Here is a 276,302-nt window from a genome sequence, read left to right as displayed (position 1 = left end):
GGGGGAGGAGGGAGACAGCTGACTTCTCCAATTGCTGTGTTGTATTCCCACCCAATTTCTTGGGCAGCTGATGGATCTCTGGGAGAAACACAAGAAAACCTGCTGAAATGGAAAACTACTGCTGAAGGAAGGATTGTTCATCTCTTAGGCTTCCATTTGGATGGGCCTGCCTTAACATTGTTTGAAATGCAGCGTGAGTAGCTCTTTTGTTTACTGTTTACTTCCTTGTGGCATGTCAACCCCCACACTTCCCTCATTCTGTTGCCTTTGCTTGAGATGGTCCTGCTAATCCACATACCTGTTTGGAAATGGCCTCAGTAAACGTGGAAGAAAATCTAGCAGGCTCACTTTTGGAAGACAACAAATCGGTAAGGCTTATTCACGCCTCAGTGCCAGGAGCAGATATGCTTTTTGGGTCAGTTTTATTTTCGAAATGGCCTTTGTTCACTGTATTGTGATCCACTGACACTTTGTGTGAAATTGTTTAGCAGCCATTTCTGTTCTAAAGAGGTAGAAGATCTGAAACTTGCTTTGGGATTGGACTCATTCTCTGTTCCACACTCATATGTATTCCTTCCTCTGCCTCTCTCTTTCCCAAGTTATTTACACCATAGTGTGATGTTTTGGGTTGTACATTTTGTTCAAAAGATTAAAGATTTATGAGTGGCTTGGACAAGTTTAACTTTATTTTTAATGTGTTAATTACTTGGAATAAATGCATTAATCTCATGTTTCTTTCTGGATTTTTGTTTTGAAACCACACACATTTGAACTCCACAGGGAAACTAGAACAATGCTGCTGCCCTATTGCCTGTCTCCCCCTCCCATCCTTCTTTCCCCAGTTGTTAGGGCTACTTTTGTTAGCTTATATAGTTGTGCCCCAGTGCTTCCTGGATGGGTAGTGAGTAGGCACCAGTGGTCTGGTTTTGGCATCTTTCTATTGTGAAGTTTTGTATATACCCTTATGTTGGCTCTCCCGATGCTCCTCTGGGAACTGAGCTCCCCAAGAATACTCATGTTCTTGCTGAGGGTGCTCTTGGGGATCAGGGAGCTTGGTCCTTATATTTTCTAATCTCTGCCCCAGTTTCCTCTTGATACCCCTGTTAGCAATTTATAACCTGGCTCAACAGAGGCTTCAGAGTCTTATTCTCCCACTCCTCAAAAATAATGCAAAGTTGCTGATCTTTTTTTCTAAGAATTCTTGTTTTCCTGTTTCCTTGTGTGCAGAGCTGCAGAATCCCTAGGTTGAGTTCGAGGAGGCTATTTTTCTTGTCTAATTTAGAAGTTTAGAAGTTGTACTGGCCTCCCTTCTTCATCGTGCGGAAAGGGCACAGATTTGGAATAGTTAGGTCCTTGGATGTTCCTCGGCCATTTGCCTTGCTGTGATTTTAGATGAGTTACTTTGCCTCACTGTGCCATAGGGATTTTTTTTTCTTTAATATGAAGGATCATTATCTCCATCTCACACCAAATGTGTACAGGGTCGGGCCATCCTGAGCAGTCTTCTTAGGTCTGCTTTTTAGGCTGAAGCCTGAGTTCAATGCATCTTTCTGACCTGGAAACCATAAACAGACTCAGAAGGTGCCCTTTAGCAGAACGTAAACCCAGGTGAGCTTCAGAGATGTATTTGTTTCTCCAGAGAACTACTCCCTCTCCATTCTAGGAGCCTATGTACAGGAATTCAGAGAACATAAGAGTTTAAAATGCCAGTTATTACTCATTTTCAGGCCTGTTCACTTAATAAGTTCCACCTCCCTTTGGGGAGAGACAGGTGGGTTTAGGGTAAGCATGGAGAGGGGTTAGTCCTATCCAGATCTCAGTCCTAAACTCACTCCGTCTCAGAAGGAGTCAGAATCTTAGTCTCTAGGTTAGGAGAGGGCCACTTGAGAAGGGTGGAGAAGGGAAAAGAGGCAAAATCTAGGAAGGGCAGAACTAATTCAAGTAACTGGGGCTGGAGTACTTAGAGCAACTCCTCTTGTACTCTCTTGATAACTCAAAGGTACCTACCAATCTTAGGCTTTTTCTAGAATAATGCCCACTTCTAAGAGTTGAAGCAGCAGTGTTCTTCATATTTGCCTTGAACCAGCAGAGGGAGAGCTTTTAGGATTCTGTAGTTTGGGCGGGAAGTGTTGCTAGCTTCCTCTTTGATCAGTGGGATCAGGTTTTGGAGCCTATCTAGAGAAGCCATGTGAAAGGAAGGGCAGAACTCTAATCCAGTTGCCAGCGCCTAGAGGTAGGGCCTGTTTCTTTTTATTCAGTACTATCACAGTGCTGAATAAATTTTCGTCTTAGGAGACAAAGGCACATGCAAAGAGTGGGCCCTAATCTTCACATGTGGCCTATGGTGTCATATAACTATGGTTTAAATTTCTGCAAACATCAGAAACAGTTTTTATTTGACTCCCTCAATTGTGAGAACAGGTGATCAGCAGTTAGTTTTAAATTTGGGCAAACACCAAGTTTTACCTAAGTTATGTAGGTAACCCCCTAAAACTTCCCCTTGGCTTTGTGAATGGAGGCCTCTTGCTTTATAAACCTCTTTCTTCACAGCTAGCTTCAGGACACATAATACTCTTAGTGACCTTTCTGCTAAGTATACCCATTTTACGCTATGCCACTTCATCTCTCTAAAACAAGTCAAGAAGTTAGCTAATGTTTTGGTAGTAAAGCATGCCAGAGCATATGTCCATTTATCAGACTGCCAGGTTAAGGGACTGAAAAAGAATGGGGAAGTGGGAATGGGGGGTTTGGATGTATGGGATACAGGAATCCAGTAGGGACATTAAGTGTGTTATAAAAAAAAAAAAAAAAGCTGGAGGTGGGATCATGGAGGAGACAGCCTATAAATTATGGAACTAAGTGAGGTGGGGGTTTTAGAAAATACATATTCCAAAGCCCTGGTTCTCACTTTCACAAAGCTTACCTACCAAGCCCAGGATGAGAACCTAAGCAAGGTCTTCATTCATTGACAATTCTGTGAGAACATGGACAAATGAAAATAGTTTGGGATTGTGAGCACATTTCTTCTTTTAGAGTTTAATTTTACAATAATGTCTGTAATTTTTAACCAAAAAACCCTTATACACTTTCAAAGGACCATGTGCATTTTCATTGTAGAACTTAATGTGGTTGTACTTTTACATTTATGTGTTTCTTTGATTAATATGTGCCTCCTTCCCACCCATCCCCCCCAACTAGATTATAAACTCTCGAAAGCAGGAAGTCTGTCTTTGCTTACTGTTTTTTCATCATTGTATTCACAGTGCACAGTTGCCTGGCACATTAAGAGTGCTCAATAAAAATTCATTAAAAGAATCAGTGTGGTAATAGTAGCTATTTTTTAAATTAACTGTGAATACTTAGCAATTTATAAGTGAGTAAAAGCTGTAAATTGATGATTGTGTTTGCTGGGTGCTTAATACTGCAGAAGACAACTGTCCTCTTGCTTCTGTCCTAGATCTTTGTATACAAGGCATTGTCTATAGCAGTGAGTGCATATCAAGGCTGCCCGTGGCCCCTTCATTTCAACAGCATTCTGGAATAGTGGTGCCAGGCCAGGAGGGGGACACGTTGCCCCTGAAGCTCCTAGAAGAAAAACAGGATAGGAAGGGTAAGGGTACACTGACTTTAGAGTTAGCAATAAAAGGCTTTGGGGACTCTGATTTTCAGATGGCTCCCTTTCTCCTTCCAGCCAGATTTCACAGGCATGTTGAAGTAAATTAAACCCCAAATCCCTCTGATGTAGCTGAAGGAGTAATTCAACTTTTCATGGCCCAGCATCCTCGTCATGTCATCAAAACTGTAAATCAAGCCATCAGTTTTATTTCTGGAAGGAAACCAAAAAATTAACCAAAAAAAGTTGCCTTTGGAAGAGGCAGGAATGATGCTTTCACTCTTTATTTTTTATCTTTTTTGTTTGAATATTCAGACTATGAAAATGCATTTTATATAAAATACAAATATTTTATACACATAAAATATGTACACACACATATAGGAAATTTTTATGTCAGTAGGGGTTATCTGGTGATGTGGAATTACAGACCAGGTTTTTTTTCTCTTCTGTATACTTTTATGTATTAAAAAATAGTGTTTTTTTTTTAAAGTTGTGTCTCTTCCCACTCAGTGCATCTCTGTCTCCATTCCTCACATCAGTTTTCCATTATTACAAATAGGTCTTGCTGCTTTTCCCTCAAGATTTCCTAAATTCCTCTACTCCCATCAAGGCTGGGTTACATACATTCAAGAATACCACTCATCTTCCTCTCCTCCTCTTCCCTTTCTCCAGCTCCTACCTCCATGGAGCTGGTTATGCATTTCCATTCATGCTGTACAAGCACTTGGACATTATATAAATCAAGATACCTGTCTTCACAAAGCTTACTTTAATGCAGGTACACAAAAGATACCACAAAGTCTTTGTTGCATGCAGAAGGACAGAAGATAACTCGTATCTAGATGTATTGATTGAAAGCTTTACAGGCTTTTATTCCTTCCACTCATGGAGCATCAGGCAAGAAAAGTGTTTTGTAGAAAACAAGGGAAATGAGCATGTTTAAGAGAAGTGAAAGAGCCGAGTAAAAAAAGAGACAGAGGGACTTCCCTGGCGGCCCAGTGGTTAGGACTCCGCGCTTCCACTTCAGGGGGTAGGGGTTCTATCCCTGGTTGGGGAACTAGGATCCTGCATGCCACACAGCGTGGCCAAAAAAATAGAGACAGAGTTACATTACGGTAGAGGAAGATAGCAAAAAAATTAAATCAGCCATATTCTGGTACTGTTTTCTTTCATCTTCTCTCCGATACTTTGCCCCTCCTAAAGTTCAATCCAGCCCTCCCATAGCCGGTATACCTACATAAGGATGATTATGATGACATTTACCGACTCTAACCCACCTATTTTCCTTTCTTTTCAGGAGCAATTGCAGAAGTCTTCATATTTCTAGAAGGAAGGACTGCAGAAGACATTTTTGCCCCAGGGAGGCAGGGATAGAAGCTACAGAAACGATGAGCGCCCTTGGGGCCAATGGGCAGTCACCTCTAGGGTCTGACTCCAGAAGGTGGGTATGGTTGCTGGGGCAGGAATGGGTTATGGAGAAGGCCCTGTTATTTTAGCTGCCAGGAAATGGTGAGTTGGGTGAGCAAATATGTTATTTATGTATGTCTATATCTTTGTACCGGTAGAGGAGGAACGAGATGAGGATAGGCATAGGTGTATATTTTAAACTTTCCACTACTCATCTCAAATTATCTCCTAACTTCCATCTCTCATTTTGTGCCACGATACTTACGTTAAAGCTGTGGAATTCAGATCTTCTCATCCCTCCTGGGCCCTGGGCCCAATGCTCCCAGCAAGTAGAACATCTCCTATCTCGGCTTTAGCCTTCCTTCCTGGTCCATACAAGAATCAAGGTAAAAATTGGGTATGTCCTTAGAGGAGTGGGATATAAATAGACAAAGGAGTCTCAAGGAAGGGGGGACAATCACAAAGGATGTGTTTGAAAAATCCTGGGATTTCAGACTTCAAGACAGCTGTCTTGAAGTTTCCATTCAGTCTTACTACCTCTTCTACACACAGTAGAACTTTTGGTACACAGAAACAGGCAAGCATTTCAAAATACCAAGGAAACACCTTACTCTCTGTTCATCTAAAAAGCCAGTAGGTGCTTCTTTTATGCCCTTCTGTGCTTTGGAACTGGGCTCAGGAACACAGTGAGGATGAGAACCTGACATTTAAGTCCTTTAAACTCTGAGATTTATTTAAATCTGAGCTGCCCCAACTCCAAATTTACCCTGAAAACTGTTAACCTAGTTTTATTTCTGATTTGTAAATGCTGGCACTTCTAGAGTCCTGGAGGTCTGCTTTACTGCCCAAATAAATCTGTGGTTTGGGTAACTTTTGGGACTACTCATAACACTATAAATATAAAGAACTGCATAATATACAACCAAAGCCATCAATAGAATAAGAAGGAAGAAGTAAGGGGTAAAAAGTATCTCAGGGCCTCTTTTTGCTGAGCTTATATCAGTTAATGACTACTCATTCCTCAGGCATGACCCTGTGGATGAAGCAATGGAAAGCAGCCTGGTGCCAGGGCTGCCAACACTTTGTCACCACTACTTTCTCTCCCTTGCTCCAGTCCAAGATCTGTTTCTCATCAGCTACCACATTCCTCTGCTCAGGGACAATCAAGGGTGTTGGTCACAGCTTTTATTCCTAAATGTGACTCACCTACCTACCAGCCCCTGGTTTGCTGCTTACACCTCCCTTCTTCAGTAGTGTCTGGAGTCCACCTTTGAGATGTGCTGATCTAGGGCATGGGCAGAGGGAAAGGAAACATTTTTTAGAATAATATTTTTCCCTTTGGACTTTTAAAAGTTGATATGCTAGAGTTCACATACATTACGAATGATTAAATATTTAAAATCTACTTTTTTATTGAAACATAATTCATATAACATTAAATTTCACATAAGATTCATCATTTTAAAGTGTGTACAAGAAGATTGCGTTGAAGATTGTACAACAATCACTGTTATCTAATTCCAGAATATTTCCATCACCCCACTTAAAAAACACATACCAATTAGCAGACATTCCCAATTACCCCAAAGCCACCAGCAATCATCAGTCTGCTTTCTGTCTCTATGAATTTACCTATTCTGGACAATTCTGGAGTCATATAATATGTGGTCTTTTGTGTTTGGCTTCCTTCACTTAACATTTTTAAGATTCATCCATGTTGTACCATGTATCAGTACTTCATTGTTTATAGTTGAATAATATTCCACTGTATAGATATAAACACATTTTGTTTATCCATTGGTTGGTAAACATTTGGATTATTTCCACTTTTTTGCTATTATGCTGCTGTGAACATTTGTGTACAAGTATTTGTGTGGACATACTTTTCAATTCTCTTGGGTATGTACTGGGTCATGACAACTCTAACTTTTTAAAAAATATAATTTTGTATTAAAGTATAAGGTACATACAACAAAACAAAAGCACACACAAGTGTTAAGCTCAATACTTTTCACAAAGTGAACAGTTTGTGTAACACTTCGGGTAACCAACACCCAAATCAAAAAATGGAATGTGACCAACACCCCTGAAGCCCCTCTCCTGTTCTCTTGCAGTCACTACTTTCCTGAAATATAACTGCTATCTCAGGTGCTTTTTGTTTTTGTTTTATGGAACTGAAATTCACATAACATAAAGTTAGCCACTTTAAAGTGAACAATTCAGTGGCATTTAGTACATTCACAGTGTTGTGCCACTGGAACCTTTGTCTAGTTCTAAAACATTTTCACCACCACAAAATAAAACCCTGTGTCCCTTATGCAGTTAGTTCCCATTCCTACCTCCCCACAGGCCCTGGCAATCACCAATCTTCCTTCTGTCTCTATGGATTTACATATTCTGGATATTTCATATAAATGGAGTCATACAATCAGTGACCTTTTCTATCTGTCTTCTTTCACTTAGAAGAACGTTTCTGAGGTTCATCCATGCTATAGCAAGTATAGGTATTCCATTACTTTTTATGGCTAAATAATGTTCCATTGTCTGTGTATACCACAATTTATTTATCCATTAATTCATTGATAGACATTTGGGTTGTTTCCACCTTTTGGCTATTGTGCATAGTATGCTGTGAACATTCATGCATAAGTATTTGTTTGAGTACTTGTTTTCAGTTCTTTTCAGTATATACCTAGAAGTGGAATTTCTGGGTCATATGGTTATTCTATGTTTAACATTTTGAGGAACCACCAAACTGTTTTCCACAGCACCAGAATCATTTTACATCCCTTCCAGTAAAATGTATGATGCTTCCAGTTTCTCCATATTCATAACACTTAATTTCCTTTTTCATATATTATAACCATCCCAATATTTCATTGTGGTTTTGATTTACATTTTTCTGATGACTCATGATATTGAGCATCTCTTCATATGCTTTTTGGCCATTTTATATCTTTTTTGGAAAAATGTCTAGTGAAGTCCTTTTCCATTTTTTAATTGTGTTGTTTGCCTTTTTGTTGTAGAATTGTAAGAATTCTTTATATATTCTGGATACTAGATCTTTACCAGATATTTTCAAATATTTTCTCCCATTCTGTAGGTTGTCTTTTCACTTGCTTTTGTTGGCTCCTTTTTTTTCTAGTTCCTCAAGGTGTAAAAGTTAGGTTGATGATTTGAGATCTTCTTTTTAAAAATGTTTACAGCTATAGTTTCCCTCTGAGCACTGTTTTCACTGCACCCCATACATTTTGATATGTTGTGTTTTTATTTTCACGCATCTCAAAGTATTTTATAATTTCTCTTTTGAATCTTTCTTTGACCCATTGGTTCTTTAAGAGTGTGTTGTTTAATTTCCACATTTTGTGAATTTTCCAGTTTTCCTCCTGTTATTGATTTTTAGCTTTATTCCATTGTGGTTGGAGATGATCCTTTGTATGATTTTAATCTTTTTAAATGTATTGAGACTTGCTTTGTGGCCTAACATATGATCTATCCTGGAGAATGTTTTATGTGAGCTTAAGAAGATTGTGTATTCTGCTGTTTTGGGGTAAAGTATTCTGTATGTCTGTTAGATCTAGTTAATTTAGAATTGTTCAAGTCGTGTATTTCCTTAGTGAACTTCTGTCTAGATATTCTATTCATTATTGGAGTACTGGAATCTCCAACTGTTATCGTAGAACTGTCTATTTCCCCTTCAATTATGTCAATATTTGATTTAAAATATTTGTCTAATAAGTCCAGTGTCTGGGCTTCCTTGGTGATGGTTTCTATAAACTTTTTTCCTGTGAATGAACCATACTTTATTCTTTTTATACCTTGTGAGTTTTTGGTTAAAACTGGACATTTTGAATATTATGATGTGTCAATCTGGGAGTCAGATCCCCCTCCCAAGTTTTGCTGTTGTTGATTATTGAAGTCTGTAGTCATCATTTGTTTACTGACTTTTCCAAACTATTTTTGCTAAGACTGTATGCTTGTGTTTGGTCCTTAAATCTCTGTTCCAGTATCTCAGCAGTCAGTGACCTGACAGAGATTTCCTTAAATGCCTGGAGTGAAAAAATGAACAAAAACAAACAGACAAAAAACCCACTTCTCTTGGTCTTTGCAGACACTGACCTGGGGCACCACTTCAATGCTAAGCCAGTCTGCCTAAAACTCTGCCTTAGCCTTCACCTCCTGGCTGCATGGAACCCAAAGTTCAGCCAAAGGTGCAAGCCTAGGGTCCTCTCAGGTCTTTTCTGAACTCTCATCTGTCTCTGGGCATATACTTTACATGCTGGATTTCCCCATACACATGGTAGCCCTTCAGAGTTCTTATTTCCCCATGTATCTTCCTCCTCAGACTCCTCCTTTCCAGACTTTTAGATCCGTCTGCTGCTTGTTCCATTCGCTGTTTCTTTATCTATGCAGCCACTGGTAGTATATGTCTTTAAATGCTTTCAATGGATGCTTTGAAAACTGCTCCAGCTTGAGGGGGGCAAAACAAGGTCAGCCTCAGCACAGATTCCTTGGGGAACCACTAGACAGGGCAAGATTCACAGCTACAATCTTTTGAGAACAAGGTGCATATTATCTTCCCCTGGCACCCGCAAGCCACACCAGGAATATGGGCTGCTGTCCCAGTGGCCACCTCCAAGCTGCAGAATGGGGGATGTTAGATGGGTAAGCAAAAATGCTACAATGCTTTGTTACTGAAATTTTGCAGCTGCTTTTTTCATTAAGCACACCACTGGTTGGACTCCATTGTAAGTTTTTTATTAGATTCCAGAGTTCTGAAAAAGTTGATTCTGTCAGTTTTTGCCAGCTTAATGATAGCTTCAGTGGAGGAACTGATTCTTGGAGATCTCTGCTGTGCCATTTCTGTGACATTACAATATGTTACTTTTTGAGGAACTGTCAAACAAACTGTTTTCCACAGCAGCTGTACCACTTTATATTCCTACCAGAAATGTGAGGGTTTCATTTTTTCCACATCTTTCCAACACTTGTTATTTTCTGTTTTTCTTTTTTAATTATAGCCATCCTAGTGGGTATGAAGTGGTATCTCCTTATGGTTTTGATTTGCATTTCTTTAATGACTAATGATGTCAAGCATCTCTTCATGTGCTTATTGGCCATTTGTATATCTTCTTTGGAGAACTGTCCAAATCCTTTGCCCATTTTTGATTGGATTACTTGTCTAAGATCCATTTCTTACATATTATTTTCTAGTCTTTTTCTTACAAGGTTATCCTGAAAATCATGCATTAAGAAAATGTGTGTATAAAACTATCTACAGGGCTTCCCTGGTGGTGCAGTGGTTGAGAATCTGCCTGCCAATGCAGGGGACACGGGTTCGAGCCCTGGGCTGGGAAGATCCCACATGCCGCGGAGCAGCTGGGCCCGCGAGCCACAATTACTGAGCCTGTGCGTCTGGAGCCTGTGCTCCGCAACAAGAGAGGCCGCGATAGTGAGAGGCCCATGCACCGCGATGAAGAGTGGTCCCCACTTGCCGCAACCAGAGAAAGCCCTCGCACAGAAACGAAGACCCAACACAACCATAAATAAATAAATAAATAAAAATTAAAAAAAGAAAAAGAAACTTGCTTTAAAAAAAAAAAACTACAGTTTCAGAACTTTACACAACACGATGTAATTCTTAAACACAAGAAGAAGCACTTCTCTCTGTATAAAGGTACATATTGTATTAATTAGGACTCTTTAGGTTGTAACAGAAACTAAACTCAAACAAGCTTAAGAAAAAAAATGAATAGGTGGTAATTTGTGGTTTGGTAATTGGGAAACCGAGTCAGAATTAGATCCAGGAGGTCAGAGATGTCATCAGGACTCTTTGTTCCCCATTTCCTCAGCTCTGCTTAACTTCTTATTTTCTCTCCACTCAGGTGCAAGTTAGCCCCTGCAGTCTCAAGCTGCCATGGTTCTTATAGGCCTCTGTCTAGAAAATGAGGTGTATCTTTCCTTATAGCACCAAAAAAATCTCAGGGAGGATGTTGATTAGTGTGACTTGGGCCACATTTCTATCTCTGAACAATTACTGTGGCCAGGTGGATGAAGTGTCCAGACCAGGCCCTGGTCATAAGCTCACCCTGGGAAGACAGGGTCTACCCTAATGAGGAATCTAGACTAAGTTGAATTAATGTGCAGTGGGGGAAGATGAAGTTCTCCAAAGGAAATGCTTCTAAGTAGAAAATAAAATGTCCCCTATAGAGCTGCAAAGATTCAGTGCCTTCTTTGTTTGTAGCCTTCCCTCTTTGTGGCTTTTTTTTTTTTTAGACACCAATTGTACTTGAACATTTGTTATTTTATTTATTTTATTTTTAAAATTTATTTATTTATTTTTGGCTGTGTTGGGTCTTCGTTTCTGTGTGAGGGCTTTCTCTAGTTGTGGCAAGCGGGGGCCACTCTTCATCGGGGTGCGCGGGCCTCTCACTATCGCGGCCTCTCTTGTTGTGGAGCACAGGCTCCAGACGCACAGGCTCAGTAGTTGTGGCTCGCAGGCCCAGCTGCTCTGCGGCATGTGGGATCTTCCCAGACCAGGGCTCGAACCCGTGTCGCCTGCATTAGCAGGCAGATTCTCAACCACTGCGCCACCAGGGAAGCCCTGTGGCTTTTTATCAAAAGATGGTGCTCAGGTTCTTATCCCCACTAAGATACTAGTAATTGCTACCCTTTTTTTGGCGGTGAGGGTATGGGGTAGTAAGAGATTAGAAATAAAGATCTTACAGTTCTACCTGTTCCAAAAGCTTAGGAGAAGAAGAGAAAAAGCCCAATCATTTTGGAGTTGGGAAGAGGCTAGAACATGGCTCCTGATTCTGTGACCTTGAGCTTCATAGAGGAACTGAAAGACTCCTCTATAAAAAGGTAAGCATTTGCATTTGTCTGAATTCATAAGATTAAACAGTTTTAGTCTTATTACCTAGTCTCGTGACATGGAAGGACTATTCTTGTATATTGTAAAAAAAAATACCCCCCGACCTTAGTAAGAAGATGAGGAAGTTGCTGGTAGTTTCCACCAAGGAGCACTGTCACCATCTATCAGATTTATAAGTAAGCTGCCCACCAAGTTTCACTCTTATTCTTCTCTCAGTTTCCAGAATATGGATACATTTTTCATGCTGCAAATTATTTGGAGGTCATTTTCTAAAATATACTTTCAGATGAAATACACATTCCCAAGTGATACTTGAGAGGCCAAATACATCTTTGCATGGAAAATCATCATTTAAAGCTGTTGTTGATTTCTTCACAAGCATAGGTTGAAGGCAGACATGGTGAAGGGTCAAGAAGTCCTTTCCAGCAGTCTTGATTCTGAATTAGTCCAGCTGATGCCACTGAATCACAAAATGTAGCTCACTCAATAGCCCTAAGCAGCTAACCACAAGTAGCTAATACAGAGTGCTCTCAACAGGTTCATATGATGGCAAGTTGATGCTGGGAAACAAGGGAAAAATCGGACAGACTCTTGCAAGAGCCATAAATAATGTGTGATTATACAGCAGCAATTATCTACAGGTGGGAGGATTAGTGTATTTTAAGAAAGCATTTCAGTCTGTTTTTGTTTTGTGTGTATGTTTCTATTTTTATTTTTTGTTTTTATTTTTTGTTCATAAACTATAGAAAGTAAAACTTTCTAGTTGTAGGGGATATTCAAAACATGGAGTGAGAAAGCACAAGGGTTATGGGTAATAAAGGTTGAGAAACACAACGATAAAGAGGTAAGACTGATTTTTCATTAACATACAGAACTGAGTGAAACCTTTTAAAAGAGTCATCCGTAGATACAAATTTTGGTAATGCCTAAAAGTGACAAGCATATGGCCATGTACTTGAACAAGTCTACAAAGGTATAAAATGAGTGGAATTTATAGTTATAATCAAAACTCACTGCAGTGCCAACCTGACACATGATAGCAGCCATATTTGTAAGGTGCTTTACAGTTTACACAACACTTTTCCCTCATTCTCTCTTTTGCCATATATTTAATGATAGGCATAATTGTGCTACATGCTAATTAGGCTTAATTAGTAAGTTCTTGTGAATGACTGTAATTAATGGGACTGATTTGCTGCCAAAGCAAATTTTCAGTTCTTTTTACTGTATTAGTCTCCTAGTATTTATAATCAGGATCAGTTTAAATCATATTCCATTTTACATCATACATGCTGATCCTCATGTATATTAAGAAACAAACTCCTGAGTCTACTCCTAGACAAATGAGCTCCCCTTGCTCCAGGGCTTTTGTTATAACCAAACTCTCAACCCCTACCAGTCCACTCGTAATCGCACATCTCTCCCACTGGTCCTCATCTACTCACACTTGAGGGAGACTTGTGTGCAACATTTAACATTCATTCACCAACAAATTTTTATTGAGCATCATGTGCTAGAGATTGAGCAAGGCATTGGAAGCATATGCAGTGGTTGGCAGAACAGTCCTGGTCCCTGCCCTCATAGGGCTCACAGAGTAATGAGGTAGACAAAGCCTAGAATGTGGCGGGGGAGGTGGGTGGGAAGTTGGCAGACCTATTTTACCCTCCCACTAAGCTACAAACTCAGCTTTTATCATGGGGTCTCCATTTGACTTTTTCCCTCATTTGGTTCAGCACTCAGGCAGGGAAAACACAGCTGTCATAGATTGTACCCCCTTTACCCCCAGCACAAGATGCTATAGGAGGGAGTGCCTGGGGCCGATAGCCTGGTATTGAATAGGTGATGGGGGGAGCAGAATTAGTGAGGTGAAGATATTGGAGAAGCAAGTTCCCAGAAAAAAGATAGCATTTGCAAAAGCCCCGAGGCAGGAAAGAACTTGGCAGATTTAAGAAGCTCATTTACTGTAATTACAGAGGTTGAGGCAACAGGCGAAATGGCTTAGAAGACTGGAAAGGTGGAGGGTCCTAGAGCCAAGTTAAAAACTTTATCTTGAGAGTACCGAGAAGCCATGGAAAAGTTTTAATGACATTTCCCTGCCTCTTGTATCTCAACCCATTATTTACCTGGATAGGCCTTCTTATCAATTAGGTACAGAGATGCTGTACAGACAAGAGTAGTATCCTTTCAGACTGAAATACATGGGTAGCTTAGCAGAAACCATGCTTAGGAGCATCAAGTAGAAAAAGTATGAGTTCAAGAGTCACAACGCATGAGGGTCTGTATGGTGTTGAACCATTTCTTAACTTCTCCAAGCCACTTTCCTTTTCTGTACAGTTGGTAATGTAATGTTTAAATCCCTCATCAGGTTTTGTAGGATCAGAAATAATAAGTATAACGCCTACGACTGGCATTCCATAGGTGGTAGCTGTCACTATTTTAGCAATGCTCTCTTGCTAACACAGATTTCAAACTCTCTTGGGGAGTGGAATCACAAAATAACACATCGTCAAATTGTGAAGAAACCTTAAACATCTGTCTGCATATGATGCTTGCATTCCTTGTGCAACAATGACAGTTAGTTGGTTTGTTCTCCAGCATTACTTATAACATCCAGAGACAGGAAGCTTACTACTTTCTGAAGCAGTCACTGCATATTTGGCTCTATTAGAAGGTTCTTTTTGTGGACTGAATCCAAACCTGCTTCCCTATGACTTCTATCCAGGGGTCTCGGTAGTACCCCTAATGCCTCTTCCATGTGACAGTCCTCCAGGTGTTTAAGGTCATTATCTCCCACTACCACTCACCTAGAGTTGAAAAGCTTGTTTCTTCAGCCTAACAACAACAATAAAAGGGTCAATTCATCAAGAAAATACAACAATCTAAAACGTGTACCTGACAATAAAAACATGAAGAGTGTTAGTGGAAGATTTTAATAATAGTAGTAGTAGTAGTAACTATCATTTACTGAGCACCCCCACTATACTTGATACTATAGATACACAGATAAGTAAGTCTCAATCCTGTCAACTGAAGAAAGTTAGAAAAGTAAATAAGTGTAACACAACATTATAGATACTGTGACAGAGGTCTGTGCAGGAAAAAAGTGGGGCGGGGCACCAAGGGAATAGTTATCTTTATGAAAGAGGGGTCTGCCTCTTATAAGAGATAATATAAACTACACCCTCTCAACTGAGTAGGCAATACTTACAACTCAACTGGACTTATCCATTTGTGGTATTTGTTAAAATATCATTTTAGAGGTTTTAGTCACACAAAGTATTCAAAACAGCCACTGTTAGTGACTGCAAACGCATTCCTACAAGAGATGTTAATTCTCCCTCTTAACATTCTTTACAAAGACTCTTGGGTTAGAGTCAGAATAATGGAAGCCAGGCAAGGAAGAAGAGTGGAATACTGTGATTTGTTGTACCTGTAAATGGATGGCAAATATTTGAAAAGGAGGGGCCTCAACTAGTCTTTCATAAGCACTGAAATAGAAAAGATGAGGCATACTGTGTTTGTTGTGGCCATGCAATATCGGAAGGCCACAGAAGATGGAGAGGAGTAAAGCACTTCAGTGCTTGTTTCTTTATATGGGGCCCTGTGCTGGATGCCAAGGTAAAGATGACCCAACTAGGAGGCTGAGGCATGGGCACAAGGCGCTCGAATGCAGAAAGAGGTGGGGAACCTTAGAAAAGGATTATTTGATGTGGCCTGGAAATTCTGAGGCTAGATCCTTGGACAGATGAAGTTAGCCTTCCTAAAGGAGGCAGCATGTCCAAGAATAAATACAACAATGAAGTCCTCCCAGCCTCCTAATGTGGACCTTCTTCATGTGAGACTTAGAGAGCAAAAGGCAGTGAAACTTGAGCTGCCTTCTTGAAGAAGAAACACATGAGAGGCAGAAACACGAGAGTAAAATATCAGTGGAGACTAAAACTAGTACTTTTCAAGTTTGTTAAAGAAGAATCCCTTCCAGAAACAGTTAAAAACTAAGGATCTTGAAATGTTCCCCAAAACAAGAAACAAATAATGAGAAAGTAGAAAAGTTCATTTCACAATGTGCAAGCCTTCCACCTTCAGAAGTCATCAAGGAGGATAAAGCAAGTGTTGTTAGAAGCAAAAAGTACTCATGGAGACAAGTGAGGAAACAGGAGTGTTAAGCAGAAGTTCAGAGACACCAGTCCCATCCCTATTGCCCATCTGAGGGGATTGAAGTCCAGAGAGGGTCTCCAACTCCTAAGACACAAATAGGACTCCTTTCACCTAGCAGGGCACAGCGCTGCAACCCAATAATGGGTTTAGTACACACGCCCCATTCAGCCATTTCTGAACTGACTTGACAAAACACAGGAACTTATTCCCGGAAAACTCTTCATTTCACCATGATACTTCATCGAGGGATTGTCTCCTCTGCTGGGGCCCTGGCACAAAGTAATCAGGCCTCTCTTCTGCCCCTCATTTGCTGAGCTACCTTTTTTTGTTGTCATTTTTTTATTTTGGGGGGCGGGGGGGCCACACCTCACAACATGAGGAACTTCCCTGACCAGGGATCAAACTGATGGCCTCTGCATTGGAAGTGCGGAGTCTTAACCACTGGACCACCAGGGAAGTCCACTGAGCTACCTTTTTTAAAAAAAAGTAGTTCCCTTCAGGCATAATTATTAAGACATTATCCACATACCATAAATTTCACCCTTTTAAAGTGTACAAATCTATGATTTTTAGTATATTCACAAGGTTGTGCAAATATCACCACTAATGCCAGATCATTTTTATTTCTCCTGTAAGGAGACTTGGTCCTCATTAGTAGATACTCCCAATTGTCCCTCCCCTAAACCGGTAGCAACCACTAATCTACTTTCTGTCATTATGGATTTCCCTTTTTTGGACATTTCATATACATGGAATCATACAATATGTGGTGTTAGGTGTCCGGCTTCTTTCACTTAATGTAATGTTTTTATGGTCCATTCATGTTGTAGCATGCATCAGTACTTCATTCCTTTTTATGGCCAAATAATATGTTATCATAGATAGACCGCATTTTGTTTATCCATTCATCAGTTGATGGGCTTTGGGTTTTTCTATCTTTTGGCTGTTGTGAATAGCAATACTATGAACATTCATGTTCAAGTTTTTGTGTGGACTTATGCTTTTTGTGTGTGTGTGGGCAGTTGCACCCAGGAGTGCAACTGCTTGGTCATATGGTAACTCTAAGTTTTAACTTTTTGAGGAATTGCCAGACTATTTTTCGAAGGGCTACACGTTTTACATTCCCATCAGCATTGTATGAGGGATCCAATTTTGCCACATCCTCACTAACACTCATCTTTTTTTATTATAGCCATTCTAGTAGGTGTATAATATTACCTCATTGTGTTACTGATTTTCATTTCCCTAATGACAAATGATACTGAGCATCTTTTCATGTGTTTGTTGACCTTTGTATATCTTCTTTGGAAAAATCTCTATTCAAATTCTTTTCCCATTTTTTAATTGGGTTGTCTTTTTATTGTTGAGTTATAAAAATCCTTTATATATTCTGATTACTAGACCCTTATCAGATATATGTTTGCAAATATTTTCTTTCATTCTGTGTGTTTATGTTTCTTGAAGTGTCCTTTGAAGCATTGCTGAGCTACTTTTAACAAATATTAAAACATCTTAAACCAAATTAGGAATATGTAATTGGTGTCTGAATTATACTTTTAAATTTAATAAGCATTATAATTTTATGAGCAAACCATAGTATGCAGACCCCGTTTGGGGGCTTCCAAATTGAGCCTTGGGTTCACTATGGGATCCATCATAATGACAGTTACCGCTTTTATAGCATTTAGGTGCCACGTGCTGTTTGGGCACTTTGCAAGTATTAACTTATCTAATTCTCACCACAGTCCTATGAGGGAGAAACTTATTACTTTACTCATTGTACAGATAAGAAGACGGAGGCAGAGGGAGGTTAAGTAATTTGCTTGAAGCCAAAGAATGAGTAAGTAACCGAGATGGGCTCCAGATTCCGTTGCTCTTAACCATCTGCCACGGAGAAGGCGGAATGAAACCATTTCAAAGAATGCCTAACTCCTTGCTTTGGGGAAATAATAGTGTTTTCATGGCATCTACACTCTGAACAGTTTTCCTCTCTGTACCAAGCCAGGAACTAGTGCCAGCCACCCTTCCAGGCGTCTTCATTACTCCCTCCCCTCCCAGTCTAGCGTCAGGATCTTCACTTCTGTCCACCGGTCCGAGTCTTCAGTGTTTGGAAGTAACAGCAAAGTTGCCTGCGTTCCCCAGGTGGAGTGGTTCTAAATTTCTGGCGGCCAGTGGGAGCCGAGCAGCAGCGGATTCAGCCCAAAGAGGCTCAAGGCTGAGCCATGGGAGGGGCCAGCGAAGGGGGCGGGAACTGAACCCCGGCGGACTTGACTACAGTGTGCGGCGCCGGCTGCTCAGAGCGGAGCCATGAGCTGGACCTGTCCGCGTTGCCAGCAACCCGTTTTCTTTGGTGAGGCCTGGGCGAGGAAGGGGAGAAGACGGGGCGAGTGAGAGCCTTTGGGCTCCATGAGGACGCAAGGAGCTGGCGACGGTGTGGTCCCAGCCCCCTTTTCGGAAAACCTGTGGGGCGCACAGCACTCGGGCGGGATGGAACTGGCCTCCCGGAGACACTCCCCATCGTCTCTAGGAATCACGGTGTGGGGGGAACAGGGGGGAAAGGAGGGCGCCTTGTGCTTGGCCTGGCTCTGCCCAGTTGCACCTTGTCCCCCACAGCAGAGAAGGTGAGCTCCCTGGGCAAGAACTGGCACCCATTCTGTCTGAAATGTGAGCGCTGCCACAGCGTCCTGTCCCCAGGAGGGCATGCAGAGGTGAGGCCGGGCTAGGGTGCACAGCCTTGTGTCTGTCACTGTCGCCGAGACACCAGCCCCTGGTTTCAGCCCCATCGGCCCACCAAAGGCAACCTCAGCAGCCAACTCCCAAGATCACCTACCCAATAGGCACCACACCAGCCAGCATGTTGGGAGCCTGAATTGTGCTGGTGGATCCCACGCCTTTCGTCAGGTGGGGGAGGGAAGCAGCACTGCTTCCTGACCTGCTCTTTCCCTGTCTCCCTGACCACAATGGCAGTTCTGGCATGCCAGCCCACCCCTCACTGCTCCCAGCCCCGGCAGCCCAGGCCAGTAGACAGACACACCTGGAAGCCTGTCCTGGGGAAAAGCCTGTGGGGCACAGGAGAGCCCCCTTGGGCCCTAAGCAGTCCTCTTCCCTCTGCTTGTGCCTAGCACAACGGAAGGCCGTATTGCCACAAGCCATGCTATGGGGCTCTCTTTGGACCCAGGGGTAAGTACCAGCCTGGAAGGGGCCAGGGGACAGCAGAACCCTCCGTGTGGCTGGGAGCTGGAGGCTCAAGCCTGACCTCCCCTCTTCTCTCTGCAGGGGTGAACATTGGTGGTGTGGGCTCCTACCTCTACAAATCCCCCACCCCCACCCCTGCCAGTGCTACTCCCCTTAGCCCCAGCGGGTTCAGCCCCCCCAGGCCCAGGACTGGCCTCCCCCAGGGCAAGAAAAGTAAGTGAGATTGAGCCCCAGCTACTCCTCCTCCTGACCCTTCCCCAGGATGGAACAGGGGATGGGGACCAGGTGGCAGTATCCCACCTAGTCCTTTGCTTCACATTCCTACAACTTTGTTCATGGCAAAGGCTTCTCTTCTCCGTGGCCCCTTTTTTGATGTTTCCTTATGTCAGCTGCTGAGTAAGAGGTAAATCGGGCAGGTGGCATTATCACCCCCATTTTACGGGTGAGAAAACTGAGGTCTGTAGAGGGCAAATGACCTTGTGCAGTCACACAGCTAATCAGAGGCAAAGCTGGCCTGGAACTCAGGCCCCTCCCAGGCCAGGGCCATGGAAGGAATGACCTAGAGTAAGGGGTCATCGAGATGGGCCAGCCCCTTACATTCTTCCACTTTTCCCCTCTCCCTGTTCCTTCCTCCATCCCCTGGAGTGGGCAGTGACATTGTGCTCCCCAACACCTGACACCCCTGCCCTGGCCAGCTCCTATATCAGCTCAGGTTTCCTGAGGATTGAGTTGCTGACAGGGTTGGGCTGGTGGGCACCTGAGCCCCTGGGAGGATGAGAAGGAAGCAGGTGGTCCCTCCTGCAGGTAGGGATGGGGCAGGAAGTGGAGTCAGAGGGGACTCAGCTCTCTGCCTGAGGAAGGCAGGCTCATGTCCATGTGGGTGGGAGGCTCTGGGATGCATGGCTTTTGGAAGAGGACAGTGCCATATGCAGGGCAGGGCTGATGGGCCCTGTTTAGGCCTGGCCTCCACCTCAGCCCTAGCGGGGGCCTCTTCCCCTTAAAGGCCCTCCCCACATGAAGACGTTCACTGGGGAGACCTCGCTGTGCCCAGGCTGTAAGGAACCCGTCTATTTCGGTAAGTGACAACAGAAGGCTAGGAGAGGGGGGTGCAGGATGCGCATCAAAGGGTAGGGAGGCGGTACAAGGCAAGTGGGTCTCCCTGCCCTGCCCCTTGAACTACCATCTCTCCCCCACCAGCTGAGAAGGTGATGTCTTTGGGCAGAAATTGGCACCGACCCTGTCTGAGGTGCCAGCGGTGCCGGAAGACCCTGACTGCTGGGAGTCATGCTGAGGTGAGCAGGGCAGGGGTGGGTGATTATGCTGGGAGGAGGGAGGCTGGAGATGGGAAAAGAGCCAAGCTGAGACGTCTCTCTTTCTCTCTGTGTCCCAGCATGACGGCGTCCCCTACTGCCACATCCCCTGCTATGGCTACCTGTTTGGCCCCAAAGGTGGGCAGCCCCACCCCAGACAGTGGGCCTAAAGTATGGCATGTGGGTCTGTGGGGATGTGTGGACAACTTCCCCTGTGGTCAAACATACCCCAGACCCCTCCCAATTCCCTCCAGCCTTCAGCCCAGCACCCTCCCCAGCCCCAAGGCCCTTGGTGATGGGACTCTCTCCCTCAGGTGTGAACATTGGTGATGTGGGCTGCTACATCTATGACCCCGTGGAGATAAAATCCAAATGAGATGCTCATAGCAGAGGTCACCCTAACTCAGGCCTCCCATCATCCTCTCCATGGTCCAATGGAAGCTACAGAATTCTCTAGTCCCATGAGGGTAGGAGAAGGTGGGATTCTGGCGGCCTGGGCCTAGGCTCCATGGTAGACCAGAGTCTAGACTTTCTCTGCCAACTCCTCCCTTTCCCATTCCTATCTGGTCAGGGAACATAGGCCACCCCATTTGAAGGTTAGTGTCTTGGTCTTCCCAATCCCTTGACCCAGCAAATTCTGTAACTTCAAGGTACTCATAAAACTTCTGTTTATTTTGGCTTCTCCAATAAAATGTTGGCTCCCATGCCTTCAACTCTTCTTTGGGCATGAGGCCTAGACAGTGGGTTGGAGGGTGGGGAGTGTAGGGGTGTGGGGATGCATTACCCTGCAAAGTGACTGGGAGGTAGCAAAGCCAGCCATGGGAACAAAGAGCTCTGTTCTCCTGGTCCCCTGGCTCTGGCACTGGGCAGCTCCCAGCACCACACAGTGGACAGCATGCCCACCAGCCCTTTTGGTACCAGAAGTCGTCATAGGACAGTTCTTTCTTTAGCACCATCTCTAGAGGAAGCACCTTATTCAGTATCTCATTTGAGTATGAGAGCAGATAGATCCTGTGGCGAGGTCTGCTAAGAGGCTTCATTATCCGTTTGAGAGATGACCAGACAGACCCAGAGAGGGAAAGCCACATGCCCAAGGTCACCCAGAAATCAGTGACAAAGCTGGGACCAGAACCCAGGGCCAGACTCAGTGGCTTCCCATCCAGGGCTCATCCCACAGCTCCTCACTGTTGCCCTAACCCAAGGGGCACCTTTATTTACAGAATCCCCCCAGCCATGAGAGGGGTGCCAGAATTCTCAGCAGCCCACTGCATTCTGGGAAGTTGCTCTGTTGCTGGAGGCCAAATAGTCAAGGCTGGATGAGCACAGAGAGGGGGCAACTCCAGGCCTGGGCAGGGGGCTCACTGCCCCCAGCCCTGGTCAGAGGGCCTGCCCTTCTGTTCTCCCAGCCCCTGCTGCAGAACTTCCATGGAGGGCCTGCCCTTGATTCCATTCAGTCCTGGACCTGCTTCATGGGCATCTCTTCCTCCTGAGGGTTGGATGGGGCACTGAGGAGGAAGGAGTCATGAGCAATGATGGGGTTTATCCTCCCAGCCTACCACCCCAGCCTGCCCCATAGGGCTGGCCTAGGGCTCCCCCCAGCTCTTGATATACAAACACATGTACTCCCACAAGTGACTCCCACACATGCTTGACCCATCCCTGACATGTAGGCATACCTGAGTGTGTGTACACATCCTTTTCTTCCTGGACACACACACAGGTACGGACTCATGTACACTTCTATACACGCAGTTTACATACCTCAGGTCACACACCCACACACACTCGCATACATGCACCAGACACACATGTGCAGACATGTCTTCCTCTCTGAATCTTACCTAAGGTGTCAGGTACCTGAGCACCCATACCCACATGCATGTGCTCACACAGACACAGTCCTGTGCACACACCTCTTCCTCTCCACGTCTTGGATGGTCTCTGGTAGTTGTGCCTGCTTTGTCTCTGGTAGCAGGAGGGCAGTGCAGGCAGCCAGCAGGGCGATCCCCCCATAAGCGAGCTTGGGCAGTGACAGCCATACTCCGTCCAGCAAGGCTGCCAGTGGGGCCAAAGAGCCCCCCAGTCGGCCCACCAGTGCAGTCAGCCCCATCCCTGTCTGTCTGCTCAGAGAGAGAGGACGGAGGAGGGGGTTGGTGCTCACACCTACTTGCGGTCATGCCTCACGGGGCTCCCTTTCTGGGCTGGCAGGGCCTGGTGCCCCCTTCTCCCCAGACAGCTAAGAAAGCTGAGTCTTCTTTCAGGTGGTCTTCCCACCCACCTCCAGGCCAGGGGCCCCCAAGCCAGCACCCACCAGAGGATGGGCCCCCATTCTGATAGTACCGATCAGGTATTGCTGAAGGAAAAAAAAGTCATCAGAAAGAGGATGGGGAAAGGGTAGCGTGAAAGGAAGGGGTCAGCAGCTGGAACAGACCCTGCCATGTTAGAGGAGACACAAGGCTTTCTAAACATGCCCAGCTGCCTACCCATCTCCTCCCCACCTGTCAATAGCTACCTGAAAGGGCCAGGGCCTTATGTCCAGAGACAACCCCCAAGGGCAGTTCTGCTTGGGCTGTGTTGAGTAGGATCGGATGGACAGATGGGGCCTTTTGCGACTGTTTTCTTTTAAAGGAGGCCCAGAGAAGTTGTCTGACCTTGCTCAAGGTCACTTAGTAAAGAAGATTAAATGCCCCACCTTCTCCCAGACTTAGGCAAACAAACAGACAGCTCTGATTAGCTCTGTAAGGAATGGGCGACAGGGACTGGGGTGCAGTGTGTGTATGTAGGTGTGTTGGTAAGAGTTGTGACTAACAAGCCCTCCCTCCAGGTGGCTTGCCTGGGACCCCTCACCTGAGCACGGTAGGGTACAACTCCGACGTGAACAGGTAGGCAGTGGTGAAGGCAGCTTCCGAAAAACCTTTCCCCATCACCGCCAGGGCGGTGCTCCAGGACTTCACCTCTAGAGGAAAAGGGGTCCAGGCAGTGAGCAGGCCTTGCAGGAGAACCGAGGTTCTCCCAGGATAGGAGGTGGAGCCTCCGGAGAGGCCCGGACTTAACTGGCCTTGAGTCGGGGCTTCCGGGAAAGGGCGGGGGGGGGGGGGCGGGGGGGCGGTTCTCGGCCAGGAGGCGGGGCCTACGGGAATGGGCGGGGGCTTGGGGCGGGGCTCACCGGAGGACACCAGCAGCCTGAAGCCCAAGGCGAGGGCGGCGCCGAGCAGCGTTCCTGCCAGCGTGAGGCGGCGTCCAGCGTGGCGCACCGACAGGTAGACCAGCAGCTTGGAGGGCAGCTCCACGGCCCCGAAGAGCAGCTGCGTCTGGTACACGTTCAGCCCCAGTCCCGACACATCCAGGCTCACGCCATAATAGGAAAAGTTCACTCCAAACCTGAGGGGGGTCGCGATACCACTCAGGGGTCCTCCTTCGCGCCCCCTTGTCCTCTCTTCTCAGGAGCCTTGTCCTTTTAGAGGGACCGTCTCCCCCACCTTCGGATCCCGCTGCCCACGGTCTTCCGTGTCCCCATAATCCCTTCTGAGTGTGCAGCACATGCCAGTAGCCCAAGCACCTTTACCTAATCTTCACAGCAACCCTGTGAGATAGGAACTAATAGCGTCCGGTTGTACAGAAGAGGCACTGAGGCTCAGAGTGTTAATTGACCTGTCAAAGGGCTCACAGTAAGGAGGTGGCAGAGCCTGAATTTAACTCCATGTGTCTCTGATGCCTGCTCCATCCTGACCTCCCAGGGCCCCTTCCTCCCTAGAGGCGGATCCTCCTGCCATCTGCAGTTACAGTTTCACTTGTCCCTTGTCCTCTCACACTCAGCACCAGTGGAGTGTGCCCCTCCCCCACCCCACCAGGCCCAGGTCAGTCCCCTCCTCACCACACCACCATGCAGCACAATGAGATGTGTCGCAGCCTTGGTGTCCGGAACAGGTCTAGGTATGAGGGTCTTCGGACCACTCGCTCCGCAGCAGCCACTTTGCTCAGAGCCTGGTGAGGAAGGAGAAGAGTTTGTGACATCGGAGTTGGCTATGTGGCCTGAGCAAGCAAGGCACCTTGTTCTCCCTGGGTCTCCATCCTTCTCTTCTGCAGTAGTGGGGGAGGGGATGCACGTGCGAGCTGAGTAGGGTGGGCCCTGAGTCAAGGGTGTGGCCCACTAGGGCTAGTAGGACATCCTGAAGAGTTTGGAACACTCCACTGGGGGTCAGGAGCTTTTCTTGCACACAGAGTGGACCCCAGGAAGGGGACCCTTGACACAGGGCACACACACACACACACGTGTACTTGCATGCACTCACACATACATCCACTCTCACCTCCTGGCTCAGGCCGTCCTCACCCAGAGGCCGCCCATTGAGCCTGGCACAGCGGAGCAGGTACCTGTGGGCCTCTTCCACACGGCCCTGGGTCAGAAGCCAGCGTGCAGACTCAGGCACCCACCTGGGGGGGCAGGAGAAGGCCCTTCAGTCAGAGCACCCTAAGCCACATCTCCCTCCTGGGCACACCACAGGCTGTCAGCTTCCAGGCTCTTCCCCACACAGTCCCCTCAGCCTGGAATGTGTTCTCTTCCCAAGCCCTCCTCACCTGATGAACTATTATTCATCCCTTAAGGCCAAATTTCAAAGCCACCTCTTCCCACTCTTCCTTGCCCAGGCCTAGGTCCTCCACAGCCTGGGAGTCCCTTCTCTACTCAACTGAATTGGTCTTGCTCCCAAAACCTCAGCCCCCAGGACCAGCTACCCACTTCACCCACAGGTGACAGGAGGGCATAGGATGAAAGAGAGACAGACATACAGACATACCCACAGGGATCATCCAAAACCAGTTCATTTTGGGTAGGCAATGAAATGCCCATCTCACTCAGCCCCCCACCCTCCTGCTTGGACTCCCTACCCCTGTGCTGGCTTTGCCACCACCCCCACCCCTCCAGGGCGCCAGCCTGTCTGTGCTTGGCTCTGTCTCTTCTGTCACTCATGTGTTCCTCTCTATCTGTGCCTCTGAGTCTGCCTTTCTGTCCTGGTCTCTCACTGTCTCTCAGTGGTTCTGCCTGTCATTCCATCTCTATCTCTCTATATTTTGTTCCCCGTTTCTCTGCTTCACGTGCCTGGTGCTATCTTCTTTGTATTGATCTCTGTCTCTCTTTCTCTCTGTTGGTCACTGACAGTTTCTCTTCATCTCTCAGTCTGTCTTCGAATCTCAGCCTCTGATTAATTCTGTCTCTGGCCTCCTGTATCTCCCACTCCCCAGCTACCCCCAGGTCTCACCAGATGCTGAGGATGCCTGGGGCACAAGGCAGGGTGACAGCCAGCAGAAGCCATCGCCAGTCCCGTATCAGGTAGCCGACCAGTGCCAACAGCATCACACCCCCTGTCCAGAAGGTGCTGCTCAGGACACCTGCCACAGTACGGTGTCCCACGTCCAGCCACTCCAGCTCTGGACCCAGGGCGCGGTTGAAGACAGGAAGACAGTTAGCAAGGGCCAGATGGGCTCAGTCTCAACCCTTGACAACTGCCTCCCTGCAGTCTTCTAGGCCCTACCCGTCCTTTGCCTGCCTCACCCAGTGGCATCACGATGATGGTGAAGCCAGCCAGAGCCGTGCCAGTGAGGGTGCGAGTGATGGCAAACATGGTGTAGCTGACTGAGGCTGCAGATGCCAGGCCCAGCACCAGGGAACTCACATAGGCCACGAGCAGCAGACGGCGCCGCCCAAACCTGCACAGGGGTCATGCAGGGTCAGCGCCCTGTAGAAGGGAAGTCCCAAGACAGAGGTATACTAGGCCCATACCCCAGCTAGTGGAAAGGGTTCCCCACCCCACACCCTTATTGGCCCCCCTACCTCACCCCACCTGTCAGACAGGTATCCGAAGGCCACGGCCCCCACCAGCACACCGGCGAAGAAGAAGGTGGAAGTGGCTCTGTTCAGGCCTTTCTGCTCACACACCAGGTCCCACTGCAGGGACAGGCAGGGAGGGGCCTCCTATGGGCACAGGGCCCTCTCCAGCTGGTACCAATCCCTCTTCTCCTAGACCCCAGGTTCTTCTGAGGTCAACTGTGCCATCCTGGTACCTCCATGTCAGATAGCCCCCAACTATTCACCCCAGCTTGGGGGGTGGAAAACTTTGCCCCTCCCCAATTCTGCAGCCTCAGTGTCTTCCCATAGAAGGCCTTGACCGTGACAACAGGAGTTCTGCTCCTTCCCAGAGAGACTCTGCCCCCACCTGCACTCCTCTAGATGGATTATGCAAATCCTAGACCTGGGGCCCGGAAAAAAGGAAGAGAGAGGAATCCTCTATTGTTTCTCCACCTCTTACTACAGAAACACCCTTCTCAAATCTCTGCCCCAGCTCCCTAGAGCCATCTTAGCCCTCACCTGCCCTAATCACCTCGCAATTAATAATAGCAGCTCTCACATAGGGGCTTTACTACAAGCCAGGAACGAAGCTCAGTGCTTTGAATTTCTAGATCCCATCTACAGATTGGTAAACTGAGACTCTAAATGGTAAAATAATGTGTCTAATGCCCACATGGTAATCACCCAAGGCAATGGCAGGCCCATCCACTCGCATGTACCCCAACCTCCCAGCACGGGTACCTCGGTTGCAATGGTGGAGGAGAATTCCGAGTGGTCGTACTCCCAGCCCTGAGGGCAGGGCACTGTGGAGGGCTCACCCTCCAGCTGCTCCCCAGGGCTCTGCCCCCCTCCCCACAGCGTGGTGTTGGGGAGCGCCTGGAGATGGGTGAAGAGGAGGCAGGAGCTGAGCCTGCCATCAGGCTCCCGGGGCAGGTGGGCCTCCACCCACTCGTCCTGGTGACTGAAGTTGGCAGGGACTCCAGGCAGGGCACAGCGGTGGGCTGGCACAGCAGCCAGGAAGATGGGCAGGAGGAAGTGCATGGGCAGCAGCACACGGGGCAGGGCCAGCAGTGCCACGTTCCGCAGCTGGAAGGGCCCAAAGCCTCCCACCTTGTGTAGCAGCTCCTCGAATCCCATGCTGCCCACCCACCAACCTTCTCCAGCACGGACTCCCTCTGTAGTGCCCAGCCCAGCTCAAACTGCCCACCACTTGGACCCTTGGACTCTGGAGGCGGGAGTAGACTGACTGATGAGCAGAGAGCCTGCAGCCAGAATCCAGCCCTCGGGGGCTGGTCCAGGATTGGGCCCTCCCAGGCCACCTAGGTCTCCAGGGATCCCTGCCTGTCTGGCCCAGTGCCTGGGGGGAGGGGCTGCCATCCATTCAGAGGTCACTGACTCTGTGGCTCTGGGACTTACATATTGGTGCTCAAGGAACAAGTGGGGCAACCTTGGGCTCCCATGATGGGGTAGCTGGGTATGTAGGAGGTGAGGCCCTAGCCCCTTGGTCAGCAGAGCTTCCAAGGGTCCCTAAAAGGGGAGGTCCCCTGGAGCATAGTGCCAGCTCTCCCTGGATGCCCTTTGTCCTGTGAAGCCTTAGTTCAGTTTTGTCTATTTGTAGCCACAGCCTGACCAGCAGCTCAGGATGCAAGACTGACAGCCAGGCCCTAACCAGGTGAAGGGTTCTTCCTGCTGAGCCACATGGCCTCCCTGTACCCCTACCCGCAGCTTATGCCCTGGCCTGAGACACACCTGGAACCACACTGGACAGCCTGGCTGATCTGGGGGTCCGAGACCTATCACCCTCCCACTTCTTCACTCAGGGGCTCTTCCCACATACACAGTCCCTTCTGCCTGCCCTCTGCCCCTATTTCAGGAGCTTCCTAAATCACCCCGTGGTGTCTGGGGCGGGGGGGGTGGTAGGGAAGGAAAGGGTTTGCCAAGGTCCTGGCATAGTTGCCTGCAATGAATGCCTAAGACTCAGAATTTGTCTGACTCCCCACTCAGTTCTCATTCATGTCCCCCTGCCGCGAAAGCACAGGGAAAGCCAGCAATGTCAGATTTATTCTGATCTGATTCTCCAAACACCAGGTTGGCAAATAAGCTTCTAAAGAGCCCAAGCTACAAAAATATTTGAAAACCTCTTATTTAATCTAGCCCCCACTTTGAAGAGTTAAGAAAAACTGTTTGGGAGGCTGGGAACACGGCTTGCTGGGTTCACACAGTGACTCAGCAGCAGAGCTGGAGAGAGGACCAGGACCCCTGACTCTTGCCCGGGCCTTTGACCCAAGCTGCTGAGCTGGAGATGTTCCAGTCTGCCCTAGGCTGGGCTCCCTGAGAAAGCTCTGGGAAAAGAGCTAAATTGTTGACATGGTGTGTGTTAATGGTGATGCTAATAGGCTTGGGAGTGAGGGCAGTGATTTGGTGGTGGTGACAGGAGGTGATAATAGTAAAAGATATTGAGTCTCTAGTGCGACCTCAGCATTCTGTAAGGTACAAAGATGCCTCGGCCACAGTCCCTGTCCCCAGTGAGCGTGCAGTCTGGCGAGAGGATTAAAACAAGTGATACAACACCCCCTGCCTCCAGTCTCACCCCTCTCAACACACCCACCACAATGAACATTTTAAAACACAAATCTGACAGGGTAATGTCTCTGTTTAAAACCCTTCACCATGCTACTTCCCTGGAGGTCCAGTGATTAAGACTCCGCCTTCCAGTGAAGGGGGTGCGGGTTCAATCCCTGGTCAGGGAGCTAGGATACCACATGCCTCTCGGCCAAAAAAACAAAACATAAAACAGAAGCAATATTGTAACAAATTCAATAAAGACTTTTCAAATGGTCCACATCAAAAGCAAACAAACAAAAAACCCCTCAAGAGCTCCCTCTGCTGGAGGGTGAAAGTCCAGCTCCCTAGCTTGGCCATATGACCCTCCATATGACTCCTCTCCCCAAGCCTGTCTCTGACCCCTCCCCACCATGCCCAATACCCTCCAGTACCCTGGGTGCGGTCCTGAGGGCAGCCCTGGCCTCCCTCCTATTCACCTGGTGGATGCCCCAGCCACTCTGGAGACCAGCTCAAGAGTGAGAAACTCCTTCCCTCTTGCTCTCACCCATATGCGACCCCCACATTGTTGGTTCCTCCCTCATTTGATACTATGTAATCATTTCTATAAAAATATAAAATACCATAACTGTTTGTGGTTCCTGAGAGGTAAGTTTTGCAGCCATCTCATCACCATGGTCCCTCCAGCGACTCCACAGGGGAATACTCTGAGGTTTTTCCACAGCCAGAGAGAACAGCCAATGAGGCCAACCCTGGGCATTGGCTGTGGTGCCTTCGTTTTCACAGTGGAGGGTTCTCTCCTTCCTTAACATGAGACGTAGCTAATAGTCACCTCTCTCTCTTTGCATTGGCTTCTAGGCAACTCAGATCTAAATCTGAAGCCCCTTTCTACAGAGAGTAATTTGACATTAACTGTACCCCTGGCTTCATCTTATTCCCTGCCTCCACCCCATATGGCAGCTCTCCTCTCTGATGTCATCAAGGAATGGTGGTGACAATGACCATGATGTTTGGAGGCTGGAAAAGCAAGGACAAGCAAGGTAGGAAATGCCAGGAGTCTAACCAGAGTACTGATCAGCTCTGAATCACCAGTCAAGAGCTGGTTTTGATTAAATTTTTTTTTTTTTAATTTTTATAGCTACTTTATTTATTTATTTATTTATTTTTGGCTGTGTTGGGTCCTCGGTTCGTGCGAGGGCTTTCTCTGGTTACGGCAAGTGGGGGCCACTCTTCATCGCGGTGCGGGGACCGCTCTTCATCGCGGTGCGCGGGCCTCTCACTATCGCGGCCCCTCCCGCTGCAGGGCACAGGCTCCAGACACGCAGGCTCAGTAGTTGTGGCTCACGGGCCCAGCTGCTCCGTGGCATGTGGGATCCTCCCAGCCCAGGGCTCGAACCCGTGTCCCCTGCACCAGCAGGCAGATTCTCAACCACTGCGCCACCAAGGAAGCCCCTTGATTAAATTTTTAACCACCCCCATGCCCCTCCAACCTGGGAATCCAAACTTGGGCTCAGAGGCCAAGATAGAAGGAGACCCTCATTTATACCAGACTAGATGAGAAGGAGCCTTGTGCACTGGAAAAACAACAACTCCTTACTTGAAATTATGCTAGAACTGTTGGAGGGTTTGGGAAAGAATAAGTTCCTGGGGTAAACAATTCCCTATTTGGGATTGCCTGCAATAGAGACTTCTTACACTTTAGTGTTTCTTACTCTTTTGCCTCTCTCTCCACTGAGTGACCTCCCTATCTTACTTGGGGCTTCACTGACCATTAATCATTGCTACAATCCAGGTAATCATTTCCTACATTGATGATGGTGGTAATGACAGAATCCATTGTAGTGGGAAATATGGTGATGGGATGGATGGTATACCAGCGATGGAGGTGGGAATACTGATGGCAGAAATGATGGTGATTGGAATAGGGATGAAGGGTATGGGGCTAGGGATAGTGGTAATAGTGATGTGGTTATGAGGGCAGTGGTGGTGATGACGATTATGTGGTAGATGATACTGATGGTGGTGGTGGTGGTGGTGGTGGTGATGGTGAAAATGGTGGCGGTGCTCATGCTGAAGATATATAAGCTCCTGGAGAACAAGAATTTTGTCTCTCTTGTTAATCGTGTCATCAGAGCCTAGTGGTGGTGATGGTGATGGTGGTGGTGACTGCAGGTGATGGAGAAGGGTATCTGTGATTTGAGTGATAAGGGTGCTGGTAGTGGTGGGTAATAGAGTTAGAAGCAGGTAATGGAGATAGAGGTGGTGATTGTGGTAAAATTGATGGTGGTGGCAATGGGTGATGTTACACTGCTTTGGGCTTAATTGTACATGGGATGGAGAGGAATGCAGAAGATGCCACCTGGAACAGATGAAAATGGGCTTGTCTCATATTTCCCTCTGACTAATGGCCAAATTCCAATGACCATGCAGATTCTCCTCCCCCATCACCACATCACCATGGGCAAGACTAGGCTCCTGCATCGGCTGAGGACTTAGAAGTTCATCTTGACCACCCTTCAGTCTTGGCTTGGTCTCAGCTCTTATCCTGGCCTTGACTCCTGAGTAGCCAATGGGAAAATCTCAGCAGGCCCCAGTGTATGACGATCAGAGACATGACACCCTCCACATTCCCACTCTGGTCTCTTTTTTCCAGAGTGTCCCCCAAGGACCTCTCTTTACTAACAAAGGCCCCTCCAGTGTCCTGGGTCTTTTGGCCCCTATCAAGCCCCTGATTGAGGAACCTTGCTCAAGCCACTCATTTCTCTGTGCCGCTGTCCTCAGAGCTCTCTTGGCCCTAGAACAGAAAAGATAGTCTTTCTGAGGGAGTGGAGAGAAGGTCAGCGGGGGGCTGGGCAGGTCCTCACCTGTGGAGCCAAGCTGTGAGGGAAGTGAGTGTGCCTTGCAGGTCTCAGGCTCCTGGGGGAGGAGGGCGGGCAGGGGTTCTCTGTAACCCTCTAAAGCTGTCCTCCTTGGCATAGCCCACCCCTGCCACAGGCTTGGTCCTGCCCCCCCTCACTCCTCTCTCTACTCCCCGAATCACACCAGTGACCACCACACTGAACCACACATAGTCCTCACACCTCCACACCTTGCCCCCGCTGCTCTTTATGTGCCCAACTCCTGTTTCTCCTTCAAAATTCAGTCTAAGAGTCATATTCATTGGAGGGCCTTCCTACAAGTTTGCAGGCTGGCCTGGGAGGCCCTACCTGAGCCTCATGTATCAGCACACATAGAGCCTCGTGTAAAGTGAAAGTTAATTTACAGCCACCTCCTAGAGGGCACACTCTGCCTTGTCTCAGTTCCTGGATGGTGTCCCATGTCTGGCATAGCCTCTGGTACATGTGGGGCTCAGAATTAGTTGAACGAATGAATGATTGAAGGAAATCTAAACAACAATGAATGAATAGTCCTTGGCATTCTTTCATTCATTCATAATAATAAAAGAAATTAAAAAATAGAACAAGATATCATTTTTCATCTACTTGATTATTCTGGGGATTTCTCCTAGAATTAGACTCGTAGACGTAAGCAAGGATTGGAGCCAGGATGTTGATTTTGGCACTATTTGAAATAGTGAGAAGTTGGAAAGACTCTAATGAAAGCACAATGTGGAGCTGGTTAGATAGATGATAGAACATTCATGCCATGGACCATTACGTAGCCATTAAAAAGAACACGAGGATCCTGCTACGTTGCTGGTGGGAAAGTAAAATGGTATAGCCCTTGTGGAAAAGTTTGGTAATTCCTCAACCTATTAAACATAAAGTTACCATATGACCCAGCAATTCTACTTCTATATTCTACCTATATACTTAGAATATATACCCAAGAGAAATGAAAACATATGCTCACACAAACACTCATAAATGAATGTTCATAGCAGCATTATCCATAATAGCCAAAAGGTAGAAGCAACCCAAAGTCCATCAGTTGGTGAATGGATAAACAAAATGTTGTCTATCCATACAACAGAATATCATTCAGCCCTAAAAAGGAATGAAGTACTGATAAAAACTAAATATGATGAACCTTGGAAACATTCACCTTGGAAGCTGTGTAAAGAAGGCAGTCACAAAGAGCCACATATGGTGTGATTCCAGTGATATGAAATGTCCAAAATAGGCAAATCTATATAGAGCCAGAAAGTAGATTAGTGATTGCCTAGGGCTGGAGGGGTTGGGGGGAAATGGGAGTGACTGCTATAGGTATGGAGTTTCTTTCTGAGGTGATGGAAATGTTCTAAAATTGATTGTGATGATTGGTTGTACAACTCTATGATATACTAAAAACAAGGAAGATCTGTATTTTAAGACATTGTTGGGTGTAAAAATCATGTTTCAGAATAGTAGGCGTAATATGCTCCTCTATTTATAAGAAATATATATGGAGAGAGTGCTATTATTATAAACATAAAAGAAGGGCTGAGATGGTATACACCAAGTGGTTCACAGGGGTTACCTGTAGATGGTCACATTTGTGGATGGGAGGCTTTCACGTTTTATTTTATATGCTTTTAGCACTTGCCTTTTTACTACAAATATGACCTGCTTTTGACATTTTTGAACAAGAAGGAAGGTAAAAGCATGTGGGGGCCCCACTGAAAGCTAGTGAATCAGACCCTAGAGCCCCCTTGCATCACGTCAAAAGAAAGGGGGGCCCAGGAAGTCACGGAGGGAAACAGGAGATGGTTACACAGGTTCTGGAATGTCAGAGCTGTGGTGGAGTGGTCGTCTCGGAGGGAGAGCAGGACATCAAAGCCTGGGCCCTTCTCCCTCTGATCCCAGACAGGGCTGGGAGCCTACCCTGGGACAGAAATTGCTTACGTATTGCCTAGGTGAAAGATTCACACATAGTGAACCTAGGATCCAAAATGCAAAAAGTACAGCAAGTACACTACACTGCAGCCTCCCTCCCCCCAGCTCGCCTCCCAAAGCAACCAGAGGCCTCTAACTCATCTACACAGTTGGACATTGCACACACAGTTCTTTTACTGTATACAAAAAGCCACCTCCTTCATTGTAGAGCTTCACAGTACCCCACGATATCACATGGGTGGCCATGTTCTACTAACAGGCCCCAATTAATGGACATTTAGATACCTTCTGAGCGCTTGCTTTTACAGGTCTACAGTCTCTTACCCAAACCATTGAAAATCTTTTAGAATCCAGAATATATTAATATTTAGAAAGGCAATTCAGTGCATATTCCATATATTATGAAACACCCTAGTAGGATCTAAGGCAGCGCCGTGCAATCAAACACATTAATATTTCCACTGCAAACATGTATGATAAATGGAATTAATAAAGACTATAAATGGTCTTGGCAGGTTTTGATACCAAATGAGTTTATGCCAATCTAATGGGAAGACTCCCAAGTTTCAGAACTTTTTGGCTTTCGGAATTGCAGATGAGGCTTTGCAGAGTTCAAAGAATGCTGCCATGAATAACTTGGGACACATATCATTTTGCAAGTTTACAAGTATATCCATAGGATACATTTCTAGGAGTGGAGGCTCTGTTCATTTGTGATTTTCATAGATTTTGTTAGAATAATGACCATTTATCTTCCTTGCCTGTAAGCTGCTGTACTTTATGGTTTTCCAAACACTTGGACTTTTGTCTGTTAATTTTGGGGGCAATGAAAATTCTTCCTCCCTCCCTCTCTGCACAAAGCTAGACTTAGAGTCTCTGGGAGCCAAGGGAGCCAAGAGAGCCTGAGCTTTGCTGTCAGAGACAGCAGGACCATCCCCTTCTACCAGTGTAACCCTGAGCAAATTTCCGGTATCCATCCTGAGCTTCCATATCCTTTTCTGTAGACAATCTGCCTCCATGACAGTCCCTCCCCACTTTCCCACCAACCTGCTCTCTTCTCTCCTGTCTACCCCCAGCCCCAGGGCCTGGGCTTTGCCCTCTCTCCCAAAGGAAAAAGAGTCCAGGCCAACAGAAAGAAAGGTCCACAGGCTTTTTAATGGTGTGATGGCTACTTCCCTTCCGAGACCCGATCTAATCATGACAGGGGCTTCCAGGGGGTGGGGGTGAGGGGTGGACAGGTGCAAGGTGGGCAGAGGCCATGCAGTGACTAGGAGGGGTTGGGGAGGGTGTTACATTCTTTTTGGCATGTAAACATTCTTCAGTGGCTTCCCCAGGGGGAGGGCAAGGGCAACTCTCTGCCCCCTACCCCATGGCCACCAGGGCTGGTCCCCAGAGCTGAGAAGACTGAGCAAGCCAGGCCCCTGCGAAGATCTGGGAAGGGGGCAGCCCACGTGTTTGGGGCCCGGCTCCTCGCCTGCACCTTCTTCGTGCACAGTGCGGCTGGGGAGGGGAGGCATGTTTTGGGGTGAGCAGACCTGCATCCGAGCCAGTGACACAGGCTGTGGTGATGAGGAAATGCTGGAGGGGTGTGGTGGTGGTTGTGGTGGTGTGACACTCTTTTATAGAGAAGGCGCTCAGGACTAGGAAGGCTTGGTGGCGGGGAATGGGTGCCCAAGGGGGAAGAAGCTGCAGCTGGGGGTGGGGGCACTGGAAGGTGTGGTTTCCTCTGCCCTGGATCCTTCTGAGGGAGAAGAGCAGAGTCAGTCCCCTAGCCCCCTCGCACACTCGCCCCTTCCTCTCCTCCCCCCACCTCAGTGACATTCAATGACGCAGAGGCCTGAGGTCAGTTGGGAGCCCTAGGGAGGTCCGGAATCCCAAAGGCAGACAGGGTTTTGTGTCTCTGCCCAGCTCCAGTGCTGGGTGAAGCTAGAGGGTGGGATGGGCCTGGGGCTCTCTCAGGCCGCCCCCTTTTCCCTCCCAACACCAAACCAGGGTGTTGTTGGTCCTGGGGCAGGGGTGAGGCTGGGGGCCCTACATTCACAGTTCGGTTGGTGGCAAGGAGCAGGCCCAGGACCTGGGCACCAGGGGTCATGCCCTGGTCCCCACCTGGCACGAGCTGATTGTCATTCGGAGAAGCTCTAGGTGGGAGGGAGTGGCCCTTCCTCCACCCCCTCTGCTGGATCCAGAGGGCAGCAGAGGCCTTGGGAGGGTCTCGGGTTGACAAAGAGGGCTCTGTCCGGAGAGGTTTCCTGAGTGTTCTGGGAGCTTCTGCGTCAGCATAGGGTGAACCTCGAAGGCCATCCACCCTGGAGTGCTCCCCTGGGCTGGTCTGCAGAGAAACCACCACCTTCGCATAGAAGCAGCTGCCCAAGCTGCCGACTCTCCATCAGGGGCTTCAGCTGGCACCACCAGGCTTCTCTCGGGGCAAATTTCCTCATGGGCATCCTTCTAAGTGATGGTGGCTGGATGCTGCCAGATCACTAGGGCGGGCTGGGACCTTTCTTCCTCTTCCCTTGGTTGTCTTGCCTTGCTGTGACCCAGGGAAGAACAGAGGGGCCAGGCCAGGGGGCAGAGGCTGTGTGCGCTGAGGATGGAGAAGGCCTGCAGGGGACCTGTCCCAGATAGGCAGGGCTGGCTATCCCTTCTGCAGCCCCTTGGCCCGGATGTAGGCAGTTGAGGCTGATGATGAGTTGGGATGAACTATGCAGGAGCCAGACCCAGGAGGAGGCCCCATATCCATTCATGGAGCAGCAGAGGCCTCACCCGCTGCAGGGACTGCTCAGCCGCATGGGTTGGGATTAGGACAAGAGGGGACAGGCTGAAGGGTGAGCTGGAGGCGGAGGGGACTGGGGCTGGACCTATCACACAAGCATACAGTCTGGAAGTTAGAAAGGCCTTTCTGCCTTGAGTCCAGGGGCCAGCTGTCTGTCTGTCTGCCTATTTCTGCTCTCTCTCCCACTGGGGGAGATGATGGTCTGATCCAGCCTACTCCCCACAGGCAGGAGGACAGGGAGGGTGACCCAGCTAGAACTGAGTCCCTGAATCTCCAAAGGGCCAGTGCAGAGAAGATGATAACCAGCCATTCTCCACCTCCACTGAATTCAGGAGAGAGAGGTTGGCTGAAACCGCAGTAGGCAAGATTGAGGTTAGATGGCAAGAAGGAATTCCTGATGGTGAGGGGTCCTGAGCACTAGATCCAGGGACAAAGGGAAGGGGTGAAACCTTTTTTAAAGCCCCCCTGCAACTTCCCATTGGGAAACACTTGCCCAGGAAGGCAGCCCACACACACTTGATGGTTCCCACTGAGGTCCCACACAAACTAAGGGGGAGGGGGTCTTTGCACCCTAGAGGCGCAAGGGAGCACCCTTCCCCCATCACCTGTCCACTGCCTCCTACAGGGGTGTCCAGGATGGTGCTGACTTTGGGGCAGGTCAGACCTGCCCCCTCACACCACAGTAGACCAATGGCTCCTAGGTCTCACCTCCCCAACCCCCGTCTGGCAGCTGAGAAGAGCCCTTTCCAACCACCACAGCTCCCAGGAGACGTGAGATTAACCCCTAGTGGGAGGCTGGAGCCTCCACTTCTGGAATTTGAGGCTGCCTTTCCGAAAGGGTTGGGGCGTGTAGCTTTGGCTGGAAAAGGGTCAGGAGAAGGGAAAGGCGCCGCAGGATATGTAAGCAGAGTTCCCTGGGGGGGCTTGGAGAGCAGCAGAGGCCTGGTGGTGAGCGGGGCGTCCCCATTCGTGGAGTCCTTGGTGAAGAGTCGCTGAGCCTTCCCCGGGGCGTAGGGTGAGCCTGCCCCACCTGAAGGGTAGCAGGGGGAGGGGCGGAGACGGGGAAGGATGGGGAGGCGGACACTCCCCCCGCGGCGCCGCGTCCCCTTCCGCAGGGCCGGCGGGTGGGCGCGGCGTGTGCTGGCGCGCGTCCTCGCGGGTGCAGGCAGGAAGCTGGGGCCGCGGGTGGCGCGCGTCAGGCGCGTAAGGCTGTGCTGGGAGCTGTTCCAGTGTGGCCGGCTGCAGGTGGGGGGCCGGGGTGAGGGTGAGGGGCCATGGAGCGCCGCGCGCGTCATTATCTGGCCCCAGCCCGACCCCCCGCAACCCCCGCCCGGCCTTTGGTTGCGCGCTGAGTCTGGAGTTTCCCTCTGGGTCCTTTCTTGGGGGCCCCCGGGGAGGGGGTGCCTTCAGGTTGGGCCCGGGCCTGCGGGGCGCCCCGGGGTGGGGGGGGGCCGGGCCGGGCCTGGTGCGAGGGGGAGGGGCTCTCTTTGCGGGACAGGGACCGGCTCCGAGGGGAGGCGCTGGGATGGTGCGCGGAGGAGGCGGGGAGGCCAGGACTGCGCGGGGCTGGGGGCCTGGTGCCGGCTTGGGTTCGCCCTGGGCCCGGGCCACGGCCGGGGGGCTGTTTGGGACGGAGGTCAGCAGCAATGGCCGTCCCTGGGGGCTTCTGCAGCTGGAGCCTGCGGGAGGTGCGGAGGGCAGAAGGCAAGACACAAGAGGAGGGCAAAGAAACAAAAAGACATTTTCAGAATCTCCCTGGGCACTGAGCTCCAGAGTCCTGCATCCTCAGAGCTGGATGAAACTGAGGAGACCTTGGCACAGATGGATAAACTGAGGCATGGTGCCCCATCCTCCAGAACGGGACCTCTAAGGGCCACACACTCCCAGGCTGCTACCAAAAGAGCTTGCTCCAGGCTTTCTTTGATGTCTCTGTTTTATCTTTAAAATTCACATGGATTTTACATTCTACTCTATTATATACCCATGTTTATATTAATATGAATAATGTTTTCTCCCAACTATTCTGGCCTTTATCCTTTGGCCTCAAATGCCCCATGGCATACCAGAGGCTGTGTGTGGACCCCACTGGCCCCCATCAGCCTTTTCCCAAGCCCGGCCTCCTTGGCACCCCTCCAGACACACTCACTGCAGCCACTCCCTTGAGCCCAGTGACAGGGCTGGGAGCTGAGTCAGAAGAGAGACTTAGCTGGGGAGGTGGTGGACAGGAGGTGTGGCTGAGGGTCCTTCCTGAATTATCAATAGCACTTGGCTCCAGGGAAGCCTCTGCTGGTGGAAGCCTTCTGTAGTCACCCTCTGCCTGCCCCAGGACTAGCAGCAGTTTCTCACCTGCTGGTGATGGCTGTGTCAGATGCTGGGGCCGCGCCTTGGGGTCTGTCAGGGGGCTGCTGGGCTGCGGCAGGCGTGGGCATGCGGGTGCTGATGGGGCGGGGGATCCGGCTCCGGGTGGCAGCTGCCCGCCCGGCTTTCCTGGGCACCGCGGGCTCAGAGGCAGGCGTGTCCTCCTCGGAGCCTGTGCCTGAGAGCGTCTCAGAGGCACGGCGCTGCTCCTCACTGGAAGAGGATGAGGCCCCAGAGGCCAGGCGCAACAGCAGGCGGCCCTGCCTCTTCTCCATCACCAGCCGCGCCAGGTCCTGCTGTGGTCGGGCCCTCTTGCTCCACCGCTCTTTGGCCGACAGTGAGCCTGAGGGCTCCGAGCCTGTGTCCTCCTCAGACAGCAGGACAGGGATTCGGCTCCTGGGGCGAGGGCCTGGCATGGCATGGCGACTGGGGGAGATGGTGGCCAGTTTCTCGGGACCTGGCTCCAGCAGGGACGCCGGGGCTGGCCCATCGGCAAGGGCTGGGCCATTGGGCAGTGAGTCTGTGGTCACCTCCAAGGGGCTGCTCCCGGGGGGGGCGGACAGGACACAGCTCACCAGCCCTGATATGGCAATGCCGTTCTCCAGGTACACGGAGGCCCCCTCCTCCTCAGCCCTTCCATCAGAGGGCACCTCCAGGCCCAGCTCTCCCCCAGCGCTGAGCTCCTCAGACCGGGAGGCTTGTCCGCCGGAAGACATGACATTGAGGTGGGTTTTCTCTGCAATGTGCACAAAGGTCCTCTCGACTTTGGTGAAGGGCGAGGAGGTGACTGCCACTCCCCCTGCCCCTATGGTCACTGCCCCAGCCCCCAGCCCTGTCCCGGTCCCAGGGGGCTTGGCCTCAGACTTGAGGACGGAGGATAGGGTGCCTGGCTCAGACACGTCCAGCTGGCTGCCAGTGGGCTGGGGCCGTTCGTGCTGAGGAGTGAGGGCAGCCAGAGTGCCCAGGTCAGGGTCGGGGGCCAGGTCGGCAGTGACAGGCGACTTCTTCATGTCGCCAGGGGAGACGAGCACCAGCGTTTTGGAGCCCTCCTCAGGCTCCAGGTCCCCGTCAGCCATGGAGGCTCGGCCCCTGGACTCTTTCTGATCATCGGCCAGCAGCGTGGACGGGGCGCCCTCCTGGCTCCGGTCCGTGCTCCTCTCGCTGCCCTCACTGCTGGAGCCACTGTGTGGCCCCAGCACCTCCCCCAGGGCCACTGCCTCCTCCTCCTCTTCTTCCTCCTCTTCTTCCTCCTCTTCCTCCTCCTCCTCCTCTTCTTCTTCCTCTTCTTCTTCCTCCTCCTCCTCCTCCTCTTCCTCCTCCTCCTCCTCCTCTTCCTCCTTCCCATTCGTTTGAGGCTGAACAGGAGCCAGCGGGACCTGCGGGGTGGCAAGTAGCATGTACGAGAAGTCCACCCTCCGGGCCCTGTTGAGCAGCCGAGCCCGTTCGCGGTAATCGGAGAGATCCTTCTTGTAGTCCTGGTAGGGCAGGCTCAGGGGCACGGCTCGTGGGAGACCATTCACCTCAAACGGGGGCGCCACGGAGAATACCTGCAAGGGGCACACACAGGGACCCACTGAGGTCACTCCCCCATCCTGGGCCGGAGAAGGACTGACTGCACTCCCAGGCTAGGAGGCCCATGAGAGTGTGAGTTCCACTAGAGCACATGCTGGGGCTGTTTTGCTCATTGCTCTGTCCCCAGGGCTTAGAATGGTCCCTGGCACCTAGTAAGTGCTCAATAAATCTCTGATGAATAACTGTGTTCATGCTCCAGGTCCCCTGAGGTCCCAGGCCTTGATCCTGGTGGCTTTTCTGTCTACCAGTCTCTCCTTTACCCCCACTCTTCTGTATCTTATGTCTATCCTGAAACCCAGAGGCAACTCTAGTTCAATCAACAGAAGAAAATGACAACTGCAAGCCATCATAGCCACCATGTAGGAAACCAGGTCCAGAGAGAGGCAGCAAGTGTCTGGGTCAGCCCTCACTGCTTCCTCACAGGGCACACAGTTCCTCTGCAGCCAGGGAGCTGGCCACCAGGGCCACCAGAACCTGTCAGACAAGGGCAAAGTTCAGGCCGTCCTCCACCCCTTGAAGTGCAGGCTGGGCCCCTGGAGCTCCAGCCCCCTTCCCACCTGTCTGTCAGCCAGGAATTTTCCAGTCCTCTATAGGTATGTTTTGAGTCCACACTTCCTCCAAAAACTCACAGCCAGCCTATGAAAGGCAGTTTCTTTTCACTTGATTTAAGTTTTACCCTTTGAAGCTTTGTGCAGAGTTCTTGGCAATGTGATGGCATGTCCTTGGTTTTCTACATTCTTGCCACATCTCCCCTTAGCCCCCTTCCTTCCAGACTCAAAAGGCCTGACCATCTTACCAGGACCTCAGCTGCTGTGTCTTCTCTAGCTCCGCCCTTGTCAATCACACACATCCCCAGGCACCCACAATGCGCCAGGCCCCATTAGGGCTGACATGGCTTTGTTCCTGGTGGGATGGTACTGATGGTATCCAGCACTTTGTTAGCCTTTTGAACACACAGGGCCTCTGTTTTCCTAAACACAGCCCATGCAGACCAGAAGCCCTGGAGGGGCTCCAACACCTTCAGGTGCCATCCAGACTCTCAGGGAGTCCTGCCAGGCATTCCTCTTGAACATCTGTGTCTGCTGCCCTATGCCCATGGGCACAGCCCTGTCCTGCCTGGTGGTTCCCCAGCCATCAACCTGTTTTTTCCATTCTGCATTGCCCATCCGTTCTTCCTACAGCTGCCCAAGTGATCTTCCTGAAACTTAAATCTGATCCTATTTGTCTCTGCTTCAAACCTGCAGAAACCTATGGTGGGTCCCACAGTCCTCAGGAGACAGATTCAAACCTATAGAAACCTATGGTGGGTCCCACAGTCCTCAGGAGACAGTTTCAATCTTTGGCTTGGCACATGAGCATCCCCACCCCCCACCTTGTCCCCACCCCACCCCGTGATCTGACTCCTACCTTGTGCTCCAACCTCACTTTGAGCAGCACCCTCTGGTCCCCCACTTATGTTCCAGCAGTTCTCTAAATGCCTCATGCATCTCACACTTCTGGGTCTTTCCCCAGGCAGTTTCCTTTGCCCAAGGGTTCCTCTCACTCTCTCTATTGACATGACAAATTCCTGTTCTTCCTCCAGGACCCAGCTAAAACAGCTCATTTCCCCAAAAGCTTCTTGTCCCCCCACCAAGCAGACTTCATCACTCTACTTGTTTTCCCACATCCTTCCATTACAGAACCTCCCATCCTCTATTTCACAAGCACGTGTTTACATGGCTCTCTTTCTTGATAAACACTGAGCCTCTTAAGGGTTTTTCATTCATTCATTCATTCATTCATTCAAGAAGTCCTTGAATGTCTATCGTCTTGGCCGCTGTGTTAGAGGCTGTGAATTTGTGGATCAGCAAGACAGATCTGGTCCTTGTTTCATGGAGTGTGAAATCTTTAGATTAGGAAATTAAATGGGGATAATGCATTCTCCACAAAGGCTGTGACCATAAATGAGGTCATGTTAGCAATGAGTCTGGCTTATAGCAGTTGATTGATAAATGTTAGCTCCCTCCCCACCCTGCTCACTCTGGTTTGAAGATCATTGATCCCTTCCTCAACCCCAGAAACTCCTGGATGCCACACCTGTGGGCGGGGGGCGGGGGGTGGGGAAAGAAGGGGCTCTCCCAGCTGAGGTCTCTGTGCAGTCAGCCCAAAGGCTGGTGGAGGGGAAGGAATCCCCAAGGCCAAGATTTGCTCAAGGCTGTGACTTCTCCCTTCCTTAACTGCCATAATCTTCCTCACAATCAGACCATCAGTGAGGCCTTGATGGAGTGGGGAGGAGTGATGCCAGACAAAATAGCATCAGACACCGGATAGGACCCCAGCACACTCTGGGGTGTGTTCTGATTATGTTTTTATCCTGTCTGGCTCAGAACTCACCCACCCAGCACTAGATACATCCTACCCAGCAGGGATATCCTTCAACCCCACCAAGCCATTCTTTCTCAGCAAAACCTCTGCCTATTTTCCCTGTCCCATCTCTGACACTTTGGGCATCCCTGTTAGAACCACCTTTTCCCCTGCCATCTGGCCAGTTCTTGGATCTCTCAGGAAAAGCCCCATCCATAGGATGGATCCTCTGCTCACAGTGCCCACATTAGATGATCATAGCTGGAATCCTCTCTCCTTTCATCTCAAAGCCCTCCCCTTCCATTACATGGGAGGGATGAGGGATGAGAACTGGAAATCAGGCATCACTGATAATATCAGACTGGGAAACTGAGGCCTGGAGAGAAGCATCAACATGCCCAAGTCACAAAGCACACCACCCAGGGTAGCCCAGAACTCAGAATTCTTTCCACTGCCTCACTGGCCTCCCATCCTCCCACGTGGAGAAACTCAGGACCCTCTGCCCTTTAGCAGAGCTGTGAACCTCAGTGTAGGGACAGGTTTGCCCTAAGCATCACTGCCAAGCCCACCCTGGCCTGGACATGCTGGGTTTTCTATTTCAAAGCCCCTCCCCATCTGGCTCCATGTTGGGGAGGGCCAGGGCTGGGCTCAAGCTCCTCCCTCCTCAGAGAGCGGGAAGTCCTCCCACACCCTTTCTGGCCTCTCCTGGATGCCTGTGCCCAATGAGTATTCATCCATTCGCCCATGTGATCCTGTGCTCATTCAATCAGCAAACGGTCACTGGATAGCCTCTGTGTGCTTGGCCCTATAGACCTGAGGACACCATGGGAGGGGGACAGCAGTGACACTCTCCCAGTCTATCTCAGAGGGAAGAAACAGTGCTGGGTGTCACCAAGCGGAAGTGGGGTTCTGGGGAAGCTCACACCTTCCTGCTCCCTTCCCAGGGCAGTGGCCCTTTATGATTCCAGTCTGCTTATTGTGGTACTCCAGCATGCTTGGCACAACGTTACTTGGGGGTGCTTTTTAAAAAAAACAGAGCCCTGAGTCCTACTCCCTAGATTCTGTAGGTCAGAGATGAGGCCCAGAAATCTGTTTCAAAGCTCCCTGGTGAACCAAAGGCCAAAGGCAGATGTGGTGAGGGTGAATAGTGTGGGAGGAGGAGAGGCAGGCCTTTGGAGCTGAGACAGAGAGAATGAAAGCCTCAGCCCTCCCCCTGCCTCCGCTGAGCCCAGAGCAGCAGCATGTGGCCTCACCAGCTTCAGAACTCAGCCCAAGCCCGTGTTTACTCCAGTCAGCCGGAAAAGTGAACAGAGGTAGATGGACCAGACTCCCAACTGCCCCTGCCACCAACAAAACTGGGCTCTCCTCAGCCTTGACTTCTCTGCTACTGATGCTGGAGACAGGTTACTCCACATACCCCCATCCCCACACAGCGTGCATTGAGCAACTCTTGCCTGGACCCTAGCCAGTCCCAGACATTGTGCACTGCACATCAGCCCACAGTCCCAAGGTCAAAGAAGGGGGGCTGCCGACGGACAAGAGGAGTGTGAACTCTGACACCCCGCCCCTCCCTCACTGCAGGGCGGGGAGGGCTTTGTGCCTCTCACAGCAGTGCCTCATCTCCTCCCTCAGCAGCTGCCCAGCGCATACCTCCCATCTCCCCTCCTCCCCAGGGGACCCTCCCCCCACAATTGCCATAATTTCCCAGACTGAAAATTGGAGATGAGAAGTCAACAGGGTAGCTTCCTCTGCCCACCTCTGCCTTTCCCAGATTCTTCATCTGTCTGTCCGGGTCTCTATTCTTGAACCACATCTGCCAAGCCAAGAGCCCTCCCTCTGCTCCTCCACCCCACACCCAGGGGTGCCACCCCCCCCCCCCCCGGGCACACTGGCCTATGGCAGTCATCTGGGTGGAAGGGGTAAGATGACCTGGGAAGGCAGCTGCCTACCCTAGGTCTCTACAGATCCTCACATACTTGACCCCCAGATCTCAGTGTCCCCAGCCCCTCCCTGGCTGCCCCAGGGCAAGGATCTGACAGCATGGGGACATTCTAAATGCTCTGCGGGTCAAGAAATGCAGCTGTAGCTAGCCCTTCTTCTACCCGCACACTTGCTTTAGGCCCCAAGAAAAGTATCTTCCTCTTTTGGTGCTGTGGCTGCAGGCTTGCAGGGGTGGGGTGGGGACAGAGAGAGGGTGAGCCCCCCTCCACTTTCACCCTCTCTCTCTGCAGTCTCCAAAGTCTCTGCGAGCCTCTCCTTCTTTGTGTCCCACCCCTCTCCTTGTCCTAGTTCTCCCTCAACCCACATTCTATCCCTGCATTCCCTTGGCTCTGCACAATCCACTCTCTCACTGATCCCCCTCAACAGACCATTCTCCCCCAAGCCAGGGCTACTTCAGACCCCCCATTAAAGCAGGGGGTGAGGGAAGGCTCCAGCGCCCTTCTCTCCCACAGGGCTCTCTGGCATTCTGGCTTCCCACCCCCAGCACACACTTGGCCTCAATTGTCTGATCCATAGGAAACTGATTAGTGCGCCCACCTTCCTACTCCGCATCCCCCCTCCAGCAAGTTGGCAATTTGGAGTCGGCCCCAAAGACCAGAGTCCACCCCCAAAGCCCTCCTGCGGATGAAAGGAGACAGCCAGCCGCCTCGTGAGGGTTGCTCAAGTCCAACTAGGCTGAAACCTCCGGTCCCCTCCCGATCTAGCCTGTCTTAGCAGAGGTAGGAGTGGGGCTGGATCCATTGATCTGGAGTTTGCCCCCCACCCTATCTCTGAGTCAGCAAAAGACTAGACCCTGCCCTCTGCCCAGCCTGGCGACCCCAGAATTGGTTCTGCATCGAATGGTGGGTTAGGAAGGAGGAGGGTGAAAGAAAGCAGGCGAAGTGCAGGTTCCTGGAAGGCGTCTTTAATCAGGAATTGGTAGTACACAAGCTCGCCGGATTGTCTGCATTAACATACAGGGACTTTAAAAGGCACAAGATCCCTCGCACAGCGACGCGTGACGGCGGGGCGCCCCCCACCCCCGCCTGTGCGTGGCCATGTGCGCGGGGGTGCGTGTCCGTGTCCCACCCCCCTCCCCGGCGGCGCCGCGCGTGTGCGTGTCAGTTTCAAGTGTTGGATTTGTACAGTACTCGCAGTCTAGGGGCGGGGTCTCAGTGCATGCTCTTCCACCCTGGCCCGGGGCCCCCCGACGCCGCTCTGTACACTGAGGACGCACCCCGGAGAGAGAGAGAAAGAAAAAAAAAAGCGTCCCATCTTCCTGTGTGTGTGTGTGGTTTCGAGTTTTTCGTGCATGCTTATGCTGGCCGGGGTTGGGAAATAGTGCAAGCTTATAATACAGTATTATTGCAGTACAAAATGGGGGGGGGTTATGATGGGATGGGGAAGCCCAGGAATAAACAGGCTGGGATTCGGGACCTCCGGGAGGGAGGTCCTCTCGCCAACCCCCTTCCTATCCCTCGCTCCCCTCCCCACCTCGATCAGGAAGTCTCCCAACAATGGGAGGGGGCTCCTCGGGTCCCTGGAGGGAAAGGGCTCAGGTGGGCCCCAGGGCTGAGCTTCCCCCATCCCACCAGTCTCACTTCTTAGGGGGCAGGGGCCAGCCCTCTCCTCGCTCAATACTGTCAGCCACAAGGGCCCCGAACCCCGCCTCCTCACCCTCGGAAGCCCCTCCAAGTGGGGGGGCAGGGGTCGACGGAGCAAGTGCAAAGGAAGCAGATGTTGGTCCCTGAGTTTTATTTTCGGGGGTGGGAAGAGAGAAGAGCTGGAAGTGGGGGCATGTTTGGGGACCCCCAGGGCCCTCGGTGTAAGTGGGGTGGGGCAGGAGACACGGACGCAGGGGCTTGGGCCAAAAGGGGGTGTTGGGTGGCTCTGAGAGACCTAGGCTCAAAGCTTGGGTCCCCCTCAACTCTGGGCTCTTTGGCATCCAATTGCAAGGCCAGTTATTTGGGGCGGGGAGGGGGCAGCTCTGTAGGTGGTGAGGTAACTGGAATCAGGGATGGGCGACAGGGGCTCTTCGAGCCCGGAGAATTGGCCAGCTTGCCCTCCCAGCCCTCGTCAGCATCCTGCCCTGAAGCCCTGAGGGGCGAGCCACCACTCCAGCCCCGCCCCGCCCCGGGCCAGGGACCCTGCGACCGAGAGCCTGCGGAGGGAAAGCTAACACAATCACAGCGCGGGGCGGGGGCGGCGGGCGGCTGTGGGCGATAACCCGGGGGAGGACTTTAGCAACAGGCAGCTCGGCGGGGGCGGGGCGCAGAAGCTGACACCACCTCGGGTCGCACACGTCGGGGCGCCCGGGAGGGCAGCTCTGGCGACGTGAGGGGCGGGTCTTGAGCCGGGGGCTCAGAGGCCTGGCGGTACCCTGATCACGCCGCTTAGCAGCTAGTTAAAAACACAGAACGTACATTCGTGGTGCGACGGCCGCGGGGGCGGGTCCAGGGGTCGGGGACAAAGGGGAATGTGGTAGATGGGGTCCCGATACAGTGATAAACCTGCGAGAGGGGCCCGGAAACACGATCCTCTTGCTCTCCTGGGCGGGGGGCCGCTAGTTTGCTGTCCGGAGAGTGCATGAAGCGTGCGTGCAGCTATGGGGGTGTGTGTGTGTGTGTGTGTGTGTGAGGGGGGGGGGCTGTTAGTCGTGGCAAGGTGAACCCCAGCCCCCCCACCCTCAGAGCCTGTGCAGGTAGAAGGGAGGGTACGTGGTGGGATGCACGGCGGAACCAAGTGGAAGCGGAGGTCTAGGAAGGTTCCCATAGTCCTTTGGGCTTCATTGCCCCTCTTCCCCCACTGCTTCTTAACTATTCACTTGGGGGGCTGGGGCCATTCAAGCCCAGGGGCTCCCTAAGCTGGGAAGCCCACTGGGTGATGTGAAAAACCATTTGGGATATTTGAGGGATGTGGTCCTCAGGCTGGGAGCCTCTCCCTTAGGGAGAAGGATGCTTTAAAATTTTCAGAGGCTGACCCCACCAGTCCCAGGGGGCACCTCTGTCCCTAATGGGAATAATGCAAACTTTGGGGACATGCCCCCCAACTTAAGAAGAGTGATTTGGCACACTCCTTGTTACCAAGGAGAAGGACTGCCCATGGGGGTGGGCTGATTCCTGCCCTATGGGTTGGAATCTCAGTGGAGTTTGGGGTGGGGTGGAGTGGTGTTCGGGCCCTCCTTAGAGGTCTATGCTTCCATCCTCAGGTACCAAATCAACCCAAGGACAGCAGGGGATACAGCATTATGCTCCCACAGCCAGGGGCCCCCATATCCTCCCTAAGCATGGTCCCCTCCCCTGGCCACCCAATATAGACACATTGCCACAGCTCTTTCTGCCCACCCCAGTAGCCCAGGCCCCCCCAACCACTGCCTGGGCAGACAGCACCACCCCTCCCCAGAAAAGGAGATCTAAGCAGGGCAGAGGAGAGAAATAGCAAAGGAGGGTCCTGGGCCCCTCCACAGAGAGGAACCCTGGCTTTTCCTGGGATTGGAGGGGCCTGCCCCTCTTGGCTGGGGGAGCAAGGGTTAAGGTACCAGCATGGCTCAGAGTTTCCACTATTCCCCCATGTGCTGGGCAGGGCTATTCCCCTTTTCCCCACAACTGGAAACGCAAAGGAGGTTGCTGGGTTCGGGATGCTAGCGGCGGGGGTGAGTGTTGAATGGTTATTGCTGTGACCCAAGCTGCCTTAAGTGGGTGGGGAGGTGTCTATTCATTACTGAGAATTTACTAGAGCATTTTTCACTGACTCAGGTTCCTGTCCCACAGAGAAAATACTGGTCCTCTGAAGAGGACCCCACTTGCCATGAACAAATCCACCGGCCCACACACACACTTAGGCACACACACCATGAGCTCACTGACATGTACACACAGCACACAGCCCCACTGGCCACGAACTTCCTTCTCTTAAGAAGCCCACCCAGTTTGAGTTCCTGGGGCAGAACACTGCCCCCATTTGACTGCTACAGCCTTGGATAGATTTGGGGGAGTGGGGGAGTCCTCAGGCTCAGAGAGGTTCAAACTGAGTTCAGGGTCTCTGCCTGTAAACCGGTTTTGTTTAGCTCACACAGTGATTTTTCTTTAAAAAGTTGTTGCTTTTAAAAAATTAGAGCCCACTAATTAAAAATTGTGAGATTTCACTTAAAAATTGGAAGATACTGGCAACAATTGGCTGAGCTGAGGATGGTGGTGGTCCCTCTGTTTACCACAATCCCCACAAGTGCCCTCTCCCTGACACTGCTTGGCTCCTGTTGACATGTGAGTTGGTGACATATCACATCTCCATGGTCAGTGGTCACCAATGCCAGTACCTGCCCTGCCTGTGAGCCTGACCCCAAGGATTCCACCAATACCACTGAGGACAGGGTTTTGAGCACCTGCTTTCTCACCGGAACTCTTACTCCGCGCATCTAATCCCCAGAGCTGCTATGGGATGCTTGGGGCCATGTGGGATTGAGAGGTTGGGGTCTCTGGAGAGACAGGGTCCAGCCATTTCAACCAACCCCAGTACTCTGGAGTGACCCCCACCTGGACTCTGGGATGGAGAAGGAAGGAGAGTCTGACTCATAGACAACTTCCTTCTTCCTAGATAGAGCGAGGAGGGGCCAACCAGAAAGGACAGTAAATAGTAAATAGACCAATACACAGACTAAAACGCTTTAAAACTCCCATCAAACAAGACCTCAGTTATTCGGCATTGGTGGGGTTTTTAATATGCTTTTGTAAATTAGATATTCTGATTAATCCATTTAATGCAGATAATACTGGGATCTACTTCCTAGGCTATTATGAGGATTAAACAAGTTATTTTTGTAAAGTGCTTAGATCACTGCCTGGCACATAATAAGCTCTGTGTGCCAGTGACTGTTAAATAAAATAAATTAATTAATAATTGGAAGCCACCACTACATGCAGGGTGTGACTTTAAAGTATGAAAATATCATTTTCCAATACAACAAAGAGTGCTGCTTCTTTTCAAAGACGACCTTGGGGAGGCTATGTGCTTTCCCCAAGCAGGGTATCATTTCTTGAAACACTCTGACCTCTTCTTTGGGAAACCCAAAGGAGCCTGACAACACTCCAGGTCCCTACCCAGCCTGGGACCTAGAGACAGGCACCCCAACTCCAAACCATGCAGGGCTCTGCTGAGCTTCACATGAACTTGCTCCAACACACGTGGCTTCAAATGGCCTTAGATGTTCCAAAAGTCAAAACTACCCTCAAGAGGCATTCCTAGATGGAGAGGGTGCTCTTGGCCCAGATATCCTCAAAAAGAAACAGATTTTGGAGAAAGGAGAGTGGTGGGTGCAGGCTTAGCTCACATGGATGAGACATCCATGAGAACAGTTTGGCTCAGGGCACTGCCCACCCACTATGGCATCCCTAGGCTGGGGCAGGGGCCCTGAGATAATCTTAATATTATCAAGATCACTTCCTGTTAGTTCAGAGCTTTATGGCTTATAAGACAGTATCTCCTCCACTACAGAGGACACGTAAAAGGATGTCCCCCAAAGGACAAAATGTTTTGAATCATGATCTTACTTTGAAGGACACACCCTCTCCCACAGTTATCAGTTCTGGTGTGTGTGTGTGTGTGTGTGTGTGTGTGTGTGTGTGTGTGTGTGTGTGTGTTTGTGTGTGTTTGAAAATTCAGCCACTTTGGGGTTGCTAAACAGGATTCCCCACCTCCAAAAGCTTTGGAAACAGTAATATGTGTTTAATGCTAAAACGAGGCTGAAGCTAGTGCCATCATCTTTGATATGTCACAAGGCACTTTGGGATCTTAGAGTACCTCACGGTGCTGGTCACTGAGTGGGAGCTGTGCTCAGGGTCGGGTAGTGGAACCCTCTGGAAGGAAATGCCAGATAACAGAGTGCTTGGTTTCATCTAATCCCAGATAACAGGGGCCCTTCCCCCACTGCTGCTGACTTTTAGAGTGGCTGGTGGACAGACTCCCCCTCATTTCAGCCCCTGCCACTAGCTGGAGAGGATGGAAAGAGAGCCAGAGGGTAGCAGGGAGAGAGGGGGGCAGTGCCAGAAGGCGGGGAGTAGGGCTACTGTCCATCCCACCCCCTCACCTTTGTGCTTTGTGTTTTCCCTCTTTTCTTGAGGGTCTACCCTGACCCTCCTCTACCTTCTGCCACCGCAGGATGCAGAGCCACACAGAACATCCCAGAGGGCAACAGAGGCTTGGACTTGAGGAGGTTCAAAAATGAGCAGTCAGGATGGGGGTGGGCCCGAGTCTGGCTTTCATTCCTCGATGGAGAGGGTGCTCTTGGCCCAGATATCCTCAAAAAGAAACAGATTTTGGAGAAAGGAGAGTGGTGGGTGCAGGCTTATCTCACATGGATGAGCCATCTATGAGAACAGTTTGGCTCAGGACACTGCCCACCCACTATGGCATCCCTAGGCTGGGGCAGGGGCCCTGAGGCCTCCACCGCAACCAGAGACAGGAGTTGAAGGGAGATGAGTTGGGAGTGAAGCAGACATCAAGAGAGGAAGGAGGGAGAAAGAGGAGCCAGGATGATAGTAGGTACATAGGAAACTACCAAGGACTGCCCAAACATCTTTCTGACTCCCTAACACACACACACATGGACACTCATACACACCCACACACACAGGACTGCAGCACTGTGCAACTTCAGTGGATGCCATTCACATTACGGTCTATGTAAATGGCAGCGCAAAGCCTGAGCATCTATCTGTGGCAACCCTGCCATATGCACAAATGCTCATACATAAGCACACTCATACTCATAAGTGTACCTGCATGCACACAAGCACACACACAGACGCAACCTTACTGCAATAAACATTTTGCAAACCTTCAGGCCTCCTCCCCTCCTTCCCTCCCTATACAGGCACTGCCCTTCTTGGAGCCATCTTCACCACTGCCGCATTCCCCAGGGGAACAGAGGTGCTGGCTGACATGGGCAGGAACGAAGAAAGAGAACCTTGGGGGTCCCTGCAGTGACAGGTTGGGTGCTGAGAAACAGGCAGAAAGAGCATAAGCAATCTGGCATCCTGATCCCCCACCCATCTCCAGATCCCCATCTGATCAGCCTACCAGGTGCTCTGCTGCTCTGTCTTCACCACCGCCCCTGGGGGGCAAAAAGATTGGCTGAGCACCCACAGGAAGGAGTCACCCTCTGAGAGGGGCAGTGGTGGGACTGCTGTGTCTGGAATTCGTCCTGAGCTCACAGGTCCTACCTCATCCTTTACAACCACCCTCTCTGCCACTGCTACTAGACGGGGTCCTTTCACCCCGAGGCTCCAGCTCACCTTGAGAGGCAGACCCCAGGCCCCTGTTCATACTTGCTCAGCTCCTAAGGAGCTGAGCCAGGCAACCAGTCCCTCCAGTGGATGATGGCACATATGCCTTGGGGGAGGGGCAGCCTACAGTGGATTGAGCTCCAGGCCTCCTGGGTTGAGATGTGGGAGGGCAAGGACTCTGTCCTCTGTGACAATGGCATGGGAAGCGCTCACTGGGTCACAGGGCTGCTTCCTCCCGTACCACTGAGTGTAGAGGCACTTTCCCACCAAGCCCCAAATCTGGCTGGCCAGGTCCCCGTCTCACACACAGGGCCACACGCCTTGCCCCACGCGGATAGACAGACACACAGCACACCAAGAGGGACCCAGTCTCCTGGCACTCCCCTCAAGGGTGGACCAGGCCCGACTATGCCAAGAGATCACAGATTAAAAAGAATAAGCCCCATTCCAGACTGACTCTGACCCAGCATGCCTCTCCCTGACACCTTGGTTTCCACTGGACTCTGGACTCACTGGTGGCTCCAGCCCAGGGCCCCTGTCCTGTCCCAGAAACTGCACCAACAGCCCCATCCCTCCCTGCACCATTTGGCTGGCACCAAGCAAAGGGAGATGATGGGGGGTGAGGGGCGGGGCGTTACAGTACGTTGGGCCAACGTTATAGGGGGCTGTATTGCATGATGGGGAGGGACAGGGTGTATGAGTGTGTGATTATTGCGTCCTGGGAAGGAACCACGGTCTCTGCCTGCTCCCCACCCCCCCCCACCTGCCCCCTCCAGGAGGGGGGGGGCCCAGCCTAGGTCTTGTGCGTGAAGCGGGCCCACACCTGCTGCAGCTGTGACCGCGAGATGCGGAGCACCGAGGGCACGAGTCTGTGGTTGCCGGCGGCCAGGGGCGCGTGGCGCCGGTGGGGCGCCCGCACGGGGCTGCTCTCCGCCGAGCGGCTGCGCTGAATGAGGGAACCGGAGGAGCCGCCGCCGCCAGGGTGAGGGTAATGCTCGGTCTCCAGCGTGGAGGAGGAGAAAACGGAGGACGCCAGTCGTCGCAGGGGGCTGTACCGCGGGAGGGAGTGCCCCGAGAGTCTGTCCTCCTCCAACTGAAAGAGACCAAGAGAGTGGAGGGAAAAGAGGCGTCAGGCACAGACTCGACAGCTCCGTCTCGGGGGGCCACCCCACCGCTGACAGCCCCTGCGGCACCGGCGTCCCGGGCAGGTCGGCAGGGTCCAGCAGGGTGCAGAGGGGTGCAGACTGTAGTACTTTCCTGCCTCACAATCTAGGCTCCAGCCTCCAATGCCCTTTCCCGGCCTCCTCCTCACACCATGGTCTCCTTGCAGAGACCTTGGTCACTCACTTTCTCCGGGATGCCTTCCTGGCTTAGCTCTACATAGCTCGGGGTTCCCTCTGGGCTGGGGAAATCCTGCCCCCCAGGAAGGCCGCTCTAAAATGTATTAGCATCTGTGCACCATCTGTCTTCCTGGCTGGACTCCATGCCCTTCATGAAGTCTAGAGAACACCAGCTACAAGCCCTCTGGGGTGGCACTCCTGCCCCCATGACAGGGGCAATCAGGGTCTCAGTGGCAATGTAGCAGAGGGTAGGACTCTGAGGTCCGACTACTTATGTTTGAATCCCAACTCCACCACTTACTACCTGGGTGACCTCAAGCAAGTTACTTTACTTCTTCATGCCTCAGCTTCCTCATCTGTAAAATGGGGGTAACTATGGTTCCCACATCATAGGACCTTTGTAAGGATCAGATGTTATAATATGCAAAGCCCTTAGAACAGTGCTGGCCATGGTGTAAATGCTGTGTCATGTGAACTGTTTTATTACCCTTTAAATCACTCTTGAGAATGAAGAAAGGGATAGAGGACTGGGGGGTGGAGGAGTCGATCGAAATCATTTCTCCAAGGTGGCTTTTTCCCTGTCCTCTGCAAGGTCAAGCGGCATGGCAGGGTGTGGCCGCCTCACCTGGCCACCGTTGGGAAGAATCCCGCCTGTGCCCTGCTGCCCTCGTGCCCTCAAAGGGAAAAGGGAAAGTGGGGCTCAGTGTCCCAGGCTTATGGGGATGGAAATGGTGACTTGGCTGTCATCAGATGTTTCCCATCCTGACCCCTAGCTCTTCCTGGGACTGAGGCCAGTTTACATAGCTTTAGGCGGGGCCAGTGAGGACTGGCTGGGCCAGCTGCTAGAGGGCTGAGGAGGAGGGGGCCCCTGAGGCCACTGAATGGGGGTCCAGGGACCCAGCATGGAACCTCCAGCAGAAAGGCGAGGAGACAGAATATTCTGTAGGATCATCTTTGCCCTCACTCTGCTTTCCCTTCCAGCTTCTTTGTGGCCAAGTCTAGGATCCTTCTGAACCAGTCCTGTCTGCACTGAGGGTTAGGGGTCCCAGGCCCACCTGGGGATACTGAGGGCCAAAGGTACCCACAGTTGCCCACAGCCCCTCTCACAGCACATGCGGGTGGCTCAAGTTCAGCATCTCAGCCAGAGTTTGGTCAGCTGCCAGAGGGATTTAATCCCAGCGTGCTCCTGCCCTTTCAGGCCAGGTACTTCTTGTGGCCACCTCCCTGTCCTCAGTGCCCCACTGAAGTGTCATGTCTCTGAGGCCACCCCAGCTTCCCAGGCAGGCTGGCTCCCTGTTCCTAGCAGAAGAAAGTTCTCTGTTATCTCCCTATGTCCCTTGACTGTAAACACCGTGTCTCCACGTTTGCATCCCCACCCCACCCCCTTGACTGTAAGCTCCGATTCATCTTTGTCCCCCAGCCCCTCGCACACGTGGCAGGGAAATGCTCTAGGGGCTGCCAAACAAATGTCCATGTACTCAGGGAATGTTGACCCGCTGGGTTATCAGCCAGAGACAACCTGGAAGGAGGGTAAACATCCCTCCCCCAAATCACACACTCTGTCCGCTGCTCTCTCCTCTGCCCTGGCTTTCCCGGTCACTTCTAATTTGCACCGTAAATTCCGGAGAGAAGAAAACAAGGTGTGTGTAAGAAAAAAATTGAAGTATCATGCTCTGCACACCAAAGAACAATAGATGCTCTAAAACTGCCTGCTTCCACATTATCCTCGTCCCGGCTCCCCACGGGGGTAGGTGACAGAGTTGCAGGTGCTCCTATCTTAGGAGCTGTTAGGAGGAAGTTCACACATCAGACACCAAGCAGACGGAGCTGGGACTAGGAGGGCCTTCCTTGCAGAAAGGCGGCAGGGTGGGGTCCCTATAGAGACTTCCTGCCTGCCCTGAGCCGCTTAATCTAGTTACATTACAGGATGGGGGGAGTTCCACAAACTGTGATTCCAGTGTGCAGCCAGCTTTGGATCCCCCACCCAGGCTGGGCTCAGGACTCTTTCCAGACCAAAAGAAGGAGAACATGTGCCAGTCCATTCCTCCCTCTTCCCCTGCCCTTGGTGAAGGAAGGAGTCAGCTTCACCCTGCTGTACTGAAATACTCCAAGACATGTCCTGCCCCGTGTGCTCACACCCAGACACCCACAGAGACTGCACCACACACAATGACACGCCCACAGGCACACCTGCTGCCACAGTCCAGCCAGCAGGCGCACACACATGTGTGCATGCAACACACACACACCCCCCCCAAAGGCTCTTTCTGATCCCGCACAAGTCATCTGCTCTCTCTGGCCTGTGTTTGCTCCTCTCTTAAACCCACAGTCCTCAGACTGTGTGGCTCCGGGCACAGCCCTGGAACCAGCTGCCTGGATTCAAATCCTGCTTCTACCACTTAGCAGCTGGTGACCCTGGGCTAAAGACTTAGCTACTCTGAGCCTCAGTTTCCTTACCTTGTAAATGGGGATGGCCTCTGCACGGTATTGTTGTGAGGAATACACGTGTAGAATATGGAATTTCGGGAGCAGTGCCAGCTGTTATATCCTCGTTAGAACTATCATGTACTGTGATGATTACCCTGCCAGCTGTGACGTTCTAGGCCTCCATGGGTCGCCACACACTCGCAGACCCACTACGCGCTCTACACAGACACTCCGACGTGCGCCCACATGCGTGCGTACACACACGGACACGCCCACACACCGCTGCACACTCTTGGGTAAGCTGACACTGACATTCTATGGCACACACGCAGCCATGGATGCTGACCAGCCTCCCTCTGTACGGTGTGGGGAAACCAAGGCCCGCACACACCTAACATCCCCTCCAGACTCACACGACTCATCAGCTCATCGCTCACTGAGACAGGCAATGCCCGCCCTTGTCACGAGCAGGACCTGAGCCCAAGACTGACTGTACGACAGGCCTGAGCCTGCTCCCCCAAATCTCTCCTCACCCCCTTGGCTGGAATTCCCCAGTGTGAGGCTGACTCCTAGGACAAGCGGGGTTGCGTCTGAAGGCGAGAAAAACCTCCCAGATAGCTCAGCACCCCGATTCTGACACCCACTTGGCCTACAGTCACCAGGAAGGGACTGGAAGAGCCCAGGTCCAGAACTCGGCCTCCTGATTTTAATTCTGGGCTTTCTCTCCACCCCACACCACCACCACCTGTCTCCTTTCCTCCACTCTGCACCTCCCAAGAGCACGACCGATTGTGTGTCTGATCTCTGATGCCTCCGGTCCCCGGCACAGAGTAGATGCGCGGTAAGTAGGGAATGACTAGGTGATGAATGAATGCGTGAATGAATGAGAGGGGAGCAAGGGAGCCCAAACAGATCTTGCTCCTTCTCCTGCTTCCCAGGGCTGGTTCTGGTGGGCACAGTGTCCAGGTCAGCAACACAGCCATGCTGCCCACATCCTGCCCCAGCTGAGCCTCCAACTCAGGCTGGCTAGGACCTCTCTGGGTGGAAGCTCATGGTCCCCACTTTTTGAGCCCCCAATTTTCCAGTGTCCAGGGCAAGGCCAGGACGAACACTCCTCAGGATCTTGGGTCAGAGGTTGTCTCTTCTACACACAGGGATGGGGCCTAAAGACAGCCCTGCTTGGAGCTGCCTTCTCCAGAGCACCTGCGATCTCCCGGCCAGACCTCCCGATTCTGAGCACACAGCGGAACTGGCCCCGGCCCTGCACCTGGCATCTCCCAGAGCCTTGTGCGTGCATGCCCCCGACGTGGGACAGTCCAGTGGAACGCGGCACAGCCCCTGAGCCCTCTGGCATCACCTCCTTGGCTCTCCCCAGTCCTCTGAGGGAGCACAGACCCCATTCAGCACCCAGGGTGAGTGTTGGAGCCACTTCCTGGATCAGAGGTCAGCCTCTACCCCACACAGAGGAGCCAGGCCTGGCCAGTGGCCTTCTGCCTATTCTGACACCCCATGTTTGCCAGAAGAAGATAACCAAAATACCATGAGACATGCTGTGGACCCTCACCCTGGCATTTATGATGCAACCACCATCTGGCCCCTCCCTGCCCGTCCTGCCTTGTCCCCCAGTCCTCCCACACAAGAAGGTGCCATGGCAGCCTGACCAGGTCCACCCAGGGCCCCCAACATGCCCGCCCCTGTGCCCACTTTAGGGTCCCTGCTGCCCTGGCTCCTGTTCTCCCCATCACTGTCTGAGCGTCCTGGTCCTCAGGGCTCACCCCCCACACGGAGCCTGCCCTGACCACAGGACATCCCCTGCTGCCCTCATCCCCTTTCAGCAGCTCCTTCGCTGACTTCCAGGAGCCCTCTCCCCAGGTGTTCCACGCTCTGACCCCTTCATCTCACTCTTTTTCAAGGGCTCCCTTTCCTTTCACCCCTCCCCTCCCAGATGTGAATGTTTCCCAGCTCTGCCTTCACCCTTGGCTCTCCCCACCCTCTTGGGTGTCCTCTTGGGTGACATCATCCACTCCTGTGGACTACAAGACCCCCAAATCCATATCTCCTGCCGAGATCTCTCTCCTGAGCACTGATGTCTCCACAGTGGACATCCCACAGGTACCACGAGGTCATTGCATCCAAATCTGAGTTGATACTCCTTTTAAAACCACTCAGTGACGGCACCGCCACCCACCCAGAACACCGGCATCAGTGGAGAACCCCTCTGCTCCGTCACAGCTCCCTCAGTCCTCAGCCAACACCTCTCGGCTCCATCCACCTTGCCCCGAATCCAAAGTCCCCACCCTGGTCCAAGCCACCAGGGCACTCTCCTGCTGGCGCCTGCCATGTGGCCTTCCTGCTGATAGTTTTGTGCCCCTTCAATCCATTTTCCACACAGCAGCCAGAGGGATCCTTCAAAAGTACCAATGTCATCATGTCGCACCCCTGTTTAAAAGCCTGCGGTGGCTCACCAAGCCTTCAGAATCCAGCCCCAACCCCAAGGCCCTCCCAGACAGGGCCCCAGGACCCACCTCGCAGCCTCATGTGCTGCAAAGTGCAAGCAGAGCAGTGCTTTCTGATTGCCACCTCTGGGCCTTTGCACACCCTGTCCCCTTGGCCTGGGAGGTCTTTCTCCTGCTTTGTCACCTGGCTGACACCACCCAGAATGCAAGACTCACCTCAGACCTGGGAGGGTACTTCCTCTGGGAAGTCTTGCTGCCCGCATAAGGTTGGTTTCAGACCCTTAAGCCTGTCTCCCTTCATCAGAGCTGCAACAGCTGGGTGCTAGTCAGCAGCCCCCAGGGAGCACACGGGAGCACTCCCGGCTACGTGCCAGGACTGTGGGCGCCGGGGGTGGGGAGTGGGGTGCAAGCCCAACCTTACCTGCCTCTGCGGGCCCGTGGGATCCGACTCTCTCCGTCGAGGGCGGGGTCCGGAGTGCAGGGGCGAGTGGGAAGGGCTGCCGGGCGTGGGGGGCTGTGATGTCTCTGACCGGCCATCGGCCTGGTTCAGCTGGGGTGGCAGGGGCTGAGCCGGCGTGAGCCGCAGGTCCTCCTCAGCCAGCGTGTGCATGCCGCGTGCCCGGGGCCGGACGGCGGGCTCCGGCCCTGGCCGCCGACGCTCCTCGCCCTCCTCGGGCAGTGGCCGCAGCTCCTCGGGCTCCTCATCCGTGGTGCCCGACGTACTAGGCTCAGCCCCCGGGGGGAAGTCCTTCAGCTCTGTCTCCTTGTCAATGATGACCCACTCCTTGCTGTCGAAGTCCTCCTCCTCGGCCAGCGGCACCGAGCGGAAGGCATTGCTCAGGGCCTCCTGTTCCACGGAGGCTGACACGTCCATGCGGCCGCTAGCCTGCCGGTCGGCGTGGCCTGTGTCCACTGACAGCATCTGGGCCGGCTGCGAGGAACAGGCCTGGCGCGAGGGTGAGCCAGGCAGATCCATCCGTGACCTGCAAAGCCACCCAACGTGGGGCTCAGTGCCCGGCCTCTCTGGACCCCCAAGGACCCCAAGGAGGTGGCAAGGTGGAGCCTGATGCCTGAGACCCCCTGACCACTGCACTTCTCCCACCCTGGGCCAGGCTCAGCCACGTCCTGGGTTGCCACCCTCCAACCTCAGTCCCTGCAAAGATCTCACTCATTCATTTAGTCATTCATTCAACACACATTTTTGAATGCCTACTGTGTTCCAGGAATCTAAACAGGCAAAAAGTAAAATCTGGTTCTTGTGCCCAAGGAACACTGTACTCCAAACCACCCCCAGGAAACTGGATCTTCTGATCTTCCTAAAGGCAATTTGATGCTTGCCCAGCCAGGGCTCCCACCCAACGCGGGCTCTCTCCCGCTGCACCCAGGGCAAACACACCCACCTGGCCCTCGAGTTTGCTGATGGTTTTCTAACCTCTTTTACCACCACCCTTCAAGCCTACCTGGCTGGTTTCACCACCTCCAACAAACTCCAGTGACTCCCAGCCCAGGACAAAGTCCACATGCCTTAGTTTGGCATTCAAGGCCCCTGACGGCCAGCCAAAGGCCCCATTTCCCCCTTCCCCTAGCCAGACCCATCTCAAATTCACTTGCTTTTCCCCAAATTGCTCACACTTCTGTGCCTTTACGAATGCCACTCCCCACACACAGTCTGTCCTCCCACCCTTTGCTGTCCACCCCAGCTCGATGTCACCTCCTGCAGGGAGCTGTTCCCTCCTGCATTGATGGGGGTTAGTTTACCTTCCCAGCGCTGCCTGTGTCCCTTCTCGTCACAGAGAGGAGCACGTGTATGTTTACGAATCTCCCGCCCCAGTAGACTGCGAGTTCTGCCAGGCAGGGGCTGGGTCCCTTCTGACTTTTGCTTCTGGGACCCTGATCCTACCTGGGGACATCTCTTTCGTCGTTATCTTAACCTGTGCTGTGAATCTCACGTTACTTGCAGAGGTTCTCAACTGGGGAGTACCAGCCCCAAGGTGAGGGTATTCCTGGTTGTAGGATGCCATACAAGGAAGAATTGTCCTCTCCCAGATGCCAGGGTGCCCCCCTGAGAACCACGGAGGCCTCACTCACACTCAGGCTGTGGACAGGGGGTGGACTGCCATCCTCCCCCCCGCATCGAGCCTGTGAGGGGAGGGGTGCAAGATCAAAGCCTCCTGTGGGGCTTTCTCAACATCCTCCTACCCCAGCCTATGTGGGACCTGCCAACTCCAATCTGCACAACATTTTTATCAATTTGTTCATAAGGCTTAAAATAAAAACCCCGGAGGGAGGTCACCCAGGTCTTACATTCATACTCCCATGTAAGTGGCTAATGTCACTTCCTTTCCCAAGAGCATGGTTTGTTCAAATGGATGTGAAGGAGAGAGGAAGCCAGAGGAAGAGAGGGGCCGAAGATTGTGGGAGGAGTGGGAATTGAAGAAAGCAGGGAGGTGGGACCCCCTGATCCCACCAGCTTCATATGTTCTCCTGCTCCCAAGTGCCCCAGAGCACCCCAAACCCTTTTGCCCTGCCTGAGATCCTGAACCTTCCAGAAAATCTCTCCTCGGCCCTCTCCTCTCCCCAGCATCCCTGAAACAAGGGTTCAGTCTGAGCCAAACCAATGTGCTCTTCAGGACTGTCTTTGCTCAGGGCATTTCCCACCTCCCTTCTCCACTCGTATCCCTTCCAAACTGCCCCTCCTCACTCCTCCCTGTTTCCTGGACCCTCTGGGCGACCATGGATGAAAATGTGGTCTTCTGTCCCGGGTAGTTCAACCTGTGAGAGTGTGAGTGTGGTGAGGGTGTGTGTGTATGAGTGTGTGAGTGTGATGGGCATGTGAAAGTGAGTGTGTGTGAGTGTGTGGACGTGAGCGTGAGAGTGTGTGTGTGAGTGCAGTGTGTGTGTGTGAGTGTGGATGTGAGTGTGAGTATGAGTGTGGGAGTGGGAGTGTGTGTGGATATGAGTGTGTGTGTGAGGGCTGTCAGCTCCCTCGGGACAGGGCCTGCGTCTCTTTGTCCTGGGGTCACCACAGGGATTGGCACAGGGCTGCCCCGACTCGGGCGTCTCCACACCCCAGAGGGGCACTGTGCCCATCCCAGAGGTGGCGTGCAGTTTGGGGCAGAGTCCAGACAGGGGTTCCCGGCTGAGGTGGGGCATGAGGAGTCAGGGACCTCCTACCCCAGGGCTGGGCCACAGGAAGAGAACTCTTTCCTGGTGCAGAGAAGGCCCCAGCCTTGCTGTGAGGTAAAGCCCCACCCAGAGCCAAGGGAGGTGGGGTCATGTCTCCCACCCGAGGTTGTCCCACCCATCAGATCTAAGGTGAGGATGGGGCCCTGGTCCCTAGCGGCCATCAGCCACCCAAGGTCAACCAGCCACCCTCTCATCCCCCATCCTAAAGGCTCACTTTGACTCTCAATTCTCCAACACTCCCACCCACCAACCAGGTCCCTCCCTGACGTTCAGATCCCTGAGGCCTGACCCCCAAAACTTGGTCTGTCTTCTCCTCAGGCACTCCCCGAATCCTTCTCCAGGCCCCTCCCCCAGAGCTGACGGGAGCCTCACCAGCTGCTCTGAGGCATCTGTAATTAGTCCCCAGGGAAAGAGGTTCTGGAAGCACGCCCACCTACCATCTCAGCTCTCGCCTCCTCCTACACCTTCTTCCAGCCCCACGCCCCTCCGTGGTCTGAGCTGGGCCCTCTGCATCCCCCACCCCCGCTCCAGGCTGGTCACTGACTCAACTGAGTCTGACCCCAGGCCCAAGTAGAACCCTCTTAACGCTTCCAGGGTCCCCCCACCTCTGCCTGGAATCTGAACTTTCCTCCAGACCAGCCGTGTGAAGGTGGAGGGGACCAGGGGCCCCTGACCATCCCCCTGGCTCCAGACCCACCTCCTCTCATGCAGTTCCACCCGCCCATCCACCGTGGACAGCCTCTCCGACTCAGGGCTGTTGACCCTCCGGTAGTGCAGAGAACGGACTGGGGTTGTCGGTGAGTCTGGGGGGGCGCGCACCGGGGAGCTGGGGACCCCCGCAACTCGGTTCTGCTCCTCCTCCACCACACAGGGGGTCTGCAGGACAGGGGAGCTCCATGAGTGGGGCTGACAGGGCAGCTGTGGGCAGGTGATCTTCTGGGGTGAAGGAGAGAGAGGGAAGTCCGAGCACTGGGATGCCGGTGATCCTGGGATGGGGCCGGGCCAGGCAGGCAGGGCGAGCAGGCAGGCGGCTGGGGAGAGGGGCCCACGGGTGGGGAGCAAGGTGGGAGGGGGTAGGCCACCCGCGTCCCCCTCCACAGCTGCAGTTACTTTGCCAATGTTGATCCGGAGTTTGTTCCGGTTGACATCTGTCTCCTCCCAGACTTCAGCCTCAGGACCCCCGGGGTGAGGGACGAGGTGGGGGCTGGAGCCCGGCCCCTCGGCGGGCCGCCCCGGCAGGATTGGAGGTGCGTTCTCCTGGTCACTCAGGTGCTCGCCCTGCAGCACATCCTCGGTGTTTTCCCGGAGCAGGTCGCCGGGCACCGGCGTCACGTTGACCACCCTGTGGAGGCCAGGAGGGGGCCGTGGGCAAGGCTGGCAGGGGTGCCCTCTCCTCTAGCACAGGCCCTGGAGACCACCCGCCACCCATGAGAGTGGGCACAGGCAAGGTCCGGCAGGGTCGGGGCGTCCGTAGGCCCATCGCCATCCCTGGCTCGCAAACCCTCCGGGACCAGATCACCCTCAGGTGGCTCAGGTGGTCAGAGGGCTGAAGGGCAAGTATGAAACCACCTGGCTCTGTTTATGTAGGAGATGTCGATGCTCTCCGGCCCTGCCAGCTCCCCACTACATTTCGCTGGCTGGCTTCCTTGAGACTAGGAAATGGGTCTAAATAAAGAATCACTTTGGAGTTCCTGGACCAATGTCTTTACAGACCCGGCACCTCATGTGCTGGCAAGTCCTGTGGAGTCTCCGCAGTGTGTCCCCTGGCTCACCCCTGGGGCTGGGTGGGGAGCCCTTCTCACTCTGGCCCCTCCCTGGGCCACTCTATCTTTGTGCTTTTCAGTTAGATCTGAAATCGTTGACCCATCGATTACGAACATCCCAGACTCAGCTGAGAGCACTTGGAGGGCAGGGGCTGCACATCTCTTCTCGAGCCCCCACAGGGCCTGGTGCCAGGGCTCAAGACCTGTTGGCTGAATGGATGCGTGTGACCACCAAGAAACAGACAGACTGTGGCGCTGGGGGAATCTCACTCAGGGTTCTCTGCTCCCCAGTAAGGTCAAGAACTCCAAATAAGGGTGCCCCCTCCATCCCCAGATTGAAGGTAGAGATGTGGCAGAACTTCCTGGGATTCAAGAACCCCGCTTTTGAGCACCAAGAACAGGAGAGACAGCCAGGTGTGTCCAGGTAGGAAGAGGAGGAGAGGGTGGCTTCTCAGGCGACACCTCGGGGCAGGGGTCGTCTGCCCCCCCGTCACCCCTCCCAAGACTCACCCAAACATGGCTGCCGTCTGCCGGGTGTTCTGCTGGGGCGGGGTGGAGGTGCTCGTGGACAGGAGGGCGTCATTGCCCGCCTTCTCCCAGTCAAAGGCCTCGTTCTCGGCGATGCCCCGCTCCTTCATGCTGTTCTCAAACACTGACATGATCAGCTGCAGGGATGGGGTTGGTGGGAGGACAGAGAGGTGACCCAGGGGCTAGCCAGGAGGAGGGGGCAGTTGCTGGGATTGCAGGGGGAAGAGAGGGGCCTTCCAGGACAGGGATGGGCCACGAGGGGGGTATTGAAAGAAGGGCACATTGATTTTAAATGAAAACATGCACAAAGTATGCAAATCAGCATGCAAATTATCGTCTTGACTTAAGCTCCACTGGCTGGACACAAGCCCTTGGAGATCTGTCCCCTGATTACCATCCCCAGCCTCCTCTGCCATCTCCACCAACTCAGCAGAAGCAGCAGCAGTAGTTTCCCAAACCCACCACCTGGGGTCATGCCTCTGCACAGGCTGCTTCCTCTGCCCGCAGTGCCTTTCCCACTGTCCTCTCCACTCTGGAGCCTTCCCTGAATCCCCCGCCCACACGATTGGGCACAGAGCAGCGGTTTGAATTGTTCACAGGCCTATCTGCCACCTCTACACTTCTAGCAGCCAGCCCAGGGCCCAGCACAGGGTGTGCTCGAAGCTGTGTGGTCTGGGGGAACCCATGACGCTGAGCTAGGCCTGGGGGGCTTGGCCTCCCACTGCCCAAGTAAGGGATCTCTGCCAACAACCGGGTCCCTGGGTTCAGGAGGTGGCGGCCCCACAGACCTTTCCACTTCTGACTTAGCTCTCTCCCGAGGGTTCTCTCTGCTAGCACGACCCCTTCACTGCGAGCCCACTGAGTGCCTGACACTATCTGTGCTCCCACATAGTGGATCCTGGGCAGAACATTCTCTGATCAGTGGGTCCCATAGGGGTGTAGTGATGGCGCCTTGGAAAGAGCACTGGACTTGGAGTCAGATGTGCCTGAGCCCTGCCCTGCTCCTAACCAGGCTGTCAGGCCTCAGTTTCCTCATCTATGAAATGGGGATAATCATCCCACTTGGCCTCCTGCAGCGTTTCAGTGTAAAGTCCTTGAAAGCACTTGGCTTCATTAATTGTTAAGTGCTGGAATAATAACATAAAGAACACGCAATATCACCAAAGGCTTGTTTTAAAGCTTAAATGAGTTAATGCAGGAAAAGTACTGAGAACAGGGTGAGCTCTTGATAAATCTTAGCTGTGACTACTGTTTACAAGAGCACAGAACAGTTTCTTTCGTGCGGTTGGAAGACCGGGGAAGGTGCTCAGGGCCAAGCCGGCAGGGGCGCAGGGCCTCAGCAGGATGGGTGGCGCTGGAGACAGTCACCCATAGAGAGACGTCGGGGGTGCAGGAGCAGGCAGGCAGGCTCCCACCTGGTAATCGGGCTTGGTGAAATAGTCAAGGCTGGCGATGTGGTCCAGGAAAAGGTGGAACTCGGAGGGCATGTGCTTCAGCAGCATCCGGTGCTCGTACTTCTCCTTGATCATCCCTACCTGCTCCTGGAGACAAGAGGGCACTGGGAGATGGAGCCCCAGCTGCCCCACACCCCCTCCCTGCCCTCAGACCCAGCTGTACTGCCCTCACCTTGTCCTTGATCTTCCTCCAAGGTAACTGACCCACTGCAAACTCCACAAGCATGTAGAAGAGGGACCACAGGTCATCGTGGCGGCCCATCTCCTGGGGGTGGGAGCAGGGAGGGGGTCACCCATGGCTCCCAGGTCCTTCCCCGGGAGTGGACGCTGACCCTTCACTGAGGGACACCAGTCAGGGTGCCTATGGGCAGAGCTGGGGTCTCCCTGAAGCCACGGCTCCATTCCTGACCCGCCAACACACAGAATCCCATAGTCAAAAGTTCCGTGTGTGCTTTCTCATCCACAGAGATTTGTGGTGGGGACAGAGAGGAGGGGATCCCCAAAACAAGGAAGAAGGTGACGTCAAGGGGAGACGCCCTCTGAGCCCTCTTCCAATCAGGGTCTCTGGACGGGCATCTTCCAGCCCCTGCCCTGCACTCCTCTCCCCACCTCCCATCACAGCTGCCTGCCCTGCCCTCTTCCTCAGCAGCATACTCTGCCCCTGACCTCTGCCCTTACTGTCCCCACATCCCTCAGTCCCGCCCTGCCACTCACCCGGTTCTTGTGAGCGTTGACCGAGGCATAACGAACAGTCCCGCGAAACCCGGCCACATTCCGAGGCTGCAGAGGGGAGAACACCACCAGGAACGTCACCCACTGCCCCGACCTCGGCCACATCTCAACCCTGCTTACCAAGCCTAATTCTGCCTACTTTAGCCCTGACTGCCTCCTCCCCCATCACCGCCGCCCCCCTGCCACCCCGCACTGCCGAGTCGGCCTGGTCAGGAGCAACCTGACACACCAGGCCCAGTCCTAAACCCGTCTCGACCCTGCTCACTGTCGCTGCGTCTGCCCTTGACCAGGCAGACCACAGGGCGTGGAAGTGGCATCCACCCAGGCCAAGGGGGAGAGGGGGACAGGCCGAGTGTGGACCCAGCACTGGGTGACACTGAACACAAGGCCAGGCCTGTCTAGGCAGCTGCAGGGAAAACTGGTGAAGGGTCCCCAGATCAGGGGGTGGGGCGAGGATGCCAGGATTCCCATGAGCGGCGGTACTCACGGGCCGAACGTCCCCCGTGGTGTTGGTGTACTGCCGGGCCAGCCCAAAATCCAACATGTAGCACTTTCTGTAGGTGGAGGGCAGCCTGCCCATGGCAAAGTTTGACTGGGGGAAGACAGTAGCTGTGAGTCTTGGGGCTCCAGGCCCACCTCAGGGGACACCAAGAAACAGCTCTGGTGAGGGGCCTTCCACCCCACATACACTCACATGAGAGTAAAACATCAACATGTACAGCAGGTCACGGACCTTATCTGAGGGGCAGGTGTGATTATGCTCATTTTAGAGAGGAGGAAACTGAGGGCAAACTGCAGGCTTCTCCAAGATCACATAGCAAGAGGTGACCCAGCCGAGGTCCGCCTGGCTCCGAATCCTCGGAACTCCCAGCGAGGCTGTGTGGCTTAGTGTAACTGTCCTGCCCTGAGGCATCAGGAGACCAGCATTGTTCTTGCTGTGTGACCTTGGGCCATTCAACCAACCCTTCTGGGTCTCAGTTTTCACCACTTTAAATTGGGTCCAAGCACCAAGATCCAAGATGTTACAAAATCAGCTACTTGGAATCTCTTACCAAGCCCCAGCCCCCCTCGTCCCCCTTCCTTCAATCCTTCCATCCTTCCCCAACCCCTTCACCTTTCCAGGTTCAAGGACTATTCAGGTCAGGGGTGAGAAAAAGGAAGAGAAGAGAGAAGAGGGGAGGACACGGGCACGCCCAAGGGGCAGGCAGGGGTGCTCCTGAGAGGCAGGGGAGAGGAAGAGATGGAGCTTGGGATGGAGAACAGGAGGAGGGGACAGGTAGTAGAGGCTGTCCCCACCCAACCACTGTTCTGGAGAAGAAACCAGGGGACCCAGGGAAGGAGAGGAGGTGGGGTGTGTGCTTCAGAGGAAGGGACAGCCCTCACCGGCTTGATGTCGCGGTGCAGGAAGCCCACGGAGTGGATGGCCTCGATGGACTCCAGGATCTGCTTGCCCAGCCGCAGAGTGGTGCTCAGCGTGAAGGTGCCTCGAGGCTGGCTGCGTCGCAGGTCAGCCAGGTTCCGGCCCTGGGGTGGGGGAGGGGGTGGGGACAGGCCCAGCTCAGCTGCCATTCTGACCACCACCGCCATGACACTCTTCCCAGCCTCGTCCCAAAGGCTTGCGCCCACTCCCCATTCCTCCCAGGGCCACAGTCTCCATCCCACCCCAGGAGTCACCACCAGAGCTCCTGGGGGAGAGTGAAGGGAGGATGGGCCACGGGGACTCACCTGGAGCTGCATCACTACATAGTTAAACTTCTCGTTCCGGCCACAGCCAATGAACCTGCACACGTGGTCTTTCCCTGAGGGATACAGACAGGGGTCTCCCAACTCCTACTCCTTCTTCCTCACTCCCAGCCCTAAGGTGGGCTTCCCGTGCACTCTTGATTCCTGGTTCCCCCAGCCCTGGCCCCATGGCCACTTCTCCCACCTCCCCCTGCCCTTAGGCCCATCATCACTCTTGGACTCTGTTCCCATATCCCCTCGCCCATCACCTCTCAGTCCCTGGCTCCATCACCTCTTCCCTCCCATCTTGCCCTGGACCCGCACCTTGCAGCTTTTTGAGCACAGCCACCTCCATCTTGAGGACCTGCTTGGGCTGCTGGGCCGACTCCACCTTCAGGGCCACATTCTCCCTGGTCAGCAGGTCCATGGCCTCGTAGATCTCACCAAAGCCCCCGCCCCCGATCTTTTTGAGCTACAGAGATGGGTGAAAGGGAAATAGGGGACCCAGGGATCAGGCTGAACAGCTCCTCACCCCACCCATTACTGGGTCACCTCCTTCACTGATGGGGGCAGGGGCTGTCCTTGAAGGGGAGGACCCCATGGCTCCCTTCTTCACCCCACCCACCCGTGCTCCCACCGCCTCTCCTAGTGCTGGAGACAGAGAGCTCAGTCCATGGGTGTACAACTATTCACAGACACAGACACAGACACACAGACACAGACACACACACATGCATGGGGCTACACGTCAGAGTGCGCAGTGGGAAAGTTATGAGACCTGGGACTCCACAGAGACAAGGAGACAAGCCGATGCAGGATTCTGAAGAGATAATGGGCCGTCGTCAGCCTTTTAAGGACAATAAATATCACGCTCCCCCCATCCCCCACCTAGACTGAGCAGCCTCCATCCAGAAGCAAAACTAATTTCCAGAACCTTGCAGCTTCAGGTGGGTCCCTCCCCCAGGGAGGCCAGCCCTTCCTGGGGTTGGCAGTCTCCTGAAAGATGACACCAGGGGCAGAGAGCATTTAGAGAGGAGTGTTTGGGGGAGGGGACTCAGCAAAGGGTGTTCTCTGCCCAGGCCCCTTGCTGAAGCTCACATCACTCCCGAGGCCCCAGGTCAGATGCCCAAAACCAGGGTGAGCCTCCTGTCCAGGGGAACATGGTGGGGATGGAGGTTTGAAGAGAATCTGTGTGTTCCCAGGGACCATTGCAGTGGAGCTCTGATGCTCTGGGCCCCCCCTCCCCTAGCATCCCTGGGCAGGCAGTGAGAAAAGGCAGAGGGGAGAACTGTGACAGAGGAAGAATTGGCCAGGGGAGATGAGCAAAGCTGAGTTATGGGGCGGGATTAAGTCAGGGGCCCAGGGGTCTTGGAGAGTGAGGGTGCTGCTGGCAATGATGGGGGGACAGGGGAGAAGATGCTGAGTTCTAGGTTGGGACTCATTTGGTTTAAGAAAGATGTACACCTCTTTCCGCCATCTTTCCGTGTCGCCATAATGGTGCGCACAAAGGTCCTGGCTGATGCTCTCAAGAGCATCAACAAAAATGAGGCAAATGCCAGGTTCTTATTAGGCTGTGCTCCAAAGTCACCGTCCAGTTTCTAACTGGGATGCTGAAGCATGGTTACATTGGCGAGTTTGAAATCACTGATGCTCACAGAGCTGGGAAAATTATTGTGAACCTCACAGGCAGGCTAAACAAGTGTAGAGTGATCAGCCTCAGATTTGATGTGCAGCTCAAAGATCTAGAAAAATGGCAGAATAATCTGCTTCCATCCCATCAGTGTGGTTTCACTGTACTGATAACCTCAGCTGGCATCATGAACCGTGAGGAAGCAAGATGAAACAACACAGGAGGGAAAATCCTGGGATTCTTTTTCTAGGGATGTAACACATCTGTGCAAAGAAAATGCCTCAATAGAAAAAAAAAAAAAAAAGCTATACAGTTCAATTCTCACCTCCCCAGGGAGCCCCCCACCCATGGGTGGCCTGCCCTCTTCCAGAGTCCTCACTTGTGTCCTGTTGGCTTGTAACGTGCCAGCCGCAGCTGGGCTTGCTCATGATTGGATGGAGGCTGCTCTGAGCATCTGTAAACTCCTGACTCTAAGCCTCTTGCATCTCTGAGCCCTCCCCTTGGCATTTATTCAGCAAGCGGATGCCCAGTAAATGTTTAATGGTGGTTGAAACATGGGAATGGTGAGAGAAAGGGGGCAGGGCAGAGCTGAGGACTGGGAGTTCCCAGCAGGTTACAGTTGTAAACACTCTAGAAAAAGAGAGAAGGATGAAGGGAAGATTTAGAAGACAAGTGGAAGGCTGGTTGGGTACTTGTGCCCAGGAAAGAGGAGGGAGGAAGAACAGTGAGAAACCAGGGTTCCTCTCTACTTGAGATGAAAGTTAAGGTCAGACTTCTAGAAGAATTTCAGAACAGGAGGAGACAGATGCAGACTCAAGGGAAGCAATGGCATGTCTTCCTCTGGGAATGTGAAACTCAGGGGATATTCTAGTATCTTCTAGATTCCTCTACTGTTTTCTTTGTGGGAACATGGAGGAAACACCTCATTTTCTGTGCTCCAGACTCACAGACATCATCTCAGCTCATCCCCAGAGGCTCCCAGCAACACAGGTAAGGAAGGTCCCAGGAGTTGTCATTTTGCACAAAAGGAAAACTAAGGCACAGAGAGTAAGTACCTTGCCCCAGTTCACACTGCTAGTAAGTTACAAAGCCGGGTTTCACTTAAACCCAGGCAATCTGATGCAGAACCCACAGTCTTAACTGAAATAATGTAGGAACCGTTGACTATACTGTGATTAACAGTGTGAGTGCTGAGATTCAAGGCCAGATCCGCCAGGCTCCAAAATCCTTGCTGGAGATGGTAAGGAGGGCTCGGGGCACCCAAGACATTTCTGACACCTACTCTCCAATTTCCCAGGATGCCAAAGGGTATTTCTCTACCACCTCCACTTCCAAACAGAGTCTATTTCTCTTTCCTTAGTTCCTTCCTCACCCCCCACCCACCCATTACAGAACCTCTGGGGGCAGGGGAGTACAGCAGGCACCCTAATAATACTTTTAGGAGGACATGAAAATGTTTCCATTTCTTTTACAGTCAGAAGGGGAAAATGAACTTTTAGATCAAAAAAATTTTATTATATAGTATTAATTTATTCCTCATTATAGCAATGCAGTCATACGATTGCAATCTTACCCCTGGAAGGGGCCAGTAAGGGCAAAAGTGCCCACGAAAGTCACAAAACAGCTTTGCCCACAGCCCAGTGACAGGAATGTTCTCTCAACCTCCCTGCACCAGACCCTATTCCTCCCCTCCTAAATTTTTTCTGGACCCTCTCCCCTGCCGAAGGACCTCAAGAAACACGACACAATAGGACTAGCATTCACTTAGGAAAAAGGAAACCAGGTTTCTTGGCCCAGCTCTGGGTGAACTGGGGTGAGTTTCCGCTTTTCCCTTTCTGTAAAATGAGAGTTGGACTAGAATATATGTTACAACTCTCCCTCGGCTCTCTGATCCTGATTCTCAGATGGGCTAATTCTTAGGAAGCAACATAGTTCAGTGACTGTTGCCCCAGCAGTCAGACAAACCTGGTTCCACCGACTAGTCATGGGAACTTGGCAAGTTAGCTAATCTCTGTGCCTCAGTTTCCACAACTGTGAAACGGGGATAATAACAGTATCTACTCCATAGGTTGTTGAGATAATGCATGTAAGGCAGTTTGCATAGCGCCCGGCCACAGTAAGTGCTCAAAATAAATGCTGAGTTTTTATTGTTATTATAGTTTGACATTCTGATTCTAAGGGGCACCCCTCAAGAAGAAAAAAATGCTATTATTTTTAAATACTCCACCAAGTGCCATGGACACTCATTTTCTCCTGGCACAGCCCATCTGGGCAGTTTTCTTGGTTCCTGAGCTGTGCCTCACTCTCTGTCTGTTCCTCGTGGAGACTGGCTGAGGGGAGGCAGCTGGCACCCCATCCTCTCTATTCCTCCAGGGTCCAGGGAGGGAGGGGAAAGCGAGGTCACCTGGCAAAGACTGAGGGCTTGCCCCTTTCCCCTCCACCCCTGCCACTTCTCTCCCCACTCATCTCCCACCCCCTCCCTCAAAAAGCACAGGAAATTTCTAACCCAATTTCAGTATGTGCGTGAATACCCTCTTTTTCTCACCTCTTCAATGCAAAAGTCCTCCTGCCTCCAATCTGCCAGAAAGTACGCCCTGAGCAGGACCCGGAGGGGGTGAGGGTGGGGTCTTGGAGGAACACTCCTCACTTTGCCAGACCCTCATGCCTTTGATTACTGCCCTGGCTCTTCCTCTCCCAGTTTCTGTCCCCTTCCTCTGCCCCTCAGAAGTCCCCCTCTGGGACATAGACAGCCCTTTCCCTCAGCTCTCTGGCTCCTCCAGCTCCCTCCCTCACCTCTTCCAGTCCCAGAGACATCTCTGACAACGTTGCCACCTTTGCCCCTCTCCCTGGCCACTAGGAGACCTGCCCACTGGGTAGTTGTTGCCATGGAGACCTGCCCGCAGCCAGGCCCCACTCTCCTCTCAACCCCGCACCTCCGGTGAGCTGAGCACCCACCCTATGCAGACCCACAAGCTCACATAGTCACCCCAAATTCTGCCCCACATCATCCTGCCCCCATAAAAAGAGGACATCAGAGTGCCCTCAAGCATCGGAAAGAAAGGGGGGGCGGTGGGACAGGGATTGATTTACCATAGGTTCCGCTCAACATACACTACACTGCCTTTGCCTCGACCCTCACGTGTCGCCCTCCCATCCGAGAGGCAAAGCCCTGAAGAGGCTCGGACTACAACTCCCAGCAGACCGAGCAGCCCGAAGTCCTGGGCTGGAGGAGCAAGGCACGCTGGGAGATGGAGTCTCGGCATGTTGCACCTGCCGCAGGAAGCAGTGAAGGGAGGAGGGTGGATAGAGAAGATGGAGTGCGGATGCGGTGGGAGCCGCCTTCAGGGCCTCTTTCCCCGAACCCAAGCTTTTCTGTCCTCTGCAGAAGAGGAGGGGCTCACTCATTGCCCTTCTCCAAGGTCCAGCAGAGAAACGGCCCCCTCCCCCACCCCCGCCCTCCTCCCCTCAATGAGCTCTGCAGCTCCTGCTCCGACATCCAACCAGGAGTTGTTGCAGGCTGGGCCCGACCAACGTGATCTAGCGGGGAAAGGGGTGAGAGACGGCGGGGTTGGAGAGAGGGCACTGGGAGAAAGCGATTGTCCACAAGTGTAGGCAAAATAATGACCTGCAAGCCATATACAAATGAGCTTAGGGGCACCTCCCTCTTAGGGTAGGGGCGCCAAGGGCACCTGTTTTAACAGGTCTCTAGATCCTCTCCTCCCATCCTCCCCCACCCCTCCCTCTGCCCTGCTGGGTCACTCACTCACCACCTTCCAGCGATCCTTGACCACGTAGTTGGCCGGCAGGATGTCGGCCTGCTCCCCTCCCCCACTCATGTTGGTTTCGTCCTTAAGAGCGGCCGCTAGGCACTGCATCCGCCAGCCGGAGGGAGGGGTGTCCGCAGGGCCTGCCCTGAAGGGGCCATCTACCTGGGGGAGTGGGGAGGGACTGTGAGGGGGGCAGGTTAGGACCCGGGACCCACTTGCAGATATGGAGGAGGGGAGTTCCATTCTCCTGGCAGGCATCCTTCCCTGGCCCACTGGGTGGATGCCCTAGGGGTCAATGGGGGAAGCATTGTGTAAAAACCAAGGGGAGGTCAGAGGAGAAGACAGAAATGCCATTCACAGGAAGGGAGATACAAACTACAAACTGGAGATGTGAAAACCAGCAACGGGCACACACATGTGGTAGAAAAAGGAGAGGAAAATGATGTGTGAACAGGCTGTGGGGAAAGGGTTTCCCAAAGAGACATATGCTAACTAATGTGGGGAAGACTTGCTGACCGAGGGGCGCACCAGACTGGAATCAGTGCTTAGGCAGGGGAGACCTAAGCCAAGAAGGACCAGTCTGGGGATTCGATCTGTGGCCCCCACACCCGCACATTTCCCGTGCCACACCGTGCCCAAGGAACTGTGTATCTGAGGCTTATTGAAAGGGGAGACCTGCTGAACCAAAGGGTGACCCAGGGAAGACACACACCAGAGTGACAGAGACCTCCAATCAACCATGGGAGATGTGATTATCCGAAAATGAGGAGCTACCCAACAGCCCCTTGAGGATGGTGCTGAGTGAGGAGGCTGCAACCGTACTCAGAGCTGAGCCCAAACCACTGACACGGCCACGGCGGTGAGAAGCAAGGATGTGAGTGATGGGGTGAACATAAGGCGATGGATTCAAGACATGGATTTTAGAGGTATGGCAGCCCTGTGGCCACTCAGAGGGAGAGAGGCAGGCTGAACTGGAGGGAGGTGAGGACAGCAGGGAAGTGGAAGCGGCCTAAGAGAAGGCAGATGTGCCAGGGAGCAGTGGGTCTGGATGGCCGGTGGGTGAGAGAGCCTCTGCCCACACTTTTCTGTGTCTGCTAAGGAAGAAACATAGCTCTTGTCGCATTCGGATAGGTAGAAGTTGGATATCAGGGGGAGTGTCCCAAGTGTGAGGGCTGGGAAAGCCAGCCAGTGTTACCCAGGGAAATGTCAGTGTGTGCATATGTGTGTCTGTGTGTACCCTCTGTATGAGTGTGTATATGTCTTTGTGTGTCTTTTTGTGTGTGTCTGTGTGTCTGTGTCTTTGTGTCTGTACATCTGTGTCCACGTGTGCTTATGTGTGGTTTTGTGTCTGTTGGTGTGTGATGTGCCCGTATGTGGGCAGGGGCCAGAAGAGATGGCTCTTTGAGATCTCTGCCACCCCAGTACAGGAATGGATCTTTTCCTCTCTCCTTTCCCCCTACACTTTTTATAAGTACACAGCTCTGGCCTCCCAGTGACCCTGGACAGTCACAGATGGAAGGAAGCTCCTCAGGCTGGGTATGGTGGGGGAGGTGGAGAGGAGGAAAGTGCCTAAGATACCAATGGATGGGGCGGGAACTCCATGAGCCTGTCTTTACTTGGGATGGACTCATTCCCCAGGGCTCCTGTGTCTGACCATCCTGGTACAGGGGCAGCGTGGGATAGCGAAGGCGTGGAAACAACCTTCCACAAGTCATGGTGTGCCGTGAGGGATCTTCAGGGAGAGGGACACTGTCACTCTTTTTCTGCCAAATGACTCAGCTGACTGTTTCCTCCAATCCACACAACTTCAGAGTATCAGGACTGTGAGGATATTAAATAGGCCTCTGCCTTCCTTCTGCCAAGTGGCAAATGGGGCATCAGGAATTCAGAGGGCAGTGAGAGCAATGGCAGGATGAAGGGAGAGGGAGTGATGGGGGATTCTGGAATAAAGGTGGAGAGACAGGATGAGGACAAGATTGAAGAAGCAATTGAACCAGTAGGGAGGGAGCCTTAAGGAGTTAAACAGGGTGACCTCTGGTGGGCCTTCCAGTCCTGTGATGGTGGATTCTATAGATTGATGAGGAAGATGTGAGTCCTGCTCCCATTCTATAGATGGGCAAGCATAGAGGAACAGGTGAGGTGGGAAAAGGGGGAGTGGAGGCAAGAGGATAAATGAGGGTTCCCTGCCTCTCCCTGCCCACCATCCTTCCCACTCTCTGCCTCAGAGGACTGCACTCAGCCCAGGCTAGGGTTGGATGACACAGACACACGGAACCTGGCTGCCCCATGACCGCCCCCTCAGGACCCTTTAGTGTGTGGAGGGATGGGTGTGTGGAGAGAGAGGGCTTGTGGAGGAGGTTTTATATCTGTCAGCAAGTGTGTATGTATGAGAGTGTGGGACCGATGATGTGTGTGCGTGCGTGCAGGTGTGTGTGTTGGGGGTGTATATCTAGGTGGTTGCGAGCTCATCATGGCATGTGCATATAAGTGTTGGTGTGCACCTGTGCAAGGTGTAAGCCAGGTGTGTGTGGGAATCTGGGAGCCCAGGTAAGGAGAGGTGAGGAAGATCAGTGAGGGGTAATGGGAACAGGTGAAGAGAGGTGTGGAAGGGGGCACAGGGAATGCAAGGGACAAGGGTGACAGGATCAGAGGAAGGGGTTGCATAAGACAGAGACAGGTGAGGGATAATCATGACAGATGGAGAGGGGACAGGACCATGAGAAGGGCTTCTGGGCACAGTTGAAGGGATGAGGAAGTAGGCAAGGAGGCTGGTGGGAGGACAAGGGAGAGAGGTTATGGAGACAGCAGGGAACGACTGTCAGGGATGTCAGGAGAGTGAAGCCATAGGGACGGGGACAGAGATGAGAAGCGAGGAGCAAAACCCCTGGAGGACAGGCTGGAGAGGGTGGGTGTGCTGGGGGGCAGGGCGCCGATCCAGGCCTCGGGATGCGGCCCAGGCTGTGTAGGCCAGCGTCCCACCTCGGGCGGAGCTGGAGACGGCACAGGGAGGGGGAACTGGAGAAGGCTGCGCTGGGAGGTGAGCCAGGGCGGAGGCCCGATGGGTTCACAGAAGAAGACCCCTCCCCGACCCCCACCCGGCCGGCCGGCCCCGCCCCGCCTCGCCTCGGCTCGCCTCGCCTCACCTGCTCTGAGCCCGCTGCGGCTGCGGCTGCGGCTGCGGCGGCGGAGGCAGCGGCTCCGGGCGGCGCATCCCCCGGGGCCGGGGCGGAGAGGGGGCGGGGGCGTGGGCGGCTCAGTGCGGTGCTGGGCGGCCCGCTCCCTCCGGCGGCGGTGGCGGCGGCCTCCCGACCGGGACCATCCCGGCCCGGCCCGGCCCGGATCCTTCTCGGGCGACGGCGACGGCGGCGGCAGCGGCAGAGCGGGGAGCTGCCCACAATGCACTGCGCCGCCAGCATCAGCACCAGCCCTGACATCACCTCCTCACCGCCCCGGCTCTTACATCACCGCCCTTGCTCTGACATCACAGTCTACTCTGCTCCTTTCTCCACTCCTGCGGCCCTAGGACTCTCTCTCGTATGGACCTGTTTCTGCTCATAGATTCTCTTCACTGGTCTCTGCCATTCGCTTGACCCCCATCCCCCTGCAGGGCCCTGTCACTCTTTACCTGTCCCCACAAACCTCACCTGTCTCCATCCTGCTTTATCTTCACCACTCCCAGCATGTCTCTATCACTCCTCACCTGGTCCCATCAGCCTCAACTGATTTTCCCACATAATCGTCCATACGTTCATATTACTTTCCTCTAAACTCATTTCCCCTCACCTGTACCCATCCTCTCATAAGCCCCCCCCCATTTCTTCTAACACCATCCCTCACCTGTAACTCTCACCTCGCCGTATATATATATATACTCCTTACCTCCTGTCTCAACCTGGCCCTTTCTTTCTTTGGTCCTTTCTCCCATCTGTTGACAAACTCTTGTTTCTCTTAGCAAATTAGATGCACACTCTTTACTGTGACATGAAACATTCTTCCCAATATGGGCCCAGAGAGGCTATTATTACCCTTCTGACAGATTGGATTACTCAACATTCCCTGAGCATACTTTTGCAGTTTTTCTCTCTCAGGTCCCTTCCTTCCATCCTTCTTATCTTCAACAAATGCACACTGAGTAACTTCAACAACAACCACAACGACAACAACAATAATAATAGCAGTAATGATTTACTCCTGCCAGACACTGTTCTGACCTTTCATATATTAACTCATTTAACCCTCATAACAACCCTTTGAGGTAGCGTACTAGTGTTATACCCATTGTATAGATGAGGAAACTAAGATGCAGAGAGGTTGAATAATTTGCCTTAAGTTATGTACACAGCTAACAAGTGGCAGAGCTGGGATTCAAACCCTGGCCCCAGGGTGCATGCTTCTAACCTCTATGCTGGCAAGAAGGATCATTGAATCTGCAAAAGTAGCCAGAAGAGACTTCTTGGAGGAGGTGCACTCGACTGTAATTTGAAGGATTAGTAGGAGTTTTTCAACAGATGAGTGGGGCCAGAGGGTGGGACAGACTTCCAGGCTGAGAAGACAGTGTGTGGTGAGCTGGGGGTGACTTTGTGCAAGATCATGAAAGATGGGCCTTGTGTGCTGTGCTAAGGAGATTAGCTTCTCTCCATTTAGTTTTTGGAAGCATAGTGGACAATGTGGTGAGCCATCCAGATCCTCCTTCAGAATCCAGGGACTCATTTCCCTGGCTGCCTGGGGTGCTGAAGACTGGCTCTCTCAGCTCACTCTCTGTCTGGAATTGCCCTTGACCAAGGGAGCTGCCATGCCCAAGATCATGTGCCCTTCCTGGGCATCCCATAGCCAATCGATGATAGACCCGTGAGTACAAAGGCCTGGCACCATCACCCCAACTCAAGGCCGCTCTGGAGGAACATCCCATTTACGAACCCCCGATAGGGTGAGCCAAGGTTTCTGTTGAGGCTGCGTCAAAACTCAGCATCTACTCTGCCCAGTGCTGCTTCCTTCAGTCCTCCCCAAATGTTGATCCTCAGAGCACATCCCAATAAGCCTACTGCATGAGCATCTCTGTCGCAGAGTCAATGTACAGAGGACTCAGACTTTTAGACAGGAAATCACTGAAGAACTTTGAGCAGAGATAAGACACAGTCTGATCTGAGTATTAAGTTAGAATTCTAGGCTGACTTTTTTCTTTTTCAGTATTTTAGAAATGTTGCTGTACCGTCTTCTAGCTTGCATTGCTTCTGATGAAAAATCTGCAGTTATCCTTATCTTTGCTTCCTCTGTATGTAATGTTTTCTACTCCTCTGGCTACTTTTACGATTTTCTCTTTATCACTGTTTTTAAGCTACTTGATTATGATGTGCCTTGGTGTAGTTGTATGCATGTTTCTTTTTTTTTTAAGTTTTTAAAAAATATTTATTTATTTATTTGGCTGAGTCTGGTCTTAGTTGCAGCACATGGGATCTTTCGTTGCAGCGCGCGGGCTTTGTTGCCGTGCACGAGCTTCTCTCTAGTGTGGCATGCGGGCTTAGTTGCCTCTAGCTGCGGCATGGCATGTGGGATCTTAGTTCCCCGACCAGGGATCGAACCCGAGTCCCCTGCATTGGAAGGTGGATTCTTAACCACTGGACCACCAGGGAAGTCTCTGTATGTATGTTTCTTGTGCTTGGGGTTTGTTGAGCATCTTGTATCTGTGGATTTATAGTTTTCATCAAGTTCAGAATACTTTTGGCCACGATTTACTCAAATATTTTTTCTGCTCTTCTCTTTCCTTCAGGGACTCCAAATACTCTGTCTACTAGGCTGCTTGAAGTTGCCCTGCAGCTCACTGAGCTTTGTTCATTTTTTTCCCAGTCTTTTCTCTCACCGTGTTTCATTTTGGATAGTTTCTACTGCTATTTATTCAACTTTATTCATCTTTGCTTTTGCAGCATGTAATCTGGTATGAATCCCATTCAATGTATTTTTTTTATTGTAGTTTACATTTCTAGAAGTTTGACCTGGGTCTTTTAAAAATCTTCCATATTTAATTTTCCTTCTAACTTCTTAAACACATGGAATAGTAATAACTCTTTTAACAAACTGTCTACTAATTTTATTATCGGAATCATTTCTGAAACCATTTCAGTTGGTTTATCTTTCCACTGTAGGTCATACATTTCTGCTTCTTTCCATACTGTAATTTTTTAAATTGGATGCCAAATATTGTTAATTTTACCTTGTGGTGTCCTGGATATTTTTGTGCTTCAGTAAATACTCTTGAGCTTTGATCTGGGATGCAATTAATTTACTTAGAAACAGTTTGATCCTTTCAAGGCTTACTTTTTAAGTCTTCATTAGGAGGGAACTGAGAAGCATCTAGTCTGGGCCTAATTTTCCCCACCACTGAGGCAAACCCTTTGGTATCATTTACCCAATGCCCCAAGAATTACGAGGTTTTATTCCTTCAGCTGGAGGGAAAGGCATGATTTGCATCTTGTGTGGGCTCCAAAGATTGTTCTCTCTGTTCATTCAGATGGTTCTTTTCCCACCTCAGATACTTTCCTCACACATGTGTGCTGATCAGTCCTCAACTGACTGTCCCAGGGAACCCTCTGAAGATTCCAGAGCTCTCTGACCTATCCTGTGCTCTATCCTGCAAACTAGCTGCCTTGGCCTCCCCTTCCGTCTCCTCAGCTCAAGGAGACAGCCAGGCTCAGCCTGGATCCCTCCTGCCTGCAGCCTAGAAACCCTGCAGACAATACTCTCACCTGGCTTCTTTCGTCTTTCAGGAGTCACAGTCTTAGGCCGCCTGATGGCCAATGTTCAAACGTCATTGTTTCATGTATCCTCCCAGTTTTTTGGTTGTTAAACATGGGAAGGTATACAGCAAAGGAAACCATCAACAGGATGAAAAGGCAGCCTACGAAGTGGGAGAAAATATTACAAATCATATATCTGATGAGCAGCTAATATCTAAAAAATGTAAAGAATTCATACAACTCAAAAAAATCTGATTTAAAAATGGGTAGAGGATCTGAATAGACATTTTTCCAAAGAAGACGTACAAATGACCAACAGATACATGAGAAGTTGCCTAACATCATTAATCATCAGGAAAATGTAAATCAAAACCACAATGAGGACTCCCCTGGTGGTGCAGTGGTTAAGAATCCACCTGCCAATGCATGGGACACGGGTTCGAGCCCTGGTCCGGGAAGATCCCACATGCCACGGAGCAACTAAGCCCGTGCGCCACACATACTGAGCCTGCGCTCTAGAGCCCACGAGCTACAACCACTGAGCCTGTGTGCCACAACTACTGAAGCCTGCGTGCCTAGAGCCCGTGCTCCGAAACAAGAGAAGCCACCGCAATGAGAAGCCTGCACACTGCAAGGAAGAGTAGCTCCTGCTCTCCACAACCAGAGAAAAAAGCCCGCGCGCAACAACGAAGACCCAACGCAGCAAAAAAAAAAAAAAAAAAAAAAAATTTACAAATGAACTAATATGATCTTCAATTTGCTTTTTCTTACATAACTTCTTTTTAATTCATCTGTATTTGTTACAACTTTTAAAGGAGGATGTGACTTGAGCACTACATTTCTATCCACAAAACTTGCTCTCAGTTACTTTTCAAACGGCTTTACAACATGCCTAGGTAGGATTATAATCTTGCTACTCTAAACAATACTTTTCTTTGGAAAACAAGCCTTATGTATGGATAGTGACTCCCATCAAGTTGGTTCAGTTTAACATACTAATTTCTAGAGGCCTGGCACATGCAGTTGATAACTACAGGGGATGGAAGTTTTAAAAAGTAGATCCCAGAAGATGAAAAGTTGCTTTAACGAATATTTTTCTTTTAAACATCAAGGTATATGCTTCAGAACACTTCAGTGACAAAAGATTTGGTCTACTAAAGAATCCGCTTGATAGCTAGACACTTCAGACCACAAAGTTAACATAGGTTACATACACCTTACAACAAACGCTACTTCCGTCTGTTAAAATAAAATTCCATCTGTTAAAATGCCAGTATGAAACTAGAAAAGAAGAACTAGCTGTGCTTTAATGCCTAAAGTATCACAGTATCACACTTAGTAGAAAGAAATCTTATCTTCCCCTTAAGTAGTTGTCAAGACATACAGATTTTTAAATGTAACAAAAAAAGAAATACTTGAAAACATATTATCAGAGGGAATGGAGACAGTGTTGAACATGTAGCCAATTTGCATCACAATAGGACAGCGAGGAAGTTGAATATGCATATAGGTGAAACAAGATCATAAATTGGTCATAAATTGATAATTGTTGAATCTCATTATATTGATACTACTTACTATTTTCAGTACTTTATTTTTGCCTTTTTAAAAACAGCTTTAGGGCTTCCCTGGTGGCGCAGTAGTTGGGAATCCGCCTGCCAATTGCAGGGGACACAGGTTCAAGCCCTGGTCTGGGAAGATCCCACATGCCGCAGAGCAACTAAGTCCGTGCGCCGCAACTAAGCCCGTGTGCCACAACTACTGAGCCCATGTGCCACAACTACTGAAGCCCGCACGCCTAGAGCCCGTGCTCCGCAACAAGAGAGGCCACCACAATGAGAAGCCCGTGCACCGCAACGAAGAGTAGCCCCTGCTCGCCACAACCAGAGAAAAGCCCACGTGCAGCAATGAAGACCCAATGCAGCCAAAAATAAAATAAATAAAATAAAATAAATTTATAAAAATAAATAAATAGGGCTTCCCTGGTGGCGCAGTGGTTGAGAATCTGCCTGCTAATGCAGGGGACACGGGTTCGAGCCCTGGTCTGGGAAGATCCCACATGCCGCAGAGCAACTGGGCCCGTGAGCCACAGTTACTGGGCCTGCGCGTCTGGAGCCTGTGCTCCGCAACAAGAGAGGCCACGACAGTGAGAGGCCCGCGCACCGCGATGAAGAGTAGCCCCCGCTTGCCACAACTAGAGAAAGCCCTCGCACAGAAACGAAGACCCAACACAGCCATAAATAAATAAATAAACAAATACTTAAAAAAAAAAAAAAAAGAACTACAATCCTGAAAAAAAATAAATAAATAAATAAATAAATAAATAAATAAATAAAAACAGCTTTATGAGGAATAACTTACATGTCAATAAAATTTGCCATTTGTAAGTGTACAATTTAATATTTTGTAAATTTATAGACTTGTGCAATCTTCACTACAGTCCAGTTTTCGAACATCTCCATCACCCCAGAAGATTTCCTTGGGCCCTACCCTGCAGTCAGTTCCCACTCCCACCCCAGCCCTCCACTGCTCTGCTTTCTGTATCTCTAAATATGCCCTTTCTGGACATTTCACTTAAATACAATCATGCAATAGATAGTCTTCTGCTGCTCCCTTTACTGGTATATAAGTTGGATACACTGACCTGCCCACCACCCTTGGTCCCCCAACCCATCACTTAGTGCCCTGTCGCTCCAACTCAGGCCTCTCTGCACTGAGCCGAGGATCTGAGCTGCCAGCCGTGGCTGGCTCTGCATCCTCACCCCAACTCAACTGTGGACACAGAACCAATCGCAGGGCTTTATATCCCATTTAGAGAAACAGACAAAATATCTCTCTCCTCTTTCTCCTTCAGCCTGAGGTGGGGATGCCAGGCACATCAGAAGTGCGGGAGCTAAGGAGACGGAGGCCGGCTTATTTTCTTGAAGACACCGAGGCAGAAACAAGATGCTCTGTGTCTATATGTGAACATGTGTTCCTCACCTGTGGCGAGAACCAGAGGACGGCATGACTGAGGGTAGGGAGAGTGAAGGAGGTTGCCCCTCAAGGCCTCTGGCACCTGAGGCCAGCCTCCTAAGTATGCAGCTGTGGCTGTGTGTGCGAAGGTGCTGAGAGCACTAGTGCACAGCTGTGCACACACGTTTGCCCCATGGTTCGTGTATCTTTGGAGCTGGGTCCATCAGAGGACAGAGGTAGCCTAAGATGTCTTTGCCTTCTCTTTGTGTCTTTGCATTTAAAAAAAATGGTTATTGTGTCTGCTCTGTCACCCCATGCTTTGGTGTTTTATAGTTAATCAGGAAGAATTCAGAAGAAACCTCCGATGATGCGCTCCTCTGGGGAATGGGATTGGGGTCTCAGGACTCCCTTTCCACTGTGTACTCTCTCATTCCATTTGAAGTTTTTGTCCTATATTTGTGTAATTTTCAAAATAAAATGAGGGAGAAATCATTGTTATTACCAGTGAGCCATGGTGTGTTTGCCTGGCTCCCTGCAGACTCTGCTTCTATTAGCTTAGTCTAGGGCTGAGCAGATTACAAAGTGCTATCAAATGCAGCTGTTCATTTAATCCACTCATTTATTCAACAAATATTTGATAAATGTTTCCTATGTGCCAGGCACAGTTTTAGAAGCTAGGGATAAAAAAAATAGAGAAAAATGCCTGTCCTTCTGGGGACTTACATTCTACTGAGTGTAGAAAGACATACAACAAAATTAATCAGTTATATGGTAATGAGAGGAGAAAAGACAAGGCACAGGAGGGTGATAGAGATGGGAGGCTGCCATATTGAAGAGGGTGGTCAGGGAAGGTGACCTGAACAGACTTGGAGGAGGTAAGGGAGTGACCAGGGAGCTCTCTGGGAGAAAAGGGCTCCAGAGAACAGCAAATGCAAAGAATCTGAGGAAGAGCATGTCCAGCTTGCTTGAGGAAGAGCCAGAAAGGCAGCGTGGCTGCAAAACAGCCAGTGAGAGTAATGGAGCTGGGATGAGAGAGGTAAGAGGGTCACCAGATCCTGTGGGGCTGGTGGGCCACTGCAGGGGTTTTGGGTTTTACCCCAGGTGAGGTGGGAGCCATTGGGGGGTTTGGCTGAGGAGGACATGACCTAACGAATGTGTTCACAGGGTCCCCCTGCTGGAGACCAGACTGTGTAGCAGGAAAGTGAGGTGACTGTGAGGAGGCTGTTGAGAGAGGTGGTGGAGGCTTGGAGGAGGGGGTGGCAGCGGAGGTGGTGGAGGTGTAACCAAGCAGGACTTTATGGGGTCTTCCCGGGACACACCCCTCTCCCATATCCTCTGCTTTAGCTGCTCTCTGAAGTACCTAGATAACACTATCTGCACATTTTCTGAGTTGTTTGGCAGATGCTCAAACCACCACCAAATGGAAGAAATTAACTACCTGATGACCACGCGCTCGTAGCCCCCAGACCTAAGGGAACCTGAGGATTGATAATGTTCACCCCTGTGACACGGCCCCGTTACCTCACCATCAACCAATCAGAGAATTGTGCTCGAGTTAATCTCCTACCCTGGGACTCCCCTGCCTCGCCTGGCCTTTAAAAATGCTTTCCTGAACCCCAAGGGGGAGTTTGGGTTTTTTGAGCACTCCTGTCCTGAACTCCTTGCTTGGAACCCTGCAGTAATCGCTGCCCTTTCCTTCACCACAACCAGGTGTCTGCAGAGAGGCTTTGGGGGGGGGGCGGGGGGGGCTGACCCAAGGTTGGTTCCTCAACAGGTGGGCGTCAGAGTCTGTATTTATTTGGAAAGGAGAAGTCACCCGTAGGGGTTGCCGATAGATTGGAGGTAGGGTTTGATGGAAAGAGAAGAGTCAAAACTGACTCCAGGCTTTGGGACCTGAAGAGCTGGGAGGATGAAATTGCCTTTGGCAGAGATGCGGTGGCCTGGGGGCGGCAGGGAGCAGTGTATAAGATTGGGAGGACCCCGCCTTCTGCCTGGACTAGTTAAAGAAGTCCGGGAGGCGGTGGATTCCCACACGTGGGTACGGTTGACGTCTCCATTTCACAAGTGTGGACACTCCTGCACCGGAGCCCCGCAAGCGGGCCGGGTCACGTGCCGTAGGCGGGCGCCCCCTGGCGCGGGGAGGGAAGTGCGGCGGCGGCGGCGGCCGGAGCGCGGGGAGCCGGGCCGCCCCTCCTTGTACTTCGGCGGGAGCATCCCCGGCGGACGCGAGGACCGGGAGCTGTACGGGAGGATCGTGTCGCGGTTGCGGCGCTTTGGGGCGGAGCTCACCGAGCACGTGGCGACCGCCGATCAGGGCGCGCGCGGTGAGGCCGCCGGGGAGCGGGGCGCGGTCGGCCGGGAGGGCGAGGGCAGGTCCGGCCCCTCGACCCAGGCCCGCTCTCCTGCTGGGAAGCTCCCGGCAGGGCCCCTGCCCGATAAGGAAAGGCGGCCCGCGTGCGTCCTGTGAGCCCACTCTCCGCATTCAGTTACTATCTTGACCTTTGGGTCCTTCTTGGAAAACTTTGTCGGGCTCTTCCCGGAGGCGTTTGTAGAGAGGAGCAGAACGGAGTGGGCTGGGCTGCTTCAGCGAGATGCCTCACCCGCTGGCATCTTCTCTCCCACCTAGGACTAACGCTTTCCCTCGTGCTACCCCTCTTTGGGCCGAGGTATCAGCCCTCCCTCAGACCCGACAGACCCCAGCTCCCGCGACCACCGTCTCTCTCAGGCCCTCTGATCAGACTGTTACCAGTATGTGCTGCTCCTGCGGCGTGATTGGCCCGGAATCTGGCTGACTTTCTACTTTGGAAATGGTGCCAGAACTCTTGTACTTCTCAGAAAACCTTAAGTGTTTTCCCCTTTCCCCACCAGGGGCAGATCCAGGATCTGAGGGACCCAATGCAATTCTGGGCGACCTCTTTCAAAAGACGAAATCACAAATCACAATTGCTGGGGCTTTGGGAAGGGCCTGTGCAAGCCAGGGACCCTGAAGCTTAAGTCTTTTTGGTTTCGGGGTCTGTGCCCCCCTGCCTGGTGGCTCTCCAACTTTACTGTGCTCAACAATCATCTGTGGGAGCATGTTGAAAATGCAGATTCTGGGATAAAGCCTTGAGTCCACTTTTAACAAGTTCTCCAGTTATTCTGCTCTGATCTGGGGGGCTGTGAGCCTCGTGCTCCTAGTGGATTTTAATCAAGCTGGAAAGCTGGGCTCCTTGCCCTGTGACCCCAGCGCCTCACCTGCCTTCCTTGCCAACACCCCTACTGGTTACAAACTCTGCATTCCGGCACTGGTTCTCAAACTTACCTGGCTATGAGAATCACCTGGAGAGCGGCCTGGGCTCACTGACACCTGGGTCTTTGTAGTTTGGTCAAGTTCTCGGGTGGTTCTCATACCCACCACAGCTTGAGAGTCTATGAGGCCCTAGTTTCCCTGCACGGGGCCAGCCTCTTGGTACTGCCTGCCTTTCCCCCACCTGGGATGCGATTCCTCATTCTCTCCACCCCGATCACTGACCCACGGTGAATTAGTTCTTCCTTCCCTTCATCTCATCTGTATCACTCCTCTGGCCCTAATCACACATCCCCTTGCACAGGAGTGAATTTTTCTTTCGGGCTGTTTCATTTCCTCACTCATTTTCATGGAATCTTAGTGTTGGGTGGGCCCCTGGAGGTCACCTCTTCTGTCTCCCCGCTTCCATGAGCAGGGTGGGCCTGGGAGGGTCGAGAGCAGAGGAGAGGAACTGAGGACCAGGGCGAGCCGTTGACCAGCTTTCCCTCAACCACAGGGGAAGAGGCTGCTGGGGGCGACAGGCTCATCCATAAGAGGGACCTGGCCTGGCTGGAGCAGGCAGAGGGTGAGTGGCGCTGCCCCCTGCCTGCAAACTCCCCTGGGGTCTTAGATCCCCTGGACACGCCTGGCCTCCCCACCTAGAAGGGACTTTCTAGAGCTCCCTCCCCACTACAGCCAGACTCTGTCATGTCTCCCTTACAAGCCCGAGTGAGCCTTGGTCTCCTCTTTCTTCCCAGTGGTTGTGTAGAAGTGGCCCAGCCCTCTCTGGGTGTAGGCTACGAGCTGGGCCGGGCTGTGGTCTGCAATAAACCAGTCCTGTGCCTGTTCCGCCCGCAGTCTGGCCGAGGTGAGCACCCCCAGCCCTGGATGGCCGCCCCTGCCTCCCTCCCGAGCTCTCTGAGGACCCCACCCTCCGCTCCTTCCTTGCGGGGGGGGGGTCTGAGCACAGTGCCCACCCAAAAAGGGACAGGAAAGGGAGGGGAGGGGGGAGTGTGGGAGGGAGCCACCTTCACCTCCCTCCTCCTTCTCAGTGCTCTCAGCCACGATCCGGGGAGCAGCCGAAGGCTCGCGGGTCCAGGTGTGGGGCTACGAGGCAGAAGAGGCAGCGGCGTGCTGGATGGATACTTTGCAGCGGATCCTCCCGAGCGGGAGGCTGCTCCCCTGACCCCCCAACTTGACCTCACCCCAGCTTATTAAATTCTCCTGACCCCAGACTTGCTCTAGTACCATTCCTACCCCTTAGCCCCAGTACCAGATTCATGGCATGTTTACAATTCTAACTTTCCGTCTGTGTGAGAGTGGGGTGGGGGCAGGTCCCCCATAATATCCTCTTAACACCCCACTTCACTTCAAGATGTAGAGACCCTTTAAAGGTCCACAGGCCCCCAAGACGAGGATACTTCCTAACGCCCTCAAGCTCCCCCCAGGAACACTCAGGAGTGTGGAGGAAGCTGATCGATTGTGGGAGTGGCCATTCCTCTCTGTCTCTGATGCAGGGCTGGGTCTGAGGCAAGTGGGCCAGCCTGTCCCTGGCCCTGTACCACGTGGACGTTTATTTCCCTTTATCGGTGTAAGTCACACAGGTCTGCTGTGGACTTTCTCTTAGGATGGAAGTCTGGACGCCTAAAGAAAACAGTAAAGGAGGAGGAGGGTTGGGTGTGTGCAATGGAGGGGGAAGTTGAAGTGGCCCATTGAGGAAGCTGTCTGGTCTGCTTCCAGAGAAGTATATGAAAAAAAGTTTATTCAGTGAACAGAAGACGGGGCCGCAGACACTGGTAACCGCCTACCCTCAAGACAGGGGGAAGGGTGCACTCCTGAGCCCGTCGCCCCAGGACTCTGGCGGCTCCAGCGCTCCCTGCATCCTACCCCTCAATCGTAGCCCTCGTCGTCTTCCTCCTCGTCGCCAAAGAAGAAAGTCTCTCGGTCCAGGTTCTCAGACTCCTCGTCATAGGAGAAGCTGTCATTGTCCAGCTCCTCTTCAAACTCATCCTGCTGCCACTCAGGCACATCGTCCTCGTCGTCGTCGTCGTCCTCCTCCTCCTCCTCCGCCTGCAGCCCTGAGGAGCCCTGGGGCCTGGGAGAGCGCCACGCTCAGCCCCAGAGGAAGCCTGGCGCCTCCCACACCCCCTCCGTGGCTCTGCCCCCTCCACTCACTGACTGCCGGGCACGTTGGATCCTTTCGCCTCCCGGGCCTCTGATGATGGGCTCTGGAGACCAACCCGGAAATCCTGGCAAGGAGACGGGAGGATGCAGGGAGCAGGAGAGTAGAGGACACGGGGCCTCTGTGCCCAGCCTCGCTTCACCCAGCATCCCCTGAGGGCCGAGGGGGGCCCGGCCCCTGCCAGGAATGCCCCCCGCCTCAGCACCGCCCTCCACAAGCCACTGCCTCTGTGTAATGTGACTCAGAGGTGGTCTCCAGGGACCCAGGATACTGCGGTGAGGCACCACCCCCGCTTCCCATGTATGTTCACGCCTTTTCTGCCCAAGTTACTACCAGTCCGTAAGCTCTCTGAGGGTGGGATTCCTAGTTTAGACTCGACATCAGAGTATTAGAGCCAGAAAGAACCTCAGATCCCCTATTCCGGTGGATGCCAGTCCCCTGCCCCCAGTCCTAGGATTCTAAATCCACGTCTGCGAAGAATCTTCTGAAAAAGCTCCCCAAGTGATTCTGGGGAGCAAGCAACTGGCCAAATACCCTTGATCTGGGATAACCAACTCCATTTTGCAGGAAATGCCAGGTGGCTAAGGGGCAGGCCTGGGAGCTGGGATGCATGCCAGGTCCATTTGCCCTTGACGCCTTTCCTTCAGGATACCCCCAGGGCGGCCGGGCCGGCTGGGCGGCTACCTGGGTGGAGTGCTGCAGGATGGCCAGCAGCCGCTCCTGGATCCGCCGCAGCAGCTCCAGGCCCGTGCTGAGGTGCTCTGCCCGCAGGAGGCGCAGCGAGGAGGCCAGGTCTCTGCAGCGCAGCAGGGTCTCTTCTGCAGAGGGGGCAGGGTACGGGGGCTCCCTCCCTTCTTCCTGTCCTTCCACAGATGCATACTGGACGCCCACTATGTGCCACCCACATCTACCGGGGCCTAGTGCCTAGAGGTGGGGACAGGTCGTAACCAAAGCAAAGGTCGGGTGAAGGTCTGTGTACTGTGTACCTGAGGACTGGAACTTTATAACGGCGATAAGGCTATGAAGGGCAGGAAGGGGACAGAATGAAGGTGGGCAGCTGGCTCTGGTCACCCACCCGTTTGTGTGTCGGGGCTGGGTGCTGGGGGAGAGGGGGCAGGAGAGAGCACCGAGCGGGCAGGGGGCTCACCCAGGAGGATCTGCAGGGCGTTGGTGTGCAGCTCCAGGGCCTCGGTCTGCTGCTCCACCACGTCCATGTGCTCCGTGTCCTGATTGTAGAAGCTGTACACGCAGGCGTAGGCCAGCACCTGCGGAGCCCAGGCCGCCGCTCCCGCTGAGGCCGCCTCCCGCCAGCTTCTTCCTCCCTCCCTCCCTCCCTCTCCCAGCTCACCAGACCCCTGGGCACATCGCCCCCCTGCCCCACCCCACACCTTTCGAGCCTGCTCGAGACCCCGGCAGGCATCGCTGAGGAAGGTGAAGGATCTGGGCGGGGGCACCTCGTGGATGGCAGACGCGCGGTTCCGCAAGTTCACAGCAAAGTCCTGTGCAGGGAAGGTGGTCAGTGCCAGCACGCGCATCCCCACCCAGTCAGAAGAGCACTCGTCTCCCTGGGACCTCTAGCCTCTGCCCGGCCATCTGGCCCAGCCCTCTGACCTCCTCACCGACCCAGCCGTCTCCGCCCTGCTCACCCGGGCCTGGTGATGGAAAGTACACCTCTCATTATAGTCCTGGAACCGCTTCTCCTGGCGAGCTGCTTTGCTTACCTGGGAAAGACACGTCGAGAGGGCTGTCGGGTGCTTGGCAGGGCAGGATGAGGTTAATAATCAGACCAACTACCATTCATGGAGGCCCTCTGATGCTTTACCCAGGTTTTCTCATTCAGTTCTCATAACTGTGAGGTAGGTCAGACTATCATCCTCTTTTACAGATGAGGGCGCTGAGGCCTGGACAGGTTAACTGAGTACACAGCGGAGCCAGGCTCTGACTCAGAGTCCTTGCTCTGCTCTGCGCTGGTGCTTCCTGGGAGTGCCCAGCCCGCCCCGGCCTCTGTAGCCACCTCGGTGTGAGACGTCTGACTCTGGAGCTGAAGGTCTTCATGCACAGACCTCCCAAGATAGAACTCTCAGCACCTGTAGGCCCAGGTGGCTTCTGTCTTCTCCCCAGTGAGCCTTCGTCCCAACAGCTGTTCGGCTGCTTGGGACACAGAGACGTCTGTGCCCAGGCCCTGCGGCAGCATCTCATCCTCACTGCCCTTGGGCCTCTGCCCCCTCCTTCCGGCGCCAGCCCCTTACCATGGCGGAGCAGTTGTAATAGTCTTTGTGATTTGGCTTCCAGGACTTGAGGCAGCGCCAGCAGAATCCATGGTTGCATTTGGCACAAGTCATGCTGTGGAGGAAGCTAGCTGGTCAGAGGGCTCCTGCCTCTGGCCAGGGCCACACCAGGAATGCCCAGGGCCTGGACACACCACTGAAGATGTCCTGGTCCCTCTCATGCCCTCTTAGTCTCCTTAACCGTACCAATCCTTACTGACCACACCCTGGCTTCTGAATTCCCCTATACAGCGTAGGCTTAAAAGTGGGGGAAGGAACACTCAGATCCAGGAATCACTCTGGAGGGTGCCGTGAAGGTGGCTGAGTAACTGCCCTTGTCTGCTGAGCTTTCGGGTAGGCCCACTGCCCCTTCCTTCCGCCAGGCCTCCCACCCTCTCCCATGCCCCCCGACCCTTCCGGTGCCCACAGTACCCCCTTCTTACTGCAGACACCCCTCGTTCTTCTCGATGGGAGCCTGACAGCTGGGACAGCGCTTGGAGATGAGCTTGGCCAGATGCTTGCTCTGGGCCTCCACGCTCATGCCATCGTAGTAGCCACCATCATCCACCCACTGAGACATGTGGCCACAGCTGGCAGGGTAGTGTGCCTAGAGCAGGAGGGGCAGTGAGGACGCAGCCCAGCCTTACTGCCGGGAGGGAGGGAGAGGTCAGGTCTGGAGGATGGCAGTGTGGGGAGGACAGGGAAGAGTCCTTGTGGGTGGCAGGGAGAGGGGTGGATCCCGGCTCCAGGGCAGAGCCAGGGTGGGCACCCACCTCAGGGAAGCTACAGTTGAAGCAGGAGGCCCAGCCACACTTGGAGCAGGTGGTCCCACAGCCCAGGCCCTGGCGGCACAGGATGCGGTCGCAGCCCTGGGGGTTGGTGCACCAGGTCAGGTTGGCACAGCTCTCCACGTAGCCACGCAGGAGGGCCTTTTCGTACTGTGGGGACACAGGTGCCACGAGGTGAGGGCCTGTCTCTCCGGATGCCACACCTCCGGGCCCCCCGCACCCCGCGTGTCAGCCCACTCCCTGGGGCTGAGCACCGGAGCCTCTCCGAGGAGGTGGTACCTTGGAGATGACCTCTGGCGAGGAGACGATGGTGCGGATGAAGGCCCCCGTGGGCTGGGCGGGGCAGTCAGCAATGGGGCAGGTGCAGTTCAGCACAAGGTTCTGCTCAATTCGAGTTGTCAGGTACTCATTCCAGCAAGACTGGGAGGGACACAGGAGCAGCCGCTCAGGGGCGGCACGGGAGCAGCACAAGTGTGACTCACCTAGCACCCCTCCCCGACGGCGCACGAGGCCAGAGACGAGCCTGCTTCTACGTCAACCTCGAAACTGACCCTAAGCTTTCTGGCCTCCGTGAGTCTTCCTGAGATTGGTCCAAATTACAGTTCACTTTGAGGATGTGCAGGCCGTGGTAATGTAATTATAATTATTGTTGGGATGGATGTGAAGGGAATGGGTAAAGAGAATCAAGAAAAAGGAGAAGATTGAAGTTCTAAGAAAGATTTGGAGACAGCAAGAAGGTCAGAGAGAAAGGAGGCCTGGGGGGCTGGCCAGGGTCACTGCACCGCAGCTGCAGCCTCGCCTCCCGGCTCCACTGCTCACCTCAGTGCCTGTCTCGATGCTCCCGCTTCCCCAGACTCAGCCTCCTCCACAAAGCAGCCTCGCCAGCTGCACCCCCAAAGCCTAATCAGCCACCCCACCGCTCCCCCAGTCCCCAGTGCTGGAGCCGTCGCAACTCTTGAATCCTTTTCTTGCTTCCACGTCACTGCCCCCGCCAACCCAGGCCATCATCCCCTCAGCCCTCAACTGCCGCGGGAGCCGGTCCCATCAGTGCGCTTCCTTCTCCCATCACTCCTGACACCATGAGCACCCGAGCCTCCAAAAGACTTCATTAATGACCCTTTCCCTCACACTGCCGATGGCCGAACTTCCCCAAATGATGCATCCAACCCCTGGAGAGTCCCCCAGGTGGTTTCAAAGCTCCAGGATAAATAAGAAGCACTTCACCGGACTATTTTCACTCAAAGTACTAAACAAAACCAACCCCTTCTATAGTGAAACAAGCCCAGATAAACTGGGAAGTTGAATGCAAAATTCTTGCATTTTTGAGATCATACAGGGGAAATTTCTCCACATTCAGACCCCGACGCTTCCAAGCACACAGGCCATGAGGGCCCCTCACCACCATGGAGTGGGAGCCCTGCCCTGTAGGACGAAGGCCAGCATCTCAGTTCAGAGCCCACTCCACTCCCACAAGGAGCCCCTCTGCTTTGGGTGTGCCCTTGGCTTTTGCTGCCCAGCCAGTGGAATACGGTCTCCAGCCTGGACTCCCCCTCCTGCTCTCTGCCACTCAAGCCTCACCCTGGGAAGCCACCTCCAACTGCTCCAGATCCCAGGATTTCCCGTCTGATCGCTCCTGCATTGCCACTGGCTCCCCTTTGGCTGGGACCTCTGCCATCAGCCTGCTTTTCCTCAGTCCCATTTTCTGGCTCCCCGTCTCTTCACCTCTACAGGATGGGGGTACAGTTTGGGCCTGCTCTTCTCTCCCTGGGTGTTGCCAGCCAGGCCTCTCCACTTAATTCCAAATTCAAAGATCCACTGTCCACTTGCCAGTCCCACACAGGTGTCCAACAAAGCAAAAGCAGCTCAAACTTCACTTGGCCAAAACAGATTGAATTTCCCCTCAAAAATCTGCCTTCCAGCCCAAACATTTCCCCCAACTCAGTAAAAGATGACACATCCCTTCCTCCCAGATGCTCAGGTCAAAAACCCAGGAATTGCCTTGATTCCCTTGTCCTAAGCCACCAAAACCTGTCAGCTCTATCTCCAAATGCATCCCAATCCGTCCACTCCCCTCTTCACTGTCCCTAGGCCCAGCTGCCACCAACTCTTGCCTCTTTGTACAACAGTCTCCAAACCAGTGTCCCTACTTCCACTCTTGTTCTGTCCAAGTCTTTTCTCCACAAAAAGTGATCTTTTCAAAAATGGAAATCAGATCATATCATCTCCCTGCTTAAAACCCACCAGGGCTTCCCATAAATTAAAGGCCACTGTCCACCAACCCAACCCATCTGGGCCCCTGTCCACCTCCCAAATCGCCTCTCCTTCCGCTGTCCCACCAGCTTGCTCACCTACCTCACAGAACTATTTTGGGAATTAAGCAAGATGATGTGTGTAAAACAGCACAATGGCCCAGAGTGAGTCCCCCATAAATATTAGCTGTGGTTAGTATTAGCTCTCGGGTCCTTGCCAGTTGGGGTTTCCCCACTCCCTCACGCAGCACCCAGAGCTGTGCATGTAGTAAGTCCATGACAAGTATTAGTTGAATGAAAAAGTGAAAGTGTAAAGGAAATAATTAAGAACCTGGAAAAAGGGAGCAGAGGCAACTATGTGAGAAGAGTAACCTGAAGCCGAGCAAAAGGGAAGGAGAAAAAAGTACAACTACACACGCATGCAAACACACACAGCCCGGTCACCCACCACTGGGGCAGCGCTGCTGAGAGAGGCGACTAGAATTCAGGGCAACAAGGGAGCTCATCCTGCTAAGTAGATGGGTTTGGGCACCGGTCCTACAAGCTGTGAGGCAGGGAAGATGAGGCACTCAGTACCCAGCTTCCTGCCTCAGCCCCTCCCCATCTGAGGACTACTCCCTCTCCATCTACAGCCTTCTCTGCCTCAACTTCACAGCAGCCTGACTTCTCATACTTCCCTCTGCTTTTGTGCTATTTTTTGGATTAAACCATTCCTTCTTATTTTTATATTAAATGAGAGTATATATGGTAAAAAAAGTGATGATGTTCTGGGATAAAGAGCCTTGAACGGTGATAAGGAAACCATAAACTACAGTCATCACCAATTTCATAACACTTTTCATTTAGAAAGTACCTTGATTCTGTATATGTGAGTGTATCTATCTATCTACCGACCTACCTACCTATAGTTCTCAAATTTGGCTGAACACTGGAATCACCTGAGGAGCTTTTAAAACTCCAGATGCCTGGGTTTCACCTTCAGAGATTCTAACTGGTCTGGGGCATAGTTTGAGCATCGGGATTTTTCAAAGCTCCCAGTAATTATAATATGCAGCAAAATTTGAGAACCACTAACACATACCGCCAGATCCTAACAACCTGTAGAGTGTCAAGGCACCACTTACGATGACAAAACCAGTTTAAGGGAGACTAAGAGACTCGTTCAACATTGCCCAGGACGGGAAATGGCAGTGCTGGGGCTGGAGCCCAGAAGTTCCCAAGGAGTTGTGTTGTCGGGCGAGAGCCGGGAAAGGAGAGCAGCTGGCAGGGCCTTACCTTACAGCAGTAGTGCATGCAGCACAGGGAGGGCAAGTCGTCGTCGGGCTCCAGAGGGCTGACACACACAGGGCAGTGGGCCGGGCGTGCAGGGGCAGCCTGGGCCTGAGGGACGCGCAGCCCGGCCGCCAGCAGCAGTGGCTCGGGGTTATCGCTGTAGCGCTGCAGCAGCTGTTCGGCGCCCCAGTGGGAATGAGCCAGAAGGTGCTGAGCCACGTCTGGCTCTAGGTTCAGCATCTCCTGCACCTGCCGCACTGTGTGCTCCATCAACCCTTCCACCTCCTGGGGGCTCATGGTGCGGCCTGCAGGCAGCTGTAGGGATGCTAGGGCAGCCACAACTTCCGGGCTTGAGGGAGAGAAGAGTCAGCGGTCAGTCTCGCTGCCCTGCTGACCCAACCTGCTAGTTGAACCCCACCCTGGTCCCACAGCCCCCGCTTGCACATCTCCATCCACACTTGCTTAACCAACCTGAGGATAACCATCCAACCAACTGTCAGAGCACAGCCTCCACAGGAGCATTTGTAAGAGGGGGGGGGGCTGGCAGTTGCAATGACTGGGGGCACTACAGGAATCTAGTGGGCAGGGGTCACGATGCTAATTGACCTACAGTGGATGGGACAATCCTACTGCAGGTCCCGCCCAAAATACTACCAGGGTGTCCGGTGAGAAACAATCTACAGCTTTACACCTCAAAGTGCGGTCTGTGGACCAGCAGCCTAAGTGTCACTGGGAGCTCAACTGAATTTGAACGTGTGTGCGTGTGAAAGCTGGAGAAAGATTACTCTAGATAACTTGCTTTACACACAGTGTGAACAGCAGGCATAAAAGTAGAGCCGTAACAACTCCTGGTGAACTGGAGCTGATGTAAAAAGCTTTAGGGGTGCCAGCTACTTAGGGGAATCCTACGGCAAATTCCTCTGTAGAACAGACTTCCTGAAAGCTAGAATTTGTATATTTCACTGAGCAAAGTGCACGGTTAGTACTCAATACATATCTGCATAATATTTCAATTTTGCTTAGAATGAAAGACATCCAGAAAGGAGTTTATATGTCTGGGTCCCTTGCCTAAGGGTTGGCTTTAGGAGGCTGGGGAGAGCAAGGGTCCTGCTTGGGAAGGAGGCAAAGAAGGGGATGACGGTGCTGGGAGGGGGAATGAAGACTAGCAAAATGGGGGAGATAACAGGGACAGGGAAAATGGGGTTAGTCAAAGAAAGAAATGAAATATTTTTCCACTGGGAGCCTGACTTTGGCGCTACGACCCCTCCCATGTCACTGCAGTGCCATCCGTCCTGGGTGGCAGTAGGGGGACAGAGCTAGGGGTGGCTACCTAGGCTTGGAGGTCTCGGAGGTCTGGCTGCCACATAAGGGGACCTCTGCCTGACCTCGGCAGGGCCCCATGGGCTCCGGGCTGGCATACATCAGGATCTGGGGGCGGTCATCCCGTCGTTCCACGTAGCCCTGGCCCAGGAGGTGCAGGATGCAAGAGAGGACATCGGTGCTAGTACAGGCCACGCCCCCGGCAACAGCGCGGCCCAGGCTTCCAGGGGGATTTGGACCCTTCTGCCAGGCCTCCAGCACCTGGACGGGAGGAGAGGAAACAGGTGGGATGCTTTTACCCAGAGAAGCCAGCTTGCCTGGGTTCAATGCCCGGCTCTGCCCTTACTAGCTGTGTGACTATGGATCAGTTACTAATTCATGCCTCATTTTTCTTATCTGTCAAATGAGAACAATAATAATAATAGTAATAATAATAATAACTCCACCACCACCTATCTCATAGTATTTTTGTGTGGATTAAATGACTTAATCATGTAAACTCTTAGAATAGAGCCTGGCACATGGTCAGCACTCATGTCTGGTCTCTACCTTCTGTCTAACTGCCCGTCGGGAATAGAAAACCCAAATGGAAATGTCATCCTACCAGGTCTCGGGATGAGACAGTTCACCTTCCCTGTGATGACCCCTGCCTCCAACCCCACCCCCAAGCACGACTCCCTACCTCTCCCACCACCATCACAGTCTCCTCTGCCTACCAGACAAACCAGCTGGTCGATGTGGAGGCCCTTCTCTCCGTGGGCTTTCAGAATTCGGACAAGAAGACAGCTCAAGAGGTTCCTCTTCTGCTCCAGGGTTCGGCCCTCATCCTCCTCTACGTTCAGGTACGTCTGGGGAGGTAGCAGCCACAGGGCCTCCCCATGGGGCCAGAGCCCAGGCTCACGGAGCTGCAGCACACCTGGAACCCGCTCCCAGTCAGCGCCCAAGGAGGGGAAGGGACAGAGGAGTGGGGGCAAAGGGGACCCCATTCTCATTCCCTACACCACCCCCACCCGGAGAGCCCAGCCCCCTCGGAGCAGAGGCTCAGCCCAGCCCCCCTCGGACCTACCCCCATGTGGGAAGTCCTGACCCTCCTGCAGGGTCAAAGGGCCGCTGTCAGCGGTGAGGGGCAGGAGTGCCTGGAGCAGCAGCTTGGGGCTGAGGTCAGAATTCTTCAGCAAAGCCTCTACTGACACCTCCTGGTCAGGAGAAACAGGGCCAGTCAGGAGAAGACAGTCAAGGGAAAGGAAAATAAGAGGGAGGACAGAAGGAAGGAGGGAGAGACTTGAGAAGAATAGTGACAGACAAAGCAGAGAAGAAGACAGCTAGAGGCCAAGGAGCTGAGGCACCTCCGTCTGATTGAAATTCAACAGCAGCCACATCTGCACGGTGGACACATGGAGGGTCTGGTCCCCAAACTGCAGCTCAGCCCGGCCCAGCCACGTCCACTGCAGTCGCCGATGTGGTCCCACGTCCAGGACTGGATGGTTCTGACCTGGGAAAGTGTTGAGGGAAAATGTGGAGACAGAGTAGGGGAAACAAGGGGTCAGCGTTGAGGGGAGGGTGCACCATTCGCCAAACTTTGCTAGTCTCTGTGGGGATCAGGGCCCAGCATTCACAGACACAGAGGTGCCTCGTCCAGCGCCCAGAGCTCAGCCTCCTCTGTGTCTGCCACAGGGACCTGGGAGCCCACCCTGAGCCTAGCCCTGTGCCAGGTGAGCTCCACGGCAGAAACACCAGAGAGGAGAGCTGGGTTTTGCTCCCAGGGAGCTGACAGTTTTAAAGACCCGCTGGGCTGGGTCTCTTCTTTCTCCTGTGAGCCTGGGCTGTTTGCTCAGACTAGAAAATGAGGATGCTGTCAAAGGGAGAGGGTATCAAAAGGAGCCAGCCTGAGAGGTGCTCTCTGGCCAAAGATGGGACAATGTGAAGATCAAAAATAATAACACCTGCGATGAATTGAAACACATGAAATGTTTTAAAAGCCATGAGTTCATAATGATATATTTTTTTAAAAGACCTCACCAGTCATCTTTGGAGGAAGCTAGAGAACCAACACATTATTTTGAAAACTGGTTAAAAATAAGGAGGAGGAGAAGAGAATCAAGCCTTTCCTGTATAAACAGTGCTTCAGGGTAACCAAAAAGCTGATGAGAGGAAGTTTCTCTTTATAGAGGAAGCATTCTGGCTAACAGATGGAGAGGGAATGACAAAAGTAGAATGTCACTAGTTCCTAACCCTAATGGCAATGAGAATGAATGAGCGTCTAGCGAACAGCTAATGGGAAATTATACATAATGTATAGATTGGACAGACAACAGTGAAATCCACTGATCCACTTTAACATCACAGAGAGAGACAGCCTCCAGGAGGAAGTACACGATACTACCTATGAAGTGTCCTTGCCCGAGAAATCAACCCTGAATCTGAATAAGCTCCTACATCTAAGTATCGGTCTTCGGGAAAGCAGACAGAGTACGGTGCCTAAAGAACACAATTGTGTAGACACAATCAGCAAAATTCAGCCAGTGGACAACTCTATTTGGACAACTACCCAGTTTACTCTACAAACAATTGCAAGGGGGAAGAAAACAGAGGCAGGAACCTATACATGAAGGGAGACAGGAGATATAACTCATCAAATGTAATGTATGGGCTTTGTTTGGATCCTCAATAGGCAAAAAAAAAAAACCTTAATTTTAAAAGCTCGAGATAATTAGGGAAATATGAATATTGACTGTATATTTGATAATATTAGGAACTGTTACTAATTTCTGTAAGTTTGATAATTGTAGTGTCCTTGCTTTTAAAAAGAGAGTCCTTACCTTAAATTTGAGGGCTAAGGAAAGCGGGTGGGGTACAAATGAAGCAAAATTGGCCATGAACTGATATATGTTGGTATACTGAAGTTTATCTATTCTGTCTACTTTTGCGTATGTCTAAAGTTTCTCATAGGGCTTCCCTTGTGGTGCAGTGGTTAAGAATCCGCCTGCCAAGGCAGGGGTCACAGGTTCTAGCCCTGGTCCGGGAAGATCCCACATGCCACGGAACAACTGAGCCCGTGTACCACAACTACTGAGCTTGCGCTGTAGAGCCCGCGAGCCACAACTACTGAAGCCCTCGCGCCTAGAGCCCGTGCTCCACAACAAGAGAAGCCACCAGAATGAGAAGCCCACGCACCACCATGAAGAGTAGCCCCCTCTTGCCGCAACTAGAGAAAGTCTGCGTGCAGCAACGAAGACCCAATGCAGCCAAAAATAAATTAATTAATTAAATAAAATTTCTCATAATAAAATGATTTTTTAAATGACGGTGAAAATAAGCCATTCTGAAATAAAAACTGATAAAAGTTTTCCAACAATATTTCATCAATTAAGAGACTTCTTCGTAAACGAAGCGACAAAGGATTAATCACCAAAATATACAAACAGTTCATGCAGCTCAATAACAAAGAAACAAACAACCCAATCAAAAAATGAGCAGAGGGGCTTCCCTGGTGGCGCAGTGGTTGAGAATCCGCCTGCCAGTGCAGGGAACACGGGTTCAATCCCTGGTCTGGGAAGACCCCACATGCCGCGGAGCAACTAAGCTCCTGTGTCACAACTACTGAGCCTGTGCTCTAGAGCCCGTGAGCCACAACTACTGAGACCACATGCTGCAACTACTGAAGCCCACGCGCCTAGAGCCCATGCTCTGCAGCAAGAGAAGCCACCACAATGAGAAGCCCACGCACTGCAATGAAGAGTAGCTCCCGCTTGCCACAATTAGAGAAAGCCCGCTCGCAGCAACACAGACCCAACACAGCCAAAATAAATAAATAAAATAAACAAATAAATTTTTTAAAAAAATGAGCAGAACGATGCTTTGTAACCACCTAGAAGGGTGTGATAGGGAGGGTGGGAGGGGGACACAAGAGAGAGGGGATATGGGGGTATGTGTATATGTATGGCTGATTCACTTTGTTGTACGGCAGAAGCTAACGCACCATTGTAGAGCAATTATACTCCAATAAAGATGTTGAAAAAAAAATCATTATGATGTGACAGCCACCATCATCCATTTAAAGAGTACAAGACAAAAAAAAAAAAAGTACAAGACAAGCTCTTTATCAGACATTTTACATCATTCCTTTTACTCCTTGAAATTAATTTCCATTTCACTTCCCCCCCAAATTTTATCCTGATGTAATACATTGATATTTTTATGCTTGACAGTCTTTTACTGATCAGTCTCTCATGTATCACAGCAACAAAACATGTACGCAAATTTGTTTAAAATTTGTTTCCCATAACCGTAAATAATAATTATTAAATTAAAAAAAATGAGTGGAAGATCTAAATAGACCTTTCTCCAAAGAAGACATACAGATGGCCAAAAAGCACATGAAAAGATGCTCAACATCACTATTACAGAAATGCAAATCAAAACTACAATGAGGTATCACCTCACACCAGTCAGAATGGCCATCATCAAAAAATCTACACACAGGGCTTCCCTGGTGGCAGAGTGGTTAAGAATCCGCCTGCCAATGCAGGGGTCACGGGTTCAAGCCCTGGTCTGGGAAGATCCCACATGCCATGGAGCAACTAAGCCTGTGCACCACAACTACTGAGCCTGCGCTCTAGAGCCCACGAGCCACAACTACTGAAGCCCGTGCTCCTAGAGCCCATGCTCTGCAACAAGAAAAGCCACCGCGATGAGAAGCCTGCAAAACGCAACGAAGAGTAGCCCCCGCCTGCTGCAACTAGAGAAAGCCCACAAGTGGCAATGAAGACCCAACGCAGCCAAAAATAAAATAAAATAAAAATAAATAAATTTTTTTTTAAATCTACAAACAATAAATGCTGGAGAGGGTGTGGAGAAAAGGGAACCCTTTCTACAATGTTGGTGGGAATGTAAATTGGTACAGCCACTATGGAGAACAGCATGGAGGTTCCTTAAAAAACTAAAAACAGAGCTACCATATGATCCAGCAATCCCACTCCTGGGTATATACCCAGAGAAAACCATAATTCGAAAAGATACATGCACCCCAGTGTTCACTACAGCACTATTTACAATAGCCAGGACATGGAAACAACCTAAATGTCCACTGACAGAGGAATGGATAAAAGAAAATGTGGTACATATATACAATGGAATATTACTCAGCCATAAAAAAGAACGAAATAATGCCATTTGCAGCAACATGAATAGACCTAGAGATTGTCATACTGAGTGAAGTAAGTCAGACAGAGAAGGACAAATACCATATAATATCACTTATATGTGGAATCTAAAAAAATGGTACAAATGAACTTACTTACAAAACAGAAGTAGAGTCACAGATGTAGAAAACAAACTTATGGTTACCAGGAGGGAAGGGGGGTAGGGATAAATTGGGAGATTGGGATTGACATCTACATACTACTTATATATAAAATAGATAACTAACAAGGACCTACTATACAGCACAGAGAACTCTACTCAATACTCTGTTATGACCTATATGGGAAAAGAGTCTAAAAAAGAGTGGATAGGGCTTCCCTGGTGGCGCAGTGGTTGAGAGTCTGCCTGCCAATGCGGGGGACATGGGTTCGAGCCCTGGTCTGGGAAGATCCCACATGCCACGGAGCGACTGGGCCCGTGAGCACAATTACTGAGCTTGCGCGTCTGGAGCCTGTGCTCCGCAACAAGAGAGGCCGCGACAGTGAGAGGCCCGCGCACCGCGATGAAGAGTGGCCCCCGCTTGCCACAACTAGAGAAAGCCCTCGCACAGAAATGAAGACCCAACACAGTCATAAATAAATAAATAAATAAATTTATAAAAAAAAAAGAGTGGATATATGTGTATGTATAACTGATTAACTGTGCTGTACAGCAGAAAGTAACACAACACTGTAAATCAACTATACTCCAATAAAAATTAAAAAAAAAAACAACTTCTAAAGGATGTACTTTAGGAAGAAAATTGAACTCAGAAAGAAGGATCAAGATGCAAAAGGAGGGACTTCCTTGGTGGTCCAGTGGTAAAGAATCGGCTTTCCAACGCAGGGGACGTGGGTTCAATCCCTGGTTGGGGAACTAAGATCCCACACCCCGCAGGGCAACTAAGCCAGTGCGCCACAACTACTGAGCTCGCACGCCTCAATGAGAAAGTCCATGTGCCGCAAACTACAGAACCCACGCGCTCTGGAGCCCACGCACCACAACTACAGAGCCCTCACGCCGCAACTAGAGAAAAGCCCACACGTTGCAACGAAGAGCCTGCATGCCACAACAAAAAAATCCTGCATGCCGCAACTAAGACCTGACGTAGCCAAAAAAATAGATAAAATAAATAAAATAAATATTTTTTTAAATGCAAGAGGAATGGTGACTAAAGCAACTGGTATGATGGCAAATCCAAACTGAATAAAACAATAATAATGATGACTAGTTGGGAGGTAAAAAAAAGATACAAGATGGGAGTTAGAGCTGGAATTAAGATTTTCTATGGTCCTCTTATTGTTCAGGAAGATGGGAAGTGATAGTAACAAGTTAAGTTTACATTAAAAATATAAGGGCAATCAACTGTAGAAATAGAATGCATAACTTCCAAAACTGATAAAGACAAAAAAGGAATGTTTAAAATCCAAAATAATAAAATGCATAAAACCCCAGGGCAGAATCACATCTATAAAGGTGTTCCTTTTTTTTTTTTTTTTTTGCTTTAACTGTACATTTTATATACTCTTTTGTGTATATGAAGTAACTAAAATTTAAAATAAGAAGGGTGAACTAAGAGGTTAAAAAATAAAAGCCAAATACGTCATTACTCATAATAATTATAAATAGACAAAAATTGACAATTCAAAAAGAGATTATTAGGTTGATTAAAAAAACAAATTCTAGGGCTTCCCTGGTGGCGCAGTGGTTGAGAATCTGCCTGCCAATGCAGGGGACACGGGTTCGAGCCCTGGTCTGGAAAGATCCCACATGCCGCGGAGCAACTGGGCCCGTGAGCCACAACTACTGAGCCTGCGCATCTGGAGCCTGTGCTCCGCAACAAGAGAGGCCGCAATAGTGAGAGGCCCGCGCACCGCGATGAAGAGTAGCCCCCGCTTGCCACAACTAGAGAAAGCCCTCGCACAGAAACAAAGACACTACACAGCCAAAAATAAATTAATTAATTAATTAATTAATTTTAAAAAATGTATATTTAAAAAAAAAAACAAAAACAAATTCTAGGTATTTATAAGACACATTCCTAAAATATAAGAGTATGGTAAAGTTAAAAGTTAAATGAGGGAATTCCCTGGCAGTCCCATTAGGACTCCGCGCTCTCAGTGCGGGGGTCGGGGTTCAATCCCCGGGGAACTAAGATCCGCAAGCCACAGAGGCAGCCAACAACAACAACAACAAAAAAGTAAAATGCTACTGGGGGAAATTCTGATGAGAGTAGAATATTGGCATGTTTTAAAGTATACTGTCAACAGGTTGCTTATTTTTTTTTTTACCTTTTTATTTTATATTGGAGTATAGCCGATTAACAATGTTGTGAATAGTTTCAGGTGCACAGCAAAGGGACTCAGCCATACACACACATGCATCCATTCTCTGCCAAATTCCTCTCCCATCCAGGCTGCCACATAACATTGAGCAGAGTTGCCTGTGCTATATACAGCAGGACCTTCAGATTGCTTATTAATAGTAGCAAGGGGAAAAATATTAACTATACAGTGGAGAAATCAAACAAACTCTTGACCAGGTTGTCAAAATTAACATCACAAACAAGGGGCAGATGGTAATCCTGTGCTTCCAGATGTAATACCCTGAGAAGTATATAATGTCAGTTAGTACTCTGGCCAGGAATGCATAACTTGAATCTAATCATGAGGAAATATACCAACTCAAAATAGGAACTACTCGGAAAATTTTAAAGGACTATATTCTCCCAAAATGTCAACATCATAAAAGACAAAGAAAGGCCGAGGAATTGTTCCAGATTAAAGGAGACTAGAGACATGACAACTAAACATAACAGGTGATCCTCTCCTGGACTGGAAAAAAAAAAAAAAGAGAGATTATGGAGTAATTGACAAAATTGGAATATGGAAAGTAGATTAAAAGTATTATATGAATGTTAAATATTTGAAAGTAATAAATGTACTGTGGTTTTATAAGAGAATATTTTATTCTGAGGAAATGTGTATTATTTAGGGGCAAAGAGCCAGCATATATACAGCAGTTCATGAGAAAAAAGTATACACACACACACACCACATATACATACATATACACATTTATAGATATGTATGTGTACACAAAGAACAAATGATAAAAGCAAATGGAGTGAAAAGTTAACAAAAAGTAAACTTGGATAAAGAATATATGAGTGTTCTTTGTAGTATTCTCACAATTTTTCTGTAAATTTGAATTATTTCCAAATAAGAAAATTTTCAAGTAAAGGAATAACTGAATTTTATACTTAAAATGGTTAAAATGGCAAACTTTGCTATTCATATTTTACAATAAAAGAAACCTAAAAAAATGATGAATCCAAAAAGAAAAAGTAAAAGGATAGAAAAAGATATACTAGAAAGATACTAATCAAAGAAAGCTGGTATAGGGACTTCCCTGGCGGTCCAGTGGTTAAGACTGCACGTTTCCACTGCAGGGGGCACGGGTTCCATCCCTGGTCGGTGAACTAAGATCCTGCATGCTGTGCAGCGCGGCCAAAAAAATTTTTAAAAAAAAGAAAGCTGGTATACTATTAATACCAGATAAAAACAGACCTTAAGAGAAAAAACTTTACTAGAAAGAAGGATGGTCATTTCACAATAATGAGGCTTAAGTGACCATGAAGATTCTAAACCTGCATAGTCCATTATGGTAGCCACTAGCCATATGTGGCTATTTAACTTTAAACTGGTTAAAGTACATAAAATTAAACATCGAGCTCCTCAGTCACACTAGTCCCATTTCAAGTGCTCAACAGACATGAATGGCTGTCATATTGAACAGCACAGAAAAGAACTTTTCCATCATTGCAGAAAGCTCTATTGGACAGCACTGTTAAATGATTTTAAGCTTGTATCTGATAATACAGTCAAAAAATATATAAAGCAAAACTGACATGATTAGAAGTTTAAAAATTCACTATTATAATGGTAGATTTTAGCATACCTCTCTAAGTAACAGAGCAAACAGACAAAAATGAGTAAGGTTGCAGATTTGAACAACACAATTAACAATGTCAATTTAGCGGAATATACAGAAATCTATATCCAACAGTTGAAGAATACACATTCTTCTTTATCACACATAGAACACTTATAAAATCTGACCATCTACTAGGCCGTAAAGGAAGCCTCAATAAATTGCAAAGATTCAGAATCACAGAAATCATGTTCTTTGGCCACAAGGGAATGAAGGTTAAAATCTAAACCAGAAAGATAACTAAGCAAAATAAAAGTTTGGAAATTTAAAAATATACTTCCGGGACTTCCCTGGTGGTCCAGTGGTTGAGAATCCGCCTTCCAATGCAGGGGATGCGGGTTCGATCCCTGGTCGGGGAACTAAGATCCCACATGCCACAGGGCAACTAAGCCCACGTGCCACAACTAAAGAGCCCACGTGCCGCAACTACGGAGTCCACCCGCTCTGGAGCCTGCATGCCACAACTAGAGATCCCGAGTGCTGCAACTACTGAGCCCGTGCGCCACAACTAAAGAGAAGCCCACCTGCCTCATGGAAAGATCCTGCATGCCGCAACTAAGACCCAACACAGCCAAATAAATAAATAAATATTTTAAAATATACTTCAAAAAAACTAATAAAGAAATAAAAATGGAAATTAGAAAATTCTTAGAACAATAATAAGGTACTACATGATAAAAACGTATGCAACATCCCAAATGTCCATCATTCATGCAGTGGAATATGACTAAACCATGCAAAAGAACAAAGTAATGACATAACTGACAACCTGAATAACTCCCACAGACGTTATGTTGAGTGAAAGATATCAGACACAGCAGAATACATACTCTATGATTCCACTTACCTGATGCTTAAAGGCAAAAATCTATGATGATAAAGGGAAAAAGAATAATTTCTCTTGGAAGAAGATACTGACTAGAAAGGGGACATGAAGGAGGAAGCCTTTTGGGGAGCTGGAAATGTTCTGCATCTTCATCTGGGGAGTGGTTATGGGAGGGCATATGGACATTAAATTCATTAAGCTATAATTAAGATTTGTGCACTTCACTGAATACTAGTTATACGTCAAAAAAAAAAACTCTAAAGAAAAACAAAACCAAAAAACTTACTGAATGCAGCTAAAGTAATGTTGAGAGGGAAATGAATAGCCTTAAATAGTTTCATTTGAAAATCAGAAGTCTGAAAGGACTAAAAATTAAGTAAGCATGCAACTTGAAGCTAAAAAAAGAAAAATAGAACAAATTCATATAAAGTTGAAGAAAATAAGAGAGAAATTAATGAAGATCTAACCCACACTTTTCCACCCTTCCTTAGGAGATGGTTCTCTCTAGAGATTATTTTTCTTCATATCTACACATTCCTGTCCAAAGATCCTCTCCTCTTCCTCTCTGAGATGCCACCCCAAATCTCACCCCAATCTCCAACCGCCTGCCCCTATCTCCTCACTCTGGTTGTAGAAATTGGAGAAGCGGTCAAGGGCATCACAGAATTCTGTGGGAAGGCACTTTCTGGGATGGTACAGGTAGCAGAGTGGAGAGACCGGCCAGCAGCGTGGTGACAGGACCAGTACAGAAACTGTTGGACTTGGATCTTCGATAAATAGTTCTTTCTCAGCCTCCTCTTCCTCCTCTTCCTCCTGAGAGACAGAAGGATTTCAAGGGCTCTTGGGCTCTTCTTTGGTCTAGTCTTCTCCTGCTCTCCCACTCTTTCCCTTGCTCTCACCTCCTCTTCTTCCAGGCCCTGTTCTTCCTCATCCTCCTGCTCTAAGAGCAGCTTGTCCAGCTGCTGCAGCTGGTGCACGTGGAACTGGCGCTGCAGCTCCTCCGAGGTGCTCAGGCTCCGCAACATCTGCTGGGGTAGGCGGTTGGGGAAGCAGAGGCCGATCTGCTCCAGCACGGCCCCCTCCAGCCAGCTCGAGCCCACGCTCAGGAGACGGTCCGCCATGTAGTGCCTGCAGCACGCACAGCCCAGGCCGAGCCTCAGTGTGGGTGCTCGGCATGGGCTCCCGCTCCAGAACATAGGTACCTCTGTTGCAGCCTGCCTGGGTCACAGGCCATCCCTCACCTCGTCCTTCCCACCAGTACCACGGCCATCTCTGCATCTTAATCTCTCCTCCCTACTGCTCCTCCCTCACCTTTCCTCTAAGACTCAGGTCTCCCCCTTCTCTAGACTCTATGCCTCCCATGTCCTACTTCTCCAGCCCCGCACTCACTGGTAGAAGTGCTCAAAAGTTGTGGCCAGCTCCAGGCCAGAGAGGACCATGATGGGCTCCAGGTGCCACTGGAGCCGCCCCAGCATTTCCACTCCAGGGGTTCCACCCATCAGGCCACCCTGTATCTGCTGGTCGATGTGCCTGGCGAACTGCTCACTCATCTGGGGGCAACAGGAAGGGCAGCAGCTAACCATGAAGAGGGAGTGGAGTAGGAGGGTGGCGGGTGGAAGGAGGTGAAAAGGCAGAGCAGAAATGGACTGGGAAGCCGGCGGTCCCCAGCACTCACGTGGGCAGCGGTGAGGAAGGATTGCTGTAGCAAGGCACCCGAGAAGCCGCTGTGCAGGGCCAGCATGAACGCTGCTCGGGGCCCGAAGAGCTCCGAGCCTGCTCTCTGCAAGCGCTCGTAGAGTTTACAGTAGCGGGGCACGAAGTCTGGCGCCCTCCAGGCCGCAGTCAGGAACCTGCTGACCTGAGGAGAAAGGGGAAACTGCATCCAAGGGGCAGCCCAGCAGCCTCGGTCCCACCCAGACCTCAGCTCCCTCTGCCCACCTGCTCCTGCACCACACTCAGCCAGCACTGGGTTATGTTCCTCAGGCTGCTGCTTGGAAGAACTGGTGAAGGCCCAGGGCTCCGGTCCTGACCCTTACTGTTCTTGCTGACTGTGGACAAGAGGTCAAAGGACGGGGTTCATCTCAGCCCCTGGGCGAGTCCCGGCGTCCTGGGAACCGAACGCTTGGAAGGCCCATGGCAAAGCAGAAAGGATGAGTAAAATCCAGGAGAGAGAGGAGTCAGATATCACCGCTGCCCAGATTCTTAGTTCAACTGGCCATGACTGGGACTCACAGGGCCGAGTGGACGGCTCAGGAGAAGGCCCAGGAGGAGGCTCCACGTGCACCAGCAAGTGGCAAAGGCGACGGACTCGAGAGGCAAAGGCTGCTGCTCGACTCAGGGGGTTCCGAGAGCTCTCTCTTTGCTCTAAGTACTGATCCAGCAGCCACCCCAGGGAGCTCACACCTTCCACATCTAAAAGAAGATGGGTCAGGAACAGGTCTCCATGGGTGATGGGGAAGGGAGAGCCCGGGAGAAGGACAGAGAAGGAGTGATTGTACAAAAAGGATTTGGGGCAGCAGGGCCTTTGTCCTCCCCTCACCAAGGTTTGCTTCAGCTGGAGTCTGGGGACATGGGAACAGGTTGGGGGGGCGGGTAGGGGGGGGTGGAGGGTGGAGAATTCAAATACCAGAGTCTCAGGGAGCAGTCCCTGGGGCAGGAAGGAGAGGAACACTGAGGTGACAAGCCTTCAGGGACAAAGACAGGAACCAAAAGAACCAAGAGCATTAACTCAAGTCAGCCCTGGGAATAATTACAAGGAGCGGGTTAGTTGGGCCAGGGGTGGGGACGGTTACCAGGGGAGGTGATGTTCTGCACCAGGGGGCTGACCAGGGCCTCCCAGCAGGTCTTGCCCAATGCTTGGGCGGCCTCATCGTCAGGGAGGAATCGATCGGCAAAATTCTGCTCGTGGCGCAAAACCCTGTTCAGTCTGGGAACAAAGAGTGTCTGGTCAAGGATTAAAGACTCCCCTGAGGCCTCCACTCAAGCACGCTCAACTCCCAGTCACCCCGAGCCGAGCCAGTCCCTTACCCTGCTCCCCTTGCTCCACCCCCCCCCCCAGCACACACGTCTCATCTCTGCTCTGTCCCCGATCCCGGCCGCTGCTTTACCCTTCAGACTCCCCCGAAGCACAGCTCCTGCTCCCTTAACCATCCCCTCTCCTCCCTGCCTGCCTCCTGCCCACTCACCTGGGGCAGAGCTGGAGGAGGCGCTTGCGGTCCTCTGCAATGTCCCGGCTCCAGGCTTGCGCCCGAATTGTGTAGAAGAGACATGTACGGCGACACAGCTGCTCTCGGAATAGTGGCCAGAAAGTGGGCTTGGGGCCCAGGACCTCCACGCCCCGAACCCGGGTGTCGATGCCGCCCTGCAATGTGCACAGGCCTCACACCCTCGGCTCCCTGGAGACATTCCCACATCTCTGGAACTCAACAGGTTCCTGGGCCATCCACAAGCAGACCAAGGAGGACCCTTGGCCTGAGCCTGGCCTGAATGCTGGAGAATCCAGGCACTGCGGAGACCCTGTGCTTCCTCCTGGTCCCCAGCCCCCAGCCTTTGCCCTCGCCCCACCTGCTGGCAGCGCTTTATGCGGATCTGGATGACAGGCCAGAAACGGTTGAGGTTCTCCAGGAGGACCACCCGGCTGGCGGAAGGCATCACGTTCACCTGGTGGGGCAGGGGAGAAGAGGTAGAGAGAGAGCTGTCACCTGCAGAAGTGCAACGGGAAGGACTGTTGACAGCAACGTCTGTGACAGTGTGTGCCCTTCACCTCACCCACCCTGCGCCCGTGGATCTACACGCCTCCACAGCCCTAATTCTATTCTCGCTGCTTACGAGGCAGTGTCTGCCTGGGAGGAAGGGATGTGGGAGCTCCCCACGGACTGGGTCCTTCCGATAAGGCCCCGGGACCAACAGAAGGATGGAGAGTAAGGGGAAGCGGGGAACAGGGTCCCCACCGTATTGAGCTCCGTGCTGATGCAGCTGGCACTGTCACCCCCAAACACCACCACCCTGGCCGGCATGTAACTTGAGTCCTCACTGGCCACCAGCAGAGTCAGCTGCCTGGCAGAGGAAAAAGGAATCAGTCAGAACCAGGGCCCTGGTCTTGGTTCAGAACTTCAGCCCACCACTTCCTCTTCAGACTCCTGTCCCATGCTTAAGCGTCAGTTTTCCCCAGACCCCCGCTCTTCCCTTTATCCTCCCCCAAAGTGGCTTCATTTAAACCCATAGTTTCAGCTGAAAGTTCACACCCTAATGACTCCAAATCCACATCACTACCCTAGACCGCTCTCCTGAGCTTTCACGCCATGCATCCAACAGACATTTCTTCGTCGTGCCCACAGGCACCTCCAAGCCTACATGCCCACACGGACCGGTCGTCTGTCTGTAGAAACCTGCTCCTCTTCTTCTCCTCTTCTCTCTCCTGGGAAAGAAAACTGCCATCCACCTAGTTCTCCAACTACAACACATGACTTCTCCCTCACGGCCACCCTCATCCAGTCAGTGGCAGGCGCTGTAGACGCCACCTCTCAAGCTCTCCCAGTCCACCGCCTCCTCGCCATCTATTCCCGTCCCCTCTGCCTCACTGAACGCTCATCACTCAGTAAGCCTTCCAACTCTCTCCCAGCCTGCCACCCAAACTCGCATAATTGCCAGAGTTCTCTAAATTAAAAAGTCTACTTTTGTCTCTTTCCCTCTTAAAATCCTTCAGTGGCTCCTCAAGTTTCAGAATAAAGCTCAAAGTTGTTAGATCACACAACTTTGTGGTCCGGCTCTGCCTCCGTTTCTGGCTTCCTCTCCTGCCACTTCACTTCACATACCCTTCGTTCCAGCCAAACACAATTACTTAAAGTTCCCCCAAATACATCATTGTTTCTTGCTTCCATTTTGCACATACGCTGTCCCTCGGCCTGGAGTATCCGTTGCCCTCTCTTTACCTCATCAATTTCTATTGCAAACTTAACCCAGTCAGCCCCTCCTTCCGGCAGCCTCCTCTGAGTTCTCAGTTGGCATCAGGATCCAGTGCACACATCAACCGTAACTTTTTTCTTACTCTATTTCTTACTGATTTTCCAGCCTGGCTCCCCAACAAGACTGTAAGTTCCCTGAAGACAGGCCCCTTATCTTACTGTCCGCGCAGCTCCAGACCCTTGCAGGGTGCCTGGCACAGAGTACACAATAAACAAATGCCCATGGGAGGAGTGGATAAGCGAGTCATTGCCCTCCCTCGACCAAAACCACAGGGCAGTGACATGTGACCTGTAGGGGGAGCACGGCACAGGCTTGGGGAGTAAGGGGAGGTCTACACTTAGCTCAGGGAGATTAGGCCAACGTGTCTATCTGTTCACTGCACAAAATGGGTTTCAGTGTGTCCCTCAGGCATAGGGGTTCAGTCGGGGTGTGTGTACGTGGGCAATCCTCTGAGAATGTGTACTGGGGCATATCAGAATATTCGTGTGTGTGCACACATGCGTGTGAGGGCACACATGCACACATGGACATGGGCACGCTCACACCTAACAAGAACACCGCGGTGCATGTGTAGGGTGATGTAGTGGGAGCCAGTGCTGCCGTTGGACTCCCAGTAGGTCTTGGGGTTTTGGTCTGTCAGCTTGCTGGCCCGGTGCGGGTTGGAGGACACCTCCACCTTCTCCCAGCACTTGTCCTCCTTCACCTCCACGCTGGAGCCTGCGGGCAAGCGGGAAGCCTGGTTAGTTGAGAGAGAAGAAAGGAAGGGGACTAGGGAGCAGGAAGGGAAGGGGGGAACAGATGCTGGGGTGGCAGCAGGAGAAAGTAGATGGGGGCACGAACCCTGGCAGAGATGCCTGAGGAACACGTCAAAGAAGGGGATGTTGATGGGGCGGTAGGTTCGTCTGTGGTCTTCGATCTGGCCCAGCACCATCTGCAGCCCAGACATTGGAGAGAAGGGGTGTGGGGAGGGGGCAGAGACACGGAAACACATGTGGAGAAAGAATCAAGGGGCAACAGAACACTCAACCCCTTTCTTCCCAAATTTTGGCAGAACAGAACCATGTGGGGTAAAGGTTGGGGAACAAGTGCCCTAGATTTGCTACTACTTATGCCAAACAGGGACATGCACTGAACCACCTTCCCCTGCTTCTGGCTTACTTCTCAGCTCCGGACCCACACACCTCCTCACCTGAATGCAGCCAGCCAGGATGCTGGAGGTGAGGTTACTATAGAGCTGGGCGTGTTTCTCACACTCTGTCACCAGGTCCCGCAGCTCACAGGCCAGCAGCAGCTGAGCCGAGTGCTTGTCCAGGACTTTGGCGAGGGCCTCTTTGGCTCCCAGGCAGCAGAGCACCACTGCATAGTCTTTGTGCATGGAGGCCAGGCGATACAGGAAGCAGAGCAGCTCCTGAACAATCTGGCCCAGAGCCACAGAGATTAACGTAGGGAAACAAAGGGCAGGCTGTACAGGCTGAGGGGTGGGTTTAGAAATGGGGATGTGGTGGCTGAGGTTTTGGAGAACGTGAAAGCAGAGTACCAAAGACAGGCTGGCACAGAACACTGGGGTGCCGGGACTCCAGAGTGAGTTGGCAGGGGCAGAGCTCGGGCACAGCTCCCCAGGCTTCTTCCTGCCAGGACCAAGCTATCTCAGGAGCCAACCTCGGTGTCTGAGCCTTGCTGCACAAGGCACAAACCCCAAAGGCGGAGAGCAAGGACTGTGTGGACTGGTGAACGTGGGCTTCTCCTAAACCCAGAATCTAAAATTCAGGTGCAGCCAGAAGGCCTCAGTTCTGGAGACGCTCAGATGATGCTGGTCTCCTTCCTACACACCCCTCCCAGTTTCCAGACTCATCCAGGAAGGCTGTGCTGCACCCTCCAGAACCTCACTAGGTAGCTGGTGTCCAGAGGCTGCCTTTCCCTCCCCCACCCTTGCCAAGGCTCTGGTACCTCAAAGTCACTGCTAGGGCCACTCAGACAGTTGAGGCAGGGCTCCAAGACCTCGTGCCAGGGAAGGACCATGGCCTCCGGGTGATCCAGCAGCCGGGTCATGACCCTGGCGAGGGATGGAAATAAGTGAAGTCCCTGCAGTCTGCCAGCTGCCCTTGCCCCCGACGCACGGGTGCCCCCGAGCTGGCCTCTCACCTCAGCGCCGTCAGCAGCAGAGTTTTGTTGGGCCCGGGGGCGTCCAGAGTCCGCAGAAACAGGAGGAAGGGCTGGCTCTCCTGCTGGAGGCGCTTGAGGAGGGGTCTCATGGCACCCCCTGGGCTGCCCTCTCGGCACAGCACGCGCTCCAAGTCCAGGAGGAGCTCTGCAGACGGGCCCCCCACCAGGGATCGGATCAGTAGCTCAGGGGACCCATCCTGGCCCTGGGCGCCAGGCGTCTCCAGTGCTGCTGCTCAGACACACAGGAGGCAAAAAATGGGTAGGAAGCAGAGTCATACAAATTGGTCAAACTCAGAAACTGGCAGATGCAGAAAATAACCGCCCACACCCCCCAATTTTCCTCCCGTTGTGAGGATGTCTGAAGTCTCTACTCAACTGTGGGGGATTTTCTTTTCTGGCACCAAATATATACCTAGCTACATCTGTAAAAAAAATTAGTATGGCAAAAACAGTCAAGTTAAACAGCACAGTTTTAATCTCATACAGTCCCACAACTACCTTTTATTATTACCTGTCAGCTTTGCTATTACAGAAGTCAATAACTATTAGCTACTACAGTCACATCCCTATACTACCTAGCATGGTGGCTTCAGATGTACAGACTAAAAGACACAGTGCTTATTCTGATTTGCCCCCATACTTCCAGGTTTCGCTTGTTTGTTAAATACAAAAGGTTTCTTCCCTATGGCATCAATATTTCACATTCTAGTCACCAACTTTCTGTACCATAAGCTACAATTCCTCTACAGAAGGCCTCTCTAGAAGTCATTTCAACCAACCTTCCAGTGTCCAATAAGAGCGGACCAAACCCAGCCCAGCCAGATGGGAACCCTTTTATGTTTAAAGCCATTCAGAGAAGGCAATTTCCTTGTACCTATTCTACAGTCCCCCTCTCCTCTTGGTCAGGAAGTTCTACTTGAGACCCAACTTGAGCACCAAAACCCTCACTCATTTCCTGAAGGTTCATCGTGTCTTTCCAGCACAGTACTAGGATGTAAACCTGAGCCCTCCTGGCCGCGGGCGGGGACCGATTCCTCAGCACAACCACCGCCTCCCCAATGGTACCTGCATGCTCGGGACTGCCCGGTGGCTCCGAGTAGCGATTGAGAAGCATCATGAGGATGGTGCGTGTGGTGGGCATGGCTTCTGTCCCCGGTGCTATCCCTGAGTGTCTAAACAAGGTGTCTCTCAGCTCTCGGGTTATGATCTGGTCTCCCAGAGTGTGGTGGTTACACAAAAGCAGGTTGAGGAGGAGCAGGCCGTTTCTCACCGCAGAGGAGCACCTGGGAGGAGGGAGGTGACCCAGGAAGAAGTTGAAAGAGAGTGAATGCAATGGAAGCAGGAAGCCAGCTTCCTGGAGGGAGGAGCCCTGCAGCTGGGGAGGGAGGGGCTCCGGGGGTCCCCCTGAGGCCAGACATCTGGCCTCTTGACCTCAGGTCATTCCTCCCAACTCCAGGAAGGAAGAGCAGGTGTCTCTGATCTCTCTGGAATCTCCCTACCCTCAACCACTGGCCTCTCTTCTAACAACAGCCAGAGAGGGCCACCACATTTCATCCAGAGGCAACGACGTGAGAGGAATTTCTGTGGAATGCATGAGATCTGGGCAGGGGAGCAGCAGGGCTTGGGGCTTAGCAGGAGTTTGGAGTTTGGAAGGGGAGGTCCTGACCCCTCCGTGTTCAGCATCAGGATCACGGCAGCAGGGACGGCGAGGAGCAGGCTCTCAGCGCCCGGGCGTGTGGCCGAGTCAATGCTGGCAAAGATCTCCCTGGTCATCTGGGCATCAAACAAAGGGTGGATAGAATCTCGGCCGGTAACAAGAGTGGGGGTCTCCGAGGAGCTGGCAATGGCCAGCATCTTCAGCGCCTGTGAGGGGATGTGAAGGCAGAGTCAGGAGTGGGCAAAGCCACCATGCAGAGGAGGGGAGAGCCGGGCCGTCATTCTAGGCCTCAACCTTCGGGGCAGCTGAGCTGTTTGCAAATAGAAATGAAAGAGGTAGTGATGGGACGTCAAAAAGAAAGAAAAAAAGAAAGCCAACCAAAAAAACCTAAGGCTCCATGGTAACGTGAGCCTGCAAATTCTCTCTGCCAGCACCGAGGCTCACCGAGTGCTGGGGTGGCCGCCCCTCCGCAGCTTCCCCTCAGGACGGAGCCCTTTCACAGCCTCTACTTGTCTTCAAGGCTTTCCTTTAAGTTGTCTTCCATCTCACTTGGCCACTCCTCCCTTTGAAAAACCTCTCTTCCCTGGAGTTCCATAACTTCTTGTCCTCCTGGTCGTCCTACCTCTCTGGAGTTTCTCTGCTGCCGGGTCCCAAATACGGAAGTTCCTTGTCCCCCTTCTCCTCGATCTCCGCACCCCCTCCCCACGCAACCTCGGCCATTCCCCCAACTGCCGCTAGCACCTGTGTGCCAACACTCCCACCCCTATGTCCCCTGGCCTCCAAAGGCAGTATCCAGCCTGCCTGGACGAGGCTACTTGGGTTGACTCACAGGCAGAGCAGCTGGAATTATAGGAAAAAATACTGGTAATATGCCAACTTGCTGCTGGTACTAAAGAGAATCTTAAATTAGGATGAACACTAAACCATCAGGGTGGAGAATGTCTTGGCTGGTGAAAGGGTTGACTCTTGAGAAGAAACCTTCTAAGGATGAAGTAAATTAGAAATAATTCTCAGGATGATCTCCCTTGTGAGGGCTGGATCCTTCAAGCAAATGCTACCTCATAACGAGGCTTTTTCCCTTTGGCTACCTCACCCTCCCCCAAGCTGAATTCTGTAGACCTTAAGTTATAAACAAAAAGATGCAATTCTGTTATAGGGCAAGAGTTCAAATTTAGAGGCCCATGTCGTATTTTGGTCATGCGGTTTGAAAGGATCAGGGAATTTTTTGAGCAGACACGGCCTCAGCTAGGAATGCTTGGCTGCTCTTGGGAGGAGCAGCATCAGGCTGGCCCCATAAAGGACGAGCCTCCCGGCCTCTCCCTGGGAAGCCTGCCCTAAGAGCACCTGTGCTCCAGTCCATGCTGCTGCCGTTACACTGCTGGAATCCATTCTCAGAACTGCTCTGGACGAGGCCTACCTGTCCCCTGCCCATACCTCCCTACCAGCCAGCCCTTCTGTCTGGAGTACTCAGGAAGCCAATTCTTCCTCCCTGAACGAGAGCCTCCTTTCACCATTCTCTGGGCCCGGTGGGGGCAAGGCAATGGCAATGCTGGCTGGGCTTTACCCACATCTGCTGAGGAGGTATTTTCTGTGTACCGGTACCACTCAGACAAAAGGGTTAAAAAATACTCTGTCACATCTAGAAATTTAGTCTTTAATCAGACACCTAATTGTAACTAAAAAGCCATGGGAAAGTCAGCATACCTAGAAATTCAACCTGACCTTCTCTCCACACCTCTTCCTCTTCCAACATTCTCCCCCTTGGCAAATGACCACCTCATCCACCCCTGCTGCTCAATTTTCAACCTGGGAGTCATTCTCAAAAACATTCTTCTCCCTTCCTCCAAATACGCATTCAATCACCAAGACTGTCCAGCTGGATCTCTTCCATCCACCTGCATCTTTCCATCCCAACGTCTCCCCCTTGTCCGAATCACCAGAGAACCTCCTTGAGATCAGCCACGCCCCCAACCTGCCCACCCTGCCCATCACTCTCTACCTCCAAGCCCGGTCCACTCACCGCCAGCCCTGCCTGCTGCACCAAGACAGAAGTCTTATATTCTTGCATGCAAACCAGCACAGCGTAGATGCCACCCTCCCTGGCGAAGAGTGGGCGCCACTCGTGCTTGGTCATGAGCAGGTAGAGGAGGCGCAGGGCCAGCACCACCACCATCTTCTCTCCCACCTGGTTGGTCAGCAGCTCCACCAGCGTCTTCACTAGCTTCTCTCTGAGACAGAAGAGACATCGGGGTTCCCCATCCCAAGAGTCATGTCTGGCTGCCCGCCCAACCCTGTCCACCAAGATCCAGTCCATCACCCCCCACCCCCCTCCATCCTACTCTCCCTGCCTCAGTCCCAGTCCTGCTGCCCTCTCCTCTGCAGTCTGTCTCAGGCTCTTCACCTCATCAAGTAGGGAGTACTGCAAAAAGGTTATGAACTCTGGTTCATCTTTTCAAATAAATCTATAAATTTAGTATAATGCTAATCAAAATGCCCAAAAGGTTTAAAAAAAAAAAATGACAGGCAGGTTTAGGTACAGGAAGAGAAAATATGCAAGAATTGTCAAGAAATGTTTGGAAAGAAATAAGTGTAGACTTGCTTACTACTTATCAAAATATAAACTTACAATAATTAAAACTCTGGAAACAATACAGGGTAGCCAAACAGACGAATAGATGAGAAGAGAGATAAGGGTAGCATCTCAGACAGTGAGGACAGGAAGGACCATACAAAACGTGAGGCAGAGACATGTGGCTATCTATCCGAAAAACTAAGGCTGGAGCTCTGCTTCACTCCATTTGCAAAAATAAACCGCGAACAGATTTTAAAATAAACGTGAAAGTAAAATCGTAAATATTTTTAGAAAGTATAAGGAAATATTTTTATAATCCTAGAATGGAATAGACCCTCTTAAAACCCAGAAGCCATTTTTTAAAAGTTGAAAATATAGCAACATGAAAATCTGAAACTTCAGCATAATGAAAGATACTATCCACAAAATTAAGAGCCCAGCCACATAAGCTAGGGAAAGGGTCCAGTGAAAATGCTGATCTGAAGGGAAGGAAGAAGTGTCTCCAGAGTTCCTAGATCACAGTGAGCATCACAAGAGGAAAAAAGCTGGGACTGACATTTTTCTCCACAGTGACAGAGATGCATATTGAGGGGGTGGCCTGGGAAATAGGAAGGAAAGGAGGACAAAAAGAGAAATTCTGGGAACTAAGGCAAATAAAAGCACTGAGAAAGTTGTGTGTTTATCTCTGTCTTTTCTGTTGTCATTGTACTGGGGTCTCGAGGTCCAGAGGTCCTGGGGTCCATAGAGCCCTAACTCGACCAGGTGCCGATGGGGACCAGCGGTCAGAGTGCTAACAGCCCCTCCCCATGTAGAGACGCTTTCTGTCTTCTCTCATGAGCTTTATGATGACTACGACGTGAATCGAACGTGCTTTAAATATATATCCCTCTCTGTAGCTGTGATTTACTATAAACAAGTTAACATACATATGAATATGAATAAATAAATATAAGTAAGGATGTTTACTAAAATGTTAACAGTGACTACCTCTGCATAAAGGGTTTTCAGATGATTGTTATCCTCACAACTTTCTATTTTTCTTACAGTGAGCATGTATTATTTTATATTCAGAAAATTAAGTTAATATGATTTTGACAGAAAAAGACAAGCAAAATATTTGAAACAGAAGTAATGGATTAATATCCAGAATGTCTGTAAATTAAAAAAAAGGCTAAGACCAGGGACTTCCCTGGTGGCGCAGTGTTTAAGAATCCGCCTGCCAATGCAGGGGACACAGGTTCGATCCCTGGTCCGGGAAGGTCCCAAATACCATGGAGCAATTAAGCCCGTGCACCACAACTACTGAGCCTGCGCGCCGCAACTACTGAGGCCTGTGCGCCTAGAGCCCGTGCTCTGCACCAAGAGAAGCCACGGCAATGAGAAGCTCGCGCACCGCAACTAGAGAAAGCCCACAAGCAGCAACGAAGACATAACGCAGCCAAAAATAAATTAACTAATTAAGAAAAATACATTAAAAAAAAAAGACTAAGACCCAATAAGGAAGTGGGCAAAGGATAAGAATATTTATAGCAGAAGAAATACAATGCATGCAAATATGCCTAACTTCTCTAGAACTAAGAAATTAAAACAAGGAGATACCAATCACTTCAAATTTCCCCAACCTGATAGATTTTAAAAATGATTAATATCCAGTGCTGGCAGATGTGAGGAAAAACAGATCGATTAGAACACTATTTGAGAGAACAGACTTGTGGTTGCCAAGTGGAGGAGGAGAATGGGGGAGGGAAGGATTGGGAGTTTGGGATTAACAGAGGCAAACTATTATATATAGAATGGATAAACAACAAGGTCCTACTGTATAGCACAGGAAACTATATTCAATATCATGTAATACACCATAATAGAAAAGAATATGAAAAAGTATATATATGCATAACTGAATCATTTTGCTGTACAGCAGAAAATAACACAACATTGTAAATCAACTATACTTCAGTAAAATAAAATTTTAAAAAAGAATGCTATATTTGAACTTGGATATAATCATACTGCAGGGTCCGAGGCAGTATTGAAGAATGAGGCAGCGCCATGCGGACTGACATACTGAGTGTAGACATACTGCGTGCAGGGGAAAAGCTGCAGAAACAGGCAGAGTGTGATCACATATACGAAAACACAAACTCAGAAAACACACTAACAAATGTCAATCTCTATAAGGTCTGAAGGATATGTGCTGGGACACGACAACAGTGGTAAAAACGGACCTTGGCTTTTCATTCTCTGTTCTTTCATACTCTTCAGATCTTTTAAAATAAGAATGCAGTTGTGTATTATTTGTATAACTAAGAAGTATTTAAAATTTTTTTAATAGATAGAAAGTAGGGAGGGAGGAAAAAGAGGGGAGAAAAAAGAAAAGAAAACTCAAGCTCAAAAGCCAAAAGGACCTAGATTTGAATCCTGGCTCTGTTATCTGTCAAACTGGGCAAGTTACTTAAATTCTCTAAGCCTCAGTTCCTGACCCACACAATGGATAAGAACAGCATCAAGTTCTCCTCTGGAGATAGGAGGATTTAATGAGAGAATGCTTATAAAATTTTAAGCACAAGGCCTGGCACAGAACAAATGCTCCAAGAATATTAACCATCGTTAATATTCCACCCTCCTGCTCAGCTACCCCTCAAGGCTGACCCTTCTTTCCTCCCAGCCTTTCTAACTCTTGATCTCATAGCTCCTTCCCTCCCCCACCATCCTCCCCCACTGACAGCTTAAATCATAACCCCCTCCACCTCTCCATGGTTCTAACCTTAGGGATCTGTCGGGACTGACCAGAGGGTGGTCCCGTTCAGTGACTTCCTCCACGGCCTGAGAGAGGGCATAGAGTCCCGAAAGCTGCAGATTTGTGTCCAAGCTGGATATCTGCACAGTGGCCACGACCGCTGCCACATGCTGATCCAGGGAACTGCGTGGCCCAGGACCCCGCAAGGCTCTAGCCATTTCTGAAAGCGGTGAGGGAAAGGCAGTGCCTTAAAAAAACTGTGGCAACTTCACGCTGGAAGTCTTAAAAGGTCAAGTCCAGTTATCCTACTGACATTTTAACACACTGTTTACTACTGTAGCTTGCACCTAGAACTTTCCCAATTCTGTGTGAGGGATTTAATAGTCAAGCAATGAAGATGATAATACTCTGGAATACAGACCCTCCTTTTCCAGGGATACTGAAGAAAGGGAGCAGTGATCAATTACAGATAATCAAGGTCGAAGGAAGGAGAATGGATGCACGCTTCCAAACCATTTTCCCATACAAAAGTGACCTCCCTCCACGGCTTGCCCTCTGCCCTGACTACCCAATTCTCTGGGGACCACCTGGGCCTTGCTCCAACCTCTTTGCCCTCCCCTCCCAGCACCTGACTCACCACTGGCTGCCTCCTTCATCTCGGCGGGCAGAGCCATCCCCTCAGTTACCAGAAGCTGGTTAAACAGCTGCGAATCACTCTGTGCCATGGGGGGCTCAGTTTTTCCCCTGGCAGGCTCTGCCTCTAACTTAAGGGGCTTTGCTTTGGGGGACTCAGCCTCTTCCTCTGAGAAGTTGGCCTCTGACTTGGACTCCTCTTCCAGATCTGGGGAACTGGAGTGACTTCGCGAAGAAGACGAGCTGCTCAGTGCCTTGGGTGGCAGCCCGTACTTGGTGTAGATCTGGGAGTTGAGCAGGTCGCTGAGGGCGCTGCCCTCAAACCGATTACTGAGAACCTGCAGTAGACCCTCAGCCATCGCTACGGGCACGGAGATTTCACCTAGGGCCTTCTCACCCAGGGTCTGGCAACAGAATGGTATGTATTTTTTAGGAAGGAGCAGACACAAAGGCCCTGGGGGCAGGAACAGAAGGGCGGCCACCTCCCACCATGCCTTGCACACCTGCTACATACTAGACCCTCCCGGCATTTGCCTCCTCCCCCAGCAGGACCCCTCGGGCTCTCTAACCTCTTGCTTCAGCCTTCCCCTAGGCAGTTCCATATGGCGAACTACCTTAGAGGATCCCGCCTCCAACGCCATTCCAAACCCCCCCCAGGTATCGCAGGCCTGTAATACCTCATCCAGGTTCTCCCGAAGATTCTGGAAAATTGGCTGCTGCTCACATACATCCAACTTCTTGATGAAGAAGAGGAGCTCCCACCACTCTGCCTGGGTCAGGTATCCCAGTTCCTCGTTCTTCTGAGGCTCGGGCTGGAGGTACGGCAAAGAGTAGAGCCCATCCACCGGCTTCCAGTCCCAGGAGGGAAGTGCTGAGGAGACAGGCATGAGGGGCCTCAGCTCCGCCAGAAACAGATTGAATTTCTGAATCTCTGGGGCAGTTCCTGGTCAGGAAGGGCTTCATTCCAGCCACTCCTCCTCTGTTCAGAGACACGACGTCCATGTCCCCTCCATGGCTCACCTGTGCCCAACACAGTGGCCCCCGACCCCTTCTCCACAGCTGCTGAAGCCATATCCTCAGCAGTTTCCTCGGGACCCAGGATCTCCAGCATGTGCCAGTGCACCCAATAGGTACGGCCTGTCGACTGCCAAAAGACCTAGTATGGAGGGAGGAAGAAAGAGAGAAGAAAAAGACAGAGGGCTCAGCCCTGTGAACCCTGAGCTGTGCAGGCTGGAGGACACAGCTGGACCCAGACCTGGGGCACACAGTCCTCAGGGGCACACGTGGCTAGGCTTGGGAAACCTCCATACAGCAAAAGCCTCCCTTCCCCTACCAAGGTAGGCCCTGCCTCTCATCTCTTCCTAATCCGATGGCCTCCGCGCCCACACTCCCTCCTAGCCAGCTCCACTGGTGGGGGTCAGGGTGTCTGAACATATCAGTTCTGCTTCCTGGGTGGGAAGGAAGAACTGTTTCCTTGACCTCACAGCCCACCCACTCCTGCCAGATTTTCTCAGCCCTACAAACAGCCCCCCTATCCATCACTGACCCCCTCTAAACCATTCCAATTTTCTTGGGGTTTTCTCCTTGGGTGGCCTGCAGAAGCCCCCTATGTGGATGCCCCACCTATGCCTCACCCAAGACAGACCCCCCAACGGTGGCCCGCCACCGCACTCTTGCTCACCTGCACAGGGGGCACGCCATTGTTGCTCTGCCGGAACTCGCCCTCATCCCCGGCACTGATCTCCTCGTAATCGTCCAGCATCCGCACTCGCATGCCCGGCTGCAGGGTCTGCTGCACGTACTCACCGTAGCCACTACGGCTAGAGAATTCAGAGCGCTGGCGGAAGGCCCGCCCTTGCCTCCTGGGGGCGGCAACGTTGGTGGGGAGTAAAAGGCTGGGGCCTGAAATGCCGGGCTGAAAGATGGACCGGGTTGGCCGGGGTGGCGATGCGGCCTGTTCACTGAGGTTCCGGGCCCAGCCCATGCTCCGCACGAGCTCTGAGATGAGGTTGCCCACAGCCATACTGAACTCCAGCTCCCGCTGCCCCCGGCTTTTCTCCCGGCCAAAATCCTCCCTTGAGGATTGGGAGCCTCGGTCTCCAGCCCCTGGCTCTGTACTGTTATTCAGCTGATCCAGCAGGGAAGTGACACATAGGTAGCGTTTCACCAGGGAGAAGAGCAGCTTTCCTGGGATCTGGAAGACACAGTCCATGGGGTAGGCTCCTCTTCTCCCAGCTTTAGCCCCTCTCCTTTCCCCTCAATAACACCCTCTCCAGAAAAAGATAAAGGCCTCATCCCCATACCTGTAGTTCTCAAACTGTGATTTATAGAAGAAACACACAAGGAGTGCCCTAAAACAGAGATTCCTGATTCTCATCTCAGAGATTCTGAGTGGGGAGGGTAGCACGAACCTTCATTTTAATAAGCTCCCCAGGTTGACGCAGTCCTGAACCACATTTTCAGAAATGATGCCCTAGGCCTTGTACACAGCATTTCCCCCACAGCTGCCAGGGTACCTGAGGCAGATGAATGCCCTCAAAGGCCATGCAGTGCTCCTCAGAAGACGTGGTCTCTGCAAACAGCTCCAGCAAAGTATAGCGGCTGTCAAAATCCATGTGCTGCTCGATGCCATCTTGCTGGCTCAGTGACAGAAGGACATGAGCCCGACTCCCTGTAATCCACACCCAATCTGTATCTTCTCCTCAATCCCCACTACTTACCTGCTGCCTTCCCCCAGACTCTCTATCCCCTACCCCCAGAGGCTTTCGAACTTCTCTATGACTGAGACTCACAGGAACACATACATTTTACATGGTAACCTAATACAAGTGTACACATATGGAACTGAAACATGTATTTCAGGTTACAAAACTTACATTACTAAGTGCCATGTGCTGATATTTTACATTTTAAAAAATGTTGGTTATAACCCACCAAACTGATTTCATAACCAACTAACAAATCTCAAGCCAGTATAAAAATATAAACTTATTCCCTTCTCTTCTCTGCCACTGCATTGAGAATGGACAGATAAACCAGGTGCTATCACTTTATCCTGTTTATGCAGGTGCTATCACTTTACCCTGTTTATGCACCTGTGATAGCTTATTTTATATTTTTCCCTTTGCAATGAAACTGATGTCCACCAAATACTAGGTATTCTTACAGAGATGGGAAATCCCTCCTCTTCCTGTTCTTACTCCTGTAGCCTCATTCTCCCCAGTGTTTACCTTCTTCCCCTGGCTGTCTCTTACCAGCATCATGGGCTGCCAGGGCCTGCAGCATCTTGCCCGCACTCCGACGGATCTGAGGCTCAGGGTTGCACAACATGTGCATGAGCAGGTCTAGGGCGCCTGTCTCTCTGAAGACACCAGTGAGGGGCCCGATGCTGGCGTAGGCGCTGAGCACGTGGATGGTGTGGAGCACAGCGGCCGTGAGGCTCGAGGTCGCACCTTCTGCAAGCTGCCTGGCAGCCCTGCGCACCAGCGCCCGCACATCAGCCTCCATCTCTCCCATTGCCACATCATCCAGGCCTCCTGGATCTCGGGGAAAGCTTCCAGAACCCCCAGCTGTTTCATGCTGAGGTCCCTTAGATAATGCCCGCTCACCTAACAACATGGGGCAGTTGGCGTAGACCTCGGGGGCTGACAGCCACATGAGGATGTGCTCTGCCTTGCCCTCTTCCACACCCACTCTGCCCACTTCCCCACACTTCAGGACACTCCATCGGATCAGGTATTCAGGACGCCCATCATGCCCAGGCCGCTGTCGGAGAAGTTCTTCAGGATATGCTTGCAGCCGGGGCCCCAAGGGCACCATGAGTTCCCCAGGGCGCCGCTCCCCCACCATCCTGACTTCCTGGGACACACAAGGAGAAAGACAGAGGCTGTGTTGGAAAGGGAAAAGGCTACATAAAGGGGGTGGAATCTTGAGGCGTAGACAGGGTGGGTGGTGATTGGTAGGTTGCATGGAATTTAGAAGCCAAAGAGAAAAGGCCAAGAATAGGATGGAATGAATAACTTGAACATACTTTGGGATTTATAAGAGAAGGAGAATGGAGTGAAAAACGGCGATAGAAGGAAATGAAAAGATTTAAGAAATAGAAGAAATTACAAAAGAGGATGAGAAGAATAAAACGCAAGGTAACAAAAAGAGTTGACAGTTAATCAGGACAATTTGGGCAGAACAGTAGGGTGGCTGAGGGGTACAGATCAGGACTTAGAAGGATGACATGGGTGAGCAGGTAGGACAGCAGCCTGTGAGATGGTGGGGCCAGAACAAGCCAGGAAAGGCAGGATGGGGAAGTGGTAGGACAAGGAGTATAAATGACAGGGTAAAACTGGACTGTGGATATAAAAGGGTGGGCCACGGCAGATACAGAGAACAGAGACGAAAGGAGGCCCCCACGTGCAGATGGCTGGATGGGAAAAGGGTATGAGAATATTGTGAAAGGAGGAGGGGACTAGGGGGCCAAGTAAAATCATGCGAGAAAATCACCAGGTTCCACCCTGCACTTATGCAGTAGGTACGGTGAGGCTGTAAGTCAGGTAGTTATAGACAGAGGTAGTAATCATGGAGTTGAAGGCTAGGGAATGAGGTCAGGAGACAGTAGAGATTCTAGAGAGGCAATGTATCAATAGTACAGATTCAGAGTCAGATAAATGGGACTCTGAATTCTGGCTCTTTCACTTACTGTGTGCATGCTTTTGGACAAGTTACTTAACTTCTAAGCCTCAGTTTCCTACTCTGCAAGATGGTAATAATATTCATACCCAACTCACGAAGTTGCTGTAAAAAGTAAGATCACATATATAAAGCATTTATAACAGCCTCTAACATACAGTGAGCACTTAGTAAACAGAATCTAATATTATTATTCTTAGAGAAGGTAGGATCAGTCCCCAGATAAACGGAACGCTATTAAGTCAGAAAAGATTATAAACACGTGTGGAGTGATGACTATGCTAGTGATCAAGGAACACTGTGAAGCAGTGTGGGGGCAACAGGGAATGATGAGGATAAGAACAGACGATACACCAAGATGAAGAACTGGTGATCAGGGCAGGGATCATGTTGGGGTACAGGGATAGAAGATGAGGATAGAAGAAACGCGTGAAGAGGAGGGGAAACATGGGATGTGGACCTCGATGGGGGTAGGGGTCCAGTTAGCATGGGGGGCAGGACAGGGAGGTAACCAGAGATGTCCGATGGACAACTGATGAGCAGGGTGAAGTAACACCTCGGAAAGGCCTAAATGGGGGGAGAGGGAGGGCCTAGAACAGGAGCAATAAACTGAGGTGTGGAGGCGAGGTCTGGATGCGGGGATGAGACAGCAGGTAGGCGTAGGTGGCAAGATCAGGCCCGAGCTTGCAGGCCAGCAGGGGCCGTGGAGGAGGCCCGCATCGCCACAGGAACGGGCTTGGGGGGCGGGGTGAGGATGGAGAGGCGCGGTCGGAGGAGGCTGACTGGTCCGAGAATCTCAGCAAGACCTGGCTCCTGTCGTCAGCCCCACGGAGAGTGGGCAAGGGACCGGGGAGGGAACGAGGCAGGGACCGGGGAGGGAACGAGGCAGGGACCGGGGAGGGAACGAGGCAGGGACCGGATCGGCGCAGAACCCTCCTCTCACCTCCCACCGCCCGGCTCGGCCCTCGCTGGGACACAGCGCTGGTCCCGCCGTCCTGGCCCCGCCGTCCTGGCCCCGCCTCCTCAGCAGCTCCCTTCCGGGTCACGTCGCGAGTGCACGCACGGCCGGGCGGCTACGGGTCCAACCGCGGCCCACAGCCGAGCGCGGCAGCAGCGCCGCGCGTAAGCGGAGCATGCGTAGTACCCGAGGACTGCTGCGCTGGGGGCGAGCTGCCCCGGGAACGGTGAGTGGGGCGCTGCCCGCGGAGCCCAGGGTCGTGGTCACGTTGCTCCTTTCTCAGCAGCCGTAGGCAGCCCTTTCCATCCAATAGCAACTTTGAAGCCCTCCCTCCTCTTCACTAGGTCTGCCTTCCTCATCCCCCACCGAAACTCACACTCCCACCCTAGGGCTTTCCTCTTATTTTGCACTAGGTCACGTGGCCCTGAGTTTCCCAAACCCGATGCTTTGGATTGGTTGCGTCACTTTTCCTACTAATTAAAATTGCTCCTCTCTGTGTTGACCTAAGCACCTAGCACAGCTGGGGCCAAAGATAAAGGCCCGAGCCCCCCCGGAAATGTTCCTCAGGTATAATCCTAGAATTTCAACAGCCCAAAGCACTCCTTAGCATTTCATCAAACAGCCAGGCTTGCTTCTCAGAGCAGCAACTTTTGGGGTTTGATTCACGTTCACACCTCCCTCCCTCCAATATGGGAAAACAAAGGCAAAGACCCCACAGTCTGTGCACAAAAATGATACATTTATTGAAAGAGTATTTTTTCTTAATACAAAAGAAAGCTCTGTACATAGGACTGTGACCATGTCCACTATTCCTGGGTCAGCATCCCAGGGAAGTAGAAACCACTAACATACACACCCCACATTCACACACACACATTCACTCAGGCACACACACACACCCCAGAGCCATCAAGGAAGGGAAACACCAAGGGTCGCTGCACATATAAATGCCACCTCGTCCCTGACGCACACATGTTCTCCCAAGGCCACGCTCACACAACACACATTATAAGCACTTTGCCTGATTCACTCACTGGGTCTGTCTTTTGTGGGAAGGAGAGGAGGAATTCATCAAGGTCTCCTCCCCTGGGTGAGAGGGGGGAGTGAGTGAGTGATGGTGGAGTGAAAACAAGAGCAGAGAAAAGGGGCTGGGCAGTTACAGACCTGAGTCCCAAGCTCCCCCACTCTCTAGCCCCTGATTTGCCATGCCCCAATCTTGTAAGCCACCCATAAGCCCCCAGCTATCTCCAGGAGAAAGCCAGAAAGATGACTTCCATCTTGGCACCCCAAACTGGGGCAAGACAGCAACGGGGGTTAGAGGTTCGGAGGTTCTCAAACATGTCGGCAAATCATCCCCTTGATAACTAGGCTGTGCGTAAAAATTTCCCCCACCCCTTCACCTAATCACAGAAGCAGGCTTGTTCCTACTGAAGGCAGTCCTAAGGGGTTAATAAAACTCCACTCCACCGCTGCCCTGTTCTGAAAAAGCTCCCTCTCTGGATACAGGTGGTAAAGGTAGGCTCTGACACAGGGTAAAAGACCCTCCCCCTATGTTGGCCCACCCTCAAGGTCTACCCCAAAGCGGGTAGAAGGGGTGGGGCACGGCCCCTGTACAAATTACATAAATACTGAGGTTACACTTAGAAAAATAAAGTCATTTTCTTCAAGGCTTTTTGTCTTAATTTTAAAAAGTTACAGTAGCTGCTCACTCCCTGGGAGAGCTGCCATTTCTGGCTCCCCTATCCCCACACTCAGCCCAAGAGCTGCTCCCATTTCTTCTGCCCCCCCCATTCCTGCCTTCCGCCCCCTCCCAGACCCCACCCTGCTCACTGCAACTTGGGCCCCAGGCAGCTGCAGGCCTGGGGGCGCACAAGGCTGCAATGCCCATGCGTGTGGCACAAATGAAGTCGGTTGCCTCTGACACCCTCCCACCCCCGTCCCCACATTTGGTCTCCCTTTTCCCTCTCCCTAGCAACAGCCCTGAAGGACAAAAAGAGGCCCAGAGCTGTGGGTCACCCTCCCCACCCCGTTGGGGCATGGCCTGAGGGCCCCTCCCCCGGTTTTCTCCTGGAAACAACCCAGGACCGGGCGATCCCAGAATCTCCCCCGCACACTGGCGGGCCCCAAGCTCATGGGGCGGCTCTGTCCCCAGAAGCCCAGCCAGCTCCAGGGAGCCCCAGGGCTCCCCAGGGAAGGGGAGCTTGGGCAGGGAGGGGGACGAGAAAAACGCCATAAAAAAAAGTTAAATATTTTAAAAATATATATTTATAGATTTGTTTTCACTTCGTCTCCTCAAATAAAAAGTTCAGAATCAACTTTAAGTAAAGCAGCTGGGAGGGGGTGGGGAAGACAGGGGGAGAGGGAACACCGGTGGTTCCCTCCAACCCAGTAGCCCCCGGAGTTCCGAGGGGAGCGACAGGGCAGGGCAGGTCACCCCAGGAATCTGCTCTGTGCACAGGCCCCACTACTCAGGAGCTGCAGGGGCCATGGGCACGGGCAAGTCTTGAGGGAAGAAGCCCCATCTCCCCAGCTGGCTCCCTGAGGGGCAGGGTTAGGGCTCTTTTGACCCAGCCTGTGGCAGACGCAGAGCTGACGTGGAGTCAGCAAGGAGGCTGGGGAGAGGACCCCGACTGCTTCCTCAGGGGGACACAGTGCCTCGTCCCACAGAGACCTGTGTGTGGGAGGGGGAGCACGGTCCCATTGGGTAAGCTAATACTCATGGCAAACACGGAGCCAAGCTGGCAAGGGGAGTCTGAGGAGGCAGGACAGCCCCACCATCAACAGAGATGGGAGGTGGAGCTAGAAGGAGGGGAGGGTGAGGGAGGGTGGGGTGGAGGGCAGGCTGGCCCATTTCTTTGGCTGGAGTGAGAGGGCTCAGTCCCGTGGCTGCCCACTGCTCCTCCCCGCCTCCCTCCTGCGGCCCGTCAACATGTGTGTAAAGAAAACGTGAAAAGGCAACAATAAATAAGTGGTGCCGTCCCTTGGGCCATCTGTCCAGGGCGGCAGGGCGGATCAGTCACTCTTGGTGCTGTGGGCGGCATCCAGGTTCACCACCTGTAATTCGGTGAGGTTGCTGCTGCTCCCGGCCTGCTGCCCTATCACAGCCATCTGGAGGGAAGGGGATGGGTAAGCAGGAGGTAGGGGGCTGGAACTGACCAGCCAGCTCAGGCTGCCCCCTGCTCACCTGCCTGCCTGCCCACCACACAGGCCTGACCAGGAAAATGGATAGGCCTCTCGGCTAAGGATCTTGGTTTGGACCACCCAGTAATGGAATCCCTGAGGTCAAGATAAAGAAGGGGCTGGCTGACTGGGGTGAAAGGTGCCCCCACCTACCTGGTGAAGCTGAACTGCAGAAACAGGGATCTGCACTGTCCCAGATGGCGCTGTCAGGAACACCTGGGGGACGCCACCTGCACTCAAAAACCACAGGAGAAACTCAAATCACTAGCTCAAGAGAAACTTCCAGATCTTGGAGGTGTGGTGATAAATGCACAAGTGACTGGGTGAGTCTCAGATGTAAGTGCCCAAAGGTAAGTGTCCAAATGTGTCTAAGTACGTATGTGGGTGTGGGTGTTCAAGTGTGCATGAGTGTCCAAGTGGACAGCCTGGATGCTGGAGTGTGTGTGCAAGCATCTGTATGTGTGTGTAAATGTGTAGGTATATGTGTGGCACCTGGTTTAGGTATGTGAGTGTGTGCATCTGAGTTGGGGGAGGCATTAGAATGTGTGTGTGTGTGTGTGTGTGTGTGTGTAAGGGAGGAAATGGCCCTCCTTTCGGCAGCCCTGCCCCCTACCAAACTCACCTTGCTCCTGGACCTGGCTGTGGGACACCTGCATGGTGGATGGTGCCTGGGAGAAGGCATTGAGCACGGTGAGGCTGCCATCAGCCAGGCCCGAGGTGGGTGCATACATCACCGCATGGGGGCTGGGGTACATCATGTGGCCTCCCACAGTTGTGGGCACAGATGACGTCATGATGGTGGCGGGCAACGTCACTGGCAAACACAGACACACGTCAGGGAGGTCGGCACTGGTCCATATTGACATCCCCCATCCCACCCCCAGGAACTACAGGCCTCCAGAGCCCTCTTGCCATTTCCCAGGTCAAAAGCTAGATAAAACTTATTCCTTGGTTCCCTGTCATCAACTAAGAATATCCTTATTTTTTCTTGAACACAACCACACCAACCTTTAAGTGTATCCTATCACATCGTTCTATTCCATTATCTATCTGCTCTGTTCCAAGACCCCAAGGCCCTGGGAAAAACAAAGATTACAATGACTGACCCAACCCAAGCAAACTCAGATACTCTTCTTTTAGAGAGCTCCCTCATCCCGTTTTTTACTTGTTCTCACTCCTCTTCTCTCTTCCTCAACATGTGGCTAACAGATTCAGCTTTTAAATAAGCACTTCTCCAATGTTAATGTGCATACAGTCACCGGGGAACTTGTTAAAAATGTGGATTCTGATTCAGTAGGTTTGGGGTGAGGCTTAAGAGTCTGCATTTCTATCAGGCTCCCAGGTGATGCTGTGATACTGGTCCTCCTTCCACAGACCAAACTTCGTGTAACAAGGTTGCAAATAACTTAAAGTACTTAAAAGTACTTTTATTTTGAAAGTGTCTCATCATTTCTGAAATGACTAGAGACACAGAGGGGAATTATGGTTACTCAAAAGCTAGGACACCCACGAGGAGACAACTACTCTATATAAGTCCTTCCTGGTAATTGAGCAAACGTGTGTCTTTGGGCAAGTAACTTCTCCTTTCTGGGCCTCAGGCTTCTCACCTAAGTAAGGAGTGTAGCTTCAATGGTCCCTAATTTCTTCCTGAAATCCACAGCCCTACTGCAGGGCAGGAGTCAAAACCCAACCATCCTCACCTGACTTTCTCATAAGGATTAGGGTAAGGGTTAACCCAAAAGCCTCAGTCTCCACATTAAGAAATTCTCTGACCTTAGTTACGGGATGATACTGCTGGGCACCTGCTGCTAGGCCTCATGAAGGAGGCAGAGCAGGGAGGTGACAGAGCTTCGAGCTATACCTGTCCCGCTGGAGGAGGTCTGCGTGAGGTCTGTGCTGCTGTCGCGAGAGGGAGACGCTTGCTGTGGGGCCTGGTGCACCTGAATGGCCTGCACTGGGACCTGCTGGGCCACTGCCCCACCTATGAGACACAGAGACTTACTCGTGCTCTGTCCTACCCAGCCACCACCTGCACCAAGCACCCTCAAACACCCCCAGGTCCAAGGTCTGGCATTCTATCCCCGACTCCCATCACTATCTTTCCTGGGAGCCAAAGAGGCCCTTCATGACCATAATCTTGTCTCCAGGGGCTTCCACGCTCTGCTCTTGCCCTTCCCTCCTCCTCCTGCCCTAGGCCCTGACTCTACCCTCTTCGGTTGACACAGGAGCAGGCACTGACCCATCAAGGACATGATCTGCCTTCCAGTCAAGGTAGGGAAGTGGTAGAATGTCTGCTGTCCTTGTGGCAATGGAGGCACAGGGCTGGGCTTGCTAGACAAGGCCAGAGCATATGGTTGAAACTTACTGACAAGGATAGTTCAAGTCCCAGTGGGGAGGGACCCAGTGCCTACCAATGGGACATAGAGGCTTCTCTCAGGCTCTGGCCCCTGTTCACCCTCTTTCTGAGTGAGGAAAGTCATTCTCCTTGTGCCAGCCCTAAACCCACTCTTAGCATGCTCAGTTTGCCCCTTGTGACTCACCAGGCATCAGGGTGAAGCTGGTAGGCAGCTGCATGAGGCCCCCGGAGGAAACAGGGCCGCTGCCTGTACTCTTCAGCACAGTCCCGTTGGCACTGCTGACAGCGCTGGGGCTGACGCTAGCAGACACTGGTGCCAGGTAGTTGGTGATGGGAAAGGAGGGGCCGCTGCTGACTTGCATGGTGGTAGAGGTGCTGGGTGCTGTCTGGATGGTGGAGGTGGTACCCGGCAGGTTGGTGACAGTAAAGGCCGGTTTCAGTGTATCCTACACCCAGAGTAAAGATGGAGTGGTGAGCCTCTACCAGACCCTGCCCCTTCAAGAAACTGTGTGGATTGACAGCCCAGAATGGAACCAGTGTGCTTGCGTTCAAATCCCAAGTCCACCATTTACCTGCAGCCTGACTCTTAGACAAGTTATTGAGCTGCTGAGCTTTTTTCTTTAGTCTTCTGTCTGTAAAAGAAGGATAATACCTACCCCATAGGTGTTGTGAAGATTAAACAGGTTAACATATGTAAAACACTTAGAATAGTGCCTGGCTCATAAAAAAAGCAGTATTTGCTGCTGTTATAATGATGACAATGATAATGTCACCTGAGGTCTGTTCCCAGCTCTGGCAATGATAATCTGTGTGACCCTTGGAAAACCTCTTCTTTCTGAGCCTCAGTTTTCTTCTTCTGTAAACATGAGGGGGCTGGGCTACTATGTCATCCTTAAAAGGGTCCTTCCAGCTCTGAATTGCCAGGCTTCTGAGATAGGGACCGACAGTTTTTCAGGGAATTTAGGGTTTGAGAGCGATCTTGGGGGTTTGGCAATGAAGCACCAAAAGAATTTATTCATTCAGGAAAATTTCATGGGAATAAATTAGCCCTACTGCTAAAAGAGTGGGGAGCCTAGAGCACTGACTCTCCCCTCAGGGAGGCTTTGTTCTTCGAAGAGGAAGGAGGAAGCCGGGAGCTGAGAACCAAGCCCAGAGAACTGAGGGGGCTCCGATACTGGAGGTGGGTCAGCGCGGGATGTTTGCAAAGCAGTGGAGCTCGAAGCCCCTGATTGGCGGAGGCGTTGCTAAGGCAAACAGTGCCGCTTCCTCCGATTGGCCAGTTAGTGAAGGGCCACCCGGAAGGTGGCGCTCCCCAGAGCAGCAAGGGAGGAAGCTCCACCCCCTCTCCTTACCGGGAAAAGGAAGGGGGAGGCGTAACTACGGCCGGCATCCCTAGCAGCCAGGCGAATACACTCCCTAACGTGTGCAGACCCGGACATCCTGAAGAGGCAGGCGGCTAGCTAGTAAGGTAGTCTCCCGCCTAGTCAGCCAGCCTGCCTGCTGACAGTGCTGGCTTCCGAGGACCCTGGAACCCATGAGCACTCCCTTCCAACTCCCCGGCCACCCAGCCGGCCAGGAGGGCAGGGCTAAGCGACGCCCCCGCCCCCAGCAGGGAGACAGCTGGCGGGAGGAATGCAAGGGCCCTGCCAGGCAGGCGGGCTGCAGGCGGGAGGCCGGCGTGGAGCCGGAGCCGGCCTTATATGGGCACGGAGGCCGCCCGCTTATCTAGGGGGCCGGCCTCCTGTCAGGATAGAGAGGATGGACACCTGTACCCTAAGATGCGGGGCACTAACCCGGCTCCACTCCACATCAGTAGGCACCTATCCACCTGTCCTGGGCGAGGGTGAGAGACCCCTTCCCCTCTCTGCCGGTCAAGTCCCTCCCCTTCCTTCCCCTCAGACAGGGGACCCAAACTCACCTTGGTCTCCCCACTGCTGTCGGACTCCGACACCTGGTAGGTGAGATCTGTTTCTTCAAAGCCCGTGGCACTCATTCTCTGGTCTGTGGTGGGGTCTGAGCGGGGTGGAGAGTCTGGCGAGTTGAGGCAGGTCTGAATCAGTGCCTTGCCAGTCTCACTGGTGATCATGGGCTGCAGTTTGCGGGTGGCAAAGGTATACACATGGCCTGTCTCACTGGCCACCAGCAACAGCACCTGTGTCCCTGTCAGCGTGGACAGCTCATAGGCCTGGGGGTAGGGGGGGAGATGGGTAGGTCAGCAAAACTTTTAATCTCTACCTTCCTTGGGCAGTGGGAAAGAGAGGGAAGTACACAGTGATCTCAAGCCCCCACTTCCATAATTACCTTCCTCTCCAGTGACTCTATAGGGGTCTTATCTGAAGGATATCTGAAGGTGAGCTGAAGAGTAGAAAAACCCCATGCTTCTCTTTTGAGGAACAGCCTCACTGACCTGCAGATACCCCAAGCAAATAGCCACAGCTCCCGGTGACAGAACATATAACACCTCAGCAGACACGGAGGGGCCCAGGTAGCTGCTCCTCACTACAGCTTGGTGCCCAGAGCCTCACGAAGAGATGGCTCCCACTACCTCCTCACCATCACAGGGACCAGGATGAAGTCGCTACTACACTGGAAGTCACATAGATATTAGGGATAAGGGGCCACCTAAGCTCTAAAATGTCCCATGTTTCTTCCCAGAAACTGCACAGGCACTAACCTGTTGCCATTTTGTCCTGCTCTATAATACTCTGCTCCCCCTTTTCTCTTTCTTTGTCTTGATTCAACAGTGTCTGGAGTGAGGGGAGATGGCAGCTAGATTAGCGGCTACTACCCTGCCATAAACCCAGGAAGGGGACCTTCACAGACCTTCAAGGATGGCCCCATAAGTAGCATCCTCACTCCCAACAAAGTTCCACCACCCACTGGAAGCAGCCTTGGTTTCTATATGGGATAAATATAAACACCGGCCAATGTTCCCAGAGTTCTAGCTTCTTGTTTCCCAGTTCCTCTGCTTTCATCCCTTCCCATATCTTCTATACCCCAAGACAACTCCTTTCCTCATCCTTTTCGCTGGATAATCAGCTAGAAGAGGAGGCATATCTAGGTACCTCTGCAAACCTCCCCAAACTCCGTGCACAGATTTTTCCCTAGGGCTGGAAATCCCACTTGTTCCAGGGGCAAATGATTCTGAAGCCTGTCCTGCAGGGAGTGTGCTGGCTTCCAGTGGATGCACGGAAGACACATGGCCATCTCAGGACTTGGTTTCTGATGCTCAGGGCAGCATCAGTTCTCCTGCCCTGCTCCCTTACCTGGGGCTCTTGAGCCCCATTCGGTCATCAGCCCTGCCCATCCTTCCAGCCAGCACTACTCTAGTGATGCCCACCTTCCTCCCACACATGTTCGCTCATTGTTGTTATGCAGCTCCAACCTCCTCACCCTCATACCTTCTTCTCCCTGCTTTTCCGGCGCCTTCCCCCCCAACACCAGAGCGCACTGGACCTACTGACCCCCGGGTCTCGTTAACCACCTCCCGGGCAGCCCCGCAGCCTCCCATTACCACTCCTCACTCCTCCGCTCTACGAGGGCCCCGGTCCTCTCTGGCGCCCGTCACTCCCACCTCGGCGCCTTTCCTCTTTTCCGGACATTCCCGGCATCTCCCCTCTCCCCACATTTCCCTGGCGGCCCCTCCCCTTTCACCCTCCTGGGGCAACAGCCATCCCCTCCCACACACCTCCTGCGGACTTGCCGCCTCTCACCTCCGCCTCGGCTCTGCCTCCTTCCCGGGCTCCCCTTGCGCGTCCCCACCCTCCCGGTCTCCCGTGGCCGGCCAGCCTCCCGGCCCGGTACCTTCTTCATGATGCCCGTCTTCCTCTTGCTGAAGGTCGTGTAGCGCCGCAGCTTGTTGTCGATGAACTCCATCTTGATCTTCACACGGCCCCGAGTCTTCTTACCCGGCTTGGCCCCGCTCACTGCGCCGCTCACCGGCCCGTAGCCCCCGGTGGCCGCCGCCGCCGCCTCGGGCCCACCGACCACCACGCCGAGCTCCATCTCGCTCAGGCTCCGCTTCAGGCCGCGCCGCTCCGCGCCCAGCTCCTCCTCCTCGCCAGACTCCGAGTCACCCTCGCTGCCGCTGTAGAGGGCCCCCGCGGTGGGCGCCGGGGTGGTTGTCGCTGCTGCTGCAGCCTCCCGCTCAAGGCGGCCCGGGCCGAGCCCCGCGCCGTTCCCGGGGACCCGGCCCCCGTTAGCCCCGCGAGTCCCGCCGCCGCCTCCACCGCCTGGCCGCCCCGTCGGGGTCCGGTTCAGGCTGCCCCCCAGGGCCGAGCCCCGGCCCAGCGCCGCCGCGGCCCCAGCTTGGCTCGGTAACATGGCGCTCAAAGTAGGAGGGCGGACGGGCAGTTAGCGAGGAATCGGAGCCGCCGCCGCCGCCATCGGCTTCCCGGCTCAACCCGGCGCTCCTGCTGCTGTTTAGTGCCGCTATCGCTGCCGCCGCTGCCGCTGCGAACCCGGGGCCCCTGCACGCCCGGGCCGACCTGGGCCCTCACTTTCCTGCCCCTGTGGCCCGGGTTGCCCCAGGCCGCGCGGAGCGCCCCCTGTCCGTACGCTAGGGCGGCGCGCCCGGCGGCCGTCAGTGTCCCCCGGGGGGCAGGGGCTGCTGGCCGCGGCCGAGACGGCGGGTGGAGGGGGCCGGGACCACGCGCTGGTGGCAAGGGATCCCCCGACCCTTCCCCCCATATAAAGAGATACAATGTTTCCTTTTATGGCGAGGCCGCTCCTTATATGGTGAGCCCCTGCACCCCCGCCCTATTGGTCCGCGGTTCCAGCACCTCCGCTCCCCATTGGCCCACAGGGGGCGCTTATTTGCATAGACATACCGAACTCGCTGCTGTCATCGCGCGTCAGACGGCAACTCCGAAAGGGGAGGGGCCGACGCCTCTTAAAGGAACAGGAGAGGAGGTACGACTCCGCCCCCCTGACCAGAGAATGGTAGAGAGAATTGGGAGGAACCTGCGGTAGAGGAAGTCTGGAAGAGCACCGGAGCACAGTCTTGCGGAGGAGAGGGAGCGGTACTGGGAACCCGGTGCTGGAAGGGCGGGAAGCTAACACTGGGATAGTCCCTGAGTGGATTGTGTGGATTGCAGTAAACGATATGCAGCCCAAATTCCCAGGGACTGCAGGGATTAGAGCATTTCCCCACGCCTTCCCGAGGGAGTCAACGTTACTGGCGGAGCAAAGGGGGCTTGTGTCCCCGCTGTCTACACTCTTCGCCCTGCGGCCTCTCGGCTCCACCGCTTCCCCTCCCCCCCACCACTTCCTTTCCCTTTCCCTCTCTTTTCAAGGCGACGACACTTTCCCACCAGGCCGGCTCCCCGGTCCTCATTCATCATTCTCTATGCTGGTTTTGGGGGGGGCGGGGCGGGGATCTTTGGCAGACGTACATCTGGAAAAGACCGGGGGAGACAGTCGGCCTCCCGGTCCCCAATGGGGGCAGGGAGGAGAGATGATGATCTGTAAAGACTTCCAGCTGCGGCCTGGGCTGGGGGAGGGGGTGGTCGTGGGGATAAAGCCCACCCCTCAACCAGTGCAAAGGCCTGGGAAAAAGTGTAGCCGGACAGAAAGTTTAAGCAAGCAAGCAAGTGCATGCGTCACACACATACTCTCTCTCTCTCTCTCTCTCACACACACACACACACACGCACGCCCTTCTCTTGAAAGCCAAGAAAAGCCCATAGGAGGAAAAAAAAAAAAGAGTGGAGTGCTGCAAAACCCAGGTTGAGGGTCTGGGTCTGGTTCTTAGCTCCAAGGCAGTGAAAATAGCTTGAGCTTTACTATTACAGAAATTATTAAAATCTGGAAGCTGCCTCTTCCTAGCCCTGTGCCTGGAAACAAGTTTTTGACCTCTCCAAACTCCACATTACTCATTGTTGGTATGAGGTCCTTAAAAAGATGAGATGAGATGTAGATTAAAGTGCAGTGGGCTTCCCTGGTGGCGCAGTGGTTAAGAGTCTGCCTGCCAATGCAGGGGACACGGGTTCGAGCCCTTGTCTGGGAAGATCCCATATGCCGCAGAGCAACTGAGCCCGTGAGCCACAACTACTGAGCTTGCGCGTCTGGAGCCTGTGCTCCGCAACAAGAGAGGCCGCGACAGTGAAAGGCCCGCGCACCGCGATGAAGAGTGGCCCCCGCTCGCCGCAACTAGAGAAAGCCCTCGCACAGAAACGAAGACCCAACACAGCCAAAAATAAATAAATAAATTAAAAAAAAAAAAAAAGTGCAGTGGTGGTCTAAGTAAGTGGTTAGGGAGGTAATCACCTTGTCCCTAGGATAAACAGCCTCTTGTGTTTAAGGGGATGGCATAGGATGATGATTCCTGCCTTAAAAATCGTTATGGAGATTAAATAAAGCAGTCAGTTGTGAATAAAGTGGTAGTGATAGTGAAATCAATTTAGTATACTGCAACCAGCATTTAAATTAATAAAGTAATGGGTCTCACAAAAAAAAGAGACAAGAGTAAATATTGTTGCATAAAACTTTTCTTTGTATTATTTTTAGTTTGAACCATATGAAATTGCCATTTTATAGGTCAAGAGGGTAGGATACTGTCAGTTTCATATGATTCAATGTGTGTGTACTGGATGACAACGTCAACTGCATTTCTTACTGTGAATCGCAATCCAAAGACTGAAAATACTGAAATAAAGTATGTTCAAGTGATTTGTGAGATATCATGTGTGTATATATACATACATATACACATACATACTAAAAACATGGCTTGTTCATCAAACCCCTAAATACAGGAATTAAGAGCCCTCCTCTCCCCCCCTTTCCCAATAGTTTTTGAAAGAGTTTTTTTTTTTTTTTTCTCTTTTCCTAATTTACTCTGCACAACAGGTAGTTAAACATATGGAATGTGTTAGCTCAAGAGGAAGAACAGGTCAAATAGATAAATAGGTTCCAGACGGGCTTCAGGGGCCACAAATGTTTGCTTGGGATTTGTCTAAGCCGCACAGTCTTAAAATCACAGCCGTTGGGGTTCATTCTTGCCTGGCTTCTAAAGACTTTTACATTTGAAAAACGTACTTCAGACACGCAGGGTGGGCAGCCCTAAGCGGTGGCACCCAACTCAGCAGAGAACACAGCCGTCTGCCACGTCCACAGGGAAGGGGGTCCAGGATGACAACAGTACTCAGCTTCCCTTCCCAGAGGCTGCCATCTCTCCCATTTCACCGAACCCCAGGGCAATTGCACAGCAGCTTAGTGCCACAGCTCCTTCACAGCCCTTTATCACCGGCGGGGGAAGGGGGGCACCACTCCACCCACACCACATTACTGCAGGTTCAGGAAACAAAACTGCTGATCTGGATAAAGTTACAATCAAAAACTGGCTCATGGGTGTGTCTTCTTTGGACCATAGAATATTTTAAAACCAGGAGATTTTACATAGAAATCTGATTATCTGGCCTCTCTCAAAAAATTGGAATTTTTAGCAACCCCGGGCTTACGTGCCTGCAGGAGCACAATATTCTGGAGCAGAGTTGAACGGTGGCCAGAGAAGAGGCATCTGCTCCCAGGTTCACTATAGACTCTGCACAGCCCACTGAACTCAGATAAGTCCCCTGCCTGGCCTCCCTGGAATGTGAGTTTGGTGCTTCTCCGATAAGGCCTCAATCGCAGTAGCCCCCTGTCCATCCAGACCATGAAGGACCTCCAGAAGGGCATCAGAATTTCAGCCAGATCCCCTCATTCTACACCATTCCCACCCTGAACTTTCTTTCTCCTGATTTTTATCACCCAAATAAAATCGGAACAAAAATTTATTACTTTTTTTAAAAATTAATAAATTTATTTTTTGTCTGTGTTGGGTCTTTGTTGCTGTGTGCAGGCTTTCTCTAGTTGCAGCGAGCAGGGGCTACTCTTCGTTGCGGTGCACAGGCTTCTCATTGCAGTGGCTTCTCTTGTTGTGGAGCATGGGCTCTAGGCATGTGGGCTTCAGTAGTTGTGGCACACGGGCTTCAGTAGTTGTGGCTCTCGGGCTCTAGAGTGCAGGCTCAGTAGCTGTGGTGCACGGGCTTAGTTGCTCCGCGGCATGTGGGATCTTCCCGGACCAGGGCTTGAACCCGTGTCCCCTGCATTGGCAGGCGGATTCTTAACCTCTGTGCCACCAGGGAAGTCCAAGATTGCTTTTAAAAAAATTGCTATCACCAAAAAAAAAAAAAAATTAGTAACACTCTAAAACTGTCTTCATTGGGAAATAACCAATTAACAACGTTGTGATAGTTTCAGGTGCACAGCAAAGCGACCCAGCCATACATATACACATGTCCATTCTCCCCCAGACTCCCCTCCCATCCAGGCTGCCACATAAGATTGAGCAGAATTCTACACAGGGATTCTTAACTTCACATAGAAGAAAAGAGGTCTCAATGGTGATGGCAGCATTAGAGGGGATGGAAAGGTCATGAGTCAGTGTGCCCAGGAAATGTCAGGAAAAGCCACGCTGCAAACACTCATCGTGCTTTCCATCAGATGAGAGGAATGTGTTTTGTTTATTTTTAAAATTTTTACTGGCGTATAGGTGCTTTACGATGTCGTGTTAGTTTCTGCTGTACAGTAATGAGAATCAGTTATACGTAAAAATATATCCCTTCTTTTTTAAGAGTTCTTTCCCATTTAGGTTACCAGAGAGCATTGAGTAGAGTTCCCTGTGCTATACAGTAGGTTCTCATTAGTTATCTTTTTATACATAGTAGTGTATATATGTCAATCCCAATCTCCAAATTCATCCCACCCCCCTCTTCGGCCCTTAGTATCCATGAGTTTGTTCTCTACATCTGTGTCTCTATTTCTGCTTTGCAAATAAGTTCATTTTTTGGATTCCTTTTATTTATTTTTCTTCTCTGCCATGGCTAGGACTTCCAAAACTATGTTGAATAACAGTGGTGAGAGTGGACATTCTTGTCTTGTTCCTGATCTTAGAGGAAATGCTTTCAGTTTTTCACCTTTGAGAATGATGTTTGCTGTGGGTTTGTCATATATGGCCTTTATTATGTTGAGGTAGGTTCCCTCTGTGTCCACTATCTGGAGAGTTTTTAATCATAAATCGGTGTTAAATTTTGTCAAAAGCTTTTTCTGCATCTATTGAGATGATCATATGGTTTTTATTCTTCAGTTGTTAATATGGTGTATCACATTGATTGATTTGCATATATTGAAGAATCTTTGCATCCCTTGGAGAAATCCCACTTGATCATGGTATATGATCCTTTTAATGTGTTGCTGGATTCCGTTTGCTAGTATTTTGTTGAGAATTTTTGTGTCTATGTTCATCAGTGATGTTGGCCTGTAATTTTCTTTTTTTGTGATGTCTTTGTCTGGTTTTGGTATCAGGGTGATGGTGGCCTTGTAGAATGAGCTTGGGTGTGTTCCTTCTAGAGGAATGTATTTTTTGCTTTATGCAAGTCTGTACCACTTGACTTCTTCCATGATCAGTATTACTTTTATGCAAAAAATTTTCCCTTAAAATTAAGCAAAGATAGAAACAGGGCAGAGGTAGAATAAATGGATCTTGGTGATGGCCTGCATGGGAAGGGGGTGCACAGAGAAGAGGGCTCATGATGGGTTGAGATTCTAAGTAAGGGTGACTATTCTCCACCAATAATGGAAACAGGGAACTTGGCTTAAAGAACAGGTTTGGGAGAGAGGTAAGTTCAGTTTGGGCCCAGGGAAACAGGTAGAGAGAAATGTCCTGTAGAAAAACGGGAGTGTGAGTCTGAAGCTTGAGGTAGAGGCTGGAACTGGAGCTAATGCTTTGGGAACTGTCCACACTGAAGGGCCAGTTAAAGTCACATGAGGTAAGATGAGATTCCTGAGGGTGAGAATGTAGAGAGAGGAAGGTCAAGGACAGAAGCCAGGGGAACAGCCATCTCTGGGGCAGGCAGAAGAAGGAAGCCACAACCAGGGCTGGAGAAGGCCTGGTCAGAGAAGGTGGATACGGCATACCATCACCAAAGGCAAGAGAGGAGAATTTGAAAAGGCAGATGTGGCCAGCAGTGTTAGCCACTGCAGAGCGGTCAAGGAAGACCAGGCATCTTCCTTGACGCCTCTAAGAAGAGGCTTAGTGATAAATGACCTTCTACAGTACTGCCTTCCCAGTACTTCTGAGTGCATCCCACAGGAGGAAATAATTTTTACATCACAACATGGAGTGAATTCAATTATTGTACCCCATTTTCACACCCTGTGTTGGAATAAGATACCCATATCCTTTGCAGTCACATCCTACTAGTGCTGATGTTGGGTTTTGACATGTGACTTGCTTTGGCTGATAAAATGTTAACAGACCGATGCTTTTAAATGTGCTGGCATGATCTGGCAGGACTTCTTGTGCTCCTGCTACTGCATGAGAGCATGCTCTGGGGGCCAGCAGAGTAGACCCAAACCAGACCTACCACCTGGTGCCAAGCCTGCCTGAACTCAGTTAAGTCCAGCCAAGATCAGCCAAACCTCACCAACTTGCAGATCTGTGAAAAAAATAAATTGTTGTTGTGAGATTTGGGGTTTTTATGCCGCAGCACCACCTCCATAGCTGACATAAGCTAACATACCCAAACACATATCAAATATAATAAACAAAATTTTGTAAAACAATACTTACCCATAAGGTATACAATGTACTCAGATAGTTTTTTATTGTTTCATATTTTTAAAATGACGGTTACAACTCACAATTTGAAAAGCACTGTTCTAGAGAAATTGTTCTTATGGGTTTTTTTTGTTTTTGTTTTTGTTTTTTTACACTCCAACACACCTGAGGGATGTACCACACTGTATATCTACAACAGTGGCTCACTTACCATTTGTGCAACCTTAGGGAAACTACCTGACCTCCCTGAGCCTTGGTTCCCTAATCTGTGAAATGGGAACAATAATATCTGGCTAACAGAGTGGTCACAGAAGTTCAATAAGATAATGCATGTTAAGTGCTTAGCAAAGTGACTGGTACAGAGCAAGTATTTAATAAATATTAGCTGTTCTTTTCATTACTGAGAAATTTGGTGAGGAACAGAAGGAACTAGAGCAATTCCAGAGGTCAGGACTTATCTCTTTAGGATGGGGAACCATGCTGAAGTTACGATATGGTAGAGTGTAACTGATGACACAAGGTCTAGGTAATGAAGAGGCAGGAATCAAACCAGCTGAGGGCTGAAAGCCCTGGAGCAGTGAGGCATTAAGCGCATCTCTGCTCAGTCCTATCTCCTCCATCACCTTCCTAGAGTCTTAAAGGGATTCAGAGACCTGAATCTGTCACTAACTCCTTCTCCAATCCCACTCTAACTAGTTCCCTCTTCACACTTCTATGCTCAATACCTGAGCGTGAGTACCAGGCCAGCCAGCAGAGAATAATTAGTTGGCCTCAAAGAGCAACACAGGGTCACATGAACAAGAGGTGGCCTCACCTCCTCTGAGCCCATATTCTCAACAGCCCCAGGAGGAAACTCCCTGGCAGTCCAGTGGTTAGGACTCCATGTTTTCACTGCTGTGGCCCGGATTCAATCCCTGGTTGGGGAACTAAGACCCTGCAAGCCACGCAGTGTGGCCAAAAAAAAAAAAAGTATTCAACTGCTCCACAAACCAGAGAGAAGGACCAATGTCTGCCAGTTATCCCTGCCGAAGCACCCCCCAAGACTCCGGGAAGGCACACGGCCCCTTCTGATAAGCAAGGGAAGAAGGCACATCATTTATGGGCAAAAAGTAGGGAATGAGCATCAGAAGCAGGTTGTAAAAAAGGCTTCTTTATTGAGAGCAGCGAGTGTAAAAAAAAACCAAAACAAACAAACAAACAACAACAACAACAATAAAGGTGTGAGGCAGGGGTGGCCCACTGTCCCATCTCCTCCAGGACCCACCCCTGCGTCCCATGCCCTCCCACCCCACGCTGCAATTACATACAAAAGCCGCCCACGGTGCATACAAAAAGGGCGGGTTATATAGTGTCAAAAGCTCCTGAAAACTCCTTCATCTGCCAGGCACTTAGGATGAGAAAAGGAGAGAAGGGTGGGGAGGAGGCGCAGGTCTGGGTCAGCGTGCACATGTCCATGGAGGGAGGGGGGGACTCGCTGGCTGGGTCCTCCATGATCCTAGTGCAGACCCCAAAGTGGTCCCCAGGGGCCAGAACAATCCAGGACTTGAGTATATTAAGGAACTCCCCTTGAAGCCAGCTCACCTCCAGCCTAGCCCTCCCCCAAGGAAGTTGGCAGGTGAGTGGCAGAACTGGACCTGGTGGAGGGGAGGAGACCCAGGCCAGAAATTGGGGTTACCTGAGGCACCCACACTGTCCCTGATGGGGGAAGGGGTGGCAGAGAAAGCTGCCCAGCCCAAAGCCCCAGTCACCCAGTCTGGGTCCAAATCAGCCTCCCCAAGGGCTGAGGGTGAGGAAGAGGAAGAAAGCCCAGGCCCTGCCTGACCTCAGCAGTGCCTGTGGTGCCCGGGCGGGGCCCCTAGGGCCCAAGAGGACCAGGATCTTGCCCATCATGCTGTGGGCACCCCTCAGGAGGTCCTCCCCTGCCCACACCATCCTGAGGCACAGCCTGCCTGGGCTCCCTCCTCACGGCTTGTTATCCGCGGGGCTGTCTCCCAGGGTGTTGGCGATCTCGCTGAAGGAGGGCCGGTCCTTGGGGCTGAGGGCCCAGCAGCGCTGCATCAGCCGGTAGAGCTTGGAAGGGCAGCCCTCAGGCTGCGGGAGTCTGGCCTTCCCAGCCTGCAAGTCTGCAGAAAGACGGTGTGAAGAGGGTTAGTCAAAATATTTAACCGCCTGTCCAATACTCTGTGGAGCCTGCAGTTCCCACAGGCAACCACGTGGGGGAGACTCTGAGGGATGCTGGCCAGTGTGGGTGAGCAAGGATTCAAGGAGCTTATAGAAAGCATCTTGCAAACAAAGGGGAGGACTCCCCTGGCCCCAGCTCTCTCTGGCTGGAGGGGGCAGGGTCCAAGCAGCACAAGAAGCAGCCAATGAACAGGGGCTGAAGTGGGATCAATAGGCAGGCACCAGAGTAGCTAGAGTGAACGCTGGGAACAAGGGCTATTTACCAACCAGTATGAAGGTATTTCGGTAATCTAACAAGTGGAGTGGCCGTATCCATGTATGTGCTGATACCAGCCCTGAGAGGGGTGGGGGAGCTGAACTGGCCCCGGGACCCTGAGCAAGCTCTCCACCTAGAGAACATCTGGAATTGTCTCTCGGAAATAGAGCTGCCTACCTGCCAGCACTTCATCATCTGCCTGCCCACCATGGGGCATTTCCCCGTGGGTGAACACTTCCCACATCAGCACGCCGAAGGCCCAGACATCAGACTTGGTGGAGAAGTCGCCCTCTAGGATGGCCTCAGGGGACATCCAGCGCAGCGGCACCCAGGCCTGGCGGAAGTGGTAGTACTCACTGCGGGACAAGAGGACACACAGGCATGGCGGTGGGGGGATGAGGGGCACAGCCTGGGATCCCAACCTCACCCCAGGTCTGGGTCTCATACCCAAGCTACAGCCCAGATTTTCTGTATCAAGGCATTCCGGGAAATTGGAAACATTTTTGCTTAGCAAGGGGTGGGGTGGGGGAGGGTTGTATACTGGATGAAATCTGGAGGCATCCACATGGGGTCTGACAGTTAAAAAATTCCCTTAAGAATCAGACTTCGCCTAATGTCAATATTTAAAAGCTAATAATCATACATACTTTCTATACTAGTTTAAAAGTGTGAAAAATGAACACGTTAAATGGAAAGAAATCTTAAAGGGCTTTACTAGTGAGAAACCAATCATGACTAAAGCAACAGTCAGACAAACCAGGGTGAGTCAGAACTGGGATGACTCGAGGGGAAGTTCCCGGAGGCACTAGGTAATGTATATTCCAGCGCGATCTCTGGCTATGGGCGCTAAGCTTTAAGTCTTAGCCTTAAAAATAATAATTACTGAATTCAGGAAGTTACAGAGGGAACCATATGAATAGTTAAATTCTATATAAAACTATATAAAGTCTGACTAGTTACTTTTGAAAAAGGTTTATAATTTTTTTTTAATCACTAGAGAAAATGTGTAAGATCAGGGAGCTGTGGTCCACTGGCTGGGATGCCTACTGCACCCTTGGGAGAGGGTGGGAAGGTTCTGCCCCTCCCGGGGCCTCCAGCTTTGGACTAAGCCCTTTCCCATCTCCCACCATCTGTGTCTGCCCTCTGCCCCTCGCCCACCCCACCTGTGCCCCCTACCTGTTGTACACGTCCTTGCTGAGCCCCAGGGCCGACACCTTCACCTGTCTCTGAGCGCTGACCAGGCAGTTTCGAGCGGCCAGGTCCTTGTGCACAAAGCGGTTGTTGGACAGGTGCTCCATTCCCAGGGCCACTTGGGTACACAGAGCCACCTGGAACGAGAAAGGGGGCTGTCAGAGCAGATCAGGACTGGGGTATCAACGGACCGCCCTTGACACAGCTCTTGGTGGGGTCTCAGCACCAGTAATGTGATGCTGAAGGAAGCCCCAAAACAAAGGCACAATAGCCTGTTCCCGTCTCTGTAAAATGGGAATAACAGGACCTGCCCTCCTGGGTTGTTGGAGAACTGAATTGAATGAAATAAAGTTTTCGGCCCCACGCCCATGCACAGCAGGTGCTAGATTAAGTGAGTGGCAGGTGGGGTGGGGAGAACACATAGTGACCACCTGCTGAGTGAAAAATAACTGGGCAATAAGTATAGCTCACATCTTTAGGGGTTGCTCCTCTTTTTTTTTTTTTTTTTACTTCAAAGTTACATATTTTCTACTAGTTGCATTTCATAAAAAACAAAATAAACAATCATATATATCTATATATAAAATATATGTGTGAGCGAAAGTAGATAGATACACACACACACACACACACACACTGGTTGCCTCTGAGAAGGGTAGCTGGAGACCAGAGAGAAAAGGTAGGGAAACTTTTGGTTTATATTTTTGGTGTGAACTACATATAGAAAAGCTCATAAAATATATGTCTACTTTCACGAATAACATATAACGCCCACACCCAGCTAACAGTCACCAAGTTAAAAAAAAACAAACCAATGATAGGCCCCCAGAAGCCCCCCACTGGCTCCTTCCCCATCACAAATTCTCCTCTCTCCTCAAGAGGTAATCACTATCCTGACTTCTATGAAAATAATGTCTTGTCTGTTCTTTACAGTTTTACTGCTTATGCATATGTTCCTAAACAAACAATACAATTCCATTTTGCCTGTTTTAGAACCAGATAAGGCTGCAAGCATACAAATATGTATATTCCTTTGTGCCTTGATTCTTTCACTTAACATTGCAAGGTTCATCCTTTTTTTGGGATATCATTGTACTGAGTTCTTTTTCATCATAAACACATCATAATTTATTCCTTCTAATGTCGGTGGAAATTTGTTTCCCCCACCCCCTGCCAGATTTTCGCTATTAAGAACAGTGCTGGGGGCTTCCCTGGTGGCGCAGTGGTTGAGAATCTGCCTGCTAATGCAGGGGACGCGGGTTCGAGCCCTGGTCTGGGAAGATCCCACATGCCGTGGAGCAACTGGGCCCGTGAGCCACAACTGCTGAGCCTGCGCGTCTGGAGCCTGTGCCCCCACAACGGGAGGGGCCGCGATAGTGAGAGGCCCGCGCACCGCGATGAAGAGTGGCCCCCGCACCACGATGAAAGGGTGGCCCCCGCTTGCCGCAACTAGAGAAAGCCCTTGCACGAAACGAAGACCCAACACAGCTAAAAATAAATAAATAAATAAAGTAGCTATTAATTTTTTAAAAAAAAAAGAACAGTGCTGGGCAACTACCGAGCCCACGTGCCACAACTACTGAAGCCCGCACGCCTAGAGCCCATGCTCCACAACAAGAGAACCCACCACAATGAGAAGCCCATGCACCGCAACGAAGAGTAGCCCCCGCTCGCCACAAACAGAGAAAAGCCCGCGTGCAGCAACGAAGACCCAATGCAGCCAAAAATAAAATTAAAAAAAAAAAAAAAAAGAAAAAAGAACAGTGCTGGGTACTTCCCTGCTGACACAGTGGTTAGACTCCAAGCTCCCAATGCAGGGGGCCGGGTTCGATCCCTGGTCAGGGAACTAGATCCTACATGCATGCCGCAACTAAGAGTTCACATGCCACAACTAAGGAGCCCACGTGCCGCAACTAAGGAGCTGGCGAGCCGCAACTAAGGAGCCCACAAGCCACAATTAAGGAGCCCACCGGCCACAACTAAGACCCAGCAGTGTGGGGTCATGGACTGTGACTAGCTCTAGCATTACAAAATAATGCAAAACTATTTTCCAAAGTGTAAGAGAGTTGGGAAGATTTTTCACTGATACCTTTTAAAAGTTTTTGAGCCGTGTGAATGTATTACATATAATACATTATATAACATATTAAATGTAATTATAATTAAGAAATATTAACATTTTAAAAATATACACCAATGCACTGAACGAATATCAATTGAGCATCTACTATACACCACATACAACTGGGTGCTGACGGAATATAACAGGGATGGCAAGACTGGGCTCCTGGTGAGAGGGCAGTCTACAAGGGAGGTCAGAATTGTACCTGCAGAAGGGTGCCACCAATTGGGGGAAGGTGAGCCATGCCAAACAGAGGTAAAATCAGAGCACCAGGAGAGTGCTTGTAAAAACCAATGGTCCCTATGCCTCTGTCACCTTATCCAAACCTTGGGAGCAACACCAAGGGACACAGGACATGTAGCATTTCTTTGTGTATAAAAACAAGACAGACAGAAATGCAAAGAGGTCCGCGTGGAAGGTTATTTAACAAGTTCCTGGCCAGCTGTGTATTTCTTCCAGCACACAGACTCACTTTTCAGGATCCATAAGGGAGAAGCCACCCACCACATACGCAATCACGGAGAGACAAACGTGGACAATGACCAGTATCATGGGTGATCAAGAGAATACTAATCAAGACCCGACAAGGTATCATTTGCCACACATATGATTGCAAAAGGTCAAAAGTTGGCCTCTAACTTACCTCCAATCGTTCAGAAAAGTGCATAAAAATAATAATATACAGACACAGAGAATAATAAAGCAAATGGGGCAAAATGTAAACAATTGAATCTGGATAAAGGGTTTGTAGGAGCTCCTTGAACTATTCTTATAGTCTTTTAAGTTTGAAATATCAAAATGAAACAAACATACACACATACATACACACGCCAATAAACACATTAAAAAAATAACAATAACTAAGTAAAAGCAGCCTGTGTGTGGACCAATGACAGTATGTCACAGATTAACCAAGATTATGGTTTATCTGATTCTATGTCCCTGAAGTTCAGAAAGGAACAAAGGTGAATGTGAGTGGTAGAAGGGCTGCTCCCACATTACCCAGGGCAAGAAGGAGACCACCCAGTCAGAGAGAAGGGGGTGGGAACACTTGTTGTGCACCTACTGTGTGCCCAGGCCCTGAGCCAGGCTAGCTGCTCCCCTGCTTGCTCTCTGTGAGGTGGGCTCCTCCTCAGCTTTGCCCACAGTCCCAGCCAAATGCCAAAGCCTGGCTCTTTCCTCAACACTGCAGCCGCCTTTCCTGGGTCACCTCACTGTGGATGGGGGCACAGGAAGGGCTGTCTGCCATCAGTGACCCCAGGGGTGGGGTGCTGGCTGTGGACTGGCCCTTTGGCATCGCTGGCTGGCTCCGAGCAGCTTCACCAGCCTGGCTCCCAGGGTCACAGAAAGGCCAGGAGAGGAGCTGAGTCCAAACACTGGGAGAGGGGTCACTTCAAAGACAGATCTTCTCAGTCTGTGTGCTCTGACCAGTGAGATCCCTGCAGGCCCCACTGCCTCCACTGGAGGTTTGCTAATTGTGGTCACAACCTACTAGTATGGCATAAAACCCATTTAGTGAATCTTAACCAGCATTTTCTTTTTTTAAAGGAATAGAAAATATCAGAGTGTATCACACGTGGTAAGGATAACTATCATTCACGGAACCTTTTTCATTTTTTAAATATACATGTCTGGGACTTCCCTGGTGGCGCAGTGGTTAAGAATCCACCTGCTAATGCAGGGGACAACAGTTCAAGCCCTGCTCCGGGAAGATCCCACGTGCCGAGGAGCAACTAAGTCCGTGCGCCACAACTACTGAGCCTGCGCTCTAGAGCCCGCGAGCCACAACTACTGAGCCCACGTGCCACAACTACTGGAGCCTGCGCACCTACAGCCTGTGCTCTGCAACTAGAGAAGCCACCGCAATGAGAAGCCCGTGCACTGCAATGAAGAGCAGCCACCACTCATCACAACTAGAGAAAGCCCACACGCAGCAACAAAGACCCAACGCAGCCAAAAATAAATTAATTAATTTTAAAAAAGTGACACTTTAGAATATTTAAAATAAATAAATAAATATGCACATCTGTGTTGCATTGTGATGTAAAATGTGCTTTTTTTTTTTTTTGCTACTGTGTGTCTCAGTCAAAAAAAGTTTAAAAACAATGGTTTACACCTGCGCTGTCCAAAACAGTAGCCCCCTAGCCCTGTGTGGCTATTTAAGTTAATTAAAACTTAATAAAATAAAAAATTCAGCTTCTCCGTCTCTCTAGCCACATGCTAAGTACTCAGTAGCCACATGGGGCTGGTGACCACTGCACTGGACAGCACAGGTATGGAATGTTTCCACCACCTCGGGAAGTTCTATTAGGCAGCACTGATCCACAACCACAACCATTACATATCCAATATATCAACTGACACTGCATGTGCAGACAGGCTGAACACAGGCCACTACCAAGAGTTAGGAGAGGGCTTCCCTGGTGGCGCAGTGGTTGAGAGTCTGCCTGCTAATGCAGGGGACACGGGTTCGAGCCCTGGTCTGGGAAGATCCCACATGCCGCGGAGCAACTGCGCCCGTGAGCCACAATTACTGAGCCTGCGCGTCTGGAGTCTGTGCTCCGCAACAGGAGAGGCCGTGATGAGAGGCCCGTGCACCGTGATGAAGAGTGGCCCCCACTTGCCGCAACTGGAGAAAGCTCTCCCACAGAAACGAAGACCCAACACAGCCATAAATAAGTAAATAAATAAAAAAATTAAATTAAAAAAAACAAAGAGTTAGGGGAAATCTCATCTTCTTGGTGTATTTTCTTTATCAAAAGTGAAGCCACAAAATCTCCGGAGAGCTTCCAACCAAATGCATGAGCCAATGAGAACAGGTCCACCGGGATTACTGAGCCGTCCCTGGGTGCAGAGCCGGGCACTGGATCTCCAAGGAAAAGGAGAGGTCATGCTCCCAAAAGAGCTCCCAGGCTGCCATCCTCAGGAAGCCCCAAGTGACACTGGTGGTAAAAGGCATTATAAATGGACACACTCTACTTCAGGCTTCAAAACGCCAGGGCATTGTCCAGCCTTGCCCGGTTGTCTGTAAGGGGCAGACAAAGGCTTTTGTAACAAGCCCTCATCAGACTTGGCTTTCCCCTCAGCCTGCCCTCTCTGCTCTGGCTCACAAGCTAAACAATCTGCTGCTAGTCATGGGAACAGAAGACAGAGGTCTTGGCCCAGTGACTAACTTGCTATCTTTCCAGAGAAGCAGTGCTTCTGGAAATACTGGCTAAGCGAGGACAGTAAAAGGGAATTCTGTTAACCCAAGCCAGTTAAGTGTTTCCTTACTGCTGGGCAAGGCGCCCTCAGATGGCCAGGGGATTAATTTTCAAATGCTGTTATAAACACCTGCACTTTGGTAAAGACCAGATCCACCCCTCCTTTCCAACTTTAACACCCTGGGGGCTCACCCGAGTTCTGGCTAAGCCACCGTGACACTTCCCTGCTCTTCCCAAACAGGCTGCTGCTTCCCATCCGGCATCTGACTGCTTAAAGCAAAGCACTGTCCACCAGGTGTGCTAAGCTGCCCCTGCTCCTGGTCCCATCGTTAGCTTGCAGGTGATCCATGGAGATATCACAGGATACAGTGCTGAAACTTCAAAATCTCCATCATCTTATCAGCTACTCTAACAAGCACCACCTACAGTTATGCCAGCGCCCAGGGCGTGTGTCTTCGATTGCGATCACGATCCCACAGCTATCCTGGAATCCTCCCGAGGCTCCTCCCAGTCCAGGCATGGCACACTCATTCCAGCTCTAGCTGGCCAGGAAGCAGCCTGCTTACCACTCCACCTCCCTTTAAAAACTGAGCGTTTTCTCCTTCTATTCCCCCAGGACCCTAGGAATATAAAGTGGCACGGTAGCTCACTAAATTATTAGCGCAAGAAAGCATCTACAAATTTTAATATAGCTTTCCTAAGAATTTTCATTTTCATGGAATCCCCCAAAAGAAGTGTTTTTCAAACTACTGATCGAGACTCATATGGGTCTCAAAACCAATTTAGTGGGTTAAAAAAAAGAAAGGATAGGATAGGAAATATTAAGTGCATCAAATATAGGGTTGTGAAAGATTAATTTTAGTTGCGTGTGTGTGTGTGTGTGTGTGTGTGTGTGTGTGTGTGTGTGTGTGTGTTTGCTGGGCCATGATGTAAAATGCATTTTTTTAAATAAATTTATTTATTTTATTTATTTATTATTTTTGGCTGCGTTGGAGTCGTCGTTGCTGCGTGCGGGATTTCTCTAGCTGCGGCGAGCAGGGGCCACTCTTGGTTGCGGTGCTCGGGCTTCTCATTGTGGTGGCTTCTCTTGTTGCGGAGCACGGGCTCTAGGCACACGGGCTTCAGTAGCTGTGGCTCGTGGGCTCTAGAGCGCAGGCTCAGTAGTTGTGGTACACGGGCTTAGTTGCTCTGTGGCACGTGGGATCTTCCCGGATCAGGGCACAAACCCATGTCCCCTGCATTGGCAGGAGGATTCTTAACCACTGCGCCACCAGGGAAGCCCTAAAATGCATTTCTTACAGGGGTTTTAACCAAAACCATTACAAAGCCACTATCCTACTCCTGGGCTCCTTGAACCTTAATGAGCTTAAGAATCAGCTGGAGAGCTTGTTTAAAAAATGCGGATCCTCAGACCCCACTCTCACAGATTCCGCCCTAAGTCTGAGGTACGGTCCATAAATCTACAATTTTTTTTTTAAAGCAATGCCCTTCCCCCCACCATCCAATGCAGAATATTGTCCTTGGAGAGTATGAAACCCAACTTACTGAATTTTCCCCGTCAAGTTCAAGACACTTGGGCAAAAAGGTGTGGAGAGATCTTCAGCAACAGTGGTGACGACTCTCAGCCAAAGAGAGTCCCTTGGGTCACGTGATGGAAATAACCTCCTGTCACCTGCCTACGCCCCTGTCCCAGCCAAAGCAACATACCTAAACTCCTCTTCTTCCCACCATTCACCTACTTCTTGTCCTTGAGACTTGAACTCGAATGGCTTTCTCTACCAGGAGACCTTCTTTGTTAACCACACTGTCTGTCCACCTAAAGGACATGGACGTCTTCAACGTCTCTTATTTTATGTCTCTCACTTGCTTTCTGTGTCTTACCTGAAGTCTGTAAGGCACACGCCATACTCACTTACCCAAGCTCTCCCACTAGATCCTAAGTGCCCCAAGGACGTGCGGCAGTCTCAATTTTGCATCCCCAAGGGCCCATGATGCCAGATTCACTGGCTCCACGCGTGTCCTGATTTGTTAGCTCTGGGGTCCTGACATCCCACCCAGCTGGAGAAGCACGTCCTGTCCTGTGGCTTTCCATATACAGCCATAGCAGACAATCCTGTGGATTCTCGGAGATGGAGGCAGGGGCACCGTGTCAGGAGGCCAGTTCACACGCGGAGGATGAGGAAACACGCTCAGGGCCACGCCCAGCCCCGAAAGCCCCTAGACGCCCAGGCTGCCTGCTGCTCCTCCAGCTCAGCGTCCCAGGCAGGCAACAGACGTCCTGCTCCAGCGGCCAAGGTGAAGGGCAGCTCTTCTCCCCGAAGGCAACTTGGCCACACAAAGCCACTCACAGGCTCCATGACTGGGACAAGTCACTTAATCTCTCTAACTAAACCTTGGCGTCTTCACCCACAACTCGGATAGCGACATGTATCGCAGAGGATCACCGTGATCACTGAGGTAGGTACTTACACGGGGCCTGGCCCACAGGCTGCATTCAATCAGTGCACTTCTGTTAGGTAACTGTCCCGGGCCCTGGCCCACCTTGGGGGCCTCGACCCGCCCCCGTCCTCACCTTCTGCTTCGTGCTGAGGGGCTGCGACTTCAACTTTTCATCCTTGCTCTTGGAAATCCTCAGGAACTGTTTGAGGTCTCCCTGAGGAAAAGCCAAGCGTCTCTGTCAAGTCAAGAGTACAGCTGGTATCTCCAAAACATCCAACCCAGCAGGTGCTCACAAGGTACCCGCCCCGGGGGGGATGGGGGGGCGGGGTGAGGAGCCCCGACCTGAATGCCCAATCCCCAGCCCAGACCCCCTCCAATGGGGAGAGTCCAGTGGGAATTAAAAACTATAGGAAGTGCCTCCTAGAAGCTCTCAGTCGGAAAGGGAGGAGGACGGTCATTGCAACCCTCAGGGGAGGCCCCAGATGGGCAGGTGAGGAAGCCCCTGCCCTGAGGGAGCCAAGAGAGGAAAACCCCACAGCCCCCAACCCTCTGTCTTCACAGGGTCTTCACGGACCCCAGACAGGAAGGCTGTGCCCTCCAGACATAACAAAGAGGGGACACCAGCGGCAGAAACATGCACAAAGCGCTCATCAGCACTCACTAACGGAAAGACGAGGGTCACTCCGCCCCCTTCCTGCCCCCGAGCTGGGGAGTTTGACAAGCAGCAGTTTGAGAACCAAGGGGATTAGGCCTAGATGGGCCAGGGAATGAAGAGTGAGGGGTGGAGCTGGGCGTGACAAGCAGGGTGGAAAGAGAAGGCTAGTGGCGGGGTTAACACTGTCCCTCAAGTGGTACGGGCTGCAGGGAAAGAAGGAAAGCCAGTTTCTGACGTGTTTATTCTCAAGGGCTGACAAGCCCTGGGGAGGGAAAAAAAAAAAACAAACCAAAGAAAACAAGAGTCAGAGAAGAGGACCTGGAAGGCAACCAGGCAGTGGGCAGAGGGAGAAGCCGGAAGAACCTGGGCCCCACCCCCAGACCTGGGGCTGGCAGACGGGGTGCGGGTCAACGAAAGGCGGGTGTCGGAGAGCTGGAGGGACAGGAGGCTGAGCATCTCAAGGTGGCGACAGCAGGTTCCCACGGTGCCCCCCGCCCCCCAGGTCAGAGCACTGCCCAGCCCGAGACAAGCAGGGCCCCGGCCAGCAGCATACCAGGTCCACATACTCCAGCACCATGTAGTGGGGCTCGGCCTCCCGGCACAGCCCCAGCAGCCGCACCACGTTGGCGTGGTTCAGCTTCCCAAACATCTCGAACTCCCTCCGGAAGTCCAGCTGCTGCTGCTCGTCCCGGCTCTGCAGGCTCTTCACAAGCACCAGGGTCTCTGGCACCCCCTCCTCCAAGCCCTGCGCCTTTGCCAGGAACACCTCCCCAAACTCGCTCTTCCCTGCGGGCACACGTCTGAGTCGGCCAGCAGCCTTCCCCCGAGCAGAGAAAAGCCCCTGACTTGGGAGGCACCGGGCCTGTGTCACACAGCAGGGAGTCTCTCTGCTCCACCCGCCTGGACCAGGCGGTGGCCCCAGCTGTGTGGGTGACCCTGAGCAAACCACTTCCCCTTCTGCCCTGGGCTTGGCAGTCGCTAACAGTGAAATAAAGGGGTCAGACTAATAGTATTTTCTAGAGGGTGGTCTGTATGAGAATTTTAGGTCATTCACCATAAACAGATCTTAGTTCTACATTCTAACCTATGCTCAGAAAACATTTAACTAGCACAGATCCGTAACTTCTCACAGTTCTTCCTAAAACAAAGCTAACTTTAGTTAGATTTTTTTTTAAAAGGTGAGGGAGAGTCAATCTAAAGAAAATATCAAGTGAATAATACACAGGAATGACAAAATCTGTGGAGGTGGGGTGTGGACAACAGGCGGGGGACACACTGGACCGGGCCTCCCCAAAGCTCCCTCCATTTCTGATGTTCTGGGCCTCAGGGACTCCAGAGCCACCAGCCCTAGCGCAGCCCCAAGACAGACCAGAGCCTGTAGTTAAGCAAGAGTGATGATGGCCAAGGCAACACACCCAGTGTGGTGATGGGCTGCAGGCTGGCCCGAGGGAAGTGCATCTTGTCACTTGTGCTGTGGCGTTTGTTGGTGGCCGCGGAGCCGGAGCCCAAGCTGGTCAAGGCCACTTCCTCTTGGATCTCTGCTGAGGGCTGTCCGTTCTGCAGAGGCCCGCCTGGGAAGAAGGGGCAGGGAGGGTGTCAAGATAAGACCTGACACTCTGGCCACCATGGGGACTGCAGTTCTTTCCCACAATCTCCCACTTCTACCAAAGGGGTCCAATCCTGGGGTCCCACACAAAATCCACACACAATCCAACTGATGAACTGATGGGGCTGGGGCGAGGGAGACAGGCATCCCTTAGGGTATGACCACTTATTGACACAGCCGATTACAACTTCTGAAATGGAACAAACTGCACAAGTTTCCTCTGAGTCACTGGTCCCTGGACAGCATGGTGACATAAGGGTTTTTGCTTTCATAGGGTCTCCCACAGGCACAAAGGGAAAATCACAACAAGGGAAACCCAGGCCCTGCTCCTGAACTCCTGAACTCAGAGGGGAGACTCAGCAATGTCCCCAGGGGGCCCCCAGTCGGAGGAGAGAATGGCAGGAGGAGGGAAACAGGCAGACAGATCGCCCCTGGGGAAATTCAAAGACTAATGGGGGGAGACAAGGTGTACAAAGAAACATGAACACACATCCTTAAATTATGTCTGTGGTTTCGAACTGCAGGGAGAAGGCAGGGAAACGTAGGAGGCGGGCCCAAGAGGCTCCAATGAGCAAGATGTAAGCCAGGTTGCACAGAAGCCAAGGCCCAGGGAATCGGCCAACTCCAGGCTTCCAGCTGGGATTGGGGCAGGGGGGCGGCGGTGGGGGGGGGAGGAAGGGGGGAGGGCGGGTGGTGTGGCTCTGCTCTGGCTCCAGCTGTTCCCTCCAGCACCACAGCGCTGTCCTCCGTGGCCACGGGAGGGCGCTCAGCACCTGCGCACAGCACCGCCTCCCTCTTCCTCGGCCTCCCTCCTCCAGGGCCCCTCACCATTGAGGCACTCCATCTCTGGCTCTTCGCCCTCCGGCTGCTTCTGAAGCCGCTTGGCCTTGCAGCGCTTCTTGCAGTAGAACATGAGGCCCAGCACGGCAATGATGTAGGCCACGGCGGCACCCACCGACAGCCCGATAGTCTGGATCATCTTGTAAGGTGGAGGGCTGCCCAGGCCCTCCGACTCCTCCAGCACCGGTTTGTCTGAGAGACATACAGATAGGTGTGAGCAGGGGCTGCTGAAGCAAGCCCAGCCCTACTTCTCTACTGGCCGCTCCCTACTGCACACATACGACAACCTCCCAGACAGACACCTGATAGCCTGACCAAGCCAGAGCGACCCAGGGAGGGTCACCACCATCAATGGCGTCAACAAGGGCCAGGTCCTCAGGGCCCCACCAAGGCCAGAGGGAGCTCTGCAGGAGTTGAGGCCAGTGATTCCCAAGCTGGCTCTGCATCCGGACACGAGGCCGGGGACACAAGTAAGAAGCACACCTGTTGGCCCCACCACAAACCCACACTGTTTGTTAACAAGCTTCCTTAGTGACTTGACATCATGAGTCAGGCTCTGAAGAGCTGCATCTGGGAACTTTTGGTTTAGAATCCCAGCCATCGCCCAGCACAGAGTGGTTCTTCAAGAAATGTATTGGTAGGGACTTCCCTGGCGGTCCAGTGGTTAGGGCTCTGCGCTTCCACTGCAGGGGGCATAGGTTCAATCCCTGGTCAGGGAACTAAGATCTTTCATGTGCGGCACAGCCAAAAAAAAAAAAAAATTAAAAAAAAGAGAAACGTATTTGCAGAAGGGATCTTCTAGTCTAGGGGCTTTCAGTGGCCTCAGGTCCCATGGAGAAAGAGGTGCCAGGAGGAAGAGAGGCCCAAGGGGGAGGCCATGCAGGATCCCCCAACTCTCACACACACCCAGTGGCTTCAACCAAGGAGGCTGTCACTTCACCTTACCCATTTAAAGTTCCACATAAAACTTTGTCTAGAAAACCAGTTCTGCTGCTAAACCAAAAAAAGTTTGAAACCTCTCATTTAAACCACTCCCACCTTACAGAGAAAAAAGCCCCTGGGGAGGAAATAACACCTGCAAGGGCACAGAGATGGTTAGCAAGAGAGGCCAGACCCAAACCCCAAGTCCCTGACCCTAGTCAGGGTGTTTCACCTGACACATCATCCTCTCTGGGCCTCCAGGGTAAAGGAAAGTTGTGCTGCTGCATCCTGGCCTGATCCCCTCCCCGCTCACCCAGGGACCTGTAGGGAGACCTGGGAGGAAGCATTTTAGGACAAGGGCACCATCCCCCTGACTCCCCCGGAACAGACACACACCCACTAGCCATGGGATGTTTAAGTGAGAGCCCAGGTCCAGGCAAGGAACCTGAGACTGACCGTGAGGTGGCCCGGTGGAGGGGACACAGCTGAATGCCCGCACCCACCGCAAAAATGGTTTCATGCCTTCTGTGTACAGGGGCCAATGAGTACAAGGATGAGAAAGAAGTGAGGTGCCCCCACTTCCTGTGCAGGACACCCCTCCGGGTCCCATACCCACGACATAGAGGGGGGCCTCCGTGTGCTTGATGTTGCAGCTGTTGCCCGCGATGCAGGTGTAGCGGCCCGAGTCCTCGGGGGCAACATCGTGGATCACCAGGGAGCCGTTCTGGAAGATGTGCATCCTGCCAGGAGAGAAGTCACAGCGTTGCCCACCAGGCCAGCTCCAGGGAGACTGGGCTGCAGGAGAGGCGGGATGGGTGTGGGAAGGAGACAGCCTACCTGGGTCCCAGCTTGGTGGGGTCCAGGATACGGTCTTTGCCCTTCCACTGAATGAGTGGCTTGGGGTCCCCCTGGGCCTCGCACCGCAGCAGGGCCGTGTGGCCCTGGTACACGGTCGTGCGCTCCGGCTCCACCTTGAAGGTGATGAACACTGGATGGGAAGAGCCCGGTGAGGGGCAGGGAGCACTGAGCAAAGGGGCTGGCGGGGTGCAGGCAGCTGCCCCACAGGGCCCGCCAGCCCCAGCCCCAGCACCCTGCGCGGTCGCACCTGCCACGGTGAGCTGGACGTGGGCACGGATCTGGCCCTGCAGCCCGTTGGAGGCGATGCAAGTGTAGTTGCCAGCATCATCGCGGGTCACCCTGGAGAAGTGCAAGGTCCCGGCGTTGTCTGTCACCCACTCTGGAAGGCTGCTCCCATCTACAGGGGCAACATTGGGGAATGATGGGATGGACCAGAGTCCCATGGGTGGCCAGCAATGCCCTCAGTCACTCACCTCTACTGAAAAACACGCCATCGCTCCTGGCTATTCACAGACAAGATCCAAACGCCTGAGCCAGGCATTGGGAGTCCCTATTACTTACTCCTTTTCTAATTTTTCAGTCTCACGTCCTTCTACTGCCCTGTAAAACGTTCCACTTCCACCAAACTGGACTTTTGCTTGGGCTTGGAATTTGCCTTGCTCTCACCCTCACTGCCTGTCACTCTCCACTCCTAGAACCCATTCCTGCTCTTTGCCATCGTCCCACCCATTCTGAGTCCCACCCCCCACAGACAGCTCCCCCAGACACCTGAGCAGAGACAGCCCACTTGCTGCTCAGAATCTACAACCCCACTCTCTCTCACTGTTAATGGGAATGTAAAAACCTTTTAAAAAACAATTTGGCCATTCACATCAAGGGTTGTAAAAATGTGCATACCCTTTTATACATAATTATTCCATTTCTGGGAATCTTTCCCAAAGGAAATAAACCCAAGTCCAGAAAAAATTCTGCCTCAAGATGTTTACTGCAGCAATAAAAAGACAGAGAGAGAGAGAGAGAGAGAGAGAGAGAGACAGAGAAAGGGAGGGAGGAAGGGAGGGTGGTTAACAACTCAAATGTCCAACATTTAGGGGATATTTAAGTAAATTACAGTGAATCCAATCATTGGAATATTATTGCAATCATCAAAACCAATGTTTATGTACAAAACCACGGGGAAATGCTTGATAATGTTAAGTAAAAATAGATAAAATTACATACAGTTATCTGCATCTTCCATTTCTATAGTAAGCATGACTTACTCATGGAAGTATAATAAGTGAAAATTATATGTACAGTAAAACTGCTATGTAAAAACAGAAAGACGTACACAGAAAAAGGTACACACCCAGAGATGACTGATGGTGGGATTATGCATTATTTTCTGCCAAAATTTTCTAAAGGATTACTTTTACGTTGGAAAGGATGACTATTTTGAAAAGGGGGAAAGAAGGACTTTACGGCCCTGTCTGGACCAATCCAATCATTTGTTGCCTTGAGTCGTCTTATATGTTGTCTAATGCTGTAACCTGACCTCTTTTGTGTCTGGCTTTTTTTTTCTAACTGGACCAGAAATCGGCCCCTACATTTCTTGTCTATCCCAAAGTTTCGGGCACTCAGCTGGTCCTCAGACAGGCATACATCTGACCGGTGGACTGCCTGCTGCCCCCCACCCCATGCTCACACAGTACCCACCTGCCCGGACCCACTTAATAGTGGGCTTCTCTCGGCCTGTGGCTGAGCAGGGAACCGTGGCCTCCTTGTCAAACTCCATGCACTGCTGCGGCCGGGGCGGTGGTGTGAACTTGAGCTTTTCTGTTTCAGTAGCGGAAAAGGGGAGGAATTGAGGCGGCAGGCCTGAAGATTCTGGACCCTGCTGCTCCCTCCCTGGTCCTCTCCTGCCCAGGAGGCCAGGCGCCAGCTCACCCAGCACTTGGACGCGGGCCTGGGCCTCGATGCTGCCAGCGGGGGTGCTGCTCATGCAGCGGTACCACGTCCCGTCGTACACCTCCACGCTGTTGATGCGCAAGGTCCCGTTCTTGAAGACCTCGAACCGCGAGTCCTGCAGCACAGGAGACGTGCCTGAGAGCGGGTCTCGGCCTGCCCCCCACCATCATCTCCCTGGGGGCAGCCTCGGGGTGGGGGGAAGCGGGCCTTGGAGGTGAGCACAGAGGACTCGGTGTCCCCGCCCCCCCCAGCAGTAATCCCCGTTCTCACCTCAGAGATGAGCATCTGGTTTCTGTACCAGGAGACTGTGGGTTTGGGTGTGGCCTGGGTCAGGCAATGCAAATAGCCTGGCTTGCCCTCCTCCAGCTGGCTGTCTTGGGGCTTCTCCAGCCACGTGGGCACAGCTTAGAGGGACAGGGAGGAAACAGAAGGTTGACCAACACATCTGCAAAACCAACAGATCCAATCCCAAGAAATTCTAATACCCTCCCCGCCAACCCCGGCCCTGAGTTTAGAAACCCTTGTCTGCTCCGGTGATAACTGCAGCCATTACCCCTTAGTGAAGGCCCATGTGCCGGCACCTTTTGAACATTATCCTAGTTAATGATCACAATATACCCCCAAGGTATTTATTTTTATACCCATTTTATAGATAAGACAACAGAGGTTCAAAGAAGTAATGGTGATTTATTAATCCATGACAGAGAGAGGATTGAAAACTCTGGTCTGCATGACTCCAAAATCCTTGCTTTCTTTATTACGCCATAACGTTCCGAGGCTCAGTCCTTGAATCTCTGTTCCGTTTTAGCCATGCTCATCCCCTGAATGATCTCATCCAGTCCACGGCCTTCAGTACTATCCAAGTGGATGAGTCCCAAATACACAGCCTGGCTCCTGACCTCCCCCCAATGAACTTCAGACCTGCAAATAGTACCAGCGTTTCCAAATGGATATCTAATAGGCACTTCAGGCTTTATACGTGCAAAAGAGAATGCTCAATTTCTCCCCAAACCTGCTCATCTCAGTTTTCTCTATCTCAGTAAATAGCACCACTATCCAGCCAACTGTATAAGCCAAAAACTTAGTTGACTTCTCTCTCTATGGCTTCCCCCGCCATCACATTCATTCTACACAAACCTCATCTACCTCAGCTCTAAAATGTATCCTAAATTTCACCACCTCCCACCTCCACCGCTACCACCTCTGTTCAAGCCCCTTAAACACCTCCCCTAGATGATTACAGTCATCTATTAACTGGTTTCCTGTTTAGACTCTTGCCCCTAACAGTCTAGTCTTCTCAGAATAGCCAGAGTCACCTTTTGAAAATGTCACTCTCACACTCAATCCCTGCAAGGACTTCTCATCCTCTGACTTGGTGGGGCAGACTTTGCAAAGATGGCTTTAAACAGTCCTCCCATCTCTTGCTTCTCTTTGTAATGTGACGTTGCCACTTTCCCATCAAGAGGCAGGGTCTATTTCTCTACTGCCTGGAATCTGGGTGGCCTGTGACTTGCCCTGTCCAATGGAATATAGTGGACAGTGTCTAAGCTAATGCCTTGAGAAGGCTTGCAGCAACCACTTTTGCACTCTTGGAACCCAGCCTCCACGTGAGAAGCCTGAGCTAGTCTGTTGGAGTGGCTGTGTGGAAGGGAACCAAGGCACCCTGATCGATATCCTCCCTCAACTGCCAGACTGAGCGAGGCACCTGAGGGGGGACATCAGGGAACAGCCAGCCACCAGCTGATGTATCAGCTGCCGCCAACAGCACATGGAGCTGAACCATACCCACAGAATCAATCATGAGCAAATCAGTGGCTATTGTTTCAAGTTTTGGACTGGTTTGTTACACAGCAGTAGATAACTGGTACACTTGTATTACAAGCCAAAGTCCTTACCATGATCTTACAAAGCTTCATAAGATCTAATCTCTGCCTCTCAGACAACCTCAACCACACTCACCATCACTTATTCAACACAAGCCACACAGGCTACTGCTGTCCCTTCAATTTACAAGCCCATTTTTTGCTCAGGGCCTGTCCACGTGGTTCCCTCTTTAATTTAAGCATCAGCTCAAATACCACCTTCTAAAGAAATTTTCTCTAAACTCCCCTTGTCCCTCATGCCGTCTCTCTGCCACTTACCCTATTTTATTTTTCTTCATGGCTCTGCTGCCACCTAAAATCACGTATTTGTTCATTCAACTGTTTTCCTTGTTTGCTTTGTTGCTCCTATTAGCCTACGAACTCCACAAGGGGAAGGATTTTTGTCTGCTTTGTTTATTGCTGCATTCCCAGTACTGGGAGCAGTGCCTAGCACAAAGAAGGCACTCGATAAATCTGTTGATGGAATGCAGGGATGGAGTCCTCCCTCCTCCGGACTGTACCCCCTACCCCTTCGCACCAGTCCAGCCCTGTGTGCGTCACGTACTCTAACTCCACAGGCCTTCTTCTCGGGGAGTAGTGCAGGCACAGGGCACTGTTGGTGCCTGTCAAAAGACTGATCAAAGCCAGCACTCCGACCTCCAGCACGCATATGCCTCACTTGGAGCATTTGTTAAACACTCTTTGGGCCCACCCCCAGAGAGGCTGGGGGCAGGAGATGTGGAGTGTGGTCCCAGATTCTGCATTTTTAAAAGCATCCCCAATAAAACAGGTGAACAACAGATCCCGACTGGAGAAAGGCTGATCGTGGCTGCTTGCATTTGTCTGCGTGTCGCTGTGGAAGTGTCCTGAGCACATGTTACCTGGGTGCTGCAGCTTCCCACCTGAACCAGGTACCTGAGCACGAAAGCGCATGTCTCCTAGGTTTTAGTATCTTAATGGGAATAATACCATCACAACTTACAAGTGTACAAAGCTCTTTTCATGTTTGAAATCTTTCTGAATTTTTGCAATTTACCTACTTGGAAAGATGTAGAGGTAAATGGAAGAAGCAGGTTGCAAAATAGTATGTGTGTGTGTATGAATTTGTCTCAGATATCCTTTTAAATTATCACAAACGTTTGACACAGGCATGGTGTAAATAAGTATATCTCTATGCCTGTAGCAAGGGTATATAGGTCTTTATCATTTATTTCACAAGTCATATGTTCACTGTAGAAATCTGGAAAGTATAACAACAAATAAAATAATTACTACATATAACTCCGACACATCACCTTCCCAAAAAAGAAAAGGAAAAATCTTTTTTATCTACTTCACTGATCTTTCTGGCCATCTAGTAGGGAAGGTAGTGAGTTATTAAGCCCTATTTTATGGATGAGGAAACTGACCCCTGGCAAGGCAGGTGACTTTCTACCCATGGTCATTCCATGCACTGGGGACAGAGTGGGACCTGGGTCTCAAGACTCCCACTCCGTTGCTTTGTCCTCTGCAGCCAGAGGACCACTTTTCTGGCACCCCAACCTCTGTGCCTGGCTTGCCACTGTCCACTCTAATATCACCTCCCAGCGGCTGACTGGTTCCCAAGCCGGCAGGGCTCAGAGCTGAGGCGGGGCCTCAGGTGAGCACCAGGGAAGCCTCTATCCATCACACCCAGAGCCTAAGACCTCCTGGGACCTGGGCTCCCCTCCTCGCCTCGCCCTTCAGGGCAAAGGTGCTCACTGGCCACGGTGACGTTGACATCCTGTCTCCGCCCACCAGCCAGGTTGGCCGCATGGCAGGTATAGACACCAGCATCGCTCTCAGCAGTGCTGGCAAACACCAGCTCATGGCCCTGCTGGTAGACTCTGCCGTGGGCAGGCAGACGGGTTCCCGCGTGCTCCCACCACACACTGGGCTCCGGCAGACCCTGGGGGGGAGGGCAGGCCACACGCTCCTCGCTGCCAGCCGTGAACACCCGTGGCTCAAATGGTGGCATATCTTCAATCTCTGCAGGGATGGGAGCAGACAGCCTGGTTATTGTGGGGCCCAGGGTACCTGATGTTCTCCCGCAGCAAGCCTTGCCCTTTCCAGCACGAGCCCTCCCCGTGACCTTCAGCGTTTCCTCTTCCAACCCCAGCATCCTCTTCCTCCCTCTGCCCTCCAAGCTGCTCTGAGTGGAAACAGGAGCCTAAATCTCTACATGCCCACAACGTTGAAGGCAGCTCCCACCTCGGCACCCCAGACCCAGGGACCCACCTGCCAGGTGGAGAGTGGCCTCCAGGATGACAGGAGGGCCCCTGTGGCCCTGGCCTACGCAGCGGTAGACCCCTGCATTGCGCGGCCGGACCTGGGTCAGCAGCAGGGACCCGTTGGCAAACACCGTGGCTCTGCGAACGTGCGGGGGGCTGTGGAGGGGAGAGAGTGCTATTTGAAAGGAGTGGCCCACAGGCCTCCTTCTGGAGAGCAGCCAGTGGAACCCCATCCTGCACAGGTCAGATATGCAGGAAGGAATCAACCAGGAACAGGGTAGAGAGAAGGAAGCCAACACGCCACGCTGGTGTGTGCGTGTGTGCCTGTGTGTGCACGTGTGTGCGTGCGCTTGTTCGTGTGTATGTGGAGGTGTGTATTCTAATTACAAGAGACGCAGCTTTGGGGCAGCCAGGCGAGCAGCAGTGCAAGTGGGAGGCAGCAAGCAATCAATGTGGAGACAGAGGGGCCACCTTCCCGCTGAGTCAAGATACGCCTGCTGGTAAAGCAGCAGCTCCAGCACCACAAGTCCCTCAGACGCACCAGATGGACTACTGATGATGTCCTCAGGGCTGCAGCCAGGCGGGATCCCAGCCCACAGCCTAGGGAGCCACACCTCCAAAGGACCATGGCCACACCTGGCACCACACAGTGGCTCTGCTCTCATAGGGCCTGGATGAGGACAGAAGTCCCTATAGAGGGCCTGACACCTCCCAGCACCTTCTGGTAATGTTTGCTTCTTCCAAAAAATGTGCGTGTGCGTGCATGTGTGTAAGTAAGGTATCCTTGCCCTCCGGGACCTTCCTGTCCAGGCTGTGATCCCCCAGGTCCCCTGTGTCCCTCCATCCTTGGGTCTCTACACCCCCATCCCAGAAGACCTATGTGGGCAGAAGGGGAGGGGAGAAAGTAGCAGCGCCATCGCTGGCTCATACAGTGTTGTCTGTGGGAACTGGAAAAAGATGCCCTTCCTGGAGACCCTTCCCTTTGTTGGACTCATTTTGTAACAGGAAGACATTCTACTGCCATCTGCTGGAAAGTCGAAGTAATACACGTATAGATCTATGATATCTGTGATAAGAACTTCATTCCCTTTTAGAGAACCATATACAACTTTTATCACCATACTGGAAAGCTGCTGCCAGATGCCTTACCGGCTGCGGTTAGTGATGGGAGTGTCATCCTCAAAGACCCACTGCAGGCTTGGGGGCGGGTGGGCTGAGAACTGACAGTGGAACATGGCCTCCTCATTCCTTGCCACTACCACGTCCTGGGGAGCCAGTACCACCCTGGCAAAGCTCTCATCTGGGGTGAGGGAGGCACAGACACATGAGCAGGCAAGGAGGGGAGGCCCCTCCCCCACTCCCAACTCACCTTCTCCATCCCCGCCCCAGGCTCACCAGCAATGCTCAAGGTGAAGTTCTGGCTGCTGCAGGCCTGGCCAAAGGCATTGTGGGCACAGCAGGAGTAGATGCCACTGTGCTCAGGGCCGGCCGGCCGGAGGGTCAGGTTCTTCTCCTTACTGCTGACCGTGTGGTTGCTCTGACCATCAGACAGGGCGCTCCCATCTTGGAACCACTGGTAGGTGGGCCTGAGGGGCCGAGGGGGTCAGCAGCAGGGGGGCAGGGGGTTCTCAGGTAGCCGGTAAGGAGCGCCAGAATCAGAGGGTCAGGGCTGGACCCCTCAGTTTACAAATGGGGAAACTGAGGCCTGGAGAGGGACCGTGACTTGCACAAAGGCACACAATTCAGGGGCAGAATCTGGCTGAGATTCTAGATTTCCCAGCTCCCAGAGTCCAGGATCGCTCCACAGCACAACGCTGCCCCTTCTCTGGTGACCAGGGCCCAGTGTGGAGCAGCATGGGGCAGGGGCAGTGGCAGAGCCCACAGTTTGGGGAGACAGCCCTGTCAGTCCAGAATAACCCTTTCCCTCCCCATCCTCAACGTCTCCTTACCGAGGGTGCCCATCAATGTGACAACGCAACATGACCTGGGTCTGTGGCTGGATCTCAGCTTCCGAGGCTGGATGCTTCAGGACCACGGGACCGGACTCAATCCCTGGAGCAGAGGCCATGGTTGCAGAGTGAGGGGCGGGGCAGAGCAAGGGTGAGAAAGCAGAGGAGAAGGAGGACAAGCAGGAAACGATGGAACCTGGAGGCTCTGGAGCCAAGAGACACTGGGCCACACTGCCTCACTGCTCCTGCCATTTGCAAAAGTATCCGGCAGATCAATGGGTTCAAGACTTGAAGGGGAAAAGAAATAAATTCTGGAAAAATTAAAACTTTTTAACTTCCTCTTATCCACACAAGCAGAGAGCTGACCCCAATTGCATTCTCCCTGCCCCATTCAACTGGAAATGGGAGAAGCTGAGGCAAAGGAGGAGTCCCACAGGGCTCAGGAGTTGAGGGTCTAGAGGGGGGGGGGCGGGCACAGCCTCCGGCTCTCACATTTGATGTTGAAGGAGGCATTGGCACTGCGGGCCTCCTCTCCGGTGGCATCATCCCGAGCCACGCACTGGAAGGCTCCCGAGTCCTGCAGCCGGTCCACAGCTGCGAAGCTCAGGCTGCTGCCCTGGGCGAAGCGCCGCTCGGTGTCCTGGACAGGGGCCCCATCCAGCAGCCAGTACACGTGCACTGGGCCTGGGGCCTCGACCTCACAGCGGAGCAGCGCCCGGCGCCCCTGCAGCGCATCCTGGGACGATGGCTCCTTGATGAAGACAATGGTTGCCTGGGCACCTGCAGATGGGGACACGGGAGAGGCAGGGTCAGGGGGAGCAGCAGCCACTGTTCTAACACAGGTCACCCACTGTCCTGTGCACAGGAGACGTCCAATAAGTGCAAGTGAGAAGGATCATGAGACCACAATTGCCAAGTGTCCACTGAGGAACGTTTACACTGTGCTGGGCGCTCCGCAGGATACAAAGATGCAGTACCCTCCAGGACGCTAGTGTGGAGGTGGACACAGGATAAGGCAAAGCTCGTGCCAAATGAATGATGTGGGCAGTCAGTGCCTCTAGAACACCGAAGAGGGAGGGAGCCCCAAGGACTAGGGGAAGGAGGGGATTAATGCCACATGGGACACTCCCTAGAGGAAGAGGGCCTTGGAGCTGCGGGACCAGATCATAGGAAATGCCAGACCAAGGAGTGGGGAACATTAGCAAGCAACCCTCCCACCATCTTCAGAATGCAGGACACTGAGCAAAGTTAAATCATGATCCAAAGAACTTCTTGGAAGGATTACTGGCATTCACATACCCGCTGAGGGTCCAGCATCAGAGGTGGCCACAGGTCAGGGAGGTGGCTTTGAATCCCATCCACAGACCACTCTGCAGCCCAGCATTCCCCAGGGGCGTCTTTGGGAGAACCCGTCCCATCACAGGAGAAGCCAATATTCTCTTGAACTGGCATTATTACCAAAGACATGCCAGGGCCACCCCCACGTCCTTCTCTCCATCCCTAAGGATCCGTCTGTGGCCAAGGCTGGCTCTTCTGTGCTAGGTGAGAGGTGAGCTAAGTGGTCCCAGGTTTTCACCTGAATCCACTCCCCCTCCTGCATGGCTACAGTTCAGCTCTGGCAGGGGTCAGGGAGGCACCCTCGGAGGAAGGGGCCCTGCAATCAAAGGTGGAACTGTAGCCAAACAAAGGGGAGAGTGAAGAGCCTCTGCAGAGCGGCAGATGGGCTGGGGAGGCGGAGGGCAGGGCCAGACAGGTGGCATAGTTACCAAGCAGGAATGATACACTGGGCTTTGCTCCTGGTCCACGTGGGCGCCCTGCAGAGGCCCGGAGCTGCAGAGCCCGGGACACCAGCCGCCTGGGGAGTTTGGGGTGGGGGGGGGCCGGTGATGGCACAGAGGAGGATGTGCTGCCCCTCCAGGAAGAAGCAACAAGCCACCTGGGGCTGCTATGTGAAGAAGCAGGCTCTGCCTCTGGCCAAACTGGGCCTAGCAAGGGCAGGAAGGAAGAGGCTAATGGGGTCCTGCCCATCCCATCCCAAACCACTGGAGACTGATCTTGGCCCAAAGAGCACTCTTCCAAGTCCCTGGGCGGAGCGGGGGGAGGGGGGTTTGGTTCTTTAGGGCACAGGAACCTGTCTCCTCATAAAGTCAGTTTCAAGACAAGTTCAGGATCCCCCAGGGCTGGGCCCAGAGGAGGGGCTGACCTGATGTTGGTCCGCTTCCCAGCATTCCAGAGGGGCCGGCCCGCAAGACACAAAGAGCTGAAAGGGGCTGGGAGCTCCCGCATTACTTCTCATTGGGTTCCTGCTGGCTCTCTGGATGGGACAATTCTCCACCACGCTGGGCTACCCCACCCACTGTGCAAGTTAGCAAATCTGCACCCAGTCACCCTAACAACCCAAACACTCCCGCTCGCTTCCAATCTCTGCACAGGAGTGCGGTCCTGACCCCGCTGAGCAACTTGGTACAACCCCTGTGTAGTACAGATGGGTGGGTCAACTGAGGTCCAGAGAGATGAAGGGATTTGCCCGAGATCAAACAGCTAATTTGTGGCAGAGCCAGGACCATGACCCAAGGAGGCCAACTCCATACCAAACGCTCTTCCAAGCCCCGCCCAGGAACTCAAAACCAATCCTGGAAGTATCTGATCTCAGAATGGGACCTCACTCCCCGCAGCCAGGTAGTGAGATAGACACACCTCCTGCAGACAACGCCAGGCTCACAAAGGCACTCAGCGAACACTAGCTGAACTGAGGTGACCTCAGAGGAAGTGTGGGGCAAGAGCTGGCGGACACAGGCGTGTCCGGAACACTTCCCGACCCCCAATCCTGACACAGATGGGCAGCCTCGCGCCGAGGCCTCAGCGGGCCTCTGCAAACGTGACTCACCCAAATCTTGGGACCCTCGACCCAGAACCAAAGATGTTCATCAAAGACCAGAGAGAGATCATCCGCCTCAAAGTGTAGATGACTCCCCACTTCGCAGCTCAGCTTCTCCAGACACAGTGGGGGCCAGGAGTCTCGTCCACACACAGGAGCGTTAGTTAAGCGTTTGCAGTCAGGTCCGACTCGATCCTGACCATCACACTCGGTGTGCCTGACCTTGCGTAAGGAACACAGACCGTGCCCCAGCTTCCTCTGCCTCTCCCATGAGGCTGTCGTGACCCGAAAACGCAGTAACACGTGTGAAGTGCCTTGGATGAGCTCGCTCGGCGGGCGGCTACCGTGGTCCTTACCACTATCACCCATCCTGCCCGAGGACTCGAGTTTTAGGGATATTAGAAAGCTCCCCCCAGGCAAGGCCCAGCACCATCTCAGACCCCAGATGGGAAGGGATCATCAGGTGGGGGGTAGGATGGAGGGAAAGCGGCTGTGGGGTTGCAGGAACCACAGACCACTTGCCACAGAAACCTGAGCTGGGAGAAGAGATGGCATGACTCAGAGGGACCCCAGCTCAGCCTCCAGCATCCCGTCCTGTCCCGGGGCTGGAGCTGCAGGAGCTGTGGTGAAACGCTGCATTCCCAGACTGCCACTCAGAGCCCCCACCGCACCCCCAAGACAGGGCCTGGGAAACATCAAAGCCGGCCCCGCGGGGCCCTCTGTCCTGACGTCAGCTCACAGCAGGTCCTGGTTAGTGCTTGGCTGGGGCAGACTTTAGATGTTACAGAAGGCAGGGAGGGCGGCCACCAGGCCTCCTCTAAGACCCCAGCCCCTGCTCTGAGCCCACACCCCTGGCCAGCAGGCTTCTCACGCAGGAGCCTGGCCCAGTGCTGCGGCACCCACGTTTACTGTGCCCAGTCTGGCCGTCTGCATGGTCTGCAGGAGAGGCTGGTCTGTTGTTTTGTTTGAGGGGAAACGGGCAGACCGAGGAGCCCCTGGCAGAAATGCCAGACTCCAGACAGGGAGGGGCTGGGAAGTGAGGGACTCTTCAGAAGCTTCGGCTGAATGACAGAGAAGGAGGAAGGCTCTGGGGATCGAGGTAGTACCTGTCTCAAGGTGGCACAGTCCCCTGCACTTCCCTGTCCCTACACCACCTGACTTGAGGATGCCCCCCAGGGCTGTGGTCCGGGGAAGGCCCGCTCTGGAAGCACACCGGTCCTGGGCTTCCCAAAGCCGCCCCCCTTTCAGAGTCCGGTCCTCCGTGCATCACACCTTCTACACCCAGGCCCTCACGGAACACCTGGCCCACGTGCCCCTCAAGGAAGCCGCTCAGCATAGCAGCAGCCAGTGGCCCTGCCGCTCCCTAGCAATGTCACCTCCGCTGGCCTCTCCCTTGACATGAAATGAGGACCACAAGCCTACCACTCAGGCTGTGTGAGGCTAAGTGGGTTCATAAACACAAAGCCTATAGCACAGCCCGGAGCACACGGAGGGCATGGTGGGCTCAAGAAGCACTGCACCATGACCGGCAGGCAGAGTCATCTGCCCACATCAGGCACGACCCCAACAGAGCTGGCACTGCAAATACCCAATAAGGACATCTTCCAAGCCATTTCCTTGGCTCCTCAACAGCCATCTATATGCAGACACTCACTCTGCCTGCGCCCTGGCCCCTGGCCCCAGCCCCCTGAGAAAGGGCTGTGTGGGCAGCAGCCCAATTCCCGCTCCCCACCCGCCAGCAAGCGTCTGGTCTGGTGCCCGCCTTCCTTGATGCTCTCTGGGCTCCAGGCCCAGTCGACCCACGTGTATATACGTGTGCATCTGCGCACACACATGTGTAAACATGATTTTATGGAGAGCAGAGAGCAGCAGGAAGTTTTTCTGCTCTGATAATTTCAGCTACTTCGGTCCAAGTAACCATCTGGGCCACTCAACTACCTGTCTCCCAGAGACTAGTCCTCTTGGTCTTGGAAAGACAACCCCTGAATCTGTACAGGTCCCAGAACCTGCCAAACCTGACCAGTTGATTCCATCTACCTTCTCTCCCTCCTACTAAAGAAATTCTATCCTTCGGACAGCTGCCTTGGGACCAGGCAGAGGTACCAAGATGACCCTGGGTGGCCCTGGCATGGGCATTCTGCACGGATGTGTGTAATGACGAGTGACTGTGACCTTTCTCACACACGAGGCCAACCAGCCACAGGCGGGAAGTTGACTCCTCCATACCCAAGACTCAGTCCCTGGTTCCAGGACCCACGTCCCTGTGGGGACATCCTGCCTCCCAGATGACCTCGAGAGCACAGGCCAAGACAGCTCCTATTGGGCATCTGGTCCCCTGAGGGAGAGGTTTGCCAACTTCTTGTGCCCCATCTGGGGCGACAGCATCAGGACACAGGCCAGGAGAGACAGCCCTCAACCCGAGAGGCACAAATGCTCTGTTCCAGGAAAGAGAGCAGCCCCAGGCCTCCTCACCCACACGAGGATGGCCCTGCTCACAGGTCCCCTCCATGGGGAAACTCTAAGGACACCAAATGAGAGGCCCCAGGGGTACCAGGGTCCCTGCCCCACTTCTCCTCCCCAAGGGGCCAATGCACCACAGGCCCTTGGCCTTCAGGGTCTAACTGGTACACTTTCAGTTGCTCTGGGACACTCCAAGGGTCCACGACTCATAGGCATGCGTCATTTTTTTGAGGAACAAATCTCAGTCTCTGTAAGAACAAGTCGTTTGCATGAACAGCAAGCCCAGTCATCTCCCCAGTTCACCTGGGCCGGCAGGAACACAAAAGGCTGCAGTGGGGTTTGTGAATCTGGGGATCTGGAATGTCCCCACCACCACCACCACCAGTCCATCACCAATATACCACATGTGGTTTTAGCACCAACAACCCTGTTTGATGATAAGCCCCAGAAAATCAGGGTTCAGAGGGTTGCTGAAAATCCACCACAGCTGACTCAGAGACCCAGAGGCAGAGCACAAAGTTCTAGCTGCCCCCCTCCTCGGCCCCATCTCCCGAGTGTCTACAGAAGGCCCCAGGTTCGCTGACAGCAGCCCCGCATCCCTCCACAAGCCATCACAGCCCTCGCTTGGAGCCATGCGGGAGGGAACAGAGCCAGGGACCCAGCTGAGTTTTCCTGTCCTGGGATTTAACTGTAAATATCTGGAGAGGCTCCCACATCCGGATTAGAGAAACAGAACAAAATCACCAGGGATTAGCACAGAAACAACCTAGCGGGCCAGCTCTTCTACCTTAGATGAAAACCACAACTCAGCCCTGCCCGGCCCACTCCTGGGAGGCCCTGGAGGGGGAAGATCAACCTCTGACGGCAGAAGCGGGTCCTCGTGTCCAGTATCATGCGGCATCCGAGCCCAGAGGGGCAGATACACCGGTTGGGAGATGTGCTTTAAGAAGCTCCTCAGCCAGCAGACACACCACCTGACCCTCCCTCCAGCTGGTCTTCTGCTGGGGTTCAGAGGGCCATACCTAGGACACATCTCTTGCCCTTAGTAACCCTCAGATGCCTGCGATGTCTCCAAGGAAGTGGCAATAAATTAAAAGCTCAGCCAGAGTGAGGTGGTGTGATCAGGCAGAAGGAACATGGGGTAGAGAGACCTGGGTTCTAGTCTCGATACAATCCCTAACAAGTAGGGTGACCCTGACCAACCACCACCCGCCACCAGGTAGTTTTATTATATGTAAAATTAGAGAACTGAAAGGATGTGACTGGACAGTCACCAAGACCTAGTCCTGGATTCGCTGGCACTGAGCCTGAGAGGCAGTTACAGAAACAAAGGGCTCCCTCCCCAGAGTCCCCTTCCTGCCCCCCAGCCTCCAGCTGCACAGCCGGCCCCTAAAGCCCACACACCACATGTAGGGCCAGCCCCGGGAGGGATTAAAAGTGATGCTATAAATGGCAGGTGTGCAGTTAGAGGCAGCTGGGAGTTGCAAACTGGGACCCAGCATCACTGCTGAAGAGCTACTCCCATTCCCGCGGCTCAGCTTGCATCCTGCCTCCCCAGGAGATCCCGCCTCTGCCTCGGCCACACACTTGCACTCACAGCTCACTGCCCGTGACACCCCTGATATGCCCGCCTGTGCTGTGACCAAGAGCCATATCTTCCAAGCTAGACTGCAAGCTCAAGGTGAGCTTGAATGGGCACCTTCTATGCCCATTCTCAGCTCCAAGGAGAGAGAGAGAGACAGCAGCCAGCTGTCTCCTGAAGACGCCAGTGAGCGGCCTGCAGAAATAATCTACATTGCGGGGAAGGCAATGGGGCTGCTGGACCACGAGACTGGGAAATGAGCCAGGAGCTCAGGCCCAGGAAGACTTTAGGGATGCTCAGATGGTGTGTTCAGGGACCCCAGAGGGGTCAAAGAGTCCGCCCCTCATCATCCAGAGAAGATGGGAAGGGACTCGCTGCAGGTTCCACAGCCATTCATTAGGGGGGCCCAGACCCAGGCCCCAACCAGGTCTTCCTCCCAGGTACAGTGGGGAGGGGCCCAGGGACACCACAGCAAGAACAGTGCCAGGGTGAGCCTGGGGGTGAGCGTCCCACGGTCTCTCTTGTGCAAGCAGACGGCAAACTAAATGACAGTCTGGAGACTGGTTGGACCTGACTTCATCTATTAATTTTCAAGACAGGCTCAGAAAACTCTGAGAGACTCCGTTTTCTGAGCTCTTTTTACTCATCTCTGAGGCACACACCCTAAACTCCCTATGCAGGGAGAACATGATTCCCTGTCCTTTAGGTGGAGTGGCCTCAACTCCACTCAATGAGGGAAAATCCTCCCTGGCTCCTAAATACGGTAAAATATCCCTTCGGCCTGTTCTGTCCAATATGGCAGCCACTAGCCACATGGGGCTATTCAAATGTAACTTAATTAAAATGAAACAAAACTGAAAACTCATTGCCTCTGTTCCACTGGCCATATTTTTAGTGCTCGGGAGCCGCATGTGGCTAGCGGCCACCGTACTGAACAGCGCCGACGTAGAACAGTTCTGTCCCCACAAAAAGTTCCATCAGTCAGCGCTGCCTTAGCTACTCTGACCGTCTGCTTCTTGCCGGCCCTTATTACATGGACGCATTATTTCTCATCCAAAGAACCCTCCACACGGACCAGCCTCATTTCACAGAGGAGGAAACTGGGGTCAAGGCTATCCCAGTAATGGCGGGGTCGGGAACTGCCCCTGGATCTGTCTGGCTCCCACATCTGTGTTCTTTCCACGCTGCCACACTGGCTGCTCTTCATTTCCTTCACTTTATTCCCTTTTATCCAAGTCCCCCCAACAACCATTCTGTCCTGTTAGAGGTAGATCCTCTCTTTGTATGTGCTCTGGTCAAATGTGATTGCTGTTTCGTGTGCGGCTATTTTTAGCCCATATAAATGGTCTTGCATTATCTTTCATTCTGCCTCTCACTTTATTCCATTTAGCACTATGTTTTGAACTGCCTTCCCTGTGGCCATCACCTACATCCTGCTGTTTTTCCCAGTAGAAGAACATACTGTTGGGTCTGGGGAAGCAAGAAGAAAATGAAATTTTTGAAAACAAGTTAAGTGGCTGAACATAGCTGCCCACAGTTTGAAAATCAGTCTTTGAGCCTACACTCTCCTCTCTGTCTGCCCCGGCACCCTGCCCGGGCCTCCAGCACTGCACCTAGCCTTACGCTGTGCCCCCGCACGCATATGGGTATCAGCAGAGCCTGGGGAAACACGCATGCAGGCGCACACCCCCAGCTTCTCCCGTGCCCCTTCCTCCTCCCACCAAACCCCAAAAGTGACTAAAGAGGTTGGCCCTCAGCTGGTTCCAAAGGGATAAGAGAAAGAGGCAGTCTCATACTTTTATATTTAGAAGTGCTCTGCAAACCACTTCCTGGAGCAGACAAGAGTGGGGAATGTGAGGACATCGCTTTGCTATGTGTGATGTGGAAAGCACGAGCCACCCAGGGCCTGCAGCAATGGGCTGCATGTACCACACACCCGATGACACGCAGCGATGCCGAACACATGTGCAGATGAACGCGGCCCTCGGCAGCCTGGCCATCCCCGCGGGGCCAGGGCACAAGGCAGGGCCCAAGAGTCGGAGCCGGACACCGTCCTCCAAGTGCCCCTCTCCCAGCCTTCCTTTCTTTCCTTCTCCACCTGTCTGACCAACAGCTGCTTCTGGAAACCAACCCTTCTCTCCAGGGAAAGGGTTGCTCCAGGCTTTAAGCCTCAATCTGAAACACAAAGAGAAGAATCCAGACTGAAGGAGGCGGTTTGGAAGAGCCAGTATCTTCAAGAGGCAAGGGCGCCCTCCTCGCCTCTAGGCTGCTGGGGAGGGGTGTGGGGGGCAGGATTTTGCACAGTGCCCACTGCCTTTTTCTGAAGGTAGATCTGCTGCTGCCATCAAAAGCCCTTCCCTCAGCCACCTCTGCTACCATGTGTGGCTGGAAAAATGTCGGAGGGGGGAGCTATCTGGAGGTGGGGGTCGACTACTGTGGCCATGGTCACTGCTCCAACATCACTCAGATGTAACTGATGCTTGCCCAGTTGGGGGAGGGTGTGGTCAGGGGACAGAGAGGGGGAGGGGAAGGCAGGCCAGCTGCTTAATTAGAGTCAAAGCATCAGACATTTCCTAGACTCCTTATAAACTTCACTTTACAGCTTAAAATATAAACTCTCTAGTAAGACAAAACCAATTTTATTCTTTTATTTCTTAACTGCATCATTGATGATTTGCTCCTTTATTTTTTAAAAGAAAATAACCAAAAAAGAGTCGTTTTTGAAAAATCAGCTGTTCTGAAAAAGCATTCTGGCTAAAGATGGCAAAATATGTATTTCAATCTCCAAATCAGTAACAACAGATGAAAAAAATACAATCTGATGAATAACAGACAGAAACAATTCCTTGTAAGTTATTTTTAAAAGCACCAAAAACTTGCAACACATTACCAGATGCTTAAAGCCTAGGGATAACTGACTTTTGGGGGCCGGGGGGTGGGGTGGTGTTATAAAACATAAAGCACACACAAATAGCTAAAGAAAAAAAAAGCCCCTAAGAGTGGCTGATGCAATAACTGAATAGCCAAAAAAATGACAAAGACCTAAAGTTTATTTTATGCCTACTCTGTCGATCTTGAAGTCAGGGTCTGGAAGGTACCAAGATCTGGCTTCACTTAAGTCTGGAACTGGCTGTCCCTCCATCCCAGGAGGTGCCTCTTACAGGCCTCTAAAGTCACGCAGAGAGAAAGAGAGAGAAGCAGACACTGATGGAGAAAGACAGAGGGAGACAGGAAGATGAGAAAAAGCGGGCTGGAGGGAGATTGATGGTGTGGGCGGGGGAAGGGAGGGAGGAGCAGAGGAAGGGAGGGAGGGGGGAGGGATGGGGACAGAGAGACACAGAGAGACCCAGATCAACAGCCAGACACGGACAGAGACAAACTGAGACACAGAGAGTAACATACAGTCCTAGAGAGACCCAGAGAAAGGGACAAGAAAAACAAAGACCCAGAGCACACATATGTGCACACACACACGTAAGCACACAAAAGGCTCCCCATGCCTGTAGAGCAGCCCCCAGCCCCACGTTGACCCCAGCTTCACCCCCCTCCCCCGGCCAAGTAAACCCCCCACAGGGCTTTCCCTGCATCTCTAGTAGGGAGGGTCCTCCCCACTCCCTCCTGACACCCAACCCAGTGGCCACAGGGACTCCAAACTCAGAGAGTCCCTGGCTATAGGCCATGGGGCTGCCCAGTGTAACACTAGACACGGAAGGTTACAGTGAACCTGTAGCTGGGAGACCGGGGGAGTGAGAGGAGTCGGGAGGGACTCTAGATACACCCGATTCAGACCAGATTCAGACCACCCATCGTGGAGAGCCTCAAATGAGAGGCTCCTGGTAAATAATTCACCAGGAAAAATACAGTACCTTCCCTGGGCTCATCCATTATTCACCAAGATAAATGTACCATACTGTTACACTTCCTGACATCTAAAAATGGTCTGAGCCATTAGGCCAGGAGCAAGAAGACAGCAGGGCACTTTCTACCCAACTCTTCCAGAACCCCTGACCCTGCAGTCCTGGTGCTCCTGGAACACACTCTGCTGCTCCTCACACAAGGGCAAAGTCAACTTCCAGAAACCGCCAGCCTGGGCTCAGACCATGAGATCCCGAGAGCAGGCCCGCCTCCACAGCCCTCAGGAGCCCAGGCAAGTCCTAAGTAAGACCCCCTCTGTTCACCAGACCCCAGAGGGGTCAGCCCTCTCAAAGGGAAAAGGCAACCACTGTCTGTACCTGTCTAAGAGCAATTCTGTTCCTAGGAGGTTCAAAGAGTTTGACTTTGATGCCAAATGAGTGTCACCTACAGAAAGACCTGCATCTGACTTGCACAGACGGCTCTGAGCAAATCACTCTGTCCTTCAGGCCTCAGTTTCCCCATCTGTAAAGCCAGCTGCTCCTTATCCTGCAGGGATGAAATGCCCCCTGGGAAGTCTGAAGAGCTGCACCACTTTAAGGCCCTGGCTCACAGTGTACAGGCAGGACGGAGATGCGACAAGAGCTCAGAGTCTGGAGTCAGACTGTCTGCACTTCAATTCTCCTCTCCCACTTACCGAGCATATGACCTTGGGCAAGCTGTTTATCCTCTCGGTGTCTCCGTTTCTGTAGCTATAAAATGGTGCTAATAACAGTATCTACCTCCCAGGCTTGAGAAAAGTAAATTCACATGTTAAGCAATGTAGCGTGTTTGGAACAGTGCCTGGCACGTATTAAGTATCATGTGAGTTTGGGCTCTTAGCCATTCTTGCTCATCATTATTATGTTCGAGATTTTTTTTTTTAATCTTTTAAGGGCCTCCGTCCCATGACAACCACCTCTTACCCAGTGTAGGCCTTGGTCGGCATCCCTCTCACGCAGACCATTTGGAGCTGCCTACTGCCCTGTTTGACTCGCCACCCACTCAATCTCTGCCATGTGGGTGTATAGGTTCTGAACAGACCCTGGGGTCCAAAACTTTGTCCCACGGCTGCCCCATGGAGCCTTGGAGCGGGTCACTTAAGTGGGGCTCCACTGGGAAGCAGCTGACTGCTGGGACCTCTGTGCTCTCTGGCCCACTGCCCCGGGAACCTCCAGGCAGTGCCCAGATTAGCAGTTGTTCATCGTTTCAGTCACTCCCCCACCTTCAATATGAAGAAGAGTCAGAGCGAGTCTGTCTGGGTGAAAATGGATCCAGACCATGTTGGAATGAGGCAGGCCTCTGGCCTCAAGGGACCCAACGGTAGTTAGGTGAGGACGGCACAGTGAATGTTTAGGTGCCAACTAATGCCTGGAGCTAACTTTTAGGGTTCAGTTTTCTGACCCTGTAAGTCCCCAATGAGAGAGGACTGGAAAATTCTTTGCTTTATAAAGGAAAATATCTGACTACATAAAATAGAAGTTGTAAACAACTCTCAATGGCAAACGACCAATTAGGAAAATGGTTTCTAGCAATTGACAGAAGAGGGGCTGCTGGCCTTGATATACAGTTACAAATCAATCATAATAACTACTAAAATTCTAATAGTAACGTGGTCAAAACAGCATGTCTTCTCAAAACAAATATAAATGATTAATAAATATAAGAAAACATTCCAACGCACCAGTAACCTAATGAATGCAAATTGGAACATAAATGCAAATAAGAAATGCAAATCATTCTGCCCTATCAAATGAACGCCAAGTTTTTAAAATAACACTCAACACTGGTTGAGTATATGGAGAAAATGGTCCTCATGCTTTGCAGATGGGAGTGTAAATGATAATAATGTCCTTCTGGAAAGTGGTTTGGTAATATTGTACCAATATCCTAAAAAATTCATGCCCTTCTTCCTTGGAGAAGTACCTGATTCCAGGTCTGGGCAGGAAATGTGCCAGATGAACCTGGAACATCTTATCATACAAGGAAATGAGCAAAGGGCCACATCAAAAGGTTCAGGGCCAGCTTGAAGAGGCTCCCGCGAGGCCAAGAAGGGACCTTTTAAGCTTCATAAGGCTAAGAACCACATGGCCTTAACACACTGGTAAGTTTAAAATCTGTGAGTTCATAATGATGTTTAAAACAAAAGAGCCCAGAGGGGAGGGATAAATTGGGAGACTGGGATTGACATATACACACTACTATATATAAAATAGATAACTAATGAGAACCTACTGTATAGCACAGAGAAGTCTACTCAGTACTCTGTAATAGCCTACATGGGAAAAGAATCTAAAAAAAGAGTGGATATATGTACATGTATAACTGACTCACTTTGCTGTACTCCTAAAACTAACACAACATTGTAAATCAACTATACTCCAATAAAAATTTTTTAAAAAGACACCGGTAATGCCAAATCATAAGATTTAAAAAATTAAAAATTAAAAAAATGTTTTTAAAATTAAAAAAAAAAGAGCCCAAAGCCCTCCATTGGTCACTTTTGAAGGATGCTAGAAAACCAACTCATTTTATTTTATTTTATTTTATTTTTTGGTAAGAGACGTAAGCCGCCTTTATTTCCTTGTTTCACAAATAAAGCCGTCTGAGTTGCCTGCTTTTTGGTGATTAGTCAGAGACCAAATCCCATATACTCGTCCGACTCCTCCGACTCTTCCTTTGCTTCAACCTTGGCTGGGGCTGCAGCTGCAGCAGCAGGAGCAACAGTGGTGGCAGCAGCCACAAATGCAGATGGATCAGCCAAGAAGGCCTTGACCTTTTCAGCAAGTGGGAAGGTGTAATCAGTCTCCACAGACAAAGCCAGGACCCACTTGTACCCACTGATGATAGAATGGGGTACAGATGCAACAGCTGGGTAACCAATCTGCAGACATACGCTGGCAACATTGCGGACACCCTCCAGGAAGCGAGAATGTAGAGTTTCCTCTGTGATGTCAAGCACTTCAGGGTTACAGATGCTGCCATTGTCAAACACCTGCTGGATGACCCGCCCAAAGGAGAAGGGGGAGATGTTCAGCAACGTGGCTTCACTGGCTCCCAATTTGTCTCCAGTCTTAATCAGCTGCACATCACTCAGGATTTCAATGGTGCCCCTGGAGATTTTAGTGTGATGCCTAAAGCCTGGAAGAAGGAGGTCTTCTCGGGGCCCAGACCAGTGTTCTGGACCAGCACAGTGACTTTGCAGGGCGGCAGCTGGCACGTCATTGGCCAGCAGCATGTCCCCGATCTCAGTGAGGTCCTCCTTGGTGAACACAAAGCCCACGTTCCCCCGGATGTGAGGCAACGGTTTCTCCAAAGCTGGGTTGTTTCCCAGATGCCCTCGGATCACCTTGTGCATCATCGTGTTCTTGCCCATCAGCACCACAGCCTTCCCGCGGAGGGACATGCGGATCTGCTGCATCTGCTTGGAGCCCACACTGTCTGCCCCCACAATGAAGCATTTCGGATAATCATCCAGAAGTTGGATAATCTTAAGGAAGTAGTTGGACTTCCAGGTTGCCCTGTCTTCCCTGGGCATTACGGCGGTGCGTCAGGGATTGCCACGCAGGGTTTAAAGACGATGTCACTCACTCGAGGACGCCTGGCGAGAGGCTCATTATTTTAAAAACTGGTCAAGAAGCATTTACTTTCCCTTTCGTGAACAGCTATACCTCAGGGTAACCAAACAGTTAATAAGGGGCGGTTTATCTTTATAGAAGTTTCCAGCTGATAAATAGAATATCACCACTTTATAGCCCCTAATGAAATACTGGATCTAGCAATGATTATTGACGGCTGCTAATTCCAGAGAGACAACCAGATGTTATGTGCCTACTGAGAAAGTATACCTGGAAAAAAAAAAAAAATCAAATCTGACCCTGACGAAGCCTCCAGATCTATGTTTCATTATTAAAAAGAAGCTCTCTATGGGACTTCCCTGGTGGCACAGTGGTTAAGAATCCTCCTGCTAATGCAGGGGACAAGGTTTCAAGCCCTGCTCCGGGAAGACCCCACATGTCACGGAGCAACTAAGCCCGTGCACCACAACTACTGAGCCTGCACTCTAGAGCCCGCAAGCCACAACTACTGGGCCCGCGTGCTGCAGCTACTGAAGACTGCACGGCTAGAGCCCACGCTCCGCAACAAGGGAAGCCACCGCAATGAGAAGCCCATGCACCACAACGAAGAGTAGCCTCCGCTCGCCCCAACTGGAGAAAGCCCACACGCAGCAACGAAGACCCAAAGTAGCCAAAAATAAATAAATAAATTTACTTTTAAAAAAAGAAGCTCTCTAGAAGGAATTTGGAAAACAAGGCCTGAAATAGTTAACTGTGAATGCACATTCTTCTGTTGCTCCCACAAACGGTTATTAAGACCTAATATTGTTGTTGTTAACGTTTCGTGCGCTTCCACCATCTTCTCCACCAGATTCTCAGCTCCCTGAGGTCAGGGACTGGACGTGCACTCTTCCATCCCCTCCACTGTGGACGCCTTGGCCATTGGAGGAGCTTGGGAAATACCAGCTGATCTGTAGTGGGTTCACTGGCCCCTGCAGGATGTGGATCCAAACAGAGTTGAGCACAATATGGGATCCTGGTCGGCAATTACATTAATTATCATTATTAATTCAACAAACATTTATTTAATGCCTACCATGTGCCAAGTACTCTGCAAGACACTGGGGACGGAGAGAGAAAAATACAATTACTGCCTTTAAGTATCTCTGTTTAGTGGGGGAGTCAGACAAGTAAACATATAATTACAATAGCAAAGGCTTACTGACCGCTTACTTCGTACCAGCCACTATTGCGAGAACTTTAACCCCACTGTTGATGCTTACAACCAGCCAGTGAGGTAGGTACTATGACCCCCGTTATGCAGATGAGGAAACTGAGGCACAGAAAGGTAAAGCCACTTGCTCAAGGTAACACAGCTAGTAAGTGACAAATGCAGGATTCAAATCTCTGGTCCTCTGGCTCCAAAGGAAAACCTATCATCATCACTAGGCTTTACCGCATTATCACACAGCATGATGGGTGGGTGCACGATGGGTGGGTGCACAAGGCAGGCTTTTAACTCAGAGTGAGGGTATAAGGGGGCAGAGAAGCATCCTGGAAGAAGGCTCTCCAAAACAAGATTTTAAGAAGGAACGGGGCTTGGGGACTTCCCTGGCAGTCCAGTGGTTAAGACTCTGCAATTCCAATGCAGGGGGCACGAGTTCAATCCCTGGTCAAGGAACTAATATCCCACATGCCACACAGCGTGGCCAAAAAATTAAAAAATTAAAAAAAAAAAAAAAGAAGGAACGGGGCTTGGCAAATAGAAAAAGCAGCACAAAAACAAAACACGAACTCAGGGTAATTCCAGATGCTCAGAGTTTAAGGGATGATGAGAGGGAACACAGCAAAAGGCCACGAGGACACTGGTTTGTGAGGGGTGGAGCAGGCAAAGGAGGTGAAATCCAAGTTTACCCAGCTTAGGCTGTCCCTGGACAAAAATAAATCACCAACACAGTGAGTCCCTGTTTCCAAGGAGGTGGTCGTTAGGTTAGAAAATGGCCTGAAGAAGCTCTTTGTCATGGAGAGAGTAGCAGGTACCTTCACAGAAGGCATGATTATGGGATAATGTCATACCTGGTCTATTAGTTTCCTAGGGCTGCTGTAACAAATCACCACAGCTGGGTGGCTTAAAACAACAGAAGCTTATTCTCTCATAATTAAGGAGGCCAGAGTCCAAAATCAAGGTGTCGGCAGGGCTGGTTCCTTCTGGAGGCTCTGGGAAGAGTCTGTTCCACGCCTCTCTCCCAGCTTCTGGTGGTTGCAGGCAATCCTTGGTGCTCCTTGGCTTGTGGCTGCATCACTCCAAGCTCTGCCTCCGTCATCACGTGACCTTTTTCCCTCTGTGCGCAACTGTGTCTCTTCTCTTCTTGTAAGGACATCACCAGTCACATAAGACTAGAGCCCACCTTAATGACGTCTCTTTACTTGATTACATCTGCAAAGGCCCTATTTCCAAATAAGGTCATGGTCACAGGTCCCAGGGCTTAGGACTTGAACATATCCTTTTAGGAGACACCATTCAACCTATTAACACCTGCTATTCTGCAAACTGCTTTTTTTGCCCTACAGCTAACCACAGGTATTTTTCCGTGTCTGTTCACATGGTTCTGGCCCATTCATTTCAACCACTGTATATTATTTCACTGTATCAGTGACCCAAAATCTATTTGTCTAACACCCTAATCATGGACATTCAGATGGTTTTCAATTTTTCGCCATTACAAACAATGCCCCAACTGAATCTCTCTGTACAGGCACCTATGCACATTGGTAATGGGAATGTTTCTTGTAGTATGGCTTCCTAGAAACAGGACTCCCCCTGGACCAAAGAGAATACAATTTCAGGGCTTTGATAAATGACAAATTGCTCTTTAAAAAGGCTGTACCAATTTATGCTTCCTTACCAACGTTGATACTTATTAATCTTTGCCAATTTGAGAGACATAAAATAATCCTTTGTTTTATTCTGCAACTCATTTAAGACATTTAGTCTGTTCTTAACAACATAAAGCTATCTTTTGTATGTTCACTGGTTAGCTTAATTTTCTATTCAATTTCTTTGTCTACCTTTTTCCTTGTTTATTTTTACTGTTATCTTTTTCTTATTAATCTGTAATCAATAAGATCACTAATATAAGGCCTTTTCTGCATTACATGTCACACTTTCCCCCCCTGAGAATGGTCATTAAGTTACCGAATGCCTACTAAGTGCCAGGCATTGTTCTAAGTGTTGGGAATACAGCAGTGAACAGGGCAGTGAGGGTTCCTGTTCTCAAATGTTACTTAACTACTCAGAAGAAAATGTATTTGCACATGATTTGGGCTTGGAAATAGGAAGTGAATTTTCACCCTTGGGTGCAAAGCTGTCTTGGAATTCATTTAAATACTGTCCTGTTTTGCTTCGAGAGCCTTTTAGGGGGAAATCTACTCTGTTCTCCAGGTGTCCTGGAAGCACCCACAAAGGAGCAGTGTGGTTAGTGAAGGTGGAAGCAGGAATAGCTGACAGCTGTGCCCTTTCCTTGAAAGGAAGAGCCACACCCCAGGCACCCACACCCCCTAGAAGTCCAGGGCCTTCAACAATTAAGCCCCGGTGAGCTCAGAGAGCAAAGGAATTTTTAAGGAGGAATAACTCTTCCCCATTTCAGTGGAGGGGGTACCACTGGAGTCTCACTCCACCTCCTCCCAGAAGTTCCAGGGAGGTGTGATGTCTCACTGAGTATGTTTGGCTCTGATCCTTCCTCTCCTGCCCACTTGGGGGAGGGGGAATATACCCCCTGCGCGCGCGCGCGCACACACACACACACACACACACACACACACACACACACACACACACACACACACACACACACACACACACACACACACACACACACACACACACACACACACACACACACACACACCCCCCCCCCCCCCCCCCCCCCCCAATTCAGGGATGAATCAGACAAGCTTATCCTGTTCAGATTACAACCTTGTTCCTCAACCTAGCCTTTATCTATAAAATAAAGGTGATACACTAATTTCCATTTGTCTACTTCCTGTCTGTCTTTCTTTCCTCCCTGCATGCACTGGTTTAAAATTCAGAGGAGAGAAGGGTGTAATTTACTGACTCCTTCAACATACAGTTTCCATTCTATTGATTTACACCTGCGTATTTTATGGGTTTTCTTGTTGTTGATTTTGTGAATGGGATGAACGTTTCCATTGTATTTTCTAAAAGGTTACTTGTTGATAACTAGTGAAACTTCTGGGTTTTGTGTGGTTTTGTATTTGGCCAAATGACTCAGCTCTCTTACTGATTCTAATGGTTTTCAGTTGATACTTGGGTTTCACACGTAAAAAAAATGGCACCACCGCAAAGAGCATTAACTTTATTTTGACTTTCGTTTCCTTACAGTATTATTTCAGCTACAATTTCCAGAATAATGTTAAATAGTAGAGACTCTATTATTTTAATGTAGTGACTTCTTTAAAGAGAACAGCATTATAATTTCATTTTTTAAAATTTATTATTTCTTTATTTTTTGGCTGCGTTGGGTCTTTGCTGCTGCACGCGGGCTTTCCCTAGTTGCGGCGAGCGGGGGCTACTCTTCGTTTCGGTGCGCGGGCTTCTCATTGCGGTGATTTCCCTTGTTTCGGAGTACAGGCTCTAGGCGCGTGGGCTTCAGTAGCTGCAGCATGCGGGCTCAGTAGTTGTGGCTTGCGGGCTCTTGAGTGCAGGCTCAATAGTTGTGGCGCACGGGCTTAGTTACTCCGCCGCACGTGGGATCTTCCCGGACCAGGGCTCGAACCCGTGTCCCCTGCATTGGCAGGCGGATTCTTAACCACTGTGCCACTCAGGTAAGTCCCTATAATTTCATTTTAAAATACGTTAGCTGTTGTTTAAGATTTAAAAAAAACAGGAATGGATGTTAATTCATATCTAATGTCATTTTCATATCTACTGAGATAACTGTGCGACTCCTTGACTTCTTATTTTGATGAATTACATTAAATTAAACCATCCATGCCATTTTTGGAGTAAATCCTAATTATTTATGGTACATTATCTTTAACATAGTATTTGCCAGTATTTTCTTTAGACTTTCATACCAATATTTCTAAGTAGTGTATTTTCCTCTTCCGCACTGTCAGTCAGCATTTGGGATCAAGGTCATATCAACTTTGTGACATGCACGGGGTGGCCATCCATCTGTTCCTTGGCTCTGTGACTGCCTATAAAGCACTACAAGGCTCTATTTTCTACATTTTTCAAAATTTCCCCTCAAGGCCCTCTGATACAACAGTTTGGTGGGGGGTGTTTTGTTTGTTTTCTCACTATCTTTCAATTGTTTTTAATAGTTACTGGTCTAGTTAGTCATCCTAATGGCTCATTACATTTCAATAATTTATACTCTCTTAGCATCGATTTCTCAGCACAGCATTGAACATGGTAACCCTTGATAACTTAAAAAATCTTTCCCATGGCAATTACCACAACTGTAATTATTAGTACACATTTTCATAAGCCCTCCATCTCATTCCCTGCTCTAAGTCCCCGGAATCTACCAGGTACCTAGTATGTTGAAATTGGCCTCAAGAAATTGTTGTGAGGCCAGGAATGAGGTTAAAGCTTCTTTTTCCTCTCTTGCTTTGCTTATTGACCATTTCTCTCCTTTTCTTGACTGCATTTGCCAAAGTTTTGTTTCTTTTATTGTTTTCTGAAGCAATGGAACTTACCAATTCTATATTTTTTCATTTCAAATTTATTAATTTCAAAGCTGTACTCAGAAGAAAATAAATAACCTTAAAATTCTTTCCTAAATAAAAGGTGAAATAAATTAAGCTAGCTACTGGTCTAAAGTTAAAAAAAGAATAAAATGAACTCTGTCCGTATTTTAGGTCTGTCTCATGTAAAGAACATGAAACTTTTCTAACTCAATCTTAATTTTGTCTTACCTCTGTGGGAGGCATATTCCACTGAAGTTCATCATACTAACTGATATATTTATCTCTGCTTTTATTTGGTTTACGTTTTAATACTACAGTTCTTCCTTTGTTATATGTACTGTGTTTTATTTGCCTCTTAGGATCTGCTTTTTAATTCTACTTGTATATCCTTTGTTTATTCCTTTTTAACATCTTGAATCTATTTCTCTAATTATCACATTTTTTCATCATTTTCATCTCACTGTACATTTTCCTCTGGATTCTGAGAGCTCCTCAACTGCATGACATTGATTAGATTAACTGCAGTGCTGATTCAGCTCCTTAAAGTGTATACTGGAAACTGAATTCTGCTATTGCATTTTTTGTCTCCTCATACTCCTTCATTATCTCAACCAGTCCTCTTATTACTTCTTCACCCTTCTCGGTCAGCTCCTTTTTTATCTCAGTCTGTTGCGACTCACCGGATGTTTTTATCTTAGGTTTCATGAAGTACATGTCTTCCTGACATTTTTGAGGGGGAAAAAAAGATGCTGCCTTCAAAAATTCACTTCTTTTTTCCAGCAGTATTCCAAGGGAGAAATGGCAAAGCCACAGACAATAGGATAAAAGGGGAGGGAATAGATACGAGAGCAATTAAAGGGATGGTAATAACTGGAGAAGTGGAAAACACAAATCTACAGCTAGCAATGCTCAAGGGCTCCCAAGTCTATGTCAATAAGGAGTGACAACACGTGTCAATATGCGTGTCCCTAAAGCCTGCCTCCCACAAACAAAGGCCACGCCACAACACCCCTGCACAAAAGTTCCTTCATTAGACCCTCACCATAGCTCTATGAGGTGGATATTATCATTGTCATCCTGCAGATTAAGAAATGGAATTCAGGGACTTCCCTGGTGGCACAGTGGCTAAGACTCCACGCTCCCAATGCAGGGGCCCCGGGTTCGATCCCTGGTCAGGGAACTAGATCCCACATGCATGCCGCAACTAAGGAGACTGCCTGCTGCAACTAAGACCTGGTGCAACCAAATAAATAAATAAATATTTTTTTAAAAAAGAAAAGAAGAGGGCTTCCCTGGTGGCACAGTGGTTGAGAGTCTGCCTGCCAATGCAGGGGACACGGGTTCGAGCCCTGGTCTGGGAGGATCCCACATGCCGCGGAGCAGCTGGGCCCGTGAGCCACAATTACTGAGCCTGCGCGTCTGGAGCCTGTGCTCCACAACAAGAGAGGCCGCGATAGTGAGAGGCACGTGCACCGCGATGAAGAGTGGCCCCCACTTGCCACAGCTGGAGAAAGCCCTCGCACAGGAACGAAGACCCAACACAGCCAAAAATAAATAAATAAATTAATTTAAAAAAAAAAAAAAAAAGAAAAGAAGAGAAATGGAATTCAGAAGTTACAGTGCTTCTAGGACTCAAATTCTGGTCTTGGGAATCCAAGAAAAACTTGAACAACCACTGAGCATCTGGGAAAACAAAGGTCAGGAACTGGACCCACCCTACCAAGCTCATCATCAAGTTGGGAGCAACAAAAAGAACACAGCTGCTAGAATGTAAAAGAAAATGGAGCAGGTAATTCAGAGCTCCATGGTGTAGAAGAGAGAACATACATGGTCCCAGAGATCAGGGGAAAAGATCTTGGTGGGCACTGGGCTACCATCCTCCCAAGTTACCTGGAACAACCCTGGCTTATGCTGGTTGTCTTGGCGTAATTATTAACAATGCCCCAGGTTGGATGATAAATTCTCCAGTCACCCCAGCAATGCCTCACATTTGAATCATGCTTACTAGATTTCACACTTTAACCCGTGCGATTTTCACAGGCCCACTGTACAGCAGGGATTCAGAAATTTGATGAGAAAGATATAAACACCCTCCCCAGAAAAATAACATAAATACAGAATGTTGTACCCAGTTGTGATATATTCCTATCCTTTGACAGAGCAGCTCCACTTCTGGGAATTTACCCTTCAGGTACACAAGCGCAAGGGTACAGATAGATAAAAGGATATTTGTGGTGGCATTGTTTACAAGAGCAAACCCTCAGAGACAGCCTGAAGTCCATCAGCAGGGAACAGGGGGTGGGTGGGGTGAATGTAGACAGCACTTGCTTTAGGCTAAGCTTCCCCTTAAAATACGTAGGAGCCTTCCTGCCCCCGCTTGTGCCCCCAACTCAGCAAGGTCCCAGGGGAGGAAGAGACACGAGCAAACTCGCAGGAGGAGGCTAAATAATGAATTGTAAGTGTATGTTTTCTTTGGCCAGGGCAGTCTGGCCAAGCTCTGGGGGCTTCTGGGCAGACATTTTTCATATTTTAGCAGCTGGCCTATGCCCAAGGCAGTCAGAAGTTAAGTAAGCTTTGAATGAGCTACGCCCATCCTTTCCCCGGCCCCAAGAATTCTTAATGAGGCTCTAAGGCAGCAGCCTCCAGCAAACCCATGGTGTTGCCTTAAATATCGCTCATCCTTCCCTACTTTTAATGAATGCAAATGATTCAGCAACAAAACACTTAGCCTGCAGTGAAATCCATCTCTGTACACCTGGTTTCTCCAGCTTATAGCCCAGCTCAGGCAGGGCCCTACCGGGAGGGCAGCCCAGCAGAGCCCGGGGTGCCCAGGCTAGCCCAGGCAGACCAGGACAGTGGGAGCAGGATGCAGGAAGCGCACAGCGGGAGGGAAGACCCCCCCCCCGCCCCGCCTCCACCTACCACCCCAACTACCAGATGCAGACCCTCACAACTCCACCTCTTTACGACTCTGGCTCCAGGGCAGAGGAAAGTGTGAGCAGAAAAACAAAAGGTATTTCTTTGATCTAATGAAAGAGGCTGGTCCCAGGCACCTCAAAGGCCTGTCCAGTCACCACACTTCCTGCATTCAAGGGTACTTCACCCCCACATGCCCACCCCCTCCTCCTCTTCACCTGATGTCAGGTACCAGAGGAACCTGAAAAGCTCCCTTGGACTGGCGCCCTCCTCCACCAACCTCATGGAAGCAACAAAAACAGAGACAGTGTCAATAACCCAATTTACACCCTGTTTTCAGAGTTCTCTTTTGGCAGCAAAAACTGAAAGCAATTTGTCAGGAGTCTAAGAGCAACATTTAACTAATATACTTCCAAGCTGGGGCTCAGGGGGATTTGTTGCCCTATCAGCCTGATCAACACCTCTCCCCAAGGCTGAGGCAGCGGCCTGGCCCAGAACAGAACAGACGGCTGTTAATTCAGCTGCCACAGCCGTCACCCTCAAGGCCAGCAGCTGGCAGGAGCCCCACAGAGGTCCAGGCAAGTCCTCTCAAGGCTTCTCAAACTGGACAACTAGTTACACTCAGGACAATGGAGGGCCCGCAGGTAGTGCTCTGGGTGCTTGAGATACAAAAAGGGCTTCAAAGAATTTGTTGACCTGGTTTGAAAAGAACCCCTGCCTCCCAGGACAGACGATGGGAAGATCAGCTTCCCCAGAAGTTTCAGAGTTTTATCAAAATACATTTTTATGTCATCAGAAACGCCCTGAAAAGAGCACTGGAGTTTTCTTAACCTCAGTGCCCTTCTTCCTGATTGTTCAAGGTACATCATCTGCAACACTTTATTCTCCTTCAAAACATTCCCAAAGGAAGTAAAGAAGAGCACTGACTCCGTGGAGGGGCTGGATCTCTAGACCCTGGGACTTCTGAGTTCCTGCCCTCCAGGAGAGCCCTTAATCAGCCCCTTTCCTAGCTGGGCACACCTACCAAGGGTTAAAGTTTTGGGCAACCACACAGAAAGAATGCATTCTGAAACCCCTGTAAGGTGAGGTGCCTAAAACACATATCTACACAGCAATCTACTAAAAAAGAAAAAAAGCTTTGCTCTCGATATCCACTAACACATACAAAACGGACATATTTTTGTCTTTACATGTGCCATCCAAATCCCAACCTGACAGCCAATCCATCCCACCATCAGATGAACCAAAACTCAAGCAAAGGAAGAACTCCCCAGCCTTTGGACCACTTGTGTCCTGAGGGGGAACAGCACCACCCAGCCAATGCTCGGGTAGCACCAAGCAGAATGATTAGCACCAGCTGTCTCCACAAAGCTTAGATCAACCCCACGCAACTGTGCTGCTGTGAGCGGAAGCCCACGCTACCACCCCCTGTGGGTCTCCCGCATGCCCCCCTCAGGTCTTCATCCTCTGAGCACCTGGCATTTACTGTATCCCCCCTCTTTGGTGCTTCTCTGTGTCCTTGCCTTGTTCATTACCCTCTTCTGGTTCTATCTCAGTTTGCCTACCAGACAATCCATTCCTGGAGGGAGTCTCCAGTCTCCCCCTGGAATAGCTCAGCCTTTTCATGTCTTTTTTTTTTTTTTTTTTTTTTTTTTTGGCCACATGGCTTGTGGGATCTTAGTTCCCTGACCAGGGATCAAACCCTGGCGCCAGCAGTAAAAGCAGCAAGTCCTAACCACTGGACCGCCAGGGAATTCCCTGCTCAGCCTTTTTATTTTTTTTTAATATTTTATTTATTTATTTATTCGGCTGTGCTGGGTCTTAGCTGCGGCATGCGGGATCTTTTTTTTTTTTTTTTTAGTTGCAGCATGCAGACTCTTAATTGCAGCATGCATGCGGGATCTATTCCTCGACCAAGGATGGAACCTGGGCCCCCTGCACTGGGAGCACGGAGTCTTACCCACTGGACCACCAGGGAAGTCCCTCAACTTAGCCTTTTTAAATGGAGACTCTAGGGGAATTCCCTGCAGGGGCCCAGGTTCAATCCCTGATTGGGGAACTGGGATCTCGTATGCCAGGTGGTGTGGCTAAATAAATAAATAAATAACTGGAGACTCTACCATAAGAGAGGTATTTTCTTTCCACAAGAGACCGTTTGCCCTCTTAGGGATAGCTACCTCCTCTTCTGGATATCGCTTGCTTTTTAAGGATTTAGAAGTTCCCCGACCTCCCCTCCTACATTACCTAGCATGAGGTCTTCTGCCTTAAACATCCTTTGTTATTTATGTGCCAGACTAAAAGGAAGACAGTTTCTGTTGGAAGTTACTAATAGATAGGAAGCAAAAACAGGTCTGTAACTAAATCACATTCTAACTACCTTTTATCAAGTATTCACAATAGGACAAACGAAGTCCTTTGCATACACTGAATTTCAAAGATGTCACTGATTTTAAGATACACCATTATTTATGTTCCACCAAAAGGAAATGGTACCAGTTAAACTAAGACACAACATCACATAATTATCTCACAACTCAATTTGAAAGAAGTGAAACTGGGGAGGGGGAGAGAGAGCATCTTAGAGTTCGTGAAATACAGTACTAGCTCATTTAATTCTCACGAGACCTCTAATGGGATGGGTATTACCATCCCCATCTTACAAAAGAAGAAACTGAGGCTCAGAGAGGCGAAGTGAACTAAGGTCTCTCGGGGAGCAAGCTGCAAAGCCAGAACTCAGTTCCTGAACAGATTTCTGAATTTCCGGGGTTGGGGGGGGGGCATGGGGGCCGGCGCGGGGCAGCCAGGCCTCAGACAGACCAGCCTTGGTTAAGCTGCCCCACCCCTTCAAGGGCAAACAACACTTGCTTGCTGATTCCTGAAATTAGGGTCTTTTTGCAATTGCACCTTCACAGATCCTACTTCCAAAAACAACAAAAGGAAAACAGGTTTTCCTAGCTCCTTCCTCACAAAACTGGCTAGAAATGAAGGCGGGAAGCTCTCAGCCAACTTGTTATACATAAAGCACATTTAATGAGCCTTTCAAGCTCTGGGAGTGGGAGAAGGAAGGGTTCATTGGAAATCTGATACTTTGGCAGCCAAGTGAGAGGGGCAAGGCCCTGAGCATCAACCCTGGGGGTTAAACACCATCCCAAACCCCTTTGTCTGCCAGAAGGAGATACTTCCTGGGGGGCAGGAGGCAGCAATGCTTTTTATGGCAAAGCCCACCTAACAACAACCCTCCACCGGAGACCTGGCTGGGGCCTTTGTACAACCCACCTAACCATAAACCCTCTGTCCTCTCCCAAACCTGCTGGGGTTCCTCTTCCCACAAATACCTGTGACCGTCATAAACGCCCTTAAACAGCCCCCGTTTACTGCCCAGCCTGCCTGCTGCTAAATGAGGGCATTTGTTTCAAATTTGCAAATACCAAGAGCGCTGGAAACCTAAGTCCACTCCTAAAATGAAATGTTCTGCATTCCTCTGGGCCGAAGCACCGCGCTTCAAAAGCTGCAAGAGGCCCTGGCTGTTTACTCACTGGTGGGGCTATTGGGAGAGGCATTTCCCTGCTCCCTGAGGAGGCTGCTTTGATCCCGGCCTGGTGGGAAGGGGATCGAGGGAGGTGCCACCCAAGCCCAGGCCCGGCTGGGCCCAGGCTCTCCTGCCCCCTTTCTGGGTCGCCGGTGGCGGATTCGGGGGGCCTGGGAAAGTGAGTCTCATGGGGAGGCTCAAGTAGAGACTCACCGGAGACAGAGCAGGCCAGCTCAGCGGACCTCTCGGACCATCTTCAAAAGGCCCTCGAAACAAAGGCAAAGAGAGTAAGGGAAGGCACGGAGGCTGAGAAGCAGCTGACAACACCCCAACCTCTTACACAGAAATAAAGAGGCGAACTCCCCACCCATCCCCCTTGCGGCACCAAGCAACTCAGGACACTGCATTGGGCTGGATGCCATACGTGTGTTTACTAAATAAAAGCCTTTTGTTTTAAGGAGGTTTTTTTGGGGGGGGGCGGTAAAGAAAAGACAGAGATCCTCCTCCAGGCCCCCAGGGCTGTTCCAAGGCACAGCATTCCCGCCCCCCCTCAAGCTCCTCCTGCTGGAGGCCCGAAACCCCTAGGGTAGAGGAGGAGCCCAGATCACAGGCTGCAAAACTGCTGGCAAGTTGGGCATTTTTTAAATTGGTCAGTTTAACAATTGGTTTAATCTGCTAAATTAACCAAACAGAATGATTTGCTCTTTGTAGCTGCAGCTCCAAGACCAACAGCATTTCCTTTCCCCGCCCCCCCCAAGACTGTAAGACAACCGTTTTCTTTGTCTGTGATTTGTTTTGTTATTCAGGTGGCTGGAAGTGAACTTGGGATCGCAAATGCCATCCCAGCACACCACCTCTCTATGGAACTGCCGGCCTGAAGGAGCCTCTACTCTTTCTTCTCCCAATCCTGGGAAACAGCTCATGTTGGTGGTTTTTTTAATAGATAAGCTATAAAAGAATCAGAACACTGAAGTGTCGCTTTGCACCCTCCATGATAGAGCGAAAGTTCCCGTGTTGCAACCTGAGAACTTCAGAAGCGGAAGAACAAACTTAGCAGGATTGCCAAGCCCCGTCAATGGCTGAGCCAAAGGGAGATACACCTGGCACCAAAGAACTTAACGTCTCTCAGGATGTCGAGGTCATTGTTCAACCTCTTCCGAAACCTCTTGAGAATTAAGACTTGCCTCCAAAGTCAGAAATGGAAGGAAACCTACATCCATCACGCCCCTACTATGTGCCAGGGCACGGGCACATCTATCTGTACAAAAGACGTTAGAGGCGGTAAACTGAGAGCAGAGATGATTCTGTTACCACCTACGTGGTCTCCACCGCAGCATAACCCAGTATGCAACTCTCAGCAGGCACACCGGTCTGGAATGTGGCAGCACACCTGCAAGCCGGGGCCTGTAACTGCCCATGACCTTCCAGAAGCACCAGGCGGAAGAGACTCAGGACTCATGGGTTCATGAGAAAAGCTCAAATCTTGGGGATGCAGGCACAGTGTTCTGGACTTCTAGATTACATATAGTCTGACCATAACACTAAAAACTTTAAGACGTATACAAACCTCTGAATGGGCCATTGAAAACTTTAACCTGACTGTTGTAACCAAAAAGGGGGGGGGAGAAAAATGAGCAATCCTGAATGCTGTGGCCCAAAAGATCTCTCCAGGTTTAAGTTATGGACACACTCCCTCTGACTCTAGCAGGATTGCCTCTAAGCCCACCCAGAGAGTTATCTCGGCTGCAAAATCCACTCCCCAATATTTACCTGGTTCCAAGGCGTGTGTGCAACATTTCATAGCCTCTAGTGATGACATACATACAAGGACATATGAGAGCACGGGAACAGCTCTATTACTTACCAGCTCTGCAGTCCTGAGCGGATCGTATTTTGTGCCTCAGTTTCTTTACCTGTCAAATGCCTCCCACCCCCACTCCTCCAGAAACAAACAAACAAACAAAACCCAACCACCCTCATCCTGCCTCTGTGGCTTCTTGATAGGATGGAAAGTCAGCGCGAGTGAAAGCATTCTGTAAACTGCAGAGCTGGGTACAGCTGTCGGTTATCACGGACGAGGCTCTCCCAAAGCACACCCAACCCCTCTTCCCAACTCCAAGCCTCCCTCCAGTTGTCCTCCCTTCTGTGCAAAAGAAGAAAAGGGGTTCCCCACCCGGACACTGGTTCCTCAAATACTGAGACTGAAACGAACCAGGTAAAGATTGCTGCTTTCCCATACTCAGATAAAAACTCTCGTGTTTTTTTTTTCCTCATAAGAACTCCCTCCCCAAACTCTCCAAACCTTTCATTCCCTTTGGCATCCAGGGAATGACACCCTAATTCCAGTTGATCGAGTCCAGACGCATCTGTGCCCATGCACTAGACACTCCAGAATAAAACGCAGTCCTCAGATGCAAGCGCTCTCCCAACACTGAGGGCGAGGAGGACAACCTTACAAGGTGTGGCAGAAGCACAGCTGGGGGCTGTGGATGGTAAGGCTGCGCTGGCCTCAACGGTCACCACAGGCAAGGTCCTCCAAGGGCTTCTCAAGTTGAGGCCCGAGAGGCAGGTGGCATTTGCCCAAGGTCACACCAGCCATCTGGGGCAAATGTGGAAGCAGGGTCCACACCTCCCAAGTCCCAACCCGGTGCTCCTCACAATGTCTCCTCAGGCTAAGAGGGAGGAACACCCGTAGGGTACCCAGAACGAAAGTCCAGCAAGACCTAGGACCCATCCTTTCCACTGAAGTGACACCACTTCTACTGCAGGAATTCCTCTGAATCAGGAATGCCCACACACTTTACCTGGGGCTGTGGGAGGCCCCGGGGTCCCAAGGGAGAGAGGACACAGGAGAGAGGTAAGCATGAAGCTCCTTAATGAAATGGGAAATAAACCCTGAGCAGCATTTCTTCCCTGAAGACAGCCAGCCTTCTACATCAGTGATCACATCAGGCTAGAAGCCTGAATCTGCAAGGCAGCAAAATCCTCTGGCGGGGAAAGGAGCCCAGAAACAGGCCGAGACCTCAGCAGCCACAGACATATACTGTGGAGTGGGTACAGCACTGGGGGCCCAGCCTCCCAGGCTTCTCCCAGGATATGTTATGAGCAGTAGTGCCCCACGCCCCCACCACAGGAGGCAGGAGAACAGTAGTGAAAAGGGCTCCAGTGAAACATATTATTAGAATACAGGTCGCCAAAATCATCTTGGCCTACCAACTGGGAAGCAAAGAGCAACTAGTTGCAAGGCTCTCATTCCAATGGGACAGCCATGTACGACTGTACACGTTGTACACTGCTCAAGTGCCCGGCCAAGGGGGTAATACTGAAATACTGCCTGTGCTCCACTAGCCAAAGCCCTGTGTCCTGGTGCAGGGCTGCAGTCACTTGGAGAAAGGGTGCCTATTTCTAACTTGCACAAAGGCACCTTATGAGCTAGCTGCTAGGACATCCCAGAAGTCCCAAGAGCAGACAAGCATTCTCCTCGTTGCCCCACCACCACCACCACCACCAACCCAAGAAGGGGACAAAAGAGTCAGTGTGTCTCCTGGAGGAGAAGCGGTGCATGCCAGCGCCCACTCTGGCCACCTTAACCCCCTCATAGGGAGACCACACCGCACCTCGGGAACCTCCCCATGGTTCTCATAGGAGTTCCTGCAAGTTATACAGAGTAACTGACGGGGGAGACCCCCACAGCCATCCTGTGATGATAAACACCCTCCCTTGGGTATTATAAAAGTCCGCCTCGGCTGGAAGAAGCATACTTTCCTACTCACTCCCTGGAAGAACCTCAGCAGGCCGAGGGAGGTGGCCCTGAACCAGCATTCATCACCCTGGGGAGAATCTGCCACCGGGATAGAGGGAGGAAGAGTTCCTACCAGGAAACGCGAAGTGGCTGTGCCCACATTTCCAAGCTGCTGTTGGAATACTGAGACCCGTTTAGAAAATCTGTGCTTTAGAATGAGAAAACCTTTTCTAAAGCTATCGGTCAAGAGTGACCAGGTTGAGCCCTCGCAAACCATTCTAGAGAGACGGGACTGGAACGAAAGGCTGACACCTTCAAGGGAGACAGAAGGTCAGGACCGTCTCTGGGAAGAGACAGCAGGGCCGGCCAGAGGGGCTGCTTCCCCGGGTCAACCACCTTCACAGCTGCGACTGCTACACCCTAACTTCCCGGAGGCGGGCAAGGCAGGGGTCAGCATCATTTGCATTTTGCAGATGAGGAAACTGAGGCTCGGAAAGGTTAATTAACCAGTTCAGGGTCGTGTGACCAGCAGCAGTGAGCCAACAGATGTCACTTCTCTTCCTTTATCGTGTGTGGTATCAGCAGAGAACCACCCAAGTTTTCAGACTCTTGATCCAATGCCTTTCCATCATTCTGATCAGTCACCACAGACTACAGCTACTAGCGAAGTCAATCCTTTCTCCTCTCTGAAGCCCTCCCACTGCCCCCAGTTGCTCCCGCATCATGGACTCACCTTCCTACACATTCTGGAATGTTATTCCACCTATTTAGCACTTTACCAAGTGTTGCCTCCCACTATACTTCATCTGATTCTCATCATCCTGTCTCCTTCCTGCCTCCTGCGCCACCTGAAACAGCTTCACCCAAAGAAGACACCCAAAAGCTTTGAATTGAGCCCATCCTAAACCCCTCAGCATTAACACCTCTTTCTCATCACCACACCACCACTTTAGACAGACAAATTCTCCTTATGGCTACACAGTGGTTCTCAAACTTGAGAGTAGATAGGAATCTCCTGGGAAGCTCTTTTAAAATGCAGTTTCCTTTTGAGACTTGAACTATGTGACAGGATTGGCTATTCAAACAATACAATGTAATCTAACAAACGGGAAAATAAACTACACGTTCTGGCTCCTCCCCCAACGATTCTGATGGGCAGGCCTGCAGTTAAGGCTCAGGAGACTCAAATTTTAACCAGTACCTCTGGTTACCTGCCCTCCCACTATATTCCCCAATGGTCTCTGGACCACATATTTGAGAAACACAAATCAACGTCTTCTTAACGTGTGACTCACAAACCCTACCCCAAAGACTCAGGACCCAGTTATCAGAAGTTACATACACACCTAAGCCAGCCAGTTCATGTCCTGCACATCAGGGTCTAAGTTTCTGGCAGGGAACGTAGGATATGCAGGACAGCCGGTAGATTGCATTCCACTCACCTGTGCATTCACTCAGAGTTAAGGCACACAGGGACACAAGAGCTCCGGGACCCCAAACCAAGCTGCGAGAGGGGGAAGGCGCCCGCATAGGTCAGCCCTTCCAGCACAGCTTCCTCCCTGCCCCGCTGCCGCTGTGTAGCATTACTGGGAGGGAAGTGGCCTGAACTCAGAGAAGAAAAGAGGATGGAAAAAGTGACAGACTACAGAGGGCTTCCTCAAACCACTGATTAGCTGTAGCAGCTCCTGGGCCAGCTCCACCAAAGCGCCAGGGGGCTCGGCGGGGCTGAATGTGCACTGAGCAGTGAACGCCAAGAACCCCAAGGCGGGACTCTACTCCAGCCACATGGCAGAACCCCCATACCCTCGGGACAAAGGACCAGACAGCTGCGGGGTGGGGGGCAGTGCAGGACTAAAGGAGAGAGGCAGGCCGGCAGCCCGCGGGCAAGGCCAGAGCCCGCGCCAGCAACCGTGGTCCCACCACGTGGCTCTGCCGGGCCACAGAGCAGAGAGGCATGTACTGAGGTTAGGGAGAGCCGAGGGAGGCTAAGGGACACAGGCCAAGGATACCCAGCCCGGCTTAAAGACCCTTTCTTCCATCAGGAACACACCAAAGACTGAATCCCTGGTCGCACACTGCTCTTGGCTCAAACATTAGAGTCTGAACTGGCCACCCTCCCTCCCAGATGAGTCTCACAGAAGCTGTACTGGCTTAAAAACACACAACTCACCCAAACCCGCCCCCCTCCAAAATATGAAATCCTCCAAAACTTTAACAACTACAACTGTTGCAGCCCAGTGGAGACATTGCCTCCCTTTATGAACCAAACGTATTCCTGAAAAGTCGTCCACAGGCCAAACTTCTTCCTAACAAATCCAATTTCTCCACTGGCTCTCTTTATAAATTGAGACACACGCTCCTCTAGGAAAAGCTAAGGCTCCCAGAGCAACAGAGCTCCACCCTTAGTGTTGCAAATCCTCTGGAGTCACACCTTTAATGGACAAGTTTCCTGACAAAATCTAATTCAAATTCAACCCAAGGTGAGGTCATTTTTAAGTGTATAATATCATACCGGAGAGTGTTCACATGAACTAAAAGTTATTTAAGCTAAGTCTTCAAATACTGTGCAAGATCTAGGGTTCCTGATTCGTACTGTTGCAACGGGAAAGCTCTGTACCTCGAGTTTCTATATAAGGAAGGATGCTTAGAGCAGGACTTCTGGAACCTTGGGTGCAGTCACCTGGGGAGCTTGTTAAAATGCAGTCTGGAACTCCGATTCATGCTCTCAGGGAATGCTGATGATGCTGGTCTTTGGCCCTTGGTTTTTTTGTTGTTGTTTTTTCTTTAAATAAATTCATTTATTTATTTATTTATTTATTTTATATTTATTTTTGGCTGCGTTGGGTCTTTGTTGCTGTGCGGGCTTTCTCTAGTTGCGGTAAGCGGGGGCTACTCTTCGTTGCGGTGCGCGGGCTTCTCATTGCAGTGGCTTCTCTTGTTGCGGAGCACGGGCTCTAAGCACGTGGGCTCAGTAGTTGTGGCTCGCGGGCTCTAGAGCACAGGCTCAGTAGTTGTGGCGCACGGGCTTAGTTGCTCCGCAGCATGTGGGATCTTCCCGGAGCAGGGCTCAAACCTGTGTCTCCTGCATTGGCAGGCGGATTCTTAACCACTGCGCCACCAGGGAAGTCCCTGGCCCTTGTTTTGAGTGTCAAAGTTGTAGATAATCTAGGCCCCTATATAGCTCATGGTGGTTAAGCTGTGGCCTTTCCAGGCAGGTCAGCTCCATATGCACAGGTGGATGCCCATGCCCAGCACTCTTAGAGAAAGCCAGAAGCCCTGCCACATCCAAACTCAGAAAACCCCCCCAGAGAACCGACAGCCCAGACACAGGGAAGGAAGTTCTGGTCCCTTGCCTGGGTCACAGTAGAACAGGCACAAGGAGAGGGGACAGGCAACCCCAACCCAGAGAAGTGGGAAAGGGCACAAACCCCTCCCCCACTGCCTAGCAGGCAAAGGGGCTGTGTACCTTTGCCATTGGTCACTCTGCCCTGTACCCAAATGCGTCATTCACTTTTTAATAAACCTAGATAAGGATCTACTACTATAAATAAGATACCACCGCAATGAATTCTACAGTAAGGTAAATCCCTTCAGTAAGTTAAAACCCAAGCGGGGCAAAAATATTGAAGATGGCCTAAGAGTCCAGAAGTTCTCCAGGCATCCACCTTCTGGTAGGAGAGATGGGACAGCTTCAGGAAGGAAGTGGAGGTGGGGTTGGCAAAAGAGATGGGGAAGGCAGCACATACCAGGAGACCGGCCAGAGAGAAAAGAAAGGTCTTCGAAACCCCGTATATTTTAGGGGATGGGAAAGAGACTAGTTGGGCTGGAATGGAGGGTTCCAGTGAGTGGAACATGTTTATTGTTGGGGGTGATTGTAAAGCTGGAAAGGTATGCTGGCAGCACACCACCGGAGAGGGAAGAACAAGAAAGGGGCCCTTTATATACTTCATTACATTTAATCCTCAGCACAACTCCAGGAAGTAAGTCCCTTTACAGAGGAGGCAAACTGTGAGGTGAAGAAATCTGCCAGGGCCACAGGGCCTGTCAAAGAACCTTGAGTTGCTGTTTTGGCAAAGACTTCATCCCGATGGCCTGGGCTCTCTCTACCACTCAGCCCTGCTCTGAACGCCAGGAGTCTGACTAGATCCTTTGGCAAGTGATGAGCAGAAATTACTCTAGCCCTCCCGCCATACTTCCCAACAACTGAGAAAGCCCATCACTGATAAAAGGCCTGAATTACAGGCTGCATAAGCCATCTCAGGACGTGACAATTCAATTTCCCCAAAGAAACAAGATCCTGGAGGAAAGAACCCAGAAACGGGGGTGGGAAGAGGGATGGGTAGTGACCCCAACCAACCATTCCAGCGGTGAGGCGAAGAATCCCAGGTTTCAAACGTCAAGCCCTCTCCTCCTCCTCCACCACGTTTATCACAACGGGGATCTCAAAGTTCGGAAAGTTCCTCAGCCATTTACAGCATAATTACCCAAACTTCAAAATGGCCTAATACACAAACCTAGCCAGCCTAGGTCCCCTACTCCTGCCGTATTAGCAGCGGGGTCTCACTACAAATCCAGCTAATTACACAATGAGATGGAAAAATCTACTGTTATCTATTGAAAAATCATTGCCCCCTGAAGTCATGCCGTCCAGGGGTGGGCTGAGCCCCCGGATTTCACCAGAAGACAGACAGCAGGCGCCTCAGCCTCGACTGAAACTGTTTATGGCGCATGGACAGGTTCCACACTAAGACACATTTGATGGAACTGATTTAAGGCTCTCATTAAAATGTTCCTTTGTTGAGCACAAGACATCTCCCCACCCCCAGAGGAGATTCCAGACCTCCAGTCCCCAGCCCTCAGCCTGCCCTAACTCCCCCCACCAGAACCCACCCCTTCGCTAAACACCAGTCACCGGATTAACATCGCTTACCGTCAGAGTCGTCTTCTCATGGAAGGAATTTAGGAATTTAGCATTTGTTGAACAAGAGCCCCGTCTCCACCAGAATCTTCCCCAGAACTCTAAACATCAGCAGTGAAGGTAGCCATGTCTGGCACCCCATACACCAAAACCCAAACAGCCTGCAGACCTAGGAAGCCTGTGAGCTTGGGCCACCGGCCCATATGGCTGGGCCCCCTATGCTGGCTGTGCAAAAAACTTCCACACTGCCTCCGGGAGCAGATGTGGGTTCTGCCGTGAGCATTACCACCCCACACATCAGAGGGAACACAGGGCAGCTCCAGAAACACCTCCTCCGAATCCCGGGAACTTGGTCTTACCTCTCGGTCCTGGGTTACATTACCTCTCCTTTTACAACTAGGGGTGGGGGAGATGTTCCATTCCATCAGCACCAAACCCCTCAAGAGCTGGCAGGCCAGGGAGATGTCAGAAAAGGCAATTCTCTACCCCCACCCTCCCCATGGCCACTCTTCAAAAGAGGAGGAAAGTGATAAGCTCGGACCAGGTCTCTTGGGCACAGTTCCCCCAGAGAGGGCTGCTGCCAGGATCATCACCAAAGATCTTGGGTTTTGGAAGGGGGCACGGGGTGGGAGGGGCATACTTCCAGTCCAGAGTGTTTGGGGTGTGCAGGTTAGCTTGGCGCTTTCCTCTAAAGCACTTCAACACCTCGGTGGTGACTCTCAGGTGTGACCAAGCCAGGAAATAAAGCGGGGGGAGGGTTCGGGTCCAGTCTGCCCTAGAGATAAGGGCCACACCCTCATCAAAATGCTGAGGCCCTCCAAGAAGACAGAATGAACTCTTTTTGCCTTTTTGTCCGTAGAAAGAGAGATTTTCTTTCCTTGCTGGGGAGAGAGAGCATGGAAATCCAGGAAGGAGCAGAACCAACCCCGTCCGCACCTTTGCAGGCCAGCCATGCCCGATTTTGGCAGCGGCCTTCACACATGAGTCACCGAGACAGCCTGGGACTCTCAGCTCCCAGATCCGACCCTGGGAGGGAGTGGGCTCAGGGCTCGGGCCGGGAGCTGGAGGAGATGGGACGGACCCTCACTCTTCTTTCCCTTCTTCCGCCCTCACCAGCAGGGCCGTCTGGGTCCCCAGCCTGGCCCAGGAACTTGGATGAGGGAAGCCGGGAGCGTCGAGCCGGCATAGGTAACAAAGCTCCGCGCCCCGCGCGCCGGTCGGTCCCGCATCCGGCCACAGGCCGGCCTCCCTCACCTAGGCTGAGCCTGCCGGGGGGACTCCATCTCCCCCACCCTCAGCCACCGCGCTGCAACCCCTAAGTGGGGGGGGGCGCCGTTTCTCCCCCGCAAAGAAACGCCCCACTGGAGCCCGGGAGCCGGCAACTCCCGTCAGTTCCCGAGCAAACTCTCGGCTCGGGCCGGGAAAACTCCCGGGAGGCTGGAAACGCGTCCTCGCGGGCGCGGGGGCGAGAGGGGCCAGGCCGAGTAAGCGGGGGCTTCGCCATCTCCCGGCCGCCGGGACCTCGTCCCCCGCCCAGCGAGCCCCTGCCCCACGCCCGGGTATCTCCTCCGCTCCAGTTGTCCAAGCCGACCTCCACGGCGCCCCCTTTGGCCCTAGGGGCTCCCGCGCTCCCCCAGCTCGCCGGGACTCACCGCCCAGCAGCGGCAGCAGCAGGACGCTGAGCAGGGGCAGCCAGCGAGGGCTGCTCGGAGTTCCGCGCGCGACTCCCATCCCGGCGGGCCCGGGGAAGGGGGCGGGCGGGCGCACGGCGGGCTCGCGGTCAGCGCTCCCCGGCGGGCCCAGGAGGCCGAGCGCACCGGAGCGCGGGTGCCGCTGCAGCAGCCGCAGCCAGAGTCAGAGCCCGAGGCGTCCCGAGCCGGAGCCGCGCGCGCCCGGTACCTCCGAGCCGTCGCGCGCCGCCGCCGCCGCCGCCGCCAAGCCCCGCCCCGCGACGCCCCCTCGACGCCCCCCTCCCCGCCGTTGTGGGGAGGAGCTCCTAGTTGGGGGAGGGGTCTGGAGACGGATGGGGGACAGAGAGGAGGCCCCGGGGGAGTGTGGGGACCTGAGCGAGATAGGGGAGCGGATGCTGTGCCTACCACCTAGTGTGCAGGGACCTAAAGTGACTTTTGTGATTTCGTGGCTCCTGGGGAAGACCGTGGTTTCTGGGCTTTCCTGAGGACTGTGACCAACAGTTCCCCCCAAATTCTCCGGGCGGGAGGGGAAAGGGTGGGCTCTGGCTCACTTCTCAGCAACCTGAAATCCGGAGGGAGATCCAGAACAGAAGGGTGTCCTTGGTGTCCCCAAGCAAGGTAACCTGGAGATACTGTGGAGCCCCAAGAGAGAAGTAGCCTGGAGAAGAGGAGGACCAGTGCATGGCTAGGGTCTGGTTTGGCTCTGGACCAATCTGAACCCAAAGGTAGAGAGAGACTGGGCTCTCTGAACACCAGGCTGAAGGCTGTTAAACTGACAAATTCATCCCAAGTCCATCTCCAGGCAGTCTGGGCTGTGTCAGGGCATGGCCAAGTCTCCAGCTGTGGGGAGGCCCAGTACAGCCCTTGTTCCAGGCGCCCCCCACCCCCAGCGCCACCACCCCCACATTCTTTCTTTGTTGTGAAAGCAGCAAGGGGTGTAGGAGGCGGGTCAGGAGGAGTCAAGCTTTGGAAGATGGGCCCCAGCTGCTGCTGGGCCTCCAGGATATGCCGAGAGGGTATGGATAGTAAGTGCCTCATCCCCCTCTGGCTCCGGAGGGCCCCCCAGGCCTGCTTAGACCTCCCTTCCCCCAAGCAGCTGGGAGGAGGAGGGGCCACCACAGAGGGCCTCACAGGCCAGGAGCAGTGGCGCCAGGACTCCAGGGTCCTGCCACATGGCCACCACATGTCCCTGACAACCCAGTCCACAGCACCTTCTCCTTGGGTTGTGGGCCTCCCCCCATCCCCCAGACGCCTGCCTGCAGGCCCTGCTGGAGAGGATACGAACAGGGGAAGGAAGAGAGGAGAGATCCAAGAAGCAACATTCCTCCTATTGCCCCATCCATCACTGCCCCTCACCCTTCTGTGAGGGGCCCCAACACCACCCTTGCTTCCTACCCTCTTCAGTTAGGACTCAAGTGGCTGAATGGTTACCTGATTCTTTTATTTAGGAAAAGTGAAATACATGGACCTGAAGTGAGGCAGCAGAGGGAACACGAGAGGCCAGGGCAAGGCAGGTTGGCTGGCCAGCCCCAAACCCTCTGACAGAAAAGCCAGCAGCAGGCTGCATCTCTGAGGTGCATACCTGCTCCTTACCCACTCTGGGGGCCCTAGTAGTAGAGCTAGCTACTCTAGAGGACCACAGGCTGGGGAGAGGATGTCCTGAGGGTCCTTCCTGAGGGGGATTCCTGAGGAGGGAGCTGAGACCCTAAGGGCAGCAGCAATCTTCTGGTTAACCGCTCCCCCTTCACTGTCCCACCTTGGGGCTGGAAGAGCCAGGAGCAATAGGGAATGCTGTGAGGGCTGTGTGGGGGACCCAGCAGACCTGGGGGGGTGGGTTGAATGTCAGCTGCTTGAAGAGAGGTCCATACTGCTGGCACTGAGGCCTCGGGAGACCTGAAATAGACAATAGCATGCCATCAGCCCAGGGACCTCAGCCTCCCAAAGACTGTCCCCTGGAGTCTTATCCATCTCACGGCTGCAGTCTCTCTCTGGACCTAGGATGGAGCCTGTAACCTCAACCCCAAGCTCTGGGCTTTGTTTAGTCTTTGCTATGATTTCCCAGAAGGCCACAATCTGGTGGAGAGAATACCTGGAAGAACCACATGAATATTGGCATACACTTTGAATGTGTTGATACAGGTGGTCGTTTCCCATTAAAATGTCATTGCTACTTCTTTAACAGAGACTCATTTCTTGTTATATAAATTGTACAGTCTTTATACGATCTCTACAATATCATGATGTAAAAGTGCTTTGGGGTAACCTTATAGAGACTAATTCTCATCAATACATCCTTTGCATAATTTCTCACTGACATCGCTAATGAAATAAAGCAGAGAACTCTTCTCCAAAAAAAAAAAAAAATGTCATTGCTGTTTTCTCAAATGGAGATGAGTTAATGCTTTTTTTTTCTTTTTCCCTTCTCATCTACTGCTGAGTCCCCAAGGTGAGGAGTATGGTGGCTATAGGGGGAGAGCAATTAGTATCCCCAAATCATTCCTGAATTATTCATAATTCCAAAGTACCCATTTAGAGAACATTCATTCCTGTTCCCCTCCTGATTAATTTATTTGCTACTATCTCTGGCCCGAAACTGTCCCTTGGCGGTCACCACCCCCAACAAGCTGCTTGATTCCTGTCTGCCCACCTCCAATTCCCTGGCAGAGCCTTCATTCCAGATGACTCTCCCCTCTCCCCACTGGGCTTATCCTTTCTTTCTCACCCACCAATACACTCATAAGCACTGCTCTCACCTGGAGGGGTGCTGCACTGGGTTGGTTCAGATAGTTCAAGGAGGCCGCCCGCTTCATGTTGCCGCTACAATGGAAAAGAAAGAATCAAGGCCTCTTCTCGTCCCATGGGTGGCCCTAACGCTTGGGACTCTTGGGCACCACCACACACACTCAGATCATTGCCTCCCCACCATCTGACCCCACCCCACAAACACATACACGCACTCTCTTGTCTTCATCAGTTACCAGCATCTGCTCAGGTACTGTTGTCCCCGCGCTGGGGCACCCATTTTTCCCACACTCTCTCTCCACAGCCACCCCAGTGACCTCCTCCACGTTCCTCTCCAAGATTCTTCTCCTCCAGAGATGAGGGGCCAAGCGGAGTTGGAGGCCAGGGTTCACCTGCCTACTCTGCCATATCTCAGTCTCAGGGTGTACCTGGAGGGCCGGGGCTCGGTCCCCTGGAGCTTCCTCACCAGGAGTTCGCTGCTTCTACGAAGCACATCTCGGATCTTGCCCAGAGAGCCGCTCCTCTGCAGGGCCCCGCTGCCATCCTGGCAGAGAGGGATGGGGAACAGAAGCTAAAGGGATCCCAGGCAGACTGGCCTCTGAGTCTACTCCTGCCATTTATTCTGCACACCTCCCCCTCCCCCCCCAAAGCCCAGCGACTGAAAACAAGAGCCTGGTCAACAGCTGGCTTGCAGAGAGGCCCCTGAGAGGGATAGGCTAACTAAACTGGGATGGGGACAACGCCCGCTCCGACACGCACATCCTACACGCATCCTACAGGCTCAGAGCCTCTCACCACCACCAGCAGGAGAGGCAGGAGAGATCAAGGGGCGACGATCAGACTTACCCCTGACCACTCCACAGCCACTGAGGCATCTTCACCTCCCTCGAATTTCACACTGCCCCCAAGGCCCTCCTGGGAGGTCCTTCCACTGTCACCCTCCCCAAGCAGCTCAGCCACCTTGGTCTGGCTGATAGGGTCAGTGCCCTGGAAGGAAAAGGAAGGAGCTGGGACTTCCCACTTCTGAACTCCTCAGGATGGGGCTTCCAAACTTTTTCTCACCATCAGCCGCAACAAAGAAAACATTTTTCTTTGAGACTTCCCAGTACACACATACTGGAAAGGAGACACTCACCTTTTCTATTTGCAATGCGTTCCCACATATAGATACACATCGATCTTTAGCTGAGGCCCACACTGAATTGATTTCAGGACCCACTGAGTCAAGACCCTCAATTTGAGAAACTCTGATTCCCCTCAACCACAACCCTCTCACCCACACTGCCCGTGCCCCACCTCAGAAGATTCTTCACGTTATCAAAAGGCAGGGCTTCCCATAATAGTCCCATTTAGTGAAGTGAACCTTGAACTTGGAGTCCTGACCACAAAGGGCAGGTAGGGGGTAAGAACACACTTAAAAAACAACCACAGTCACAAAAGAGTCTCACCTGCCTGTCCTGTTTTCCTCCTCAGCCTCTCCTCTTACCCTTCAGAGAGTCACAAGCAGCCTCAGTGGTCCTCCATCCTGTCCCCAGGGCCCTACCTTGCAGACCTCCTTCCCCTCCTGGTCTCTGACCTGTTTCCGGGAACGCAGGGCACATTCCTCCAGGGTCTCAGCTGCCTCCAGCTTTCCCTGGCGCCTGTACAGAGCTCCGAGGTTTCTCAGGGTTGTGTTTACTGTGGGGCTGTGACGGGGGAGACCAGGGAAGGAAAAGAAGACGGACTCAGAAAACAAGCAGGAGAGAGGGAGCAGAGCTAAGGCTGAGGGAAGGTCCAAGTGAAGAAGGGGAAGGTCCAGGAAGCTGGAAGCCGGGCTTGGATGGAGGGCATCGGAGGCCAAGCCGGCTGCTCACCCGCAGCTCACCTGCTCACTTTGCAGGCCTTGTACCAGCCTCCATACTCGGCGTAGGGCGTGCTGCCCTCACGGTGCCGGCTCTGCAGGAGGACAGAGCGGGAGGTGAAGCCAGAGATGAGAGTACCGAGACGCTGGGGTACAAGCTGGCGCAGGGCTGGGGTGCAGGCTGGGCTGGGGAAGGCACCATGCACCTGGGGCTGGTGCTTGGATGGGAAATGAGGAGCTGGGCTGGGGCAGGAGTAAGTCAGAGGCCCTGGTAGCCTCGGGCTCCCCAGGCTGGGCCCCCCACTCACTTTGCTCATTTCCTCCCGCTCCTCTGCATGCATCCAGATGGGCTTGTGGTCATCTGAGGGTGATACATGGGATGGGGTGGCGAGGTTAGAGAACGGAGCTGGACAGTACGGGGGGAGCCAGGACCCAGAGGCCGACAGGGCTGGACTAAAGGGGTCTGGCTCCCCCTTGGGAACCATTGTGGTCAACCCCCCAACCGTTGGTCTGCATTTCCTTTCCTCCCTGCAGCTCCCTGCCCAGGCCCTCACCACTCACCATCCACAGACCCAAACTCCTGCACATGGGCACGGGTCAGGATCTCTTTGTAGAGTGTCTCAGCCTCAGCATACTTCCCTTGTTTCAGGTAACAGGAAGCCTGGGGGCAGGAAGGCAAAAACACAGGAGCAAGAGGTAGAGATAAGGTCTCGGCCAGGCCTGGGATTTCCACTTCTTGGTCTCCTTATGACTTTCCCCAGAGATCCACCTCACACCTCTTTGTCTAGCTGCAGGGTCCAGGGTGTTCCCACTCCACTCAACTCCCAAGAGGCTACGGAACTTCTGCCTTCCCACGGGAAGGAAGCAGACCCCTCAGCCCCAAAGGTAGCCCCAGAGCTGGGCACAAAGGCGATGAGGTCAGTGTACCAGACTATGATGCTTCCCCTTCCCTCCTCCCACCACCTTTGCCCTCACCAGGTTGTTCTTGGTCCGGGCTACGTTAGGGTTGTCCGGCCCCAGCTGCCCCTCATAGATGGCCAGTGCCCGCCGGTAATAGCGCTCCACAGCCTCATACTTGCCCTGGTTTTGGCACAACAGGGCCAGGTTGTTCAGCTGCTTTGCCACATCTGGGTGGTTGGTGCCCAGGACCTGGAGGAGTACAAAGGACAGACAGATGGCTGTGATTATGCATGTGCTTGTGTGTGTGTGCATGTGCGTGTGTGTGTGTGTGCACGTGCCCATGCAGGGAGCAGGGGGAAGGGAATGATAGAACAGGGGATAAGGCAGAGATGGGGGGTGAGACGAAAAGAAGTGAGGGGCAAGGGTAGATCAGAAGAAAGATGGTGGAGGAGGGGTCACCACAACAGGGAAGAACAGGCAGAGGGCACAGGCACCTTTTCTCGAATCTCCAGGGCCCTCTGGCACAGCGGCTCCGCCTCCTTGTATTTGCCCCTCTTGCCATAGAGCACAGCCAGATTGTTGAGTGTGGCAGCCACCTAGGAAGACAGGCCTGCCCCCATCAGAAACTGGTGCTGCAGAGGACCTTGAACAGCAGGGTGCCACGCTGCACAACGCCCAGACAAATGGACTCTGCCACCCGAACCAGAGGCGGCGGAGGGGAAAGTACTGACCCCCGTGGCTCTGAGGTTCTCCATGGGGGTGGTAGCACCCTCTAAATAGATTTTTGGACATTTCTGGAGGCAGGGTTTTTTTTGGTTGCCATAAATATTGGGAGCCTTTGGGGAGGCAAGGATGCTACAGATGTACTGCCTGTGTGGGACAGCTCAGGCAACTTTTCAATGTCCTGCCAGACTTTCAAACACTGAATATAAGCTTTGATACTTGGTGGGATATCAAGACAGGAGTTATGTTTTCTGAGTTACATCATCCCTGCCTATCACACGTCAAAATACAGGGAATTCTTTTCCCAAAGTCAGCTCAGGCATCTTTTGAATGTCCTGCCAGACTTTCAAACGCTGAATATAAGCTTTGATACTTGGTGGGATATCAAGACAAGAGTTATGTTTTCTGAGTTACATCATCCCTCTCTGTCTATCATGCATCATAACACAGGGAATTCTTTTTCCACAGTCAGCTCATTTTCAAAAATATCTTATTTCTCATTGTCTCCACTTTGACAAATCTAGCATTTGTCTTGGCATGCTATCCCTACTTAAGGTTATTTCTCTCTCTCTCTTATCACAGACAAGTAAATCTGGTCCATTATCACTTATTCTAACACTGGATTTTAATCTTGCACGCGCCAATTCTTCTGCTCTCTCATTTTTCTAATACGTACTTTTATGTAGAATGACTTACTGGTTTTACTTCTTCTAAATCTAAAGTTATTCAGTCATTATACATCAGACTACTATATTATGTCTTCTAGCATTGTTGTACTCAACACAACTGTTATTGTTTTGCATTTTCCTTTTACTGTAATGTATTATACATATTATTTTATTATAAATTACTTTCCTCATTTCTCTTTTATATTAATAGGGTACCATTCAACTTTTGAGGAAATTATACGGGTAGGTTGGTGACATTATCTATGAGTTAAGTTTTAGGAAAATATTCATTATAAGAAGGATTCATTGGGTCTCAGAGAGTTGAGAACCACTGGGATCAGCAGACAGTGCCTGGGAGAAATGAGTCTTCATGCCTCCCTCCTGAGAACCCCCAGGGAGCGGGCTGAGGGAAGCAGATGAACAAGCTGAGACAGCACAGGGGAAGGAGGGCAAGGAATACTGACAGCAGGGTGGTCCCGGCCCAAGGTGCTCTCCCGGATGCTGAGGGCATCATTCAGCAGGAGGGCAGCTTCCTTATACTTATTCTGGTCCCTGTAAGAGGACAAAAGTGGCAAGGGGTTAGCCCGAACTCTGGCCCTAAACCATCTCCTTACTTCCTTCCCTTTGGGACAACTGAGGTACATTTAGGGATTGGGCCCCCCCCATGAGGAGACAGGAAGCCTGGTGGGAGCAGTGAGAGGGGTTCACTGACACACGCTGAGAGTTGCCATGCCCAGAGAAGGCCATAAGGCATAAGATGCAAGAGACAGAAACAGAGAAGGAGACCCTCCCCAGAGGAGAGATGAGAGAAGCAAAAAACCTGAGGGATGAGTATTCTCTGAGGTCAGGGGCTCAGGTATGAAAGAATAAGAGTCTGGTATAGAAGAAAGCCCCCAGGTGGGAGGGAGAAGAGGTTCCCTGTGGAGAGGAGGCATGAGAGCCAAAGACGGATCAAGGCGGGAACGTGGAGGCAGGTTCGTGCGAGGAGGAGGCCGTACTTACCGATACACCAGAGCTAGGATGTTGAGCATGGTGGCCACGTCGGGGTGGCCGCGGCCGGACGTGCGCTCCAGGTCCTCCAGTGCCTGCTTGCAGAGTGGCACAGCTACCTCATAGCGACCCTGGGCTGCATACTGGATCACCAAATTGTGCAGTGTCCGCAACCTCGCCGGGATCTCATAGCCGCTGTGCTGGGCACCCGGGCCACGGGACACTACACCATCGCAGAAAAAGACAGGAGACTTCCTCAGATGACGCTGCCTCTCCCTTTGCTGTCTGCCCTCCCCACCCCACTCTAAGACTTGTTCCGTGCCTGTGCCTACCCCCCACCAGGCTCCCTGCATAGACCTGCCTCAACTGCTACTCTTTTGCCCACTCCCTTGCCCCGTGCCCATCACAATCCCATTTGTTCACCCAGTCATTCATTCATTCAACAAACTACTCAATAAGCATGAGGCATGGGCTGTGCCAGAGATACAAAGATAAGAAAGACCTGGTCCTTTCCCTTGAGGAGCTCATGCTCTTCCCCTCTGGGGGTCACTCTTCCACTCGACTGTGAGCTCCTTACTGGCGAGACCTGTGTCGTGCTCATCTTCGTCTCCCTGGTGCCCAGCACAGTGCCTGACACAGGCTAAGTGCTTAATACATGTTGATGAATAAGGGGGAAGCTGAGGAAATCAAAGTACTGGTCCCTGGTCCATCTCCAGAGGAAGTGGAAAACCTATTCCTGGATGGTGAGCATCCTGTGTTCAGGGTGGGCCACAGCTGCGACCAGCCTCCTGATGCCCCCCACTTCACCTTCCAACTCCAGAGGCAGACTCACAGCCATTGCTGGGGTCCTCTTCCTCCTCATTGGGGAAGAGGTCATCCAGGGAATCCTTGGAGGCATCACCTTCCTTCTCCTCCTGGAAGGGAAGAAGCAGCATGTCTGGGCCAAGATAGCCTCAGTAGCCTCTTCAAGCCCCCTCTAAACCATGAAATCATTGACAGGTGGGGCCTAGGACAAGTCCCTTGTTCATGTCCCTGCCCCTGGGAAGGCCAGCATCTGTCCCGCCAAGCTTAGGCCTCTCTTGTTCATAAAAAATGAGAGATGGGGACTTTCCTGGCAGTCCAGTGTTTAAGACGCCATGCTTCCACTGCAGGGGGCACAGGTTCGATCCCTGGTCCGGGAACTAAGATCCCGCATGCCGCACGGCACGGCCAAAAAAACAAAAAATAACAACAACAAAACAAAAACAAGAGATGCTTCAGCCAAAATCTCATGACTTTCCCTTCCTTCACATCCAGAGGGCTTCCTTCCTTCCTTCCTAAGCACCCTCACCCTCCACCTCTCTCCCCCTCAACTCTTGTAATTATAGTCCCGTGTTGATCCCTGTGTGTTTACACTGATTACATGTCTGTCCTGTCTCTCCTGAGGGCAGAGGTATGTCCTATCTTATTGACACGTACCCAAAGTGTCTAGCTCAGCCTGACACCCTTCATCTGCCACCACTCACTCTGAATGTAGTGCCCAATCCTCACTGAATAACCTACTTTCACACCAGGCAAAAATGCTTCGCCCCACCAGGCACTGCAGCCTTGTGCAAAACACTTTCAACTCTCCCGCCCAGATTCACCAGTGTGTCCCATACAAATCATCCCACTTTCCCTGGGTCAGACAACCTTTCCAGCCCTGGAGCCTTATCTATGAATCTATCTCTCTCACACACACACACACACACACACACACACACACACACACACCCCGGTCTAGAAAGCTCCTCCCTCTCCCTCATAGACAACCGAAATCCATCCCAATTCCTAAACCAAAGAAAAAAATAAATAAAATAAAAATTTAAAAATCCAACCTAAATCTTGCCCATCCCTGCTCCCCACCTCCTCTGTGAATCTTTCAGACCATTCCAGCCCCCAGGAACCTATCTCCTTGGGATCCCTCCCACACTGACTGAACCACTCCTCCAGCACTGGGCACTTGCTGTTTGTGTTGTCACATACGTGTTCTCACATGTAAGCCTTGTTCCTACAGCTACACGATAAGCTCAAGAAGGCAGAAACTCTCTTTTGTAGTTCCTTACATCTACCTGCCACACATCTTCTTGCATTGCCTAAGGCACAGAGATATATAAATGCCTGTAGAGTGAGGGTTAAATTCCACACATTTTGAGAGCAAATTTTAGGACTTGCTCAACGGGGCTGTGCTTTCCTTAATTGCAGAGCTTAGGATTCTGAATTGCAATTGTCCAAATGCTTATCTGTCCCCCGCAAAAAAACCTATTATTGTCAGAGCAGGAACTCTGCCTTGTTTACTTTGCATCCCCAGCAGAGTGCACCGCGCCTGACATATAGTAGTCATTTGATCAAATGTTGACTGAATGAGTGACCCTTGTTTCTCCCTTGCTGCCATCTGGAGTTGGTGTCAGGACCTGAATTCTGCCAGGTGGGGGCAGGCTGGGCAGGGCTGCTGGCCCTTGTGGATGATGGAGCAATTGCCCCCACGTTTGTGGTGACTCCCAGCTGTCCGCCCCTCAGCCAGCCTCGCCTGCACATGCTCACCGCGGTGTGCCCATCCTCGTCATACTGACGCAGCTGTCCCAGGAACTCTAGGTGCTTCTTTTCCTCCTCCAGCTGAGCCACGGCCTGTTCGCTGCGCTGCAGCCGCTGCTGGGTGCCTGCCAGCTCGTCCCGGAGCCACTGGTTCTCCTGGCACAGCCGCCGGACCTGAGCCCGCAGCTTCTGTTTCTCCGACTCCACTGTGCTCAGGTGGTTGGCCAAAGCCAGCATCACCTAGGTGGGCAATCCTGTGAGCGCTGGGCTCTGGATAGGAGGGTTGAGGGATAGGCGGGAGAGAAGCCGGCAAGACTGACAGGGGCCAGGAGGAAGGGTTGGGTAGTGATGACTCTACCTTCAAAACATACCCTGAATCCAATTTCTCACCACCTCTAGAGGTACCGCCCTGGGCCAAGCCACCATCAAGTCCCACCTGGATTATGAGAATTGCCTCCTCACTGGCCTCCCTGTTTCTGCCCTTGTTCCCCTAGAGTCTGGTCTCAACTCTGCAGCCAAATGATCCTTTTAAAATGTTAAACCACATCACTTCTCCACTCAAAACAATCCAATAGCTTCCGTCTCACTCAAAGTAGAAGCCAAGTCCTTACGATGGCCTACGGTTTCACAGGATCTGTCCCCTGCCTCCACCACCTCTCCAACTTCATTTTCTATTTTGCTTGTCCTCATTCACTGTCGTGCAGCCACACTGGCCCCTCAGTGAACTCATCGGGAAGGCTCCAGGTCGGGGCCTTTGCACTTGCTGTCCACTCTGTTTAGGATGCTCTTTCCCCGTTTACTGTATGACTCATTCCCTCATCTTCAAATCTTTGCTCAAATGGCGCCTTTTCAATGAGGCTTTTATTGACCACCCTATCTCAAACTGTATCCTCTCCCCATACGCCCCAGTCCCCTTCCTTGCTTTATTTTTATCCTTTTATCCTTAACAGTTATCATTGCGGCATACTGAATCACTTATTTATTTGTGTATTGTCTGCCTCCCCAAGCTAGAATGTAAGTTCCAAGATGGCAAGGTTTATGGCTGTTCTTGTTCAGTGATGTGTCTCTAGTGTCCAGGAGAGTAGTGCCTAGCACATGGTAGAGGCTTAATACATATTTACTGGGTGAATGAATGCAAGCAATTAGGACAAGGGGATCCCAAGTGACCTCAAAGCCCTAATCAGACAACTGCTCCTCCATCTACCCTGGGCCACTTGGCACCACCTCCTCCCCCTCACCTGGGCCTCACTCAGCCCCAGCTCGATGTTTTCCATGGAATGGCGCAGCTGCCGGGCCTTCTCATGCACCAGCCCTTCTTCATGGCCTCCCTGCTGCAGACACTCGATGGTTTGGGAGAGGCTTTGCAGCACAGCCTGGTGTTCACTGTGGAGGGCCTCCAGCCCTTGGCTCACCAGACGAGTGCTCCCCAGGATCTCCTCCTGGCTGAGCCGGTGCCCTGCAGGCTCATCCCGCTGTCCCAATACCAGGCCCGACATCCTGGCTGGGGGACCTTGCCTGGGCTACAGAGAAACAACAGAGCTCAGGCGGGGTAAAGATTGGAAAGAGTGGCTGAGCGCCTTGGGCGGGAGGGATCCAAATGAAGGGACGAGAACCAGTAGGGGGGGACCCTGTGGTTTAATTGGAGAGAGAGAGTGACCAGCGGGGGGGTAGCCTGTGATGACACCAGACACAAAGCTAAGGTCGTGAGGCAGAGAGAGGGAGGCAAATTGACGTGAATGAAAAACTGTAGAAAGAACAAAGGTGCTGAGAAGTAGCAGAGGGATTTAGAACTAAGGAACACAATAGAAAAGGAGCTGGAGAGAGAGCTTGGGTTAGCAAAAGGAATCAGGAAAGACAGCACTATAGGGAACACAGAAGGTGTCCGAGAGAGCTGCAAAGGGAATGGAGTTAAAGCAGACCAGAGGTATGCAGAAAATAGTGCAAAGTTTTCAAAACAGGGGAAGGAATAGGTTTCAAAGTTAAACCAAGAAAGAGAGGGACAGAAAAAGAGAGGAGCCTTCATCACAAGACCCAGATAAGAGGGGCCTAGAGGCTCAAAGTCTTCAGGTTGCGTCACCCATGGGGCTAACTAAGCCTAGCATCTCCAAACCTGGTCAGCTCTGCCTCTTTCCCCACTAGCCTGAAACCCCAGGTCTCAGGCTGTCTTCCTGCTTCCTCAAAAGGGCCTTGTTTCTCATCTTTGAAGTTTTCTTACCTGTATATAGCCCTTGGTTGTGGTGTTCAGGCGGGAGCTCAGAAGAAACTCTGTTCAAACAGCCAGGAACTCAGAAGGATCTGCCCTGCCCAAAGTCCAGAAGCCCAGAGTTCCCACCCCTTCTCTCACCACTTCACAGCCACCCAGAGGACCTGGCATGGAGCCCCACCCAGGACAAACGCCCTCCCTCCCCTGCCTACAGGTCTTCAAAGACGACCAATGTCCCTCCTCCTTCCCCAAGCCAACCTCCCACCCCAAGCCTGGGGAGCTATTTTCTCCCAAGAAGGGAGTGAGATTTGATCTGAGACCTGCGGCAAGGGGCGTGTCTGGGAAAGGGTGAGGAGGAAGACCTGGTCACTCCTAGCCCAGTCATTTCTATGGTTTTGTGTCTATCACGATCACATACTAACTGTCTCTGAGAGGAGTCACCTTAGGGTGCCTCCCAGACGCCCGATGATGCAGGGAAGAATGGCAAGTCTTCTGAGCGGCTGCGGGATCACAGGGAAACGCGGCGCTGGGAGCTGGTCTCCCGGGCCTGGGAATGCGGTGGAGAAGTGTCCCAGGCTGTCGACCTGCCCTGAGGCCCAGGGTGGGGATAGAGTGAGATGGGCAGGGGTGACGGGAGGTGGTGCGGGTGGACGGCCGAGGTCCGCGTCACGGACGAGGACCCGGGCCTGACAATCCCGAGGTCACTGAGTCAGTCTGTAGCGCAGGGGGCGGGGCAGGCCGTCTGTCCCTCTGTCTGGACGCCGAGGGGCGGGAAGAATCGCGGGGAGGGGTGGAGTTTTTAAGGCTGACTGGAGTTGTGTAAGTTCGGTCGGAGGGGCTCATTTGTTCGTTTGTCTGGGAGTGCAGGAAAGAGGTAGCGGGACTTCAACTCTTAGCCCCAGAGGTACCCTCAAAGACTCACCCGCAGTCCGTCCGTCTGGCTGCCGCTCTTGCCGGTACTGCGCCTTTAAATCCATCATGGCTGCCGCTCGAGGCAATTGTTTTGACGGCTCCAAGGGGCGGGGCCTGTTCCACAGTCACGCGACCTAAGAGCCACCCGCGGATTGGCTCTACCACGAGCAGGGAGCATAAGAGGTGTGTGTCCCGCTTTGTCTCGGGTTCTCTGAGCGCCTCTTTCTACGTCATGAAGGAGCGTCGGAACGGGTACCTGTTAGCGTCATCCAGTAGCACCAGGCGGCCTGGCTAAAGGTAATGGTGGAGTGCTGAGCCCAGTCGAGCTTGGCCCAACTCATGGCCTTGCGGGCACTGACCCGCGCTCTTGGCTCTGTGAGCCTGACGCCCCGGATTGCCGCCGTCCCCGGCCCAAGCCTGCTCCTGGCCGCCCAGGTAATCCACCTTACCCGGGAATGTGGCTGTTTCCGTTCGGGCAGCCGGAGAGGGGGCTCCAGGAGAAGCGAGGTGGGGGATGCGAGTCTGGTTAGGAGTCACGCCGGCCTGTGACCTTGGATAAGTCACTCTCAGCCTCAGCTTTCTCCTCTGTAAGTGTTGCTATCTCACAGGGTCCTTGGATTCCTCAGACAAGATACTGGAGGTGAAAGTGCTTTACAGACAAATGTACAGGTTTCAGTAATAACTAACATTTATTGTCTCTCATAAGCCAAGCATAAGTAATAGACGTTTTAAATAAATGAATTCCTTTTAATCACTTTATAAATTAGTTATTATAGTCCCATTTTACATATGAGAAAACATAAGTAGTCGAAGGTCATACACCAACCATTGGAGCTAGGTAATCTGGCTTCAAAGCCTGGGCTCTTAACCATTATTATAACCATTAAGGATGAGTTACTACTGAGATTAGAGAATTCAGGGCAAGATACCAAGAATAGGAGCCTAACATGAAGATATCTCAAGGTTCCTAGTGGGCGACTGGTGAGTTACAGAAAAGAGAAGTTAAGTCTTACCTCCCCTGGACCTTTCAGACTTATGGTAGAGTTTGGCAGATGCATACTTAAAATTCAAAACCAAACCACCCTACTTTGTGAAGTGCTGGGAATTCAGCAGGGAACAAGACATAAATGATCTCTCCCCTCCATATCTGAAAAACTCTCAGAAACATGCAGCAAAATGGGCAAAAGGTGCTGATGCCAATGGTGGTACATGGGTGTATGGAAGTTACCAGCCCTGGAGAAGGGAGTTGTTTAGGGAAGGAAAAGTTTCTTGGAGAAGGAGAGTTTTGAGCCAAATTTGGAAGAAGATGCACCAAGGGGAGAACATTCCATTGAAGAAATACTTCAGAGGTGAGAGGATCAGATGAGGAGAGGTAATCAACACACATACACCTGGATAAACATTCCGAACTGGTATTTGTGCAAGCTGTGATGGGTGGAGTTTTTGCATAGCTGGTCTGGGACTTCCAGGAGGAAGGAGGTTACAAGCTAAACTTTGTGCCCTCTCCCTTGGTTCTGTGAAGCTTTTCTTTCAATTAGCTTTCAGGTGAAAGAGATTTCTGTTTATCTCTAGGTGACAAACAATGTCCTCCTTCCGCTGCCCTCTCCCTCGATGTTGCTTCCCTGCCGCCCAGTCCTTACCTCTGTGGCCCTTAGTGCTAAGTTTGTGTCCTGGAAGAGTCGTACCAAGTATACCGTTATGCCAGTGAAGATGAGGAAGTCCGGGGGCCGAAACCACACAGGTGGGAGCAAGGACAAGATTTCAGCAGTAAAGGGCAAAAACATGGTAGGATTCTAGGCCTGTATTTTGATACAGGCAGAGGAATGTAATTAAAAAGCATTTATTGGACTCCTTCTGCATGTAGTATGTGTGTAAGAGTGAGAGAGTAGAATACAAAGCAACAAACAAGTGGTCTGTGCTCCTAAAGATAATCTAGGTAGTTGAAGAAAACTGGACGTACTCAGGAAGTTATATGACATTCCTCTTCACACCCTTCAAAAATTGACAATAGTTGAAATTGAACACGAGTTACATGGCTCTCAGTAAACTTACTGAATTCAGTAATTTGTAGAGATTTTATCTGGATGTTTTATACAATTTCAATATCATAATTATGTTTTTACCAAGCTCCATGTAGGTGTTCACCCTCACCCCCATTGTGCTGTGCAAATTTTTATCATTTTCTGCTTGTGTCATAATGTTGGGGAGCGCTGCTCTCTGCCTAGGATGGGTCTGTTCTCAATGCTGGGAACTGACTCGTCTGACCAGGGTCATGTCCCTGCACTGTCCTGACCACAGGCCGAATCCAAGTGCACGGTATCGGTGGGGGCCACAAGCAACGTTATCGAATGATTGACTTTCTGAGGTTCCGGCCCGAGCAGGAATCCAAGCCAGGACCCTTTGAGGAGAAGGTCATCACTGTCCGCTATGATCCCTGTAGGCAAGTTTGGGATGTGAGGTGGTGGTATGGCTGAATGACTACTCTGTGGCTTTTCAGGAGAAGTGAGGCTGCCTAGATGGTCTGCTTACCTGTGCCTCACTCTGAACAGGTCAGCAGACATAGCTCTGGTTGCTGGCGGCAACCGGAAACGCTGGATCATTGCCACAGAAAACATGCAAGCTGGAGATACAATCCTGAACTCTGACCACATAGGCCGAATGGCAGGTGAGAGATGGCCGCCAGATGTGTGTGGGCTGGGAGGCTGCAAGGGTTCTGGTGCTGATGAAATACTGTCTTTTAGTTGCTGCTCGGGAAGGGGATGCACACCCTCTTGGGGCCTTGCCGGTGGGGACCCTCATCAACAATGTGGAGAGTGAGCCAGGCCGGGGGGCCCAGTATATCCGAGCCGCAGGTATGAAGAAAGGAGCTGCTTGGGATCTTACAGTTTGGAAGGCCAAGGGGTACCTGAGGTTGCAACTCTCTGAACCCATGGGCCCACATCTGGTCCACTGGCAGAGGAAAAGAAGGAAAAACAAGGCTGAACAGGTGCTTGTGTTTTGACCTAAAACCTTACATGCATCCCGCTTCAGTGTTTCTCCTCCTCAAAGTGTGTGGAGTGTCGCCCCTTGGAAATCTGCCCCCCACCTCCTGCTCTGTGGAGGGTCGCAAAGCTGTTTCTCCCTTTCCCAGGGACCTGTGGTGTGCTGCTACGGAAGGTGAATGGGACAGCCATCATCCAGCTGCCCTCTAAGAGGCAGATGCAGGTGTGTGTGTGGGGTGCAGGTTCGAGGGATCAGCGAGGGAGGAATTTTTGGAATGTACCTAACCTGTGCAGGATAGCTCCCAGGTGTTTTATGTTGAGAACTGCCTCGAGCTGGGTCTGTCCTTTTCTGCCATGTGACTAGGCGTGCCTTTTCAGGCTGGCACCATGATGGAGTAAGGAACAGTGGCTTTTGTTTTCAACTACTGTAGGACCTGCACTCAGGTTCAATTATGTTGTGCTTTCCCCCTCTCCTCTCCCTTCTCTCCTTGAGTGTAAGAAGTCTCCCAAGAGTCCATGCCCTCAACAATGTCAGGCTCTTTCCCCCCATGGTGCATTCGTCTCCATCTGCTTTCTCTGTCAGGTGCTGGAAACGTGCATAGCAACAGTGGGCCGAGTATCCAACGTTGATCATAACAAACGGGTCATCGGCAAGGCCGGGCGGAACCGCTGGCTGGGAAAGAGGCCCAACAGTGGGCGATGGCACCGCAAGGGGGGCTGGGCTGGCCGAAAGATCCGGCCACTGCCCCCCATGAAGAGTTACGTGAAGCTGCCCTCAGCTGCTGCCCAAAGCTGATATCCCTGGACTCTAATAAAATGGCCCCCATTTTTATCTGTTTCTGGGTTTTTTTTAAGGGAGGAGGTACTTACTGGATGGGGGGGGGCGCGGGGACAGAAGCAAACAACCGTTGGCGGGAGGAGAAAGAAAAGAAAAGTATGGGGCAAAAACGGGCCGTTCCCCTCTCATTTCCAGTCGCCCCCCACTCCCCCCCGTTGCTCCGCGCCTTTATGTGTAATGGAGGAGGGGGGAATAAATGACCTCCACAGTCTTTTCCAATTCTGACTTTGGGAAGCGGGGAAGGCGCTTCCGGTGACAGGAGGAGGGGGATGAAAAGGAAAAGGAAAGGGCGGAGGAGGAGGTGCCGCGCGTCGCCGAGGTGGCACCGGCGGCTCCGCCCCGGCGCTCTCGCAGGGCCCCTAGCTTTCCGCTTGGCCTGGCGGAAATGAGCGGCGGCTCCGGGCGGGCGGGCGACGGGCCCCCAGAGCTAGGCGGGAGGCGCCGCTGGTTGGGGACAGGCCCCGCCCTGCCAGGCCCCGGAGGCCGCAGACCTGCGCGCAGGCCGGGAGCAGACAGCGCCACGCCCCCAGGGCGTTCGATCCCGCGCGCCACGCCCCCCGCGGCCGCCTGTCCTGCGGAAACACGCCCCCTTTCGCCTCTCCGCCTCGACCCCTTCGGGGGGCCCAGGCGGGGCCCAAATCTCCGTCAGCGCCGCCGCCATAGTCTGCGCCGCGTCCTTAGCTCGGCGAAGGACAGGCCTCACGCCGGGACCCCCATCGACTTCTGAGGTGGCCACAGCCCCGCCGCGGCCCCCCGCCCCGAGCCCGGGTTTTCCTCCGCCCACTCGTCCACCGGGCCTCGCGCCCCCGATTCTGCCGCGCCTCGGGATTCTTGTTTATCTGGCCTAGCCCCCTCCCCCGCACCTTGCCGCGCGCCCCTGGCTTCTCCGGTCTTCGACCCCGGTCCTACAGGCCTCGCGCCCCTCACCCATCGGGTCTCCTGTACACCCTGTTCGGAGCCTCACGTCGCCCCCATTGGCCTTGCTGCTTAAGCGCCTCCAATCTCCGGCGCCTCCAGCCTACCAGCCCCTTCTCCCAGCCCGTCGCGCCCTGCGCCCTCACTCCACCACCAGGTCTCTGGGTCTTTTGCCCCTGCAGACTCACTCTCTGATGCTTCAATCATTGGAGCTAGCACCCCTTCCCATACTCACTCGGGGTCTCGATCCCTAACTCCCCAAAACACACACCCCTCTGGGCTTCGCATACACCCTTCTCAGGTCTGCTGCCGCCTGTCCCAGGGCCCTGGGATTCACTTTAATTCTAAGGCTGCCCTGCCTCCACTGTCCCCTTTCCTCTGCTCCAAACCAACTCGCTCCATGCTGCACTCAGGGCCTCGGACCCTCCTTTTAGCCCCCAAATTTTGAGTTCCTTCAGAACAAACACCCCAGTGTTCCTCTGCTTAGGCCTGGCCCCACCCAGCCTGCAGCAGGCAACTCCTGGGCCCTGCTTTACCCCACCCAGCCCGACAGCTGTTGCCACATTTGCTGTCCCAACTTCTGGGTGTCCTTGATTTTCTGACCTCCCCTCTCACTCTAGCTTGCCTATTCTCTTTTCCTTGTGTTGCTAGGTGCCAGGATGGTGGGGGAGCTCCGCTACAGGGAATTCAGGGTGCCCCTGGGGCCCGGCTTGCACGCCTATCCTGATGAGCTGATACGCCAGCGAGTGGGCCGTGATGGGCATCCTGAGTACCAGATCCGCTGGCTCATCCTCCGACGTGGGGATGACGGGGAAGGCAGTTCTAACCAAGTGGACTGCAAGGCTGAGCACATCCTGCTGTGGATGTCCAATGACGAGATCTATGCCAACTGCCACAAGATGCTGGGCGAAGATGGCCAGGTCATCGGGCCCTCCCAGGAGACAGCAGGGGAGGCTGGAGCCCTGGACAAATCTGTGCTGGGGGAGATGGAAACCGATGTGAAGTCTCTGATTCAGAGGGCCCTTCGGCAGCTGGAGGAATGTGAGGGCACCATCCCTCCCGCCCCTCTGCTTCACACTGTCCATGTGCTCAGCGCCTACGCAAGCATTGAGCCCCTCACGGGGGTCTTCAAAGACCCAAGGGTCCTGGACTTGCTCATGCACATGCTCAGTAGTCCCGATTATCAAATTCGCTGGAGCGCAGGCCGGATGATACAAGCCCTGGCTTCCCATGATGCTGGTGAGGGGCAGTGTGGGGAGGAAAGGGGAGCAGGAGAGGGACTGGATCAGCTTAGCGTCTCACAGGTCCCTGTGACAGAAGCCTCTGATCTCATCAGTACGTAAATGATTCTGTTGCCCTTGTCTTAGGATTGGAAGAAAAGGAGGCGGGAAGGTGAGTGTGGGCATCTCGGCAGAAAGGGGAGACTGAATCCTCAAGAACTTCCTATTAACTGTCTTCCTATGCAGAGGAAGAGTTTAGACTATTAGACTATTGCATATGAGACAGTGATAGCATAGGATAAGATAGTAAGTTTTGGCTTTTGAAGCAAATCAGCAAATCATGTCATTCTTAGTGTGTGGCAGCAAAAGGAGTGAGAGAGTAGAGCATCTAAGAGAGATGCCTGGGAAGGGCAAGGTTAGGGAGCCGTTACTGATTGGGGTGTGGGTTACAGGGACCCGGACCCAGATCCTTCTGTCACTGAGCCAGCAGGAGGCCATTGAGAAACACCTGGATTTTGACAGCCGCTGTGCTCTGCTGGCACTGTTTGCACAGGCCACGCTCTCTGAACATCCCATGTCTTTCGAGGGCATTCAGCTGCCACAGGTATTCTGTGGGGAGTGTTGGGAGGGAGCTGTGGACAAAATCTAGGGATCAGGCCTTTGCATCTGTCCACAGAGGACAGTGTGGAGAGAGGCACTAAAGCTGGAGCAAGGGGGACATAGGCCAAAGATTGTGTCCTACAGGTCCCAGGAAGGCTGCTCTTCTCCCTGGTGAAGCGCTATTTGCACGTCGCCTCCCTCCTGGATCAGTTGAATGACAGTGCTGTGGAACCAGGAGCCCAGAGCTCCACTCCCGAGGAATTGAGTGGGGAGAGGGGTCGGCTGGAGCTGGAGTTCAGCATGGCCATGGGCACCCTGATCTCGGAGCTGGTACAGGCCATGCGCTGGGACTGGGCCTCGAGCAGACAGGGGCCCTCGGCACGGCCCTCCTGTTCCATCTTCCAGCCCCAGCTGGCAGATGCAGGCCCAGGGCACCCACCCGCCCAGGCCCTGCCCTCCCTTAGGAGGTCAAGGCGGTTTCGCCCTCGCTCTGAGTTCGCAAGTGGCAATACCTACGCCTTGTACGTGCGGGATGCACTGCAGCCGGGGATGCGAGTGCGGATGCTGGACGATTACGAGGAGATCAGTGCCGGGGACGAGGGCGAGTTCCGGCAGAGCAACAATGGCGTGCCCCCTGTGCAGGTGAGCAAGAGCGCGGTGGTGGGCCACCGTTGGGGGTCTGTCTTGGGTGGGGCATAGCTGCGGCTTCAAGCTGGGGCCTCTGGCAGGCCATTCAAAGCGAAACCCCTCAGTAAGCTGGGTATGGTAAAAGGGGGTCAGCAATTGAGAGGGGAGCCGTTTGGAGGGCTGAGAAAATCTGCCTTTAGGAGACTCTGAGGTCAGGAGGACTCACTCCCAGGAAGAAGACTGATACAGCAAGACCATCCCAAAGGTCAAGTTCAGGAATGCAGTGTGGTTAAGGCCAGGAGGAAGTGTGGGGGCATAAGCCACCAAGGATAGGTGAGAGGAGACAGCCTGTTCTCATTTGGGGAAGGCATCCTTTGTGTGCGTGTACGTGTTCTCCATATACCACAGATTTTGTTCTTTAGAGGTTTTTCCAAACTTGGCCAGGTGGTCAGCCTGAGGGCTGTGAGGGCTGTGTGTCCTCATCATTGGGCCACAGCCAGTCATTAGGTGAGCTCTCTTCCCCTTCCCTCTCTTTTTTCCCATATGCCCCAGGTGTTGTGGGAGTCGACAGGCCGCACCTATTGGGTACACTGGCACATGCTGGAGATTCTGGGCTTTGAAGAAGACATCGAGGACGTGGTTGAGGCTGATGAGTACCAGGGGGCAGCGGTCAGTGGAGCTGTGGGTGTAGGTGAGCCCAGAGGGGAAGCAGGGATCAGCTCTGAGCAGAGGAGCGGTGGTCTGGCTGGGCGGGCAGTGACGTCCCTGTGCCCCTCTCATTTCCACAGCCCTGCCCTCCTGGCGGTGGAAGCCCATGGCAGAGCTCTACGCTGTGCCCTACGTGCTGCCTGAGGATGAGGACGCTGAGGAGAGTGAACACCTGAGCCAGGCCGAGTGGTGGGAGCTCCTTTTCTTCATCAAGAAGCTGGATGGACCTGACCATCAGGAGGTTCTCCAGATCCTCCAGGAGAACCTGGATGGGGAGGTAGAGCCGCCCAGAGACACACAGAGGTTGGAGGGCTGGACTGTGATAGAGCATTTGGAAGGCTCGGGACGGGAAGTGGAGGGTGATGGCATAAGGGCTGCAGGGGAGGGGTCTAGGATGTTTGGAGATGTTGGCGAGCTATTTGGGAGGAGCCCCCATGAGAGATTTGGGGTGGAGAAGGCGTATGCAGAACTCCTTTCCCCTGGCAAGTGCCTCTGGAGCCTCTGCACCAACAGAGCCGCCTGCAGTAAGAGCTTCTCCCCGATGACAGATTCTGGATGACGAGATCCTGGCTGAGCTGGCCGTGCCCATGGAGTTGGCCCAGGACCTGCTGCTGGCTCTGCCACAGCGACTCGATGACAGCACTCTCAGGGACCTGCTCAACTGCCGTGTCTACAGGAAATACGGGCCCGAGGCCCTGGCAGGGCAGCTGGCCTACCCATCCCTGCTGGAAGCCCAGGCCCAGCCTCAGGAATCAGCAGACGCAGCCACAGTGGAAGGTGGGGTGCCAAACAGACAGCAGCTCTGCACACTGGCCTCTGGGAGGGCATTAGCCCGGGAGGGATGTCTGTGCTGGTTTTTGTGCAATCCTCTCTGGAAAAGATGGCACTTTAGGAAGAATCTGAAATTTCGAGATAAGCAGTGAATGGAGAAGCAGACATTGTCCTCCCTCCAAAGTATGAAGGAGAGTGTCAAGTTAGAACATTGCAAGAAATTTGAAGCCTTGAAAGCCCTCACATTGAATTTTTTCTATTGTAGAGAGAAACATTATTGCATGCTTCCAGATATAGGGAAATGCTCTGCTATTTGCAGATAGGAAGCTCCTTTGCTATTTTAAGAATACAAAATAAAAAGTTTGTCATGAAGCTGTCTTAAAAGTACATTAAGAGATGCTATGAGATCCCCAAAACCTAGCGTTTAGGGGGAAAAAAATTTAAAATATTTTTAGGAGAAATGAGGAAACAAGTGTTGAGAGTTACGAATGTCTCTCCTTTTCTGATCCTTCACGTCACAAACAACGGCCAACTCTTGTGACTTCTCCTTTCCTGTAGCAAAAGAAGCCCCGACTCAGTGCCCCAACACTCCCCTGCAGCATCTGGTGGAGGGTTACGGTCTGGCTGGGAAAATCTTCCTGGATCTGGAGCGAGCCCTCAGCTCAGAGGGGCCCCGGGAAAGCGAGGTCAAGCCACTCCTGCTGCAACTGCAGCGGCAGCCCCAGCCCTTCCTCACGCTGATGCGGAGCCTCGATACTCCCGTGGCCAACAAGGCCCTGCACCTGGCTGTTCTGAGGTGAGGGGGTGGTGAGCAGCGGGGCTGGGCAGAGGGGTCTCTGAGGCTGGCTGCGTATCTCTCTCCTCCTGCCCCCTACTCCCCAGAATCCTGATGCGGCTGGTGGACTTTCCCGAGGCATTGCTGCTCCCCTGGCATGAGGCCATGGACGCCTGCATGGCCTGCCTGCGGTCCCCAGACACTGACCGAGAGGTACCCCTGCCCTGCCCTGGGGAGATGCTGAGAGGGGGAGGACGCCAGGCAGCTTCTGGCAAGGCAGACCCCCTGGGCGCGGCTCGAGAGGGCACCATGGAGCCTTTGTGCTCTTGGTTTGGGTTTCGTTTTTAAAATTGAATTGTATTTTTAAAAATAGGTCGTACGTTCACACAGTTCACAAATCAAAACAATATAACAAGGTAGAAACAAAATTCTCACTCCCACCTGAGTCCCTGTCCTCCCAATGCCACCCACATGCCCCTTATTGGTAACCATTTGTATTAATTTATGTATCTTTCCTGTGTTTCATTATGCAAATATAACCCAAACGTGTGATCCTATTTGCCATCTCCTTTGTTACATAAAGGATATCTATATTACATTAAGAGCCTCAGTGGCTCCTGTTTGGCTGGGCCTGTGAAGGGAAGGGGGGTGAAGGAGGCAGAGGGGACCATCACATCCCAGAGTCCCCTGCCACAGAGCGCTCCTGGGCACAGAAGACTCGGGAAGCGGTCAGAGAAATAGGGTCATGGAGGCAGCGGGTGTCTGCAGCACACACCTTTGGTGGCTACCCAGATTTTAGCTCTGTGGTGGGCTTACTGAGTGTCCACATATATATCTGGTCCTTCTCGGCCCCCTCTTTGCCGTCAGGTGTCTGTGCTTGGGGGCTGAGCATCTCATAACACAGCCCCACAGCTGGTTCTTGGGACAGCTGGGCCTGAAAAGAAACAACCGGGATGCCCCCTGCGCCTATTGCCAGTGTAATCAGTAGTCAAGAGCCCCAGGGTCCAGGGCACCCCTTGGCTTTTCCATTGCAGTTTGTTTGGTTCTCTAATCCCACCGAGCCCTCGTGTCTCCTCATCCTTGTCTTTTTACTTCCTCACTCTGTTAACTGCAGTAGCCCTGGCACCCAGCACACAGTAGGTGTGTAGTCAGTACTACTGAAGACGCTTGTGGTCTGTCCCCTTTATTCACCTCCCCCTGCCTCCTTCCCAGGTGCTCCAGGAGCTGATCCTCTTTCTGCACCACCTGGCCTCGGTGAGCAGGGACTATGCCGTGGTGCTGAATCAGCTGGGAGCCCGAGATGCCATCTCCAAAGCCCTGGAAAAGCACCTGGGAAAGCTGGAGCTGGCTCAGGAGCTGCGGGACATGGTGTTCAAGTGTGAGAAGCATGCCCACCTCTACCGGAAACTCACCACCAACATCCTAGGAGGCTGTATCCAGGTCAGGAGGAAGGGCAGGGGGAAGCCTGTGGGTTCACAGCTGGGTAAGCGTATGAAACCCAAGCAGTGGCAGGGGAAGGGGGTGTGTTCCTGAAGTTGGAAGGCAGGTGAATCTAGGGAATCTGGGGCCGTTTGTTCCTGGCCCCGCCTTCCCAGCTGGTCCTTCTCTGCCAGTGTTACGGAGTTAGTCCCGCTGCTGCTGGGGTTTTTCCTCCACGTGTGTTTCCATGTCCCTGCCCCCTCCCCGTACCTCTTCTCTCCGATGTCTGGGCTGCAGATGGTGCTGGGCCAGATCGAAGACCACAGACGAACGCACCGCCCCATCAACATCCCCTTCTTTGACGTGTTCCTCAGATACCTGTGCCAGGGTTCGTGCCTGTCCCCCCGTCACCCCGCGTCCCCACACCTCAGTCTGTTTTCCCTCCACACCTGCCAGGGCTGTGACCGCCACCCCTTCCCGCTTGCCCGCAGGCTCCAGCGTGGAGGTGAAGGAGGACAAGTGCTGGGAGAAGGTGGAGGTGTCCTCCAACCCGCACCGGGCCAGCAAACTGACGGACCGCAACCCCAAGACCTACTGGGAGTCCAGCGGCAGTGCCGGCTCCCACTACATCACACTACACATGCACCAGGGCGTCCTCGCCAGGTAACGCGCTCCATGCCTGTGCCTAGACACACACCCACGCTGTCCCGTGACTTCCCTGCCGTTTGTCTTGGGGAAGCACCCACACCCCCCTGAAGGTGACCAGCGTCCCCTTGGCTGTGTCTGTGAGGACACGACTGGATCCGGTTCCGATTGGTCCCTCTGCCCCGCTCCCAGGCAGCTGGCTCTGCTGGTGGCTGGCGAAGACTCAAGCTACATGCCAGCCAGGGTGGTGGTGTTCGGGGGCGACAGCGCCACCTCCCTTAACACGGAACTCAACTCGGTAGGGACCCCTGTGCCATTAGGCCACCCCTCAAGGGATCCACCCTCCTGCCCAGACCCCTAAATGCCTATATTCCTCCCTGCTTTGAGCCCCATAGTAGATGAAGTCCATCCCTGTGCCCGTGTGACAGCATCAGGCCCTGAGCAGTGAGGGTGGCATTAGGACCCCTCGGTCAGGACCCCGCACACCCCAGAGTTGGGGGAGGGAGGGACACAGCAGGCAACGGGAGCAGACTAGGGTTCTTTCAGCACTCCCATCCACACACGTGACGGCGCTCTCTGCCTGCCACCCCCTTGCCACCAGGTGAACGTGATGCCCTCTGCCAGCCGGGTGGTCCTCCTGGAGAACCTGAACCGCTTCTGGCCAGTCATCCAGATCCGCATAAAGCGCTGCCAGCAGGTGGGGCCGAGGGAGAGGGGCAGCCGTGGGCACGAGGCTCTGCGGCCTGTAACTGTTGCAGGTCTTGGGCCACCTCTCCAGCCCCTCCTGAGGAGGGTATGGGGCCGGTGGAAATGGGCCTTTGCACGTTGCAGGGCGGCATCGACACGCGCATTCGGGGATTAGAGGTCCTGGGCCCCAAACCCACGTTCTGGCCGGTGTTCCGGGAGCAGCTGTGTCGCCACACACGCCTCTTCTACATGGTCAGGGCGCAGGCTTGGAGCCAGGACATCGCGGAGGACCGCAGGAGCCTCCTGTCCCTGAGCTCTAGGTGTGTGTGAGTGCGTGTGTACCTGTGTGCATGAGAGGGGTAGCTGGCGATCTTGGGCTGGTGGACACGGGAGTCACTTAGGCCTCCAGCCCCCAACACCTTCCTCCCCACTCTTCTCCCCAGACTCAACGGGGCTCTACGTCAGGAGCAGAATTTTGCCGATCGCTTCCTCCCAGACAGTGAAGCTGCCCGAGCCCTGGGCAAGACCTGCTGGGAGGCCCTGGTCAGCCCCCTGGTGCAGAACATCACCTCCCCCGGTAACTGTCCCTGCCCTTGGCCCCTTTACTGTCCCGTTGCTCGGCCCTGCTCATCAGCCCCTTCTTGCTCTAACCTAGAGCCACCTGCGTTATGCTCTTGGCCCTTTGGATACCTGCGTTCATTCAGTACCCCCAAGCCCCCTTTTCACAGCCCAGGGCCCGCCTCGTTTCCCGTGTCTCCTGGCTGCCAGCTGACACCACGTGGTCAGGCGGGACCTTGCTACCTCCCTTGCCGTATCGTTCTGTCCTGCTGCTCTTTCTTGGCACTCCTGTCCAGCCCAGCTTCCCCACTGCCCTGGAGACACGCCCTGCCTTGGCTTGTTTTTCCCCTGCCTCCAGATGAGGATGGTGTCAGCCCGCTGGGCTGGTTGCTGGACCAGTACCTGGAGTGTCGGGAGGCTGCCCACAACCCGCAGAGCCGCGCAGCAGCTTTCTCCTCACGGGTGCGCCGCCTCACCCACCTGCTGGTGCACGTGGAGCCCTGCGAGGCAGCCCCTCCGGTGGTGGCCGCTCCTCGGCCCAGTGAGTGCTGGGGGCTCAGGCGGGAGCTCGGTTGGGGGCCTTCCCTCCCCCAACTCACATACTACAGGCGTCTTTCCCTCCTCAGTCTCCCCTCCCTGCATGCTCAGCCTGTTCATCTTCTGGTTTGTGTCACCCCCACCTGGGAGCATCATTTTGGGTGGCAGAATGTCAGGAAAGAACCCCAGGCTCACCCTCGAATGGGGACCCAGGAGCTGAGGGCTGCCACCGCCTTGCCTCTGCCCCTTCCCCTGTCTCCACAGAGGGCAGAAACAGAAGCCATGACTGGAGCTCCCTGGCCACCCGGGGGCTTCCCAGCAGCATCATGAGAAACCTGACCCGCTGCTGGCGGGCAGTGGTGGAGGAGCAGGTGGGCAGGAGTGGCAGAGGGGGGGGTGGGGAGGGAGGGCAGAACTGTGCCGTTGGTTTGTTGGGTTGCCCTTCACATTGCCGCCCCTTCCCACCCTCCAGGTCAACAGTTTTCTGACCTCCCACTGGCGGGATGATGACTTTGTGCCCCGCTACTGTGAACACTTTAATAATCTGCAGAAGTCAAGCTCCGAGCTGTTTGGGCCACGGGCAGCCTTCTTGCTGGCGCTGCAGAACGGCTGTGCCAGTGCCCTGCTGAAGCTCCCTTTCCTCAGAGCTGCCCACGTAAGCCTCCCATCCTCTCCCCCCCTGGGGCCTCTCCCCCTAAACTCTCCCTTTCCCTCCTCAGAATGGCCCACCCTTCCATTCCCATTCAACAAGGAGCATGTACAATACTAATATAGAACCATGTTATCAAAAATTCAAAAAAACAGGAATACCCTGGTGGTCCAGTGGTTAGGACTCTGCGCTTTCACTGCTGTGGGCCCAGGTTCCATCCCTGGTCGGGGAACTAAGATCCCATAAGCCATGCCCACAGCCCCCCCCCCCCCAAAAAATAAAAGGTAAGATAAAAGAAAGAAATGACCCGCTTTGTACCATCCTAATACATCTCAGCATACTTTCTTCTACTTGTGTGCTTCATTTCACATAGTTTACTCACAAGTAGCTAAAATGCTTTATTCTGTTTTCTTTTGACCCTTACATGAAAAGCCATTTTCAGTGTTGCTGTTTGTCTTCAAACTTTTGTATAAATTCCATCCAATAGATGTATCGATACTATAATTTACTCCACCATTCCTGTCATTCCACAAATATTTAATAAGCACTTAAAATGTGTCAGGCACTGAGATAAGAGCTGAAGATAGACGAAATCCCTTCCCTCAAAGTTTACAGTCTGCTAGAGAAGATGGACAATTAAGCAGAGTGCCCTGGTAAGCAGAGAACAGCGAAGTGGGAGCCAGAAGCATGGCTGTAACAACGTGGTGTGACCATCTTTGTGCACATAACTTACAGGCATACCTCCTTTTATTGCTCTTCGCTTTACTGTGCTTTGCGAATAATGCATTTTTTGCAAATTGAAGGTTTGTGGCAACCCTGTGTTGTCAGGTGATGGTCAGCATTTCTTAGCAATAAAGTATTGTTTAATTAAGGTATGTACACTGTCTTTTAGGCATAATGCTATTGCACACTTAATAGACTATGGTATAACGTAAACATCCTTTTGTATGCGCTGGGAAACCAGAAAATTTGCGTGACTTGCTTTATTATGATGGCAAACCCGCCATATCTCTGAGGTGTGCTTGTGTCTCCTTGCATTGAGTTACTATTGTTAGTTTGATTCTAGACATGATAAATGTGAAAAAAACAGTTTTCATCATTTTAGTATTGTTAACGTACACAGTTAATGATTTTATAAGAGTTCTATAAAATCCCTGACCAGTTGATGAACCTGCTGGCCATTCATATCTCCTTCCTCAGACCCTCCCCCTGCTCCCACTCACCTCCTCCGTTCTCTCCTTCATAGTTTTCCTGTGCTCTCCCCACTTCCCAGGTAAGCGAGCAGTTTGCACGGCACATCGACCAGCGGATCCAGGGCAGCCGGATCGGTGGGGCCCGGGGGATGGAGATGCTGGCCCAACTGCAGCGATGCCTGGAAACCGTCCTGATCTTCTCTGGCCTGGAGATTGCCACCACTTTCGAGCATTACTACCAGTGAGTGTGGACCAAGGGAGTGGGAGGTGGGGGGAGGCAGGATGACGGGCAGGGCCAGCCCTCGGGGCTGGAAGGCCGGGGTCCCAGCAGGCTGGAGTCCCGGAGCGGCGGGGGTGGGGGGGGGGGCCATGCCGAGCACCCACACTGAGGCTCGGCCTGGGCTGTGCACGCTGCAGGCACTACATGGCGGACCGTCTCCTGAGCGTGGGCTCGAGCTGGCTGGAGGGGGCCGTGCTGGAGCAGATCGGCCCCTGCTTCCCCAACCGCCTCCCCCAGCAGATGTTGCGGAGCCTGAGCACCTCGGAGGAGCTGCAGCGCCAGTTCCACGTGTACCAGCTCCAGCGGCTTGATCAGGAACTCCTGAAGCTGGAGGACACAGAGAAGAAAATACAGGTGGGCGCTGGGGAAGGGAATTAGCAAGTGGGAGGGTGGGAGGCACAGAGAGAGGCATGGGGCAGACCAGAGGAGCCACTGGCTTTGGGGCGCCCTGTGTTCCGTCGTCTTCAGGTGAGCCACGAGGCCAGTGGCAGGGGGCACGAGAGAGGGACCGGAGAGGAAGCTGAGCTGGAAGCTGGGGCAGCATTGGCGGCCGGCGGGGCGGCTGAGGAGGAGGATGAGAACGAGGACCTTTACTATGAAGGGGCGATGCCAGAAGTGTCTGTGCTCGTCCTGTCACCACGCTGCTGGCCCACTGCCTCCATCTGCCACACGCTCAACCCCAGAACCTGCCTGCCTGCCTACCTGAGGGGCACCTTGAACCGATACTCCAACTTCTACAACAAGAGTGAGCAGCTGGCCGAGAGAACTGGGGGCTGGGACACTGGGAAAGAACCTGGGCTTGGGGGTGGCCCCTGGGGCTGGCAGCCTTCACGGGATAGATTTGAGGAAAAGGGCAGGAGCTTAGGTTTGGGGTGGGGCTACAGGTGCCAGATCCCCAGCCTGTTGTCTTTTCTGTCTTTAAAATAAGACCCAGGACTCCCTTTGTGGGTGGTGGGGAGGATGGAGGCAGGAGGCACCTGAGACCACCAGAGAGTGGTGGGTGTCTCGTTCCTGGTCAGTCATCGTAACCTAAGCTCCCCAGTGGGGGCTGATCCTGGGCTGGGCAGCGACAAAGGGGGGGGGTGAGACTTAGACCCTGCCCTCAGGGAGCTCCTACACTACTGGGGGAGACGTTTCTAGTTTGATGAGAGCCCCAATCCTTCCTCACTTCGTGGTTTTGTCTCCCTTAAAAATTGGGGAACTCCTCGAAGGCACTGATCACAGCCTGCCTGACACAGGTGGGCTCCCCTTACCCAGGAGGCAGACACAGAGAGGACCGAGCTCTGGAAGCTCAGACCAGGAACCACAGTGTCCAGAAACACTGGGCCCCAGACTCTGCAGAGATTAACGGGGACAAAGCTCCACCGATGGTGCGTCCTCACCAGCCCCCCTGACTCCCTCCTCCTCCCTGACACTCAGGTCAGAGCTACCCTGCCCTAGAGCAGGCCCCGCAGAGGCGACTGCAGTGGACGTGGCTGGGCCGGGCTGAGCTGCAGTTCGGGGACCAGACGCTGCACGTGTCCACCGTGCAGATGTGGCTGCTGCTGCATCTCAATGAGCTGAAGGTGGCCCAGCCCCTCACGCCTCCCTGCGCTCTCCCACCTGTCCCTCCTTTTCCTCCCCTCCACCCTCTCTGCTCCAGCTCCTGGGGAGGCCCTGACGCTCCCCTCCTCTTCCTAAGGCGGTCTCCGTGGAGAGTTTGCTGGCGCTCTCGGGGCTCTCTCCAGATGTGCTGAATCAGGCAGTTGGGCCCCTTACCTCTTCAAGGGGCCCCCTGGACCTTCACGAGACAAAGGATGCCCCAGGAGGTCTGTACTTAGGGCCCCGGGGCCTCTGCTCTGAGCTGGAGCCAGCCTCCTCGAGGGCCCCCCACAAGTGACCAGCCCTTTATTTCAGGGGTGCTCAAGATTCGAGATGGTAGCGAGGAACCCAGGCCTCGGAGGGGCAACGTGTGGCTCATCCCAGCTCAGACATACCTGAAAGCTGAGGACGAAGAGGGCCGGAACTTGGAGAAGAGACGGAACCTTCTCAACTGCCTCATTGTCCGAATCCTCAAGGCCCACGGGGACGAGGGCCTGCACATTGACCAGCTTGTCTGCCGGGTAGGCGGGGGTGGGCGTTGGGTGAGGAGGCTTTGCCGGGGGCAGGGGGCAGTCCACAGGAGGAGATGGATCCACATTTGAAGTTTCTGGCTCACTGTAGAGCCTGTAGTGGGTGAGGAGTGGGGTTGGGGTGCCCTTCATGGCTTCACTGTCCTGGGGCTGGGAGCTAGAGGTGCTGTAAGCTGGGCGTCTCTGACGTATCGTTTCCCCTCCCCGCTCCATACCAGGTGCTGGAGGCTTGGCAGAAGGGCCCATGTCCTCCCAGGGGCTTGGTCAGCAGCCTTGGCAGGGGGTCCACCTGCAGCAGTGCTGATGTCCTCTCCTGTGTCTTGCACCTCCTGGGCAAGGGCACAGTGAGACGCCAGGATGACCGGCCCCAGATGCTGTCCTATGCTGTCCCCGTGACTGTGATGGAGCCTCACACTGAGTCCCTGAACCCCGGCTCCTCAGGCCCAAACCCACCCCTCACCTTCCACACCCTGCAGATTCGCTCCCGGGGCGTGCCCTATGCCTCCTGCACAAGCACCCAGAGCTTCTCTACCTTCCGGTAGCCCTGGACACGGGCTCAGGGTTATGTAGGGCGGCGCTTTCTACAGAATAAAATGCAGCAGTTTGATTACTTGACGTGTGTGGTGACTGCTAGGGAGCTGACAGGGACAGGGGCTTTCCTGGCTGAAAGGGGAGAAGAGCCCTGCGCCCTGAGGCAGTCTTATGCTGTGCCAGGAGTCTCTCTTCGGGTGAGGATGGCAGGCTGGGGAGAGGGGGAGAGGGAGTCGGGTGTGACTGAGCATCCCCCTCCTGGCCGGGGGACTAAGTGGACTCCGGAGATGGGTCTTCTCGGAGGGTATGTGGTCATAAGTGCTTTCACCTTGGCAGGGTGGAGATTCAAGCCCATATTGCCACGCGCTGGATGGCTTGCAACTTCGGCAGATCATCCAGCAGGGCTCCATTTCACTTGTTTGTGGAATTGGACAGTCACTGTAGGACTCTGATGTGTGGGAGCCTTTGACACGGTGAAGGCTTTGCCACCAAGTCCCTCTTCTGGCCACCACACTCAGCAGTGTGGTGCACGGCGCCGTCCCGAGGTAAGGCTGACAAGGGGACTGTGAGGTAAAGGACCCTTGTGGCCACTACAGGCACCCAGGACCTTAATGTGTTCCCCACGGACCCTCTAGGGTCTGGGTTAGAAGCCAACCTAGAAGGATCTGCAGCTCCCACGGGCTCCTCCTCTTTGCCCCTCTCTACTCCCCTGCCTCTGCCCTCCTCTGGCTGTGCAGAGCTGCACACTGTCGCCAGAGCTGGACCCCAGCTAGCTCCAGAGGCAGGCCCGTTGCTCTGTGCTGCGGGGTAGAGCTGTGTGTCTGGGCAGGGCTCTTAGCGCAGGAGGGAAGGAGTGACCCAGGCGTCCTGAATCCATGACTAGGTGACTAGGAGAAAGCTACAGAAGAGTCAGGTGGTGGGAGAGGGCACAGAGGCCGGAGGGAACTGGGTGCCACCCAGGACTGACATTTGGAATAGAATCTGTAAGGGAAAAAGCAGCCAGGGCTTGGGAGTCAGGATGCCCAGGATGAGGCAGCAAAGCTAAGTGTGGACACAGCAGGCCCCTGCTTGCTTTGCACTGTGGTGGCCCTATGGTGCCGTTCGTGGTTCTCACAGCAGAACCGTCCTGTTGGTCCGTGCTATTCTGAGGCAGCATACAGACAGGCGGCAGCAGGCGGCGGCAGCAGTGGGCACACTGGGGTTGCTGCACTTTGTCACTCGGTTGCTCCTCCACCTTTGTGCCAGAGATCATGGCCTGTCTCTCTTTCACTGGCCCAGGCCATGTCCTCCTTTTTGAGCAAGCTCTGTGGGGCCAGCGCCTTTTGCCTCTCTGGGTTCTCATGCTCTTTATGAGCCTATCCTTTCCCACAGAAACCCAGAGAGCCCCCGGACTCTAGTAGCCAGGCCAGCATGCACCACATGCGGGGACCAGATGGGACTTTCTCCCACTACCACCTCCTGTGCTGCTGCTGCCCCCACAGGCTCTGGTGTGGGCTGAGCTCCAGGCCACTAGTCTCATCCACGGCGTTCACTCAACCCCCTTATTCGTCCCACTCAGTCACCCTGCCCCAAAGTCTCCCACAGGGTACCCACCTGCTCATCTGCAATGGACAAACCTCCAACAGTCCTTAAAGGAAGAGCGCACCAGCCATGACGCCAAAACCCTGCACATTCCTGTCTGCAGTCCAGCTCCTACATTGCCCACTGTCCTCCACAGAGTCTAACCCCACTTTGACTCTGATCTGCCTGATCTGGTACCCAAATCCAGCCACCCAGGCGAGCAGTCCTGATTGCCCTTCTCTCACCAGCACCAGTAACGATCTGAGCCTCCTTCCCTGCCCTCAGGACTTTCCATCTCTACAAGGGCAAACACTTCCTGGCTGACTCAGGGGATCAAAGTTTGCTTCCCTGATCCCCTTGTGATACCATCCTCACAGCCTCAATTCCTTATATCCCTTTAGCTGGTTTGCACACCAAGGACCACATAATGATCCCATTTATATGAAATGTCCCCAAATTGGCAAATCTAGAGACGGAATGTGGTTTAGTGGTTGCCTAGAGTTGGGGGGATTGGGAAGAACTGAGGAGTGACTGCTAGAAGGTACGGGGTTTCTTTTTGGGGTGTCACAAATGTTACAAAATTGTGGTGATGGTCACACAATTCTGTGAATATACTAAAAACCACTGAATTGTACACTTTAAACGGATACATCGTATGGTATGTGAATGGTATCTCAACAAAGCTGTTAACAATAAAAACCAAAACCAACCAGACCAACCCACAGCTGAAGCTCAGAGCTCTCCATCTCCTCTGGCTCCTCGTTGAAGGGGAAAAGTAGCAGTTTGGAGGCTTGGGGACCGATACAGCTGTGTGGTGGACATACATTACGGTTTCTTGACTGCCCTTCACCTGAACCCCCTTCTTGTGCTTAGAAACTCCCTACCACAAACCTAGGGAGAAGGTAGGGCCCACCTCCCACCATATGAAAGACCAGACACTTGGCTTTCCCAGCATCACCTTTGCAGCCAGGTGACTCGATGCCTCTGCCAGGAATGCCTCAGTCTAGAGCAGAGCAGGGGGAAGTGGAGCACCTTTGATGTCGGCACTGACATCTTTACATCAACACTGGTTCCCAGGTAGGACTTACAGTGCTTTTAACTGCTCTGACTTTATCCCCCACTCCTTTTCTGGAGCTTCTCTCCAGCCTTCTTAGTGTTTCTGTGAGCCCAGTAGTTCAATTGTCTATTTCTGCTTTTATCAGCCAGAATCGGTCTTTTGGCTTTCAACTAGGCTTGACACACGTGACACTGGGAACCCTGTAGCACTGGCTCCTTCACTCCCCCTGGGACAGGCGAACTATCCTGGTAGCTAGAGCCCTCATCTAACAATCATTGGGAGAAGCGCATTTTATGCATTTCTGTCATCAGAACTACATCTTTTCCCCCATCCCAGAAGCATCAAGCAATAACAGATGTCTTAGCTTCTAATTCTACCTCTTCCTTTCCCTTACAGCTGCTTTTTATTTTTTAAATTATTATTTTTTTGGCTGCGCCACACAGCACACAGGATTTTAGCTCCCCAACCAGGGGGCCCCCTGCAGCGGAAGCTGGGTCCTAAACATTGGACTGCCAGGGAATTCCCTATAGCTGCTTTTTAGATGTTAATCTTTCTAATGTTCTGTAGTTTTTGTGATTTATCTAGGTCCCCAACCCCACCGTCTGTGATTAACTGGTGTTCCTGATTCTTAGGGTTTATAAATTATTAATTATAATTCTCATCCCCTTTAACATACTCTCTCCTTCTGGAACTCTGATTTGTCTCACATCTCACTCTATCCTCCGTGTCGTTTAACCTCTTTTCCTCAGTTTCCACTTCTATCTCTGGGCTCCATCTGTGTAACTTCTTCACATCTACTTCCAGTTCATTCTCCTTCTAGGTGTGTCTAATCTGCAGCTTAACCATAAAGTTTCTAACTTCAAATAGTATATTTTTCATTAAAAAAATTTTTTTTATCAATCTGGTGCTTTTTGATATTTTTTCATCAGTCATAGCTTTTCTTTAAACGTAAGTAAGAAATTTTATATTTTGTATTTTATACTTCTAACATCTCAGTCTTTGCTGGTCTGATTCTCTTGCCTGTTGTTCCTAATGACTCTTGCTTATGGGTTTTTTTTTTTTTCCTTGTTTGCTTTGTTTTCACTGTAAGCTTAGATTCCTTGAAATTTTATCTGAAGGAATTCCTTGAGGCCTGGGTTTAAAGTACAATCCTCAAGAGAGGAATGCATTTGCTTCTGCCAGGTGCCTGAAGGCACTATCAACCTGAGATCACTTTAAACTGAATTGTCAGCTTGAGGATTTTCCAGTCCACACAGGCAATATGAATTCTCCACCCAAACAGTACTGAGAGCCAGCTGTGCTTACATAGTATCATATTTTTGTCCCCACCTTCTACCTCCCCTTGCATCCAAGACCAAAGCTAAGTAGATGAGTTGTGGGATTGGTTCCCTCTTTGAATGATCGTGTCATCTGTTCAGTTTAAACAGGAAGGGTCTCTGATCTGACTTCCCACTTTGTAGGAGCATTAGGTTTATTGCCCACCCAACACGTGGCCCCTGAAATGGTAATTCTAGGCCACCCACAAAAGCAGCAGAATAAAAAGATGAGTGACACGAGTGTTTATGAACTGGCTCCTACATAAAGTCCCAGTCCCGGGAGCCACTCAGACACTATGGCCTTCAACTGGCCTCAAGGTCACTCACCAGTCCTTTTCCTTCTATACCAGAATCATTACTTTAAGGCAAGAATGGGAGAAGGACTTGAGGACATGATGACCCAGACCCAAGCAGAAGAAGTGTGGAATGGCAGAAGGCTGAGCTGCTCTTCGTGTCCAGCCCTCAGGCAGTCCAAGAGCCCTCTAGTCATCTCTGAGCCAGTCGGGTTCCCAGGCAGCTGTGACCCTTGCCCTTGAATGGGAACGACCAGAACGGGCCAAGCCCAAATGTGTCCCCACAGATGCATTTCTCACTGGGGCAGTGGCAGAGCTGAGGACAGCTCCTTACTACTCTTTGCTCAAAGGGAGATGTCTTCTGTCCTTGCCTGCATTTCGGCGCCTCTTTCGACTCAAGAAGCTCTCTAGCTTCTTGCTTCGTTTCAGCTCCTTGAACTTCTCAGCTAGGACCAACTGGCGCTGCTCAGCTAGAGGACAAGGAGAAAGAAAGCTGGTAAGCAAAGGTGGAAGCCCGCCTCTTTCCCTTTCCCCAGGTCAGTAATTCTCAACCACTATGCAGGGATATGTGACTCATCTGGAGTTCACTGGTGTGTGTAAGCAAGCTGACTTCTATGATTCTACTCTTTCTCAATTCAACCAACTATGAGCTCCTTCTCTGTGCCCTACCCACATATGTGGGGGTGGGACAGAGATAAAAACGACACTCCCTGCCCACAGTCATTAGGGATACAAGAATGGTTACAAACAACAACTCCCTACTATTTCTACTTCCCTCCAACTTACCATGGGATCCAGCCTTCATGCCTCCCTTAGGGAGCTCATGGGACCCCCAACACAGCATCCTGCCTCTATGGCCACCCAACCCCTGTTCCTGTAACTAGCCTGTCATAGCTGTGCCCCACTCACACTTCTTCAGGAAGTATGGCCGATGGCCCTGCTGGGCCTGAGCCCGCCGCTCCTGCTTCAGGGCCAGGTGCAGCTCCTGCTGCCGCTTCCGTTCCTGCTGTGCCATTTCTTGCTGCTCCTGAGGAGCAAAGATGAGATCGGTGAGACAGGTGAATAGTAGGGACTGTGAATCACCTCCTGCCTCGACCTGCTCTCACCTCCCTCCCCCGTATTCACTTACTCACCATTTGCTGAAGCAGCTGCTGCAGTTTCTCGCGCTCCTCCCCTGAACGGCGCTTCTTCAGCTGCTTTTTCACAAGCTCCACATTGGAAAATGAGTATGACAGTTAGCATTCTGTAAATGTTAGGGGAAACTCTGTGCCAAGCATTATTCTAAGAGGTTTGCGTATGTTAACTCACATAAACACTATGAGATAGGAATTATTCTCTTTCTGTGATAAGGAAACTGAAGCAATAAGAGGTTAAGTAACTTGTCAGTGATCACACAGCTAGTAAATTGACGCACCCTGCTCCCCTCTGCCCGACTCTCTGACCTGTGCTCTTGTCTCACCACTCGGAATCCCCACAGACCAATCTCATGTTACTCACATCTTTCTCTCTGGCTCGGATGTCATTTAGGAATTGATACGTTTTATCAAACACCTCAGGATTATATTCCCCTGACAGATCGTCAAAGCGGGGGTCCCGGGCTACCTTTGGAGCGAACAGAGAGAATATAAAAGAACTGTTCAGTCTCCTTTCACTGAGAAAGAGCTTACTGCCTCCTCCTCACCTTCTTACTGATGGGAACAACTTGACGCAAAAATGGCACCCGGGCCTTGGCTGACATTTCCAGAGGCCTATGGAGAAATTAAACAGGTCAAGGGAACTCCAGTCTTGTCAAAGGCCTCCCACCTGCCACCCAAGAAAGCAGACACCTACTCAAGGGACCAGCTATCCTCCAACTCCTGGGGCAGGCCTTGCTCCTCACCTGTGCTTATCTGCAACACATGCTTTTTGGACAGGTGGTCTGGAACTTTGCTTCTTAGTGCTGTTTCCAGTTACCAATTGTTTGTACGTCTTAGTCCCCACTTGGCTCTGCAATTCCAACAGCTCCTCAAATGACATGTGAGATGTGCCTGTGAAAGGTAGGTGGGGGTGGGAGGGAACCGCAACTCAGCTCAGCATCTGCCATTGCTGCAAAGACGCCATCCCATCTTCATTCCTTAGGTAACTGATCCTTTCCAACATCCCCTTCAGACCGATCACTGCAGGTCCTGGGCAGCACAGGTTGTAATGGCACTACACTGACACCTAACTCCCCATCGGTTCCAGCTACCTGGGGCCTCACCTTGCTAAAGAAGGTGTATATGTAAGGCTCTTTTAAATCACTCCTTCACAGGTTTCCCCATAAGGACCTCTGTCTCCCTTGCTCAGCTTCCATCGCCATTATTCTGGTTCAGGATACGCTCAGCACCTCTCACCTCAATCAGTACTCTAGCCTCCTCACTGCTCTCCCAACCTCCAGTCTCACTCCTCTCAAAGCTATGCTCCCCGCTTCAGCCTGAGAGAGGCATCTAAAAAGCAAAACCTGGGGAGGGGGTAAATTGGGAGATTGGGATTGACATATACACACTACTATTGATATATATAAAATAGATAACTAATAAGGACCTACTGTAGCACAGGGAACTCTACTCAATACTCTATAATGACCTATATGGGAAAAGAATCTAAAAAAGAGCGGATAGGACTTCCCTGGTGGCACAGTGGTTAAGAATCCGCCTGCCAATGCAGGGAACACGGGTTTGATCCTGGTCTGGGAAGATCCCACATGCCGCGGAGCAACTAAGTCCGTGAGCCACAACTACTGAAGCCCGCGCCTGGAGCCCGTGCTCCGCAACAAGAGAAGCCACTGCTGGTGGTGTGCTGAACTGGGCGATTGGGATTGACGTGTATACACTGATGTGTATAAAATTGATGACTGATTAAAAAAAAAAAAAGAGAAGCCACCTCAATGAGAAGCCCGCGCACCGTAACGAAGAGTAGCCCCCACTCACTGCAACTAGACAAAAGCCCATGTACAGCAACGAAGACCCAACACAGCCAAAAATAATATAAAATAAAAAAATAAGAGTGGATATATGTATATGTATAACTGATTCACTTTGCTGTACACTTGAAACTAACACATTGTAAATCAACCATACTCCAATAAAAATTTTTTTAAAAAAGGAAACTACTTCAGACCTGAAGTTTTCACTTTCAGTTCTTTAATAACTTTCTCTTTCCAAAAAAAAAAAAAAAAAGGCAAACCTGATCTTATCACTCCCACCTCATTTCCACATATACATATCCTACACATCATGTCACTCCAGAACTCACAACTCCCCAATGGCTTCCATCTTGCTCAGAGGAAAAGCTCTAGGCTTTGTAATAGCCTGAAGACCCCATGTGATCTAGCCCGGGTTTTGGCTCTCATCTCATCTCCTACCATCTCCTCCTTCCTACTACTCTCCAGTCAACTGGCCTCCAAGCAGTTCCTAAGCAGGAAGGTATGCTCCCACCTCAGTTCCTTTGCACCTGACTTTGCTTGGAACACTTCCTCCCGCTGTACTGCTTGCTCCCTCACCTCCTTCAAACGGTTTCTCAAATGTCACCTACCCAGTGAGGCCTTCTGTGATTACTTAAAACTGTAACTCCTCCCCTGCTTTCTCTTCAAAGCTCTTATCACCTTTTTCAAAAAATTTACCCTTTAAAAATCTGCAATTCCGTGTTTTATTGGCTTTTATTAATTTGCTTGCTTTTTTTTAACCCCTAAAAGGTAAGCTTCATGAGGACAGTGTTGTGCTGCTTTATTCACTACTGTATCTCCAGTATCTAGAACTGTGCCTGCACACAACAGATGCTCAATAATGTTGGCAAAATTTGTTGAATCCTCACCTACTAAGCCTTCCCCAACAATCCATCCCCTTTCCTGACTCTGCTTTTGAACATAACGTTTCCTCCCTGCGAAAAACCCTCTTCGCCCTCTAAAAAACTGCTCAGGATGTCCTAATCCAGGAAACATCCTCTCTCACTCCCCACTTTCCAGTGCGTTGGGGGGCGCTCCCGGTGTTTGCATCTTTCAGATAACTTAAGTCTCACGGTCACGGCGTCTCCAGGCTCCGAGCCCGCACCACACGCGGTGCCACTGGCCCCTCACCCCGCCTCCACGGCTGCCCCTCGGCCCGGCGCCGTCCCCTCACCCTTCTGCAGGTCCCCGGGCCCCAGGCCCCCGCCGTCCCGAGCCCCGCGACGAGACCCGAAGGCCGCCCATTCCCGGGAGTTCACTCTCAGCATCGGCTCGCGCGGCCCGCCGAAGACTAATGGCGCTACTTCCGCTCCGGCGGCCGCCGCCCCGCCCCTTCCGGCATCTCCGGCAGGCCGAGTCCGCGAGGCTTGATGACAATAGAGCAGATCCCGCCCACCGCCGCACGGGCCGCTGGTGGGCGGCCGGGGAGCCCTTCCTGGGCGGAAAAGGGCGCCCGCTGTAAATAACGTTGCCCCCTCCCTTTTGTCGCTTGGCGCTGCACTCCGCGCCGAAGAGAAACTCCGGCCAGGCCGTGGTGGTATTTGGTTTCCTAATGCTCTTGGCTGAGAAGCCAGAACCTCAGCACCCTGGCCCCACTGCAAACTCCTGCCGTCCCTTGCCTATTCCACACAAAAGAGATCACACGTTTGGAGACTTTCAAATCATTTTTATAAAATCTGAGCTGGCTGAGAGCGTCAGGGTACAGCAACAGCTCAAGGAAGGGTGGGATTATCTGCTGGTCCTCCCCTCCCCAGGTCAGGGAGAAGGAGATTTCATGCCAACAGCTGCAACTCCTCTCAGCTCCCAATCAATGCTCAAGGCTCAAGCAGCGGGAAGAGGTGGAAAGAAGGGTGGGGAGGGGAAGCTCCTGAGGCTGACACTGCTTGCTTCTCCCTCCTCCCCATTCCCTTCGCTTCCCAGCAGAGCATGGCTGACCTGGGGCAGAGCAGAGGCCCAGGAGCAGTTGGAGGGAGGTGAATGGGACAGAGCACCAAGGGGAAGGGGCCCTCGGCCCAAGGAGGAAGGGACCTAGCCCTCCCCCCTGCAGCTCCCCACTAAGTTCACAGCACAGAAAACACCTCTAGTCCAACAACTCCATGTGGAGGTATACCAAGTCCAGGGTCCAAAGGGGCAGGCGGGGGAGAGATGGGCAAGGGCAGTGAAGACACCAGCAGGCTCAGGAAGGGAGGCGGCAGAAACTTCCTCCTACCCATGGGAGGAGACAATGGGGCGACTGATATTGCTGTTGGTGGTCATGGCATTCAGCTCCCACCTGGAAGGCCAAAAATGACAGGCAGAAAGGACAGAAGGGGGAGCCTCCGCCCCCAAGTCCAGAATTGCTCAAACAGCAATGAACACACCAGTGCCTTCAACTTCCTAAAGCTCAACCACCCACGGCCACCTCTTCCTTACAGCCCTATGAGGGTTAACAATCAGGGCTCCACCCACCACCAAATCCACTACCACCCACTAGCCCACCTGCAAGCTCATGTGGACTTCCTGTTTATGTTTACATATTGATATTCTTGTGCCCAACACCTGTAAAAAAACATCTGTGTATACATCTCAATAAACTTCCCAACCTACCTTTCCTCCTATGCTCAGATCCAACCAGGATGCCCTTCCCCCCACCAGGAATGTCGGTTTTTGCTCTCAACTCCCATCCTTTTAAGGCCCTGATTCAGCTCTCCTATCCTCCCTGAGGCCTTCCCCAGCCATCCCACCATATTAAAATTAAATTCCTCTCTTTTTGACAACTGTCATTCTACAAAGTACCTCCTTATGCCAAGGCTCTACTCTACTTGGTACTAGGCACTTGCACATGTGTTCATCTTGGGCCAGCCTGGGATCCATCTGTTCAGCCTTGTATACTCTATCACCAAATACTCAACACACAGACCCTCAGCAAGTAAGAATTAAGCTGAACTGGATCAAGGAGAGGAAAGTGTCGCAGAATGACCCAGAAGGGCACAATTATATACAAGATAACTTTCAGTGCTTGATTTAGACCTAAGAATGGAATTCAAAGGGAAGGAGCTAGGAAGAACCTCCCTTAATTCTGGAATTAATGTGATCCAGAGGCTCCAAAACTTGTTTTTCCTCTGCAGCTAGGTTCTAGATTTAATCAAACTTTCTCAGCATATTAACAAAAATAACTGTATCAGCTCAGGAATTAGGAAGTGATGCCTCTGAGCTTGGTTTGAAAACTGGACATTTTTTCCATAAAACTCACCCAGATGACAGTTTTATATTTCCTTCTTGCTCCCTCTCCACAAGTACGCTACAGAACAAAATCTTCTCTCTCCTGCACACTGAGACCAAGCCAATCAGGTCATGCCTGTGCTGCCCACTCACCCTCAACCAGTCCCTCCTTTCCAGCCATTCACTGTACCTGATGTCATGGGGCAAACAGGACTGGTCCAGGTTATACTGAATCACAGCCAGTTTGCACAGAGTCTTCAGACTAGGGCCTTTAAAGGAGGAGTGGGGGAGAGGGAGATGGTTAAAGCCAAGGAAAGGGTCCAGTCCTGGATACCACCACCCAAAGACAGGGACCCTGATGGCAAAAGCACTTAGGGAATAAGTGTACTTACTAAAGTCCAAAATGTGTAAGTCAGAATGATCTATGAGGTCAAATTCATCTCCCAGGCCTTCCTCAGGAGATGGACTATAGGGATCAAAAGAGAGATGAAGGAAGGAGTGAAGACTACCCATGAGACCCTCTTGCTCAAATGTCTCCCATGTTAGTCACAGGCTTAGGCCCTTCCTGGAGCCCTCCCCTCTCTCCTCCTAACCTGGTACCCCCAAAGAGGACAATCTTGTCACCAACAATACAGCAGCACTGGCGCCGGCGGGGACATGGCCCCTTCCCCTTCGGTTCAATCTTCTTCCAGGTAAACGACACTAAAGAGAAGTTTAAATGGAGGTTCAACACCTGCCTAGCCCAGATATCCTCTCCACCCCCGCCCCTCACCCACTCAGGATTATTCTTTTCTTTTCCACGCCCCCTCAATTGCTCCCTGTTCCTCCCTTAAAGGCAGTGCTCTTTACCAGGGTTAAACTTCCAGAGATCATGGAAGTGCCGGTTCAGCCTTGCATTATAGCCACCAAAAATGTACAGCTCCCCATTGTAGCCAACTGGAAGGAGAGAGGAATGTCAAGAATGTAGGGGCAATAGGGGGACGGGGACTTGGCAGGGACCTAACAGACACTCACAGGCTGAGTGGCTCCGGCGCCCCTCGGGCAGCACTGGGGTGGGTGGACAGTCCAGCCAGGCCTCAGTCCTCGTGTCAAAGACACGGATGCGGTTGCAGTAAATCTCATTGTTGGAATGGAATGGCCCAAAACGGTCTGCACGGCCCCCAAAGACATACATGTGACTGCCCAGCATTGTGGCCGAGTGGAAGTCCCTCCAGCGTGCAGGGTTGCCCTGGGCAGGAGCAGAGATGGGAGGGGGAGGGGTCAGCTTTCACTGTTTGAGCTCCCTATGGTTCCTTAAATTGAGGGTGGGGATCTGGGAGAGAGGAAGAAGGGCCAACCTTTGTACAGATCAGGGTCCATGTCATGGTGCTGGTATCCAGCTTGTGAATGTCATTGGAAAAGCAGTCCGCCTGACAAGGAAGAGAAAGGAAGTGAAGGAAGGAATAAAAGAGAGGAGCAGGGGTCACTCTCCGACCCTCTGTCCCTCCCACCGCAGAACCTGCAAGCAAACCAAAGCCTCCCATTCCACTACTTTCAATTCCCCTTCCTCCTTCTCATTCCCACCCTAGGGAAACCTCTAGTTTCTTCCCAGACCTACCAGCTGCTCGTAGCCCCCGAAAATGTACATGGTCTTGCCCAGGACACAAGCTGAATGTCCATCCCGGGCCCCAGGAACTGTTCCTGCCACTCGGGGTGTGGACCATTTGTGAGTATCTGAAGGAGGGGAGAGGGTGGGCCCAGTAAGCAAGCTGGCGCTCCCTCCTCGACTCAGGGGTGCCTTATTCCCAGCCCCCCTCAGCCCACACCTTCCCCAGCCCCGCGAGGCACCATTTGGCAGAACACATCCTCCAGAGACTCATACTCACTGACGTCAAAGGCATAGAGCACATTGCAGGCCCCTTCGGTGTCATTCCGCCCGCCCCAAAGGAAGACTGTGTCGTCGATGAGGACGGTGGAGTGTCCATACCGCATGTAGGGTACCACAGGAGCCTGCCCGCGGGTGGCGGGCCTCACTGGGGGCAGCTTTGTCCAACGCAAGGACACTGTGGGCACAGCTCTGCTCAGCCCTGGGAACCTCCCTTCAGGCCATCCACATTTTCCCAAACCACATGTTAGTTTCCTCCACCCCCTCTGGCCATGGGGGCCACCAACAAAGCTCACTCAGCCACCCACTGCCCTCCCTGATGTGGGCACCCAGGGATGGGCCCCAAGTTAGCTTACCTGCATTGAAAATGTGCACATCAATCTGACGCAGCGTCTCATAGTCTTCACCAGAGCAGTAACCCCCGAAGGAGTATACCCGGTGCCCGACAGCCACTGCAGCATGGTTCACCCTGCGGGGCCCGCCCTCCAGGTGCACCGTCCACCGTAACATCCCCTGGGCCACTGGTTACAGCAACATGGCCCCCCGGCACGGCCTGCTGCCTCTGCTATACCTGCACACAAGTTAGGGCCACGGGCTCCTCAGGCAAAGCCTTTGCCTGGGTCACCGTGACTCTGCCCAGGACTAGCCTTGCCTCTAAGTGTCACCTGGTGGCCCTCCCACACCACCCCTCCACAGCTCAGGTGGCTGGCTCTGCTCCAGGGGAGCTGCTGAGGTCAGGAAGCTAGCCCTGGCCCTGTGTTCTCCAACAGCAAAGGGTGGGGCCACTCTGACCTGACTGCCAGCTCAGACTGCTGATCAAGGGCTCAACGTGGTCGTCCCCTACTCATGGCGGCTGCACCCTGTCACTGGCCTGGCCCAAGCTCCAAGCCCCCTTCAAAGGTCAGTGAGTTCTCTTGTCTTTCTGGCTCTGCTCTGCCTACTGCCACCTCTCTAAGAATCTCCGTGCTCTTTGAGGTGGGGAGAAGGATCTCAAAATACTCAGAGCTATTAATAGCCCAGCCAACCCCAGACAGTCCACTGAAAGCTGGCATGAGTGCCTCCAAGCAGAAAAGCTTTTAGGCTTTTAGAGTGGAACAGTTCCTCTATCCAGGATGGGGTGGGATTGACCCCGGACAGGAACATCCATGGATGATTAGCCCCTCACAGGGGGCTCTTGTCAAGCAGAGCTGTTGTCATCGGGGTCACCCAGGGCCCCTCACAGGCATGAGGAATTCCTTTGACAGCTGTGCCTGGCATGCTGCCAAGAACTTAAGCCAGAAAGGTATGTGTGTGCTGGGGATTGAGGGGGTAGGGTTTTCTCCTCTTGCCACTTGCCCAACCTAGCCATTGTGGTAGAGAACAAGCTATTTCCAGCAGCTCTTCTCCCACTTGGGTCTCTGAAAGGGGACAGGGGTGGGGGTGTGCACTGGAAAGGGAAAGGAAAGCAAAATACCCTTGGGCAGGACAAGAAAAAGACCCAAGCATGAGAGATCATGGTCTCTTAAAGACAACCTGCTAACCTAGTGATAACGGGTACATCTGAAGGCTCTGTCAGGCAAATCCTGCAGCTGGCACTGCCTGCTCTGGCAGGCACCTGCTGGGTTTGGGTAGATCATCTGCTCCCTGTTCAAGAAGCCCTGGCAGAACGGAAAAAAAAAAAAGAAGCCCTGGCAGAGGGAAGAGCCAGGCAGAATCTCAGGCAAAGAAAAAGCTCAAGTAAGGGAGGCCCCTCGCAAGAAAGACACACAGGTTTCAGCTGGCTTGCCAGCCCTCCTGCCCCTGCCCAACCTCCCTCAACCCCCAACCCCATGCTTTAAATAGCCACTCTGCCAAACCTGAAATAGCCCCTCAGGAAACCACTCTCACTTCATTACTCCTGTCCTCAATCCAAAAGCTCTTGGATCTGGGCTTGTAAGGACAGATAGGAAGGAGGTTGAAGAGCTTAAGAACCGGAGTCCTTCATCTTCCCTCATAGCTTCCACTCCCCACTTCAGCTATATCAAGGTAAAGCAAAGAATTCAGAGGACAAGAGAGAAGCAATTCCATCCAAAGGTGGAGAAAAAAACCTTAGCTTCTCCTCCAAAAAAACCCCACAACTCAAGCTCGTGGAGAACAAGCCCCCAGGGTCTCAGAGTCTCCTCTTATCCCTGGGTCTCTCCCATCCTCTATCACTGCCGCATTCTCAAGCTTCTTCAATTCCCTTCATGTACCTACCCCCCCTTCCTATTCTCTTGCAATTTTCACTCCCCGTTTCTGGCCCTTCTTGATCTCCTGAGAGCTTTGCCGTTTTCTCCTTCTTCCTTCTCCCACGACTCCAAGCTCCACCCCGACAGCCCTCCATTTTCCCTCTTCCACTAAGGGGAAAAAAGCTAATTATCCATTGACCCCCTTTCCGCCAGAGATATTCCTCCCTGTATATGACGCTATCCCTGTCGTCTCCCAGTCATCCCAACCTCCCCTCCCGCACAACTCCAGACACCCCCGCCCTTTTCTTCCATTATCCTCAGCTTCCCTGTTCTCCTCATAACCCGGTCTTCTTTCCAATTTCCTTTAGTGCCTCCTCCGGCTGCCTACCAGGTCTCTCCCACTGGTTTCCTCACCATCCTCCCGGAGCCCTTCTTTCCCCATTAACACTTTCCTTTCCCATCATCCCCCTAGCTCCCTCCCCACCCCCACCTCTTCATTCTCAGGCCCCTCCCCCACGACTCCAGCGCTAAGCATGGGCGTCCCCAGCCCCTATAATTCTCCTTGTCCCTCAACCCACCCCGGGCTACCTGCCAGGCCGGGCCGGGGCGGGGCCGCGGGTCCTCGCGCTGCCTGCAGTCTAGAAACTGTTGCACGCCAACCGACAACTCGGTCCCCAACGAGATAAACACAACCAGGCTCTGTCCTTCCGGCGGGCAGCTGTCTGCGCACGTGCAGTCAGAGCTAAGTGCCCGAAGCCTACCGGGACTTGTAGTTCACGGAGTTCCGGAGGGACGTCAGGGGCTCAAGAGTGGGTAGGAGCCTGAGGAGATTCTGTGCATGTGCAGATACGTGTCAAAAAATCGCGGAAGTTACTGGGTAATGTAGTCCTTGGTTGTCGGGGAAAAAGACGGTGGAGGCGGGGCAAGGGGCGGACTCTTCGTCCTCGCTCGCGTCAATCATGAGAGCGCGGCAGGGTTGGAGGACTAGGCACCCCGGCACGTCCTGCCGCGCCGGAAGTGAAGGTGCGAGTTTGGCAGCGGGCTCTGAGCGGGTAAGGCGCGCGGAAACGCCAGCGCCGAGAATCGGTGGGGCGGCTGGGGACGCCGCAGCTGGGGCCATTTGAAGGAAGTCTCTGGGACCCGAAGGGCGTTTGTCAGGCGGTACAGAGGGGAACCCCTTGGAGAGAAGGGGGCGGGTACGCCTTGTATAGGGGAGCTTATTTGGCGACCCGGAGTTCCTAAATGGACGGGGGGGGGAGGGGCGTTCTCGAAGGGGTGTCTTTTGGGAGGTGGCATGGCCTCCGGCTGGGCTGTTAAGAATTGGCGGCGTAAGGCGGGTGGGCTTCCGTTGGAGATAAGTCGGCTTAAGAGGTGAAGGGCCCGGGAGAGGCTGGATGGTGGGGAGAGGGGCAGGAAACGGGGCGTTTAAATGTTTCGTGACGTAGGAGGAGACCACAAGGAGCTGGATGCGAAGCTGAAGGTGGACTTGATTTCATCCGATCACTATTCTCCTGCCGCCCTGTTCTTGCAGCCCCTGCCCGATGGCAGCAGTAGTTCTAGGGGGAGACACCATGGGTCCTGAACGTATCTTCCCCAATCAGACTGAGGAACTCGGGCCACACCAGGGCCCTACAGAAGGCACTGGGGATTGGAGCAGTGAGGAACCAGAGGAAGAGCAAGAGGAAACGGGGGCAGGACCAGCTGGCTACTCCTACCAGCCCCTGAACCAAGATCCTGAACAAGAGGAGGTGGAGCTGGCACCAGTGGGGGATGGAGAAGATGTAGTTGCTGATATCCAGGATCGGATCCAGGTATGGTGGAGGAGGCATTGTTCCTGAGCAGGTGAAGCTGGAGTCCTTGAAGGACTGGCCCTGAACTGTCGTCTCTGGCTCTGCAGGCCCTGGGGCTTCATTTGCCAGACCCACCGTTAGAAAGCGAGGATGAAGATGAGGAGGGAGCTACAGCATCGAGCAACCACAGCTCTATTCCCATGGACCCAGGTAAAAGAGATCATTCTTTTATTTTGGAATAATAATGGAGGAAGGGAACTGGTTAGTGCCAGTAGAGGGAAGTCACAGGAACACCCTGTTCCTAAAACAAGTTTGTAATCTAAGATTTTGCAGACTTCAGAATCCAGGTGAAATGCTATTCTTCTAGGCTGGGGGAGTGGGATGGGCAGCCTTGCCTAGGAATAACAGGACAGATTCAGTGACCTCACTAGCCCCAAAGCTCTGGGTTAATTCAACGAATGGGGAGGGGAGCTGGTCTTATTGTTTCTACCCCCTAACTGGCCTGCCTGTGATTTCAGAACACGTGGAGCTGGTGAAAAGGACGATGGCTGGTGTAAGCCTGCCTGCGCCAGGGGTTCCTGCCTGGGCTCGGGAGATATCAGATGCCCAGTGGGAAGATGTGGTACAGAAGGCCCTCCAAGCCCGGCAGGCTGCCCCTTCCTGGAAGTGATCACCCTGAGAGGTGCCTTATCTCCCTGCATTCCAGGCCAGAACCAGCACAGGACTGAACACATCCTGGTTGTAATGGCCATCTCCATCCTCCCCGTCTCCCTTCCACGTCAAGGCAAATCAGACTTCTTCTCAGAGACCCACTTTATTCAGTTCTGTACATATGGGGACAACGGTCCAAGCCCAACCCACCTTAGCATGTATCACTCTGTGGAGAATAAAGCACCCTATGTACACAGCCAAAAGCTGCACTGCCTGTGCCCCTGGAACCTGGGTCTGGCCCCCCCCAGCCCCTCGCCCCTCCAAGTTTCCTGAAAGGGACAAGTGAGAGCCTGCCCAGCATCAGCACAAACAGGGAAATAAATAGGTGTTGGGGGGAGCCATGCTTAGGGCACTGCCCCCTGCTTCCTTCTTCCTAGCTTTGGGGACCAACAGCACAGGAAAGCAGTCAGCCCCAGGATGGTCCCTTCCATGTCAGTGATCCCAGGGCTGCTGCTCACCAAAGAGGGGGTACAGGGTAGGGTGTTTGTTCGTCCCCTTCTCTTGGTCCATCTGGGCCCTATATTCATCACCTACTGTCCAAAGCCTATGCTTTTCTCCTTTTGCTCTCCCATGTTGTCTTGATCAGGCAGGGGTAAGAGGAAATAATGCAACCCCATCAGCCTGCACACTGCTGGGGCTGGGGGCCTATTTGTGCTGTTGGGGGTTGGCTCCCCTCCAGCTAATTCACTCCAGGGGCCAATGGGGTTTGACATAACTTTGGTGAGAATCATCTCCTGCTGCTCCCTATATGCCTGCAGGGGAGGGAGACAAGGAGGAGACACCTGGAGTTCAAATGGGGCTGAAGGGGAGAGGAGAGGAGCATATTATTCCCGTGTGTATCTCTCAGAGCAGCCTCAGGTAGCTGTGGGATAAGGAGCAGGAGGGGGGCCAGGCACCCCCAAGTTGTCTGAGCGCTGAGCATTGCCGCGCTCAGCCTGTCTGTACTAGCCGCAGGGAGGCATGAACACGTTTGGGGGGAGAAGAGGGACCACTCTGTGGGTGTCCCCGCTTCAAGTGCCTCATCCCCCTCCCTAGAGCAGAGAGGCCCTGCCTTGCCCCAAGTCAGCCAGTGGGGAGCAGAAGGTGGAGGGCTGGGGCAGTGTCCCAGGGCTGAGTGGGCTGTGGCCCTGTGGTGGGAGGGTGAGGAGGTCAGAGAGCCTCCTGGCTGGCAGTTAGAAACTCTTCCGCCCGCTTGTGCGCCTCCAGTGCCTTGATGGTGTACACGTCCTGAGGCAGCTCTGACTTCCGCCGAAGCAGCACTTTCTCCTTCTTGATGTCCTTTAGCATCTGTGTGTGGATGTGCAGAAGGTGAGGAATGGTGACCAAGTCCTGAGAAATCCCATTGTTTCCTGCCCTGATTCCTTGGCTCTGCGGCTCCTGTCTCCTCTCCCTCCCAGGGCTGTCTTGTCTTTCTGCTCCCCGTGCCCTCCCACCTGCACGGCCTCTGTCTCCACCGTCCTCTTCAGAAGCTGGATGTCCTCTGCCGTGGGGGTCTCCGTCTCCATCGAGTACACAGGAGGCAGTGGTGGAGGCGCTCGGAACATGGGATACTGAGAGGAAAGGAGGCAGACAAGTGGCGAGAGCCACTTGGGAAGTCTGGGGACCCTGTTTGCTTCCTGCCCCTCCTCAGACAAACCCTCCCCCCACCCAGGCTGGACCTCTCAGTTCAGGGCTAGGGCAGAAGCACCTCACCTGGGGGTTAAGGCGAGCCAGCTCCTCAATCCTTTGCCACATCTCTTCTCTCTCCTTCATTCGGAACCGGCCCCTGAGGGAGCAAAGACAGGATTGGGGTGGGCTTGAGAGAGAAGCACAGGGGGCTGGTGTGGAAGAGGAACACCCCCAAGGAGAGAGAGACTCACTTCTGCTTCTCTGCCTTGTATTGTTGTGTACAGTCATCAAACAGCTTCTGATTCATCTCCATAAACAGCTTCAGGGCATTGTAGATCAGGCCGTGGATTGTCCTGCCACCAGGAAGAAAGACGAGGTATAAGAGGCCAGAGCCTGCCCTCAGTGCCGGGACCTCAATTTGCTCTCTCCCACAAGGTGTCTCTGCTAAGAGCTTTCTCATGTACTACTCCCATCCCACCAGCCTCTGTACAGTGTAAGCTCATCGCTCTGGCCAAATCATGTGACTTGAGATTGGCAGTTCAGGCCCTTTACAAATATGAGTCTGCCTGTCCATCCTTCCCGCACCCCGTGCTCCAAGAGCTCCCTTTTCCCCACTACTTCCTACTCTTCTAGCCCACACTAATGGCCTCCCAGCGCACTTGCTTTTAGCAGGAAAGCCTTTTTACAACGCTGGGATTTAATACATACTAAGAGGATCACATCAGCTTCTCACAATATGGAATTACATCTCCAAAGCTGCAGAATATCTGACCTCAAGAAGAGATGTGACAGAGGCCACTGCTCTGCTGCTGGGTAGCACAGATCTCTCACATGGGTATCTTTTCTCCCCGGTCAGTCCCTCAAGGCCCTATTAATATGCAGTGGGCACCAGCCCCGCTTGCTGAGGGACCAGATGAGACCACTGGCTCTTGAGTCCATCCACACCCTCCCACATTCCAAAACCAGATCCTCAGTGCCCAGTGCCACCCCAGTTCCCTACTTGTTCCAGTGGCTCTTGGAGTTCCTGTAGAGTGCAGGGAACATGATGGGAAGGACTCGGGCAGCATTGTCACTTATCAGGCTCATGATGTACTCATTGTTCCAGTAATAGAGGGCACGCTCTGCCACCTGGTGGGGACAGGCGAGACTCAGTGAGGATATGGCTCGCTATGCTGAAGACCCGCCTCAGTTTTCTGGGAGGCAGGGGCTGGGATGTTCTGGGTCTGGGTCTCACCTGGAAATGGGGGCTGGAGACGCACTTGGCAAGCTGGCGGAAGAGTGGTTCCATCACTTTGCTGAACTCTGAAGGTTCAATGACATCCAGAATCTCCTCTAGCTCATTCAGGAACATCACCTCCTTGGGGCTGTGGGTCTTGGGCCAGAACTTGAGAAGGCCCACGATCACCTGCGAGAAGAGGAGGACACAGGAATAAAATTCTCACTCAACACCTGTCTGGGTCTCCAGGAAGCCATCCTGCCCTCTCCCCCCCAACCCTGGTGGGCACAGCTTGGGTGGCCTCAGCTAAGTGTTCATGTTTCTCCGGCTTGGATTCTTCCTAGGTGTACAAAGGTTTTACTTCTCCTTTAGAGAGGAAACCATGTCACCTGTCGGGTTACATCCCCCCTGAGTGCTTACAGCACTGCTCGATAGGTACCAACTGGCAAGTGCTGCTGACAGGGAGAGGTGGACCCTGGGGCCCAGCAGGGGAGTTACCGGTTCAGTGAGGCTGCTTTCCTTCTCCAGGAACTGTACCACGCAGTACGCCAGCTGCAGAAGGTTGAGACAGAAAGGAGGTGAGATGCAGGGCTCAGAAGGTCGCAGAGAGGTCGGTGACAGAAACCAGACCCCAGAACAGAAGGGGAGGCGTAGAGAGGAATTCCGCCCCCTGCTCCCTCTGCCACTCCATCACGGCTGGAATGCTTCCCCTTCCCTCTTTTCTCTGCAGCCAGGGCCGGGGATCATCAGGAGGAAGGCAGCTCACCTGAGGGTGGTAGACACTCAGAGACTTGACCTTGTGAAGGGGAAGCAGGACACGGATGAGGAACATCTTGTGCTCTTCTTTCAGGGGCAAGGCGAAGCCATTGATGATGCTGGGAGTTAAGGGAGGGTTGTCAGGACCAAAGGGCCAGGTCCAAGCTCAATGCACCAACCCCCCCAACCTTTTCTAGGCATGTGTGCCCCCGCCCCACCTCTCACCTGCCCAGGATCTCCAGGAGCTCGGCAATCCCATTGTGATGCTCTGTCTCATAGATGAACCTGAGGGAAGAACAAAGACTCTCTTGATAACCCCTGATGCCCCTCCAGCATTCTGTGGAGTCCCGCCTACCACCCTTCTCCCACCCCACCTTAGTGAGGGGCTTGCTTTGCTCCGGAGCCCAGGCTCCTGGCCTCACCTGTAGAAGATGTGGTTGATCTGCCTACGGATATAAGCCCGGAGCCCCAAAAACTTGCCATAGATGCGATGCAAGATGGTCTTGAGGAAGTCCCGCTCTCGAGGGTCCTCACTGTCAAACAGGTCCAGGAGCTGGGAGCAAGCGGGAGGAGAGGCGGCAGTGAGGCAGGAGCCGGGGAAGGCCAGGGCTGGGGTGACTTGGGTCCTGGCCAGAGGAAGCCCTCTGACGAGGGTGCGTGGAGACGAGTCTCTGGGAAGAGTGATTCTATTGTACTGCTCTACCCCAGGTGATGTCTGGGAATACATGCTGCATTCCCCATTGGGTGGGGGGGGGGGGGGAGGGTAATAGTGTTGCTTTTTTGTTTCCTTCCATTATGCTGGAAGCTTCTTATGGACAGAGTAGGTTTGTTTAACCCCCATGGTCAATTTGCACCAGACACAGCTGAAACCCAATACAGTACCTATATTCAGCAGAAGCAAAAAGAGCAGCTTGGACTGGAGTCAGGGGACGTGGGGCTAGAGTTCACGGACTGGAAGGAGGGGACTCACAGCAAGGACAAACTTCTGGTCAATGTACTTCTTGGCTATGTTTGGCTGGAAATCGGGAGACTCAAGGAAACGTAAGAAGAACTCGTACACGAGCTGCGGGGGGAAAGGAGCATCACTTAGGGGCATTCCCCAAGGACTGGGAGAGCCCCCTTGCTGCAGGGCTCAGAGTGCCCCACTGCCCACAGCCAGGCCCCTGCCCCCTTTGCTCTGGTACCTGGAGATGCGGCCAGGCGGCCTCCAGGGTGGGCTCATCTTCCTCGGGGTCAAACTCAGCCCCAGTGGGATTTGATGAAGGTGGCAGCGTCCGGAAGAGGTTCACTGAAAACTGAGGGGTAGGGAGGGCCCAGGTGAGAGCTCTCTGGGCAGGTCCGGGCTTTTCCGGGGCCCCCGTCCCTGCCCGCTTTCCCCTTTCCCTGTGCCTACCATAGTGACGGCCTCAGGGTAAATGGCCTCGGTGACAACATCGCGGCTGTGGGTGATGTACTCCACCATTTCGTTGAGCCCCGCCCGCTTCACCTCCTTGAATTTGAGGTCACTGAGTGGGTCTGACACAAAGTCAAAGAGGACGCAGCACTGGCGTAGCTTCTGGATAAACAGCTCCTCCCGCTCCTGGGTTGGTGAGTCTAGGGGAGGATGGGCCATGGTCAGGTCTCCTCTGTGGTCCTTCACTGCTATGCCCTGCTCACCTCGCAGGGTGTTCCCCGATCCCTTCCTGCCACCATCCTGCTCCCCTGACGCCCACCCCCAGCCCCAGCGCAAGTCCCTCTCACATCCTCTAGAGCTTCCACCCTCCCCCAAACACCCCCAAACCTCCATTCCGCCAACACCCACTGTCCCCTAGGTCTGATGCCCCAGCCCCCTTGACCTTTCCCAAGTACCTTTCAGGGCAGGAAGCTTCTGCAGCTCCCGGTTCTTGCTGAGGTTGAAGCGGGAGGAGCTTTGCCGTCGCTCCTTCTTGACAATCTGGGGCCCCCCTGAGTACTTGATTTTGCTGAGCTGTGTGGGGGGCGGCGTGCTGTTGCTGGGACGCTTGTTGGATGACGGTGGCTGTGGTGGCGGCTGCGGCTGGGGCTGGGGCTGGGCCTGGTCAAAGGAGCGAGTCACTGGAGTGCACTCGCCAAGCTATGCTTCCCACCCCAGGCCTGGCCCACCGCCCAGCCCCCGGTCCGTTTATGCCTCTATGGGCCTGGGCAGCAAGCAGCTGCCTCCTGCCCTGAAGGAGCCAAGACCAGGGTCAGACGTAACTGCGGGATGTGGCCCTGGAAGGGAGCGGTCTAGAAGGCGTGTCTCCCAAAGTGATGCCCGCTGCCTGTGCATCAAGAGCCTTCAAAATGCTCACTCCCATTCCTGAACAGGCAAAGCTAATTGATGGACTGACGGTGACAGAAGTCAGACAAGTGGCTCTCCTGCCGGGGAGGGGGTGGCAGCGGTGTGGGTTGGGGAAATGCGGGTGGTGACTGAGAAGGGGCACGAGGACCTTTCTGACTAATGGAAACATTCGGTATCTTGACTGGGTCTGGGAGGTGGTTCATAGCATAAACATATGTAAAAATTCATCGAGCAGTACACCGAAGATTACTCTATTTTATCATTTACTGAACGTGTGACAGTCTTCAGTTAAAAGAAAGAAATTCCTTCCCATATCTCAGCAGTTTAACTACTAGAAATATAGATTAAGAAAAATCCTAAATATAAAAAAAGGCTTTGTGCAAAAACACTTTTTATGGTCTTATTTATAATGGCAAATATATAAATACATGGAAATCATGGAGTTAAAATTATGTTTATGAAAACTATGTACTAAATGTAATCATACGTGGTTCAGCTGTGAAAAATATTTACACAGTCATAGTAATTTACCCAAAACGGGTGATAAGTATTCTGAGAGGAGGGGAAAAGTCTGCACGGAGGAATAAGACACTGGGGCCTTAATTTTCCACGTTAGGAAGTCAAGAGATATCTAAAGCTCACAAATTAAAGGGAAAAAAAAAAAAGCAGTAAAAGGATCTTATTTGGAGGTATAAAAGTCAATCTGCAAGGAAAGAGTTGGGAGTTGAATGTGGTTGCCACGAAACAACAGGAGAAGAGTGGCCGGCGACAAGGGCTGCCCTGCTCGTTACAAGCCCAAGAGTATTATCTGACCTTCTGAACAATGCACCTATTACCACGCTGATAAAAATTAAAAACAAAACGAAAAGCCTAAAACTATGGAATGAGAGAAAATTGCTTCCTATATGCTAAGTTAAATAAGGATAACACAAACCTGTATATACAAAATGAGCTCACCCACATTAAAACAGGCACAGAACCCAAAATACAGTTAAGAAAAAGAAAGAACAAGTGCATTGTGTTCATGACTATCTCCTGTAATGGCAGAATGAGACATGGCTTTTCCCTATTTTCCTAAATTTTTTACAAGCTGACACTGCTTTTATAATGGAGAAAGAGGGAATGTCCTGGCGGTCCAGTGGTTAGGACTCTGTGCTTCCACTGCATGGGGCCTGGGTTCGATCCCTGGTCAGGGAACTAAGATCCTGCAAGCCACGCAGCATGGCCAAAAAAAAAAAAAAAAAAAAGAAAAGACAATATAATGGGAGAAATACAGCTAATTTCCAAAAGTTATTTCTTTACTTCCTCCCAGACACGGGGGTCAGAGCCCCACAAAGCCCATTTTCAGAAGCACACAAACAGGTGTTTGCAGGGCTGTCCACTCATAGGTACTGTCCAGGTAACCCCTTGCTGGGAGAGGGGAGAGGCTGAGCCACAGGACAGCCCTTCCCCACAACCAGAGAAGAGACTGCAGCAGGACCAGAGGAGTGAGGTCACGTCCAGCTGGGTCCCCACACCACAGGAAAACTGTCCTCCTGTGCTCCCACCTGCCATCCCCGCCTCCTCTCCAGCCCCCTCCACAAACTCTTACTTCATAAAATAAGAATGGGAGAATATGAAACTCTCTGGGATAAGGGGCAAGGAGGAAGACAAATGTTATGCTTTGTATGCTCTTGAATTTTTCATAGAAACAATTATGTCAAGTTTGTGACCTATCTGGGGGTCAGAGGCAGGAGAGGAGCGCTGGGTCCAGCCCAGGGCAGGCCTTGGGTCCAATGTAGCTCATTACTGCTTTGGCCATCTGGCCCTCTCCTCCTCCTGAAATGAGCCCCAGACACCAATTTGACTAGGGGAATGCAAAGGAGTCGGGCAAGAGCAGTCATCACACCTCGCTTGCCATGACTACACTCAACCAGTGTGATTTTTTTGGTTAGACAGTGCAAGGCACCCTGAAGTCTGGGGTCTCTCTTCCTGTACACGGAGGATGGATCACCCCTTGGTAGAGGATGAAGGAGAGAGGCAAAAGGCCAGGGGACCAGAGCCTGGTGTGCATCAGACTCTCCCCATTTCCCTGTCGCAGGAACAACCCAATCCTTATCTGTGGAGCTTAACAGTCAAGGGCACAGACTTGAGCCTGACTGCCTGGGTTTGACTACTGGCTCTGCCATTTATTAGCTGAGTAACCTCCAGGAGGTCATATAGCCTCTCTGTGCCTCATTTGTAAAGTGGGGATGGCAGTAGTACCTACCCCACAGGGTTGCAGTAAGGATTTAAATGAACAGTATATGGCACACAGAAGTGTCTTATAAGCTGTATCTTCTACTATTGTTGTTATTATTATTATTATTATTTCCCATCCCTGGATTTTAGGAATACAGCCTGGAAATTCCTGAAACTAGCACACCTCAAATGTTCCTTAGAGTTCATTATCCTCCTTGTTTTAAAATGGGGGAACCCAGGGAATCCCCTGGCAGTCCAGTGGTTAGGACTCCGTGCTTTCACTGCTGTGGGCCCGGGTTCAATCCCTGGGTGGGGAACTAAGATCTCACAAGCCACGTGGCGTGGCCAAAAAAATAATAAAATAAAATGGGAGAACCCAAGAAGGCATTGCATCTTTCAAGACCCACCTTCTTCCAAAAAGCCTTCTCCAATCACTCCAGGCCTTGCACGTCCACCCTCCACCCTCAACCTTCTGACACTGCTTATCTGTTCCGTTGGCTCTGTGATCATCCCCAGTGACACCTCTTGATCACTTTGCTCATGTGTCATCTCCCCACTAGAAAGCAAGTCCCTTTAAAGCCAGGACCCTGGTTTGTGCCCCTCTGGGTCTCCTCAGCACTGACACTGGCACCTAACAGGCATTCAGCGAATGACTGGTCATTTGATTGATTGGGGGGGGGGGGGCGGGGGACGCCAAGCCCAGGCCCATCCCCATAGGTCCCTCCTGTCCCGACCGGGGACCTTCAGAACAAAGCCCTGCACAGTGGTGGGAGCAGACTGGGAAGGAGAAACATCAGAGATACTAGGCTGAGGGGCTCAGTGGCAACTGAGGAACAAGACTCGGGAAGAATTTGTCTCTCTTCATCCTCCCAGATAAGATGCAGAAACCCTGCATCTCCATGAACCTCGCACTGAGGGGACATCCAGAGAAAGGAGGCCTTCTTCCCAAAAAGGGAAAAGCAAGACCTCAATTTTCTCTGCTAACGAGCAGAGGGTTGGACTAGATCAGTAGTCCAAACACTCTCCAAGTAAGGTTTTAAGACAACAGAGATTGCATGGCTGAAAATCATAGTTTAAAAAGCCACCCAATGAGTTGATGCCTAAGGTCCCTTCCCCATCAGGATGGCATTATTGAAGGCTGGGGTGGCCAGAGAGCAGCTGAGCTGGCTTAGTCTGCCCCGCCCCCAGCCCACTGGGCCACCCTGGTTTTATAAGGACCATTGGCTCCCAGGCACCAGATACAAGGAGCAGCTGAGAGACAGCTGGGCCGGCCAGCAAAGCCCTGGAAACATACTTGTCAGAAGGGAGTATAGGTGTGTGCCAGCAACTCACCTCACGTTCAACCCTTTCTCCTAAAAGCTCTAGCTTCCAACTTCTCCTTTATTGACCTGGGCTGGAGATGAAAGGCAGCTGCATCCCCAGGAGAACCTTCTGCAGCCATCAGAGCATGGGTGGACACGGTCCAAAGGCAAGCTGGTGACCTGCCTGCTCCCACTTCTGAGACTCCATAGTGGCTGTCTCCTCTTCCTGAACAACTGTCTCCTCCCACTTCTAAACTTGCAACAGGATCCAAACTCCAAGAAGCCTTCCTAGATTCAGGCCTGCTGCAATCCAGTGGGGCTTTTTTTAAAATATAAATTTACTTATTTATTTATTTTTGGCTGCATTGGGTCTTAGCTGCTGCACGCAGGCTTTTCTCTAGTTGCGGTGAGTGGGGGCTACTCTTCGTTGTGGCTCGTGGGCTCTAGAGCGCAAGCTCTGTAGTTGTGGTGCATGGGCTTAGTTGCTCCGCCACATGTGGGATCTTCCCGGACCAGGGCTTGAACCTGTGTCCCCTGCACTGGCAGATGGATTCTCAACCACTGCGCCACCAGGGAAGCCCCTCCAGTGGGGCTTTGAATTTATACACCACCCTCACACTCAGGAGACTGCAACTATACTTGCCCACTCTGCACCAATTCCATTCCAACCTGACCCTAACACAGACACCGGTAATCATTAAACCCATATATTTAAATATAAAGTAGGACGTAGAAATATAATTTAAGCACTATAGAAGGTACTGTAGTAGAAAGATGAAAGATAAAATTATCAGTGAAAAACGCAAAGATTAATGTTATAGCTTTTGCATAATGAATTAACTAGCTGAGTGAAGATCATTTTAGTTTCAAACCCTGAAAATCAGAGAGGCATTCTCTCCTGTATTGACACCTAGAGCGCTGTTGGGTTGGCCAAAAAGTTCGTTTGGGTTTTTCGTAACAGCTTACAAAAAACCCAAACGAACTTTTTGGCCAACCCAATACCCGTTCTTAATTCATTTATTCAATAAACATCATGCTACACATTAGAGATTAAAAGGTGACTAAGACATGGCCCTTGCCCTCGAAGAGCTCACAGTCCAGTGGGGTGGGCAAGACAGACACGAAAGCGGCCATTAGTACAGGGCAATGCAAAACCAGAGCGCCGCAAAGGATTCAGGAACTCAGAGGGCTGAGTGACAAACTCTGCCTGAAGAATTAGGGAAGCCCTCCCTGAAGAGGTGACTTTTGATTTGGTTCTTAAAGGATAAACACGGGTTTAGGCAAAGAACCAAAAGAGAGAGATAAAGCAGTCCAGGCCAATGGGATGACATCAATAAGAGCCCTGAGCCATAAAAGGCTTGTCGGGTTGGAAGATGGAAAGTCCAGAGGGGCTGGAAGAACAGGGCGGGGCCAGCCCAGGAGGCCTGAGGCTGAGTATTTGAATTTGCGAGCAATGAGATGCCAAGAGGGGCTTTTAAGTAAAGGACTGATAGGACCAAAAATGTTTTTAGGGTAACAACTCTGGCTACAGTGATGTCAGGCTGAAGTGGGGGAGACCAGGATCGTTTCTTCCTCCCTCTGTCCCTGCTCCCAGAACTCAGGACAGGGCACAGCACATAGAAAAGTCCACAGCACTGAAATGCTTTTTCCAAAGACAGGCCAGGAAAGACCCCTGCCTTGCAGCAGAGTCTGACCTAATCTCTCAAGGCTCCTTTCCATTCTAAGACTCTTCTAGAATCTTAGAACCAGCCTATTAGATCATTAAGAACAAGGGAGGACTGGCCACAGACCTGGGCTGAATTCCAGCTCTGCTGTTCTACTGCCGAGTAAAAGCTACTTAACATCACTAAGCCTCAGTTCCGTCTGTAAAATGGGGCTGATGATGATAACAGATGACCTCAGGGACTGCTGTAGAGATTAAATGAGAAGATTATAAGATTAAATGCATGCGAGTACTTAGCACAGTGCCTGGGACAGAGTGTACTGGGTTGAACAGTGTCCCCCCAAAATTCACATTAACCCAACATCTATGAATGTGATCGTTATTTGGAAACAGGGTCTTTGCAGATGTAATCAAGTTAAAATGAGGTCATACTGGATTAGGGTGGGCCCTAAATCCAACATGACTGGTGTTCTTATAAGAAGAGGGAAATTTGGACACAGAGACAGAGGCACAGGGGAGAACGCTGAGTGAAGATGGAGGCAGAGATTGGAACGATGCTTCTACAAGCCAAGGAGCAGATCGCAGAAAGCCACCGAAGCTGGGAGAGAGGCGTGGAAGAGATTCTTCCCTAGAACCTCAGAGGAACATGGCCTGCTGACACCTTGATTTCAGACTTCTGACCTCCACAGCTGTGAGAGAATAAATTTCTGGTATTTTAAGCCACCCAATTCATGGTAATTGGTTATGGCTGTCCTAGGAAACTAATACACAAGTAACTGCTCAATAAAATAAATGTTGGCTGCTATAAATTATTAAGATCAGTTGGAAAGACTGGCAAATGCTTGACATGGGGTAAGTTTGGCTGTAAGAACCCAAAATTCTGGACTAGAAAAAGGGTAAGGGAGGGATTTCCTTGGCGGTCCAGTGGTTAAGACTTTGCCTTCCAATGCAGGGGGTGCGAGTTCGATCCCTGGTTGGGAGCTAAGATCCCACATGCTTCGCAGCCAAAAAAAAACATAAAACAGAAGCAATATTGTAACAAATTCAATAAAGACTTTAAAAATGGTCCACATCAAAAAAAAAAAAAAACACTTAAAAACAAAAAGAAAGAAAGAAAAAGGGCAAGAGAAGGACTGTGACAAACAGCTTTTGATGACCTGGGCCTCACAGCCTGGCCCCCAACTATTCCATGTCCCACTGCCTGGGGCCACCTGGGTGCATTTCTGCAAAATCATGGAGCAGAATTCCTGCAGCTGCCTCAGACAGGTGAGCCCTGAGCGGCATTTCATAAAACACAGCCCAAGGTGAACACGACACTCTCCTTTTCCAGAGGGCAGTGGAGAAATCACAGCAGCTGGTCTCAGCTTATTTCTTAAGCTGCTTGAGCCTTCGTTTTCCTACCTATGAAAGGAGAGGGTTTCTTCCAGGTCTAATTTGAAGTTGGTTTGTTTGCTCATCCATTGACTAATGCATTCAAATGCTGGTGCTTCCGGTGGGCCACGCCCTTCGGTGTGAGCGAGAGCCTCTCAGGAGCTAAGTGTTAACACAGGAGACAACTGACACACAATGAATTCCCACGGAATTGTTTCATTACAGCTGTGGTTAAGCACTGGCGTGGAGTGATGCTGGGTACCAGGGGCCCTGACTGCGTCCTGGGCATGGGGATGGGGGCAGGTGGTCAAGGAGGGCTGCTTCCAGGAAATGACAGCCAATCTGTCTAGTAACTGAACAAGCAAGAGGGAGTCAGGCAGAAGGCAGGAGTGGCCCCCCAAGCTATTCCTTTCTGTCCCTTTAAATCCTGCTTCCAAGTCTCTTGCTGCTTTGAATATCAGTTGCCGGCTCCCGACCACCTTCCCTGTGGGTCCCACACATGTCACGGCTCCTGAAGGGGAGACTGAGCCCAGAGGGTGTGCCCTCCAGAAGCATCTCCTGGTGATCTCCTGTGAACCAAGGGCATCAGCACACAGGTGTGGGGAAGAAGCAAGCTCCTTCCCTCAGAGTTCACAATCTGGTGGGGAGAAACACATCTGGGAACCAACAGTGCCAGCACTGAGTGACAAGGACTGGCCTAGAGACATGTTCAGATGCCAGTGTACGTGCAGAGGAAGGAGGAATTTCTCTTCTGTGGTCCTCAACTCGCATGTCTGTAAGATGGAGAAAACCTACCCTGCTTCCTCCCATCACTCAAGTGAGGGTAAAATGATGGTCGCAGGTGTGGAAAGTGCTTAGCTCTCTTTGGAGGTGATAGGGACCAGAAGTATCCAGAAAAATCCAAATCCAGGGTTAACCCCAACCAAACACTTTTTAATCGATCTCCTCTCCATGACCCACCCCCAACCCACAAGACCTGCCCAGAATTAGACAGCTCCATTTCCTGTTCACCTCCATCCCTCTGAACAGTTTAGCACAGGAGGGAGGAAGCACGGAAACCAAGGAGCACCAGCTTCCAGGTAACACAGGCGCTTGCTCAGCGTGCTCCCAGGACCGTTCAGCATCCAAGCATCCCACTGAGCACACTCCCAAACTTCCATGGACACACTCTGGACTTCCTTAAGTCCCTCCACCCTCCTGTGTGCTCTCTGCTTGCCATTTATTGCTTTACAGCCCTAGATTGCCAAGCTGCGCTGACCTCTGCTCATGCCTGTCCTTCAGCAGCTCCCATCTGATCGGGACCAAGAGAGGTGGGCCCAGCCCTGCCCGACTCAGGGACATCAGCCACTCCCCACCCCTGCCCCACCCAGAGCTACACTGAAGTCACCCCACTGAGCACCCATGTGCACCCGTGTACTTTTCCCTCCTCCCCAGGACTCTACCCCTAGCTTTTTGCCCTAAGAGAAAAGGAATTCTCAACACTTTGATAGACAGAGAGTTGACTTTCAAAGGAATCCCTGCGGAATCGGAAAAACTGGAGGGCTTATTTGGTCCATAGCCGCCAAAGGGAAAGCCTGCCTGAGGGCAGTCTGGATGGGCTGTCCAGGCCCCTCCCTGGCTATGAAAGTCTCCTTCCCTTCTGCCCCAATAATCTCCGGCCCCCTGAGATCCCTCACCCCACTGGCCATCAAGCAGGTGGAACTGGCGCCTGCACCATAACTAGGGCTGTGCCCACCTTCATTACCTCCTCAGTGCTCTCGCCTCCACCATCCTTGCTCGAGCTGCTGGGCTTGGCTGCGCCTTTGGCAAGCTTGGGGGGCTCCTGAAGGGAGAAGACGGAGGTAGAGTTAACAGATGCCGAGGAAGGGAGAGGCCTCATCCTCATCCCTCAGGTCTCTGTTGTAATTCTCCTCTGTCCAATTGAATCAATCAGTCAATCATCACCACTGAGCACCTACCTTAAACCTGGGGCGGTGGGGTGGCAGGTTGGGGTACACAAAGGGAGATTCAGTCCCTCAAAGGCACCAACGAGTTCAGAATCTGGTTAGGAAGACAACTCTAACACACAATAATTCAGCATGACCATGCCCCTTCACCTCACAAGGCTGTTGTATGAGTTAGGGCCTCTGTCAAGTAAGAACCAGGGTGACGAGGCTCAAGGGAAAAGCAACATGGAAGAAGCTGCTCAGACTGGCTACCGGCTAAAGCGGGCAGAGGGGGCCTGAGGCTCTCAAGCTGCAGGGAAGGGAGTCACCACTCTACCCCCGAGGCCATCTGGAAAGACCTGGAAGCCTTTTTTGGATATCACAAACAGCACCCAGACTAGAAACTGCTACTGGCATAATCAGTGGGGCCCAGGGATGCTAACAGGTATAGGAATCGTCCCAAGAACGCCTCGGTAGACAAGCACGAGGACAGGGATGGGGATAAGGCCCAGAATTGCTACAAAGAATGAGCACTAGTCCAAAGTCTTCCTTGGGAACCTAGCTGCTGGCTCAGAGCCCTGGCCTGCCCAGCATCTCTTCCTATGCTTTGGGCCAAAAAAAAGCAACTGCCCAGGGACAGGATGAGGAAAATGTGAAAAAGACTTGGGGATTTAGGTCTGACTGCAAGCTCAACACAAATCATCCATGTGCTGTGGCTGCCACGGCAGCTCACGTGACCTGCCATCCAGTTAACAGACCTGTGCTGGGTGCCTGGCACTGGGGGACGTGGAAGCGCCCCGTCCTCGGCACTGATGGGGCCATTCTGGAGGATCTGGTTCAGTTGAGAGCATCACACTTTGGAAGGGACAAAGAAAAATGCTAGGTTTTCTTCGGGGAAAATACAACCCGTACTGGAAGTAGATTCAAAAGCAGGTCCTGAGAGCAACAGCTGCAGGAACTGGGATAGCTAACAATGGAAGGGAGGAGTCATGGCGGGTGGGGGAGCAAGAGGGATCTTTACGAATAAATGAAGGGCTGCCATGTGGACTAAAGATGCAACTTGTTCTATGTGGATCCAGAGGCCCATGAGCCACGGGCAGAAGTGGCAGGAAGACAGGCTGAGGCTCCAAACAAGGAAGACTTTTCTCCTGGAGCAGCTGCACAGAAACCGGCTGCCTAGTGAGGCTGTAAGTTCCCAAACCCAAGAGCATTCAAGCAGAGGTGCATTCATGCCTCCTCCAAGGCATGAAGCAACAGGGTCCCGAGCCTTAAATGCAGATCGGATTGGAGGACCTTGGAAATCACTTCCAGCTCTGAGATTCTGCGACTTGATAGCACCTGAGCCCCTTCAGTGAGAAGTGTTAAATCAGTGATTGTGCCCACGGGGGCAAAAGGATTTCAGGGAGAAGAGAGATCCGCGTAGGCTGGAGCAGGGGGAAGGCTTCGTGGGGGTGGGGAGGCAGGAAGCCGTTCCCAGGTGTGGAGCAGCTCCTGGTATGACTATACCAGTGGGAAGGAGCCCTGTGCTCTGGGTGGCTAGGCGCTCTCCCAGTGCCCACTGACCAGGCAGGGCACACTCACCCCTTGCCGAGGGGCCAGGGAGTGGTGCAGAGCATGAGGTGGCGAGGGAAAGGATGAGGGGGGTGCAGGCAGGACGCAACACTGAGGTGACCGTCTGCACACAGCCCAGACGTGGGCCTCTCGGACAAAGCTGGCCCATCTGCACCCACGTCTCACCTCTCTCCTTGATCGTGAGCTCCTTGTTCCTTTTTGTACCCCTCCACCCACCCTGCAGCACTCAGACATATCTCTCAGGGAATGTGCAGAAGAAAGATCCCGGCTGCCTGGGGGGTGGTGTTGGGGGTTGGGCATGGGAACCAGGCCACCACCCTTGCTCCCTGGCTCCCGCAGAGCAGGTGAAATGCACACACTTCAGCCCAGTCCAGCTGTCCAGTGCTGCATGGCAATGTGGTTTAGAGCCAACCCTGTGTTCCAGGCCCAGCTCTTACTGGCTATACAATCATGGGCAAGTTAACTAGCCTCGCTGAGCCTGTTTCCTCACCTATTAAGTGCTGACAATCAAAGTACCTAATTCCCTTTATTTTTTTTTTTAATTTTTAAATTTTTAATTTTTTTCTTTTTTGTCTGTGCCGCACAGCATGCGGGATCTTAGTTCCCCGACCAGGGATCGAACCCGTGCCCCCTGCAGCGGAAGCACGGGACGACTGGACCGCCAGGGAAGTACCCCTAATCCCCTTTAGCACAGTGTCTGGCACATGATAAATGAAATGTTAGTCAATGTTATTATGATTATTATGAACAAGAAGAAAGTGGGAGGGAGCAGAGGCACGCCACCACCCAGGAACCTAAAAGAGAAAAGTCCTAGATCAGAACATCAGGGAAGAGCAAGGACGCAAATCTCCCCAAGGATTGACTCAGCACTCATCCATTGAGCACCTACTGTGTACAAGGAGATGCCAAACCAAAATGGAGCTTAGTTATTATCTCAAGGGGGAAGAAAAGACTTGTCTACAATTAATTCCAGTCCAAGGGAACACAAAAGGGCCATAAGTGACCTACCGAGTACTCTGCAAATCCAGGGGAGGAGGGAGAGCTCACCCCCAACTAAGGGTTCAGGACGGGCTTCAGGGAGGAGGCCGTGAGGTTAGGCCAGGCATGGGACCAGCAGAGATGAAGGAGAAAGGGGAGAGGTGATGGATGAGCAATACAGACCCTCCATCCCCCCCTCCTCTCTGCCCCCACCCCTTTTAGGCAAACCCCAGTGACATCGTCAGGACTTGTCAACCATTGAAGGAGGCCAAATGCAACTAGAAATCAAAAGTGGAAAGTTAAACCTTAAAGGGGATCAGAGATGCCTGGCCCCATGCACACCAATCCTTCCCATACTCTTTCCCAACCAAACACTTAACACCTGTGGTCCCAGCAAGTCTTAAGAATTTTTCTTCTTCTTCTCAATCCTCTAGTAGATAAAGGCTTTCTGTGGATGGGGCAGTATCTGTTCCATCAGCCTAACAACTACAGATCAGTGAGGACCTCACCAGCTTCCCCTGAATTGCACTGCTCCCCACACTCCTTGTAGGAGCCCTTCAGCCCCTGGTGTGGCTGACTTTTGTGTGCATCACCTACAGCTAAGCTGCCCAAACCACCTCAGCATGCCTGCTCCCCAAGGACACAGGGCCTGGGTGGGGAACCCAAACCTGCCCAGCTCAGCACCCAAGGAGGTTCAATGCCTGCTATACCATCACCAACTCAACACTCAGAACCTCAGGTCCTGAGAGGTTATGGGGACAATCCAGAATCAGAGCTGCCTGGCAAATCTCCAACAGCCCCAGGATAGGGAGTTTAACTGATAAGGTTAGAGATGGCAGCCCAGCAACCCAGCCAATCAGAGGGCAAATGAAAGCAAGACACCTCTGGGGTCATAAAGTGGGTGAGCAGAACACCAGGCCAGAGCTAGCGCCCACCATGAAGGGCCAGCCCCAGGAAAGAAGAAGCTGGGGGAGGCTGGAACTGGTATCCTAGCATCCTCTGTGTGAGTCTGTACCTCAAAGGAACCACACCTCTGAGTCAGACATCAGCAACAGCAGGAAACAGAGGGTAGGGAAAGACAGGGATGAAGAAGAGGGGAAGGCAGTTCGGAGGTAGAAGAGGAAGGTGAAAGAAGGCAGCATCAAGAAACGGTCTGTGTCAAGACACCAAGACAAAGGCAAGGGTGTCCAGAGGTGGCTGCCTTGTGGAGTAAGAAGGATAGCTAATCTGATACTGAGGGCAGATTCCCAATTTGAGGACAGTGTGGCCCAGGAAAGACAGAAACCCAGCACTGGTACAAAAAAGGAAAAATGCAAAGGTTATCTTCAATTAGGAATAAGGGGAGTAGCCTGCCCAGATTAGGAAAGGTGACTGGTTGAGGATGAACCTGGGAGTGGGTTGATGCCTGTTAGAGGGGCTTTGGTACAGAGGAGGCCTTTAAGTCAGGAGACCTGATATTACAGCTGGGCCTCCAGCAGGCTGTGTGACCTTGGCCAAGTCCCTTCCCCTGTCCCCCTGTCGGGGCCTCAGTCTCCTCATCTGTATCACTAGGGATTGCACTGAATGCGCTCAGACACCCTGACGTTCCGAGGTTCCATCGGCAGAAGGAAGGGCTCAGTCCTGGTTTACAAGTTTGTGTGTGAAGGAAGAACTAGAGGGAGGGGCCTAGGCCAGATTCGGTGGAGGAGAGAGAAAGCAGAGCCGTTCTAGGTCAAGGAGCCTGGCAGGGAGGGAGAAGGGGCTGTAGGGGACGGTGGAGAAGGCAGGCCCAGGCCCAGGTCCAGGCCCAGGCGGGTGGGAAGAGGAGGGAAGAGAAGGGGTTGCGCGGGGTTGGAGAGGGGGATTAGTTCTGGAGGGAGGTGCGGTCTCAGATAAGCGGCTGTCCCAAACGGCAAACGGGTGGGGGATGGGGAGGGGATGGGGATGTGATGGGGGCAGAAAAGGCAGGGGAGTAACCTGGGAGTGGGGCAGGATCTGGAGGGAGGAGGTTACCCTGGGCCGGGGGTCGGTGGAGGGAGGTGCTTGGTGGGGGGACTCTACCCCGGACAAGGGAGGGAGCTTTCTCAGCTGCGGCACAGGCTGGGGGTGCGACCAGCAGCAGGGGCGGAGGGCCGGCCCCGGGAGTCCTGCGGGGGCCGGACGGGAGGGTCAGTCTGGGGCTGTCCCGGGCCTGGCTCGGGCCCCTCCCAGAGCTCCGCGCAGGCCCCGAGGCGGAGGCGCGGAGAAAAGGGCCACGCTCACCTTCTCCTTCTTCAGTTTATAGGGCATCTCGGCCCGTCCGGACCCGGTCCGGCTCTTGCGGCCCCGCTCCGGCTCCGGCTTTGCTCGGCCGCACTCGGCCCGCTCGGCTTCTCTTCGCCACCGCCTGCGCGCTGCGCCCGGGTCGAGCGGTGTCTGTGCCTCCAATTGGCCCGAACTCTTACAAACCTGCCTGACAACCAGGCGCCGTCTTCTCCGATTGGTCATTGGAACCAAGCGGCTTCCTTTTTTTCTCATTGGAAAGGAAGAGTACAAACCGCCAGGGTTCGGCTCCCAGAATTGGCTGAAATGGGAGGTCCCGCCCTAAAGGGGGTTGAGCTTAGCGTGAGAGGCGCGGGTCAGGGGATGCCCGGGCTTTGCACCCAGTGCTGCACTTCGGCATCTGGTGTGCCTCGGCCTCGGCCTCGGCCTCGGCCGTACTTCGCGGCCCGTTCAATTCTAAAGTGGTTCTCACTCTTTCCCCACTGCGACTCCGCCCAGTCCGAATTGAAGGAAAGAAGCCCTAAAATGAAGGGTGCCTTTCTTCGTCAGGGTAACGTAACGCTAATTGCCTACGCAAAATTGGTGGAGAGAGCTACCAGGAGCCCTCGAGGGCATCCTTTCCAAGACAAGGCTTGAGGAGGATCAAAGGGGAAGCCTGGCAGGCCGGGACCGGGGTGAAATGAGTTGAGAATCTAGGGTTTGTTGCAACTTTGGGAAGAGGATCCCCGTTCCTACTGCATATGCCCTAGGGTTGGGGAACCGGCTAGACCTGAGCACTTGGGAACGCAGTGGAAATGCTACCTCGTTGTTGAGTGTCTCGGAAATACATCCCTTACTCCCCATCCTGCCAAAGCCAGTGTCCTAATGGATAAGATCAGTTCCTGCCCTCAAGGAGTTCAGAGTCTGGTGAAGTTCACAGCCGTGTATAAATAGATGATTAAGAAACAATGTAGCAGGGCTTCCCTGGTGGCGCAGTGGTTAAGAATCCACCTGCCAATGCAGGGGACACGGGTTAGAGCTCTTGTCCAGGAAGATTCCACGTGCCGCGGAGCAGCTAAGCCCATGGGCCACAACTACTGAGGCTGCGCTCTAGAGCCCATGCTCTGCAGCAAAAGAAGCCACGTCAATGAGAACCTCGCGCACTGCAACGAAGAGTAGCCCCCGCTCTCCGAAAGCCCGCCAGCAGCAACAAAGACCCAACGCAAACAAAAATAAATAAAATAAATTTATTTTTAAAAAGATACAAGGTAATAAATTACACAAACCTAGAGGTGGCTGGAGGAATATGTTTCAGAAAGTCAACTCCAGTAGCAGGTTCACTACTGGAGAAGGCTTAAGAATAAGCCTGTGGTTGCTCAGGATTTGTTGATTCACAGGACTGTGGGGGGGATGGTAAGGGAAAGGGAGGAGTTGAGGACGAATTCTGGAAGCCATCAGAGATGTAGGAGATAAACTGGTGTCATAATGGCAAAGGAAGTATAAGAGGATTGGTCAATAGTGTCAGATTCCAGAGAAAGGTTGAGTAAGATCAAGATCAAACAGCATGTCAAGAGCCTGAAATTCTCAAGGGTTCTGAGGGAGAAGTTTCCACTAAGAGTGGATACAGAAGAGGTTCTCCGAGGAGTCTAAGATGTTTCAAATGGAAACAGGCCAACAGTCCCACTTCCCAAGAAGTGCGTCAGGAAGAAGCCACATCTTTGGACAAAGGAGAATTCTCAGGACAACCTGGGTCCCATTGTGTTGGTTCACCTAGCACAGTGGGACCAACCAGTCTTCCCGAGGGAAAAGAAGCCTGGGGATGGGCACCCTGTGAATATGGTATGCAAGAAGAGATTTCCTTATCCATCTCAGCTTACCCTTCACCAGAGGATACACACGGGAGAGAGACCCTTTAAATGAAATATCTGTTCCAAAGGGTTTATGCAGCCTTTGGACCTGTGGGTTCACCAGCGAATCCACACAGGAGAGAAGCCATACTGCTGTGATCTCTGCCCCAAGAAGTTCACCCACGACTCCATGCTGCATGCTCACAAGAGGACCCACACCAAGGAGAAGCCTTTCCAATGTGAGCACTGTGACAAAGTCTTTAGCCACAGCGGGAACCTCAACATTCAATGACACACTCACTCTGTGCTCAAACCCTACTTGTGTCCCGAGTGCCACAGTGCCTTCCGTCAGCTGGGGACTTTCAAACGCCACCAGAAAACACATTCCAAATGACTTTCCCAGGACCCCGCACTCAGGTCCAAGTCCCTTCTGCTCCAAGAAGGGAATTCAGGATGATTTGTCCCCTCCGTGATACAAAGGATGGATGACATGTGAAGAACTTAGGAGGATACTGGAACCCAATGGTGTTCCATCCACGTGTATTAAAAGGATCTTTGAATGATAACTTATCTTTCCCTTTGGATTTTGTTTTCTACTTTAGTATAGCCTATGTTTTTTAAAATAAGTTTTTGTTTGTGTTCTTCTTTCAACAGTGCATGTCGTAGTGGTTTTAAGTACTTCATCATGAAACTTAGGCTGCTGCTGATTGTCTTCCTTTTAGGCATGATTTCATTGTAAAATAGGATGCTCCTGGCATGGCAGCCAGATAAAATATAGGAAAACCAGTGAAATTTAAATTTCAAATAAACAAATACATTTTTTGTCAAAAAAAAAAAAGATCAAACAACCTCACCTATAGTCTGCAGTTAAGAGGTTACAGATGATCTTTGCAGGAAAGTTTCAGAAGAATGGAAGGAATATTATAGCAGGTTGAAGAGCGAGCAAGAGGTATGGAAGTAAAGGCAACAAATCTAGGCTCCTGGCTATCTTACAGAAGTAATATTTGGCGTTCAATGACAAATGACGATTTCAAGGTAATGCAGAGTGGACGGCATGCCAACCATTATTTGCTAGGGGAAAAGCCTAGGAGGAAAGCACGTTTATTTGTGGATGGATATTTGTGTCTGTATGGATGCTGACCCAGGCAGGATACCAGATGTATTTACCCATTCCCAAGACCTCAAGGAGCACGATAGCCCTGAGGCCTGGAGCTTGCCTGCTACTGTGTAAAGGAGGCATATCCTCTTTGGACTCACCCCACCATCCTCCCAGTCCTTGGTTCCTCTGAGAGGCAGGGGACAGAGCCACATAATAATTTAGAACTATCAAATGGGAACTTCAATCCTTGTGAATTCAGGTACCTAGTACATTCTTTTCTTTTTTTTTTTTTTGGCTGTGTTAGGTCTTCGTTGCTGCGTGCAGGCTTTCTCTAGTTGCAGCGAGTGGGGACTACCTTCATTGCGGTGCTCGGACTTCTCATTGCGGTGGCTTCTCTTGTTGCAGAGCAGGGGTTCTTTGCGCAGTCTCAGTAGTTGTGGTGCATGGGCTTAGTTGCGGCATGTGGGAACTTCCTGGACCAGGGCTCAAACCTGTGTCCCCTGCCATTGGCAGGCGGATTCTTAACCACTGCACCACCAGGGAAGTCCGTCTTTTTTTTTTTTTAATATTTATTTATTTGGCTGTGCCAGGTCTTAGTTGCAGCACAGGGGATCTTCGTTGCCGCGTGCAGGATCTCTAGTTGTGGCATGCGAACTAGCATGTGAACTCTTAGTTGCAGCATGTGGGATATATTTCCCCAACCAGGGATCGAACCCGGGCCCCCTGCATTGGGAGCATGGAGTCTTAGCCACTGGACCACCAGGGAAGTTACCCTAGTACACTCTTGCAAGCTGTTTTAAAGATGTAGAACTGGGCAATTTCAGGTTTAGGACTAGGGAGTATAATCAAACATTTAAAAAATATTTTCTTGTCTCTCTAGGGAATAGAAATACCTTATAGGGACTTCCTTGGTGGTCCAGTGGTTAAGACTTCACTTTCCAGTGCAGGGGGTATGGGTTCTATCCCTGGTCAGGGAGCTAGGATCCCACATGCCTCACGGCCGAAAAACCGAAGCATAAAACAGGAGCAATATTGTAACAAATTCAATAAAGACTTTAAAAATGGTCCACATCAGACTTCCCTAGTGGCTCAGTGGTTAAGAATCCACCTGCCAATGCAGGGGACGTGGGTTCGAGCCCTGGTCCAGGAAGATCCCACATGCTGCGGAGCAACTAAGCCCGTGTGCCACAACTACTGAGCCCGCGCTCTAGAACCTGTGAGCCACAACTACTGAAGCCCGCATGCCTAGAGCCCATGCTCCGCAACAAGAGAAGCCACCACAATGAGAAGCCCGCACACCGCAACGAAGAGTAGCCCCCGCTGGCTACAGCTAGAGAAAGCCCGCACACAGCAATGAAGACCCAACGCAGCCAAACATTAATTAATTAATTAATTAATTTAAAAACAATGGTCCACATCAAAAAAAAATACCTTATAACATGTAAATCTAATATTCACCGCTCAGATTTTCAGGAATGTAGAATGTACAAAGTAGAAGACTGCCTCAAGATGAAGGAAAGGAGAAAGTTAGGCAGGGAATGCAAGGAAGAGAATGTAAGGTCCAGAAAGAGGAGATTGCCACCAACCAATTCACTGATTCTTTTTTTTTTCTTTTTTCTTTTTTTCTTTTTGGCCACACCGCATGGCATGTGGGATCTTAGTTCCCTAACAAGGGATCAAACCTGTGCCCCCTGCAGTGGAAGCACGGAGTCCTAACCACTGAACCACCAGGGAATTCCCCAATCCATTGATTCTAAATGCAAGAATATTGTTAATAACTGGAAGTGTGGCAAGCCAGTGTCCAAGAGTTTTATGCACAGCAGTGGAGGTGGAGACAAGGATGAACTCTAAGTAACAGCACATGGGAAGCAAGCTGTTGGTTTGGTACTCATGACTGAAGCCTTGAACCTCTCTCTTCTGTCTGCTCTGCT

General features: G+C 52.0%; 13 protein-coding genes, 2 long non-coding RNA genes and 2 pseudogenes across 37 annotated transcripts; 8 read left to right on the top strand and 9 right to left on the bottom strand.

Moving 5' to 3' along the window:
- The first annotated feature begins 3,463 nt into the window (after window positions 1-3,463).
- On the top strand, window positions 3,464-21,149 carry CRIP3 (cysteine rich protein 3). Its single transcript, XM_007193764.2, has 13 exons — window positions 3,464-3,610; window positions 4,914-5,057; window positions 5,296-5,409; window positions 11,770-11,887; window positions 12,435-12,538; window positions 17,838-18,402; window positions 18,666-18,760; window positions 19,175-19,232; window positions 19,329-19,460; window positions 20,251-20,322; window positions 20,445-20,539; window positions 20,638-20,695; window positions 20,872-21,149. The coding sequence occupies exons 6-13, from the start codon at window positions 18,360-18,362 to the stop codon at window positions 20,931-20,933; spliced, it is 615 nt and encodes a 204-aa protein (XP_007193826.1). The 5' UTR covers window positions 3,464-3,610; window positions 4,914-5,057; window positions 5,296-5,409; window positions 11,770-11,887; window positions 12,435-12,538; window positions 17,838-18,359; the 3' UTR covers window positions 20,934-21,149.
- Window positions 21,150-21,966: 817 nt separating this feature from the next.
- SLC22A7 (solute carrier family 22 member 7) lies at window positions 21,967-27,566 on the bottom strand. The gene is made up of 10 exons (XM_007193766.3): window positions 27,144-27,566; window positions 26,398-26,501; window positions 26,109-26,263; window positions 25,816-25,984; window positions 24,868-24,991; window positions 24,432-24,541; window positions 23,724-23,938; window positions 23,405-23,513; window positions 22,471-22,677; window positions 21,967-22,062 (listed from the first exon to the last, which is right to left on the bottom strand). The coding sequence occupies exons 1-10, from the start codon at window positions 27,537-27,539 to the stop codon at window positions 22,008-22,010; spliced, it is 1,644 nt and encodes a 547-aa protein (XP_007193828.1). The 5' UTR covers window positions 27,540-27,566; the 3' UTR covers window positions 21,967-22,007.
- Window positions 27,567-34,914: 7,348 nt separating this feature from the next.
- TTBK1 (tau tubulin kinase 1) lies at window positions 34,915-76,384 on the bottom strand. Of its 2 annotated transcripts, XR_009009558.1 has the most exons (16): window positions 76,233-76,384; window positions 73,090-73,251; window positions 68,017-68,164; window positions 67,696-67,769; window positions 67,354-67,494; window positions 66,458-66,562; window positions 65,953-66,018; window positions 65,411-65,503; window positions 65,200-65,325; window positions 63,767-63,921; window positions 62,604-62,835; window positions 62,191-62,369; window positions 58,729-59,290; window positions 38,898-40,456; window positions 35,885-38,230; window positions 34,915-35,519 (listed from the first exon to the last, which is right to left on the bottom strand). XR_009009558.1 is itself a non-coding variant. In XM_057555179.1 (15 exons), exons 2-15 carry the CDS (start codon window positions 73,195-73,197, stop codon window positions 37,846-37,848), a joined length of 3,933 nt encoding a protein of 1,310 aa, XP_057411162.1. In that variant the 5' UTR covers window positions 73,198-73,251; window positions 76,233-76,384; the 3' UTR covers window positions 35,599-37,845. The 2 variants fall into 2 exon arrangements, 1 of the variants encoding a protein (XP_057411162.1); XM_057555179.1 differs by lacking the exon at window positions 34,915-35,519 and having other exon boundaries at window positions 35,599-38,230.
- Window positions 52,989-57,902, top strand: LOC103000511 (uncharacterized). Its single transcript, XR_452130.2, has 3 exons — window positions 52,989-53,066; window positions 56,630-56,692; window positions 57,006-57,902. It is a non-coding gene; the product is annotated as an uncharacterized LOC103000511 (long non-coding RNA).
- On the top strand, window positions 69,187-69,572 carry LOC130709081 (40S ribosomal protein S15a-like; annotated as a pseudogene).
- An 8,321-nt stretch (window positions 76,385-84,705) lies between the features above and the next one.
- On the top strand, window positions 84,706-87,239 carry DNPH1 (2'-deoxynucleoside 5'-phosphate N-hydrolase 1). Its single transcript, XM_007194032.2, is given in 6 exon segments — window positions 84,706-85,099; window positions 86,558-86,626; window positions 86,810-86,908; window positions 87,093-87,170; window positions 87,173-87,214; window positions 87,217-87,239. Coding segments are annotated over 6 exon segments (705 nt in total).
- A 541-nt stretch (window positions 87,240-87,780) lies between these two features.
- On the bottom strand, window positions 87,781-126,838 carry CUL9 (cullin 9). Of its 2 annotated transcripts, XM_057554090.1 has the most exons (41): window positions 126,472-126,837; window positions 124,100-124,703; window positions 123,362-123,516; window positions 122,527-123,039; window positions 121,866-122,001; window positions 121,523-121,716; window positions 120,850-121,249; window positions 120,240-120,432; window positions 116,924-117,131; window positions 114,913-115,109; window positions 114,312-114,529; window positions 113,226-113,475; window positions 113,031-113,136; window positions 112,273-112,500; window positions 111,924-112,014; window positions 111,629-111,800; window positions 110,069-110,174; window positions 109,683-109,778; window positions 109,304-109,479; window positions 108,911-109,044; window positions 108,351-108,530; window positions 108,057-108,166; window positions 107,794-107,976; window positions 107,508-107,668; window positions 107,018-107,246; window positions 106,742-106,931; window positions 97,465-97,610; window positions 97,185-97,314; window positions 96,835-97,034; window positions 96,129-96,379; window positions 94,802-95,147; window positions 91,557-91,697; window positions 91,263-91,427; window positions 90,933-91,096; window positions 90,472-90,565; window positions 89,869-89,943; window positions 89,611-89,721; window positions 89,370-89,487; window positions 88,907-89,040; window positions 88,216-88,289; window positions 87,781-88,135 (listed from the first exon to the last, which is right to left on the bottom strand). In XM_057554090.1, exons 2-41 carry the CDS (start codon window positions 124,692-124,694, stop codon window positions 87,931-87,933), a joined length of 7,575 nt encoding a protein of 2,524 aa, XP_057410073.1. In that variant the 5' UTR covers window positions 124,695-124,703; window positions 126,472-126,837; the 3' UTR covers window positions 87,781-87,930. The 2 variants fall into 2 exon arrangements, with proteins under 2 accessions (XP_057410073.1, XP_057410074.1); XM_057554091.1 differs by lacking the exon at window positions 88,907-89,040 and having other exon boundaries at window positions 87,929-88,135; window positions 126,472-126,838.
- On the top strand, window positions 126,544-132,025 carry LOC130709000 (uncharacterized). The gene is made up of 3 exons (XR_009009405.1): window positions 126,544-126,712; window positions 129,694-130,016; window positions 131,892-132,025. It is a non-coding gene; the product is annotated as an uncharacterized LOC130709000 (long non-coding RNA).
- SRF (serum response factor) lies at window positions 127,205-136,727 on the bottom strand. Of its 2 annotated transcripts, XM_028162750.2 has the most exons (7): window positions 135,827-136,723; window positions 133,941-134,207; window positions 132,207-132,468; window positions 131,528-131,647; window positions 130,289-130,480; window positions 129,820-129,896; window positions 127,205-129,594 (listed from the first exon to the last, which is right to left on the bottom strand). In XM_028162750.2, the coding sequence occupies exons 1-7, from the start codon at window positions 136,343-136,345 to the stop codon at window positions 129,499-129,501; spliced, it is 1,533 nt and encodes a 510-aa protein (XP_028018551.2). In that variant the 5' UTR covers window positions 136,346-136,723; the 3' UTR covers window positions 127,205-129,498. The 2 variants fall into 2 exon arrangements, with proteins under 2 accessions (XP_028018551.2, XP_057410075.1); XM_057554092.1 differs by lacking the exon at window positions 133,941-134,207 and having other exon boundaries at window positions 135,827-136,727.
- Window positions 136,728-143,752: 7,025 nt separating this feature from the next.
- Window positions 143,753-204,028, bottom strand: PTK7 (protein tyrosine kinase 7 (inactive)). Of its 2 annotated transcripts, none has more exons than XM_007197832.2 (20): window positions 203,742-204,028; window positions 167,394-167,681; window positions 166,902-167,004; window positions 166,348-166,538; window positions 166,102-166,252; window positions 164,960-165,108; window positions 164,444-164,710; window positions 161,112-161,245; window positions 160,821-160,956; window positions 160,590-160,709; window positions 159,142-159,291; window positions 158,874-159,024; window positions 158,649-158,776; window positions 157,104-157,307; window positions 156,085-156,240; window positions 155,223-155,455; window positions 154,148-154,228; window positions 146,236-146,387; window positions 145,237-145,415; window positions 143,753-144,745 (listed from the first exon to the last, which is right to left on the bottom strand). In XM_007197832.2, exons 1-20 carry the CDS (start codon window positions 203,818-203,820, stop codon window positions 144,585-144,587), a joined length of 3,213 nt encoding a protein of 1,070 aa, XP_007197894.2. In that variant the 5' UTR covers window positions 203,821-204,028; the 3' UTR covers window positions 143,753-144,584. The 2 variants fall into 2 exon arrangements, with proteins under 2 accessions (XP_007197894.2, XP_057410445.1); XM_057554462.1 differs by lacking the exon at window positions 203,742-204,028 and adding an exon at window positions 198,614-198,716.
- LOC102997507 (60S acidic ribosomal protein P0-like) lies at window positions 180,345-182,831 on the bottom strand (annotated as a pseudogene).
- Window positions 204,029-205,206: 1,178 nt separating the features above from the next.
- On the bottom strand, window positions 205,207-217,373 carry KLC4 (kinesin light chain 4). Of its 7 annotated transcripts, none has more exons than XM_007197828.3 (17): window positions 217,322-217,368; window positions 216,412-216,496; window positions 215,435-215,716; window positions 214,206-214,436; window positions 212,476-212,557; window positions 211,656-211,866; window positions 211,118-211,205; window positions 209,757-209,858; window positions 209,338-209,511; window positions 208,924-209,023; window positions 208,671-208,723; window positions 208,387-208,457; window positions 208,099-208,207; window positions 207,369-207,509; window positions 206,951-207,066; window positions 206,534-206,597; window positions 205,207-205,673 (listed from the first exon to the last, which is right to left on the bottom strand). In XM_007197828.3, the coding sequence occupies exons 3-17, from the start codon at window positions 215,690-215,692 to the stop codon at window positions 205,623-205,625; spliced, it is 1,851 nt and encodes a 616-aa protein (XP_007197890.2). In that variant the 5' UTR covers window positions 215,693-215,716; window positions 216,412-216,496; window positions 217,322-217,368; the 3' UTR covers window positions 205,207-205,622. The 7 variants fall into 7 exon arrangements, with proteins under 7 accessions (XP_007197890.2, XP_057410882.1, XP_057410883.1 ...); XM_057554899.1 differs by having other exon boundaries at window positions 216,412-216,491; window positions 217,322-217,365; XM_057554900.1 differs by having other exon boundaries at window positions 216,412-216,461; window positions 217,322-217,344.
- On the top strand, window positions 217,312-221,122 carry MRPL2 (mitochondrial ribosomal protein L2). 3 transcript variants are annotated; one of them, XM_007197830.3, is made up of 7 exons: window positions 217,447-217,746; window positions 218,884-219,052; window positions 219,610-219,751; window positions 219,861-219,976; window positions 220,053-220,163; window positions 220,442-220,515; window positions 220,876-221,122. In XM_007197830.3, exons 1-7 carry the CDS (start codon window positions 217,651-217,653, stop codon window positions 221,086-221,088), a joined length of 921 nt encoding a protein of 306 aa, XP_007197892.1. In that variant the 5' UTR covers window positions 217,447-217,650; the 3' UTR covers window positions 221,089-221,122. The 3 variants fall into 3 exon arrangements, with proteins under 3 accessions (XP_057410885.1, XP_007197892.1, XP_007197893.1); XM_007197831.3 differs by having other exon boundaries at window positions 217,453-217,608; XM_057554902.1 differs by lacking the exon at window positions 220,053-220,163 and having other exon boundaries at window positions 217,312-217,746.
- Window positions 221,123-221,552: 430 nt separating this feature from the next.
- CUL7 (cullin 7) lies at window positions 221,553-235,984 on the top strand. 5 transcript variants are annotated; one of them, XM_057555555.1, is made up of 26 exons: window positions 221,556-221,858; window positions 222,697-223,284; window positions 223,718-223,869; window positions 224,010-224,507; window positions 225,045-225,183; window positions 225,281-225,477; window positions 225,749-225,977; window positions 226,530-226,767; window positions 226,854-226,959; window positions 227,959-228,186; window positions 228,463-228,553; window positions 228,657-228,828; window positions 229,003-229,108; window positions 229,412-229,507; window positions 229,642-229,817; window positions 229,941-230,074; window positions 230,414-230,596; window positions 230,857-230,963; window positions 231,065-231,247; window positions 232,515-232,675; window positions 232,852-233,068; window positions 233,183-233,459; window positions 234,134-234,279; window positions 234,396-234,522; window positions 234,611-234,816; window positions 235,693-235,984. In XM_057555555.1, the coding sequence occupies exons 2-26, from the start codon at window positions 222,705-222,707 to the stop codon at window positions 235,798-235,800; spliced, it is 4,857 nt and encodes a 1,618-aa protein (XP_057411538.1). In that variant the 5' UTR covers window positions 221,556-221,858; window positions 222,697-222,704; the 3' UTR covers window positions 235,801-235,984. The 5 variants fall into 5 exon arrangements, with proteins under 5 accessions (XP_057411539.1, XP_057411538.1, XP_057411537.1 ...); XM_057555554.1 differs by lacking the exon at window positions 235,693-235,984 and adding an exon at window positions 235,044-235,435 and having other exon boundaries at window positions 222,697-223,086; XM_057555552.1 differs by lacking the exon at window positions 235,693-235,984 and adding an exon at window positions 235,044-235,435 and having other exon boundaries at window positions 221,557-221,858.
- A 3,429-nt stretch (window positions 235,985-239,413) lies between these two features.
- On the bottom strand, window positions 239,414-250,539 carry KLHDC3 (kelch domain containing 3). Of its 2 annotated transcripts, XM_028162781.2 has the most exons (15): window positions 250,384-250,539; window positions 247,966-248,180; window positions 247,611-247,787; window positions 247,343-247,458; window positions 247,083-247,154; window positions 246,760-246,973; window positions 246,595-246,681; window positions 246,339-246,447; window positions 246,138-246,211; window positions 241,462-241,609; window positions 241,264-241,330; window positions 241,080-241,184; window positions 240,716-240,790; window positions 240,492-240,609; window positions 239,414-240,052 (listed from the first exon to the last, which is right to left on the bottom strand). In XM_028162781.2, the coding sequence occupies exons 2-15, from the start codon at window positions 248,117-248,119 to the stop codon at window positions 239,916-239,918; spliced, it is 1,653 nt and encodes a 550-aa protein (XP_028018582.2). In that variant the 5' UTR covers window positions 248,120-248,180; window positions 250,384-250,539; the 3' UTR covers window positions 239,414-239,915. The 2 variants fall into 2 exon arrangements, with proteins under 2 accessions (XP_028018582.2, XP_007197906.1); XM_007197844.3 differs by lacking the exons at window positions 239,414-240,052; window positions 240,492-240,609; window positions 240,716-240,790; ... (1 more) ...; window positions 241,264-241,330; window positions 241,462-241,609 and adding exons at window positions 244,605-244,816; window positions 245,936-246,014 and having other exon boundaries at window positions 250,384-250,538.
- MEA1 (male-enhanced antigen 1) lies at window positions 248,737-252,505 on the top strand. 3 transcript variants are annotated; one of them, XM_007197838.3, is made up of 4 exons: window positions 248,737-248,891; window positions 251,327-251,606; window positions 251,693-251,795; window positions 252,104-252,505. In XM_007197838.3, exons 2-4 carry the CDS (start codon window positions 251,337-251,339, stop codon window positions 252,253-252,255), a joined length of 525 nt encoding a protein of 174 aa, XP_007197900.1. In that variant the 5' UTR covers window positions 248,737-248,891; window positions 251,327-251,336; the 3' UTR covers window positions 252,256-252,505. The 3 variants fall into 3 exon arrangements, with proteins under 3 accessions (XP_007197900.1, XP_007197898.1, XP_007197899.1); XM_007197836.2 differs by lacking the exon at window positions 248,737-248,891 and adding an exon at window positions 250,767-250,847; XM_007197837.2 differs by lacking the exon at window positions 248,737-248,891 and adding an exon at window positions 250,819-250,956.
- Window positions 252,381-271,606, bottom strand: PPP2R5D (protein phosphatase 2 regulatory subunit B'delta). 4 transcript variants are annotated; one of them, XM_028162780.2, is made up of 16 exons: window positions 271,447-271,606; window positions 266,466-266,552; window positions 257,725-257,929; window positions 257,270-257,469; window positions 257,061-257,171; window positions 256,847-256,939; window positions 256,299-256,429; window positions 256,102-256,161; window positions 255,887-255,995; window positions 255,619-255,672; window positions 255,139-255,309; window positions 254,905-255,032; window positions 254,156-254,257; window positions 253,989-254,061; window positions 253,730-253,846; window positions 252,381-253,583 (listed from the first exon to the last, which is right to left on the bottom strand). In XM_028162780.2, exons 1-16 carry the CDS (start codon window positions 271,471-271,473, stop codon window positions 253,446-253,448), a joined length of 1,806 nt encoding a protein of 601 aa, XP_028018581.2. In that variant the 5' UTR covers window positions 271,474-271,606; the 3' UTR covers window positions 252,381-253,445. The 4 variants fall into 4 exon arrangements, with proteins under 4 accessions (XP_028018581.2, XP_057411540.1, XP_007197897.2 ...); XM_057555557.1 differs by having other exon boundaries at window positions 257,725-257,923; XM_007197835.3 differs by having other exon boundaries at window positions 266,475-266,552; window positions 271,447-271,605.
- Between the last annotated feature and the right edge of the window lie 4,696 nt (window positions 271,607-276,302).

This window comes from Balaenoptera acutorostrata, chromosome 10 (assembly GCF_949987535.1).
Source record: "Balaenoptera acutorostrata chromosome 10, mBalAcu1.1, whole genome shotgun sequence".
NCBI lineage: Eukaryota > Metazoa > Chordata > Mammalia > Artiodactyla > Balaenopteridae > Balaenoptera > Balaenoptera acutorostrata.
The sequence above is the reverse complement of the archived record's forward strand: the minus strand, read 5'-3'. Positions and strand labels throughout refer to the sequence as shown.

Excerpts from the sequence above, each read along its gene's own strand:
- MEA1 (XM_007197838.3), top strand. The coding sequence starts at position 251,337 with ATGGCAGCAGTAGTTCTAGGGGGAGACACCATGGGTCCTGAACGTATC. Across the intron at positions 251,607-251,692 it reads ATATCCAGGATCGGATCCAG|GCCCTGGGGCTTCATTTGCC; the intron begins GTATGGTGGAGG and ends CTGGCTCTGCAG. Across the intron at positions 251,796-252,103 it reads CTCTATTCCCATGGACCCAG|AACACGTGGAGCTGGTGAAA; the intron begins GTAAAAGAGATC and ends CTGTGATTTCAG.
- SLC22A7 (XM_007193766.3), bottom strand. The coding sequence starts at position 27,539 with ATGGGATTCGAGGAGCTGCTACACAAGGTGGGAGGCTTTGGGCCCTTC. Across the intron at positions 26,502-27,143 it reads CCTCCACCATTGCAACCGAG|TGGGACCTGGTGTGTGAGCA; the intron begins GTACCCGTGCTG and ends CTGTCCCTGCAG. Across the intron at positions 22,678-23,404 it reads TTGTACCCTACCGTGCTCAG|ACAGACAGGGATGGGGCTGA; the intron begins GTGAGGGGTCCC and ends CTCTCTGAGCAG.
- KLC4 (XM_007197827.3), bottom strand. The coding sequence starts at position 215,692 with ATGTCGGGCCTGGTATTGGGACAGCGGGATGAGCCTGCAGGGCACCGG. Across the intron at positions 206,598-206,950 it reads ACCGAGCCCCGGCCCTCCAG|CGGCAACATGAAGCGGGCGG; the intron begins GTACACCCTGAG and ends TTTCCATTGTAG. Across the intron at positions 205,674-206,533 it reads CCAGTGCAGCACCCCTCCAG|GTCTCCCGAGGCCTCAGTGC; the intron begins GTGAGAGCAGTG and ends TGTCTATTTCAG.
- TTBK1 (XM_057555179.1), bottom strand. The coding sequence starts at position 73,197 with ATGCAGTGCCTAGCGGCCGCTCTTAAGGACGAAACCAACATGAGTGGG. Across the intron at positions 66,019-66,457 it reads CCACGGGGGACGTTCGGCCC|CCTCGGAATGTGGCCGGGTT; the intron begins GTGAGTACCGCC and ends TCCCCTCTGCAG. Across the intron at positions 65,504-65,952 it reads TCAACGCTCACAAGAACCGG|GAGATGGGCCGCCACGATGA; the intron begins GTGAGTGGCAGG and ends TCCCACCCCCAG.
- CRIP3 (XM_007193764.2), top strand. The coding sequence starts at position 18,360 with ATGAGCTGGACCTGTCCGCGTTGCCAGCAACCCGTTTTCTTTG. Across the intron at positions 18,761-19,174 it reads CCCCAGGAGGGCATGCAGAG|CACAACGGAAGGCCGTATTG; the intron begins GTGAGGCCGGGC and ends GCTTGTGCCTAG. Across the intron at positions 20,540-20,637 it reads CTGCTGGGAGTCATGCTGAG|CATGACGGCGTCCCCTACTG; the intron begins GTGAGCAGGGCA and ends TCTGTGTCCCAG.
- SRF (XM_028162750.2), bottom strand. The coding sequence starts at position 136,345 with ATGTTACCGAGCCAAGCTGGGGCCGCGGCGGCGCTGGGCCGGGGCTCG. Across the intron at positions 132,469-133,940 it reads ACAGCAGTGGGGAGACCAAG|GATACACTGAAACCGGCCTT; the intron begins GTGAGTTTGGGT and ends CTCTGGGTGTAG. Across the intron at positions 131,648-132,206 it reads CAGCTTCACCCTGATGCCTG|GTGGGGCAGTGGCCCAGCAG; the intron begins GTGAGTCACAAG and ends TGTGTCTCATAG.
- KLHDC3 (XM_028162781.2), bottom strand. The coding sequence starts at position 248,119 with ATGTTACGGTGGACGGTGCACCTGGAGGGCGGGCCCCGCAGGGTGAAC. Across the intron at positions 247,788-247,965 it reads TGTGCACATTTTCAATGCAG|TGTCCTTGCGTTGGACAAAG; the intron begins GTAAGCTAACTT and ends CTGTGCCCACAG. Across the intron at positions 241,331-241,461 it reads TGTGTTGCAGATAAGCACAG|GCCTCTGGAAATGTCAGCCA; the intron begins GTGAGGAGCAAG and ends ATTTCTCCATAG.
- PPP2R5D (XM_028162780.2), bottom strand. The coding sequence starts at position 271,473 with ATGCCCTATAAACTGAAGAAGGAGAAG. Across the intron at positions 257,470-257,724 it reads GAAGCTTCCTGCCCTGAAAG|ACTCACCAACCCAGGAGCGG; the intron begins GTACTTGGGAAA and ends ATCCTCCCCTAG. Across the intron at positions 256,162-256,298 it reads ATCAACCACATCTTCTACAG|GTTCATCTATGAGACAGAGC; the intron begins GTGAGGCCAGGA and ends TTCTTCCCTCAG.
- MRPL2 (XM_007197830.3), top strand. The coding sequence starts at position 217,651 with ATGGCCTTGCGGGCACTGACCCGCGCTCTTGGCTCTGTGAGCCTGACG. Across the intron at positions 219,752-219,860 it reads GTCCGCTATGATCCCTGTAG|GTCAGCAGACATAGCTCTGG; the intron begins GCAAGTTTGGGA and ends CACTCTGAACAG. Across the intron at positions 220,516-220,875 it reads CCTCTAAGAGGCAGATGCAG|GTGCTGGAAACGTGCATAGC; the intron begins GTGTGTGTGTGG and ends TTTCTCTGTCAG.
- CUL9 (XM_057554090.1), bottom strand. The coding sequence starts at position 124,694 with ATGGTGGGGGAGCGGCGCCCTGGGGAACTCATGGTGCCCTTGGGGCCC. Across the intron at positions 89,944-90,471 it reads ATTACAACTGCTCCGCCATG|GTAAGCAAAGCAGCTCGCCA; the intron begins GTAAGGGGCTGG and ends TGTCTTTCCCAG. Across the intron at positions 89,041-89,369 it reads CGCCCTGCAGATCCTCCTGG|AAGAGACCCTGCTGCGCTGC; the intron begins GTGAGCCCCCTG and ends CCCCCTCTGCAG.
- PTK7 (XM_057554462.1), bottom strand. The coding sequence starts at position 198,701 with ATGCGGGCGCCTTCCCCCTCTCGCAGCTTGGTTTGGGGTCCCGGAGCT. Across the intron at positions 160,710-160,820 it reads GGCCCGCGTCCAAGTGCTGG|AAAAGCTCAAGTTCACACCA; the intron begins GTGAGCTGGCGC and ends CTACTGAAACAG. Across the intron at positions 155,456-156,084 it reads GCAGCCCATCACCACACTGG|GGAAGAGCGAGTTTGGGGAG; the intron begins GTGTGTTGCCTT and ends GTGTGCCCGCAG.
- CUL7 (XM_057555552.1), top strand. The coding sequence starts at position 222,705 with ATGGTGGGGGAGCTCCGCTACAGGGAATTCAGGGTGCCCCTGGGGCCC. Across the intron at positions 229,508-229,641 it reads GCATAAAGCGCTGCCAGCAG|GGCGGCATCGACACGCGCAT; the intron begins GTGGGGCCGAGG and ends TGCACGTTGCAG. Across the intron at positions 229,818-229,940 it reads CTCCTGTCCCTGAGCTCTAG|ACTCAACGGGGCTCTACGTC; the intron begins GTGTGTGTGAGT and ends TCTTCTCCCCAG.